The sequence below is a fragment of the Python bivittatus genome, unplaced genomic scaffold (genome assembly GCF_059951505.1).
Source record: "Python bivittatus isolate LINGU-HERP-01145 unplaced genomic scaffold, Pbiv_v1 ctg000140_np1212, whole genome shotgun sequence".
Lineage (NCBI taxonomy): Eukaryota > Metazoa > Chordata > Lepidosauria > Squamata > Pythonidae > Python > Python bivittatus.
The window spans coordinates 1963202-2199539 of record NW_028277043.1 but is presented as its reverse complement, the minus strand read 5'-3'; the positions used below and the strand labels follow the sequence as shown (position 1 = coordinate 2199539).

At 42.6% G+C, this 236338-nt stretch overlaps 2 protein-coding genes across 4 annotated transcripts; one reads left to right on the top strand and one right to left on the bottom strand.

Annotated features, from left to right (window-relative positions):
* Positions 1-27084: 27084 nt before the first annotated feature.
* On the top strand, positions 27085-103652 carry CHD2 (chromodomain helicase DNA binding protein 2). 3 transcript variants are annotated; one of them, XM_025177485.2, is made up of 39 exons: positions 27085-27722; positions 28071-28208; positions 43174-43408; positions 46026-46112; positions 52505-52566; positions 55420-55542; positions 56010-56159; positions 56614-56747; positions 58200-58425; positions 59288-59388; positions 60718-60762; positions 61563-61738; positions 62528-62652; positions 64292-64508; positions 65414-65503; positions 66765-66955; positions 67634-67822; positions 68829-68991; positions 70143-70295; positions 71253-71324; positions 73545-73694; positions 74720-74868; positions 76761-76857; positions 77785-77877; positions 78930-79103; positions 80354-80529; positions 81358-81399; positions 82400-82539; positions 84024-84162; positions 85713-85863; positions 86715-86837; positions 88864-88992; positions 89374-89514; positions 91089-91223; positions 92816-92994; positions 94181-94280; positions 95019-95229; positions 98195-98438; positions 100748-103652. In XM_025177485.2, exons 2-39 carry the CDS (start codon positions 28147-28149, stop codon positions 101079-101081), a joined length of 5508 nt encoding a protein of 1835 aa, XP_025033253.1. In that variant the 5' UTR covers positions 27085-27722; positions 28071-28146; the 3' UTR covers positions 101082-103652. The 3 variants fall into 3 exon arrangements, with proteins under 3 accessions (XP_025033253.1, XP_025033256.1, XP_087992557.1); XM_025177488.2 differs by having other exon boundaries at positions 27086-27722; positions 43189-43408; XM_088136431.1 differs by lacking the exons at positions 27085-27722; positions 28071-28208; positions 43174-43408; positions 46026-46112 and adding an exon at positions 46570-48858.
* A 968-nt stretch (positions 103653-104620) lies between these two features.
* Positions 104621-135494, bottom strand: RGMA (repulsive guidance molecule BMP co-receptor a). The gene is made up of 3 exons (XM_088136430.1): positions 135151-135494; positions 113065-113576; positions 104621-109385 (listed from the first exon to the last, which is right to left on the bottom strand). The coding sequence occupies exons 1-3, from the start codon at positions 135230-135232 to the stop codon at positions 108672-108674; spliced, it is 1308 nt and encodes a 435-aa protein (XP_087992556.1). The 5' UTR covers positions 135233-135494; the 3' UTR covers positions 104621-108671.
* Between the last annotated feature and the right edge of the window lie 100844 nt (positions 135495-236338).

Here is a 236338-nt window from a genome sequence, read left to right as displayed (position 1 = left end):
TAAAATTCCAAATGCTGGAGTGCCAGTAATTCTTTGGCTAACCATGCCTGAACAATTTATGATGGACTCCTAGGTGCTGGGAGGTAATGTTTTTGAAGTAGCATTCACTACCTTGGAGTGGCATTTCCCATCCATGGCACAATGTCACTAGCATTGCTCACCACTGCAAGATCCTGATTACATCATATGATTAGCAAGGGATTTATCTCACATGAGGACCAGGTTTGCATCTTTGTCTGGAAAATTCTTGATTATCACTAACTGGAATTTGAAAACTGACAAGTAACAATGGTTTTGCATTCTGGTTACCAGCCTGAAATCTGTGCAAGCATAAAAGAACTGGTTTGAGGGCCATGCCACTTTTTCCTAATTCTGCTGTGGTTTATTTGAACCTGGAACAAGGTTGGTGTTTCCTCTACAATATTACTGCTCTACTAAATTTGTGGTGGTTTAATTTCCCATTGGTGAAAATCCTGGGTGACCTTGTATCTTGGACTTTCTGCCGGCTGGTATCCTTTTATCTTTGGATTTGTTTAAATGCCCCCAAAGTATGCTGGTAACTTGAAGGCTTATTATTATTATTTTACAATAGTTCTCCATCATTGCAACATCAATGAGGAAGATGGCTAGTAATTTACTTTATTTCCATTTTGCGTGTTTTGAGGATGATGGGATCTACAATAACCTGGGGGTTGGGCAGAGAACCAGCACTCTTATAGGATTGATTGAATGAACACTGATTAACTAATGCATATTCTCAGCATGTCAAGGTTGGTCAAAATAAAGATGACTGTAGGTTGATTTAAAACTATGTTGTGAGAAACTAGAGAGCGTAAACACTGGTGTGGATATACTGTAATCATTAACTGTGATTAAAGAGCTGTATATGATGGAGATTAAGAAGAAACAGTGCATGTTCATTTTAAAAACATGTGTTTGGTGTTCTGTGTGAATTCATAGATTTTCCATCAGTGGACCTAGAGCTACAGGGAGGTTCTCCTTTAATTATGAAAAGATGTTGAGTATTGCCCTCTCTTAGAAAGCACAGTTGGCAGAAAAAGTGATGGTCAAGCAGGCAGGTTCTCCTATAAGAAGTTGAAATGTGAACCATGAATATGTAAGAGACTACTAATGAGTAAAACATTCTGAGGAGAACCACTGGTAACTTTCAATGAGGAGTGGGTGTAGCTCTGAGAACCTAGTTTTTAAAACCTTCACTTTCATGAAGGTAGTTGCTGGAACTGTGTTTATCAGCCTGGCGCCATTTACAGAATGTGATCTACACAAAATCTATGTACTGCAGTCTCTTTTACATATAATGTACTGTAGTACTAGTAATATCCAACGTACAAATGCTACGCCGTTCAGAGTGATCTCCTCTTTGTTCCGAATGCAGGTGAACACCTTAGAACTGCTGGAAAAGTAGGAGGTGCTAAGAAGGCCATTTATTTTGGCCATCCTGCATTTCCAGGCTTCAGCTGATGCTGTGCTGGTTTTTGTACTTAAATCCAATTCTCTGTGTTTGAATGTGTGAAACTGCCTTTCTTTGTTTGTGTATATGTGCGTGTATTCTTTCCTGCTCAGCCATCATTGGGGGAAGTAAAGAGCAAGGTTGCCACCTTCTTCCCATCCTTTCTTTGACGCTTTGCTATTTCTAACCAATTCCATAGAGTCTGATATACTCAATTTCATGATGTCTAACTCAGTTCCTTAGTGCAAATGGAAAATTCCCTAGATTGCTTTGTTACCTTATGCAACAATACACATTTCCTGAATAGTGTCTCATAAACTGATAATACTGTCACTCTGAATTACATTGTATTTAGAAGTGTGTAATGGCTACTATTACTATAGATCCATTATAAAAACAGTAATTGGGATGGCGGGGGGAAGAGATCTTTGGCCAAAAAGAGGCAAGAGAAGAGATTGGATCATTGGTTCTATGAGCAAGGCATTCATTACACTGATAGGATATTATAGTACATAGAAACACTATTACTCTATCTTGCTGCTGGATGATGGATGTATTTATATTTTATTTGGACATTGCTTTAGGCACATGTTGCAATCTGAAGTGATCTTTTGCAAACCTCTTGCTTCTCTGTGGCTTCACCTGATCCCAGATAGCAACTGAGATTAAAAATGACATGGCTCTGTTCAAGGCAGGTCAGGAGTTAGGACTGCTGTATCAGCAAGTGGTGACCAAGACTATATAGGGTCAGGATTTTAAGTTCTTTCTAGAAGCCTCATCCAGAAATTCACTTCATGTGATTAGAGCATGTGATGGGGAGATCTCATTGGCCTTGTTTCCTCTAGTATACCCTGACTGCCCATCTCCAACCCTTCTAAGTCACTCAAGTAAAGTCTGCATGGGAAACCTCTTTTACTTGGTTAAACTCCTTCCATGAGTTAGAACCTGATTTTTCATCATGTAGGGACGTCATATAGATACACTCCCTGCTGCATTAAACTTCCAGTGGAGAGATGTACAATGGGCAAGGAGGATGCGATGCAAGTTACAGAGTCAATGGGCTCACTCTTACTCTCCTTCTTAAGCAGCTCTCATCATGTGTTGGGGGGGGGGGGCTTTTGAATGGCTAGGATGCTTCCAAAGGAGCAGTAGTCCTGATTCATTTGTTGAACTTCAGAGGGGGTTCTTATGTGTAACTTTTCCATATCTTCCACCAATTCTTCCATGTTTCTTGTAAAGAGTAAGGGAGGTGACCTTGACAGAAATATGCAAGAATTATTACCTAGGCAAAGAGGACTGAAACATTATTTAATTCCTGTTAAAGAAAATAATATTTGGAAGCAACTCAGGCAAATGTCTTCCTGATTCACTGGGGTATAAGAATCAGGGGATAATCAGACTTGCAAGATTCTGTTACTATAGCTTATCTCAATAAAGTGTAGCTCTGATTTTCCTGTGGAGTTGATTTTCTGGTCTGGTCTGCTCTGGTCTACCTAGTTGGCTGACACTCTTAAAGGCTTCAGATGAAGGCTTAAATTTCAGAGAGAGGAACTAGTAATTCAAGGAAGATAGAGACTGTCACCTGACAACTCTCACCCCCAGTTCTAAAGATTTAGCTTCCCCTTTCTCTGGCGTGTTCTTCCATTTAATCATTCACAGTAAAAGTCTCATCTGAAGGCAGCTGATAGGGATGATTTGGAGGTAAACCTTGGTAAGATGTAATATTCTGAGAACATCCATAGCAAAAGGTGTACCAAACTGCCTCTAGTCTTTGATACATTTTCCACTGAATGCTACTCTCACTTTCTCAAGTCCAGATAAGGGGAAATAGTCACGGAAAGAGAGGTATAAGGGCAATGTAGGGCTTACACAGGTCTTCTGCCACACCCCTCTGGAGTCTTTCCATGCTATTACTACCTAGGCAGTTGCCACTACTGTATTTTTTCTCTGGCCATGTTTTCTTTCATTTTTAATTTAGGTGTGATTCAGGCGTGATACAGATCAAAGGACTATTCCATAGGGCATGTTAGAGTCCTGCTGAAAGAAAATCCTAGGAGATGAAGAAGTTGCAAAGGAAGATTTGGTTTCCTAGGAACACAGGAGCCTGTATTTGAATGAAACAACATCGTAGCCAGCCTAATTTGCTCAATCAAGGCACTGAGGTGGCACCAGGGGGAGAAATATGAGCCCCAGAGGGGCACAGAAGGCCTTTGCAGTTGAGGTACCTGTTCATCAAATACATTCTCCTGAGAGAAGCACCTGATGTCAACATTCTTATTCTCTTTCAGATAGTGGAAACTTGGCTTTTTCAGGAGACTGGTGGTGATTAATAATAGCTTGTCACCTGTTGTTTTGACAGTGTAGGTTACGTATTTGTTACTTGTGATTTTCTTTTTTCTTTTTAAGGTGATGTCTTACTGTTTTTACTTACGTTTTCGTATGTTTCATCCTGTTGCTAGCTACTCTGGGTTTCATATTAACATTTTGGATAAACTAAAGTTGGGGATATAGATGGCTAGATAGAAAGTCAGGTTCCATCTTGCTAAAGAAGGTGGATCCAGTTGTTAAGCTTTGCCAAAAGAAGCCTGTTAGGACTTGCATTAGAGCACCTCATGCCATACAGGGTGTGACTCCTGTTTCTACTGGTATAAGACAATTAGGTGAGGGTGTGGAGTTATGCTGAGAAACCGGCTTATAATTGAGAAAAAATTCAGAATTGCGCATAAATGCTTGACAATTCAGTAATGTTTATGGGGCATATCATAACACTTACAATAAGCATTACAACTTATTTATAAAATTGGATGAGTTAGATATCATTGTTTTCTGTCTGAATTTGCCCCATATTTAAACATCATTTCTCACTGACTCTTAAAAATCAGTGAAGAAGAAATATAGAATAGAAACACATCCTTTCATGAACTGCCAGTCTGAAAAGGCCTTTCATGTATGCTATAGAATAACCATGCTTTATTTGTTCACCGTTACAGGATGTGTATATATATTTAATTGTTATCCTCACAAATCAACATTCTGTGTCTGTTCACAGAAAATATAGCTTCTTTTTGTAAAAACAGAGAAATACTGTGGTTAAACTGAATAATCGCCATTCATCTTTGCTTTAGTTATTAATACATACAGGAATATATCATCTGATTGAGACTATTGTCATGTGTCTCCACTTTCATTGTTGCTATTCTGGTGAATGCCATTTTATTAGTGTAAGATTTTAACTCAGTCTTCTAAACTGAGTAAAATTCTCTCTCTCTTTCTCTGTCTCTCACTCGCAAAACACACGTATACACATATGAAAAGGACATGAAAATTTTGCACAGCAGCATAAAAGATTAGATTGGCCCTGACTCTGCTGGCCTTTCATAAGCCCTCAAAGACTAAGCTTGGGGATCCAGATGTGCGTCAGAGCCCATGAAATGGTTGTGTCAAGCTGTTGCTAGTGTTTTTCTACCTCAGTACTGATAACATGTCTGTTGTTATTTATTTATGTACTATCATTTTTAATTGTTTTTAGCACCCACAGTCATGAATTTGAGATGGGCAGCCATATCAATTGACATAAATTAATAAATAAATAAATATGCTAAGAAAATTGCATTTTAATGCCAATTAAAAAAAAACGATTTAAAAGTTGTGCTCCTTTCCACTACATACGTTTACATTTCTACTATTTTTAAAAAAAAATAATGAAATATTCATGTAATAAGAAAAGTTCTGTCTGAGAATTTACTTAAATAATTGTCCTTTTTCTACCCACATGTGAAGAGGGAACGTAATGGGATTTGTGCTCAGAAAACATGCTTTGGCAACTAAAATGAGGGAAGCCAACAATAATTCTTCTTGGATTTTACAGCAAAAGTTTAGTCGTTGGGTAGCTATAGAAGCCATTAAAAATGATGTAACAAAATCTTAACCTGAATTTATGCACCTATCTCTGCCAGAAGGTAGGTAAGGCAATAAATCCAAAATATTTACAGTATGACCATCCTTGCCTTGTCTTATAGTACTTTTATGGTGCCTTTAAGATTAGGTTTGCATTCATACTGAACCTGGTCTATTGTGACTGTGATTTCTTAAATAAACCTCAACTGACTGCTCACACATAATATTTAAGCCATTAACCATAATTCATAGGCTGCAAAGGCTGGATTCACACAAATGTAAATCCAGTATGGAACAGAATATATTATGGCTTAATATGTATGTATTTATACTGACAGTGTCATAGAAGCTGCTCCTTAAGAGGTTTGTCGTGGAGTCCTGCAGTAATGTTTGAGATATCTTCTCCACCACAGTCACAGAATTATTTTCTAGGTATGTATCTGATGATTTATTTCATTTATATGGATACAGACTTTAAGCATGATAGTAAACTCCATAAGAAGCCAATAATAGCTCCATCCACAGTGCAGCTAGAATCAGTTCATTAAAAGCCCCAAAGTGATTTGTTTGATGTTGTATAAAGCCATCAATTTTGGTTTGCAAATAAGGGCTTATAGTTTAGCTTGCAGTATAATCCCAGCTAATTGCTTTATTAAAACAAGGTTAAGTACCCTATGACTTAGAATTATATGTGAACCCAGCAAGTGGATGGAATAGCAGCTCTCCCAGTGGCATCGTAATCTTTAAAGATACTTTAAAATAAACACAGCTTAGACTCAAATGTTACACGATGCTAGGTATAAATAATATTGTCTTAAAAAAAACAGTCTGAATAAGCAAGGAAATAGTCATCTTGGAAACTGTATGGGATGGGGCAGGGTTTTGTCTCCTGGAAGAGCGATAGATCGGTGCCCATAACTTGCCCAGCTGACAGGACAGTGGAACAGGGGAGGGGTGCAGTGTGAAGGGAAAGCTTGCATGGCCTAGCTTCCTCTTGCTTCTGTCAACCTGCCAGATGGACTGTTTTGCGAAAGAGGTCTACCTGTCGTCCAAAAGACTGGCAGTCAGGTTTATCAGTCTTCCTGCCACTCAGGGTAGGAAGGGAATCTGGCAGAGTGTGAGAACACTCTCATATTTACATGGACAAAAACATACAGGCTGATACCAGATCAGTCCACTACTGTACCAAAAGGGACAGGTGGAAACCGTTGTTCCCTTCCCAGAGTGGCTTCTAGCCCATTACTTCATGTGAGTGGGGAAAAGAGACATTCATTCCCCTAAAATAATTATTGAGGGAAGAGGGGAAATACTACTTTAAAGCTGGAACAGCTCAGGACAAATTTATGGCAGACGGGGGACAAGATGAGGCTGCACCATAAGGACATGTCCTCTAAAAATAGTGGTGCATTTCTGAACCGTGGTTAGTGGATTGTAAGGAACAGCCTAATATCTCTGTAGCCACTACCACCCCCCCCCCCTTTGTGGTGAAAGTGATTTATTTTCTGAGCTATAGTGAAGGATATTGAAGTTCACCATCTAAAGCTGAACTTTCCATTTATTCTGATAGGGCTGTGAAACCAGCCATTTTATACAATTCATGGAAACAGAAGGCAAACACATATTCTGACATGTAGCTGTTGGAACTGACTGATAACATAGGCAGGAATAATACTGGAAACGTTCTGCTTAGGGCAGGAATAGATGGCTGTCTCCTGAGGCTGACATTCCACTGGTTCAGCTGGAGCAGCTTCTTCAGACTCAGAGTCTGAGTCCTGAGCCATGACAGGCTAGACCTATGTCTTTACAGTATTTCCATCTCTTATTATGATTTGCAGCAGTTGAGTAGCTAAACCATATAATAATTTGTTCCTCAAAAGATGCAGTCTCCTGTGAGATTATTGACACAGGAATAGCTTCTTTTCCATCCCCCCACTTTTGCAAATATATATCCTCTGTTGGGAAACTAAATACCACATCGTGCACTGCAGCTAGAATACTTCAGTAGCGTGGCAAATGCACAAGGCTTTCTTGTAGAGAGTAAGGCTGACATTTCTATATTTGGGAATCTGAGAACAAGGGAATGTTGTAGAGCATCACTGTTAGCTACACAACAGCTCAATGTACTCTTCTTGACTAGACTGTTTGAAAAATTGCAGTGTGTTGACAGCTGACACCCAAACCTGGTGCTGTGTAAAGGGATAGGCAGTTTACAAAATGGAGAACCCTTGACACACTTTTACTTCTCAGTTCTGCATTCAGCAGGCTGCAATGTTGAGTTTCCTGTTTGGATTTCAGTGTACAGTGAAAAAAAAAAATGACCTCAAACTGGTGCTACAATTTATGCAGAACAGAAACACTGCTTCTGGAAACATATTTTTCCCAAGTTAAGACATGAAGTTAGATCCACAACATATTTATTATGCCATAAAAGAAACACCTGAAATGTGTCTTATCATTGTGTAGATGATGTGCAGCTATTAAACTCTACAAGATTTAAACTGCCACACCTTGTTTGGGATCTGGAAACTTATCCTTCACAAACTTCCTCAGAGATTTAGGTGTTCTTTTTTTTCTGTCAGATTCTGGATGATCCAGGTTTGAGATCACAGAATTGCAACCAGCAAAATACCAGACCAAATTTGCAATATCAAAGTAGTGAGAATTGGTGCACATTAGAAGCATACTAATTACATTGTGGAGTAATTGCATATAAATGAAGTTATTAGAGGTATATATTTCAGATGGGAATGTAATAGAAGAGGAATGCAAGGAAAAAACTGTCTTTCCTCACACATTACCAAAAAACTATGAATGGAAACTAGAATAGCCAAATTAAATACCTGTTTTATAAACTACTGATGATTTGACCACACTGGGACAGTTACTAAAAATGTATGGGTATTTTAAGGCATTTAAACAAATGGCGCAATCATCTAAAGAATTTCAGGGATGTCAAGCAAGCAACTGTTTCTTTCTCTGAAAGATGAAAGTTCAGCTTGATCGAAGTCCAAGAGCTGTCAAACTCTGGACTGCTATGTGGAAAATGACATTGGTTAATTCTGAACTGATCCCGATTCAGTAGTTGTACTGTTGAATTCAGTTCTAATATAGCTTGCTGTAATAATGTGTGAAGCCAGCCATTGCAGCTTGTAAGCTTAGATTTAGCAGAGTGAGAAAATCAGATAATTATGACTTATTCCATACACCATGAGTAAAATAAACCATGGTTAATCACAATGGGTTAAATCGATAGCCAGATTTGTGGCAATTACAGTAGTTCCATGCTTGATTTCCTCCTAGTCTTCTTTCTTATTGCCCTTCTTGGTCCATAAATTGTCATTTTCAGGTTTTGTTTGGACAAGATGCTCACACATTTGACTTAACCCAATTTTCTGACTTCTGCACAACACCCTGAAATAATCACACTGGCTCTTTTACATGGCACGCTACTTTGAGGTTTAGTATATCATGTGAATATAGCTTTCATTTTGCAGAATGGCATGGCAAATGTTTGCCTAGAAATTGATTTTCCCACAAATTGTTAACTTGCCTTTTGGAAAAAATGATGGGAGAGAGATGTAACTGAATTGTAGCTGAATCATATTGGCTTTCCAAGACCCCTGTGACCATGGGTGTGGGGTTTAGCAGTTTCCCTTAACTGACAGTCTCAGCTTGGAAATTGACCTTGCACTGTAATGAATGTATTACAATCTTCTGCGCCCTATGATATCATTACCATCATGTTCTTTTTCTTGCTCCCCACTTTTTAAATGGGGTAGTTGGTTCCATACAAGAATTCCTTGTGTTCATGCTGAGAGTACAAATGCAGCTTCCATTCTTACTAGGAAGAAAAATGGGGCCATCTAGAACCTCTTGCTAACATCAGAAGATAGTGAAAAAATAGTTTGCAGCACCCATCTTCATTAATTAACAGAGGTCTATTTTGCTGGGACCTGTGAATTTCTCCACTGGATTCAGACTGAACGTTGCTCCCTTTACAGACAAATTCCTTTACCTTTCTCTGTCCCCCCATAATTTTTAGGTAATCTTCTAAGGTATTTTTTTATTTTCGTGGCCTTTTAACTTGGTTTGAAATTTTTGTCTCTAAGCTACAGCTGGTTTAGTCTGCTTTCACTCATTATGCTCATTGTAAATAGCTTTGAGTATGCTTTCATGGGACTGAAAAGCAGCATATTGTATATTAAAATGTTCCATTGAGTTATCTTTTTTCACTTTGTACACCTTGCAGTAGATGTGAAAGCAAAGACATAAAAAAAGAAAGACGGCAATGAAGTTAATGGACTAGGAGCACAATTTTTGAATTGTATGAATACAGTATGTGTGATGAACATATTATTTTTCTGAGTTCTGCCATAGGACTGTAAGGAATTGCCAGTTTTCAAAAGGTGTTATATGTTCTACATTGATACACACATATGGCCTTGTTTAAATGTGGCAAAAAATCTCAACCATGTGCAACAGTGTAGATATTTTTTTTCCCCCAAACTAGGGATGTGAACTTCTAGGTATCTTTGCAGTCAAGGCACAATGGCAGAATTTGAGCTATGTCTATATTGTCTTATCCCTTCAGGATTTCTCACTCCCTTTTAGGCCAATGTGCAAGAGATCAAATGAAGTGCTTTTGGTGATAATTAACATCTGACAAGTAAGGTAGCTGGGTTTCCCCTTTCTCACCTGCTGACTCTGTGGCCATGGCCCGGGTGGGTTCATTTTGCACAGCAGAGAAAAATGAGTCACCCTGAAGCCATGATAAGTTGTGGAAGAACTGTTGTGATTATGGACCTGCTGTTCTGTCAAGGCTAGTCATCCTTTTAAATTGAAGTTATGACACAGATTTATTTATACAATTTAGATGTATACTATGAAGTGATGGATAGCTTCTGCCTTTTAGAATCGCTATCAACAGAAAAGGAACCAGAAGTCAAGAAATATAATGTAGACTAGCACTTGATAGAGATGAAGGCCTTAGAAAAGATAAATTCAGATGCTGTGATGTGTCTATATGTACAAAAATCAGAATCGTGCAGGCAGTGGTTTTCCTTGTGATACTCTATGGAAGCAAACATTGGATTTTGAAGAAGCAGGATAGAAAGGATACTTCTGAACCATGGTGTTGGAGAAGACTCCTGAGAATACCATGGATAGCCAAGAAAACAAATAAATGGATCATCAAATGAATCAACCCAGAGTTCTCACTCAAAGCACAAATGACCAGGCTCAAATCATCATAAGTTGGACACATTATGCAAAGATCTAACTTTCTTGAGAATTCTATAATGCTGAAAATGTGGAAAGAAAGATGATGACCAGCAGCAAGGTGGACAGACTCAAGTACAGTGGTAATGGCTGCACCACTGGAAGACATGAAGGACCAGGTTGGGGACAGATCTCTTGGACCTCTATAGTTTCTAAGAGTCAACACCAACTTAGTGGCACATAATCAATCAATCAATCAATCAATCAATCAATCGGAAGGAAAAAGAAAACTACTTGTAGCAAGGTGGATGGACCTGATTACAGTTGCAATGGAGGTATGATCGCAAGATGTGAAGGATCAGATTGGGGACAAATCTTCCTGGAAGTCTATCTCTCTGGTTGCTAAGAGACAATAGTGACTTGACAGCTTATAATCATTCAATCAATCATTGCAAAGACCCAGCTCCTTGGAGAAGTCCATAAAGCTGGAAAAGGTGGAAGGAAAGAGAAGAGGATGAGCAGCAGCAAGATGGATGGACTTAATTACAGTGATGATAGCGATACCCTTGGAAGACCTGAAGGACCAGGCTGAGGACAAATCTTCCTGGAGCTCTATCTCTCTGGTTGCTAAGAGTCAGGAATGACTTGATGGCATATGACCATTCGATCAATCAGTGCAAAGCCCCAGCTCCCTTCAGAGATCCATAATGCTGGGAAAGATGGAAGGAAAGAGCAGAACAGAATGACCAGCAGCAAGATGGATCCACTTAGGGGATGGGGGCACCGTTGGAAGACTCGAAGGAGGACCAGGTTGGGAACAGGTCTTGCTGGAGAAGGTCTGTCTCAAGTCAACAGGGACTTGATGGCCCATAATCCATCAAATGTTTGTGTGGATGCGTAAATACACAGCCGCGATGGAGTCGGGCATCCACAAAACAGCCTCTGGGACGCATCCAGGCGGAATCTTCGTGTGAGGGGAAAGGGACGCTTGTCCCGCTTTAAACTCCTCCACCAATCAGCGACGCAAGATTTTCCTCCGTTTCCCCCCTCCCCCCACTATTCTCTCTGAGGGAGGAGGGGGGTCCACCTTGAAGAGGCATTTCGTCATCGGAGGGGCCAGGCAACGGCTGCGGGGAAGAAAGCGCGAGAGCAGCTGCCTGCGGACCAATCAAAGCCCGTTTCGCGGCTCGTGCCAGCCAGCTCAATGCAGTTGGTTTAAAAAAAAAGAGAGAAAAGGGGGGGTACCGCCGTTGGTGCACAAAACGACGAAACGCGTGGGCGGAGGAGGGGGAAACAGCGAGATTGAGAGAGAGAGAAAGAGAGAGAGAAAGATGCGAGCCAATAGCGAGCCGTAGCCTGGGGACAGGCGAGCGCGAGCTCGAGCCAGAAAGGCGGCCAATGGGTTTCTGGAGGAAGGAGGGCCAATAGAGAGGCGGCCGGGGCGCAGGCGTAATGGCGGCAGGCCGGGGCGCGCGCCGGCCCCGCCCCCTCTCCCTCCCTGCCGCAGTAGTGGCTGAGGGAGCGAGGGCGGCCATTTTGGGAGTCTGGGCAGGGGCGCGGGTGGGGGAGGGGAGGAGAGGGAAGCTTCGCGGAGAGACGGCAAAGACGGGCAGAGGCTTCCCTCACACACACGCTCGCACACGGCGCAAGATGGCCGGGGAGGCAGCCGCTTCGCGGGCGGCTGCGGCTTCTTCCCCCTCCGTTCTCGGGGGGCGCTTCTCCCGCCAACCTTCCCGGGCCGGGAGCGGCCTCAGGGGCGGGGGCTCCGCTGGCCGGGGCTCCCGAGCGGGGGGGGAGGGTGTCCTGTCGCCTTTGAGAACACGACGGGCGAGGCGAACCCGCGCGGAGAGAGCAGCCTCTGCGGCAGACCAGCCTCGGCTCGCCCGCCCGCCCGGCCGCCCGGGTGTCGCCGCTCGGCATGCCCCGCTCGGCTCGCCTGGCGTTCCCCCTCAGGACGGTGAGTATCGCCTCTGCTGCCGCCCTGCGAAGTCCCTCTCTTTCTTCTCTGCCCCCCCCACTCCGCCATTGTCTCTTTGTCCTTGAGAAGGAAAACAAGATGTCCTTGGAGCCGCCTGGGAGCCGCAGGGCGGGAAGGTAGGGGGAACATCGGCAAGAACCCGGGTACCCTGCCTGCCTGTTTGAGTCCCGCGGGAAAGACCCAGTTCAGACGCCTCGAAAGCGGGAGGGGGTCCCCCAGCTAGAATCGGGGCGCCGAGGCTTCCCGCGGTCAGGAATAGGACCTGAGCTTCCAAGGTGGGCGTCGAAGAAAGGATGGAAGCCCCCTTCCAGCCTCTTCCTCGGATTGGGCTTGTCTTGCAGAAGGAGCCGGGGAACCCTTCTCCCCCAATCTTGGAGTGGCCCCCCAACTCCAGTGGGGGAGGACTTTAGAAGAAGAGGGTTTGATCCCAGCGAGAAGATGAGTGAGAAGTTGGGATCCCTCGTTGATCTTGCTGGGGTTTCTCTTGATGTGAAAGTCCGCATTTGTGGGTGTGGATGTTCCTAAAACGAATTGGGGGGTGCAGTGAGGGGATTCTGTGGTTAAAAACAGAATCTCGAATTCAAGGTTGGCATTCAGAAGGAACTGGCTTTTCCTTTCTTCTCTTTCTTTGTATCATTGTAAAGGGCTGTTAAAACTTCCTTTGGTTCCGTTTTTTAGAGAGTCCCCTCAGTTTGAATTGGGGGTTCTGGGTAGATTCCTGGTTAGGTGCAGAGCCTGACACTCAAGGAGGTTGGTGTCAAAACAGATCCGCCATTGGAACTGCAGTTTTCCTCCTTTCTTCCCCCTCCCTTACCCAGCAGAAATCTAGGGAATATATGCCCCCCCCCCCGATATTTGGGGTCCATGCAGTTCTTCTCAGTACAGATTTGCAAGGTCTGTGTGCAGGATTTCTGTAAAAGATTTTCTTAGGAGAATAACTGAAGGGGAGGTATCTGAGGATAGTTTGCTATGGAGCTACATAGGGTGGGGGGTCTGCAGCAAATTGGGACAACACCCTCTTAAAATATTTGGGGCAGGGAAATGAAAGGTATACTGTGATTCCATATACAGTATGTCTGCGACAAAGTCTCAAGTTCTTTAAAGAGTGGGTGTCCTCCATTGTTACTGAAAAGGGGAAACAGACCTGTTTATTTTTTTGTAAGAACAAAAGACGCCATGGCTGTCTCTTTCTCTCCAAACAAATTTGTTTTTCTGTATTTGGGTGTTGGCATTTAACTCTTTCTAAACTTGGTATGTGGAAACAATTTCCAAACAAGACTGTTTACTTTTTGGTCAGTGATACAAAATTAAAAACATTTTATCCAAAAAGAAAGATTCTAATGATAGTTTAGGATGAAACACATAAGGTTCTTTAAATACATGGATCTTTTAGAAGTATGCCAGTTATATAATTGAGTAAGCTAAATTAGAACTAGAGTCGATAATGAGTGAAAAACTAATAATATGTGATGGATTGAACTAAATATGAAAACAGTTTAAAAGTTGGAGAATGCATTTTTGTGATGTGTCCTATTTGAAGTTTGAATTTTCTGGCATTTTTCTCATACAAACAAATTTAATCTTTAAACTTCTCTTTGTTAGTTGATGGTAAAAGCTTAGCATTAAATAAAATGCTTAGTTACTTTTTCATTGGTTTCAGGTGCTTAATGTTTGGAACGTAACTGTTTAAAATAAACATTTGGATGATAGGCTGTCCATTTTTTTAATTGGTGTGTTAATTAATTTGTCTTTGTCTTAGTGTTCTTATTTTCCTGCTGAATTAATATGTAATGTTTCTTAGACTTTCAGTAATGTTAAAAGTTTACCAGATAAAAAAGTTCTAGCATGGAGCGAATATTTGCTATATTTTTAAAATATTAGCAAATGTTGTTAAAATTCTTTGGAGATATAGTGACTTCAACTGATTAAGCAACCAGAAGCTATTGTGAGACATTTTTTAAAGAAAAATTATGTATAGAATAAGTTATGAGGTTTCACAGAAGCTTTAAAGTTATGATTGTGGATTTGAAAGTCTTAAATGACTGGAAAATCATAATAAAGTCAGCTCTTAAAATAAAGCTAAAAATGGCCAAGGATTTTTTTTACATCAGTTCAAGAAAATGAGGTTAAAGCGAGATGTAAATGTTAAGGGACTAAAATTTGGATACTTCTGGGGAGTATAAAAACTTCACTCTCAAAACGGCAATACAAAATCATCTCAGGTGGAATCTCAGTTAAATGGTGTAATTCAAGGCTTCAAACAAACAGTACAAATATTTTAAATGTGTGTAATCTTTGAGAATAAGAGAAAGCTAAGCATATTTGGTTTTTCTCTTCTCTCATACTTGCAGTTGCATGAATACTGGTTTTGGAATAAATGTCTGTACGGCACTTCTGTTGTGTCTTCCCCTTAAGAGGTGGTAAAAAAGATTGTGTTAAGCAGAAAGCTTTGAATGCTTTTATTATAGCCTATGAGAAACTTTTAGTGCTTAACTTTATAGATAGTACTGACATAATTTCAAGAATTTTATTGAATAGATATCTGCAAATATTGAGAGAAAACATTTTTGATTAATCCAAATATATTTTTCTTTAGGTGTTCTGTGAATATTTGCCGCTTCAATAACAGATGGCTTTTAAGAGTTACCCAGAATTTTTTGTAGGTAAGAATGAACTCATTTTGTTTCTCAGTTTTGAATAAACTTGTCCCTTATATATAACATTTACCCTAAAAAGAATAAAATTAAAACTTCAGTGTGGCTCTATTTAATTTAGTTGATTATAGTTGGGGGAAAAAAGGTGAATTTTATGTATTTAAAAATATCTACTTAGAAGAAGTCCTACTGATTTCACTGGTACATACCTTCTAAATACCAGTATTGGAGAATGTAAGGTTGTAATTGAAACCGGTCTAGGGAACTCACATATAAGTAAATGACTCTCATTTTCATACTTATCACTGGAATGAGAACTAAAAGTAGTCTTGACACTTGCACAAAAAGGACGATCAACTTAAATCCAAAATGTGCGTTATACATACTTAGAAAATGTGTATATATATACACATACATACATACATACATACATACATACACACACACACACACACACACACACACATGTGTTTGAGGGAGGACTTTTCTGTAGCTTGTTCGCTTTAAGTCTTTTGATGTCTATGTTGAATGCCATTTTTGACTCAAATATATATGTTCTTCTTTAAAGATTTCCCTGACTTCTAATAACTAGAAGGATTCAGATGGAGATAAAGGAGAGCATGTTAGCTGTTTCAGGTATTTTTAAATTTATTCTTATTTGAATAATGCAGATGCTTTACATCTTTGCTTCTTTCTAGCTTTTATGCCTTTAACATAATCTTTGCTTGGAATTTGAAATTGTCTTTCAATCTTTAAATGTAAAAGCTAGTATTTTCAATATTACTACAAGCTGTCGTTAAAATTTTTTGTTAAAAATTAAAACTCTTAATATTTCTAGCACTAGACATGAAATTAACAACAAAATTTGGAAATGATTACTTTGCTGTTATAAAACACTTAAATGAATAGCATATATTAACCTAAAGTCTTTAATTTTCATGGACAAGTTGCAATTTTAAGTAGACTCCTAAACACTGATCCTCCCAATTCTCTGATTGCTGATTTCAGCAATCTGTATGTGTTGCATCAATTTTTTAAATTAAATTTTACATTAAAAACCTGAAGGTCATCATGATGAAGTAAATGTTAGTTCACAGTCATTGACTTAATATAAAATGTATCCTATAGTACTCTCAAGTATATGTCGCTTTGCATAATCCAGTATTGAACAGTAATTGACTGTTGATATGAGATATTGTTAAGTTGTGAGCACAAGAAAGAGGTGATAGAATTCAGTCATAGAATTTTGGCTCTCAACTTGGTTAATGTTTGAAAAATTAAACAATAAATTAGAGTAAATAAATTTACTTAAAGCATGATGAGTGTTTTGCTCAGAAATTGATCAAGCTTTTTATAACTAGCTGTTTAAATTTTTTTCTGGTTTTACTAAAACTCAGTCCTTTTAAGTGAATGACCTTTTATCAATGTAAGATGCTACCTTTACACGGTGAACTTGGGTTTATTCACATTTGCAGTATGGGCTAGCTAGTAATGTAATAGTGAAGTATAAATATAGCAAATTATTAAATATAAAATACTAGTAAAAACAAACAATGCAGTCCTTTATTTTACTGCCAAAGAATTAACAGTAAATAATTCTTATTTGACAGTAAATAATTACTGCCAAAGAATTAACATGGATTAGATTGCATTTCAGTTTAAATGGTTTTAAAAATGAATAGAAAACTGGGGGAAAAATCATCCCTTATGTCATTTTTAGGATGTATAATAATTTTGAGAATAAATAATCCACGTATTTTTACCCTCTTTTCTCCTCTTCAGAATTATAGAACGTGCCCATTACATATTACCATTCAGGCTAGGATGAGGGAAGATTTAAAACTTGATATTCTTGCTACTGTACCAGATACGTTGAAACATTAAGTTACGTCATTTTAATTGGTGGTGACCTTGGCATATTTTCTCCTTTTGACAAAATTCAATTATAAATCACCTTGTAATTCTCTTTGTAAATGAAATATATTTCCTATATAACTGTAATGAATTTTGTAAAAGGTACAACAGGACAATTCAGTGTCAAGAGTCAAAGGGATGATACTGCATGAATTTAGTCATTTAGACTGTACTCTACTAGAGCCAAGGAAATTGCAAAATCTTAGATCTTACCTAAATCCCTTTAGAATTTCGGATCATTATAGCATTCTGGGTTAATTCCCTTAGCAAGTACTGTGGCATTAAAAAACATCTGGGCACTTAGCAGTTTTTCTGTGTTCTAATTTGAGGATAAGTATCAGTATATGAAATGTTGATGTTTATAGCATCCAGTAGTTGATAACATAACAACTTCTGTTTATTGGGAAGTCTATGAATGCGTCAGTGCTAAAAATAGAAACAACAGGGTATGAAAAATCCAAATGCTACGTGTTCTACCAGCAAGGCAGCATTTTATTGTTGTATTTCAGTATTTCAGTACAGGCAGATGAATCTCCATTTCTTACTATGTATTTGTGAAATTTCTTAATTTTAACTGCTCATTATGTTTTGTGTGCAAATATTAGTACATCTCCAGAAAATTTAAAAAATCCCATTTGCAGCACTATCTGTAATGTGTATTTTTGAAAAACCTTCTACCCCTATGTGCTTCTCCTGAAATTATATTATGTAATCCACTACATGATAAGGTCAGACTAATAAAATATTTCAGTTGCTAAAGTCAAAACAATGAAATACAAAGAGATCCCTCCCCCCCCCACAAAAAAAGCTGGTTCAGTATATCTATTAAATTTGCAATTCTACAAAAATGAATCCCAAAACATTTGGTGGGACTTGCTTCAAAGAACATAAGCTTTGGAAAATGATCCTTATATGGGTCTGTAATGAAAATCCCACCTGTTAAGTAAGCCCAGCATTGGCTTTGCTACATTAATAGATTCTGCAGAATAGAATTGTTTTCAAATTGGGAACGTGCATATTCTGTAAGAATTCCTTGCAATCTTGAGATTTAAATGTCAAGAAATAGAGATGCTTTGTTCAAGTGTTGGCTGAACATGTCTAATAATATGTGAAATTGCCCTCCCAAAATTACTGAATGAAATCACATGAAGGAAATCAGGTGATCAGATGATAAATACTTAAGTCACTGAGAAGTTCAAAAGTTTATCATCTTCCTAACATGTATCAGCTTCCTATCTTCCATATTAAGTTTCAAAATTGTAGACAGAATGTTTCATATCTTGGAGACTTGCTGAAGCTGATATGTTCCAAATAGTCTACAGTTCCCAGAATTCTCAGTAATCATGGCATGTTAAGAATTTTGGTATTTTTGGTCCAGTACTATGGAAGTTCCAAGATTTCTCTTGAAATTTGGCAATTAAGATGTAGGTTAATTAAACTTGTTCTGAATTGCAAAGGATGTCAAATCAGTGTTGTATGACTTCACAGATTCACATTTGGTTAACAGTAGACTCCGGTTAGCTTCCTGGACTTTTTCCCTCTAGAGAATTTATTCTGTTACAGAACTTTAAATTTAAAATATTCAATTTACAGAGCTGGTATGGTGTATTGATTAAGGTATTGGACTCAGAATGAGATACAGAGGTGCTAGTCTGCCCTCAGTCACAAGCTCATTGGGCAATTTTAGGCCAATCTCATGTTCTCAACTCAGCCTACTTCAGAGAGTTGCTGTTATGGGAACAAATAGGAGTAAGCTCTAAGTACTTTGCCTTGAGTTTCTGTACAGAAGGTGGGATACATGCCTTTGAATTGATTACCTGAATATGTATTATAAAATATTGATTGGTTGCAGTTTAAAGTCTAGCTGCAATGTTAACACTTGCTCTGAAAGTCATCTGTATGAAAAATAGTCCCAACACTTGCACAGCACTTAACATGCATAATCCATCTGTGTTTGCACTTTGCTATTGTTCAAAGAGCAGTTGGCTCCCCCTCTCTTCTTAAGGAAAGACCATAAAAGCAATGGGCCTTGTTACAAGGGTTGCTTTATGATTCATCGGTAGTAAAGTCATTGTACTTTTGATTATTTTCTAAAGATAGATAGGATTGATCTGTGCTAACATATTTTTCTGCTTCTAGATAACAAGACAAGAGAGAGGTAAAATAAGGAAGTCCTAAATATTGATAATACCCACAGACTTTTACAAAAGAAGCCTATCATGTCATGGGTTCATAGTTAGCCCATAACGTAGTACGTTCCTATTTGAGAAAAAAGGCAGCTACATTATGCTTTAGTCTTGAATATATTTATGCTAACAGCACCCAGTGAAATCACAGCTTTTCTGAGTAATACAGGACTTTATTGGTGATGTATTGAGTTAATTTATTAAATACAAAATGTTTTAACTTTGCTCTCCAGATACATTGAACTGATTCCACAAAATACCTGATGGTGGATGGCGTACTGGTAAGTTGCTACCTCACTATATTACTGTGAGTGCTTTTGTACCTGTGTTTTGGCATGTTTGGTGGAAAAGATCTTAAACTATGAAAGTCTATGAATTAAATGGGCCATGCGTTCAGGATAATTTTAGTAGAATCAAGCAGTGGTACTCTTGGAGGAAATTACTTTGTACTAATTGTATGTTTTAATATTTTTCCAGATAGCATAGTAAAAATACACCCTTCTGACTCTACCATTTTGGTGAGAAGGGGTCAGCCTAGCCTTCTTTATCAGCACATTTCTTTTTTATTGGCTGCTGTTTTTTTGTATATAAAGTGTGCCAATTTTTAGCCTAAAGTAGTTTGCACCAAGAAAAGCATCACTTGGTCCTGCTGATTGTATAAACCATTTGAATATGTTAATTTTGAAAGTAATTTGATATATAAGTTCCAATCTAGCACCAGTTTAAAGTTGTTGAAAGTTCTGTTCTAGCATACCATGGATTGTCTATAGTGCAATATCATTGCACGGGGCTGGAAATGAGTTTTAACATTAATTGAGATACATAGAATCCAAAGCTCCTCCTTTTCAGAGTGCTGCATATTTGTGATCATATAAAAACTCTACAACACTATCGCTGTAGTAACACTGACATTTTTTTTTTTTACATACTGGTGTGTATTCTTCCAAAATCTATTCAGTGTTAGAAGCAAGACCATGTTATTTAATATAAAGTTTAAAAGGTTTGTGTTACACTTGTCTCTGGTCAACAGAACCTGCTGATCAAAAAGTATACTAGTGTTTCAGGATACAACGTTTAATGTGGCATGAAGATAGAGGTATCAGTGATGGATACTTGGATTCTAGGAAGATTTTTTTTTAAAAAATCAGATCATCCTCATTGAACAGTAATAGCACTTGAGTCCAATAGCTACTTCAGTTTGTTCTGTTGAGCAAACACTTTTCTGGAGTGATTGATACTAAGTTGGGTAATTCCTCCAAAACCCTGCATTTGAATCAGTATGTTGTGGTGTGATGAAAACATACTCTTATATCAGCAGTTTTCAACCCTTAAAAATCCCAAAAAGGATAAGTTATGTTTTCAAGCATTTTGTTGATATATTTATTATTTATGGTAAGTTGAAGACTTAAACATTTCAGTGTTTTACCCTATGTCTTACCTAGAATTTTTCTGCATCTCACCTGTTGTATGTGTAGCAGTAGTTGAGAACCACAGTTCTGTATGCAGCATTCTTCAGGTCAGCCTTCCTCAACCCATAAGATAGGTTGGTCTGCAGTTAAAATACAGTGGTGACTATGCTTTCACTGATATGGAGAGCGCTAGTTAGGAAGCAGTGCTTGAGACAAACAACTCGTCATGTGATTTAGCAGAGCTGTTGTACAGAAATTGTTAGTATAGTATCATCATTAAGCTTTATTTGCTTAACAACAGGATGCCACTTCTGAAAAGATCTAAGACACAGGAGAGGAATATCCAGTCCTTGAAATGTTACTGAACTACAATTTTAGCAGCTTTCACATTTGGCTTTGCTAGCTAGCCTGATGGGAATTATATTTCAACAATGCCTCAAAGGCCACAGTATCCCAAACTCTCTGTTTCATTACAATAAATAGGTTGTTGGAAAATCCCATTGATTTTAGCATGATAAACTCTCAGCAGAAGATCTAGAATTATAAATGTGAACTATAATTCATAATATCAGCACAACTCCCTTAATCAATTTTGTTGGGAATTCTAATTCAAGAGGATGTGAACCATGTAATAATTTGATAGATGATTTATACTTCAGACTAGTACAGCACACTACAAACAGAACAACTAGAAATATTTGCAAATCCAAAAATTTGACTGTGTGATCAGATCTACAGGACTACACATTAAAGAGGACAAGAGAAACCAGTGACAAAAAATGGAAGTGACCTCAAGTATATTTTATATGCATCTTCAACTAAAATCTGTTTATTTTCTAAATATTCCTTTTTATTTAACTGAAATATTGTTAAATAATAACTTGCCAAGATAATAACAGTTGCCTATGTCTACCTGGGCTCTTCCCTTTGCATCCTGATTAATTTACATGCTGAGGTTCTATCATAAATCCTTTTTATTTTGTTGCTCCAGAGCTCCATAACCAATATTTTACATACAAATGTTAATATGAATTAAGTCCCATATGGCAGCAGTCTTCCTTTTTGCCCTGAGGTCCCCAAAACATATTTTACCATTAATTCTTTGTCATATTTTAGCTGTGGTGGACAACCAGCACCATAGATCACTGCTAGTCCTGTTGGATCTTAGGTAGTTGATGTGAGTGAAATGTATCCCTTAAAACATGTCCTATACTCGTTTGTAGCAGTTCATTGCAGGAATGCATATAAAGAAGTGAAGGTTAAGATAAGAAATGTTGGTTCCTTAGCCAAAAAGTTCACGTGATGCGTTTGCATACACATCCATAGTGACAAAAATATAATAAACTAAATTATCAAATGATAGACTAAGTAGTTTTTCATCCAACGGAGCTTGTAAAAAGGAAATAGATGGTCCTTTAAAACCCAACTTCAAAATCAGTGTTTCCTTTTATGTTTTTTTCCTCTAACTGTTCATTGCCACATTCGTCCCATGTCTCTTCCTCTTTTTAACTTTTATCTCTTTGGGACAGCCTTGTTTGCTGCCTGTTTCTTAGTCTGCTCCATGTTGGGGTTCTTACTGAATAACATTCTGTGGCACCCATTCAGCAACCACTTGCAAAACCTAGTGAGTGTTTATCTCAGTACTTTGCAAAAGTGGTGATAGGAGTTAAATTTGAGTCTTCTTTTATTTTTCCTAAGAAAGACTTGTTAGTGCTAATTTAAATTCTTAAATTCTTAAAATTGTCAGATTTTCTAAGCAGCAAAGAATTGAGATTTAGATGATCTCATTTTTAGGAAACTGCATATTAAATACATCTTAGAATACTTGATCACATCCATTTACATGTTAATTTTGAATCCTTTGCTCTTAGTTCATAATATCAGCTATCATATGATCGTTCATTCATTGAACAAAGCTTTAAATCTTGACACAGTGGTATTTCTTTAACAGTACTACATGTGGAATTAACTTAGTATTGCATTATCAGCACACTGAAGAATTATAAAATTGAAGTGCTAGAGTATAATTTATGAAAGGATATTTTACACAATCAAAAACGTATGGACCTAAATAGAAATAAATTTATATCTGAGGTGTCCTGACGTGTTTATTCTGTTGTTATTTGTTACACAATCTGTTGAACTAAAGTGAAAGCTTGTAGATCTGTTTTGAAGAGAATGTTCACTTCCGTCATTTTCTTTTGGATTAATAAGATTGAATTATAAGAAGAAAACACTAGTCAAATTCACCTTTATTTTTCTTAAAAGGAGAATGGAAACTATTCCAAACTTTGTAGTTATTTATGCTTGAGATGTAAATTTGAGAGTCCAGATTGTTAATGTTCCATGTATATCTGGATTGTGGTGTTCTTCATAGAAGTAGAATTGATGTAGTGTCATTTGGGGTACAGACCCTTCATTAGATTGGACCCAATTATACAACATAAATAGTATATTTCTGTTGATAATTAGATTAAAAAAGCTTAACTTAGATGTTTTTGTGGTTGGGCTCTTTATTAAAACATTGGAATGTGCTATTCTCCGTCTTTGGATAATAAAATGAGAGAAGCTATCAGGTATTCTCAGCTTCACCTTTTAGGTAAATGTAGGGCTTTCCCTTCTCCTTTGATCTGCTTTTGTTATCACCAAATGCTTTGCTGGATATCTAGTCACTTCAAAAGCTAAATGCTTGCTTTTGACTTGGATGAATTTAAATTTAAATTATTTTTGTTGTCAATATTTTTTTTATTTGAAATGATTGAAAATAATGTATATACTAGCATGGGGTGAGGGGAAGAATTAAGATGGATTTTTCAAGGAACCCAACTTCCTTTAAGACATGTGGTTGCAGCAAAATGGTGGCTTGACTTCATGCTATACTGCTGCATGTACAGTACAATGTGATAATGGGTAGATGTAAGAAAATGGGAGCTTTTTGGCATAGCCAATCAAGGGATGACACATACTTAACATTTAATGTTCTTTAACCAATCACTACAGATTCTGCATCTCTACCCTCACATTTTTTATTTGCTAGCTACATTCAGCGGTATCATGTATTAAGCCATGCTGCAGTTGGATGTATTAGTTCCAACTTGAAATAAACCATTCCCTAACTTTTCCAGGTATTAAAAGTGACCAGTTATCCCTCATAGTTTGTTGGGATCATTAATATGTTTTCCCAGTACCTTTGTGAGGAAGAAATTCTGAAGCATTTTTGAAAACACAATTTCAAGAAAATGTTGACCTGAAATACATCTTAGACACTGATTTTGGCAGATCTGAAATTCTCCAATAATTGTTAGGTATTCCACAGAAAATCTCTCCTCCCTCCAAATAAGCATATTTGATGCTGTTTCATCTGTTGGATCCTGCCCTTTCTTAGAGTGAAATCAGATGGGGATAATTAAGACCTGGTTAAGAAGGGACAGGGGAATATTGAGGCTACAATGTTCGTTTGACTAAAAGAGCCAAGTTAGTTGTCCACATAAAACTGAACCTGAAATAATGTAGCTTTCAGGTGGTAAAGGCATACTTTGAAAGAATAAGTTCATTTATTGTTAGGAATTTTATTAAATTGTAAATAGCTTTCTCAGTTTTTGCTTACATAAATCAAAATAATCTTATATTGGAGATACATAAGCCTAAGCTGAGAGGACTTTGTATAAAATCAGTTCTATTTTCTGATAGTTACTTGGTTAGTACTTTTCCTTAGTGTTTTTTGGACACCTGTTAAATCTTTAGCAGGAGAAGTATCTACTGGTTTCGCTAGTAGTGCTGTATTGCTTGCAAAGGTAACACATTTTCTAATGCTGAAGTCTCCATTTTGCTTTTCTGTTGTTGGCCATTAAAATTCCAGGAGTAATACCCATTAGCTTTGGGGTTCTCCTAAGCTAGATCTTATTTCAACAGAAAACTTAAAAAAGGAAATGAACTGTACCTTAATATTACTAAAATATTACTACTTATCCAACAGTATTAATTTTGATATTGCTTTAGCTTTTTAAAAATATGTTGAAAATATTTTCAAATATGCTCAGATATGACAGTTAAATGTTGATTATTTTAAATTTAAGGATAAAATTACCTGCATTCCAACAGCATTTTTCTTTTAATTTTTTTTTATAAAGAGTCCAGAGAAAGGAAGAAACTCAAAGGGAGACTACGATTTCCAAATCAAGATGGCAGTTCCACTGCTGAGAGGTTGAGAAAGTGAACTAGTGCATGATTGCTGAGTATATCCATCCAAGACAGGGATTCTTTAGCATGGACTACGATGTTGTTTAAACTACAGAAGATTTGGGTTAATTGTAATCTTATAATTCTGATTTTTTAAAAAATTCTGTGTTTCTAGACTCTTGGGATTAGCACTCAGTTGGGGATGAAGGGCTGGAATGGGCTGACCAAATTTTGCAAATCAGGAATGTATAAATATGTCTGTCCCCTATTTAATTGGCAGAAGTGCATTGCTATTTAAATGGTTTAAATAAAAGTGTTTTTTTCAATTTTTATTCTTGTTTGTCGTCTTTCAGGCTGAAAGATTCTTATGATTTGTTCTATTGTTGATATTGATGAGAACTGTTTGATTATTGAAGGAACTCAGTACTTTCACCAACTATTTCAAAACTTTAAACAATTCTTTAGTTTGCCTTTTCAGTAAGATTATAAATTTGGAGGGTTTTTGTGTTCTGTATTCTATAATTGTTATTAATGTTTGTATAATGTTGGAGTTATATGTCTGCTTAACGTTGGTTAAATGAAGATGGGCATTAGTAAAACATCTGAATTGGTGCAGCTCTTAGAACAGTACAAATCTAATGATGTGTCCAGTGGGCATATGGACGGACACTCTGCTTAGGACCCTTCTAAGGCTGGTTCAATATTCATGTACCTAAAAACTGACACTTCTCTGAATACCTGAATACTTAGATTTCCTCACTGTTGCATGTGGATATAGTAATTTGATCATACATAACAGACTATTACTTGGATTACTGTTTATACAAGTATCCATAGCATTCATGGTGTTGCTACATTGATGCTCCAGTTAACTAACAGTAGTTGGATAAAGAACTTAGGCAAAATCTTTAATTCAGTTGCCTGTTCTCCATGAAAATTACTCTTGCAATTTTTACTACATTACTGAAATCTTTTTAACTTTCCATTCCAATTGCTGCATACAAGATTCATTTTCTCAGTGATATACTGATGTTCAAAATTATTGAGGGGATAGTATATCTAAAATGTAAAATTAATGTTGGATGTTGACTTTATTAATGGGGTAATCATGCTTTTGAAGTAAATGTTGATAGTTGGCCATTTACACCATCTTTAAATATGTCAGTTTGCTTCAGTGGTGGCTTAATTCTAGGCAAAAATCCAGACATTCAGGCTAATAGAATTTCTTGTATATCTAATTTTGTTTTAAAAGCTAGTATGAATAATGGTATTAATTGGCCAACTTCCCATATCTCTAAAATTGGGCAACTGTTTTCAGTACTTTGCTATCAGGTTGTTCACTTAAAACTGAGTGGTGTGGACCTTTTTTGGACTGAAACAATGTGGATAAATGGCAATTGATGGCTACTGTAAGCATTAGAATTTGTGACTCATTTTGACTATCTCTGGCTCTAGGTCAAGACCTTTGTTCAAATATTAGGGGTCATGGTAAAACCCCAAAACTTCAATCAAGTATGGAAATGGTTGAAGAAGGAATGCTTGTTCTGTCTTTGCCCATGAGTGGCAAGCAATTTTGTTAATATTGATACTTGGTGCTGAGATCCAGCTTGTGCTGAAAAATGTTTATAATTCAGCTATGTTTAAATAAACATCACAAGACCAGGGCTCTGGGTTTATTTAACAACTATCTTGGTACCGGATGACTTAAACACAATGGATCTGATTTTGCCCTTTCCAGACAGAACCACTAGGGAGGCGCCATTGAGTCTTGAGGGGTTGATGCATTATACTTTGTTTCCATCTGGAATTATTCTCCTAAAATTGATGGTTTAGAGCCAATAGCTTGCCATAACTAACTAGAACCATTGAAGAGATCATTTCTATTGAAATTACCCCTTGGGGTGCTTGCCAACCCATGTAGACTACCAATGCTAATCCAGAAGACCCAAGTCCCACTTCCTTTCCTCCAAAATGGCTCATTGTACCACAACTTCCTGTCCAGGGAGGAAGTAATTTTAGCCCAAGGACAGAAATCTAAGCCAGCCCTTTCCAACAAAAGCAACCAATAATTTCTCTTTTGGCTTAGAAAGGGTGTCTGAACCAGATGGAGTTAAGTTGCCCCCTCCACAGATGGGAGTTGGCTGAAGATAGTGGTGATGGGGAGTAAGCTCCCTTTAGATGGAGGCTCCCTTTTTTTTGGGTGGAAATGAAGGGGTGGGTCTATGGTACATCACCTGAGTTGTGGGGTAAATGTAGAGAGTGTCAATCAAAGGCAGAGCTCAGAGCTGGGAAGAAAGCTCTAGATGGCGGCTGTGCCTTGGAGAGCGCGCTGAGCCTCCTGCCTTTTTTTTCCCTCCCCTCCGCCACTTTTGCGCAACTTTGTCTAACTTTTGGGCGTCCTCAAGGGGCTCCTGCGGCCCCTGGTCTCTCGTGGAGGCCGGTGCAGGGGGGATCGAGCGTTTTTCGGGCAGAAAAGGAGCTTTGGGGGACTCTTTTCCTTCGCCTGGTTAGAAAGAAGCAGCCCAGGTCGTTGTTTTTCCCAGCTTGGAAGCCATGGCGTACCTCCATTTTTGTGCGCTCTCCTAATGAGCTTTTCCTCCGGATCTTTTCCCCCCCCTTTTTATTCCTTTATGGCTTTAATGATTGCCTTTGGCGATTAAACGAATGCGGATCGTTTGGGATTAAATTCGGATGTGTTGTTTTTTAAAAAGAAACCGGATTTTTTTTCTGCGTTACCTTTGAAATGTTCCGAAGCTAATGTTTTCCCACGACCCGAAACTATTATCGGGTTGGACCTGGCGCTGGAGCCTGGATCAGGTAGGTGGGCGATGATTAACTATTATTTGAGAGGGGATTTTTGCCCTTTTTCATTACTTTGGATTTTTTCCTCTCCCTCGACCGATTTGAACGATCCTGGAATGACGCAATAAAATACCGAGAATACTTGCTTCCAGGGTTACTTCGGGAAAGTTTGTAGGATGCTCCCCAGGGCTGTGTTTCCCTCGCGTTTTTTTAAAACGATAAATATTTTTATTTTTTTTCCATGCTGATGTCCCTTCTGCATTATTGTTACAAGAAATCTTCGCAGCGTCAGGACTTTTTGTTCTTGCTGTTGAAAGCTGGAGGCATAAAGTGGGAGCTTACCTTTCTTTCAACTTTTGACAGTAAATACCTGGGCACAGGACTTCAAAGCAAACCCCGCCATCCTTGTACCTTTCTCTTAACATTTAAGAATTTAAAGATGATGAGAAATACGGACAAAAGCCAAGGAGAGGAGGGTTCAGTCCACAGCCATGCATCGAGGTATGATCTCTCAACTTTTATTTTTTTTTAAATTATTCTGAGCACACTGTTTACCTTTTGACAGCCTTGGGTTACCATCGGTACATAAGAGAAATAAATATATTTCAGTGCATTTGATTCTTTTCTTATGAAATGACCTTGAGACTGCTAATATGCCACACCCTATTTTTTTTTTTTTGATAGCAATTTCTGAAAGTTGTGGTGTGACTGAAAGGCCCCAAGCTCTACTTAAAAAGTAAAGCACCTTTACACAGATGGAACCCTGTATATTATGCAGTTTCAGCTGCTAAATTTTGCATTTTGAGGGGTTTTGTGCTGTGAAAAATGACCTTGTTCCCACTGCTGCATTGCACCATTTTACATACAAGGGATTTTTTTCTTTGAAGAATTTGTGGAGTCTAAACTTCAACTGAAGGCCTGATAGAAGCCTGATGGCATTGTAAATCAGAAACTACAGAAAGTTCTATGAATGAAAAAATGTTTATTTTAAAATAAAAAGAAGAATCTGTGTGTTTGCCTGATACTCCTTGCTTGTATATTCAGTTCGGGCTAATGGAACTTTGATACTATTTCAGCATTTTAGGATATTTTGATACAGTATTTACAGACTTTCTCATTGACAGAGGTTGCTTATATTTTACAAAAATGTGTTATCTAAGACATAATTTCTTGGAATCTTAGGTTTTGCGTATGTGTATTTTAAATGCATATTTTGATGCTGAGTATGTATATGCTGATATTTGGAGGGGGCTCAGCAAAAGGAAATTTGTTTTTTTCTATTATATTTGCCTTATTTTGATGGAAACTAATAGTTATCTTGTGAGGAATCTAACACTATTTTTTGCAATGTATTTATTGATCTTTTCCTGATTTGTTACTTGTATCCCTTTTCAGGTTTTGAAGATTTTTATAATCCTAAAATTAATCTGTATTTTGTTACAGTCATATAAACATGATACTTTATGAGGTCTAGTTCTTAATGCATTATATGCATTACCATTTGAAATAGTGCCTTTTGTCAGGAAAGCCTTTGACATAACAAATAAGATGGAGGAGGGCACATAAAATTTAAAATCTATATGGATTTGCCTGCGATTTTTGGATGTTGGAGAAGCTGTTTTGGTTCCCACATAAAGACACAAGGGAACTTGGGGTTTTTTATTGCATAATTTTCAGATCTTGGAGGCTCAGCTCCAAAAGGCAGTGCTAAAAGTCAAATTGCTGACTTTGTTAAAAAGTTGGTTTTGAAATTAGCATGCTAATACCCACATTAAAAGAAAGTCGTTCTTTTTTTACAAATTGAACAAGGAGATTCCACATTGATGAGAACAGCTACCTATTGAAAAGAACAGAATTGAGTTGAATGAAAAGAGATTAACCAGCCCTTTCACCTTTTCCCCCTCTATTCTCTTGGGTATATTATTTGCATAGTATCCACACTTGAAGTTTTGCTTTCTTGGTAATGGACTACGAGTACTGCACCAAGCAAAATGTTAACACCCAATTGTATTAAAATAAGACACTAATTATATTGACAGCACTCAGCTCACATGAACTGTGAAAGCATAACTAAGCCTTGCTTGAAAGGTTCTGCTTTAAAGCTTATTTTCTGAGCTGCAAGTACTTTTAATATTGTAAAATGAAGGTTTTTTTGGGGGGGGGGAGTTTAAAGACGTGTTTGTGGAGAAATTAGTTTAGGAAGGTATCCTGGAAGTTCTGTGTGCATCATATTTGAAACTTCCTGTCTATAAGTCTGGAGGCAGAACAGCACCTAATCCATTTGTGACATCATTTGTTTGGGAGATGGGTGTGTGGTTGGGTAGGGGCAAGGTATACTTAAGGTATATGGATGGGACAAATACAGATCTTAGAAGAAGAAAAACAACTTTTCTTTGCCTCTCACTCCCAAGAAATACCATTCTAAGTGCCTCCCTTGCTTATAAATACCAAAATCCATTGTACAGTGAACATTTCTCCTGGGAATACTTTGAACACGTATGCTTTATTGTTGAAGCAAAGATTGCATTCTCCTACATCACAGCTTCAAAGGATAGATCTGGCTAATGGTGTCTGGGATACTCTTTAGTATTCAGATAGTACTGATGGAGTATGAAATCTTCACATTATAATTGGCTGAGGTATGCTTCACATCCATGTTCAGCTACAACTTGGTACGATGTAAATTGTCACAATTAACTGGTTTTGGGTAATCCTGGAGGGCTTTTTTTTTTAAATAACTGATCAAGCCCAAGCCTTTTCACTTAAGTTTAAATATAGCAGAAAGGTACTGTAGATGTTGCAAATGAAATATCTGAGATGGTCATGATCCACCAAGAATGTTGAATTTTTAAAAGAGATGCATTAGTTTTCTTCTGTAACAGAATTTATGTTCAGGATGGGATGTACCCAGTAGTTTGAAGACTTTAAAAAATTATGCAAAGCCACCACCCAAAATGAGCTGGTCCAAGGATGCTTTATTAAAGCCATGAGAGGTCTTGAACACATTTGTACCATTAATTCATTAAATTTCTATATCACTTTGTAGCAGTGCTTTTTCTGAGAGGTTTACAATGTAAAATACACAATGGAAACATAGCAACACTGTTAAGAATGGCAAGGCAACCCCAACTTAAAATTTAAATTATTGGTGCAGCCTGTATAGGGGCATGCCCCAATGGGCTGGGCTTGTGAGTAAGCATGCTGAGGCTTGGTGTGTTCATCAGAAGTGTTTTTTAAATGAAGATTTCCCCCTGCTCCTAAAAACAAGGAGAAGAATGCCATATGCATTGTTCTAGCAAAGGGCTTCTATAAATGGGGGGCTTCTGCTAGAAATGCATACTGCAGATATGGCAGGTCCTGGGATGGGGGGAAATGCCCTCTCCGTGTTCTGTAAAAGTTTGGGATAGGAATTGTACCCAAGCATTCACCCCAGACTGCATTCTCATTCTCGTCCCCAAACATACTTTCTCAGCCATAAGCCTGAATTCAGTGGGGATTCACAGTTAGCATGACTGGCCCGGCCTATTCCATAATAACCAGTTCTGGGCCAGCTGTCTTGGACTGGGCCAAGCGTCACATTCATTATAAGGGCTCTTCCCTTAAGCTACGTGTCATAGCCAGGATATCGGTCTTCTGTTTTTGTGGGCTTCCCCAGCCAGCCCTGTGGAATGCTTGGAGACAATACAGGCTTGAGCATCATTTCTGATCATCTGCCCCCTACCAGTTGAGGTCCTTGGGGGGGTCTCCTTTGCGCACTTCCCCATGCCAGGCCGAAACAGGGACTGCATGGGTGCAGCCCTCTGCTCACACCAAATGCTCAGCTAGTGGCAGCCATTTTATGAAGCACCCCGTGCACGGAGGAGGATTTGAAGTGGAGGTGGAGGACAAGGGACGGAGAGGGGGATGTCGAGACTCGGGGATTTCTAACGTTCTGCCTGAAACAAGCTCTGTTTCTTGGGCAGTGGGGAACAGATGGACGGGAGGGAAATAATGAAGCATTTAGGCATTTTCCTGCAGGTCTGGATTGTCACAAAATGGCTGTTCCTTTGTGCCGCAGAGCTGACAGACACAGACTGCATTGCACTGTGTACTCTTTTTTTTTTTTTAAAGGGAAAAAAAACCTCAGCAGGAAGTTGGTGGGGAGTTCAAAGGCCATCTTGGGCTGGACGCGGGCTGTGGTTGGCTGCTGTCTCACTTGGTAACAGGCGGGTCCGGAGCTGCCGGCGCCCTGCCTCCCGGATGACGCTGCCTCTTGCAGCCTCTCCTCCCCTTGCTGGAGATGCCTTTCTGCTTGCTCAGACCCAGCGCCTGCCAGCCGTGCGCAGCCGATGGGTCGGCAGTGCAAATTTCTTTGACCCCTCTTTTATCTGGGGGTCCTTTGAAGGCTAGCCCCTGCCCCCATTAGCTGCCAAAGGATCAAGCCTCGGTAAATGCAGAAGGGTTGCGACGAAATGACATGGAAAGCTATATCATTGCCAGCACTGATAGCAAGTTCCGGAGAAGGCACGTCAGACGTGTTTATGAACAGCGTTTGCACAATAAGGAAATGGATTAGAGTATTTGGAGACTGGGCTTTGGAAGTGCCCTTTCCTCTGGGGCACAAATCATTTCTGAAGGAATAATAGAAGAGTACACACACACACACACACACACACACACACACACACATTCTGCCTTGAAGTCGTAACCTGTTTAGTCCTCAGAAGCTTTAGCTACAATTGAGCTGGTTAATTTCTGCGCATGATTTCATCCTGTGATACCTTGTTCTAACAGGGATGCTGGGGTACTTTTAGCATCTCACTGGTCTGCAAGTCAACAAGGTTTCCCCCCTTCCTCCCCCTCCCCGGTAATTGGGGGGTGATCTTTTTATATGTGGCTGGGGGGGGAGGGAGGAAGATTTACAGTATTCCATTGGTAAGCCTTTAACCCTGGATTTCACAGGGTTGAATCTGCTGAATAGGGAGGATAGATTTCATCCCCTGTAACCTTGAGCACCTGGATGGTTATATGAGAGTTCAAATGAAACACAGTTTACAAATAGATTAAATTAAAAAGTAGAACGTGTTGCAATCAAGACAGCTGGCAAGTTGAACATTTTATCTTGGAAGCTCATCATTTTTATCTCAGAGATGCATTTGGTACTTGCTAATTTAATTAGTATTTTCTTTCACAGATTTCCTGAAAGAGGCATTTGGGGGTCAATGCTAGCTCCAGTTAAAGCATGGTCTTGTTTCAGTCTGGTGGGGATTTGATGCTTGACATAAGGATTATAGTAATGCAGTATTTAGTATTGTCCTCTTGCTAATTCCAAAGTATTCTGTCAAATTGAATCGCAGTGTTCCTGCAGAAATGTTGAATCTTTGCAAAAGCTGGTGCTTTCAATGCAGCAAATTTCTTGCCATGTACCTCTTAGCAAGAGAGTCTGCAGAAAAGATATTTCATTTCACTAAGACGTATGAGTTCTGGAATGCCAAAGGACTAGTTTTATCTTATTTGCTCTTATGACTTCCCCGTTGTTATCTTTGTGAAAGTTTAGATGTGATTTATAGATGGTCGCATTCATTCTGCTTGCTTGTTCTGGAAGGGAGCTATAATTGCTACTCAAGAGCAGGTCAGCTGCAAGTTGCTTAACGACCATTTGTTCAGCGACCATTTGAAATTATGACAGTGCTGACCTGTGACCAAAGTTATGGGTGTTGCAGCGTCCCCATGGTCACGTGATCAAAATTCAGGCACTTGGCAGCCCGCCCGCACTTACGGCCGCAGGGGCGCTGCAACTTCCCCCACCTGCTTATTCCCCCCCCCCCATCTATGCCCTGTTGCCCATCCTGCACAGTGGCACTCGGCGGGGCTGGGCTGAAGTAGAGGCCCAGGACCTTCAGCAGTCTCAGCCAGCTGCCACTGTTCCCCAGGCCTCTACTTCAGCCCAGCCCTGGTGCTGATGCCACCAAGTGCTTCTATGCAGCCTGGCCAAAAGGGCATAGAGTGGGGCAGAGATAGGCAGGTGCGGGGAGTTGCAGCGACCCTGCAGTCATAAGTGGTGCTGAGCCGGGCTGGGGCAGCTGAGGCTTCCAGTGGCGGCTGTGGCTTTGCACAGCACTGCAGCAGCCTCCCCAACTTGCACACAGCCTGCGCCAGGCCTCCCCCACCCACCTGCAGCACCCTACGCTCCTTACCTGGGACTCCCTCCACTTAACAATCTGCGATTCTCAGTTAACGACAGCAGCCAGGAGTGCTAGGATTGCAGTTGCTAAGCAAAGTGGTCACATGATGTCTCGCTTTACAACCACATCACTTAGCGACAGAAATTCCGGTCCCTATTGTGGTTGTTAAGTGAGGATGTCCTGTACTGAATTTAATTTCCTAAAGAGAAAAACAGTCTGCTCTAGATAGCTTACAAATGAACTTCACATAATATAAACTTAATTTTCAAGCCACACGTTAAACCACAATCTCTTTGTCATTCTAGCTGAAGGTGATGGGATTTGTAGTCCAGCATGCAGAGAGAACACTTAGAAGTTGGGAAAGTCTGTTGTAAAGTGCAAATCTTTCTCTCCTCACTGCATTTTAGTTTCATTTGCTTTACACCTGTTTCATTTGTGACTTTTTAAAATCATATTTCTTTCATTAAAATTGATTTTTCTAAAATGTGAACATGTTCTTTTGTGGAGCTGGATTTTCAAAGCTCTACAAAAAGCATCTATATTGCACAAGGCAGTTAGTGCCTTTCAGACATTTCAGATTAGTTTCCATATCGCCTTGACATGGATTGGGCAGACTGCAACTGATGGAAATGGTGGGCAAATTATATGGAGGTTATTAAGATGCCTGTCTTAATCCATGTTGCAGGTGCTTCAGTATGAAAAGGTAATGGGTTGCAACTATGTACTGTCTTACCCAGTAATTGCAAGTAATTCTGGGCTGAAATACCCAGAGATGGAGTATGTGTGTTTATAAATAAGGAAATGATAAACATATACATTTTATCCTGGCTCACAACAACATATAACTTTGAGTCTAAAGGTGCCCCACTGCTAGGGGTGTCAGAAATGTGGAATGTTTCCACAGATGATGTTAACCATGGTTTACTGAATAAGCCAGTATGGCTTGGTTATACAGCGTGCTACCCACTGTGGAAATCTAAGTGTTAGGTTGGTCCCTGCTGGTTATGCTAATTTGCTCACACCTAAAATAGAGCAAGCTTCTGTGTGCTGTTTGCTTTTTTAAACAGTACTGTATAGGACAGACTTACAAATCCTCTTGTGTTGCGCTGTCTCTGTTGCGTGTAAGCTCTTGAGTACTTTAGCTGTGTTAACATGCCATCTGTGTTCCTCTTTCTGTTTCCCTCCTGCCCCCAATGACCTTTATCTCCCTTCCTCCTGTGATGCTCCACCCTTGTGCGTGGAAAAGCACACATGAAATAAAACGATTTTGTTTTTGTTTTAAATTGTCCTTTCCTTTTCTCTTGTCCCCCTCTCCTTCCTGGGTTTCAGCCCATGACTTGCAAATACGTGGCACGTTGAGTCACTTGGTTGCAGACATAGATCAAAGTGGGGCAGTGGAGATTTTATGTAACTCTGGGAAGGGGTGGTGTGATTTAGTTTTGAATTTCCAATCCTTTAATTCCTATCTAGCGTGCTAGGCTTTACGTGGTGTGGCTTTACTATGGTGTGGTTTTGGATGGAGGCGGTGATAGTCTTCAAAGGTGTTCTCCAACGTAGTTCTATCAGGCCAGGGTTTTGCAATGTTGGTTCAGTAGCCAGCATTAGCCATGATCTTTGCTTGAAAAGGTGGGAGGGAGATGACCCACAGCTATACATGCACATAAACACACACCAATTCAGGAGAAGTGCTTGCATGTGAAGTGTGTTAATGATATTTACCAAGGGTGAAGTGAGGGAGGATTACAGGACAACTAGTCACGTTCACCCATTGAAAGCCAAACTCTGATTGCTCCTTTGTTTCTCAAGGTAACTATTTTCAGTGTTCTTTGGAATGGTTAAACAGGAAAAGCAGAACTTGGTTTGAGTCACAGATTTTAGTTTGAAGTAGGTTGATCCTGCAGATTGAAAACTTGGAACAAGTGAAGGGAATTCTTAACTTAATTCAACCTGTTGCTGCATAGAAGGCAGGCAAGAAGCTTCTGATTCATGCGGAAGCCCTCTTGCAGACAGCATTAAAAGGAAACAAAAACCCTGCATTTCAACACCATCTGGTTTTGGTTTCAAGAAGCAAGTTTGTTTTCAACCTTTTAAACATTACTTTGTATATCTCTCTGTGCATTAACTTTATTTTCATAGTGCTGTTTGAAGAAAAGCCATATGTATAAGTTGAAAGCTCCATCTATCATGAATATCCACTGGGAGGAAAAAATCTTGGTTGAACACAACTAAAAAAAATCCATTCAACGTAGCCTGGTGCTTCTGGAATCGAAATAATTTTTTTTTTTCATCTGTTAGGCATTCCCCTTCTCTCTTTTGAGGGGAAGTTGAATTGGGAAGATGCTGCTTATGGAACTTGTGAGAGATGCTCTTAATCATGGGGTGGGACATTCTTGGTGTCTTTCATCTCCATTCCATCTGTAGCCCAGGCAGCCTCATTTTGTTGGAGGAAGGCCCCTCAATATTTTCAAATTTCAAACCAGGGTGGAATGCATGAAGTTGGGCTTGATGTTTAATGGGTGTAGGGTTGAGGGTAGAAGCTCTGACATATCTATAAGTCCATGAGTGTTGTTCCACTGATCGTACAGTTTGAAACATAATATGAATAATGGGCTTCTAAAAGATAGTTTTATTATTGATTAATGAGTGAGATAGAAAGCAGGATAGATTGTCTTAAGAGAAATTTGAAAAATGATCTATTTGCTAAAGGTTAATTTAAAATAAGCACATCTACACTCCCCTCTCAAAGCTAAGGGATCTAGTTCACACATTCTGCTAAGTCACTGAATATGTCATGAAACCATAATTGGCTGGTCTTATACAACATCTCACAATGGTTGGATTCCCGTCACAGATGAAGCCAAACAGGGCAAATACCACATTCATTCAGCCCAGTGTGAGAATTCAGCCATTGACTAGCTCTGGAGCTGTGGGTAGGAATGCTTTCCTGCTCTGGACATGAAAGAGATGTTGCCCGCTAAAATGAAATGTGTTTCCCCTCCAGAGGTGTTGGTTCATTACCTCCATCGGCAGCATGCTGGAAGGCACCAGACTGGGAATGGCTAGGATACTGGAGCCATTGCATCTGTGCTAGGCACCATGTTCCCTGAAGTGAAAGGTGCTGTACCCTTAAGTCTTGAGTCTGGCTGGGCAGCTGGATCTGAGGGGGCGGCTTGCCCGTGGTGGCTTTTTCTTAGCTGCTGCCAAGTAGGAGAGGAATAGAGTTTTTGAATAACTTGCATGGAGCACATCCATGAATGTGCTAATGAGTTTTTAGCAATAACAGGGCTGAGCAACAAGGGGGCATCCAATCTTTTTTGGTGAGATGGTGGCTTTGCTTCATGCTCATGTTCTCCTAAAGCCTATAAAGAAATTTGGAGAATGGCCTGTTCAAGAGAGACTTGAATTTAAACTGTTTGATGCAATTACCCCTTTTCCTGGTCTTGGATAATGTCATTATTCCCACAAAAAATGCAGACTGTTTTATACAAGTGTCTTGGCAGCAGCAGTCCCAAATGGGATCCTCAACTCCCAAACAAGCAGTTACAAATTGCTCTATTATCTCCAGAATATGCCCAGATCATCTCACTTTAAAAATCATTGGCCAGAGGTTGGAGTAGGTGTGAGAAAGAAAATCAAAATAACCCTCAGGACTGAAGTCAGACTTTCGAGGTAGGCCAAGTCAAGAAACAGACATGTCAGGAATCCCAGGAATGCTACTTTATTATTGTAGGTTATATTAACAGAACCTTGAAAGCCTGTCAGAGTTTCTCTCTGTGCCATCTTATACTCAACAAAGTCAAAGCTGGGTTATTTTGAGCTGCTTTCTCACGCTTGCTTCAAACTCTGGATTGGGTAATGTCTTCTCCAGTCCTTCCTTAACGGCTCTTTCATATCTTCCCCAAGGTCCATTTTAAATTCTTTTACATCTCTGTTCCGTGGCTGGGGAAGCTTGCTGAAAATTTTGCAGTCCATTTCCAACTTAACCATGTTGAACAAGGCAAATCTTAGCACAGGCCTGGATTATCTGCGGGACCACCTCTTTCTGATTGTCCCAGCTTGTTCACAAGATCTGGCAGGGTGGCTGTGCTTCAAGATGCTTGCACAAAACCATATCCCCTAGTGGGGCCCAGAAAATAAGCTTTCTCTGTTGCAACTCCTGCCCTGTGAAATAGCATTTTCCCTGAGATTCAAATGGCCCCAACCCTCTTGGCCTTTCGCAGGGTCCTTGAAATCCTGTTTTTTTTCTCCCCCACTGGCATTGAGCCAGAGCACTGGATGAGCCCACCCCAGCATGTGGTTGGTCTCAGTTATTCAGTGTTGGATGTTTCTGTGTTTCGTTATTGGTTCTTTAATCATTATGCTTTTAACGACATGTCAACTAACCCAGGCTTGCTGTTGCAAGTTGGGCAACTATAGAAGCCATTGAAATAAATCAATAAACTGCTATATTAGAGAAACAGCATTTGGAGTGGGAGTAAAAAGCCTTCTGGTCGATTCCAGAGGAACACAAGGATCTTATCTTACACTGAGGCAGCCAGTCTGACTCAGTATTGTTCTGAGTAATCATGAGCGGCCATATAAAATAAATAAATAAGGCTCTCCAGAGTTAGTATGCTAAGCAAACCCAGAGTAAGTTACAATTTCTTCCTTAGAGTTCCGTAGGAACCCCCCTGTTGTAGCCCAAATTCATCAAGCAAATTCATTAAGCAAATTTGAGTGTGATATAGGACCTAGCCAGAAAGCACTCTGTTGGAAGTTCAGTGCAGAAGCATTGGCCCTTTAAAAATGGAGTGAATTTCCCCCAAATCACTGCTTTGTAGAACAGCCTGCCTGGGGGATATTTGAGGATCTTCCCAGACCTTGGGGGCTAGTCGTGGCATTGCTGCTCTCGAGGATATCATTCTCAGTAGCTTCCTATGCACCTGAGTGTGCCTCAGCATACGAGTCAGACTTGTTCTGCATCATCTCCTGATGACCCCATCATTAACCACCAATTGCTTCTTCCCTGGAACGCCAGTGGGAAGGAAGCAAGTTCAGGAAAGTGAATCATCCACAGAAGAAGCAAGATGCCTGCTTTTGGGAGGGCTGTATTGGGCCCTGCGGAAGCTTTGATCATTTCTTCCAAGGCATCCATTTGGAAATGATGGATGTGATTTGTTACAAGGAACTGGCTGGTCTGTGGGTGGGGAAAGCTACGTTTGATGGAGGCATGCAGAGAAGAAGCGTGGACAGAAGTCTCCTGGTTGTCACCCTTGTGGTAATAACTTCCAGAGAGGTTGACACTTGGAAGGATAAGGTAATCATTTTGATACTGAGCTCAGAGAAGTGAGGGAAGCTCCTTCAAATTTCCCTTTCACAGATGTGGCTTACCAAAGCTTGAGCTAGTGATGTGCCACTGGGTAACAAATGAAATTGCTGGAGGCCTTGCTACTACAAAGCCACAGGAGTGTGTCTGAAACACACCCAGAAGTCAGGCTGGTATCAAGGCACAGACATCCTCCTCTGTCTCTGAGCAGCAGAGTCAAAAGGGGAACCCCCATCTGGGTGTTTTCAGGGGCTTCCCAGGACTTGTTTTGGGGTTGGTAGGTACAGTTTGCTGTGTGGTTTGTTTAGGGAGCCAAGAGATTCCTCCGATTCTGCAGGAAGAAAAAGAAGCTTTGTTTGCCACCTTCCTGTGCAGCTTAGCTTGGCCTCTTGTGCCTGGCAAACATCGGATGAATCCATCAGCCTTTTCTTTTAGTAGTTGACAACCTCAAACTGTGCCTTTCCATGCATTGAACTCCAGTTCCCAGAATTCCCAGCCAGCATGCCCATGGTTTTCACTATGATTTGTTGAACAAACCAGTACACTAGATTTTAAGCCAGCTTTCCTGAATATGGATGCTTTCCAGATGTGTGGGTTTCAGCTCAGCAGTGACCATGCTGGCTGGGGAATTCTGGGAGTTGAAGTCCACACATCTTCAAGTGGTCAAGGTTGAGAAACACTGCTAGATAGTAGCATAGATAACGCTGGCATTCCACTGTGTTAATCCCTTGTAAGGAAAACCCTAGGAGGTTTTGCCTTAAACTAAAATGCTACAAAACCTGGGCTTTTTTCTTTAAACAGACAAAACAACAGCAACAACAAAAACTGTAAATATCATTTGTAAATATCTAGAAGCAGGATAGGTAAACTTTATTCAGCTCAGTTTAGTTATACAGGTAGTCCTCACTTAACAACCATTCATTTAGTGACCGTTTGAAGTTACAGTGGTGCTGAATAAAGGAACTTACAACCGGTCCTCACACTTATAACTGTCTCAGCACCTCTATAGTCACATGATCACGGTCCAGGTGCTTGGCAACCAGCTAGCACTTGCAACGGTTGTAGCGTCCCGGGATCACGTGATTGCCATTTGCGACCTTCCCAGCCAGCTTCTGGCAAGCAAAATCAATGGGGAATTGTGTGATTCGCTTAACGGCCGCAGTGATTTGCATAATAGCTGCAAAAAGGTTGTAAAATTGGGCTCAACTCACTTAACAACCACCCCACTTAACAATGAATTTTCCGGTCCCTATTGTGGTTGTTAAGCGAGGACTACCCGTAATTTAATACTTCCCCCCTGCCTCACAAGTCTCCTGAAAGTTTGAAGGCTGGTTTTATTTCCAAAACAGGCAAAGCTGCCTGTTTGGTTTGTAAGGAGCTCTTGTTCTTCACTGAGTTATCTGAATCCCAAAGCGTTCCTTTTCCATTTTCCTGGAACAAAGGAAAGAGGGGTTAGACCCTCGCTCTGTTATGCAAACCTTTTATTTTTAGCCCCATCATTTCCCAAACCTTTTTAACTCTGCTTTTAGCAATTACTTTATTCTTCTACTTGGATTGCTCAAGGGGGAGCAATGCAGGGAGAGCCCTAAAATGGTGGCTTGTGCACAGATCCTGTTTTCAAAATGGCTTCTGACTGCATGCCCAAAGCTTGCTCTTTCCTGTTTTCCTGCTGCCCTCTGCCAGTTTCCTAAAGAAGTGCATTTTATTTTCACTCGGTTGCTTTTCCATGTTTTGCCTTTCACACATTTTAAAGTAAATGCTATAATGCACTTCAGTACATTCCAACCTTTGTGTCAGATGTTCAGCTCAGGGATCTGCATCTGGAATTGTTATCTTTCTACAACAGTATAAAACTTGGAAGAGTTTTTTAAATGTTTCAGCCCACTTCCTACCATTGAATGAATGAACTCGAACAAAGTAGTTTTTTCTTTTTAAGGGGATTTTATGAGATTCTTTCCTTGGTGAACTTTACTGAGACAAGAGAAAACTGCTTTTAAGAACTGTAAGAAATAACCTGACCTAATCCATGCGTATAAATTTGGCCATGCCTATAAATTGGTACTATTGTTGATTTATTTCTAGTTTCTTAGCCTTTTAGTTTTTATTGCTATTGTTTTGTACAGAGTAACATTTAGAGCATGCTATTTTATAATGCACTTTGAATTGGAGGAGGAAACATCAATCTCCTGCACTATGCTGATGACAGCACCCTGTTAGCTGAAAATGCAAATGATCTGCAAGCTGTAGTAATGAAAGCCAAGAGCACAGTGAAAAAAATATGGACTCAAATTAAAGAAGATCAAACTAATGTGAACAGGTTCAGCAACCAGCCTTAGAATTGATACTGAAGATAATGAAGTGGTGGATAGTCTTTAGGATCAACCATCAATGACTAACCTGATCTAATTTAAGTTGTGATAAGTTTTTGAATTAACGTCCTTGAGAGAAATGCTTCACCCGTCAGGGTGGATTATTATTAATCACCTACAAACAGAGATTAGTTTGAAAGGAACATTTGTTTAAGTCTGGTTTTCCCACTGGCATTTCCTGGCAGGTTCCCGTGTTGTGCTGAATCACAAATGCCAGTTATGTTTTAGTGCATTTTGTTGTGTGTGTGAACCCCCCCAAAAGCAAAACACAATGTAATAATGATGGAGATACTGTACATATATCGTCCAAAAAAAAAAAAGCAACATAAAAAGTACTTTACAAAAAAGTGAAAAAAGAATAATATGCGTGATGTATTTACGGTTCAGTGGGTTGTGTCATAGGGATCTGGTATGAGTCATGATGATGTCACACATGTCATGACCTCATTGCACAATGATATGTTCCCCCTCCCAGATGCCTGTGGGGTGTGAAACCCAGAAAATACGGTGAAGCTCAGAAAGTGGAGTGAAATGAGTAAGCTGTAGTTCAGTTGATCAAAAGTGCTTATGTTATACAAATTGAGCCTGGGTTGACTTTCAACAGGACTGATGTGAACTACCCTTCCTCAGCTTAGTGCTCTCCACTACAACTATCCCAGCCAGGATCTGGTTTTATTCTGTTAACTGGAGTGGAGTGGTGAGGGCAGTTGCACAGTACCACATGCAGCCCTCCAAATTATTGTAGCTGGGCGGTGTCCATCATACTTTGTTCCTGCAGCTATTGTTGATAGCTTGGATGGTCCTTTTCTGTAAATCTTACAGATTTATCATGACAGAAGCTGCAGCTTCTTTTCACAACACATTAAACCCAGCTTAGCAAAACTCAGTTGCTGTATTCACGTGACTTGTGGTGTCCAAAGAAATAAACCATATAATAGCTTAATGTGGCTTGGTTCACACTACTAAGACAAAGATTGGGTTTCCCACAGTTTACTGGATTCCTCTAGTATACAGTGTGAACCCAGTTTCTGTCTTATATACTGAGATGATTCTATGGATGCTAGGCCCTTTAGGAACTTGACCTCTTCCTGCAGAGCCTTATGACTGCAGAGATCATGGAACATCAAACATTCTGATTTCTTCTTGGCTAGACTCTGTGGTTATTTGGGCTTGGCCAAAGCAGGTCCCTCCAGAAAAACCAACAGTGGTTGTATCATAAGTCACCCAGGAAGTGATGAGCACGTGGGTGTGTTTGTGGAGATCTGTGTATGTTAGCATATGCACAGTCAACCTAGCGCTGCGTGCACATTTGAAACGCCAAAATGGCCCAGTCCATAGGTAGACGAGCTTTCCCAACTTGAGGGTCCCCCCCTCATCCCAAAAAAGATAAACTCTACTTCAGTTTTCATGACCACTCAAGTAATGCTTCCTCTGAGTTGGGGAAAGCCTGAAGTAGATAACACAAAGCTAAATGGATTTCATGGTGGAAATGTGATGACCCAGGATGAATAAGTCCACGTGTTTGTGCAGATGGGTTGCTAGAAGAAAATAATAAGACCATACCATACTTGTTGAGTAACTCAAAAGTAAGAAAACCTGCTGAATCGTTGGCGGTAAACAAGATCTAGCTGCTTTCTCCACAGTCACTCAGCATCCGAAGAGGCCTCGGGTTCTGACTCGGCGAGCCAGTCGGACAGTGAGCAGGGCACTGACCATGGGAGTGAGTCCAACAGCAGCACTGAGTCCTCCGAGAGCCAATCTGAATCAGAGAGCGAGTCCACAGGATCCAAGTCTCAGCAGACCCCTCCAGAAGCTAAAGAGAAACCAGCGTCCAAGAAAGAAAGGATAGCCGATGTCAAAAAAGTACGGCATTGCCTTGTTAAATATGGGGATAACTTGGCAGATGGCGGATTGGGAAGCACTGTGGCAAACATCCAGTGAAATGTCTTGGGTTTAAAACTGGTCTGCTTCTGGATTGGTTTTGTCATATGAACGAGTGGTGTCGCCTTCTTGAGGGAGTGGGTAGGCAGCCTGATACCTCTCAGTGATTTTGGACTTTGATGTGATGAAATTCAAAATATCAAAAGACCCCAAAATAGAGGTCGTGAGATTGCCTATCTTATTCTAGACTGTGTTGGGTAAGGTGAAGAGTTAGGAGGCCCTTCAGAATATTTTGAAACTTGGAAGAGGGGCTGAAAAAAAATAACCAAAATATTGAGTTGGGTGTAAAGACGTCTTTGAGTTGTTTAAGGGAGAAAAGAGACAAGTGGTAGATTAAAAGTCAAAATTAGGAATTGTGTGGAAAATATTCTCATGGTTTCCAGTTATGTTCCTTATTATTCCCTCCTTTCAGGCTATTCCTAATGGGGGCAAACATAAAGGCTCTGAAATGAGTTTGTGGAATTTGTTGCCACAAGATAGTGTTTGTCAACCTTGGCAACTTTAAGATGGGTGGACTTCAGTTCCCAGACTTTCCCAGCCAGCCATGCTTGCTGGGGAGTTCTGGGAGTTGAAGTCCACCCATCTTAAAGTTGCCAAAGTTGAGAAACAGTGAGATAGAGCGTGATAGAATCACCAGGAATTCCAGAACTGCAAGCTAGAAGAACACAAGAGCACACCAATCCCATATCCTGCAAGAAACTACACAGGTATATCCTGTAGTTGCCAGAAGTTGAGACTATATTACTACTAGCTTAGCTCAGTTCCAGTCCAAAACATGGGGAGGTTGATCTGTTAAATAATAACCGTCATAATTTTTGATGAGCTCCTGCGTGGAGAGGAATATACCTCTAAATCATCAGGTACCACAGATAAATGGTAGAGGAAGCCTATCATCTTAATGCTGGAGTAGGCAAACATTAATTGATAGGCTGACTTGGAGTTTGCAAATCACATGTTGGGTGCTCTCCCAAAATGATTGCCAGGAGATAAATAGCATTTACTAGAAGACAGCTGGGAGCTTCTTCCTTGCCACTTCTTTTACAATGTTTCCTGCCACCCCACCTTATTGTTGTTTTCTTTTCTGGGCAGGTGGTCCCCCACTTCTAAACAAAGCAAGTTTATTTTTGGAAAGTTCCTGTGGGGCACCTGAAAAAATAAAGATGATTCCAGAGAATGACCCATTGCAGTGCACCAGCTTTGCATGCTTTTAATTCAAAGAATTTAAAAATGCCAAAGCCAAACCAGAGAATAGCAGCTATGGGAGCCTCTTTGCTTAAGATTCTTGCCTTAATACATGCTTGTGCGTCTTAAGAGACAGCCACAAGACCCCACTCAAACAGAAGAGAGGGGCTGGATTAACCCTTTGCTTCACCAAGCCGTTGTTCACTGTCTTCTGAACAAATGTTGGGTGTTTTAGTGTTTGATTAGCACTGAGACTTGACAGAAATATATCTACATGACTCCATGTGTGGCTGTAGCCCCAATTAATTGCAATGTTCCCATTAACTTCATAGAATTGGAAGGGGCCACAGGTTCATCTTGTTCATGAGAAGCGGCTATCCAGCCTCTTGTTAAAAACCTCCAGAGATGGAAAACCCACAACCTTCATAACTAGACTGTTCCACTGTTGTACAGATCTTATCAAATAAGTTTTTCCTTAAATTTAAATGAAATCTAGATATCTACTACTTATATCCATTATTTCTGGTACTAGCTTCTGTGACCATGAAACATCATTCTCAACCATCTTTCCTGTAGTTTCCCTTTATGCATCCAACAAAAAGGACTACCATATTTCCTCTTAGTCTTCATTTCTCCAGACTGAACATCCCAAGTTCCTTCAGCCTGTCATTGTACAGCACATCCTCAAGTCCCTGTATCAATTTTGTTGCTCTTTTCCGAATCAGTTCTAACCTGTCAGTATCCTTCGGAAAATAGAATGCCTAGTGTTGCACATTAGTGTTGCACATTGCAGGTGTGGTTATACCAGTGCCAAGAGAATTAATAACTTAATGCATCTTTGATGCAGTGCTTCTTTTGATGCAACCCAGAACTGCACATAATGCACATGGATTATGGGTGCATCAGTGGTCTGGGTCTACAAAAATAAAAGGGATAATTTTGCTTGATTGGGACTTGTGTATCTTCTGAGAATAGTGGTTTGAGTGTTGGATTTAAAGCATTATGACTTCTATCCCAACACCCAGACAAAGATCTAATTTGTTCGGTCAAATAGCTGAACCTATATCACAGATTTCCAGGAAAATATAATAGGAGCGTGTTTATGAAGATTCTCAGTCATCCAGGTGGAATTGTCTGGAGGTTGAGTCATGGCAACTGGACTTCTTTTCTTTTTGGTAGAGACATTTCACTACTTCTCCAAGCTGAAGAAGCTGCTTGGACAAGTAGCGAAACGTCTCTACCAAAAAGAAAAGAAGTCCAATTGACATGGCTCAACCTCCAGATAATAGGAGAGTCTTCTTCTGACTGCCCTTGGAGGAAGAATGGAATACAAATGCCAGTTTGGTTTATTTTGCAGATGTGGGAAGAATATCCAGATGTTTACGGGGTGAGGCGATCGAACCGTAGCAGGCAGGAGCCTTCACGTTTTAATATAAATGATGAGGTAAGGGGAGAGGAAATCCATGAAGAACAAAAGCCATCCTTGGAATGAAAGAGCCCCGTTGTTCTAATCACTGGTTGCATTTTGCAGTACTGAAGTGCTGTTCCTGCAACTGGACCCAGGTCAAAAGGTGTCCATTGGACCTTCCATGAATCCAAAATGGGAAATTGCATGACCCTAATTAAAGTCTGGAGCAGTGGCAAGGGGCAGGGAGTTGTTGCAGGAACAGCCCTACTTGAGGCTCCAGAAAGATGGCATGAGAAAAATGTGCGTGCATGATAAAAGTTTGTGTGTTTGTATATTGTGTTGTACCTTTATGTTAAACCTTTCCCCCCCTTTTTTATATTTGTAGATGCGTAGTCCTCTCTTGAATTCCATGCATGAGATGAGCTCAGGTGTTTTCTTTTGTTTTTTCATCCGATGGCTGAGACATTAAACCATTTTCTCTTCTTCACTTCCATCAAAAATCGTCTTATGAGCAGTGTGGTAATGGAACTTGCCCCCTTTTCTTTGCTGTTTTTGTGAGTGACTGATTGTCCCTCATTTTTTTCGTGTGTGTGCATATTTCCCACCCCAACCGATTTCAAAAATGGGTAAGCAGTTTTCCCTTCTGTTTTTTACAGATGGAGAAAATGAGGCTCAGGAAAGTTCAGAATCAGACTGAAAATGTCAAAGTTGGAAGTCCAAAGGTAGGCACCTAAATTTATATTCAAGCACCTGAAAATATAAGCGGCACCCTCTCCTCCCGTTGGGGAGTCCTCTAAAAATGGGTCCATTTATGCTTGGGTGCCTATATATGGATTTAGGTGCCTAGCAGAAGGCACCCAGATTTGAACATTTTGCATCAAAAAGAATTATTCTCTTGGCCCTTCCCATCTTGTCTTCGAATTAAACTCTCTTCAGTCAGGTTGGATTGACCGCATTGTGTGACCTGAGAAAATTGCAGAACAGAAATCTTCAGAGGTTTTTAAATCGTTGTTGTTATTATTATTATTACTATTCTTTTTTTCTTTTTTTTTTGCCAAAGCACTTAAGGGCAGGTTACATTTTTCTAGTAAATATTTCTGGATCCCAGGCCCATGTTTGTGTAACTGAGCTTCACAACAAATACCACACTAAGCCATTATGTGATTTATTTAGGTTTGGGTTAGTTGTTACGTGAACTGAGCCAGAATTTATTTAACAGACTTTTTTTTCTGGGTCTTCCCAATTCTGTAGGACCCTGGGCAGTGTAGAACAAGCATTTATGGTCAATACCGTAATAATCCAAAAGAAAATGTATGGTTTATAATCCATACATTGGATTAATCCATGCATTAAGCCATGTGAGTGATCTGGGGCATAGTGGCTTATTAGACAATCTGTTACTTAGTGTATATATGGACCCAGACTTTCACAAGTTGTTTCTCCTATCTTAGTCATTCAGCAGTTTCTCAAATATCTGCCCACTTCCCAGCTGTTGCTTCAGTATCCGTACTGGTAATGGTATAATGCGGAGGCATAATAGCACAAGACTTTAACTGGTCTGGTAATAATTTCCCTGCTGTTAAATTGAAACAAAACAAAACTGGAGGGTATTACCTTGTAAGGGAGAGTGTAGAGTCTCTTGCTCAGAATTTTTGATGCTTGTTCCAAGCTAGAAGCCCTGGGATTTTTCAGGCAATTCCATGACTCTTACAATGGGCCATAATGGATTCAGATTGGGTAGAGATACTTTATTTGGTCATGGGTTGCACCAGAAAGTGGAAAGAATGCCAGTGGATCTTCCAGGATCTAGTCCCATGGATCTGTAGTCTGTCAAAGCAAATGTTCTTTGAGCAAAAGCTTTGGCATCTCCTGAAATCGTTGGATTCAGAAACTTTTCTTTCAGCAGCTGGGAAGATCAAAAGCTTGAGTAAAGAAACCCAATGAGGTTAATAAAAAATTAGTGTCCCATTCCAGTGAATAGAAGATCCTTCTAGAATCATTAATGATCGTTATTACTAGTAGAGTTTGTATGGTGCTCAAAATATTGCATCAGTTAGGAAGCTCTATTTTCTCTTTTTATTTTTTAATTTTTCTTAGTTTGTATTAGTTTTTATCTTTTTAGTTGTAAGCCTGGCACCAGGTTTGGGAAGGCTGTTGTGAGGTAATTCAGCGTTACTTCAGATAACACAGAAGCAGCGACTTGTCTTAAGTCAGTGAGTGAATTCCTGGCAGAGGCAAAATCACTACTACTTGATTTGTAGTGCAGCCTTTAATCTACTTTTTTATGCTCAAAACAACTTGACAGAAAGGATGCATCTTCTAGCGGTGTTACTCAGGCCAGCTCTGGCTTCCACTCTCCCTCAGTTCTCTTCTCCCCTTCTCTTCCATGATCCTGTGCGATCTTCCATCTTGGACAGTGGTTTTGCCCCGGTCTCCTTCATCTTCCAATCTTCCCAGCTGACAGGGTGAGATGGGAGATGGAAAAGAGCAAGCAGAACCAACTCTGCTCCATGTCTGTTACTTGTTCAGAGCTCCATCTGGGCTACCCTGTCCACATTCTTTTCCCCTCCCACTCAAAAGTCCTCTGGAGGGTCAGATCTAAGGGACTATGAATACTTTTGTCATTGACAACGGGCTTTTGTTTTCCTTTTTCCAAGTTCTGCAAATGCCAGGCTCGGTGGTCCTCTCCTCTCTGTCACAATGGCCCAGCATGCACTGGGCTGGTGATGTCACACCCACCCCCGATCTCCACTGCAGACAAGAGCACCCATTAGGGGCTCAGGTAAGTCCTGTCCCTTTTTTTGTTTTACAATATTATGTGGTTTTGGCAAACATCGGGTTTGCTGTCTGTTGGATATCTCTGTTGGCGATGCAACGAGCCATGGTTTTATTTGTAGTTTATGAGAAAGAAAAATATGTGTATAGTTCACAGCATGCGTTGCAATACCACACAATATTGTAAAAATCAAAAAAGAATGCCTCTTTTCCTTCTGAAAAGAAAGGAAAAGGATTGATCACCCTGATGGGAAAAAGAACAGCGCACCAGCTTAAGTATAGCAGTAGGGACCACTTCAATTAATGGGATCTTGCTTATGCGAAACGGTAGCCTGTAGATGGTGCTTTTGTTATTTAAGGAATCTAATGAGGATGTTTCTGGGAACCCTTAACAATTCCTTGTTTAATGGTGAAATACTTTCACCTGGGTAATATTTTTCCCTTACCCTGGAAGCTCTAATCCTTAACACAGACTTTGTTTTTATTGGGTGTAGAAGAGGGGAGATTTCCAAAATACACAACTACGGCACTCCAGAGATCCATCCAGGAAAAGAGAGAAGGGGGTGCCCTTAATTTCCCTTCAAGCTACTTGTCCAAATTACTCCTTCCTATTTACTTTTCCACCTTACGATTCCACCTTACAGTGAAGCTCATGCTATCTTGTCTAATGTGGCTTTTTTAAAAAAAACCATATTCCGGTAGGATTGTACAAAAAAGCTGGACACAAATTAGAAAAAGTATCTAAGATATATCTCTGTTCTACCTATCCATGGTGACTAGGATGGGAGTACAAGGAGATCACTTCGTCAACTTCACCCGGGACAATGTGGTGTTAGAGTAAAGGGTGAAGAAGTCAAGAGTCCCATCCCAAAATCAGTCACAGTTTAAGCCTGAACTCTTGGTTAAGGTTTTTCTTTGGACTGTTGACTTATGCTGGTGTGAGTATTTGGATAAGCAAAGCCTGGCAAAGATTGTTTTTGTCCTGAAGGGCTTGGAGACTCTCCAGGGAGCTTCATCAAGTGCTCTAAAACTGTCATGGTCCTTCCACCTTCACTCTTGTCTTTTCCACTGGCTGTGCTCACACAATATCTATAATCTGGTTTGTCTGTTGGTTTGTTTGTTTGTTTGGGTTATTGCAGGGTAGGGAGCTGGGTTGGGGAACTGGATCTGACCTGAGGTCTGGATAATATCAAAGAGTGAGACTTGGAGGAACAAGCACCACAAGACCTCCACCTTCTGCTCCTGTTTCTGCATGAGAGTTGCTGGAGAGTTCTTGCTTATTGCCTACTGCATCAAGGAACATGCATAATTCCCAATCCAAGAATAGGGTACAGCTTCCCAGTTGGAGAAGACATATGCAAGCTTCTGGAGAACTTCATTTTCATGTGGTTTCTCCATTAAGGGACAGAACAGGAAGCTGACCTTGCAAGAAAAAAGTAGAAAGAACCCAGCCAGTCAAAGAAGATTGGGCTCCAGACAGCTTCATTCTTTGCATGATTTCCTTGATGGAGGAAAGTGTGCAGAAGATGACCTGGTGGTTTTCTGTGCCAAGAACAAAACTGTATGGTAGGGTGAAGCAAGACTTGGGGGCAGGTTCCTCAGTCCTGGAATATCATGATGGGCGAACCTATCCTTTGTGTTTTGCATAATACAATTTCTTCCTTGTTACGGATTTGTACTTCCCAAAACTGATAACCAACCACATTAAGGCTACGCTTAGTCTGCGAGTACCTTGCATTCTGTTTCTCTGCCCCTGAATGGGCAAGAGATGCTGGTGGCCAGGAGGACAAAGGGAGTACCCCTTCAAAGCTTGGGGGCACCAGAGAGGCAAAGCTTTTGCATAGCTACAATACCTTCAAGGGGACCACGAGCCCATGTAATTCCATGCCAGGTTCTGGCTCTTATAATAAAGCTCTCATCTGCAGCAGGATCTGGTGGAGGATGTGACGCGTGTGCAGAGGCTTCATGGCAGATGGGAATCAGTAAATGGACCACTTGTAATTTGAGGAAGGAGGTGGGGGATCAGGAGAGGAAATGGAGTTTGTTCTTCTTTTCGATGCAGTGTGCTTGAGTGAGTACTTCAGGTGTGGGAAGCCAATTACTGTTCTGGGGGTTCAGATGCACATTAAGAATTGGGGATTGTTTTCAAAATTAGCTAGGGACACACTTAACCTCAAAGTGGAAAGTTTCATAAAGGTCCTGGAGACAGACAGATGCGCCCAACTGTTGACTGCAAAGGTCTTTTTATTCTCTTTACCTATTTCTAATATACCTGGATTCCTGTATCTAACATAGCTGCTCATTTTCTTAACTCTGTCACCTATAATTTAAATAATGTTGCCCTGTTTCCACAGGGGAAGAAAACGGAAGAAACAATGGTTCTCCATGACTAATAATTCCATCTCTGTGTGTGTTTTTGTCAGTCTCAAGCAGATTTTTGTCTGTTGGTCTTTTGTTGAGCACCAGTACACTAACTTTGGAGTCCCTTGCACCCCACCACCCTGTGAGAACTGCGGCGCATGAGATGTCATGCACCTCCCGCTTTTGACCTTCCTGCCCCAGAGCACCCACTTTGCACTGAACAAGCTGGCATCAGGAGGGCAACTTATTTCTTTGACCCAAGGCTACCCAGATCTGTAGGCATTTAGTTTCCATGTTTAGTTTCTTTTTTCCCCTGCTATTGAGTGAACAGACTGACATGTTAATAGTTTAGTTGCCTAAGTAGATTTAATAAATATATGTAGGCATAGGAGTAATTTTGTATAGTAGTCAAGAGATGTATTTTTAGGGGCTTCCCTTCTCCTCCTCCTCTTCCTTTTTTCTTCCTTTTATTTATAGGTAGGTAGGTAGGTAGGTAGGTAGATAGAACCCATCTATATCTATAGATATAGATAGATATAGATATAGGTCCCTGCCTTGGGTAATTAATCAATGGATTTCTACCCACTGCAGTTGAGAGACTTTCAGTGGCTTACCAATTCCATGAAACCCAAAAATAAAAAGATTTTGAAAATATGAAATTGAAATTTTATTATTTTAAATTGAAATGAAATTTTAGAAGTGTTTATTCAGCCCTTCCCCTTTTTTTTTCTGGTCCCTCCTAATTTTGGGGGTGTGGCCCACAACGTGCTTTTGAAAGCCACGTGTGGTGGTCACCTGAAAATTACTGATCTCCCCTTCCAAGGGAGCACGTGTACAGGTGAGCAAGACTGTTCCTTCCTACAAACTTGTATCTTCTCTTCTGCAATGCTTGGAAGGCCTTGGGTGTGACCTTGCTATCAGCTGTGACCTGGTCCTCTTTGTTCTGTTTGGCTGTTCTTTGGTGCTCTCTCTTCTGTTTTGATTTCTTTTTCAAGAATCTTTGTCTACTTGTGTTCATGATGTAACAGAGTTTCTTTAAAAAAAAAACCCAAACCAAACCACAGAAACTACGGGATTATGGGCAAAAAAAGTGTTACCTGTTTCTTTATTTGCTGCGTGGTAGTGAATGTCTCCCTTTTTGATTGTGTTGGCTTTAAATCTGGGGTGTGGGCCAAGGTGTGTCCAACCACCTTATGGATGCCAAGAATATTTGCAGCAAAATATACCACCATCAACCAGCCTCTTTTATTGGTCCTTCCCCTTCTCTCCCTCCTTCTCTCTTTTCGTTCAAGGGGAATAGCGAATCTGAAAGTGAAAGTCCCAAAAGAAGAGGGCCAAAGCAAGTGAGAAAAATGTAAGTTAGGAGGATTGTGCCTCATTTCTGAAGCAAATTTGGATTCCCTTTAAAAGGATTCTTGCCTGCTGTTGATGCTTGGAATGTTAGTTGCAAGGTTGTTACTTGCAACCTTATCCATTGTGGATTCTGCAAGTAATATTTGGAATGTATTAGCATAGCTTTCCTCAAACTGATGATCTCTGGGTGAACTTCCATATCCCATAATCTCAGAACCTGGCTATTGGCCACACTGGCTGGGATATGACAGCTGAAGTTCAAACAAAGGGTCTTGATTGGGAAAGATTGCTGTTCTATAATAAAAACAGGTCCATTTTTGTTGACTGTTCATCTGGAAGGCACCTTGAAGGTGTCAGATGCAAAGAAATTTATTCTAAATTGAATGAATAAATAAATTAAAGGAGCATAAAAGGAGCTCTTGGTCTGGCAGTTTTTGCCCAAAGGAGGGAATTTTACTGTTCTCTTAATCTTGTGAACTCCCCTCTTCTGGATAGTAATTAAAGCCAAAGTGTGCCTGACCCCCTTATTTCTATAATTCCTGCCCTCCCCCCCAAAAAAGAAAAACAAAGAAACCCTCCCAGAGGAAGAGGAAGAACTTTTGTGCAAAGAAAGGATGGTTCTGGGGATCAGCTTCCCCCCTCCCCAAGCCAAAGTGCATCCTGGATGTGGGTGCTGATGCTTCAGGGCTACCTCCAGACCACTGAGGTGCATTTCCACCACTGTTACTAAACATGGTTCATGGTGACGTGGTTTTCTGCAACAGGTTTGAGGCAGGAGACACAAGAGAAGGTCTGCAGCAGACAAAGTAAACACTGGTTTGTCAGCTCAGACGAATCCTGATCCTCATCACACATGTGACACAATCATACCTTCTGTGCATCATCACCATCCTGAGGTCCATGCCCTGTGTTGCTCTTTTTTGTTAGCCTTCTTAGACTTCACTCCTGGTGACTACGTGGACAAGGCCGTGGAGTTTTCTAGGCAGCATTTTTGGAAGCGGTTTGCTGTTGCTTCCTTCCTAGGGCTCAGAGAAAGCGTCTGGCCCAAAGTCATCCAGCTGGCCTTGTGCCTAAAGCAGGACTAGAACCCGTGGTTTCCCACTCCCAGTCCAACCCCTTAACTATAGACCAACCTAGCTCTGGGAACTGCAATTTGAGGGGATGAAGGTCACATGCTGGTTGCCTACACCTGGCTTCAAGACCAAATGCTACTCTGCACGTCAACAATGTGAAACCAGTTGCATCCTGGGAGCTGCACCAGGCTTGTCATGATACTTGCACATATGCCCAGCAGGTGGTAACTCCTGGACAAAGAGGTTTAATCTGGGAAGCCAAGCTATGTCAGCCCTGGTTACTAATCGGTCGGGAGACCAACAGGAAATCTCAGGGCTGGAGGCTGAGAAGTCGAAAGAACGTGTTGGAAGAAGGCAGCAGCAAACAATTTCTATGATGTTTCCAGGAGTCAAGTTCAACTTGAGGAAGATACAATTTTTATCTTTCCTCCAGGAATGTAAGGTCATGTGTACAGCACTCCATCCTCAAATTCATTCAATTGTTCATTTTTTTTAATAGAAACCATGAGTGTATGTATAAGTGTATAATCTGCCCCCCCCCCCCTCCAGGAGGTGGCAACATTTAACTGATCTTGGCTGACCTTGTATCCTTGGGTGGGAGACCACCACAAAACCACAGAGCTGTGCATTAGGCTGGGACATAAAAACTAATCCTAGAAAAATTGAGTAGGGGGCTGCTTCTGTAACGCTGCCTAGAAAACTACATGGAGGTCTCTGTGAAGTCTTCAGTTGAGTTTGACTTGAAGAAACCTTGCCCTTAGGCCAACACTTGCACACACTTGTGCAACTCCTTGCCCAGCTCCCATGTACACCCAGAGAAACCTGCATAAAACACACCGCCACGCTTGCATGTACACAAAGATACTGATTTATGCCTTCTGGCACATCAGATCCCTGCAGGATTAGTGCAAGAAAGGGACATGATCCTTCTTTTTCTTGAGCTGTTTTGTGGAGAGGGAAGGGGGAAGCTCAAGGCTGCATTTCCTTCACTAGGAAGAAAGCAAAACTCTTCCTTCTACCAAAAGCTACCTCCCCATCAGTGGGCTGCTTTAGACTTCTTGTCTTAACCTTGGCAGCTTGAAAATTTGTGGACTTCAGCTCCCAGAATTCCCCAGTCAGCATGTTGAAGTCCATACATCTTCACGCTGCCAAGGTTGAGAAACACTGCTTTAGACACGCGAGCACCTCAGATGGCTGTATGTGGCTTGTGAACTCTCCTCCCCTCCTAGCCTCAATCTTAGCAGGAAAATGCAATTATATCTTAGCTTTGAGAGCTCATGTCTCTTTTTGTACTTCAAAGAGCATTCCATTGCCAAGATGGTCGAGTGGAGGACTTTTGAGCGATTTGGATTGTGTATAATTAGCTGAGCCGTTTCCTTTTCTTACTGTTAATTGAGCAGATGTCATTGTTAATGACAGAGCTAAGCAGGGGCTTTGGATTCAGTTTCTAAGAGGTGTTTTGGAGCAAACACCTGTTTTTTAGCTCTTAAGACAGCCTTGTCTTTTCCTGAAATCACAGGTTGCTGCAAAGTGCAGCCGCACCATCCCGGGGAAAGGCGCAGCTGCTTTAAAGAGGTTGCAGACTCTTTATGAACTTATTTCTGCAAAGCCCTAGTTCATAACTTAATTGTCTAACATGAGATGAATATGCCATATATTTAGGGCTAGTTTATGTATTTGGGGGGCTAATTAATTGGCATATAAAAGTAACAGCAATCGTGATAATGGATAATAATGACAATTGTAATGCTTATACTCCTTGTGAACTTTTGTAAACACAGAGATAAATGGAAAAGGGAGGGATCTGGGGATGATGGTGAAGATGATGTTGAAGATCAAGGCTCCAGTGGAGAGAGCGAGCCAGAACAGAAGAAAGTGAAATCCAGGAGGCCTGCTTTGAGGAGGTGAGAAAGGTGATGCTGCCTTCCTTGCAGTTCCCCTTATTTTTCCCCACCCTGCACCCAATTCCTCCACCTTTTAATTGCAAGTTGGTGTTCTGAGCACAGCAATGGAAGCTTTCCCCAGCAGAAAGACAGAATGATGGCAAAAGCTTCCAGGGTAAATAGAGAGAGTAAGGAAGATGACCTTGGTTGAAATATACGGGAACCTTTGCCTAGGCAAAAGGGGCAGAAACATGGTTTAAGTCCAGAGCAACGAGAGAGCATTTGGAAGTGTCTCCTGCAGAGGCCTTCCTGATTCCGTGGAGTATAAGAAGGGGAGAAGGTCCAGCACAATCAGACTTGCAAGATTCTGCTATTTATAGCCAGTCTCAGTAACGGTAGTTTTAGCCTTCCTGTGGAGTTGATTTCCTGGTCTGGTCTCGAAGAATGCTTTGCTGCTACTACTACTATATCGTTCTGTTTCATTTTAGAGCAGTGGGCAAATCCATTGCAAAGAAGGTCACCAAACTCCAGCGTGGGAAGAGGCGGAGGAAGACCGAGTCATCGGAGGAGGAAGATGATGACGAGGATGATGAGGCCCCCAAAAGACAAACTAGGCGCCGAGCAGCCAAAAATGTCAGGTAATGGCAGAAAAGGGGGGAGTATCTCTCAGGCCAACATCCAAGCAGCCACCTAGGGTTGGATTCACACATCATGCTCAGCCATCATGGGGTGGTTAGTTTGGCTGAACCCAGCTATCATACATTTCATGAGGTAACCTGATTATGCCTTAATGTGATATGTGAGCCTAAGTCATTATTCACCAAACCATCATTGAGCAAACCATGGCTTACCTCAGTGTATGAACCCAGCTTGTGCAATGTCCTGGAGTCAGGGGGAAGGCACTAGCTGGCTGGGGAATTCTGGGAGTTGAAGTCCACCCATCTTAAAGTTGCCACAGTTTGGGAATTCTGAGAGTTGAAGTCCACCTACCTGGAAGTTGCCATGGTGGGAAACACTGTTCTCATCTGCATGGAGAACCCATTCAGCAGAAGGAAGAGCCTGAACTGTCTTCATGTGTGGTCTTGTGCACAGTTACAAGGAAGACGATGACTTTGAGACTGATTCGGATGACCTGATTGAGATGACGGGCGAAGGGGCGGAGGAACAGCAGCTCAACAGCGAGACTATTGAGAAAGTGCTGGACAAGAGGGTGGGCAAGAAAGGAGGTGAGTGCAAGCAAATACGTCTGCTTTCCCTGGAGTCAGATGTTCCTGACAGTATTTTCCCAATAGAGGTAGGCAGACAGGTAAAAGCAGCCTTCTCCAGGTTGGGGCTTTCCAGGGGTACACCTTTGCTCCCAGAATGCCTGACTCTGCAAACGCAGCTTGCAAGATTTCCCAGTTTGGGAGTTGGGGTATATCATATTTGGAAATTTCATCCTAGGAAGGGCTGCTTTAGAGTAGCAAACAAGGCCCTGTAAAAACTAGTTTTGTATTGCAAAAGAGAGAGTCACCTTGAATAAGGCAAGCTGAACTGTATAAAAGCCATTCAGACTTTAAGCTGCTCAAGATGCAAGAATGCCTGAGCAAATTTTAGGAATTCTTTGACTTTAGAAAGACCTCTGAGTGGGGGCCAAACCAAGGGTTTAGTGGGAGGGCTTTGCCAGGATTATGCAAGTCTGTGGACCTGGCTCTGACCCAACCATTCATGCCAGTTCTCTGAGCAGGATCTTTAAGTGGCTGAAAGGACCCTGCCGTTCACAAAAGTTCTAGCATTGGCAGCCAGAAATTTTCCCTTTTAGGGTTGATGGATAAACAGTTAGAAAAAAGCCACGGGAGATTATTTCAGTATACGATTACTGCATCGAGATTATTATACAGTATGCACAAAGATGGAAAGATTTTACACTACCCACTATGGAGGAATGGTTGGTGAAATTGACAGACCTTGCTGAGATGGATCCACTAACCTCTTTGATTGAAGACAATATCTACATTTATTGGTGACTGGAAACCCCTTGTGGACTTTTTACATAAAATGAAAAAATTGAACTTGTAATTTATGGCTTTGATGATTAGACAGGATAGATTATAGAAAGAAGAGAATCGTGATGTAACTTTAGAGAGAGAGGTTAAACTATAATTGTACTTAAAACTGCTGTGAGGAATATTGGAAGCCACTGCTTTATGTCTTTATGTTTTTCTTTATATCTTGCTCTTTTTTTCTGTTTTCTTTTCTTACTGCACTTTTAGCTTTTTCTGTTTCTTCTTCCTTTCTTTTTCACTTTTTTCTAATTTAGTTTGTTGTAGTTATTATTATTCTTAAAACCATTAATAAAAATTATATTTATACACGCGTGCTCGCGTGCACACACATACACACACACACATTTAAAAAAAAAAGTTCTGGGCTTGGCAGTGTTTGGGAAAACTCCCAGGGCGATGCAGAAGCACAACAAAGATAGAGAGAAAAAGGCTCTCGGGGTCAAAGGTGGAGCATTTTCAAGGGGTGCTAAATGCTGACTGACTTTTAGGAGGGGAAAAATACCTGTCGGGGGGAAATGAAGTAGAACTCCTTAGAAGTGGGTGTAGCAAGCTGGCTGGAGCCCTGCACAGGAGCAATCGGCCCAAGACCATTTTGCGAGGTTTTATCTACTTTCATCTCTGCTCCTTTGGCAGTCACCGGGGCCTCCACCACCATCTACGCAACAGAAGCCAATGGTGATCCCTGTGCCGATTTTGACCCGGAAAAGGAGGAAGGGGAGGTGCAGTATCTGATTAAATGGAAGGGCTGGTCCTATATCCACAGCACCTGGGAAAGCGAAGACTCCTTACAGCAGCAGAAAGTGAAAGGTCTCAAGAAGCTGGAGAACTTCAAGAAGAAAGAAGAAGAGATCAAGCACTGGTAGGCTTTTCTTTTTCCTGGCCTGCTAAGAATGCTGATTAAAACTCTGGACCTCAGCCATGTGGAACTGATTCTTGCCCCGCACGTGTACCTGCTCCCTTCCTATATGGGAAACATGAGCTCCCAGGTCAACCTGGGGCTCCCAACCTGGTTTTTGAGGCCTGAGAAGCACTTTTGAACACAGTTACTAAAAACTGATGGGTCCCCACCAGATTAGATAGAAACGCTCCAATGAGATGGATTTGAAACAGAGAAACTCTCAAACTCCTTGCAAAAATACTGCAGGAAATCTTGCGTGGGCCCCCTGCAGGCACCAGTCATCCAAAGACATGTTAACTGTGGCCTCCCTCTGTCATCATAAGAAGTTGGCTAGGCCTGCTGCACAGTTTCATGTCTGAAGGGGTTTAAGGCTTTGCATCTCTGTAGTAGTCAGGATCCTGATTTCTGTTTCTAAACTGTACATTTGGAAACTAGATTTTTCTATGTTGCCAAGGATGCAGAAGCCTTTCCTCCATGAACCCAAGTGGTTTGAAACAGGCCGTAACCCCTTTTTCAGATAACCGTACAAAGTTTTATATGTCTGTTCAACCTGGCCTAAATTCCACGAGATCTCTCGTGAGATTTCAGCCATTTTTTACTTTTCTAAAAACTAATTATTGTACTTAAAAAAACCCCAAAGGTTTATTTTTTAAATTAAAACAAAAGCAGAAATATTTTGTAAACCATCGAGGAGAGCTGAAATTTCGCAAGAGATTTCATGAGATTTGGGCCCCCCCTTCTGAAAGTTTTGTGCGATAGCAAGATCAGAATGGTCTTAACACTTCTGCTGCAAAAAAACTCATTTGTTTCTTTTTCTGCCCAGGCTGGGGAAGGTGACCCCGGAAGACATTGAGTATTATAACTGCCAGCAGGAACTGGCGGCTGAGTTGAACAATCAGTACCAGATTGTGGAAAGAGTGATTGGTGAGTTTTGGGTCAAAAGTGAATCATGGCCATGGGAATAGAAGCAGAGTTTATCCAGGGTATTTCTCATTGAAGCCATCATCTACTGTACAACTTGGGAAACTCTGCATGTATGGCTGAAAATTGAGGGCATGAATTTTCTTGAAAGCTTTTTTGAGAATTAGTGAAAGCAGGGGGAAAGAAACAGAAATAGGCAAACATTTTGGCATCGTGAGCATATTGAGAATTTAAAAAGGGCTGCCGTGGGGATTGGGTGGACTAGTTGTAAAATGGCACCTGCAGTGGGTGCGTGGCCACAGCTGTTCACTAAATACCTGAGAGATAGGCACCCATAACCAGCCACAATGACATCATCATGTCATTGTGCAACCCAACACAATTGGGTACTTGTGACATGATATCCAACACATCATTTGCACAGTAACATGATGCATGTCGTGTCCATCCACCTGGCCCCCTGGCCCCTGCCACTGATGCTAGTTTTCTGCTGCTGTCTTTGTTTTTTTCTGAGCAGCTGAATATACCTTTGAGGAAGGGCCTGGATTCCAACCAGCCACCATTTGTAATTTTCTAAGAATATCTCAGGGCCCAAGGACATTCTTGGAAACACATTCACAACGTGTAATTTGCTTTGTAGCACACTCCCTTCTCATTGTTTTTTTTTTAATATGTTTTCCTAAAAAATTAGCTTAAGGTTAACTCCAGGGATGCAGAGAGCTTGCTAGGAACTCAAGCCGGTGTTTCTTCTCAGTACTTGTAAAGTTCTGTCCATATACCCAGATGTGTTGGGACTACAACTCCTACCATCCCAAGCCAGCAAGTTAATAGCTGCCTGGCAAGCAGAGTACCCAGTGCCAAAGGCCACCCCAAAGCAGTTTATCTGGTCTAGGCAAAAGTGCTAAATTTGTTTCTGAGTTAGCGAAATTGGAGTTAGTTAAATCTTAATACATGCTTCCTGAAAACATCTTTCCTTGATTTTATTGATATCTTAAAAAAAAAAAGAACTCACAAATTTTCATGTCCTATTTTGTGGTCACCTGGTCAGTTTACAAGCAAACGGATTAAAACTGATTAATTCTTTGATCAGTTGGGAAACTGAATTCAGGAGGGTAAAGAATCACCACTAATAGGATTAACAGTGTAACATCATTTTCTGTGTAACTCTGGCCTTCTTTTGTGCTTTTTATTTTTTAAATCCAAAGTAGCCTCTAAGCAACATTCACTAAAGCTTGTGAGGAAAGCTACAAAATATTTTGGCTGCTTTCTCTGTTGGTCATTGTGGCATTTAATCGTTGCATTTATGGATGCTCTTTTCTCATTCTTGCCCAGCTGTGAAAACAAACAAATCACCAACTCCTGGAACTGAATTTCCAGGTAAAGTGGCTTACTTGTTTCATTGATTTACGCAATTTATTTAAATATATGGATTATAGAGACGCCTGATGGCAATAAGATAACTGCAGCAATTATAGAAAAGAAACAGTTAAAAAGATCTTTTCATGGATGGAATAGACGGGCTCACTGAGTATCCAGGCCTAGTGCTTGGTGGAAGAGCTAGGTCTTTAGTGTCTTACAAAAGGCTGGCTAGGTCAGCGCCCTCCGAATCTCAGGGGTTATGCTCTTCGATAGGGCAGGCACCACCTGTAGAAAACCAAGGAGATGACTTTGGAGAAGCAAGGCAATGGTTGGAGGAACCAAAGTGTGCTTGAAACCTAGGAGACTGAGAATGGGTGAGAAAGAAAGCTTGGATGGATGGATGGATGGATGGATGGATGGATGGATGGATGGATGGATGGATGGATCAATGATTGAGATCTGGGTTGAAGTCTATACATCTTAACGTTGCTGAGGTTGAGAAACACTGCTCTAGATGATTAGGAATTCCATAGAAGCAAATGAGAGGACTTGGCAGGGAGGGCTTGGGTCCTCCATCCTTCTTCTACCAAACCCTTTTTTCTTTTCTCCATAAAACTAATCACAAAGGGGGATAAGACACATTCTTCAGTACAAAGTTGATGAAAATTGTGAACTTGTTATCTGGAGTAGCTCTCCAGGAGTTGGCAGAGGTGTTCTCCAGCCCACCCTGAGCAGCATATTTCTGCCATGCCCATAAAGGATATGGCCAGGCTCTTATTGTGTATTCCTTCACCCCCCACCCCCCCGAATATTTGCAGCTCACAACCGCAAGTCCTGCTCTAATGAACCAGAATACCTTTGCAAGTGGATGGGGCTTCCATACGCAGACTGTAGCTGGGAAGATGAAGCTTTGATAAGCAAAAAATTCCAGCACTGTATCGATAGCTTCAACAGTAGGAACAACTCCAAAGCCATGCCTACCCGGGACTGCAAGGTTGGTCTGATTGCTCTTGCCAGTTTGGCCTCAATTTGGATCTATGTTTGGGGAGGGGGGAGGAAGGCAAAATTGTAATTGCACAAAAAGATTACTTGTTTTAGATGTGTCACCTGAAGCTCCCCGTTGGTGTTTATTTGGGATGTGTTAAAATGAATGATTTAAGTTTCCACGTGATATTTGCCATGTTTCCCAAGTGCTGGAAAAACAGCAGGAAGCAATATCTTGTGCAGGATCGTTGCATGTTTCAAGTTGGGGTTCCCGAGTGGCCTGTCTGGTCAGGGGAAGGTGCTGTTTCCCCAGAATACGAAGTTCCCAACAGTAGAGCTATATGGTGGCTGCATAACTGACATATATTGTACTGAATCAAAAATTAAGATAATTTATCTTCAAAACAGTAGGGTAGTTCTCACAGAGAACAGGGTCACCAAGGCAGATGAGTTGTGTTTCTGCCCAGTTTTCCAGGTTGGAGAGGGATTCTTTTCAATTTAGGATCTTACTCCATTAGAGTAAATATTGTGCTTTTTACATGGAAAATTAGCAAATCCAGGAGAGGGTTAGGCTCCATTTGCAAGTCTTTTTCCCTCCGTCCCTTCCTATCCCATAGATCCATTTTCTTGTAAACTAAAGATATGGGGCAGTTGGGCAACTGTTCTGTTTGTTTACCAGATTTATATCCCACCTTTCCTTCTGGAGCTCAAGGTGGTAGAAATAGTACTCCCTCCTCCTGAGACTCCCCAGAGCAACAACTTTGTAAAGCTGAGAGAGTGATGGATCTTCTCCTTTCAGGTGCTGAAGCAAAGACCTCGCTTTGTTGCCTTGAAGAAGCAACCTTGCTACATTGGTGGGGAGAACCTGGAGCTCCGTGATTATCAACTGGAAGGCTTAAATTGGTTGGCTCACTCCTGGTGCAAGTAGGTGAAGGCGGGCAGGGATCCCTTCATCTCCCTGTGTCTGGGTCACTCTGATCGATTTTGTACCACCATAGACTAAAACAGCTTTCCTCCTATAATGTCTATTTAAGCTTGTTAGTTTAGAGCAAGGGGGTCAAAATGTTGATGGTAGGCCATGGTAGACGGTCACCAATCTTTCTTTTTTTTCATATAACTTTATTAAGATTTTAATAAAGAAACATAAAAACTAACAGAAACTAATATTTAGAATAAAGAAAAGAAAGAAGAAAAGAAAGACCAAAAAAGTGCAGGAAAAAAGCCAAAAGTGCAGGAAAAAAAGAAATAAATAAAATATGTAGAAGTAGTTTCTGATCTTTGCAGCAGTTATAAGTATAAATTAACCTCTTACTCCATGGTTACAGCCTGACTTTCATTTTTTCTATAATTTAGTTTTTTCTAATCATCAGAACCATATATCATAAGTTCATTTTTTTTCTGTTTCATGTAAAAAGTCTATAAGGGGTTCCAGTCAGCAATAAACTGATATTTTTTCTCTGATCAAAGATGTCAATTTGGCCATCTCAGCAGTTTTCATCATCTTCACCAACTATTCCTCCATTGTGGGTAATGTCAGATCTTTCCACCACTGTGCATATAATAATCTCACTGCAGTTATCATGTATAAAAGCAATCTGGTTCCACTGGAAATTTCACTGGCCAGTTGACACCTGATGCTGGTTGAATTTCTGGAAATGAATCTTGTGAGAAAGGCACATATGAAAATACCTTCTGTATACTGTAGCTTAACAAATGGGAGGTATGAGAAGGCAGTCATGGGGTTATTAGTTAAGAATACTGTAGAGATTCTGGTAATAAAAAGACAAAGAATGCTGTAGATTGTTCAGATGAAATTAACCCATCTCTGACTTAACATAATCATTTCTGGGGCGGGGTGTCCCCATCCACGAATTGCAATATTGTTAGATTCATCTGTCCCTCGTGCATTAAGACAATTTGACTGTAGATAATGCAAAGTGTAGGAAAATCACAGCCACCATCCAAGTCACGCCCAGTGTCTGGCAGTTCCAAGTAGGATTGGGACATCTTGCAAGACTACTCCCACCAATATAGTCAAATTAGGACTGACCAGTTATAAAGCAGCTTTTATGTTTATTTTTATATTTATTAATTTTTTTAAAACCACCCAGTAGCTGAAGCTCTCTGGGCAGTTTACAATAAAATATACTAAGAGGCACAATTGGAAAAACCTATACAATAAAGTCAAATAAAATGCAAAATGAAAACAACACGCATACTGTGCAGCAGCAAGGTGGTCATTCAAACTCTGAAAAACAATACAACTTAAGATACACTTAAAACTCAATTAAAAAGGCTTCTCCTCCTCCTTCTCCCCAGAAAAAAATAGATGCAGTCTTTCTAAAAATGTAGTCTTGAATGTGTTCCAAAAAGAGGCTTTGAATCCTCACCATAAACCCTGCCCTTGATGACCTGAAGCAGCGTCTCTCACGTCATTGACCAAATCTCCTTCGGTCTCCAGATGTTCCCCTGATCGGCAGCTGTTGGAAGGGGGAAGGAAAGGGGAACACATAGAAAGCTATGGCTATGCTGGCTTGACCCCTTTGCTTGTCTGCTTCCTCAGGAACAACAGTGTCATCTTGGCGGATGAGATGGGCTTGGGGAAGACCATCCAGACCATTTCTTTCCTCTGCTACCTCTTCCATCAACACCAGCTCTATGGCCCCTTCCTGATCGTAGTGCCCTTGTCAACCCTGACCTCATGGCAGAGAGAGTTTGAGATCTGGGCCCCAGAGATCAACGTGGTCGTCTATATTGGAGATCAGATGAGCAGGAACGCTGTGCGTAAGCCAGAGTCAAGGAAATGGGTGGATGGGACCACGCCAGCACTTCTCTTTGGACAGCTCTGTTGAGTGAGCTGCAAGGTGCATGGCACAGAAATGAAAGCACCACCTTCTAGTGTGTTGGGTTGTTGGCATGCAGAACTGTGCCTGGATTTGCCTGGGTGCTCTTTGGTGAAATTTAACCAGTCTGTTCTTTTGGGCAAACCCAGATTGCAAATTTGATTAGTTTCTGGTTCAATATACTGTGCAAACTCAGAAAATGGGTTAACTCAGGAACTAAGTTGAGTGTGATGTGGGAATGCAGCCCCTGTTTAGGCTTCTCAGCCACAAGTTTCCCTGGCAGCCCAAGTTGACTTGGTTAGGCTTTCATGGGGTAGGGGGCAGGTTTCATGGCACAGACCCCTAGCTGGTCTCTACAGGGGCATAGATAGAGGCAGCATCTCCTGACTCAAGCAGATTATTCCACAAGCCTTAAAAGAAATCATGATGTAGTGCAATCTGTCTGTGATCTGGTTTATACATCACTCTAAGCCATCATTTAGTTAACCTGGCATACGAAATAAAGCATAGTTGGCTGAGTTGGCACAATAACCCTAAGCCATAAATCATAGTGGAGGGATTTGCTGAATAGGCTAAGCCAAAACAAATGATGTCAGACTTGAACCTGATGCAATGTGATGTGGGAATGCTTGATTATTGTCCTTTTCTTTTTAAATCAAAGAGTGTGTTACTTCTAGAAAGGACACTGCTTACTCTGTACATCAAAGGGGACATCTGTTCATGGAGACCTGCCTGCTGGTGGAAGAGGAGGGATGAGAAAAGTAGTCCAACACTTTGGAAACAGGTCAGGTTAAGAGAACGGTGATGTAAACAAATGAACCTGTCCATTTCTTTTACCTCAGATCCGCGAGTATGAGTGGGTCCACTCTCAGACCAAGCGGCTGAAGTTCAACGTGCTGATTACAACCTACGAGATCCTTCTGAAAGACAAGGTGAGTGATGGGCCAAGGCTGTGGTGTTGGGACTTGGAGAAAAGAGGGCACCGTGGCCATCTTCTTTCCTGCCATCTGCCCCAGCATCTTTGCCTCAGAAAAGATACGGTTGCCACTGGAATGGAAGATGTTTGCTCTTCAGGTGTTTGGACAGTTTTCTTTTGTTTTCTAATCTATCTTAAACTTGCTTTAGTTCTGCACCACACTTTCGGTGTGTTTTCCAACTGTGAGCTCATGAGGGGCTAACAGGTGAGGGTTTGTTTTCAGCACTTGTTCCAAGAGGTTTCCAAGGGCTGTAATATGGGCTGGTGGGTGTGGGGAGCTTGGGAACCACAGGCATTTTTGGTGCTGAATTTTGCTTACCCTTGATTTAAGAAGAAATAATTCCACGTAACTTCCTCACGAAACAGCGTGAAGCATTAAGCTGCCATGTTGGATTCACATTCAGGACCTTCCTCCTTCTGTGCAGTTTCTTCTCTCTTCGTGGGTAGAAATATGTGGGGCAGAGTACTCCTTCCAGAAATATTTTGGTCCCCTGTATATAACAGAGGGCATCATAGGAGAGCCACTGCATGGCTTTTAGCTTGTTGGGGAGTAAAACCCAGAAGATCTGTTTGAGATCTTTGCACTGGAACAGCCATTCAGATACAGAAGCAAAATATTTTGCCACTTAAATTACAAGTCCACCTGCATCACTATGATGTGAAGACAAGCCATGATGATTGTCCTCATAACCTATATATATAATGTAGCTCTGTTTTTTTTAAAATTGTGTTTTGGAGAACACTGAGAGTTTCTAGGAACTGTGAAGAGCTCTCTAACGAGAGGTTTGTGGGTGAGCTTTCCTGAAAAGGAAGGGGTTCCATAGCTCTGGAGAAGAACCCCTATGTTGCTTGCAGGAGGTCTTGCCATCCCAGCTGAAAGGGAGAAGGAAGGGTAAAAGATCTCTACCAGGAGAATTTTGCCATGAGTTGAATGCATGCCCTGGAATGCTTCACAAGACCTCTCATGCTTGTGACACAGGTGCAGGTCCAGAGCAGATGTAGAAGGACTTTCCTAAAGCTTATACTTTAGCGTGGCATTGCTCTAGTGCAGTGTTTCTCAACCTCTGCAACTTTAAGATGTGTGGACTTCAACTCCCAGAGTTCCCTGGCCAGCATGGTTGGCTGAGGAATTCTGGGAGTTGAAGTCCACGCATCTTAAAATCACTGAGGTTGAGAAATACTGCTCTAGTGTAACCCATCTGGCTTTTCTGCTGTAGACCGTTCTGGGGAGTATCAGCTGGGCCTTCCTAGGCGTGGATGAAGCCCATCGCTTGAAGAACGATGATTCCTTGCTGTACAAGACACTAATTGACTTCAAGTCCAACCATCGTCTGCTCATCACTGGGACACCCCTTCAGAATTCCCTGAAAGAACTGTGGTCCCTGCTGCAATTCATCATGCCAGAGAAGTAAGCTTTTGGCTGTGTTGGGACGTAACTTCACTAGGCGTGACCCAAGGCAGAAAGAGCTAAAGCAAAAGAAACTTAAAGCAGATAAAGTTGCCTTTGGAACAAGACATGTTTAGAAGCCCACATGATCGTACAGCAATCATCAATGCAAACCATAGGCAGACTTTTTATGACTTTCGGTATCTGCTTGATGTTGTAAGAGGAGAGCTGTGTTAGTCTACGGTGGCAAAAAATCAGGAATCTGGTGGCACCTTTTTGGACTAACAGATTTTATTAGATGGCAGAAGCGTTCATCAGCTGCAGCTGGTGAACGCTTCTGCCTTTTAATAAAATTTGTAGAGCTCCCTTGTAGATTTTATCTGTAAATTAGTTTTATCTACCTTTTCTGGGTGTACAAGGTTATTTTCTTGGTTTTTTTTTTCCCTCCTTCCTCTTTTTAATGTTGAACGCTGCCCAGAGTCTCCATGTAGCTGGGCAACCTTCTACGTTAAAATTAAAAGATGAAATAAATGGGGCTGCATATGGCTGATGTGAAGGACTCATGCCTTCCTTACCAGTAAGAAGGAAGAGCGGGCTGGGTAATGCTAGGATCTGCCAAATAGCCTTTGGGCTTTGAGGGTGGACTTGGGAATTACTCATCCTCTCTCTCTTCCCCTCTTGCCCTGCGCTTGCGGTCAGGTTCGAATCCTGGGAAGACTTTGAAGAGGACCACGGGAAAGGGCGAGAGAATGGGTATCAGAGCCTGCATAAAGTCCTGGAGCCGTTTCTGCTGCGCAGGGTGAAGAAGGACGTGGAGAAATCCCTCCCTGCCAAAGTGGAGCAAATCCTGCGGGTGGAGATGTCTGCCCTCCAGAAGCAGTATTACAAGTAAGGATGCCGGTGGTGGATCAGGAATACTCAGCCCATGTACCGCAAGAGAACTTTTCTTAGGAAAGAAAGAAAGATAGCGTTGTGCTTGGATTTCCTACACATGGGGAGAGGCTGCCCAATGTGCTCCTGCATGAATCAGTGCTCTGGCTTGGTCTCCAGCCAGTTGGATTCCAAGGGTTCTAAGTGATCCTCCTTTTATCCCTCTAGCCTGGGAAGGCTTTGTCCCCTCCCAGGCAAAAGTGACAGCAGCACTGGAGACTTTCGGAAGCTGCCTGTTGCAACTCTGCGTGCGTCTGCTGCTCTGAGGTGGACTTCATTTGAATTGGCTAGCATGAGTCACACAGGAAGGCCCCTTGGGGTGACAGCTTATGCTGTCCCCTCCCTTCGCCACAAATCTACATACATTTAAAACCGAAGGCTGACTGAGTGAGTGAATGAGTGATTGGGCCAGCTGACGCAAGGTTATGAGTCAGGATGAAATCGGTAGCATCCACACCGAATAATTAATGCAACAACCATGCTGTCTGGTCTCAGTTCAGAAGCAAAGTGCCCATTGGATGGTAGAAAAGCAGTTCAGGCGAGGCTATTTAGGTGACAACAGTGTAGTTGGAATGACTTGCAACTTCAGGCCAAGAGCATAATTGTTATAACTGTACTAATGTTCCCCTTCCACTGAGAGATGCTCAAGGTGAGGTAGATTCCCCCTTACTTTGTCTTGACAAGAACCCTGCAAGGGGGCTGGGCTGAGGGACGATGACTCGCTGAGAATGACTCTTGACTTCTGTAGTCAAGCAGGGAATTGACCCCGTCTTGGTCCCACCCTGCAACTCACCCAGAGCAGTCATGCTATTTAATCCAAGATGGCATGTTTCATGAGCACCTCGTAGTTGCTCTTCAAGGCTTGAGTGTCTCTTTGTAGCATCTCTTTCTGGCATGCGCCGGCTTGCCTTCCGGAAGCCGCCAAAGAGGCTGAAACTGATCTTGCTCTCCGCTGGCCCTTCAGGTGGATTTTAACAAGGAATTACAAAGCGCTGTCCAAGGGGACTCGTGGCAGCACCTCAGGCTTCCTGAACATCGTGATGGAGCTGAAGAAGTGTTGCAACCACTGTTACCTGATCAAGCCTCCGGAGGAGAATGAGAAGGAAAACAGCCAGGAGCTGCTGCTGGTAGGAAGGGCGTGGGGAAGTCTTCTAGTAGTGTCTGGGGAGCAGGGAAGATGAAACCTGGCCGATTCGCCAACTGGTTGCAACAGTTCTGTTGCATGGAATATGCTCTGCAGAGGCAGTCCAAGTTTCCGGTGCTGAGGACTTGCATTTTCAGAGTCCCTCTGTAAGTTGCATTTAACCCTGCAGTGCTACAGGTGTTGGGACTGATGCCCTGCTTTTCTCGGGATCTGTGCATCACTTTGTTACGTGTTGGGAGTGACAGCTCCTCATGTTAGGCTTTAAAAGAAAGAGTTGCAGCCATTTCTGAATCAGCCTCTGGGTTTAGAAGCAGTATACCTACCAAATCCGAGTATGGTAGACGCTTCGCATACTCCCTGGGGCTTTCCAGAGTTTGTGAGTTAGACGCTGTAGGATACTGGAGGCCCGACTAAATTGATTATTTTGGGGAGGGGAGATAACTTCTTTGCTTTGTGAGTATGTGGCTGTTGTTGATAATACCAGTAGGGTTCTTGATAGCTTTAGATGCATGGCTGATTTATCAAAAACACGAGTGTGTTTTGAGGACCTTTGGTGGAAGTTTTTGGCTTGCTTTTGTTTTAAAGCCTGAATCTCAACAAAGAAATTAGGGATTTAGTCAGAGATGGAACACATAACACTGTTAGCTGGTTGTGTGGCTAAGCATGAGGTGCTGGAGGAGAATTGATGTAAAACTGAGGACTAAGTTAAGAAGCTCTAGTATTTAATGTTTTACAATCCTTCCAAATGTCCCAAGGGCTTCATGTGATCTCATGATAACTTGAGATTAACCCTGAAAGTCAGTCTTCCCTGTCTTGAGCACATCAGACATATTGAACTAGGACTTCCGTTCTCCCCAACCAACATGGTCACCCATTTTGAAGGTATCAGGTTGTCGAAGATAGTCTATAAGAAATTGTTACTATAAGTAGACAGAAACTCTGAGAGAGTAACTTGTCTAAGGTAACTTACTGAGCTCATAGGCAAGGTGAGAGTTGAACTAGGAGCATTCTCCTTGTATTCATTTTCATTGTTATTTCTGTTAATTCACTTAAACCAGCTGGGTACCCAGTTGCTCAGTCACTTTGCTCCATCAGGTTTCGAAGCACCGTGTCACAGTGACTTTGTCTCTTTAGTCTTTAATCAGGAGCAGTGGGAAACTCATCCTTTTGGACAAACTACTCACCAGGCTACGTGAGAGGGGGAACCGAGTTCTAATTTTTTCCCAGATGGTGAGAATGTTGGACATCTTGGCAGAGTATCTGGCCATCAAGCACTATCCTTTCCAGGTGAAGAGCAGGGAAGGAGGGGGGCTGGCAGAAGGTGTTCAATGTGTTTTGTCTTACGATGGGTGTGGGAGGTGGACCAGCCTTAAGGGGGAATTTTGCAGACAACTGAATCATACTGCCTTCCTGAATGATCACTGCTACATGGGCAAGGATTTTGCTTCCTATTATTCCTTGCCATGCATTTGTAATGGGGTGTGGGAAAGACCTTGGGAGATGGGGTGAAGAGATGCTGCCTAAGGGAACTGTCAGATAAGAGGCAGCATAGCCCACAGCTGGATAATGGGCGAATCAAGAGGCTCAGAAAGGACCCTCCCTAGTTTCTCAGGCTATAAAGTAGACGGGGACAGAATTGTACTTTCAAGCTTGCAAGATTGATGTTAGCCATGCTTTGTAAACCTGATAGGAATCATGAGCTAATTCTACTTTATTGTAAAGCTACATTAACCGAATCTTGTATTGTGTGAACTCACTGACTTGCACCAAGTCAGGCCACTGGACCTTCTGGCTTGGTAATATTTAATCATCTGAGCATTGGAATTAGTACAGGTCTGTGTATTACTTTCCAGAAATTTGTAAGGTCTTTCCTTGGCATGCAGGAGACTTTAACTGGAATAGTTGGATTTCCCACCTGGAGAGCAAGTGCATTACTGCTTGGAGTTGCTCGCTTTCCACTGACCCCTGCCTCACTTCCATTTTTTTCATAACCTTGCTTTACAGGTTATTCCTGGCTTGGCTGCAGGAACCTGGTCTCCAGCCTCCTGGCCACCATTCCCAGCAGCAGCAGCGGCAGGGTTATTTTTAATCATGGTTATTTTTAGAGTGTTGTCTTGCTCTAAGCTGAAGGAAACCATCCAGGGGAGAGTTGAGTTTCTGGAGGAGAAGCCGGGGCAGCTGGGGTGGATAGGAGGTGAGCATTCCCTGGAGATCCTCTGACCTGTTTGCCATTGTTTTCTGCAGCGCCTGGACGGTTCCATCAAAGGAGAGATCCGAAAGCAGGCCCTCGATCATTTCAACGCCGAAGGCTCAGAGGTATGGCAACTGCCGGTTGTGTAAACAAGTCCAGGAGGGCAGTGGCTGCCTAGGAAAAGGGTAACAAGGCTTAGCGGGGTGTGCCTCCTTGATGAAGAAAGGTGTCTTTCATTTTGGTGATCCGAAAGGTCTGGAGGAGGCTGGCAGCATTGAACAGGGGAAGGAAAAGTTTAGCCTGTACCCATGCTTTGCTGAAGGACCAAACGTAGGTCACCAGAGCTCACTTGCAGCTTCTAGCTGCAATGGAAACATTCTTTGCTTAGCCAGCTCATCTTCGCCTTGTTTTGAGCTGTGTTGACATGTCTGCTGGTTACCTTATTAGGGAGAGAAGGAACCTTGCGGAAGAGAGGAAAAGAGAGGTCCCAGCAGAAGTTAGAAGCTTACTCTTGATTAACAGGAAGAAAGAGAGACTTGCTGGTACAATCTGTGATTTGTTTATCTAGAAAAATCCCACTGAGTTTAATAGGGCGTAATTGCCAGAGTTTGCAGAGAATTGAAGTCTCTGTTCAAACAACAAATGTTAATGGGTTGAATTTGCACGTAGATAAAAAGAAATTAATTTTGGAGCAAGTTTTCTTATAGGCATTGCATAACAGGAGCATGAATCTAAAGAGGCATCTTTTTATTTATCCTTTAGTTTACTGTTTTAGTTCCTTTCTACCAGCCTTATCCTGCCTGGTGCCCTCCAGATGTGTCGGCTGGGGATGATGGAAAAGGTAACCTTAATGTATCTGGAGGGTACCAGCTTGGAGAAGGCTACTTCACACCCTGGGTTCCCAAGATAGAATCTTTCCCAGGCCGTGGAAAGTATGAGCAAAAATGGTAAATAGATATGAACAGCAGCAACAAATGACAATTGCTGGAGAAAATCTGCAGAAAGTTTAAACTTCACAGCTAACTTCAGAAGAGGCAGTCTGTGGTCCTGTGCGTGAAAAGAGAGAACTCCGCTTTTGAAGCAATTTTCATGTTTGCTTGTTTATCTGATTGATTTCTATAGCCTGTCATAATTGTTTTCCATGGGTGCTTTCCTTATGGAAACGAGAGCTCCTTTTAGTGGTTTAGCCTTTTTTGAGGGGGTTGATCTGGAACCAATGCAGCCTTCATGTAGGAGCCACGAACCCATGAAGCTAATGCTTATAGTTAGTGAAATGGTTAAATATGTAAGCAAGAAGGGCTGCTTAAATCAGGGTTGGTGGATTTAGCACCTTCACCCTTCATATTTTCTTACGTTTGAACAGCAGTTGTAACCCTCACCTCTGAACACCTTCAAGTTATTTCCTTGAATGTTCAGACATTGGCAACAAGGGACCTTCTTCCATGTCAAAGATTCTACTCCCTTCCTCTCTGTTCTGGTTTTTGTTGTCATAAAACAACAACAGCAACCCACCACCCTTTAATAAACAGAACCAAATCCACCAATATAGGAGGACGCATTGGACTGAATCCTTCTGAGAGTCCTAATTCACTTGAAGATGTTTGGAAGCTTTTCGGTCCAACTTGAGGCTGCAGATTCCAAGCCGACCCCAGGGCCTCAGGGAAATCTCCAAAAATTGCTACCAAATTATCATTATCCCAGTGTGATGATAATAATGATGACTGTGGTTGTTGTTATTATTGTTAATCATAACAATATGATAGAAGAGGGAAACAATGAAACATGTGCTTGAAGAGTAAACATATTAACTGTAATTTCATTCACATTCATTTAAATGTCAGTGAAATCACATGAAATTTAGTTTTCGCCCTGGCTCTGGCCATTGCTATTTTAAGTGCAATCCTGAATACTACTCAAGGACTGAGTGCAGCTCAGGAAAAGTTGCCCACCTCTGCAGGAGGTCACTGCCCCCCAATCTCCATTCCGCACTTGTCCCAAGCCAGTCTGCCCTGTCGTAGTTGGTCAGTCATAGGAAGAAACAAGGAAGTATTCTCTTGCCTGATGGCCTTGAAGAATTTTGTGCTCGTCCCAGGAGACCAGGCTGTTCTGCTGTTCAACTCTGTGTAAACTAGTAACTGTTGTAGAAGGCATGTTATTTTGGGGCAACCCTTCACGCCTCCATCCCACTTGCTTGTGATTTGGAGTACATGAACTGCTTGCTCTTAAAATGCACCAGTTAGCCATTGTGGCCGCAGTTCATGCCACCTGACCAGTACTTTGCGGACATTCTTCTGGACCTAGGCAGACACAGATCTAATGTGTGTCCCCTTGTCAAATATGCTTAGGACTTTTGCTTTCTACTGTCCACGCGAGCTGGTGGCCTGGGGATCAATTTGGCATCGGCGGACACTGTGGTGATCTTTGATTCGGACTGGAACCCCCAGAATGACCTACAGGCTCAGGCCCGTGCTCACCGGATTGGGCAAAAGAAACAGGTTAGTGGGAAACATTGTCCCTCCTTCTCGGTTTTCTGCAGATGTGGGGGACTTTAGTTCCTAGCCAGGGGAATTAGGGATTCTGGGAGTCAACGTTCAGGGGATCTGAAAAGAGTCAGAATGGGGAAATCTAGTTAACAGCCAGAGAGTAGCAGTCTGGAAATTAATTCTTCCGCAGTTGCTTTACCTTCTCCTGCTGCAAGTACAATGTCAGTTGCCCCTTCCTGCTCTGAGCAGTGGAATCAGAACTGGAACCAAGGGATGAGGGTAGTGATAGAATGGAAGCTGCCATGCTGGTCATTTAGTGGTTGAATAGCACATGCCAATGGAGTTTCAGCTACTAGCTAGGGACTCTGGGAGTTGAGGTCAACACATCCAGAAGGCATTAAATTGGGCAAAACTATGGAGCAAAGACTTGGACTTACGTGTGGCCCTTTCTCAGTTGGCATGGTCCAAGCATGCCAGTGATTCCACGATTTCAGCCCCTGCCATTTCCAGATTGATAGGCTGGCAAAGAAAACTCCGTTTTTCTCAAAAGAGCAGGCAGCAAGATCAAATAATATAGGAAGAGGGAACTTTTAGGGGCATTTGGACACTGTCAGATGTTCTGCCTTGGTGGACATAGCTGGACACAAAACACCCATTTAACAAAAGGTGAAATAGCCCTGGTGGGATGACCTCTTGTCTTTTGCTGCAGACAAATGAGATATTAGAAGCCAGTAGCTTTGGTTTGCAGCATGATGGTATTTTATGCCTGTTTATTAAAGAATCCCTTAAAAATGTCAGGTGGGTCATTGAACTAGGTAGAACAGTGTTTCTCAACCTTGGCCACTTGAAGATGCGTGGACTTCAACTCACAGAATTCCCCAGCCAGCCAAGAGTTGAAGTCCACACATCTTCAAGTGGCCAAGGTTGAGAAACACTGCAGTAAAGAACCAAGAGAGATTTCTGTGCCTCACATTAGCTGCACCTGGGATTTAAGAGCTACCTATAAAGCCATTTCACACATCCCCTGGGTTCTGCAGGTAAACATCTATCGCTTGGTTACAAAGGGGACAGTGGAAGAGGAGATTATAGAAAGAGCCAAAAAGAAGATGGTGCTGGACCATCTTGTGATCCAGCGGATGGACACCACAGGCCGGACAGTTCTGGACAACAGCTCTGGCAGATCCAAGTAAGGAGATGTGAATGCTGGTCAAGGTGGCTCTCCTATAGTGCCATTTGAATCTTGAATCTGGGAAGGTGATAAGACTCCAGACTTATTTTCATCTGAACTATTTAGTGGCATGGGATCCTCTCTACCCCAAGGAAAGGCTTGGGGATCTGCTCTCTGCTATTGGGTTAAATAGAGGATTGTGGCTTCTTTCAGCTTTATCTCCCACCCCAAATATCAAAAGGGCTCAACTGTGAGGGCCCTGGGGATTACACATTGAGTTGTTTGTGGGCCATAGGTTGCTCGTCACTGCTTTCAAGAGAACAAGGAAGGGCTCTCAACCAAAGGTTGCAGCAACTGTATCATCTGAGCTTGGGGTCAGAAAGGTGAAAAACGAAGAGTTTGCTGGCAGAGGATTCCTTCTTCCGATTGGGCTTTGTCTTCAGGTGCAGAATTGAGACAGTAATTGAGTTTTTGAATATATACAAAGAGCATTTTGGCCTGCTTTGCAGGTTGGAGGAATCAAGTATTCTCTGTGCAATTAAGAGGTTGATTTGATATGAAAAAGAAGCATCAGGCTTCTTAAGTAGCCCATCATCCCTACTACCTTAGCCTGGACTATTCAGAATGTGAGCACAGCCTTTCTAGAGGTATAACTGTGACCCACAATGCAGGGCTGCCCTGAATTAGATAAATAATTCTTCTTTGGGCTGTTATTTGGGGATCAACTTAATGTGGTAAATTACTCTCCACCAACAGCTTAGGGCAGCTGTCTTCCCCCCCCCCCCCCACCCGGGAACATTTTTTGAAAACCTTGCAGAATAAGATTAGGTGAGCCATGTTGAATTCAAAACATTTTTGAGCCCCAACCCCCTTGTTGGAGTTTGAATGGGGCTGTCCAAACATTCTGGAAAGGGTTCATCATCGAAACAGCTGAGTTTCAACTTTGAAAAGCAAACTTAAAAAAAAAAAATCCAGAATGGATGGGGCAACATGAGAGCACTTGTAGTAAGGCCAAAACAACCAGCTTTGAGTTCAAAAACATGTTTCAAATTTGAGATTTTTGCCCATTTGTGCATCAAGACATCACCTATTCAGGATCTTTCTACCTTTTCTGTATGGATGTTGATCTTCCTGTTGTTTCAGCCACTTCATATATTTCTCCCTTCCTGATGTCTGTTTTCCCCCCATTCAGCCACCAATAATCTAAGTGAATTGTTAGAGGTCTATTATGTGGTTATTGGGGGGTGAGAGAGATTTTCCCCAAGGATACATTTAACTCTTACTTGCTTATTTGCAAACTTTGTATATTTCTCTGAACTGATCAGTACCGTGTGGGTGATGTTATTTTTTTGGCTTTTCTATAAGAGCCCTGAAAGATTTCAATCAGTTTAAGTATATGTAAGTAGTAAACATTCCTTCCTTTATGAACAGAATGAGAAACGACAGGAGGAAAAGTAGCAATAACTCAGTAGACCCAGGAATTTTATTCAGTTTAGCAGACAGTACAAACCAAGTGATTTAGCATCAATCACTGTTTATTTGATGAAATAAAATGAGCTGGGTTATATTTATCCGCTTTATATGGTCATTGATATATAAATGCAGGCCTTGTGCTAAGTTTGCTAATGGTCTTTTTTTTTTTAAAAAAAAAGCAAAGTTTGTTTATAAAATTGACCATTTGATTGATTTTAAAAAGACAAAAAGAAGGATTTTAGCTATTCAGAATCCCAAATTGCCTAGTTTCTGCAGAGTAAGAGAGATCGGGAGTTAGATGGGACTTCTTCTCATCAACGGATTAAGGCTGAGGAGCTAGATCACTTGAGATCCTGGGAAAGTGAGCTAAGATATGCTCCAGATACTGGTGAACTGGGAACCTTTGTGAGAGCTAGTGGCTTCATGTTTTCCTCTAGTTCAAACCCATTCAACAAGGAGGAACTGACTGCCATCTTGAAGTTTGGAGCTGAAGACCTTTTCAAAGAAGCAGAAGGGGAAGAATCTGAACCACAGGTGAATTTTCTGATCAGTGTTCTTGGTGAAGATTACCTTGGTTCTCCTTGGGATGTTCATTTGAAATTGGCAGAGATTTAGCCCCAGCATAGACCAATGCCATCAATTTCCATACTAGAATCTGAGAAGGACAAAGTATTAAATATTTAAATGCACCTTGCCAGGCTCAGTATATCAAAGCCATTCTCCTTCCACGTGGGCAGACTCATTGATCCTGGCCTGCTGAAATTTCACAAGATCCCCACATCCCATGGGAATTTAGCAACCTCCATTCTGAGATCTTACAAAATTCCACAGTACCTCCCATAAGTGCACCATAATCACCCAAGATTGTTCAGTAATTTTAATATGTATTTTATTATTTACTTTAAACTTTTAAAAGCTTTTTATATTTTAAATAAATGTATTTTGCATTTGTTTTACATTTTGTTTGCACCCTGAATGCTCACCAGAGTAGAAAAGTGAGGTATAAATCAAATATCTCATGCAATGATGTCAACATCTCAGAAGAGTTTAGCCATTTCTATATCTTTTAAACTTAATCTGGGTTTTTATTTAATTGAAGAGGCATGGGTGCCAGTTTAGAGTTTAATTGGTCCTTCCTCTTCCCCTCCCTCCTGTGGGTACCATTTTGATGGCTCCTGATATGTAAGAGATGCTTAACCTCCCTTGAAGGTAGACTGTCCATTTGACAGTCTGAAACTAAAGGACATATTTGTTTAATACAAAATCCAAATCAAGCTGGGTATTTTGACTTTCCAAAGTTTTCAAATGTTGGGCTTTTTCATATTATCTCTCTTGGTCCCTTGAAGTAGTGTTCCTCTATTGCTTTCCTCCCAAATTTTTCTTATTGTGAATTCAGTCTCTGCAGACTCTCTTGTCCCATTCTTGGTGTGTGTCTGATTGCACTCTTGCCCACGCTTCCAGGAAATGGACATTGAGGAAATCTTACGCCTGGCTGAGACACGGGAGAACGAAGTGTCCGCGAGTGCAACGGACGAACTGCTCTCACAGTTTAAGGTACAGGCCCAGAAAAGGATGTTGCCAGAAGCAGCCAAGGTTTCAGAATTTTTTAAATTTTTTTTTAATGTATTAAATTTGTCCCCGCCCATCTCCCCCCAGTGGGGGACTCCAGGTGTCTCACAATTCATTAAAAACAATAAATAAATATACAATTAAAAGCCTATATACACAATTACAAAAATTTGTCATTCAGACCCACATCCCAGCCCTGTCAGCTGAGGACCTACAGTTCCAGTCTTGAGCAGGGGATTGGATTAGTTGATGCCAAGGTCCCTTTCAAACCTTCCATTTTATGATTAATTCTTGGATGCATGCCTTCAGCTATTAAGCCAGAGTCTCTTTTCTTAATTATTTCTTAATTATCCCTTTACTAATCAGATCCCGTGAAATGTATAAAATGAGATCTATAGCCAGCTTTCCAACAAGATGGTGATTACATCTGTCTGTTTGACTTAACTTAGAGAGGAACAACCTGAGGCTCCAGACCTTCATGAATATCTGAGCGACTTGAAAAGTGCCATCCAAAAGAAACTTATAGGATGGCAATAAGCAATAAGTGACAGAAGGGGAAATTGGTGGGGCTTAATATGAACTGCATTTAATTCATTTGGTTTCATTTCAATGGAATATATGTGTAAACAGTGAAATTCAGGAAAGGAAACGCTTTCTAGTTTCCTCCTAGGCCTGCTCATTTTCCAGCAGCACACCGCTCAAAAGCCCAGCATGGCCCTTGGCCTGAAGAGAAAGTGCTCCCCTGCTTTAAATGCAGTTTGATATGTTTGAATTGTTCCAAGCAGTGGAATAGTATAAGAGCCATCCTAGGGCAAGAAATAGGAGTGTTGTGTGTCCAATAAGGTGTTCCAGGTTCATATTCCATCTCTGCCTTGGTTACAGAACATGCTTGCAGCCTCTGTTTCCCCTCCTTTTCACAAATGTTCTTTAGGTAGAATTGAAGTGGGGACATGGTGAGAGAAACCCATTCATTGCATCTGAAACATGCATTGAAAATGGAAGGCCAGTATGGAAGGCCTGGTTGTTTCTCCTCCCAGGTAGCAAACTTTGCCACAATGGAGGAGGAAGAAGCAGAGCTGGAGGAGAAATCTCAGAAGGATTGGGATGATATCATTCCTGAGGAGCAGAGGAAGAAGGTGGAAGAAGAGGAACGGCAGAAGGAACTAGAAGAGATATACATGCTGCCCAGGATTCGTAGCTCGGCCAAAAAGGTAGTTTTCTGCTGCAGGACCCAGAATGGGAGGCATTGTACCTATTCCCACTAATGTTTAATTGTGGGAAGGAATGTTCCTATGACTGTACTGTCTGCTGAAATCTCAGTAGCTGGAGAAGTTGGTACCTAAAATTTCAGTATTCCATAAGGAACTTTGATGTCAGGAGATGATGATGGTGATGATAATGATATATCCCATCTTTATTTTGTATGCATATTTAAATCACACTGGATAGATGGAAACATGGTCACACTCAGCCTGTACATACAGGTAATCCTCAGGTTAAGTCCATTCATTCAGCAACCATTTAAAGTTATGACAGCGCTGAAAAAAATAGATTTATGACTGGTCCTTGAAGTTCTAGCTGTCCCAGCATCCCTGTGGTCATGTGACCAAAGTTTGGGCCGGCCCACATTTATGACTGCTGCCCCCATGGCACCTACTGCCCTGCCCACGGCACCCGCCCTTGCTCCCTAGAGCCCACCCCCTGCTTAATGAGTTCAGTCAGGCCTCTCTGATTTCTAAGCCCCAGGAAAGTAGAGATTGGTGGTTTCAAAATTCCCCAATTCTTAAACTAAAGTCCCCAATCTTTGGTGGTAATTTTGAGAATATATTATAGGTATTCTCACTGAATGGTTGCCAGGCTAATTCATATATCAGCAGACAAAGCACTGAACTGCTAACCCAAATGGTTTTATTTTCTAAGCATGCTTCTGAGTTTTCAGGAAGCCCAGAGACCTTATTGGGTGTTATTGTAATTATTTAAATGTACATGCCACCTGATTCCCAGCAATTCTGGGTGGTTTACAAATGGTTTAAAGCATGAGAAACAATAGAAGAAAAACAACAAGAAACAAAAAAAGGGTGGAGTTGGAAATAAAACAACCTTGGTTTAAAGGAGGCTTTGGTCACCCTCGCTACATCCTGGGTGAAAAACCAGGTCTTCAGGCCCCTTCGAAACACCAGCAGGGTGGAGGCCTTTCAGATGTGGATAGTTCTGCTGGAGATGGACGTTTTGGTTTGCAGAAGGGTAAATTTGCACTCCTTGGTGGGTACCAAGAAACGCATATGCAGACATGTTCTTGAGGACACAGGCCCAAGGCAGTGGGTGGCATTTTGAAACCCCAGCTGTTGTTTCTTAAATCTCCTATCTCATCATGGAGCGTTGAGTGTCTGGGTGCTAAGTAGCTAACAGCATCTGCCAAAGATTATGTCTCGATCCTTGGCCTTGTTTTGGCCCTGAACAGGCTCAGCCCAATGACAGCGATTCAGATGTCGACATAAAGAGAAAGCTGCAGAGGTCATCTGGTTCAGAGAGCGAGACGGAGGACTCCGACGATGACAAAAGGCCCAAACGCAGAGGGCGACCTCGGAGTGTTCGGAAGGACATGGTGGAAGGATTCACGGACACGGAAATCAGGAGGTTAGCATCGAATCGGAGCTGCTTCTACAGGGAGAAATCCAGGGGATTCTTCTGGACTTCTTTCTCCTGCTTTGCCACAGCGATGGGCAGGCTGTATCCTTAGCATGCTTAATTTAAAAAAAAGAAAGAAAAAAATTATGGTGTCTCTGCAAGCTTCTAACAAAAGCTGTAATGATGACCATTTGAAAATCAATAGCTGAGAAAGCTTTCCTAGGTGCCTCCTGGAAGCGTTGAGCCATGTAGCCTTACAGTCCAGTTAAAGACATTTTAATGGACAAGTCACCTTATTAATTAATTTAATTAAATTTCTCCCCCTGTTGACTCAGTCTGTTGCTTTACATTTAGTAATAAAACGGTGCCTCTCTGAGATGCAGTAGCTATGAACTTGCTGGACCTTTCCATCTCCACTTCACTGGATGCATCTGTAGTGTTAAATCTAATTAATAGGCACATCTACCATTTGAGCCTTCCGTGTTTTAACTCGAGTAGAAACAATCCCTTGTTTGTATCTACGTTCAAACTTTTCAAGGCAGATTAGAAGAGAGGTTTAATGATTTTGCAAGTTCAAAATCCTGATGTCTATAGAAAGCCACCTTACGCTGACGTCAGGCCCGTTGGTTGGCCAGGCCAGGATTATCAGCAGTGACTGACAACTCAAGGGCTTTAGATAAGAATCTTTCATCATCCTGGCTGGGGGATGCTGAGAATTGAATCTCTGGAGGGGTTAAATTTAGGAGGGTGAGACCAGAACCACAAGCAGATGAAAAAAATGAATGCATTTAGCAGGCATCTCTAATGGTTGTTGCTCTTCTTGTTTAAATTCCACAGGTTTATCAAGGCATATAAGAAGTTTGGGGTTCCTTTGGACCGGTGAGTGCCTGATGAGAGAGGACGTGTAGTCTACTAAACTGGCGCTGTGATGACATCAAAGCAATGACATTGGTGTGACTATTAAACCTCGTGCGCCATCGGTTTCATGTTGTGGTTTTTGTTTTAATCATTGTACACCACCCAGAATCACTTCTAGGAGATGGGTGGCTGTATCAGTTATTCAAATAAATAAATAAAATAAATGATGTCATTGTATATATAATGCAGTCAATTAGGTATGATGTCATCACATGTGTTATTATCACCTGCTTTCCTATCCCCCTACGGTTGGCTGGTCCTCCTGCTAGGTTATGTTCAGCTCCACCATTTTGGTGACATCACCAGCCACCAGAAGACCTCTTGCAGCCCCCTGGGAGGTTAGGGGGCAGAGTTGCATCTCCTGATCCCTCAGTACTGTCCATCCCTGCATTTAGATCTTCAATTGGAAAAGCAGGACCTATGAATGCAACCTGTGGGCTTCCACGTGGTATGTGGGGTGTATAGTTAATTTCCCATCAAGGTGCTGTGACTTGTTCTCTGGTAACTACTGTTAACCCATCCATGTTCTGGAAGTGCTTTCCCTTGTAGCATGGAACTTCTGTAATGTTGTTTATATTGCTTGCAAAGCAGTTCCGTTGCTCCAGTCTTTTCAGCTACTCAAGGCAGCGTACGTATTCTTTGGTCCCTCCGCAATTTATCTTTGCAACAACCCTGTAAAGCAGTTTTACTTGAAAGATAATGATTGGCCCCAAATCATTCAGTCAGCTTCTGTGATTCAGCAAGACTTTTTAAGTTCTAGCCTGGCATTCAAACACTTACAGCTCATGAACTGTCTCTCTCCTCTGTCCCACCGCTGCTTTGTTTTAAAATTTAGGGTAAAGCGACCAAGTCAGCAGTAAGATTAAGGAAAAGTGTTTTAAAACAGTGCCCTGTGGGGGGGGGGGGATATCATGCGTAGCTGTAGAGCACCTTTATTATATTCCATCTCCTCCTTTTCCAGACTAGAATGCATTGCTCGAGATGCTGAACTGGTGGACAAATCCGTGGCTGATCTGAAACGCTTGGGAGAGCTTCTCCATAACAGTTGTGCTTCAGCCATGCAGGAGTATGAAGAACAGCTGAAGGAGAATGCAACTGAAAGTGAGGAAAGGGGCTTTCTTTGATGGGAAAGGTTGGTGGTCAACCTAGAGAGCTGGCTCAGAATCCAAGATTATGAACCTGTCCCTTTACAAAAAGGAAATCAGCACCGTATGAAGAATTCATACTTAAGAAGACCTGAATTCTGCAACTAGCATGCAATTCTATAATTCTATATCTATATTAAATATAATAATAAAATAAAAAATATATCTTATATATAATATATATAAAATATATAATTATATAATTCTGCAACACTGCCATACAGTACATATTTGTTTATGCTTGCATAATTGGTTCAGTATTTGCTAAATCCATCTTCCCCATTGATTTCTCAGTTTGAGTGTTTCACTTCCTATCTAAACTTACCTAGGGTTTCTCATGTAGAGACAGTGAGAGATAACATCATAAGATGGAATCACAGCAAAGCCTGAAAGTTGGGAATAGTATTTTTTTTTTTTTTTTTGAAATGTACAAATTCTGTCAGCTTTGGCAACCTATGCCAGCCTGTCCTCTAGGAATCCAGTACCCTGTTTGGACCCCATAGATTTCCCCAAGCCTGCAAGTGAGGAGAAACCGGTGGGCTTCAAAAGCCACCTGAGCTATGCTCTGAACTGCTGTAGTGGGTAGTTGGGCCTGACTGAGTGGCCTTTTTGAATTTTCAGGTTGAAATTGTACTTGCTACAAATTTATATGCTGTCAGTCCCGTGTTATCTATACAACCCCTCAATTGCAGCCTCCTGCTCATTTTATAGGAAGTTGCTGGTGGGTAGTTTGGATGGATTTTAGAGTTGTCTGTCTTTGTACATCTTGACCTCTGCTGATGTTCCCAGACCTTAATGCCCTCAAAAGTTAAACTTGTATACTGAGCTTGCTGCCAACAGACTGAAGCAATGCTGTTGTAACCTTAAATAAATAAGCATTTCTCTTTTTTTGTATAATTTTATTAAATTTATTTTAATTTTATTAAATTTAAAAAAGATAAAAACTAATGCAAACGAATATAAAGTGAGAAAAAGAAAAGAAGAATCAAAGAGAAAGCCAAAAGTGCAAGAAAGTAAAAAAGTAAAAAATAGAAAAGAAAAAAGATACAAAGAAGTAGCCTCCAATCGTCTTTACAGCAGTTATAAGTACAATTATAAATTTACCTCTTACTCTAGGTTACAAAATGACTCTCTTCTTTCTGTAGTAAATAAATAAATAAATATTTCTGTAAATCATTCCTGGAGTCTCCTCTGGTGACTTTTGAGCAATCAGACAAATATCTGACTGCAGTCCCAGTTTGGGGGTGGTTTCAAAAACCCCCATGATGCAAAAACCAGTCCTCCTTTTCCAAAATCACAGGCTGATATTTTTAGCCCCAAAGCAGGGTCATGTTAGAAGTCTCAGGTACTGATATATACTTTAAATGTGACTCTCAACTCGCCCCACCTGATTTTCACTGAACTCTGTGTGGCTCTTTTTTTAATTTTTTTTTTTTTCAGGCAAAGGGCCAGGGAAGAGAAGGGGCCCCACAATTAAGATCTCTGGGGTCCAGGTGAACGTGAAAGCGATTATTCAGCACGAGGAGGAGTTTGCAATGCTCCATCAAACCATTCCCACTGACCCAGAGGAGAGGGCGAGGTAAGCGTGACCACGTAAGACAGATGCAAGTGTGCGAGAGCTGGTGTGTAGCAGCCACAAGTGGCCAAGGGAAGAGGAGAACAAAGGATTTGGAAAGATGACTTACATGTTGCTCTTAAATGAAACGAACACTTAGGGAGTATGTTATTATTTATGCTCTGTGGACCTTTACATTTGAAAAAGATCCAAGAGATTCATAACATAAATCTCTAAATGGTTTCTAAAAAATAAAATATGGAAGAGGCTGAGCTGTGGAACAGGCAGCCTCTACTTTGACTCTCTCGTCTGAGAACATTGAGACTTGCTGGATTAGACCAGGGGTACAGTCCACCCTAATTAACCAGATGCTTCTGGGCATCTCATAAGCTAGACAGAAGTTCTGTAGTCCTTTCGCTCCTCATCTTCTCCAGGGACTGATTAGTGAGAGATAAGACTTGCTTCGTTCATTTTCAATTAGAAGCCAACGTGATTTGAGTGTAAGTGTGATTATTTGAGAGAAATCCAGTGCAGTGGAGAGAAAGTTTTGGTGGAGTTGACCTAACCTGAACCTTACAGTACTGGAGCTCTGCAAAGCATTTGAAAGAGGCAATTCGCATCAGCACAAATGAAGCATCTCTCTTGGGTGTGTAAAAGCAGATGTGTCTTTACCCAGGCTGGCACGGCGGCTTCAGAAGCACCCGCATTATGCTTGTGCATACACAACCGCTTCACTTTGCTGGTGGTAGTGGTCTCTGCATGCTCAAACAGCTGGGGATATCTTTCAAAGCAGCCACACAGAGCCTACCAACGTGGTTGTTTTAACTCCTTGAGGAAAAGTACTTTGTTTCCCTAACCTGTGAACCATCTCTTTTGAATGCTTTGCATAATCCTTGGCTACATTTGTTTTGTTTTTTTCCCCCCCTTTAAAAGTTGGCAAAACAATATCCTTATCATTGCTATGGGTCCCTGATGTGCCATAGCAGGAAAAATTCTAGTTTGTGGATGGAGTTCAGGTCAATGGAGAGGGAGTGATTGTGTCCCCAAATTCTGCACACCCACCATTCCATCCGGCCAGCTGATGGCTGTGTTGATAGGATGTTGGGATTTGGAATTCTAGTTCAAGACATCACAGAGTGCGTGAGCAAAGGCTATCCTCTAACTCAAATGATACCTGCTCTTGTATCTTAGGGTTGTCAAGGTCTGCTTTGTTTTCAGCCACATCTCAGAGGACTTTGATTTGTGCACATGAGCGAGGACCACTGAGCTTGCTTTCTGAGGCTAGGTTCCTTCGTTAGTCACATTGGAGAGTAGGACACAGTTCAGGAGTTGGATCGTATATAAATCACGGGCAGAAGCAATGAAGGAATGGTCCTCTGCTCAATTTAGGTGAAGCCCTATGTCACCTAGTGACAAGAGGTTGAAGAGACAGTTTCCCTTGTGTGTGTGCACATTTCCACACACATCTATAACATTGCCTTTCTTTTGCCTTACCCAGTTCTGTTGTAGAACTTTATTGACAAGGGGATGGAATCATTTGCCATCCTTTTCCTCTTCTCTGATCCAATTCGCAGGTTCTGTCTGACCTGTCGTGTCAAAGCTGCCCATTTTGATGTGGACTGGGGAGTTGAAGATGACACTCGCTTGCTTCTGGGAATTTATGAGCACGGGTACGGGAACTGGGAGCTCATCAAGTCAGACCCAGAACTGAAACTCACCAACAAGGTACACGGAACCTCAAACTTGGTAATGTTTTATAGATGTAACGCCAGATTATAATGTTTTAATAAAGGGAGTTCTGCAGGATGCTGCTGCAGAAATCTGTTTCTGCAGTTTGACAAGCAACATATTTTGCTTGGTTTTTATGCACTGGAAACCCTGCAAAAAAGAGAGCCAGTTTGGTGTAGTGGTTAAGGCACCAGGTTAGAAACTGAGAGACCGTGAGTTCTAGTCCTGCCTTGGGCATGAAGCCAGCTGGGTGACCTTGGGCCAGTCCCCCTCTCTCGGCCCTAGGAAGAAGAAGGCGAGGGGAAACCACTACTGAAAACTTGCCAAGAAAACTGTAGAAACTAGTCCAGGCAGTTGCTAGAAGTCAAGACTGACTCAAAGGTACCCACACAGACAAAAGTAACTCTCAAATCAAGCTTGACTCCTGGTGACTGTATGGACATATCCATGTACTTTTCTTAGAGAGCCAGTTTGGTGTAGTGGTTAAGGCACCAGGCTAGAAACCGGGAGTTCTTGTCCCATCTTAAGCCCAAAGCCAGCTGGGTGACCTTGGGGCAGTGCCTCTCTCTCAGCCCTAGGAAGGAAGAGGCCAGGGCAAACCACTTCTGAAAAACTTTGCCTAGAAAACTGCAGGGACTTGTCCAGGCAGTTGCCAGGAGTCAACACTGACTTGAAGGCACCAAAAAAAAAAAAAAACCCTGCAAAAAGTTACAGTGGATTTTAAAAAAGGGGTGAAAAAGGGACAAAAAAGCTATGGAGGAAGGTGGCCGTGATTCTGTCTGCAAGGCTGCCATTTTGTGCATTGCTCTTTATGGTTTTATGTATATTCCTTCTCCACCCATCCCCAGATTTTACCTGTGGAGACAGATAAAAAGCCGCAGGGCAAGCAGCTCCAGGCGCGAGTCGATTACTTGCTGAAACTTCTCAAAAAGGACATGGAGAAAAAGGAGAGCTTGAAAGAGACAGAGGAGGTCAGTTCCGCCACGAAGCAAACACAGTTTGCTCGAGTGGATGTGTGTATTCTGTGCATCGTTTGGGAGGCTAGTGCATGCAAAACTCAAGCTTCCAGTCCTTGTGGTGGAAAATATGAACATGTGAAGGAAGGGGCTAAACTAGAGTGATGGGGAGGGGGTCTCTATCAGCCTTCCCCAATCTTTGGACCCTCAGCTGCCTGTATTCCTCAACCCACCTGCCCTGTTCTGGGACATCAGGCAATTGCAGACTATGCAGCCTTAGGATTTTCGCCAGGCATTGAAGACTTGGATCTTTCCTTGAGCTTTTGGACTGGGAGGTTAAACCAGCCCTGCGGGTGGATTTGTTTGTTTGGGTCTATGTGTTTTTAAGACCCTGCCATTTATTATTTTCATTGTTGCTGCTGCTGCTGCTGCTATTCTTATTCTTATTCTTATTCTTATTCTTATTCTTATTCTTATTTCAGATTAGTGTTCAGGCTGTTGCCTTGTCTATTACATTGAGTATTTATTATTTATTAGAAAAATTTATATGCCCACTCAGTATATACATTTTTCTAATAAATAAATGCCCAACATAATATACAAAACAAACAACCTGAATATTAATATATAATAATAATAATAATAATAATAATAATAATAATAATAATAATAATCCATCAGCACTGACAAAATCACTAGCAGTCAGTTGCAAAAGGCAGCTTTACTTGGAACAGCTTATATCACAGCTTTTTTACTGTAAACCGCCCAGAGTCACTTCCTAGTGACATGGGCAGTGACCAAATTTGACATATAAATAAATAAATATCCTGCAACAATACCTTTAACACCATCAAACCATCAAACACCTGCCTATTGCAAGTCCTTGGGAAGGACTTGATAGGTGGATAAAAATGCCAACTCCAGTCTAAACATCTGGCCGACTGTGTGACCAACCATAATAAACAATAATAATAACCGTAGGCAGCTAATAAACAGTTAAATAATAATTCATTTATTTTTGTTGTTCGACTTGGATACCCCCGCCGCCCGACTCCAGATAACTCTGGGCAACTCATAGCATAAAAAATGAACTGCGATATGCTACTCAGATAAAATAAACAAGGAACAAGATGGCGAATCTGGCCAACAGCAACATACAAAAAGCGCAAGATTAAAAAAACTCTTTAGCCCACCGTCAGCCCCATAACAGCACTCTCAAAAAGACACAGAGAAATGCTGGGCTCCCCTTCCATTCTGCCCTGGGGCCTAAGGAAAGAGCCAGGTCTTAACAGCCTTCCAGAAGGCAAGGAGAGTAGGCCCCCCCCATATCTTGGGGGGAGGCTGTTTCATAAGGTAGGGGCAGCTACAGAAAAGGCTCACTTTTAGGTCTCGCCAGATGGCCACATTTAATAGAGGGGACCTGGTGCGAACCCACCTATCCAATCTAGTGGGACGGGTTGATGTCCTCTAGGAGAGGCGGTCCCTCAAATAACCTGGGCGCATGCCAAACAAGGTTTTAAGGTGATACCCAACATTTTGAATTGTACCTGGAAAGAGACTGGAAGCCAGTGGAGCAGTGGTGTACATGAGTGAACCATGGGTGCCCAAAGCCATGGGTGCTGCTGCATTCTGGACCAGTTGAAGCTTCCAGTGGTCTTCAAGGGCAGCCTCATACAGAGTGCGTTGCAATGCTTCAAATGGGAAGTGACTAGGGCTTGAGTGAGCAGCCTAGTCCAGGAGTGGGCACAATTAGCACACAAGCTGAATCTGTGCAAAGGCCCCCTCTAGCCACAGCTGCCATCTGCTCCCTGGGCAGAAGCTACCAGTCCAGGAGGACCAAGTGGTGCACCAGCTCTGTCCGGGGGGTACTACCCCATCAAGAATTAAAGGTGGTGACTCTCCAGATCCACAGATCCTTTGTGTGTTGCCCAGAGATACTGCTGTAAAAGGTTTAAACAAATAAAGATAGGATTCCCCAAGCTGGAGAGCAAGGAGGGTTTTCTTGCCATCTGTGCCCTCATGGGCTTCTCTTCTGCCATAGACCAAGATCAAAAAGAGGAAACCCCGGGTCCGGAAAGAGAGCAAGTCCCCCAAGGGCAAGGAGGAGCAGGGAAATGAACTCTCTTCTCCACGGCATTCAGACAACCAGTCAGAAGAAGGACAGGTCAAAGTAAGCATGGACACTGAGGATCTGGGGCTTCTGGGTGGAGACAATGGCGGACTAACATTGAGGGTCTGCAGTCCCCGCTCTACCGTTCTGGGAGCACCATCTTAGCCAGGGGCTACAGTTCAGAGGAATCCTGGAGTGATGGAGCCATTGAGGTGAGACCTGCTGGAATCCTTGTTTGAGTCTCCCTCTGAGAAAGGCCCCTGCTACCACCAAGGATTGTGTTTATTACTTTTAGGGTGTTTTTTTTTTTTAAATAGCACTATTTATTTTTTTACTGTTTTTAATGGATTGATGCCTTGAGAAAAAGATATATTCCCTTCCTCCTCTGACAGTAAGGTGGATGTTCTGTCCTCCATACCCATACACATTTTTTCCCCCAAGGAGGATGGGTTGGATAAGAGTCCCGTGAAAAAGAAACAGAAGAGGAAGGAAAACAAGGAGAACAAGGAAAAGCAGGCCACAAGCCGAGAAGAAAAGGAAGGGGAGAAAGAGAGGAAGAAAACAAAGGATAAAAAAGAGAAGGTTGGTGTTAACGTCTCACTTCTGCTTATCCTATCTTGATGGCGATGCCATTGCTGATTTAAATAAGGTCCACATACATGTACTTGGCCATGTCACATGTGTGAATAAGCCATCACCAACCTCATGTCATGGGTAGAACTTCCCTTTCTTTGTTCTTCATACGCTCTTAAAATTACTCAGTTCTCTCCAACAATTTAAAGTCTTGAATGCTGTATATTTTTTTTACCTTGGATAATGTCATGTTGGCCTAGCCCACCACCAGAAGATCAAGAGGCTGCACAGGAGGGTAAATTTCTATGTACCTGACCTTTCAAATTTGTTTCAGGGAGGCTTCTGTTTCTTCAATGGTCATTGCCCAGGTTTTCCCAGGACTGAAGAAAGTGGTTGGGTTGTCACATTTTTTAAAAAGCCAAACGGGTTTGCACAGACAAGGTGGGAAGGAAGGGTTGGAGAGAGTTTTGAGAGTTTTGAGAGTTGAAGTATCTTTCAGAACTGTCTACCAGTTGCAACAGGGCTGTGAGTGGTGGGTGGTTTCCCTCTGGGTAGAGATTTCTAGAGTCATACAGAAGGGTACGTGATAGTACAGTGGTACCTCTACTTACGAACGCCCCTACTTACGAATTTTTCGAGATACGACCAGCTCCGGCCCCAAAAATTTACCTCTACTTATGAACTCGCCTCGACTTACGAACCGGATCCGCGGCCATTTTCCGCCCATTCCACATGGTCCACGGCCATTTTTCCGCCCGTGCCATGTGGTCTGCGGTCATTTTCCGCCCGTGCCACGTGGTCCGCAGCCATTTTCCTGCCCGTTCCACGTGGTCCGCGGCCGTTTTTCTGCCCTGCCGCGTGGTCCGCAGCCATTTTCCGCCCGTTCCACGTGGTCCGTGGCCATTTTCCCGCCCATTCCACATGGTCCGCGGCCATTTTCTGCCCATTCCACGTGGTCCGCGGCCATTTTTCCGCCCCTGACACGTGGTCTGCGGCCATTTTTCCACCCTGCCGCGTGGTCAGCGGCTGTTTTTCCGCCCCTGACGCGTGGTCTGTGGACGCCGGAACGGATTAACGATAATTACATTGAACCTTATGGGAAAATTTACTTCAACTTGCGACCAACTCTACTTGCGATCAGAGTCACGGAACGGATTAAGTTCGTAAGTAGAGGTACCACTGTATTTCTGTCCATTATTTTACATTTCTGGCCAGTCAGAATAGAAAGAGAAAAGCTAAAAACAAGTAATTTACAGATATGCTGTTACAAATGAGCCGCAATCGAAGTATGATAAAGGTTACATATCTTTTAGAAAGTGACATACTTATTTCTTGCCCAGTGAAATCATTAATTTTATTCATGAGAGGGTTGCACAAATTCATTCATTTTAGATTCATTCATTTTAGAATTTTAGATGAGGCATCCTGTTTTAAGGGGGCAGGGAAATCACCTAGGAATTTCAGGCAGCAGAATGTGTTTCTCAACACATTTGATTTTTCTTCCATTTCCTTCTTGGCATGTCTGTGACTTTCCAGCTTATGCTGTTTCTAGAGGCATCCTATCTCATCTTGTCCTTTCACAGTCCAAAGGCAACGAGGCCAAATCTGGAAGCAAAGCAAAGCGGTCGCAGGGTCCTGTCCACATTACGGCAGGGAGTGAGCCTATCCCCATTGGAGAAGAGGAGGAGGATGACTTGGACCAGGAAACCTTCAGCATTGTGAGTCTTGGGATACAATGAAAAGCTGGGGAAAAATCAATGACCCTAGAAAGTTCTCATTTGAGTCAGGAGGGCAGTGAATATTTAGTTATGAAATCAGCTGACCTCTTGCTTCATTTGACTGCAAGCCTGTATGTTTCCTTCTGAATTCTTCCCTTCCCTTTGCCCTCCCCAGTGCATCTCTGATTTTGCTGCTCACATTTGGCAGGTGTTGGCAATAGGGTATCTGGATCACCAGCTGCAAGAGTGTAGAGAGTAAGGAAGATCACCTTGATGGCTATATGCAAGCTCGGTTATCAAAGTGACAAGGGATGATCTCAATAAAAATAAGTTTTAGCTTTCCTGTGGAGTTGATTTCCTGATCTAGTCTATCTAGTGGGAGTGAGAAAGTAACTCAAGACTGCCCCGCTTTGATTCTCAATCAATGACAGACTTTCAAGATTCAGTTATTATACCTTATAGCAATAAAGCAGAGTTCCTGTCCTTCGTGTGTTGTCTGCTTCCTGACCTGATCTACCTTGAAGGGCTCACACTGGAGAAGGAACAAAAGGGAGATTAGACATAAACCATCAAGAGATGGAAGAGGAGCCTGTTCTCTTATAAACAGCAACTCAGTCCAAGTAGAGAGAAATCCAGAATGAAATGTTTCCAATCATTCAAAGAGATTCCTCTCCCGTAATGAATTCACCATAAAGAAGGCTGGGAAATTCCTCGTACAGTTTCTAAGATTCTGTGGATACCCCAGACTAGCATTGAAGATACCGTCCTGAAATCTGGGTAGCATTTGTTTCTGTGATGGAATGGAATCTTGAAGGCCAGACTCAGGGAGAAAAACATTTTTGATGTCAGGCCTAGCTCAAGGAACTCCAAGAGACCATGTAAATTCAGTCCAGCAATGTTTATTAGCTACAACCTCTAGCAAGAATCTTCCAGACTGAAACCCCAGCTCTCAAGCAATGCCAGCCACAACATTGTGAATTCCTCATGGAGGTGCCAGCCTCATCCTCTTATCTCTCCCCCACGACTCAGGAGATGAAAGAAAATGTTTTTCTCCCTGAGTCTGGCCTTCATGATTCCATTCCATCACAGTTTCCTTGATCTTGCCCAGCTGCCTGGGGTTTGGCACCATGTACCCCCAGATATTTTGCTTGGCACCCATCAGGCTCCTTCACCATCTTGCTTTTCTTTCCCCTTAGAGTTAAGACAGCTGGTATGCTGCAAAGCCAAACAGGAATCACTAGCATATTTATCTAAACTGAAAATTATTTTCCCCCCAACCAACTCGCCTTCAAAACGAGAGAATCGTTGCAGATGTGCTGAGAATATGGTCCAAAGGGGAGATTCTTTTCTGTCTAAAGCATCCTTGAAGAAGGATGAACCTTCAGTTCAAGGTTGTCCTCCCTACAGCATGGTGGCTATTGTATGAATGGGGAAGTCTCCTGTGGCTGCCATTTTGAGAGGGTGCCCACTGCAGACCCTCAAAAATTCAGATGGGCCCCTAGCCTGAAAAGGTTGCCTAACTGGGTCTTCCTCCCCTCCTTCTTCCTTCTGCTGCATGGCTAATGTAGAGCTCTGCTTTCTCTGTCTCCAAGTGCAAGGAGCGGATGAGGCCAGTCAAGAAGGCCCTGAAGCAGTTGGACAAGCCAGACAAGGGGCTTTCAGTGCAAGAACAGCTGGAGCACACCCGGAGCTGCCTGCTCAAGATAGGCGACCGTATCTCCGAGTGTTTGAAAGCCTACTCTGACCAGGAGCTTGTTAAGCTATGGAGAAGGTAATCTCCCTGCCCACCAAACCTTCCATCCCTCTCTCGTGTCCCGATGTTGCAGTCAGGGCTGACCTGACCCATAGGTCTCTTTTTGAGTTTGGAGGATCAAGGGCACCTTAACCTTCTCAGATGCTTACAGATCCTCACCTGCCAGGACTGCAAACGTTAGACTTCAGTGGCTTTTTTAAAGAGGAGATCAGGTGGCAAGTCTACTTACTGAATTTGGTAGTCTGTCAAAGACGTCCCCTTTCTTTTGTTGTTTATCCTCCATAATTCCCAAAAACAAAACACACCTTGGTTGCTGCATTTCCCACACCAGGTTTTCAAAGATGGAAGAATCCCTGTTTAGAGCTTTAACCCTGCACAGATCTTTCCAGCCTGAATTGTGCAGGTTTTGAATAATCAGTCAGCTATTTAAGAGAAAGTAAATACCTTTTTGTTCTCTTACAAGGAGACCCACCAAAATCATCTTTCTTGTCTTGGTAGAAAAGGTGTTTCTGCAGGGAAAGCCTATAGCTCAATAGCAAGGACACATTTGCAGGCAAAAAGCACTAGATTCAAGCAAAACTGAGTCTGTGGGTGTCAGAAAAAAATCAAGATTAGGGTGCAGGGCTTCGATTGCATAGTCCTAGTTGCCATCTTGATTTTTTTGACTCCCTCCTGCTGGAAAAGCATCCAAGTTCAAATGGTTGAGAGGCACCGTGCTGGTGAGGAGGGGCAACACAGAACTGAGAAAGCCCGTGTTAAGGTGCAGATTCCAGTCTTTCAGCTGTCCCAAGCTCCTTGAGGGCTTTGACACTTAAAGATGCAACAATGGTGTGAATGAGATGCAATCTCGTAATTATTGTTCATGTTGAATTGTTAAAAAAAAATAATCCACATTTGTAGTCCAGACTCATAGAAAACCATGCTCATTTGCAGTAGTAAAGAGAGCTAACAGACGGAGTCATGCCCTGCTCGGGCCCAAATTGGCAGGTTTTATTTTGGGATTCTTCACGGCTCAAGTTTGAAGCAAGACATTTTTGATGGCAGTGGGGAACAAGAGGGAATATTTGGGCCCCAGAAAAAAAGTCTCTCCATCACTGCTTCCTAGCCTTGCTTTGGGCGTCTCGTTCCTCCAGCATGAAAAGTTGGGACTTCTGGCCCAGCTTGTAAAAATGGAAAATGAAAATATCTGTTCACCTCCTTCCAGGAATCTGTGGATATTTGTGTCCAAATTCACGGAATTTGACGCCAGGAAGTTGCATAAGCTGTACAAGATGGCTCACAAAAAGCGAGCCCAGGAAGAGGAGGTGAGAACAGAGTCTGGTTGTGTGTATGTTTTTGTGTGTGGTAAAATGGAAGGGATACAAACATAAATAAAAAGAAGGAAGACCAGGGAACGTCTTGTGCAGAAGAAAACCTCAGGAACTAGAGTAAGTCTGGCTGAGACTTTTAGGTGGGTCTCCGCTTTTTTTTTTTCTTTTTGCTCCTAGCCCTTTCCTATACCTTTTTTTTATCACTGACTCAGAGCCAAAAGCTGTTCTGTGGGGCAGAGACAGGAGAAATCCTCTTTTCAGGATAAGCAGCCTTTTGCTGCTCAGGGGACATAGGTTGGGGGTCAAAGCCAGTGAGTCTTCTGACACACTCCTTGATGGGACTGTGATTTTCTGTGGTCACACCCCCCCGCCGCCCTTTTTGGTGGAATTGACCTTTTTTTTAACGGGCTTGCATTACTCCTTTCTCAAGTTGCCTGCCAAATACAATTGGGGAGATCCCTGGGACGCCAAGTGGTCTGGAAGGACAGAAAGCTGCCCCCTTCTGTCCTGGGGTAGCAAACCCTGATAATGAAGATGCCTTTGGTCACAAGTGAAGAGGTGGGCGGTGGCAAGCCTTAATGCTTTCAGTTTTGGTTTTCTTAATCCTTTCTCCTAGAGAAGGTCCTCCGATACTCTCCAGGGACCTCTCTCCTCCACAGCTCCTGGTTAATAAGCCAAAAATTATTACTGTTTGCCTTTTGAGTTTTCCATTGATTTTGTCTTTCTCCTTAGCAAGAACAGCGGAAGAGGGAAGAGGCAGCCAGTGGCAAGCGGCCCTTTCGGCAGGAGCCTTCTGGGTCCAGTCGAGATTCCATGATGTCTCCCATCCTCCACAGCCCTCATGCTCAGAAGCTCCACCAGCCACTTCCTCACCCTTCTCAAATGCATGGACATCCGCGGGATAACTACAATCACCCAAACAGAAGGCATTTCAGCAGTGCAGGTGAGAGATCTTCTCAAAGAGAAGAAAAGCTCTTCCCTCCTTCCTGACATCCCATCTTGCTTCCTGAGATGGGGGAGGTGGCAGTGCAAGACCACCCTTGGCGCCTCTTGCCTGGCATTCATGGCTACAAGGCTCAAGGACCTTCCAGTCCCGACTCTGGTTGGGATGTTGCTGAAGTTACTGATGTTGCTCATTCTCCTCCCTCCTTCCTTCTCCTCCTTTTTCTTCTTCCTCTTCTTCCTTTTCTCCTCTTCCTTTTCCTTCTCCTCCTCCTTCTCATAAGAAAGAGATAATATCAATCAAGTGAAAAGTAGACAAAGAGAGTACAGATAATGAAGTCCAGGTGAATAAGCAACACATCAGAAGTATCCATAAAGCTAATATATCCCAGTGTAATTAGAGACTTAGGATATTGTGAAATATTTCCTGTCCATTTCTAAACAAAATCCAGTTGAACTTTAAGCTTGAAAGTGCTTGGTTAACACAATGCAAATTGCTTAAAAAAAAAAAAATAGACATTGAACAATGCATTAAGTCAAACCTTCTACATCAAACTAAAATATAAACTCTGTACATAAGGAAACCCAAATTTTAGATGTTGCACCATCCCATGTATACAATTGTAATCCAAGAATGGTTTCCAGATGGAAATAAGTTCTACATTGATTTTACTTTTTAAATATAACATTATTCTCGACACAGAAGCATACTCCCATGATTTAGTTAGCCATTCTTCAGAAGAGGAGCCATTCTTCAGAAGAGAAGCTATTCTGAAGCCATTCTTCAGAGGAGATCAGAGATCTTTTCCATTAAATACATACATTACATTAAATATATTCCGTTAAAATACATACAGAATCCTTCAGCTGTTAACATATACAGTGCTAATTCAGTGTATTTTGAAGGGCTATATGGTTTAGTCAAATTTAGTAAAAATATCTCAGGTTGCAATGGGATTACAATTATCAAAACCTGTTTCATTCTACTGTGAATCATTTTCCAGTATTGTCGAGCCCTGGATGGGACATTTCCACCTTGGGCATGTTTGAATGCGTGGGAATATTTGCTGTTTTTCTCAGTTTTGTTTTGACTCTTAGTCGTAGCTTGCAAACCTGAACTGCAAAGCTTACCTCTAAATGATTGGGCAGAAAGATAAAAATATACATTTAGCAAGTAAATAATAAATGGGAAAGATTGTTTTTTAAAACTTAACCTTTGCCCCAGCAGAGAGCAGGAGGTACTAAACCAAGTCATGTCGCTGTATTCTTAGGTGGGGCAGGAGTCTCCCCCCTTATTTACATGTAGACATCTGAGAACATGTCACAGCCATTCCTGGAAGGCAAACAACATTATGCTTCTTCCTGACCCTCCAGTTTTCACCCCCAAATGTTCCTTTCCTGCCCCCAACCCCAATTTAGATTTTTCTTTCTGACTAGCAGCAAAACACGCTTCTAGAGAAGACCCTCCATGTTCATTTTCAAAGAAAGTTGATTGGGCTAAGATCAGGCCCCGTGGTATTCTTAAATATAAAGGCAATGCTGGAGGCTAAAACGTAAGAAACAAGTAGATAGATAGGTATTTATATATTTTTAAAAACGAAAAAGTCAAATGGGGTAGAATCCAGTGGGTGCCAAGAGAGCTGGGCCTGTGCACACTGATGTTGAGAGAGACCTTACTGGAGATGCCAACAATGGTAATAGAGAGCTGTCACTTGCAAAACGTTCTGGGGATCGTTCTCAGCTTGCATTCAGTTCAAAAGGGGATTGGCCAAACCTTGCCCATCTTTCTTGTCTCTCCATGTGAATGGAGTGTGCCTTTTTCAACCCATTCAGAATTCTTGTGCTTGGGCCATGAGAACATCAGCAGCTTAATCAGTGCAATACATGCCAGTGTTTCTCAACTTGGCAACTTTAAGATGTGTGGACTTCAACTCCCAGAAATGCTGGCTGGGGAATTCTGGGAGTTGAAGCCCACACAACTTAAAGTTGCCAAGGTTGAGAAATACTGATATACCCAATCTTTGGCTATGTAAACAATCAGGGCTGTCCATGAAATATAACAAAAAGGAAAGAAGTACAGTGGTACCTCGGGATACGAACGCCTCTGCTTGCGAATTTTTCGGGTTACGACCAGCTCCGGCCCCAAAAATTTACCTCGGTTTGCGAACTCCGCCTCGGGGTACGAACCGGATCGGCGGCCATTTTCCACCGTGACACGTGGTCCGTGGCCATTTTCCGCCCGTGCCACATGGTCCGCGGCCATTTTCTGCCCGTGCCACGTGGTCCACGGCCATTTTTCTGCCCGTGCCACGTGGTCCGCGGCTGTTTTTCCGGCCCTGCTGCGTGGTCCGCGGCCGTTTTCGCGCCGCGCTGTTTCCGCGCCGCGCCGCGCTCGGCCGTTTTCGTGCCGCGCCAGGTCGTTTTCGCACCGGACCGTTTTCGCGCCCTGCCGGGCCGTTTTCGCGCCGCACCACGCCGCGCCCGGCCGTTTTCGCGCCGCACCACGCCGTGCCCGGCCGCTTTCCCGCCCGACGCGTGGTCCGTGGATGCCAGAACGGATTAACGGTAATTACATTGAACCTTATGGGAAATTGCCTCGGGTTGTGACCAAATTCGGGCGGAGGGCGGAACGGATTAACCGGATTTACATTGAACCCTATGGGGACATTTGCCTCGGGTTGCGACCAAATTCGGAGGGCGGAACGGATTAACCGGATTTACATTGAACCCTATGGGGAAATTTCCTTCGGGTTACGACCAACTCGGGATACGCCCAGAGTCACGGAACGGATTAAGTTCGTATCCCGAGGTACCACTGTAAATGCAGTGAGAAGAAAAATTCACTGAAAGCGAGGAAGAGAGGGTTTTGACTGAGCTTTCTTTCCAAAGGAGAGGACGTGGTGGATTTACTCACCTGATCTTCTTATGAAAAAGTGGGTGTCTTCTTCCCCTTCCTTGTCATGCAGAACGAGGTGACTGGCAGAGGGAACGCAAATTTAACTATAGTGGCAGCGCCAATCAAGTTTGGGGCGGAGACCGTCATCACCAATATGAGCAGCACTGGTACAAGGAGCACCACTATGGGGACCGCCGGATGCGCGGTGAACCGCATCGGAGCTCAGGAAGCTACCGGCTAAGCAATCTCCCTCGCAAACGCCCCTACGAGCAGTACAACAGTGAACGGGATCACCGGGGACATCGGGACTACAGGTGAGGTGGCAGGTTGGCTAGACCATGGGGCTCTGCGGGAGTCAGCATGCCAAAAGCAGCGGTGTTTGTCAGTCAGCTCACGGAACAGGACATTGCAAGGACTACTGGAACTCTATTGTTGTAGGGTATAATAACAAAGCCTGGTGGAGTCTTTCTCCTTGCCATCTCACACCAAACAAAACCAAGGCAGGGGTTCTTTTGAGTCTCTTTCTCACATTCTCTCTTTCCCCAGGACTGAGTTGTCATTTATTTTTTCTTAACACTTGCATTCCTTCATCAGAGGTCTCTCTCTACTCCTCTGCAGCATTCCAGAGTTGCACTCCAAGCTCTGCCCTTTCCATAAGTGTATGTGATATCATGACCCACATACATAGCGGGTTGGGCTTGTCATTCTCCCTTCTCCCTTCTTGTCTCTCCCTTGGGGACGCTGCTGAACTGGGTTGACAGGTGCTTTTCTGTCCTCTTCCATGTCTTTGCCACCAGGGGGAGCCAAGCAGTTGCGTTGAGTTTGTTGGCCTTTGGAGGAACCTACTAGGGATCTCTTCAGATCTTTCCAGGCAAAGGATAGCTCATCCTAAGGACCATGAGATACAGTCCTGTCGTTGCATAATTCCACTGCATGCTTGAGTTTGTGCAACACACCAGACTAGAGTAACATGGGTCATGAATTGTGGTTCACCATGGTGTGGGAATCCAGTTACTGGCTTAGCATATTATATGTACCAGGCCCTCATTTTAAGCCTATTACAGGAATACAGTAATTGTGCTGTAACCCCAGGCTGAAGGTTTAGCCTCTGAGCTGAACCCAGCCCGCAAGGGCACCCAGTGTTAGCCCTTCAGGGTAGTCCATACGAGAATTATGAGTCCTAATTCTGTCTTTATTGTAAGATTACATTAACAGAATCTTGCAAGCCTGAAAGTATTTCTCCCCTCTGTTATTTTTACTCTCTAGAAACCTAGGGAGGGTCCCTTCTTAAAAGCTTTCCATGCCCTCTGTTTCTGTGGGCTGAGATATCTTTTGCATGACAGTTGTCTAGTCTGCGGCTCTTCCTCCTGTCTCCCCTGCTCTCACTTCTGTATCTCAAAAGGAACTTAAACCAAGTCTGTAGCCCCGCGTGTTTAACCTGGTTACTGAATTCATCCTTTTTCTGAATGCACACAGACACTGAACCCTAAAAAAACCAAACATACCTATGCTTGTACAATGTAGGAAGTAACCTAAAAAACCATTAAGGTTAAAACTAGGCGAGGGTGTCATGTTTGGTAACTACAACCGCTGGTCTTTAAGTGATTGGATCAAGCATGTTGGGTGCTATGTCAGCTATTGGCTGGCCCTTAGCTCTCCAGGATTTTTCCAAGCTCATCTGGGGATTGAATTTGGAAGGCTCTTGCTGACTGGCCCAGCCCCCCCCCCCTTCACCTAGTCAGTGGAAATACTGCATCTGAGTTTTAGCTTAGTCTTCACCCTGTCCTGGTTGGCTGGGTCTTTACCCTGTCCTGGTTGGGGTTGCCACCTTGAAACACAAGCGGGCAGACCTTTTCAGACAGGGCTGTATTTTTCATAACTGCTGTGGTGGGGTGGGAATATGGCAGTGATGACATCAGCCTTGGGCCTTGAACAAGTAACATAGATGGAATTTGATTCATTTCTTTTGAAAATTGTGGAAAGTCATGCTACCAGGTGTGGGCTTTGGGCATCTTGGGCTTTGTAAGATCATGGGGAGGAGGCTCTGGGGGGGCTTAAAAAGAGGGCTGGGAAGAGTTGTATATGGATTTGGGGTTGTTCATTCCTATCCTAAAGAAGCAAATTTAACATTCCTTAATCTGCCTCTATGAAATGGCTTCCATAAGCTTTTCTCAGCTAAAGCTAGTATGTGGCTGTCCCCTTTCCTAGGCAGAGAGACCCTGGTGCTCCTGTAAGCTTCCAAAGAGACCGTCTCAAGTGTTTCCAAGCTTGTTCCCTCTCCAAGTAGGTTTGGGAAAGGCATCTCTTCAAACTTTGGAGAACAGCTTCTATCAACTCTAAACTAGCTTCTCCAACCCAGGTTTTCCAGCAGTGTAGGATTACAACTGCCACCATCTCCAAACAATGCACACAGGGGGCTTAGCTTCTAAATGTTATGTAGTCCAGAGTCTACAGAGTCCATACCTAGAGTCTACCAACTTGGGAAAAATAACTCCAAAGTTAGCAAAGAGCTGTTGTGGTGGGGATAGAATTTATATCCCAAGATCTAGATATGGTCATTTTTCCCTTTTTTCTTCTTTTGAATTGAATTTTTGACTTCTCTTGGTTCTTCTTTCCCCTCCAGGCACCACCATGATTCCAAGAGGCGAAGATCAGATGAATTCCGGTCCCAGAATTATCACCCACCAGACTTCCGGAGGATGTCTGACCATAGACCTCCCATGGGTTATCATGGTCAAGGGCCGTCAGACCATTACAGGCCTTTCCACCCAGACAAATCGGCTGATTACAAACAGCTCCTTCCCCCTCCTCACTCCCAGCTCTCAGACCCTCGCTCCCCACCCTCTCAGAAATCCCCACATGATGTCAAGTCTCCCCTCGACCATCGGTCACCTCTGGACAGGCCCTTAGAACAGAAGAACAATCCAGAGTATAATTGGAGTGGCCGGAAAACATAGAGCCCAGGGGCAGAGGCGAAAGGAGGAAGGTAACAAGATCTGAGGGAACAACAGATGCTGGTCCATCATGGCTGGAACCAGAGATTCTGAACACAGTGCTGTAGAGATCTGTGTCTTAAGGACTGGGGGAGGATCAGAGGAACTGGACACACCAGGGGCCTGAATTTTGGCCCCAGATTTGCCTCCCATCATTACACTGGCTGAACGTTGGGAGTGGTCTTCCCTGCACCAAAGGACCTGTGGAGAACAAGGTCAAGTCCACCCCAGGTTTTGGGGTGAGGATTGTGTGTGTGTGTCTGTGTGTCTGGAGGCCAACTTGAGATCTCCTGAACATTTCATGAAACATGGACAGATGACTGTGTAGGACACAGACGGAGAAGAAGGCTGTGTGACTTTGGAGTTGAGGTTCAAATTGCTGCTGGAAGGGGATGATAGAGAAGACCTCAGAAACTATATCTGTTGAATAAAAATTTGGTGTTGGGGAGGACAAGGGTGAGAATGAATTACAGAAAGGTAATAGTTTTAACAAGAATGCCTGGGAATCTTGCTGAAGACTCCAAAGACTTGGAAATCTAGGGACTTAGAGTTTCCAGTGCCCAAAAACAAAAGAAAAAGAATGAATGGTTTGTAATCTTGTGCCTCCCTTTCACCTCTCCATGCTTTTCTTTGCCTTAGCAACTTAATTTTGATACTTCAGGCAGCACTATGTGAACCAAGTAGAGCTATGGACGAAGAACACTTTCTGAATGTTGGGGGAACTTTCACTTCCCTGGTTGTGAAGGAGAGAGAAGGAAAGTTTGTCCGTGGCATTGGATGACTTCAGTATTCACAAATAGACTCTGGAGCTCCTGTTTTTTCCTCTCCTCCTCATGATCCCTGGGAACCTAGCTCAGGCATTTGGCTTGGAGAAAGGAACTGAGGGGGGAGTCCAGCTCAGACACAATTCCAAGAACATACCAAGATGGTCAACCTAGCACTTCTGGTTATAAAGGTTCAAAACCCCAGTGGCCGCCATCTGTAGGAAAGAGAGACAAATGAATTAAGCAAGATGAAGGAAGCCCCTCATTGAGTGAAGAGAAACGTGGAGTTCCCACAGGGAATTTTTGTACAAAGGTGGCAAAGGTCTGAGTCACAGGTCTACTTTGGTGATCTTTCAGAGCAGCATCTTCTCAAAAAAAAAAAAAAAAAGGCAAAAGGATTAACTTTGACAGATAGATCCCCACTGGGATGCGTGTGTCTGTGTGTGTGTGTGCGCGTGTGCATGTGTGGTCCCAAATCTGCTGTTTTGGGTTAAATTATTGCTCTTAAAACTGCAATGGCCAAATATATGCTAAAAAGTTGTTCTGGGAGGGGCACCCCCACATTTATCACCTTCCAAGGGAATTTTGTGCCCCCACAATCCAGCAACAATAACTTTTTTTTGTTTTCTGTGTGGGCACAAGCTGAAATTTTTGATAATGCCAAGTCAATTCCTTAAGTGTTAAGCATCGAATTTACCCGGAAGACAAGGAGTAAAAAATTAAACTGAGTGTTTATGTTCTAGTTTTCGAGAGGGCTGTGTTTCTCTGTTTGTATGACTGTGTGCATGGGTGTGTCAAACACTCTGTTTTTCCTCTGATGTGCTAAACTGTGATTGTAGAAAATACACTATGGAGTTTCTTAAAGAAGTCCTTTTATTTTCACACAGGGTGGTCGGCTAATAATGTGAATTCCAAATGTATCTAACAGGGAAGGGAAACGCCAAGAACTTTACCATGTTAATTAATTAGAATGGTTATTATTTCACTCCTAAGTTCTGACGTGTTCCTGTCATGCTGAAATATATTTGGGGCCCATAGTTTTAGGGTTGGGTATTTTTGCAATGGAACTGGGAGCATCAGATGAAATAATAAATCCAGAATGTTTCTATATTGTCCTCTTGCTGGGTGGGGCGGTGGGGGAAAAGACCAGATGAACATCTTTGGAATGGTGGGTTAGTGTCATCATTAGTATGGCTCTGTTGGCAATGGACCGGTCCCTTTTCCAGCTGCTGGTACCTCTTTGCAGACATAATTTTTGGAAGTGAGGGAGAATCATACGTTGATCCTCGTTGCTGGTATCCCTAGAAATTGTGTTCACTGCTCAAGGTAAAAGTAGATGGGATTACAAAATGTTGGGGAGGTATGGCAAATGAAGTCTGGATTTGTGCCTAGTCTGATGCATTTATGATGGTTTATTGAGGGATTGGGGGGATGAAGGAGAAGAATTTGGCGGTTGTCTGGTTTCTGCCAGCCATCCAGCTATAATGACCCTATTCAATGCTGTTGCATTTTTCCCCAAGATCTGGGGTAGAAGGACTTTGGTGCATAAAATCATGAACTTATGGGGGAAAAGAAACCCCTTTGACTAAAGAGAAAAATACACACAGTAATTAATATTAATTTATATTTGTGACAAAAGATTTGCCACTGTCTGAGTGATTTCTGATGTAAATATATTGTTTATAAAGTATGTATTAAATTTTCCTACATTGTTAAGCGCCTGTACTTTGGATTCTTGTACATTAAAAGGTGAGAGAGACATTTTCATAAATTGGAACTTCCATCTTTTTTTTTTTTTTAATTTGTCGTCCCTGCAGTTGTTTAACTTACGTCGGTTTTCTCAAGCTGTGCCTTGGGTGAAGCTGTGTTAAAAATGTTGAAGGCTTTCTTACTTCAACTTAAAGCCTGATTTGGCAGCCAATATTTTGAAGAAGGGCGGTATGTAAGGAACCACTCACCAAATAAATCCGTGCACGTGTTTTTCAAGCATTGCAGAAACCGACCCCTAAATTTAGACGTCTGTTCCAGCCATCGCTTTTCGGTGCTACCATTAGATCGTGTTTTTTCTGGTGTCCTGGGCTGCATGAAGATTTAGATTATGGCTCAGTATGTTGTACAGTCCCCCCCTGCCCCAAAATGTTTAATTCAGGAACCAGGTTATGCATGTTATGTGAACCCAGCTAATTGTGCAAGAACAGTCCTTTCTCCCCTTGCAAATTTCCCATTTCTTTTTTTTGAAAAAGAGGTTGAAAGCAAATGTTCATTGAATGAGTGTAGAAAAGTCAAGAGAAATTTTGGCCAACCGCTAAGGGGGGGTTATCTTAAGTGGTGGGTGGAGCCTAAAACATGTGGGTGGGGCCACTTATTCCCCTCCTTTTTCATATGGCTTTCGTAGTTTTCTGGATTTTTTCTTTTTGCTTCTGACCTCCAGTTGACTCCCTTCTCTGAGAACGATCCAGTGCTGTTGGAAAAGATGCAGGGATTTGAAATTAGGCCAAAGGCTATATTTGACCTAAGTTGCCTTCCCCATCATGATCTATTATAACCCAAGGTTGATGACAAATTTAATTTTTATTGAACTTCCTCCAGTTTTCTGAAGTTGGTAGTTATTTTGGCAGCAGGGGAAGCTGGCTTCAACAGCGAAGTTGCAAATGCAACATGCCCGCGTGTGACCCGGTTTATGACATTTTTCCATCCTAAAGAGTGTATCAACAGAAATCCAGGGCTGCACTATTGGGAAGAAAAAGAAATTTATTTGCGTTTTTTAAAATCAATAAATAATTTACAATATGTACATCAACACCCCATACAATTTCCACACACATAAAATAAGCTGGAAAGGGAGGCAGTGAGTTTGTCATACGCTTTCCCCATCTTTGTTCAGGTTTTTTTTTTAACCCATTGGGTCTTCGTAGGCTGACTTCACTCAGAAGCCAAAATTTGGCTGAACATAATAAAAATAAAGTGCTTTATTAATAATTAGAGGTTTAAGAAATATCCCAACACCTGGGAAATGGTTTTGGAGCTTACCAGAGTTAAGAGAAATAAGCTGAAGGATGGGAGGAGGAGGACAATTGGTTAAGAAAAATCTTCTTTTGCCAATTTGAAAGGTTTTACTGTGTTCAAGGAAGAGTTTTTGATTTATGAAATGCTAAAAAAATCAGCATTTTGATAATTAAGCCAGTGGATCTGGATTAAAATCCCCCTCCCCTTGTATTGACATCATTGGTTGGGGATTATAGGAGTTGTAGTTAGCATGGCTAGAAATATCCAGGTTGGAGGAAGACTGTGAGATAAACCATTTTTGAGAAAAATGTCATGTGAGGGGCAAGTTCTCACCTTCGTTCCAAATAGGGTGGTAAATCTCAGCTTTCCATTGCTGACTGTTTTAATTCAGCCAAAGATTTCTATATATATATGGTTTGTCCATTTCCTTAAACTCTACATGGGCAAAACATAAAAAGTCACACTGTATTTCTTCACATCTTTTGCCACAGCTTTGATGAAGCCACAGGAGATAATGATGGAAATTTGGAGAAGAGTCTTGAAAAAGCTTGGTGACTGTTGTGGTAATGACCAAGTTATGATTGTACTTCAGAATGGAATGGAAATGGGTGCCATTGGTTGATCCAAGCATGCATGAATTATGAAGGCAAGCTGATTTTCACTCTTCACAGTCATTCATCTCTGCGATCTACCTACTATCTTGGATTATTCATGTTTCTCAGGCCAGACTTGCCTGAAAATCTATCTAAATAGGGTCAATGGCAGTAGATGTTGGCAACCAGGCATTGTGTGGGCAAAATGGGGGCCCCAGTATTCAGAGCTCTGTAATTAAATAAAGATCATGGCAGCCAACCTAGGACATCAGTTGGACTAGTACCAAGTCGGATTTCCTATCTTTGTTCTCCAAATGTGTTGGGATGTCCAACCCATGGTCAGAAAGACCTAGTCGCGCAGACATCTATTAGGAGTCACAATGATGCCAGAATGTCATCTGTGTTGTGATTTTAATTCAGATGCAATTATTATGATGTGTGTGGTGTCATTCTGATGTGTGTGATGTCACTGCAGTTTCTATTGCACACCTGTATCAGGTTGGAGAAGGTTTGTCTAGATCACTGTTGTCCAAACTTGGCCACTTTAAGATGAGTGGACTTCAACTCCCAGAATTCCCCAGCCAGCCAAGTTTGGACAACACTGGTCTAGATGATAGTTTTGCAGTAATTTTCAGAGCAGCTACAGTTACAGCATCTTGGTAGTGACAACACTATGGGATGAACCCTAACCCTGACTTGGTAGACATTCTGATCTACCATTCTAGCAAAATCACAGCACTGTTTGGTTACAGTACTTTGTAGCTGAATTTAGGCAGACAGGTACTGTATTAAGCAAGAAGACCTATCTTGACTTCCCAGTCTTCTGAAAATAACTCCTTCAAAGATGTGGGAAGCTCCAGACCTCAGTGATAGTACCCAGACTCCTCTGTGACCTCCCCCAAGTGAACCCAGTTTGGTTTTCTCAAAATTGATACAAAGCAATGGAGAAGACAATCATGACCACTGATGAACAAACAAATAGAAGTAATAAAATTGTTCCTTTAAATATTTTAGGAAGGAAGCAGGGGAATTGCGTCTCTCTGCCCATTCACACTAGACCCACACAACACTCTGTGTATCATAACAAGCAAACATCTGCATCCAGTGGCTACACCATTGTGTGTCTTTGCTGAATGGAAATGACCCATGGTAAAACTGGGATGAAAAGAACAGAGCTGGACAATGGAGATTGGGCAACTGGACTTGGTTCATGGTACAAGCAAGTGGTTGATTCCTCCAAGAAGAACTTGCTCTGTGGTCTTTGGATCCACCAAAGGACTAAGAGGAAGAGACAACAGGAAGCTGATGAAAGACAGAAGGGTCTAGCATAGCAAAACTACCCCATGTGAGATTTAGTATGTGTACAACTTATTGCATGTACAAAACATATAAAGGGTGGGCAGATGATCATATGGGTGTTCATGCTTGAAGCGTAGAAAAAAATTAGGGCTTTGTGTATGTCTGGATGTCCCTCTGGTGTGGTGATGGTATGGCCTTTGTGCTGATAGGGCTCACAACTTAGGAACAGGCTGAACTCACTCTCAAAGGGTTCCCACAAAACTGGCATGGTGGCAATGTATACAACAAACATACACAGTGCATCCCCTTCACAAGGATGGGGAAACACCCACCATGGTTTGTCCAGGACAGCAAGGGACCAGGATAAATTTTACGATGAGAGACTTCTCATTTGAGACTTACCTAAACTCAACAGAATGTTTAAGAGATTCCTTGGCTCAGGCATTTTACAAAGAAAAACATGGGAGAATCAGATGTAAAGAGAATACATCTTGTAAAATGGTGTTTCCAAAATACTGAGGCAGACCTTCTATCTCCACTTTCATCCCTAAAATAAAATAATGGCACTGTTCATTTTCAGTCCCCCCAAGGGGTTCATCTGAAGCATGCAACTCTTTCCGGGAAACGCACACCCTGTTTTTTGTGTAAATTGCTCATCAGTTCGGAGTGAGCCTCCTGATGGTAACACAGGACCAGAACGGTAATGCAACCTACTCAGCAGGCAGCTTTCTTGGCAGAGGGGGTGACTGGAACAGTTCATCATGCCCACTGCAGAAGCAGGAAGGAACAACTCATCAGGGAATAAGGGGCAGCTGCAGTCTGGAAACAGTCACCTTCTGCCATTGAAAAAGAGGTCCCACCTCTCCTATGGATTGGCATGGTTTGTTTTCCAGAATGAGAGACTTGGGGATTATGTAAACTAGAAGCTTTGCACCTAGAAGTGGCACAGGCTGGAGTAATACTGGCCTAGTTCCCTAGCTTATTCTCCTGAGGAGCAGAACAGGAGTGGACAATGAGTCGTGGTTCTTGAACCATGCCCAAGATTTGGAGAGGAATGCAATCAGCTCAGGCTGCCCCTGAAACCAGGTCAGAGCACCCACTGCCTCCCAGTTCATTCTCCACTGAAGTGAAATGAAGCCATTTCCTATGAAGAAGACCAAAATGGAGTGGGTGGGGAAGGAAGTGGGGTGCTGTCTGCCCAGAGGAGGCAAGGGACAGAATCAAAACCCTGCAAATTGGTTCACACGTACCATCCCTCTGGAAGGGGAGGGAAATACTGTACACCCGCTCGACCCACCCACCCACCCAACAGCTGCCAGCAGCTGCCCAAGCCAGATTGGAGAGAGGCATGCACCGGCAGGCATCCATGCCCAAGGATGCAACCCCATGAACCAATTTCTCATGAGCAGGATGGAAAGGGAGACCCCCAAGGCAATGAGACTCTGCCCATGTCCGGCCCACTTAGGGACTATTTGAACAGTCTTCTGTTGTTCCCAAGCCACTATTCGCACAATTATAAACTTATTTCCAGAAGTAACAATTCTGGTTGCCTCTCCAAACACTATTATACAAATGCCATTGTCATGTCCACCACAACCATTTGTAGTACAGCGAAAAGGACATCTGAGAGAAGGTGAGAAAGAAGAGCTTTCCATCATCTATAGCAACTGGAGGAGGAAGAAATGTAGCTCATGTGACCTCTAGTCTCCTGAAAACTCTTCCACGTGGAGAAACCTTCGTTGGCAGGAAGATCCAAACTCATTCAATGTGGTGTTTTCTGGAAATATCTGGGTCAATGTACACAAGCTCCCGGTTGCGTCAGTCTCACACCTCACACAAGCCATAATTTTGTTCCTCAGTTTCCCAGCTCAACCAGGTGTGTCTATGCACATCTATAAGAAAAGGGCTGGACTTTGATTCAAGCATAGGAATGCCAAGAGTGAAAGAAACAGAGCCACGGAAGGCTCTAAGCTGGCCATATTGCCTGACTCCAAGTGTCGTGTCCTTTCAAACAGATGAAGCTTGTCTTTGTTGGAGTGGAGCATCTTGACATCTTCAAAAGCATAATAAGCAGCAAGGGTAAAGTTGACGTCGCCTGTAGTCAAGAGGTCAAAGACACAGGACTGGAAGTACAAGTCCTCTACTGGAAGTTTCTCTTTGCATTTGGCTGTGGCTGTTTCGTAGGTGAATGCCTCTGGTGAAGAAGGTAGGTTTGAGCCTTTCCGGTGGGGGCGGTTTTCAGTAGCCTTTGGGGTGGAATGGAAGGCATGGAAGTCTATCTGCTGGTTGAGTGGACAACCCCGGAGGCAGAGATAGAGGCCCTGGTTGTCTCCATCCTCCACAGCTTTCACGACCTCCTCTGGCATCCGGACGGCAAAGGTGAGGTAGCGGCCGACTTGCCTCACCACGATGGTGGTGCCAATGTATTTGGCCTGAATTTCAATGTGTTGGCCAGACACCTTCTCGGTGATCTTCAGGCTGTTAGCACCATGCTTGTCACCGCCATTCTTGGAGCCATCAGCAAAGGCTGCTGGGAGTTCATCCATCTCTGCCTGGTACACCTTTTGATCCACACACTCCTGGAAGCTCTTGAAAATGATAGTGAGCTGGTGGGAATGGAAGGCAAAATGTTACTGACATTGGCAAGATGATTTGGATCTGTTCATAACCCACCCATGTTTGTTGTACCAGGCCTGAATGCTCCATTTCTCTCTTTTGCTTCTCCTAAAATATTTTTAATGGTTAACCCCCAAGGGCCAGAGGGATGTGACCAGTGATTTTATGATGCCATTGAACAGGGCGAGGCCAAATTTTTCAGCTGACTGGAAGAGTTGGACACTTTTAAGGGGGAGCCCCCTTTGGGCCTTTAAACCCCTTCAAAGTAGGAAAAACCACCTGATTCAAGGTATTTCAGCTGGAGAGTGAAACAAAAGCTCTGAGCCACTGCAAGTCTTCTTAAATCCCCCAAGCCAGGATGTGCTGGAGTCTCTTGGACCACAGAAGAATGCGTGAAGGCTTCCAGAACAAGCCATCAAGGCCTCACATCCATCATGACATCATTGCACAATAACACAAATTGTATATAGTGAAGCAAAAAAAAAAAAAAGTAAGGGGGCCACACACTGCCCACTTCTACTACGTGGCTTTTTATTATTTAAAAATTTCTTACGGCCATCTAATAAAACTGTAGGCAGCAGCCATTTATATTACCACTAATCGTTTGAAAAATATTGCATCTAATCCAGACCTTAAGTGCCAACTCGACTGTAATTCGGCCCTAAGTTTTTGCCCAGTTTGAAATTTCACAAACAGAAGTTATGAAGTATTTATATGTGCAATGTGTCAATGTATTTCAATCATGTATTTACACAATTAAAAATAATTAGTAACTTTAAAGTGTTAACTTTCCCCAAAAGTTAGTGTGTGTGTGTGTGAGAGAGAGAGAGAAAGAGAGAGAAGTTCTAATGAACAATAATAAAGTAAATAATGGAGACTGAAGATCTAACCCAGCCTCCAATTATGTTAGAACTTCACTTCCAGAATTCCCATGTAGGATGTTGGAATCTCAACAGATTTGGAACACGTCTCATTGGCCAAGGCTGATAATTAACGCCATTATTTCTCTGATGGCTTGCTGCTATCCTTCCATCCATCCATCCATCCATCCATCCATCCATCCATCCATCCATCCATGTTTTCAATTTACATGTCTGCCCATCTCAAATTCATGACTCTGGGTAATGAATAGCAGTTAAATAATATTATAATGGTATGCTATATGATGTTTGAAAATACAGTCTTTTTCTAGACTGACTCACAAGACTTCAGTTCATTTTATTAGTATTTTTTCCCTGGGGATCACTATTCTCTTGCTATTATTTATTTATTGCGTTGATAGCCCACTTGGAAGCATACTTGGGGAAGGCCCCTAATTTCATCCCCTTAACAAACTGATGCAGTAGATGGGCTGAGAGTGACTGGCCCCCAACCTCCGGAGGCCTCTGGGTTCAAGTGGAAAGTTGATCCTGCATCTGTTCAGTCATTAACTATCACACCCTACCAGCTCCTGTTAGTTCTTGAAGCAGCTGAAGCAGGCACTTACTTGCAAAAGTTATGGGATGTTAACAATATTATTTTGTACCAGTTACCATTGCTTAATTGTGAAGTCTTAGACCTGCATTACATTGTGTTAAATCTCAGTATTATTTTTCTTATATCTTTATAGCATTTAACAAGACAAATTTATATCTGATCTTTCATGCCGTATTATTCCTACTTATGCTTTCAGTATATTAAAACATCCTTACAGAAGAAAGGGAGATCAGAAACAAGATGCGTTTACTCTCCAAGTAATTGCTTCTTTGCAAACAGCAGTTAGAACCCACTTAATGCACGAATCTAGACAAACAAATTGCTAATATCAGTAGTTCTAGCCTGCCCTGCTCTTAAAATGGCTCTGAACAGCATTTATTTTTCAAACATCCCACTTCTCCAAATTTTGTCATGCCTTTCTTGGCTGGAAAAAAAAAATAATCAAAAAAGCATATTTTCAAAATGACTTTTTTAAATAGTTCATGCAGAAATAGAAGATGGATTTCTGAATGACATAGACTGGAATATTGATCTAGCTGTCCCTTAATTCAGCCCAGGCTTCTGTTTATTTGCTTTTAAATGCATGTTTTAAATAAAGCAAAACAAAAAAAAAAAGGTCATTTTAAAAAGAGATGCAAAATAATAGTTTATTGGCTAAAGGCTTTAGGGAAACATTGTGCTAATTTCTACGGCTGTATTTGCAAAGTAGGTGCCGCCTATATTTGTGCAAAATGAGTTTTGGTTTTTCTCTCCAAGTTGTTCTTTCCCAATTCATCTTCCTGTTTGACAGTGACACACATGGCTTTGCTTTACGACTTGCAACAGACATTCAGGATTAATCATATTAATAAATCCAAATATTGCAACTGGCAACAGACATTCAGGATTAATAATATTAATAAAGCTAAATATTGCAATTCGCAACAGACATTAGGATTAATCATATTAATAAATCCAAATATTTATTGTTCAATAACTGCAGAGCCATTGAACCGAAGAGGTCATTAACAGCGCAGGAGTGAAACCGAGGACCACATTTGGCACAACTGCCAGGACCCGTACAATGTACAAGGGTTGAAATCCTGCTTGTTGCTGCCAGGTAATCTTCCAGCGCCCCCAACAGTGGTGGTCAATTTCACCCCCATCATGTAACCCCAGGGGTACAAGAGAAATGACCAACATAGGCCCTGTGCCATCTCGCCATAAGCTCCACCCCTTTGGGATGTTCCTGTGACATCCCAACATGCACGCAAAAGAGTAGATCCACACTGGCTTCATTGGACTGGTTTTGAACTCCCATGGATGCTACAGAGACAAAAGAAGGTAGGGCCCATATCACATGGTATGAATGATCTGATTGGACACAAAGGACTAAGGGCCAAGGCTGCCTAAAGGCCTTGGGTACCCAGAGGCTTCCAGATGCTGTTAAAAATGGTAATTCTTAATGTGGTAGGTCATGATGAATTGCATGATTAGACAGCCATCACGTTTAACTGTGATTTTCATTACGGATGCAAAGTCTCCCTTGCATCAAACTGAAGTCCCTGTCACTTCACTGATACGTCCATGTAGTTTCTTGCCTTTTTTGTGGGATGTTATTTTGACTTCCCAGTCTAGCCTACAACTTTGGGATTTCTTACGGGTTCAAGAATTAACAGGTCTGATCTGCTACTTCAAGATGATCCAAGGTGAACTGGGTGCTGCCTTGCTGCTGCTTGAATTTAACTAAGTGTACCTGCAAGTAGGAGGACACCAGGTTTAGAGACGTCTCCTGATCCAATCCTCTACTTCTCAGAATGCACAATACAGCAAAGTCCAGAAGCTTTAGTCTGGAAAATGCTGCATATCCTGACACAAGGTAAGCCAGTTCATGAATATAAGAAGGCTATTAGAGACAGTAGCTGGTTCACACAACACATGCATCCAGCTCAGTTACAGGAGCAGAAACTGCATTCCTGTAAGAGGCTTTTGTGATGTAGCTTTTTGTCCATCCCCTTGTTTAGTTTAAAGTTCAAGGTACTGCATGAACTGAAAAAAAACTCACTCCCTAAACTCAGCATGCTGTATGAACAATGCTCAAGGAATTGGAGGAGGACCGGAGCCCAAAGCCCACTTGATGAAAGCAGCTTTCCCAAAATGTCCACAAGGGGACAGATTCCCAAAGCCATGGCTATGCTACGGGGACATTCCTACCTTGGTGGTGGCTGTTGCCAGGGAGCCAGGCAAGACAGGGGTGTTGGTGACCTGCACATTCAGGTAGTTGTTGTCAATGAGCGGCCAGGCCCCCTGGACTTTGCATGTCTGGAAGCTGTCTGAAAACGTCCGCAGGTGCGGGTCTCCAAACAGCCCGCAGTGGGTGTAGTTGGGACGCAAGGAATGTTTGTGGAAGCTACGTTCATAATGACAGCTCTCCGGGCTGTCAGAGCGCTCCTGGCTGTCACCCCGGGGCAGCGGGGGGAGGCGGGGCTGGGAGGTGGGCCCATCTTTGGAGCAGTTGTGTTGGGTCATGAGATCATCGATGCCATGGACTGCAGAATGGTAGAAGAGGTCTCCCCGGCAGGTGCGAGCCGTGTGGTGGGTGCAGAGAGCGTAGGCCCGCAGGGCAGTACAGAACTCAGGAGCTTCCTCAGGGCCTGGGGGCTGTGTCCCCGATGTGGCGGCCAAAAATTCAGAGTTGCACTTCATGATCTTGCATGGAGACATCACTAAGAGAAAGAGATAGAAGAACATACATGTTGGAAGTGTCTAGTGAGGCTTTCTGATTCACACACATTTCTTAAATCTTGATCCACCCAGAATCTAGGATCCCATTCAACAGTATGAGCTGGACTTAGCAGTAGAGCATCTGTTTGGCAAAAAAACTCTGGTCTCTGGGATCCTCAGCTGGGATTAGGGTCACCAACCATTTTGGCTTCCTTGAAAGCAATTTCACTTTGGGAAAGGGATGTAGCACAGCAGCTGACCACATGCGTTCCACATCAAAATTTCCAAGTTCAGTGTTAGGACTGGGGTGGGGGAAGAGAACATGAGCATGCTCCGAAACTTGGAGAACATGAGCATACTAATTACCACAGCTCCAGTTGAAATCTGTCATGAGATTTTACTTGTTGGTTTGATTTGAATTTGCCATTTGATTTGAGAATCTGCATAAGTGATTTGAAGACTGGATTCAAAAGATGCTTCTGTGGAGTAAAAATCCAGCAAATCTTTGAACAGATTTGAAAACCTCCAACTGCATGCACTGAATCATTTGCTGACTCATTCAAATAGCACTTCAACCAAATTGCTTTCACACTGATGAGATTTCACCTGGCTCTGCTGGAAACTGAGTCAGTGGGGTTTGACATTACAGAAGTAGGAAAAACATGGCCTGGGTGCCCCTTCCAGATGTGAGAACTCCATTCGCAGAATTCTTCAACCAGGGGCCACTGCTGACAATTCTGGAAGTGGAAGTCCATACATCATGTATGGAAAAACTGATCTCTCTGTAAGAAGGTGCTTATAGGCTGGGTTCATGCAATACATTTAACCTGTTTCCTGTAATAACCAACTTGTTATTACAGGAAGCACTAAACAAGCCAAATGTCTTGGTTAAACATGGGCAAATGCAGTCTTATATTCTAGAGCGGGCTGTAAAAGGAAAAGTGGAAAGCCACAGAAATGGCTGGGTCCACGAGTTAATGCAGTGAAAGACCTCATCATAGAATTCCTGACCTTACTGTTCTTTCTCTAAAGGGTTAATGAGCTTGCAGGTTTGATGAAAAATAAAATTACCTTCCTCTGCACAAACTAGGCAGTGGGTGGTGGTGGGGAAGAGTTGGAACTCAAGGAGAGACTGCACAAGGCCCACAGGGGGAGATGTTTCTCTACAGATTTTACAGATTTCAGCTGAAGGAATGAATATATAACATGCTTGCTATTTCACTCATCTCTCCATATAAGGCCAAATTTCCAAAGGCAGGTGTCATGCATAAACTCAGCAAGCCTGTCTGTCCTTGTGCATGTGTGTGTGCACGCAGAGGAGTATACATCAGGTCTACGTGAGTGGGAAAGAGATCAAAACAGACGACAACCAAGCTGTTCTTCTCAATGTTGCAGACATGGAAACCCTAGGGAGCCCACGTTGCATCAGATCTAACAATTCTGTCTTCCTGCTTTCCAGATCTGGTACGCATCCAATTTTATTGGGTCTATAACTCTCAGGATTCCCAGCTAGGAAACCTTTGTGGTGTGGTCCCGCCATACCTAGACACGTTTTCATGTTGCCAGAAAAGATGATTCTTGGAAGCCAAGAACTTTTCTCTGTTGTTTTCCTGCAACAACTAGTCATTTGGAGCTCTCTTATTCTTTTATGTGCTTAATAATTCCTGACAAACTCTCTTCTCTCTCTGCACTGGATGGTCCTCTGCTAAAGCCATCCAGCTTGGGGCACCACAGCTTCTTACGGTAGAAGGTTCCAGGGTTAACCATCTACTGATCAACCAAATAACTCGACAACTTACTTGTTGGCACTTATTCTCTTGAAACCCTGTGACAATGTTTCAACCAGGGTAGCTCAAAAGAATTCAAGGAATTAAGCAAGTGTGTCTTTAATTCACAATCACGCAACCAAATCCAGCTTGTTTCACACATGTTTAACCAGGTTGATTACAAACCAAGCAGCTCCCTTTGAACCACCCGCTAAGCTGGGTTTTCAGCTTTGGGGTTTTTTGGGGGTGGTGTAAATCCAGCCCACTCAGTTTATGACTCAAAGGGCTGGGTGAACTCAGAGAATGCACTGATGTGATATGCATGTTAAGCATGTTGTGTGATTCTATCCTTAGAAACCATAATTAGACTAGCATTCACTTTGAGAGCCAGCATCAGCTCCTTTTTCTTCCTAACTTCCTGCCCCCCCATTCATCAGAGATTTGGGACACAGAGCCACGCTGAGTTTTTTCTGGCAAATAGCCCGTGCAGCTGTTAGACCACATTCTGCATCTTCTCCGAGCACAAACGCTTTTGTGACTCAGGCTTTTTGGACAGAGAGCAGGAAGCAAAGATTACATTGCTTGTCAGGAGAGGTTCAGGCCATGGGAGGAAAGGCGCATGGAAGCCAAAGAGCAATGCAAGGAAATCTCTGATGACAAGTGACTGGACTTCTCACAATTCGACCAGACAAATCCAGGCTGGAGAACGAAAGCCAGAAGATAATGCAGGCTGGGGAGCAGGTTAAGAATTAGCACTGCAGGGAGCAGCATCTAGCTGGCCTTGACCGGGCTTGAAAAAACACTAAGCAGGATCAGACCTAGTTATGTCATGTTAGATGTTTAGTACTGCAATGTGTTGAGTTCTGTTAGGGTCTTTAAAAGGCTGGTGGGGAGGGCGGTGGATGTGGTCATTTTTTAATTTTATTTTTTTATTTGGCTTAGTTTTAATTCTGTCACTCTCATTTTTAGCATTGCACAATTCTTTTCTACTGACAGTCTTCTATATACTGTTTATGTTTTGTAATCCTTACAAATAAATCAAATAATTTTTTAAAGGATCAGACCTGGTTAATAATTGAATGGAAGACCCCCAGAATATGCAAGCACTAGAATGGGAAGTTATTAAAACAAATCTCAGAAGAAGCCAATAAACTTCCATACGGTTGCTGAGAAAACTACATGGCGGGTTCATGAATAAGACTGACTTATTTATTAGGCACAATAGGCACAGTGTCCAGGGATTACAAATGTTTAGGGGGGTTTTTATAACAAAAGAATAAAGATGAAATAGAAGTTACTTATTTTTGTGTCTTTTTATAAATACTTATGTTCATGCCTTCATAAAAAACAGCCAGGAAAGACACACAACATATGAACATCAAACCTATGATCTTATTTGCAACCTAGAGGGATAGGCTGAATACCACAATTTAGTAACCTCGACGACACGTGACAGACATCTTAATTAATTGGCACCAACTGATTATTACAAAATAATACATATACATGATTTATGATTCCCTATTTCTTTCTGAAAAACCAAATAAAGTATTGAAAATGGTTTCAAATGTCATTTTTAATACTATTATTTTTATGGAGGGAGGGGCCCATGAAAGTCAGAACGCAGCCCTCTGGATTTGAGGTCCACTGGAGAGAAATTTTACCTTTACAGATTTGTTGCCTGAGTTACAAATCTGGAAGCCCCTGTCATGGATTCAGTCTGAAGAAGGAGCACAACTTGGAGAAGAACTGTGTCTATTGCAATAATTGTTGGGTGCCTGCTTTACAAGTAAGAGGGACCTTGAACAATAGGAAAGCAAGGATTTTTTATAGAAGTTGAGGGCTACAAAGCGGGAAATCCTACGGATCTGGTTTACTGGCCAGTTTGGGGAAGTTAGGCAGGTCCATGTACCTGGGGGGAGTTCTATTGTTAGGCAAAATGGGCCTTTGAGGAGGGCAGCAGAGCTGAAGAAGTCCATTGTTAAAGAGATGGAATGTTGAGGTCATCAGCTGATGGAGGATGGAACATGAATGGCCTCCATCAGCTGATAGAGGATGGAACATGGATGGTCTCCATCAGCTGATGGAGGACAGAACATGGGTGGAAGATGGTCATCAGCTGATGGAGGAGTGGGACTTCTCTATGTTGCACTTGCAAGGGCTGCCCTTGGGCTGTACCGTGAGCTGGTGAGGAGCTTCTATTATTCGGTTTGATGGGAGTGCAAGGGGGCTGGGGAGCTTTTTCTGGGGCAGGGAAGGTCAATTTGGGTCTGATAGGATTAGGCAGAGATGAACTGGGTTTGAACCTGGTCATCTCCAAAAGACAAGGGGAGGGGGAAGGGTGCAGTCTCCATTTTGTTAGATTTATTTTCTCCACTACAGCTCCTGATTTGAATCTTATCTCTGCAAGAGACAAATCACTTGTCCCTCACCAGGTGGGCCTCTAGTGTTCTCCCACAGACCAATTTAGAATCCCACCAGATTGTTAAGCACATCTACCTAGATCTCCAAATTGGTGAGTCTATCAACTTTGTGAGGGTTATGGAGTGTAAATGAGAGATCTGGTGCCTCGCCAGAAGGACAGGTCCGTTGCACAACCAGCTGCAGTGATTTCTACATTTGAAACATCCCTCTTTTTAACTAAGAGGCAAAGAAAAGGATCGCTTTGGCATTTGTTCAACACTCGTTGGGCTGTTAATAAATCTGAAAGCTTTATCTGGAGCATCCTGTCCTGAAATCATGCTGAAAAAGACACACTGCACTTCCCTCCCTAGCATCTGAGCTCCCCCCCTCCAAAAAAAAAAAAAAATCCTAGCCAAATACTTCTGACAGCAGGCAGGGCTGGCACAGCTCTGGAGGAACACATTTGAACAGAAGCCAAGGCACTCTGTTTGTTCAATTCTGCATAATCCATTTTCCATCGACTCAGAAATGCATTTGGGTTTCAGCCATGGATGACTTAGCATAGGAGCAAGCTGCCTTGCGTCTGCTGCTTGGAAAATTAACAGAAAAAGGGGGAGAACATCGGGGGGGGGCAGCCGAGTCTGTCCTGGGCCCGGCATTTCCCCAAATAATTGTCTGTTATTTGCAAGCAAAGCAAAAGTGTTTATATATAGGATGCAATTCTGCACAGCCCCCACCCCATGAAAAATAAAACTGATACAGAAAATGAGGTAGAAAAGCTCTTGAGCATTTCAGCTCTCATTCATTTAATTTTCTTAAGAGCCACCAGATTCTAGTCCTTTTGGTTGATCTGACAATCTGCCCACATTGGCACCAAACACTGTATTTCGAAGTGGCTCATTGAATGAGCCACAAGTAGCTGCATTCACACAACACGCCAAGGCATCCGTTTAGCAAACCACTGAGTTCACAAGACATCTATATGGACAGCAAAGGAATCGTACTGTGGCTTAGTGGCTTTTTTGCGTGAACCATACTAACCCCACATTGAGCGGACGATCCTTGCTGAGATCTGCAAGTTGGCTAAGCAGGTTTCTGGGGGGACCGTTGGCTAACCGTCAATAAAGCCAGAAGAAACGATGCAGCAGAATTGGCAGAACGATGCCAAGGAAAGTTATACCAGTGTCCTCAATGAGCATAAATGCCAGGCAAGTCCCAGAATTTGTATTTTCTGAGTGCAGAGTATTCTTTGGATCACAGAGCATCCACAGTCTTCCTTTTCCATGGAGGTTAAGTCATCCTTAACATACTCCACCAGAGGCATCCACGAAGAAGAGTCAAGATGGCTGCCATTGTGCAAGCAACATGTAAAGGGGGCGGGGCTTCAATCACACGGTTGTGGCTGCCATCTTGACTTTTTTGACCCACCCACACCCAGACACCCCGGCATTCCACTAGCCCCAATTATGCTCTATCTATTCACAGAAGAGAAAATGCTGACGCACAACATGCATACCTCCAAATCTCTGACTATACCTCCCAGTGTCCCCAGCCAGCGTGGGCAAGAGCAAGAGATGCTGTAAGAGGTTAGTTGCAACATCAAGGCTCATGTGCTAGGTGCCCAATGCCCAAACACCCATTTACACGTAAACTCTGGTTTTCCTTTGCCCCAAGAGCCATGGCCATCTGCCTTCAGATGTGGCTGAGTTCACCCCACACATGAGTCCAGCTTAACAGACATGTGGTCCTTTCTGTTACAACCAGCTGATCTCTTCAAGCCATAACATGATTTGCTAAGCTGCAGCACTTTATGGCAGCACAGGAAATCAGTTTTGCAGCGTGTTGTGACTTATCTCTGATAAACATCATCAGCCAAACCACTAGGGAGCTTCACAGCCCCAATCCAACCTCACGAGGGTGGTGGACACGCCTGCCTTTGAATGGGGAGCTGGAGCTGAAGAAAGGTAGCCCACCTCCCACCCTGTTCTGGTCACTCTGGGCTGAAAAGGACTTGCTGCTTTCTAGAAGCCATCCAGTTGCTGGCCCTTTGACCTGTGAACAGCAGCCAAAGAAGACCTGAGCATCCCATCCCTCTGGCAGCACAAAAGAAGGGGGCAGAGATCTCGTAAAGAACTAAGGGAGAGTCACAGCAGAGGCAAAGATCCCTGAAACAACAGCTCTGAAACACTGGAGACAATGGAAGCTGACCCGCCAAGGGTAGCCGGCAAAGAGAAAAAAAAGGAAGAAGAGGAAAGAAAGCAGGAGACCCATAAATTTCCCATCCTGTGCAAAGGGATCGGGTCAGGTTTCATTGGCAAGAGCGGGGGAAGAGGCGTGAGTGGAGGAAAATAGAGCCAGCATTCCTAAAATGGTGATTTTATTGTGTGTAACCAAAAAAAAAAGTGGGGGAGGAGGAGAGGTAGGAAGCCAGGTTGAGTTGGGGTTCCAGGATGGAAAGTGATGGAATGGGTGGACCAGGCACTTTCCCAAGCTCCTAGTATGCACAGCCCATCCTAGGACATCCAACCGACTCCCCCAACCGGATCCAAAATGCAGAGGGACTGCAAAGGCGCCCTGAAGATCTTCCGAGGCAAGGCATTATGACTCATCCAAGTCTAGAGGCCGGTGTTCAGAAACAAAGGCTGAGTTCACTCAATGTGCTCAACGTGGGTCAATAAAGCACAACTTTTACATTGATATATATACGCCCAAATTAGCCGTTTTACAGCTTAACACGGTGCCTGGCTCATCCAACACCCTAAGACGATGCTGGGTGGTCACCATATGTTGAACCACAAATGATCCAAACTCAATTTAGCCTAGCCTAGTATGCTGTGTGAATCCAGCCAGGCTCTGTTGAGGGTATATAGGAGTGTTTTGGTTTGGGGTTTTTTGCTTTGTTTTGTTTTTAAAGTGAAATGGAAAGAGTTGAACATTTCGGAAAACCAGCAATGCCTTCCCCTTGAATTCCAGCATTCTGAGATGCAAAGGCATCTGGCCGTTTTGCTCTCTCAGCTAATCCCCCCTGATGTGTCTTTCCTTCTCCACAGTGAATTTCACAAATCTGTCTAAAGCCACTTTGATTTATGACAGTCACCCCAATCCTGTGACAGGGAATCCTGTACGTTAATTCAGGGTTGGATGAAGAAAACAATCAACTGTGTTGTTTTGAGCCAACCGTTCTGCTTCTGGGGTGAAAAACAAAGCAGACGTTTCTTTACCCAAAGCCCTTTTGAAATGCAACCGGAGGGGAATGATGAAGACGTGTGAAATAAAATTAAGCCATTTAAGAGTTTTGCACGCATGGAATCCGAAGAGCATCCTGCATTAATAAACTGACTATGGAATGCAAGGGGCTGAGCTTCGTACCTGGGCGCAACAGTTGAGTCAAACACCAGCAGAGCTTCTCAATTCTCCGTCCAATTTTCAGGCGCAGAAATTGGGTTCGACGACTTTTTCAAATTTCCCCAGGGGAAAGAAAAGTTCTGCAACAATTTCTCAATGACTTTGAGTGTTAGGAGTTTCCTCCTGAAGACCCCCCGCCCCCGAGTTTTAATGGAAGAACAGATCGCTGCAGAAAGGACTGTCCAAGGAAAGTGAGAACATTTACATGCTCTCCTAATGAAATAAAAGCATGACATCTGCCCGTAAGAATTTTTCAAGAAAACCGAAGGAGTATCTGTCTGTCACGCAGAATTAGTTTGACCATCTACTGCTCTTCTGCCCACTGCCTGCACCATCTGGGTTTCCCTCATTGAAAGCAGAAAGCTAGGCTGATCCATTTCCAAAGCCATAGAGTTACCAGGGTGAGGGTCCCGAGCATGGGAGGAAGGTGTCCCCTTTCTCCCCTGCCATCGAGAGCACAACTGAAGACCCATGCATCAGAATTAGCAGAGTGGGCTTTTGGTAGACCTGCCTGGAGAAATCGAAGGAAGGGCATTGCTCAAGGTAAACTGCAAAATCTTTGGAGCAGAAGGGCTGCTAACAAGCAACATGATAAATGTGGTCTTGAAAAACTATCTTTCTCTATACCGTAGACCCAGACAAGGCCCTCCCTTAGGGACCAACACATAAGTAACGTTTCCCCCCCCCCCCAAGCCTCTGCTCACCCCACTCCAATTCTCAAGGGCTAAAAGAGAAATGGAAAGCAGCTGAAATTGGAAGAAAGATATTCCAGAAAGTTTAAGAAAGTTCTAAGTGCCTGGCAAATCATTCTTTTTCTAATGGAAAAATTCCAAATGGATTTTGACTGCTCTTATTTTGTGGCTTAGCCAAGCGGTTTTTGACCCCCACAGAAGGAGCATTGCGCAGACACTGACATTCGGCAGAGCAGAATTCACAAGCCTGGTTCAGGTTCTGGAGTAGACTTGGTCCAAATATCCGAGTCCTCCACTTCCATCAGTTGTATCTTTTAGTGATATAATTCCTGGGGGCCACAAAAACCAGGGAGGAGCTGAAGGCCCATCTGGGTCCCCTGATATAAAGAAAATCAGTTTTGCCTTCCTTTAAAAAATTTTTTTCAACAAGAACACTGATTTTCCCCTGATAAACTCTCACCAAGCCCTTTATTGATATAGGTGAAAATTACAGAGGAATAATAATAATAATAATAATAATAATAATAATAATTATTATTATTATAATTATTATTATTATTATTTTCTTGGATGGATTAGATGCATAAGAAATAAATGTTTATTTTAAAAGACCCCAACAAACTCAGTGCCATGTACTAGAGCAACCTTGTGTTTGCTGCCCTGCCCATCAAAAAAGTAACAGAAAATGCCTCCCCCCGCCCCCCCAAAATGGTTTCCTACCCTCCTTTTCTATGAAAGCAGAGTCAGGAATGTCAGAGCCCAAACATGGCGCTTGGACTCCATAAACTTCTGTGGGTAACACAGCACCCAGCAGTTAGATCCTTACAGGTAAATTCGAAACAGGCAAATCTTTCTCAGTCTGGGGAGGGGACTGCATTTGATTTGTTAAATTAACTTTTAAAGACTTTGGGTTCTTTTTGGGGGGAGAGTTAAAGTCCCACCAAAAGTTTACTGTTTTGCTGCTGAGTTTCTGCAGCATGATCTGAGGGAGCAACAGGAGCTGTGATATGGGGACTGCGCATGGCCCCCACGCTACAGGCTGTTCCCTTCCGGGCTAAACAAAACCTTCTTTCTCACACAGGTGTGCACAGACTCCGCCACAGCACTTGCATATCAGTCAGAACGCCAGGGCGAGCCAGCCCTGTTCCAGGGATTCTCACAGGACTCTGCACGCTGCAATTGTTTAAAAAAAAAATATCACTGGCACCGAAGACTTCCTGGTTGGAACACGGGCGTTGGATCATGCAAGGCATAAACACCACCTCTTGCTCACTGGGCCTCTTACACACACAAATCCAAAGGCATATAGGAAAGAGCCCTGGGCACATAACTCTAAATACAGCTTGAATACACAACAGAGCGACTGCCAAAATATTGTTGCATCCCAGGCCCTGGTGTCAATTCCAGGGAAGGGTGTGGAAATCAACAGCAGAAAGCAGGCCACTTCAATTCATGGATTTTATAAACAGTGGAACATATGTTTTGAGGGAGAGAGAGAGAGAAATGGATATATAATTTATGGATGGTAGCAATGAACAGAATCCGCTTTGGATTTCTCTAGACAATTCCATGGAGCTGTGAATGTACAGATCCCAACTCCCCTTGGCTGTTCCTCCACATACTATTAAACCCCCTTTCTTCAATCTCTGTAGACACTCATCATCTGGATTTGCAGAACATGGAAACTAGGTTAAAGTAGGGTTCTGAACTCAAGGGAGACCAAGGTTAATCTGGAAGCAGCGGGGTTTGCAAGAGAGACATTTAGCAATCGCTCAGTTTTCACGAGGCCTGAGAGGGGTAGTCGATTTCTTACTCAACAGCCTTGCCCTTAACCCACATAAGCTGGCATGTTGTTGGAACCCAGCCATTATCAGTAGGTGGTGCCTGAAACCCTATTTATCTGTCTGAGCCCTGTGTGGCATGTAACACTACCACTGTATTTTGTTAACCCACACCTAGCGATGATCATGTTGTGTGAATGCAGCAACTGGGATATTTTTATAGGAGTTGAAATATTGCAGGATCCACCTATGTAGCTGAAGGCAAAGGAGACCAAGGTTAATCTGGAGGCAGCGGGGTTTGCAAGAGAGACATTTAGCAATCACTCAGTTTTTAGAAGGCCTGAGAGGGCTAGTCGATTTCTTACTCAACGGCCTTGCCCATCAGGTTTTTTTTTTAATTAATTTTTATTAAAAAAAAATTTACAGAATAAAAACAATATAAATTTAAAGAAAAAGGAAAGTAAAAGAAAGTAAAATGAAAGTGATAAATAAATAAAAGAGACAGAAAAGAGAGAGGAAAGGGGAAAAATATATGAAGTGGCTTCCGATCTTCTTTACAGCAACTATGAATGCATTTTTATTTTATCCTCCCTCTCTAAGGTTACATCATGTCTCCCTTCTTTCCATATTCTACCCTTTCTAATCATCAAACCATAAATCACAAGTTTTTTTTTTTGTTGTAGTTTTCAGCCACTAATAAATACAGTTATTGTCTTTAATCAAACAAGTCAGTTTTGCCATCTCACCATTAACCCACGTAAATTAAGGATTAAAAGAAAAAAAAGGAAAAGGGGAAAAACTTTAACAACTGGGTGTCAGCTGGCTATTTTTTTAAAAAGTTTCTTCTTTCAAGTTAGCATCAAGGGTTGCAGCTACAAATACATCTGCTGGGGACTTCTTTTTTCTTATGATTCTCTTTTAGCCATAGCTTCTCCTCCGTCAAGCACGAGCATCACAACCAGAAGGAAATGGTGTGGCAGCCGGCACTGGATCAGACCCCAAGGAGTCCTTCCTAAACCAGCATCCTGTTCTTCACAGCGACTAATTTGATGCTCCTGGGAAGCCGATAAGCAAGACAAGAGGCTGACTGCTCACCTAGTTCATATGTTAAACCATCCTGTATCAAAAAAAGCCAGCAATGTCTAGGCTCACGTAACTGGTTCAAGGCATAGCCCATTATTTTTAAGGTGCAATAGTGGGTTCCCATGACCCAAATGGAAAAGCAGGCAGTTGCAATCTCCCCTGATAGGCCAGGTTTAAAGTCAAGGCCTTTCCCCTGTCCTTCTCTGAACCCATTCCAGTTGACCTGAATAGTTCTTCAAGTGCATGACGGTCCAGCCCATCACAAAGATTTCCAGAAATGTCCCATATGAGAAACACAGGACTTTCTAGTGCCACCATGACTGTCTGAAGCTTCCTTCTCTGTGGTTTTGTTCAAGACCATTTTAAAGCTAAGTTAGCCATCTTTGTTCATTCTCAGGGCAGGGACTGCTGTAGATTTGCGGGGCAAAGCTTTTGTCCTTCTGGGCCAAATCGTTCTGTTGGGTGACTCTGATCGGCAGAACACAGAGGACAACTTCCTTCACACAGTGACTAACCCACTTGCTAGGCTTCCAGAACACGGGTAGTCTGGTCCCTGCATCAACTTGTTTTCTGGGATTTGCACAATGCATTGAATCACAAAGTTAACTTGCCAACCCGTTTTAAAAAAAAGCTAATCAAGGTAAAAAGCTACGCTTTGTACCTTGTTCGAATGCAACCATTAGCTCTTTAATATGCTGGTTAAGCCTTGGCCACTGAAGTGCCACAAAAGTGACAGTGAGTTTCATCTTCTAAATTTGTTCTCTTCTCTTAGCATCATAAATTTGGTAGGGACCACTCAGTTGCTCAGTCCACCCCCTTGGCTGGTACAGGCTCCATATTAAAGCATTCTGACAGAGGGCTGTCTATTAAAGGGAGTCCACTGGCTCTCTGGGTTGTGAGCATCTCCGTGAAACTGCTCTTACAATTAGCAAGTTTTTTCTAACCTTTAATTGGAATCTATCTTCCTGTAAATTAAATCCATTATTCCACATCCTGCACTGTAGAATGAGAACTGACGGGTCTTAACTTTCTTCTGTGGAGCATGCTTTTTGTCATAAAATGCTACTACAATGCTTGCTCCAAATTTTTTTTTCTCAGTCCTAAATATGCCCAGTTCTTTCAATCTCCCCTGATAGGCCATGTTTAAAGTCAAGGCCTTTCCCCGTCCTTCTCTGAACCCATTCCAGTTGACCTGAATAGTTCTTCATGTGACTTGAACAAAGGAGCTACTTAGCAGGCCTTCCCAAGCTAGACTCTTCTAGATTTCTTGGACTACATCTCCCATCATCTCCAGCCATCAGAAGCTGGGGACAAAGAAGGCATTGTGGTCACTAGCATACACTGCAACTCAACAGTGGCTAAAGATTGGCAGATTTTAAGAATTAAATAGGCAGACCTTGGTGAGGAACCGCAAGCTACTTCAGCTTAAGACCAATTTCAAAATCCTTCTGCAAGTGATCAAATCCAACTTCTCACAAGACCATTTTGTCTCTTCCCCGGAGTCTTGCTTGTGAGGAAGAAATAGTGTTGGAGGAGGAAAAGACAAGTATATTTGGGAGAAGAAAAAGGGATTGTAGGAAAGGGAAGATGGGTTTGGGGTATCTACACAAAATGCTTCAGCAGACCAGTCAAAAACTTAGTGGCTGTATTTGCACTGTATTCAGTTCAGCTTAGTTAGTCTTAACCTTGGTTGGTTTCTTCTGTGGCTCAGTTTGAGAGTTTCTCACTTCTTATTCCTGGAACAATGCAACCATTCCTGGTTGCCTGGCCCCTCCAGGGTATGGTGTAAAAGTCAAGAGAGCTCTGCCTGTTTTTATGTGCAATGCACACTGACTCACACACAAAAAACACAGATGGAGCTCCAGTTGCACTGTGGTGGCCACCATCTTGCCATTTTTGACCATGCCCTGCAGACATGGATGCCTTCACGGGAAGCATCTTTCACCTTTTTGTGCCAGTAAATCTATGGCTTTATTAAGGAAAAGCTCCCAAATGCCCAGCCACTGCCAACCCCACAAGCTTGGCTCTCATCCTCACGGCTGAGAACGTGCCGTCTTTGGGGTTGTTTCCTGAGCTGCTACAAAACAAAGCAAAACAAAACAAATAAAACACACCGCCCTTGTTAAGGCTCACTCAAGTACCCGTGATGATTACGGCAGCTTATTAAAGGAGAAACAAAAGCAAAAGAGCTCTGTTGTGGGATTGCCATCGTAATTACAAAATTTGACAATTGCAGGTTGCAGAGCTCTTTAAAACGTTTTACAAGCAACTTCCAACCCTCCTGAAAGGAAAAGGGACCGCCGCATTTATTATAGAGATGGGCATGATAAGTTCTGTTGCTGGGCAACCAAACCCGATGGAGAGGTCAATTTCCCTTCCCAGCCCTAATTTTGCAACACCCTTCCAATTACTCTGGTTTCTTATGCTTCCCCTCCCAAAAACTTGCCCACACGCATCAGATCTGCCGGGTGATTCTCTTCCAGGTCTCAAAAACCACTTGGTCCTTCTAGCCAGTAATTCCAGTCTGGAATCCTCCAGTCCGCCCAACGCACACACTTGCTTCCCTCAAACTTTGGAGCATCCAAGTTCTCCCCAGCTCAACCCTCTTGCATCTGTAGCTCTCTCAGAACCTTTGCTTTGCATGTTTGCCATTGAAAATATAGCAATCTTGATATTTATCTCAACTCCGGCCAAAGGTAGAGTTTTGCTTCCTTTGGAGAATATCGTAGATGTTCTCCAAAGGAAGAAGATTAGATTTTGAAGAGCATCAGTGCTTCAAAAGCAGTATGGCAGAAGATTTGGGGTGATGACCAGCGGAGAAAGGGGGTGGGGCTTTGATGATGCACTTATGCTACCAACTTAACTATTTTGACCTCATCTGTGGGTGTTCTGCAGAAATTCCCAAATATTCCCAATCCTTGCAGACCCAGTTGCTGTCATTAACCGAATCCCATGGTTGTTAGCCGAGGCAACTTCCTGCCAGCTTCCCACGACCAGGTCAGTGGGGAAGGTGGCAGGAAATTGCAAGACCCGGATGGCTTGCAAGCAGGCTGGCAGGCAGGTAAGTGGCTGCTGCTGGGTGGGAGAGGGCATGAAGGGGTGCACAAGGGTGCGAGGAAGGTGCAGCAAAGCTTGGGGAGGGTATGCAGGGATGCAACAGAAGCGTGGTGAGGGTTGGGGAGACTGCGTGAGCGGCCAGTGCAGCACGAGCACATAGGAGCACATGGGGAGGGTGCGTGGGTGGGGGAGACTTATCCCAGAGACTTGCAACCTTCCCTGCCAGCTTCCCCATTGACTTTCTGGTCACAAATGGCAATCATGTGATTGCGGGGCACTGCAACTGGTTGTAAATGCAGCCAGTTGCCCCACACCCAGATTGTGAATGGTTGCTGAACGAATGTCATAAGTTGAGGACTACTTGCACTAGCAGAAATCTATAAAGCAAGGTAAAACTAAAAGCTATGTTTAAGGATCTGTATCAATAGAAAGATTAGTTAATTCAGACTAGTTATTTTGGTTTTGTATACTGCCTACAGCTTCGGAATGAAACTGTTCGTACATCTTATACATAGACAAAATTCAGTAACAAGGTTAAGCGTATTGAGTTGCGTACCCAACTATATTTTTCTATTATTCTGCAGTAAAAACCGGAACTTTGTATGTTCTCATAACACACTGGACCACAACTGTGCATTATGAAAATCTCCTTTGCACATTTATTTTACAGTTTAGTGTGTTGCATGAACACAACAATCTAAATCCCTTATGCTAGCTTACCTATATTGAAGAAAGATTCAGTGAAGGAATAACTACTGTTCCTGGAGGTGGCAAGTGGCCATCAGGAGTAATAGCCAATCCCCCATGAACTTCTCTATCCTCTTTTGAAACCATGCAAATTGCAACACCACAACAGCATATTCTTCTCCGTTGCACATTCTTCAACCCATGCATAACATTACAGGCTTCATTCATGTTCAAACCCAGTTTCCTTTTGCTGACCTTGAAAAGCTGAGAAGGGGCAGACCTGGTTAGTCCTTGGATGAAAGCTATTATTATTGGTATAATATACTTCATATACTAAAATGTTAAATTTGTTGTAGCTGTTTGCTAACAGGGAAGCTGCATCAGTTGCATAAAGTACCAGGAGCAGAAAATCCCTAGATAAAGATCCCTACTTTAACATTTTTCTTCTCAAGCACTTGTATCTGAAAATGGAATTGTGCTACGTTATTTAGAAATATTTGATCCTAAACCTTCTTCTCTACGGATTCTTGACCCCTGCAGATCTCTCACTGGACCCAATCCAAGATCTCTCTTCTTGCATCTGAAAGCATCCAACGTGATGCCACAGGGAAACTCACAAGTAGAACTCAAGGCAGATGGTTTCCCTTGGTTGCTGACTCCAGAATCTGATGTTCAAAACTTTACCACCTTTGATTACAGAATGTCCATGTACCTTATCATGATTTATAGCAGCTTTCTCAATCTGGCACCCTTCAGATATACTGGGACCAGAATTTCCAACACTCCCAGCCAATGGGAGTGGAAATATAGGCTTGGTTGTTCCAATCCATCTGGAACATAGCTGCTAGGCCTTTGAAGTACGCCAGGTCAAGAAACAGGCACAGCAGTGATTCCAGGAATGTTCTTTATTGTTGTAGGGTAGAAGAACAGAATCTTGAAAGCCTACCAGAGTTTCTCTTTACTCTATCTTATACCAAACAAAAGCAAGCTGGGGTTGTTTTGAGTTTCTTCCCCATGGTTTCTTTTTTTCTTAGAACAGAGTTTTGAAACTCCCCCCTTAATGTGTTGCTCATTTCTCCCCATTCCCAAGGCCAGGTCTACCTTCTTTCACAGTCTCAGACTAAGAAAGGCTAATTTTAAGTTAACACTTCTGAGCTACCAGATGTTGACATCTACCATTCCACAGCATTTACCCAGAAGATATCTAGAGTTAAAACAGCTGCCCCATCCTCGGTTTGCAGAGTCATTGGCCTAGGAGGACTCTGGTAAGCCACTTAGAAATAGCATGTTATCTCCCTCTCCTTTTTTCAGTTATAATTTGCTACCTGAAGACATATCTTTTGCCAAGGCAGTTCAGATACAAAACTGTTATCAATTTATCTGATAACCCCCTCTCTCCGCCCCCCCCCGGCAGACAGGGATTAAACTCACATCTTGGTCATATTAGCACATTATTCCTCAATTAGCTCACCTTCAGATATGTTAGATGATGATTCCCAGAACTGGCCACACTAGTTGAGAAATCTGAAAGTCGTTGTTCCACTACATTTAGAGGGCCTCAAAATAGGGATGGCTGACTTGGAGTTGTGGGCAGAAAACCTCTGAAGAAACTTCCTGACACATTATTCTTTTTGCAAACGTTGCTGGAGAATCATCCATGGAAAACCTGACAGCCAGCAAGAGGCCTTTGAACTTTCTTGAGACCAACATTCGGACTTTCAAGAGGCCATATTTTGAAGTTTCTCCAAACCAGATGGTAAAATCCAGTATGACGGATTTTATCATATTTAATAATTGTATTTTATGCTGTATTATTTATGTTTTTATTGGTTTTAAATTGTTGGGTTGTGAACCACCCAGAGTCCCTCCTTGTGGGGGAGTTGGGTGGTAATATAAATTTGATTGATTGATAGATAGATAGATAGATAGATAGATAGATAGATAGATAGATAGATAAATAATCACAGCAGTGCAGGCTTCTAAGGGGGCCAAACTCTACCTTATTTATTATTAGCACTGTTTCTTTCAACCCAAGTTTTCTGATCAAGTAATCTGCCCATCTGGTTTGGACATCTAGAAAGGGCCCTCTGAGGTTCATGGGGGGTGGGTCAGGTGGCAGAGCTCCTTTGTGGTGGCCCCACTTAACAGATCTCCTTACTCCCAGAACAGGCAGCCCCAACCCTCCTAACTTGGGGATGCAAATTAAATCAATGCTACTCCAGTAGGCTTTTGGCCATGAATTTTGGTATCATTGTAGTTAGTTGTTTGTTATTACTGTAACTGTTTTGAGTCTTCCTGCAACACTGTATGCCGCCCAGAGCCTATATGGATTCGGCAGCTTAACAATATTGTTAAACATAACAAATACACAAACAGGTAACTCCAACCAAATTGTGGTGAACATTGGTTGGTTTGCTCCAAGAGTTTCTTGTGACTGCTTAGAAGCAAGGCCAAGGGAGAGTAAAACTTGCCTCTTTCTATCATTTAGGGACTGGATATGATTGAGCCTATAACCTATTCCCTACCTGAACTTGATACAGCTTATCTCTGGCAACAAAACCAGGATAGAAGACACACTACCCTTTCTTAGTCTTCATGGCTAAAGCAACATTTGAACCCAGTAAGTGACTCTAGCTAAGTCTGTTAGCTTGGCCACCTTGTCCTTACAATCAACAGCATCTTTTCCTTGGCTTCCTATCGGACCCTGAAGATCCAAAATCCAGCCAAAAGGGCACTTCTTGGTGCCAGATCCAACATGAGCAACAAGCTGATAGATGAGCTTCATATTAAGAAGGGGACCCAGGCTTTCTGTACCATTCCCAAGCAGTTCTGAAAAAATTGGGAGCTTTGTTCCATTTTAACAAAATTAGGTTGAGAGAAATGAATTTGCTTGGAGGCAAACCAAGGCAAATGAATTTGCTTGGAGGCAAACTTGCAGACTTGAAAGGGAGAAGAGAAGGTATTTTGAAAAGGATGCCCTGCTCTAGCCTTTAAACCATACTTGAAGAACATGAGAAAGTACCTTGCTAAGCCCATCAAAAGCAGCATTCAGCTCCTGGCACCCAGATCTTTTGTGTCCTTGTGTCCTTTGGACTCTGTAGGCTAGAACTGTCAACCTAAAACCCCAAAGTTGCCCCAAATGCTTGAGTGCAGTCCTTCCAAAGCCCCAGGACCACCCAGGTTCCCACCAAATGTGACTGAAGGGAAGCATGAGTAAAATACATGGGGAATAATTGTATTTACAGGAATTCAATTGTAATTCAGTTGACATGGAACTAGAAGTCTTGTCTTGACCGTTGTCTTTTCTGTCCTGGCCCAAACCCCTATTGCAATTGGCTTCCTGCAGATTATTTGGAGACCAAATTTGGCCAACTGGACTGAAAAATCTTTCTGTTAGGATACCAATAAAGAATGTGGATAGGATCGAGGCACAATGGTGCAATAGAATCTACAGCATATTTATTTGGAAATCACTACCATTATACTCCTACAAGGAAAAGCTAAGTGACTTAAAAAAAAATGCTTACAGCAGTGTTGCAAAGATATAAGGGGGCTCCTTCACTAGAGTGTGAATTCAGCCCTGCAGCTCCTTAGGGACAAACTGATTTATTACAGCGTAAGCTTTTGCAAATTCTCATCGCTTTCCTGTACATCTGAGGGCATTAGCTGCCACAAGATGTGTGGAAGGCCGCAGACTTATGAGGCTTTAAAAAGAGATTAAATAACTTCATAAAAGTAGAGAAGAGGTCTAGGAACACAAGAGTAGGTGAACAGAACCTCCAGCTATCTGAAGCTAGGAGAGAAGGCCGTTAACCCCAAGGAAAATACTGTATGAGCATGAGTCTGCTGGCCCTAGGAGGAAATAAAGGCACAAGTTTATCCTGTGCCAGAAAAGCCCTTTTACAGTATTTAACACTCTCCAAAAGAGATTACAACCAAGATGAATTGGGGAGAATTTGGAGCCAGGCAACTAAGGTCTACATTATGTCATCTAGGCCTTAAAGCTCTTGGTTGTTCCTCTCCCTCCCTCCACCATAAAAAATCCCACAAAGCCCCAGAATACTTTGTAAGCACCCTCACCCCACCCCACCCCAACACTCTTATTATTCATTCATATTTGGGCTGCTCAGGTTGAGAAGAAGGAAATAGATGCAGAAACACACCCCAGATTGAAAATCAAGTTCCTTCTTGCAGGGTGATCAAGAGTCTGGCATATTTCACGAGGAAAGAATTTTGTATTTGCTTAGACCGCATAGCACCTTCCCAGTAAATGGGCATGGAGGGGATTGGTTTAAGGTACCCAAGACTGTGGTTATTCCCCAAAGGATATTTGCCCCCCTCCCCATTTCATCAGATTTGCAGCGAACTGTGAAAGTTAGGAAACAACAATGGATGTTGCTGTTGCTGTTGTTACTTAGCTTTTTGTTTTGTTTTATGTTGTTGTTTTATTATTATTATTATTATTATTATTATTATTATTATTATTATTATTATTATTATTATTATTGTGTTTGCATGCTCAAGCAAGACATACACAGGCGTTACTTTATGGTCTTTGTTTCTAATAAAAAATGCTCCCCTTGCAGTCATCATTTCACACCTCAGCAAAGGGGGGGGGAGGAGTTTTGCAAAAATGTCACTCGGCAGCCTGTATCAACAGACAAATTACACCTCATGCATTACCCATTTCTCCTGTTCCTCCCCCCACCGCCCGGAGTAAACGGTGGGGAGGGGGGAAGCCCAGCGGCCACGAAATTGGAGAGTTTTGGAAGGAACAACTCCGCCAGTGTGAAGTTACGCTCCCCTCCCCCAACGAAAACAAGCATGTAGGAATTTGCAAAGAAGGATCTGCCAGAAACACTGTGAAAAAGCAGTGGGGGAATTCATTGGAAACAGATGGCGTTTTTCAGCTGCGATTCTGAAAATTCACTCCTTTTCCGACATCGTAAAAACAAACTGTGGGCTGGGCGGGGGGGGGGGGAGGAGGAGGAGGAAAGGAAGAAGAAGAAGAAGAAGAAGAAGAAGAAGAAGAAGAAGAAGAAGAAGAAGAAGAAGAAGAAGAAGAAGAAGAAGAAGAAGAAGAAGAAGAAGAAGAAGAAGAAGAAGAAGAAGAAGAAGAAGAAGAGAAGAAGAAGAAGAAGAAGAAGAAAGTGGGGTTCTGGTAGTCAAACTGAAGTTAGCCGAAAGCAGGAATCGGTCTGGAACTGTGCGAAGAAAAGCATGCAAATAAATAAGAATGGGGCAATTTTGGGGGGGGGGGGGAGGATGCAAAGAAGAGGGAATCAAGAGAAGAGATCAAAACATTGTCAGTGTCTGTATTTTTTCAGCAGCCGCCCCCCGCCCTCCTTCTTTGGGCTTTGAAATATTAAGTAGATCAACATCTGGCAATTTTGCTAAGCGCGGAACAAGAGCTCACAGCACAGAGCAGGTTACAGCCGAAGAAATCCATCGGCCGACATAGTCCTCCAATTTTTCCCCCCTCCCCAAAAAAGGGGGTGTCAAAATGTACGTCCCTTGTCTGTTTCCCTCCCGCCCCCCCCAAAAAAAAAATTGCGAAGAAAAATAGAGTAAAATGAAGGACGGAGCAAGTGGATTGGGCTGTCAGCTCATCGGCGCCATCTTCCTCCCCCCCCATAATAAAATCATAACTTATTTCAGAGATGCAAGCCTTAATCAATTAAGTAAAAGCGACGGGCGACGGGCGCGCATTTATTTCCAGAACGCGACGTTCCCCTTTGAACATCTTAAACCAATCTGAGAATTCTAACCCGAGATCCTGAACGAAGAACGAGAGAGGGCATCTTTGGAAACGGCGAGCAGGCTGCAACTTTTGAAAATGACTCAAGTCAAGAGGGCTGAACCGCAACCAGCCCATTTTAAACGAAGCGGGGCCCCGATGGACCTCTCTCAGAGAGAGTCTCTCCGCGAAGCTCTCTCGGGGAAGAGGCATAAGGACCCTGGGAAGAGATCTTAAAGGAGAAGCCAATTCTCGGCGGAAGGCGATCTTTAGGATCCCTGCTGGCTCCCGACCATTTAGGGATCCCTAGGTCAAAAACGAGCACTCCGAACTATGCCGAGAAGCTATTCCTAAACCCCGCATTTAAGGCAAGACTGGGGCAACCCATGGATCGTCCATCTCGCAAAGCCCTTTCAGACGCCCCTCAACGGGTCCATCTCAGAAGAGTTGGTGGGAGACTTTCCCACCGCGAAGGAAAGACGTGCAGCCAACCAGCCCGCTGCTCTGATTTCCCAAATGGGTAAGCCAGGCCGTGGGGGCTCGAGGCACCCCCCCACAGACAGCGTTCGCTCCCAGCCTAGGCTTCAGATATCCAGAGGCTACTTCGAACTTGGCTCTTCGACATCGAGCTTTCTTTCCGCCTCTCTCTCTCGCAAAGGAGACATCCTTGAAGGTCCTCCGTCTTGGGGGTAGAGACAAAGGCCGGGCGAAGGAACACGGGAGGCATTTAAAAAAAAAAAAAACAACGGGCACCGAAAGGGGGCATCCGGCTGGGTCTAAACGACCCGGCTCCCTCCGATGTTTTCCAGCACGCGGCCAAAGGCTGAAGGACGAGGCCCTGGGCGGACAGCCAGTCGGAAAGGGGAGCTGGAACTGGGTTTTGCAAGCACATCTTTTCCAAGGGAAGTTTTAAAGCGAGAAAAACAGAAACAAAAACAAACAAAGGGGGGGGCTGTGCTCCTTACCTGCGGGGAAGATGCAGAGCCAGGCGAAGAGGAACGGGATCAGTCCGAGGGCTTTCGCGCTTGCCCCTTTCCCCATAACCATCCATCCAGCTTCAGCTCTAACCACTATCCTCTCCCTATAAGAAGAGTGGTTTTCCAGGAGAAAGGGAGACGGGGCGAAGGGAGAGGGAGAAGGGAGCAGTTGCAGCAGGAGGAGGAGGAAGAGGAAGAGGCACGGAAGGAGAGAAGAAAACGGGATCAGCAGAAGCGCACACAGAGAAAACGGAGCAGCAGTCAAAATCTCGAGCGCCCGGTGGCGCAGAGAACTTCAGCCGCAGCCAGCCTGCAGGAATGCCCCCCCCCCCCGCAAACAGCCCCAGCCGTCAATCACCCCAACCGCCTTCCAACGAGCCTTCGTGCTCGCTTGGCGTGCCTACTCAGAAGCCAGAGTCCCGCCTGCATGGGCCGGGCGGGGGCCGGGTGGCAGCCAATCGCGCCAGAGGCCGGAAGCGAGGCTTGCAGCTGGATGCCAGCCGCGCCAGCTTGGAGAGCCGCTCCGGAGGAGGGCGAGTGAAGGCTGAGGCGGCGGAGCCAGACCTGGCCGCCAGCCGTTGGCGGTTCCTCCGCCTCTCCTGAGCCCTTTCCAGCAAAACTGAACGCAGACGGGTGTTAGGAGGGGAAGAGAAGAACCCTGTGGCCCAGGATTCTCTTCCCCGGCAGGGTCTCGGAGGAGCTGGCAAGCAAAGCTCGGAAGCTTCTGTAACCTTCTGCCCTTTGTTGTTCAGAGAGGCCACTCCTGGCACTGGAGGTTCCATTAATTCTCCCAATAAGAGCTCTCACATTAATATATACACATACATACATACACACACACACAAACACACACGCGTGCACGCCAGGAGAAGCTGGTGGGACATTGCTTTTTGGAGGTATCTGGAAAATACATGCAAGGATCAAGAGGTTGTAGGTTATAGGTTGGGGCCAGGCTTCATCAGATCTCTCTGAGCTCCCATTGTAATTGGGACTGTTTTACATCTCTTCCTACCCCCCCCCCCACCTCCTCCTCTTGGGTATTTGAACAAGGAGGTTCCAATTAAGTCTGTGCTCACATAACATATTTCACCAGTAGCTGAACCTGCACCGAGCATGAAGTTTGGTTAGTTTTAACCTTGGTTTGGGTTTTGTCTCTCTGGTGGTGTGTGTGTGTGTCTTAGGATGTTGTAGAAATCTATCCCCTGTGGATAGTTTATTGTGCAGACCCAGAAAAGAGGTTGACTCAGTAACCGGCTTAAGTGTGCAAACTTCCATCTTGCTGTAGAAGTTCTTTCAAAGGATGGATAAATTGTGGAGGAATTCCCACGGGTGAAGCATTGGGCTGCTGGGCTTTCTTAGGAGTGTGCATGAACGGCCTGTCTTGCACTAGTCCATTCCCTCTCCTGCCATTGGAACATCATTGCAGCCTTTCTCCTTCCCTGGGAGAAGTTTAGGAAAAGTTGTTCTCCTGCAATCTTGGTTTTTTTTGTTTTCCTGTTTTCTCTTTCATTTCAGTTTGAGTGTTTTATGGTTTTTATTGTTACTAGGTTTTGTATGCAGCCCAGAATCATTTGTGAGATGGGCGGCTATATAAATCTGCTAAACAAACAAACAAACAAACAAATAAATATATAAAAGTGTCCAGGCAATTCCTATCCTGGCTGTCGCCCCCCCCCCCCCCAATCCAATTCAGAAGAGAATTTGGCAAGGTTGCTGTGCTCCAGTTTTGAAAAGGGGTCCTGCCACAGGCAAAAAAGGGGTTTTTTCCTTGCAGAATGTTCTGTTGAACACGCCAGGAAGTGGCGGTCGGGGTGGGGGGAATCAGGCGAGAGCTAAGCGGGACTGGCCTCCCCCAGCCCCAGCTCTCTTTAGGCAGTTGCCCACGCCAGAAGGGCCCCCACATGTGCCATAGCAATGGCTCGGCCTCTCTATGGGGCCGAGCGAGAGACTTTGCGACTGAACAAAGGCTGCCTTGTATGCACAACTCTTGCAGGCACAACTTGGCAGATGGCGTTTTTCGCTCTTGCCTCCTGCAGGAAACCCTTCGTCACAAGGCTGAGATGTAAACTTCACACATTGCGGGGCTTCTTCCAGACCAGTCACGGGGGGGGGGGGGGGGAGCTGGGAACCGGCCACTGTCTATTTTGATCTCAGCAGGGAGCAGCCCATCCTTCACTGGCTCAGAGATCGATTCCCAAGCAACGCCCCCCCTCCCTCCCTCCCCCCATTTCACGAATTTCAGCTGCATCCTCTAAGAAACCATTGGCCCTAATCTGCACTTGGGCCCAGAAGGGTGCAAAACTCACTTGCCTGAACGCATCAAGTCTGGGGTCACCCGACCCGCAGAAAAGACCATTTGGCCAACAGTTTTCAGCTCCTTTGGTTTGCCTGGGGCTTTGCCTGCTCTGCCCTCTTCTGCCCTGCCAGCCCCAACAGCTTCCCTGCTTAGCCTTGAGGGACAAGGGATTGTGTGAACCTAGAAAAAGGGCAAAGTCAGGAACTCAGGGACAGTAAGCGAATGGAGCCCGGGCATTGTGACCTCCCCCTTCTGAAAGCCGAGATCGGGGTCGAGGATGGGAAATTGATCCCAGCTTTCCTTGTCAAACAAATAGGTTGCCATTCAGGGATTTACCTCCCACCCCACTTGGAAATAGCAAAAACTCTCTCACAATGTTATTTATTTGGGTTTGAATTTATTTGATTTCTGTCCTGGCTCTGTATTCATTTGAACACTCAAGGTGGCCTGTCGGCTTTTGGCAGAATAAAACACTTTTAAGTCTAAAGTGGGCAACCTTGTTTGGGTCCGGGGCCATGTGCCCTCAGCTTTAATTTCCAGGGCCCATAGGGTGGATAGGATGAGGCAAGTGGGGTGGGGGGAGGCTCCCTTTCTCTCTGATGCCCCCTTGTTCCTTCTTTCTGCTCCCCTCTTCATTCTCAGTTGGGGGAAGGGGCTTGGGAAACCCGAAAGTTGCCTGCCCCTGTTTTAAGCCGACTGATCCCCTTTGGCCAAACGGTCCACCTGCAGGACAGCATTCACCAATTTAAAAGCAAAAAGGTCGTTAGATTCAGAGTGTTGAAGCAAAAGGGATCTAGAGATTACAGTGGCCAACTGATTGGAATAAAAGCCCAGTCTGATCCGCTCCTGTGTATTGGACCTCGATGCCATTTCCAGATGGGAGGGGAACTAGTCCTTCAGCTGAATCTAAGCATCGTTTATCCCTTCTGTTGGCTGGGTGCCACCCTGCAACGAAAGTGCTTTGGAGCCAAGGGCACTCTTAAAAGCTGCTCAGTCAAGTCAAATTGCTAATTCAGTCCCTCTGCATGAGCGACTACAAATCCCATCACACGCAGCTTGGTTGTGCAGATGCTGGTTTAATGGTTTTATGGTGTGCCAGGAAAAATCCTAACATCTGCACCGTAATTAACATCTGACTGAAGAACTGTCATGAATGCTAGCTTCTTTTATTAATTGCCTGGACATTTTATGTTCCTTTAGAAGTGGCATATGCAGCGGCTGGATTCACACAACATGCTGAACCCTGAATCCTGTTTAACAACACACAATTCCTAAGTTCCCCTAACATGCAATGCCCAAGTCATTAAACCATCCAATGGCTTAAGGCAGTGTTGTCCAAACTTGGCCACTTTAAGATGAGTGGACTTCAACGCCCAGAATTCCCCAGCCACCCATGCTGGCTGGGGAATTCTGGGAGTTGAAGTCTACTCATCTTAAAGTGGCCAAGTTTGGACAACACTGCCTTAAGGTGACAGACTGAGTCACACAGCATGCAAAGACAACAAACAGATTCCTGCAACTCACATATTGGTTCTGCTCCCATATCTGAGCCCAGTCTAGCATGTTGCCCGCTACGGTCTAGTGTGCCACCCAGATAAAAAACAAAGCTTTGATTGCACCATTGTGGCCACAGTCTTGACTTTTTTGACCACCCCTTGCAGACACCCATCAGTCAGGAGGTTCTGTCCCGCTAACAAGCTTGCAAGGTAGGTTTAATTGGATGGAAAGATGATTGATCCGAGGTAATCCAATATGTGGTGCATTAGGTCGAAATGTTGGAGACCCTCCCCATCAGTAGAACTTTATCTGAACGATGCACCTACAGATGGCCATTTAAAGGCTCTGTGAGATTTGAACCCACATCATTTGATAACGCCTTCCAGAGACGTTGGGGCGGCGGGCCCCAAATTTCCAGCCAGCGCACTCCAGTGGACCTCTTCCAGATATGGTGGGTCTGTCTACAGCAGTGTAGAATTCTGGCTGGCTGGGGAATTCTGGGAGTTGAAGTCCACTCATCTTAAAGTGGCCAAGTTTGGACAACACTGGTCTACAGTATAAAATCCCAGTAAGCATGTTGCTTAGCATGCTGGGAGTTGCAGTCTCAAGACATCCACAGAGCACCGGTTGGAGGAGTGATTGATTGATTGATTGATTGCCTTTATATAGCCATCCATCTCACGCAATGCCCTATGCAACTTTTTTTTTAATCACTGATCCTGTTTTGCGATGTAAAAAAAATAAGCAAACAATCAAAATAGGTCTTTTAAAAAAATCTGAATAAGTTTTGTTTCTTTAATCCAATAAGTATTTTTTGACGTGGGGTCTACATGCCTGCTTCAAATCACGATACGGGATTTTTATTTCCCCCAGCCTCAAAAAACGCAGGCAAGGGGCGTAACGTGGGTCTCTCCCTTCCATTTAAGGACAGAGCGAGCTGCACTGACCACAGTAGATGGCGCTGTTCTCCCTGGAGCGTGGGGGGGGGGGTGTTTGGCATGGGGGGGGGAGAGAGAACTGTATATTTAGAATAAATAAATGCCTCCTTAAACCGCAGGATGTTACGCCTGTTTCCAAGTTTCCCATTAAAATCTCAATTTGGGGGGAACAATTCCACCTTGGTGGGCAATCGTTTCAACTGGCCACAGTTGAGAAGCGACCACAAACAAAAGCAAACGTTCAGCTTTGGCCTGAGCACCACAAACATTAGACTCACAAACACACCGACACACTCCTCTTTAACAACAAACAAATGAGCTTAGTGAAGAAATTGCAATAGCCCTCCCCGGTGAAGATGAAAGATTGCTATCTGAATGAAAGATGAAATACTGTATTACTGGTGTCTGATAAGTTGGACAGTGGCATTGGGACCACAAAATGGAACCTCCAAGGCTGGAGATGCTCTATCTTTCAGTACCAGATTCAAAGGAGGCCTAACAGGGCTGACATCACCATCCTGCTCTGTTTGGAGCATCTTAAAATACATCGGATACAGATCCTGGCCTCCATATTTTGTTTTGCTCAGGTCTCTTTGTTTTATAAAATGGTTCTTCCTTCTTCCTTGCAGAGGACACCCTGAGCTCCATCTTGCAAACCCATCTTCCCCCACTAGCTGAGAATTCTGGGGGTTGTAGTTCCAGCACATCTGGAAGTCGCTTGGCGTGCAAGATGGAGGAATGAGCCAGGCTGTATTTTATTGTCCTCTCTGATCAGTTGGCAACCTTACATTTGGATTGCTCGCTGGGTTTGTCAGCTAACAGTTTCTCTGAAAAACTCTACCCTTCCCATCTGGTTTCCATCCTTCTACAACATGAGCAGCTGGTTACGTGCCCATCCCGTGATTTGAACTTTGCACTGCATTTTCTTTTTTTAACTCTTCCAATTTGTCAAAACACAGCAGGAGTAAGGTTTCGGCCAATGCTTTTATTTTCCCTCTGCATGTCATTTGTTCTATACAATAGGTATTACATAAAACAAATGAAATACAGAGAGGGGGAAAAAAGGAATTTCGTTTTAATCTGTTCTTAATCTTGTGTTTATTCGGTATATGTTTTATTTAAGGCAACTCCTTGGTGCTGCGTTCATGAAGCACAACGTTTAGCTGGGTCGGGTGAACCTGGTGGATGCATTCACATAACCATTAAACTTGGCTAATGTAAAGTGTGATGAGGGCTTTTGTGTGTGTTTCTGTCTATGGGTATCTTAGCAGTTTGTGTGAAACTGGCTAGTTTAATTAATGATTCAATGGATGGTTCAAAAAGCAGGTTAATCCAGGAACAAGGTTAGGAGTGTTGTATGAATACAGCCAGCATGTTGATGGGTGGGTGCGTACACATCTATGGAAAAACTTCATAATTTCATAGATGCCTCAGTGGTGTAAGCAACTTGGGAGGAAGGGATTCCCCCCCCCCCATGTTGAACTTGTTTCCCACTCAGTTATCCTTCGGCCATGCCCCCATGACACATTAAACAGTGATGTGCAGAGTGCGAGCAAGTTGCACCAACAGCTTAATCTAGATACTGATTCTGAGATGGTTAGTTTCCGCCCCAGCTAGCCTCTGGTACACGGCAATGAGTTTGTTAAAAAGGAAAACGGCTAAGTGGATCAACTAGTGGGTGCAAATATGTCTGCCCCATCTTTAAAGATATTCCTCTCTTTTAGCAGCACTTTTATTAAAAAAAAAAAAAAAGAATCCATCTTGAAATAACAATGTGCAGTGCACACCTAAACATGTGCAGAGTACTCACCTGCCCACCTAGAAATAACTATTATTCCCTCATTGCTGGGAAATTTCTTCTGCAGAAGATTCTGAGGGAGGCTTAAGGGAACATAAGGAAGGAAGATATAGAGGACTGGAGCCTTAGAATTTAAAAACAGATCTTCCTTTCTCCAACGAAACACACCAAGGTTCAAACCCTTGTAAGTATTCGCTATAGAAAGGCACCGGCTTCACACCACACCAACCCAGAATGCAGTTTGTGTGTGTTGGGTGGGGGGGTGGCAACCCAGCCAATTTTGGCTTAGTCAGCAGCAAAATGGTTAAGCATTTGAGGCTTGTTGTGAATGTATGTGAACCTGCAAGAATATTTGAAAAGCTATTACTGTATTATTACTTGTTGGCCAACGATTGAAATATAATGACTATTATTTTTGTTGGTTGCACAGTCAGCCTGATGTTGAGGCTGGATCTGGCATTTTTGTCCACCTCTCGAGCCCTTCCCAAGGACCTGGGATAGGCAGATGTTGTTTGATGGTGTTAAGGGTATCACCGTGGGATGTAAGCTGTTCCAAACAAAGCTGACTTTTGAAATGGACTGATGGTGATTTTGTCAATGCCGATGGTGTATTATTATTATTATTATTATTATTATTATTATTATTACTACTACTACTACTACTACTACTACTATTATTTACAGCAACTGTTTACAGCAATTCTTACAATGCATTTCACGCTTTTTCTGGTTAACTGTCTGCTCCCTTTGCATCTCTGACAAAAACTGATTCCCAGACCAGTTTTATGACAGCTCATTATTGGAGAAATGAGACCATCCATCCATCCATCCATCCACCTGCCCACCTATCATCTATCTATCATCTTTTGCAGTGGCAAAAATGGTGGATTGGTATGAATTGGCTGGCTCGACACTAGCAAGGTTCATACAACATACTCAACCCAGGTCAACAAAATGCTCTTGCTGGATTCCTATAACAAACAATGCCTGAACAGAGATTTTGGTACAATACGATGGCCTAGTCTGCATGCTTCAAAGAGCACTTGGATTCCCCCAATACAGTGAGCCCATTTTAGCCTAGTCTAGGGCATTGTGTGAACCCAACCCAGGGGCAGGAGACTGTGTCAGAGAGAGAGATTCCACCCTAGGTCCTTGGTAACAAGATCATGGAGCCATTTGTTTTCTCAGAGGAGCCAAAGGGAGACCACGATTTCAGCCAGGAGGGAAAAGGCACCTTAATTTTGGACCTGTGTTGAGGTTAGTTGCAACCTGTCACCTCTAGCTGCCTTCACACCTTCCTCATGTGGTTTGTACAATCTTGGCTTAGTCGGAGATATGACAGCTCCCCCCACCCACTCCGGCAGGGTGTGCTGCTTACAACTCTCTGCAGATCTACTCAGAAGTAAATCGTGATGGACTTCCGAGGGAACATGCAAAGGGGAACGGACAAAGGGGTCTCTTTCTTAAAGGCGCTGAGGGTCCTAGCCTTACCGCCTGCTGTGTGCATGCCTACTCACAAGTAACACCATTCTGAATCCAGGGAAGGGGTGGCTCCCACCAAGCATCAGACAGAAACCTTACTCAGATGTAAGCTTCTGCAAACTTAGCTGGTGGAGTCAAGGAGTCCGGCTGCGCTCCTGCTTACTCCCGAGTAAACCTGCATGGGCTGGGACTATAGGATTAAGCCGGTGGGATTAAACACACACGCGCGCGCCTTTGCACCGTTGGATACAGCTTCCCCTGGAAGAACCGCGTATAACTTACTCCCGGGTAAAGGCGCGGATCCAGATGTGCTATTTTAAGCGGGGGAGGGGAGGGGAGGGGAGGGGGAGAGATCTGATTGCTGAGTATGTGGCGAGAGATCAAGCTGGAAAGGAGAAAAAAGGCTTTATTTCAGAAAAAAAAAGTTACGCCGAATTCTGGTGGAATGCAAACCAGGGACACAGAGGGAAGAAATCCCCAACAGGTCCCTCGCCTAAATTGGGTTAGCAGAGATTTGGGGGGGGGGGGTCAACAGCAGGACGGTTAAGCCCCCTCCCCCGGAGGGGAAATAAAATAAATAAATAAACTCTGCGAGTCGTCCCCAGCAGGCGAAGCCCGAGAAATTGTGAGGAGGGGACGCGGTTATTAAAGGCGTGGAGGGAGAACTGCCCTCCTCCCATTCTTGCCTCCCCCCCCCCGCGCCCCGCTAATTCCCCGGCACCCTACCTATTTTTGGCGGAGGGAGGGCTTACCTTAGCGGCTTCATGAGCCTTTCCACCTGGCGGGGAGGGAAGGTGAGGATCAGCGGGCAGCTGCGGATGGTCCTCCGATGCGAAGAACGGGGGGGGGGAGGACGGGGGGAGTGAGCAGAATTGTCCGCAATGGAGTCACCCCCTCCCTGTAGAGTTGAGGGCTTGCAGCGCCCCTCCTCTCCCCCCCCCTTCAGCAGCTGGAGGACTGAGCGCCGCGCTCTCCCCCCGTCTTCGACCCCCGCCGCATCTCTGCGAAAGGACCAGGAGAATCCGCCTCGGGAGCTATGGAGCGCTTTCCCCGGGCGACGCAGCCTTGCCTCCGCCTTCCTGTGGGGCTGGAGAAGCAGTGCCTGCTGTAGAAGAGAAGGGCTGTGTGAAGGGGGGGGGGGGAGCTGGGGCAATGCAAGGGGGGGGGGAGAGTAGGGAAGGGTGGAAATAGATTTTTCCCCTGGGGCGGGAGAAGCCTTCACCCTAACCTTTCAGGGATTAACAAGCAGAAGCACGTTACTGAGGACTAGGAACACGCCTCTTCATTTCTTGCAAGCCCAAGCAATGGGTCCCTAAGCCAGGAAGGTGCAGAAAGTTCTTTGTGGCCTCTGCTGTGGCTCTTTGGAGGGAATCTGCCTGAGTGTACTGACCAGTCAAGTGATGCTTTTTCAATGAAAGGGTGTGGGGAGGGCTGAAGGTCCACCGGTTGGGGTATTAGGGTTTCCAAAAGGATGCTGGTCCCGAAACAGTCTCTCTGCCCAAGTCATCTGCTTGACTTCACTGGTTTGCCTTGGGCCAGCTACCCACTCTCAACCTGGGAGCTGAGGATAAACCTGGTTTTGTGTGACATGGCAAGGGGCCTCTCCATCACTTGACCTGGAAGTCCCATGCCACCCAGGAATGTCACTAAGATTTTTTTCTTTTAAAGAAAAAAATGAAAATGCCCACGGGAGGCTGAAAAGCCCGTTGTAACTTTCCAAAACTTCTTTCACTGCAAGAGAGGTTTCTGTTCTTCTTTTCTAAAGCTCCTGGTCTCAGAAGCCTTGAGAACCTCTTCTGCATTTCTCTCAACAGGACTTCGCAGCTGACTTTCCTGCAGCGCATCCCCACTCCCCAGCTGCTGTAGTTGCTACCCAAAAGGGCTCAGTTGCCCTCTAGCTGTCTTCCTTGGAGGTTTAATGGAAGTGAGGGAAGCCAGGGACGTTGGAGTGCACAGGTGTGATAATGGTGTAAGGCCGTGTTTCTCAACTTTAGCAACTTTAAGATGTGTGGACTTCAACTCCCAGAATTCCCCAGCCAGCATGGCTGGCTGGGGAATTCTGGGAATTGAAAGCCACATGTCTTAAAGTTGCTAAGACTGAGAAACACTGGCGTAAGGGAAGACAAGCCATTTACACACATCCTTTACCCACTTTGTCACTAAATCAGTGCTAGAACAGGGAGAACCAAGCTGAAAATGTAGCCTTAAAGAAACAGCATCTTTTCCTGGGCTCACACAGTAGCTATGCAATCCCAGGAAAATACACTTGTGGGACAGCCCAACCATTCTCTCTCCAAAGTGCCTTATCTCACACTTTCAGTGTCTTAACCGAAACGTGTATTTTCCTAGGATCGTGGGGGATGAATGTCCACACTGCTCCGAAGCACTTTTTCAGCTTTGGATCCAAAGCTCTGTGTATCTCCTGTAAAGACACCCCACCCCACCCCTCTTTCCTGGGGAATTTCATTGAAATTCTCCTCTCCGTGGAAATAAAACCTGAAAGTAAATTCTTTTTTGGCATATTGAGTGAGAACGGCTAGGGCAAAACAACGAACAAACTTTTTTTCCTACACTGTGCTACAACTCTCTTCAGAACGTAAGAAGAACCAGATTGGATCAGATCAAAGGCATCTCTGAAGCTTTCTCCTTCCACAATTGCTAGCCAGATGCCTGGGGTGGGGGCAGAAGTGGGAGGAGCGTCCTTTACTTCACATTGGGCAAGGCCAATACTGGGACCAGTAGCCATAAGCATTTCCACTGGCCCAGAATTTGGGAGATGTGGTTTGGAGGAAATCAATGGGAAAATTTACAAAACCTAAACCGAAGCAACAGCGTCGATCGTTTCTCGATCTTCTAGCGTACGCTCAGTTTCAAATATTATTAGAGAAGAGGTAACATTGATAAAAACATGCGAGGCTGAAATGGACTGGCTAATGCGTTACCCTCCATCACAGTCCTGGTCTTGAACCACGCTTGGCTTGGTTTTGCTTTATGCAATGGGTGAGCTGAGTCACAACAGTTTGTAAACCAAAGTTTATGGCAGCAGAGGCAGTGACGCTTTTAAATCAACAAGGCAGCTTCCAAGGACTGAAGGTGGGGCTGAAGGATTGAAGGCTGGGGTGGCTTCTGCAAAGAGGAGGAAGCAAAGTTTTGAGCTTTGAGTTTGAGCTTTGAGCTTTGAGTTTCAGTTTTTGAGCGAAGGGTGAGGGCTTAGGGGAGTTACAATGCAAAATAACAATGGCGTTTTGCATGTTGCGCACCTAAAACCAGGTTTGCTGTCAAAATTCCAGAAGAATAACCCTGCTTTGCAGGCATGGGTAAACCTGGGAGGGAGGGAGGGAGGGAAGTAATTAATCTGGGCCATTGGAATGATGAGGCCATGACACCATTTGCACAATGATGTAATGACATATATGATCTCATTATTGCTTCTAGCAAATGTCTTCATTCATGGGCTAAAAACTCTGGGCTTAGCATGTTCTGTGGTTCCAGGCCATGAATTACACCATCAGATGCTTTCATGTGCTGATGGGGAATGCTGAGAAACCGAGCCACACCATTGGCCTCCTCTAGCCTTGCTGCCTTGCCACTGATAAGGCACAGAGAATTGATCTGGGACTTTCAGCAAACCTACGCAGTCCCCTCTCATCTTGGAAGAAATAAATTAGCCACATAGGATACCTCGGAGCATGGGCAAAGCAGCTCTCTCCTGCCACAGGGAGGCTTTCTATTTAAGAAGGCATATGTTTACCATTTCCAAGGAACTGTTTTGTGAACACAGTTAATTAAGGGGGAAACAGGACACCAAGGACTTATGGAAGAAGGTACCTGAAAATAGCTTGCACCAGAAATCAGCTTATGAACCCCTTTCTTGGAATGACCCTTTCTGGTTTCTCCTGGGCTGATCATTAATGAGGTGGGCAGTGCTGGATTGGAATTCTCTTTGCAAGAGATGTTTATACGAGGCTGTTCATAGCCTGAAATAGAAGGAGAAATTGAAATGTAAAGGTGCACGTGTGTGAATTGCAACAGATCCTTTCCTTGCCAAAGCTGTTAACAACCAATTTCTTTCTAACAACATATGATTTACTTAAGCCTGTACTGATATTCTGAGTGCATATATGCAAACAAACATAAAACCTGCAATCTTATCTATAGGCACCTTAATATACTCTTGGCAAACATCTGCACCATGAATGATCTGCGAATGTCCTCTTTGTAGGGGTGAGAAGGCAATACAAACAAATGCCTGGCTATGGGAGAGGAGCTGAGACAGGCCTGGGCAAGTAGGATTTTTCTCCCTCCCTCTCTCTTTCTCCCTCTCTTTCTCTACACCCCCCGCCCCCCCATGCCAAGGGAAAACAATCCAAGCCAATCCAAGGATGTAAATGTGGAGAAAGAAGGAACACACACCAATTAAGCAAATGTGGAAAACTATCTGCCTGCCCACATTTGGTTACTTTATGGCTTAAGATATTGTGCAAATCCAGAAAATGGGTTAATTCAATAATCCGGCTAAGCCCATTGCCTGAACAAAGGCACTGACTTATCAATGAACCAAACTGTCTGAATGGGTTGGCAGGTGATATCATGGGTGCTATGGCATCAGTGATGTATCATTTGTGTGATACCCATGACCAGGGGCGTTGATGGCAGTCTTGATTGCGCAACCGAAGCCCTGCCCTTTTCTTTGTGATGTCATGATGCTGGTAAAGAGGGGGTGGGGCTTTGACCACACAGTCAGAGCCACCCTCTTGACTTTTTGACATCCCCGCTCAACGTGGACACCTCTGGTCATGACACTCATGAGTCTTCATGGATTCTACCATACACCGTGAAAAGCTCACCAAGGTTACCACCAACTAAAGCCAAGGGGTGCAGATGCCACCCTGAGTTTTTGAACTGACCTGGTTAAACACGGGCGACCTGAGCTAAAGAGAGAAAGAGTGAGAGCACTTACTTTTACATTGTCTTGGGCCAAAGGGAAGACTTTTGAAAAGGTTAACTTAATAGGAACAGGAAAGGCAGACTGAATATGCCCAGGGCTGCTTCAGTCATTCTTTCTCATCTTTGGGTGAATGAATGTCTGAGATATTTGATCAACTCAAACACAGAAGGGAGCTGGCACCGGCTCTTGGGAGGGAAACGTTGGATGACGTGGGGTTCCTGAGTCCCAAATGTCCTTGAGCATCAAAGTTCCCTTTAAACATTGAACCAGGGGGCCATTGCCCAACAGTCCCAGCTGGCTGAGGATGATGGGAGCTGTGGACCGGGGAAGAAATAGTGCTCACAGCATGAAAGCCCTTTGCTCAGGCTTACTGAAAGGTCCAACATGCACCAGCAAGGCTGTCATCATGGGTGCTTCGCAAGGACCTGGCGCCATCAGTTTGGGTGCTGTGAACGGGCCTTGCTGGTGTTTTAGAGCATCATTTAAAGACCTGATGGGAGCCACAACTCAGGGAGGGGTTTGGGAGGGAACCCATCTGGGCAGAAAAGTACCAAGGGAGTAGGGGAAGGGTCAAAAAAGGGTGGAAAGGACCAAGCTAGTCAATCGCTGGGTTGAAACTCATTCGGCTCTTTGGGGCAGCTTTTGGGGGGAGGGAAAGGTGCCCTGCCACCATGTTTGCAATTCTCCAGATGTGCCCACAAGCCCCCAAAGGCTGGGGATCCCTGTGCTAGAGGATACTCAGCTTTGCTTCTGAGCAAATACAGTTGAAAAGAGACACAGACATGTCCCTCCACCCAAACAGCTGCAGTTCCCAGGAATTTCAGCCAAGTTGAGAATGTCCCGCCTTGAGAAGACTCTGCTTTCATATCTCCTTGAGATCTTCATCTAACCACTCCTGGAAATAGGCCCTGATCTGGGTAGCTGTTACGTTTGCTACTAGACTCGCACTGCTGGATGACTTGGGCCTGAGCAGGGGTATCCGCAGAGGGTGTGTGTGTGTCCAAAAAGTCAAGATGGCAGTCACAACTGCACAAGGATGCTCGTAAAAAGGGGGTGGTGCTTTGATCACATGGTTGTGGCTGCCATCTTTACTTTTTTGACAGCTCCCCTGTGGCCCCCCCTGGGCCTGAGGAATACAGCCTTTGGGGTCCAGATTCCAGCAACTGGCCCCCATCCCCCAGGTAAATTTAACCCTGCAAACAATTCTGCAGGGCCCCAAGTTGCAGAAGTGGCCCTGAGTCACATTTGGGGGAGCAGCCTGAGTTGTAGGCCCTTTCTCAGCCAGGCCAGCCTTTCCTGGCCCCCTCCTTTTCAATTTGTGGCCAGTGAATGGCGCTAATGAATAGCATTTGAAATGCTTTCGGTCCTAGCATCCAAGAGGATAATCCAAGCCCAGCTATTAGTTCCAATTAATATTCACTTGGTTTTATTTTAAAAAATGAAAGAGAGAGAGTGAGAGAGAGAGAGAATAAAGCAATTGGCCAGGGGTTAATTGGAACATCCCTACATCTTGTAATACATGAACGGCCACAGCCCTTTCTCCAAACCTTGATAGGTGGAACAGCTTAATATACTTTTGCAAAGCAGCCAGGACTGAGAGGACCCGTGTGCTTTTGACAGGGCCCCCAGCCGACCCTGCCAAATGGGCCAGGAGTCAATGTTAGGAATGGTCATGGTGGCTGGGGGTGATGGAGCTTGAGATCCCCTCCCATCCCAGAGCCACCAGCTTTCTAGAGAAAGCGTCCAGACCAACAATGTCTGCAGGATAGGCAACGGGCGTGCGTGGATGCAGACTAACATCAGTGGGGTCACGGCATTGTGGCACAACCCCCATCCCTTGTCTATCTGTGTCACCACGTGGAGCAGAGCTCGCAGCATCAGACTGTGCTCCGGTTCTGCCGGGATGAGGAAAACAGCAGCTTCCCATCAATGCCGCCAGTGCAAACTGAAGAATGGCTGGGGCAGACCCGCACTTTCTGCTTGGCCCACCGGAGCCCCCACCACTTCCTGGGTGCAGGAACAGATGACGTCATCCTCCCAGCCCATTGCAGATGCCCCCCATGCCTTGGTTTCCCAGCTTCAATTAAAAATGGTTGCTTTCCGTCTTAAGCCCTTCAGATGGTCTCTGGGGCTTTCTTCCATTCTAGTAGCAGCTCCAGTGCCAGCTGACTACACTGCCTGGCTCCCCTCCTGCTGCTGGTCACTGCCATGTGCAACCAATTAATGCTGGGCTCTCTGCTGGTCAACAGTTTCCATTTTTAATACTTGTGCAATTGATTCAAGGGTAGCCCATTGAGTCAATGAGTTTGCCTCCACCCTAGAATCTCATGCTTCCTTCAATTCTTGCATCTGCCAGTGGGCACCCTTTAGGTTTGTGCCCAGGCTGGGTGAAGCACGTACTCTTTGTATTCCCATCCCTGGCCCATCCCATCCCATCCCATCCCATCCCATCCCATCCCATCCCATCCCATCCCTTCTCTTCCTTTAAGTTGCAACACAGGACTGTGGCTACTTTGGTCTCCTGAAGCTGAACACTCAGTTCTTGCTATTGTTGGTTGGCTGGTTGGCTTGTTCGTTTAAAAAGTTACACCCGGTTGGTGTCAAGGCAAGTCTTCCTAGGTAGCGTGGTCCCCAGGGTCACAGCATTGCCCATCATATGGTTGGACAGGCCAACAATTACAGTATAAAGCAGTTTCCCCCTCCTGCAGATATATGGCCTTCATCTCCCACAATTCCGCAGCTAGCCTAGCTATTGGTGAGAATTGTGGGAATTGCAGCCCCGCCTCTGGAGGGCCCTGGATGAAGATTGGGCTATTCTACCACCACTGTAACTATTCAGACTGGCACAATGGCTTCATTTATGGCTAGCGTTCTAGCCTGCTCCAGCTTTCCAGCAGACTCATGTTGAAGTGTTTAGATGCTTTGGGAAACATTTACTTTGGGAAACAGAACAGCATTCCTGAAGATATCCAAGGTGAAATGAATGTCTGGCCTTTTGTGATAAAAGAGAGAACAAGGAGACACCGAGTGACGTCCCACTTCAATACCCATTTTACAGCACATAAACAATTCTGTTTATTGCCACTTTTTATTACTCGGCTCTCTCAGACATGCCATGCCAGAGGCAACACTTCAATTGTGTTTATATTTCACCCAATTTTCTTCAAGCGTTTGTGCGCCCTGACAGAGCGCCGAGCGCATCCTTAGGGTGGAAATAAAACTCTGTCATATTTTCTGAAGAGGATTAAGGGTTCTGCCATTCCTCAACTTTCTCTTGTCATCAGGGCTGAGGTTCCTCAGTTCACAAGTTGAGAATTTTGGCCAACTGCTGCAAAGAAGCAGAAGGTTTGGGCCAAGCAAGTAGAGATGTCCTAACCTCCAGGAAAATAAAAAATCTGAAAAGCCAGCACTGGGTTATTCCTTGGGCAATTTATTTCTGGATTTCTTTTGCAAAGGAGAAGAGAATTTTGATGGGATTCTCCTGGGCTAGAATATGGGGTTCTTGCCCTGGGTTGGCCCACCGCACCGAATCACAAGGTAGTGAGGCACATTTTAGCCAAGTACGTTGTGCAAACCCATTCAGTGCAGTTAGTGAATTGTTTAGTGTGTGATGGATACATAATATCTCCATTTCAGTCCACTTTGTGGGTTTCCCATCAAGCTGTGAACACAATTCTGGACTGCACAGTGGCTTTTGATCCAACCCAGCTGAGCTTTCCTCAAAGCCATGATATATAAAGGCTTATGATACGGAACTATCTTTATTTCTTAGATGACCTCACTGTGTTCTTCTCTGATTTTAAACTTCATTTCATAGGAGCATTCCATGGAGAGAGACATCTTACCACGTAAAAGTCTAGGACTCCTGAACTTCAGGAGCTTGTGAGCATCTCAGAAATGTTGAAAGCTTTCACAATTTCACAAAATGTTGGTGCTTCACAAAATGGCTGGGTAAGCCAGAAAACACTCACTTACCTGAAAGCACAGCCCTTTAATACTCTTTATTTTTGTCTTTTCAAAAAACAAACTTCAAGAAAGAAACTGGTGGGTAGCCAGACACCTTTTTTTTTTCTTCAAAGGTGATGGGGAGGTTGAATGGGGGTCCCAGAGCTGTTCTTGCAAATGAAAACTTGAGAGGCTTGGCTGGTACCCATGCTAGCATAATTCTGGCACCAGGTAAAGAACTTTCTGTTTTCCCTGGCTTTCTAATTGGCTTTTTCATTGGACTTTAGTTTGTATTGTTTTAGATTTAAAGGGGCACCTTGCTGCTGCCTGATCTGTATGGTGTTTTCCTTTGGCATTTGATCTGATTTTATTAGATGTGTCTTTATTCAAATTGTATCTCTTAGAGTGCTTTATTGTTAAACATCTAATCACATGATAGGCAGTGCTATAATCTTGGGAACCACACTGCCCGTGAACCCTTGCCTTGACACCAACCAGGTTTAACTTTTTAAACAAGCAAACAATAAATAAATAAATAAATAAATAAATAAATAAATAAATAAATAAATAATAACATTTTGCTAGAAGCTGACACTCGGCTTTGCAACCTACCATCTTCCCATGTTGTTTTTACTTTCAAAAGAGTCTAAAAACAAAATACAATAAAAACTAAAGACTGTGAAACTTGGTAGGAACCAAGAGAGGTATCTATTGACACACTTGCACCCACAACCTGGATACTGGGGACCTAGGATGTAACCACTCAGCGCACTCTTGCCTAGGCTATTCAATAAACTCAGGAGCAACCAAGATCTGACCCCACCCTGTCCCCCAAATCTTTGGGGAAAGGTAGCCTTCTTTTTACTTCTGGCTATGTCCCTCCAGCCTTTTCGCTCCATTATGACCCAAATTAAGAGCCATAGAAGTGGCAGTGGGGGGGGGGGGGGATGGATGGTTTCTAAGGGGCCTCCAGTTGCTACCCAAAGACAAAGGGGTGGGTGGGTGTACTATGGCCGTCACCAAGAATCCATTATTAAGCTCATTCTTGGAATCAACTCCAGGAGCTTTTCAGCAGGAAAAGGAGCAGAGGAGCAGAGTGTTGGGTGGGGAAGGGGCGGGGAGAAAACCCCACTCCCCTGTCAAGTTAGTAACTTCACAGCTTGCAAAAGGATGGGGTGAATCAGAAAAAGCCCAGTCTGGTTCTACCTTAGCAACGATGGGTAGCATGGCCACATCTGGGCTGCTGTAATCCAGAGAACCATTCAGTCTGTACCCTGCACAAAATTGCTTGTTTGTGTGAGCATCTTTAGAAATCTAAACTAGAAATAAACGAATGAATGGCAGGGAAGAGATACTGAAAAATCTAACTCTTTCATCAAATGGCTGCCTGGAAATTTGCAGCCTAAATATGATGACCCTGATCATGGGTGATTTAAGGTCTGGGTCTTCTCACAACTGGCTAAATTCTAAGCAATCGCTGTGTTTGCAGATCATGCAGTACTGAACAAATACATGTGATAGCATGGTCCGGTTTTTCACAACCTGTTATAGCAATGCTGGTTCTCACAAGGCATTGAACACCAACTATCCAACTCCTTTCTAACTCTACTCTAGCACAAATTATTTGATTATCAGCTCCAAGGTAATAGGTGTTGGGCTGAAGCTCATGAACGCATCTGTCTTTTGATACAATCTGTCAGTTGGAAAAGGTGCTACCAGACTCCTGACTTTTGCCATCATAGACTAACCCAACTCTTCTCCTACAATGTAAAGAAGATATTGAAAGTTACAAGTCTGTATTTTGTTTGTACAAATGATTGCTGTGCATTGTGTGGTGATTTGTCCATAATGAGAAGCATGAGGATCAAGTTCTCCAGATGTTTCCTTCCCCCCCCCCCACACACACATTCAGATTGCTGATATGCATAACATGGCACCATATTATACAAAATTTTATTTTTTGTCCCATTGCTGGTTTTTTAAATATTGATTTTATTTAGAAAATGTAATATCTTCTGCACTCCACCTTTTAATATTTTTAACAATCCCTCAAAGGGGATGCAATTCAATTCAGATTAAAGAAATCGCGTTATTTATCTAAACACTTCTTTGAAATAAGCACCTTATTTAAAAACTGTAATTTTAAAAAGTAAAAATTTAATCATGGAAAATTCAAGGATGCTTCTAAAAAGGTATTTAATCATAGAATTAATCATCAAATGGAAAGCATGGAGGACTTCCATTTGGGGAACATCAAATCCAACCCCCTGCCCAGGATTGTAGATCCTCAGATGGCAGAGCTGGGAGCTGAGTCTGAAATCCTGGGGTCAAGTGAGGCAGCCAGTTCTGGTTTGGAGTCACGTTCTTTATTAACTTAGGATTTGGGGATCTCAGGGTTGGAAGAGTATAAGGAAAGTAGGGCAGATTTCTCTTGTGGGATCAGAAGAAAAGGTACCTCCTGCAGTCAGTGGTTCTAAGTGGGAGGCTGAGAAGGATGGCAGAGCTGAAAGAGAGTTCCTGCTACAGATCAATAAAAAGCTCCTTAACTGAGCAAAGGTTTTGCATCCAGAATGTTCCTGATTTAGCTGAACTAGGAAAGGGTCTCTCTGAAATGTGGGAGATTCACTGCTGCTCCATGTAGCTTGGAAAAAGGGCTACTCTTGGACACTGCGTCCAAGAAAAGAGTTTATTGATGTATTGGTTTATTTATCTGAAGAATTTATATGGTTGCCCAGCTTGAACCATGTGATTCTGGGCAGCCCGCAGAACATAACCCAAATAAAACTACAATCCACAGTATCAGTAATAATCACTAATACATGAGCGGATTCACCTTCCTACCCTCTTCTGATGGGAACATATTCAGCCCTAATGCTTGGGGAAATAACCATATCTTTAAGGCCTTTCTAAAGACCAGCATGGTTGGGGCCAACTGAATATCAGGGGAGGGGTGTTAGTGTTTCTTCAGACAAGGAGCACAACCAGGAGTATCAACACTATCTTTATTGTAAGGTTACATTACACAGAATCTTGCAAGACTGAAAGTATATCATCAGATGGTAAAAAGAATGGCAACAGACTTTTCAACTCATTTTCCCCATTTTTCTAAAAATATATATAATTATATATCTGTTACTTATTTTAATTTCATGTAGCTCTTCCTCCTGGAGGCGCCCAGAGTATATAAAGTAAAATAATAATAAAAAAGAAATAAATGCCATCTTCCAAAAAATGAATTCAATAATAGCAATAGCCAGCAATAAAGGAAACTCCCATAAAACACTGCAATAAAACAATGGGAGCACCACAATTTAAAACAGAGTTAAATTCAACCCAAATAATCAGAGGTTTAAAGCACATCTCTTACTCCCTGTTTCTCCTCTTCCTCCTCCTTCTACATGGAATGAGAGAGTCCCTTCCCAGCTGTAGGGTAAAAATCTCCATTTATGAAATTTAGAGGTTGCCCCAATCTGTCATGGCTCTGGGTGTTTTACAAAATACCCCGTAAAAATACAATAAAAACACACCAAAAATAATTAAAAGAACAGAACCCCCACCCTCAACAATCATTTAGAAAAAAGCAAAATATCATGTAATGGGGCCCATCACCCACCCAAGACCTGGAAGCTGAACCAGGTTTTAGGGCTCATGTAAATGGTGGGATCATACCAGTCATGGGGGGGGGGGATAGTTTTCTAGAGTGGCCAACACCATTAACAGAGCATAATGGTTGTGTTCACCCAACATGTGATGCCCAGATAAATTAATAACTGTATCATGGCTTGAAATGCCACAACACTCTGAAATATTAATTACTCACCCCCCTTTTAGCCTAGTTTAGCATATTGTGCAAATGTCATATAATTTTTTTTCTGGAAATTTTGAATAGGGGGGGTAGAAGTCCCCCCCTTCCCTCTCTCTCCTTTTTTTTTTTTTTTCTCTTGTGAAAGAAAATGTAAATTTCCTTTTGGGAAAAATGAAAAGATATACTATCTTCATTTTCATAGCAGCTTTTAAAACTACCTTCACCTTGCTGCTTTTAAAATGTAAAATACATCATGTAGTCTTTGCTTTACTCTCAAAATTATGAAATTATATTTCTCAAATGTAAAAATGCAATTTAGTCAAGCAGCTAGCTGAACTTACTTTAAAATGCTTTTATTTTATCATAATGGAGCTACAAGCTGCAGAATTCTAAGAAATCGAGGATCTCTGCATTTTTGTCAGTTGCCAAAAAAAGATAAGAGTTGAAGGCAAAAGAAACCAAAAGGAGAAAAAAAAAAGACAATAAAGCAGAAAAAAAGAACATGGTTATAAAACAGAATGATATATTATGACCTTAGATTCTTCCACCTGTTCATATTTTTTTAAAAAAAGAACTGAGGAAAACAGGAAAAAACAAGAAGATTCATAGCAAAACAGCTTCGCTCTAGACATTATCTATTCAGTGTAATTTTGAAATGACTGCTATTATCTGGTTTCTGCTTCTTCTGAGGCTTAATTTTTATCCCCTTGATAGACCTCTGGATCTGAAAAATAGAACATTTGCCAATTTCTCCCCTTTTCACACATTGCTCTTTTTAGGAACGGTGGTGCTCTGATGCCAGAGCTAAAACTCTTCCTATGTCGTTATTAGAAAACATTTTGGGTGAAAGGCATAATAGCAATCTATGATGAATGAATTCATCATTCTAAAAGGAAATACTTAACTGGAGTTTATTTTACTCTTTCCAAAATGTTTATTGTTTTCCTCATGGTTTGGAAAAAAGCAAAGCATGTCTTTCTTTCTTAGAGTTTTACCCTGCCTTTCCTCTAGGACCTCAAGAAGGCATTCACACCATCCCCTCCTCCATTTTTCCTCATGACAACAATCCAGTGAGGTAGGTTGGGCTGAGAAGGTGATTAGCCCAAAGCCACTTCGTGAGTTTCTATGGCTAAAAGTGGGCAGGAACCTGGATCTTCTCAGTCGTAGTCCAGCATCTTAACCACCACACCATGACTCTTTTTTTTTTGCCTGTAGAGATTGTAGCATGCATGGTTATAGGTCAGTCCCTTTAGATTTACCTGCCAGTTCTGGTGAAATCAAAGGAGGTTCGTTGTTTTTTGTCTTGTTTTCAACCTTTTCTGAAATTTTAGATGTAAAGGTCCTTGGGACGGGGGCATGTTTCATCTGCTGGCTTATTTTGCTGTACCTATGTACAGGATAGTGATGGTGGAAAGAAAAAGAAAGAAAGAAAGAAAGAAAGAAAGAAAGAAAGAAAGAAAGAAAGAAAGAAAGAAAGAAAGAGAGAGAGAGAGAGAGAGAGAGAGAGAGAGGAAGGAAGGAAGGAAGGAAGGAAGGAAGGAAGGAAGGAAGGAAGGAAGGAAGGAAGGAAGGAAGGAAGGCAGGCAGGCAGGCAGGCAGGCAGGCAGGCAGGCAGGCAGACAAGAAGGAAGAAAGGAAGGAAAGGAGGGAGGAAGGAAAGGAGGGAGGGAGGGAAGGAAGGAGCAACACTGTCCTTGGCCAAGGCATTATATAAACCATAGTCACTGAAGCTCATTTGAACAAAACGATATGAATTCCATGGAATTTAAATTAAGATCCTATACAGATACTGCTGCTTTTATACATTATGTAAACCAAATAGATTCATATGAGTTTCCCCTCGTTTTGCATCATTTCTTCTGCAATTTGTAATACACTGCATAATTCATGGTGCTTCCCCATCCTCAGCTTAAGCCAGATGAATATTCAGAGAGGTGATCTTGAGAGCTACGTACTATACAGAGAGATAACTATGTTATCCCCCATGAACATAGTTGTAAAGGGTCACTGAATTTATTCTGAGCATATTTAAGGGCTTCAACAATTCCTTACCCTTTTAGATGTACCATTCCTTTCCTCTGGATCAGCTTAGTGATGGATCTTCAATTCAGAATAACTTTTCATGCCTATGACAGACTCTAGCCAATGAAAATGCCTGTAGTTATTTGGATCCAATCCATTCCAATAACATAACAAGAAGAAGAAGACACTGAACAGTGACCCAGATGAAACAGCAGGTCACCTCAAAGCTAAACATCTTAGCCAGAGCAAAGCCAGTGAGGCATAAATCTCAAACTGAAAAAGGAAAGATAAAAAGGATCAGAATTAGTGATCCCAATAAGAAAGGAAAAATATTTGGATAAGAGCTTTGGTCAGTAAGTTTCAACCAAATGCCTGAAAATACAGACTGTCAGGGCATTATAGATCTCAGCTGGAAGGGCAACAGATAAGGTGGGCACCACCATGGAAAAGACCTAGCTCCTTGACTTCAAATAGTTTCAGATACTACATTCGAGTATGGGATGAGGTCAAAGAGGGGGGGACCAGGTATTCAACTAAAATCACATCCCTGCCTCCCAGGGGATGCAGTTTGGAGGGAAATGAGATTTAGAGAAGGAAAACCCTCACTCTGCATAGGCTTAATCCCTCTCAGAGTGAGGGTTTTCTTCTCTCTAAATCTCATCTCCCCTCACATTGCAGCAAGGAGGCAGGGATGTGGTTCTAGCTGGACACCCTCCCTCCCAGGTGGGAAAACAGACAAGGAATCTGGTAGTGCTTTCAAAACTAACCAACTTTATAGACAAGAAATCTGGCAGTGCTTTCAAGACTAACCAACTTTATTGCACTCAGGAAAGTTTATGTCCCAATGAAGTTGGCTAGTTGTAAAGATGCTACCAGGCTTCAGCCTGCTATGTTGCTACAGACCAAAATGGTCTTCCCCTCATCACCAGGAAAAGGTGTGACAGTTGGGTTCCCCCAAAGAGACTATTATTGATTTGTCTGTCTGTCTCTATCAATCAACCAATCATGGCCAGAAGTTTAATTAAAATGCAGTTAATAGATTATTCCAGTGTCTAAGAATGCCACCTTAGGTTACGTTCAAATTATAGTTTGGTAGCCATTGCCTGGGAGCTACACCCAAGACTTCATGGCCTTAGATGGGCCTTAGAGGGTCTGCCACACCAAATATCTAGGAGATGCTATGACTCTCTCAAACTGGAGAGGCTAGGATTAAAGGCTCCACACAGGAAACTGAAGTAGAGAAGAAGCGTCTGGCTCTAGGCCTCAAAGGTAGCTGAAGATAAGTTGGGCTTTGGGTATGGTTCTTGCCAATGTCTTTTCAGTGACATGAAGAGATGAGTCATGTGCCACCATGGACACTATCTCCCAGAAAAAACTAAAAGCTGTTGTAGGAAAATGATTCAAAGGGCTCTCTTTTTCTCTTTTCCCACTGTGTTTGCTTAGTGCTCATATAATTAAAGGCATAAATCTGTTGTTGTGGAGAGGGGAAGAGTTCCCCACCCACTTCTAAAAGTTAATGAAACTTTTGGAAAAGTGACGCTATTGTTTGGCCATACTTTCCACATGGTGCATGATCCTGTGGATGGAGAGAGAAGAGTGAGAGATTCTAGGCTGGTAGCTTCAAGCAGGGAAGGCTTTTAGGTTCGGCTCCTTCTCCTCAAGTCCTTTGGATAGGGAGAGAAGAGTGGAACCTTTTACAGTGGATGGTGAAATACCTCTGTAATTCTTCCCTTAAGCTGCACTCCATGGACATTGGGGCACCGTGATTTAAGAAGATTATTGATGAACTGGAGCATGTCCAAAGGAAAGCAAAGGAGGGTGAGAAGGCTGGGAACCCAAGATCTGGGAGGACCTGTTGAAACCATAGGGTTGTTTTAGGCAAGAGAAGATGGTGAGGGCAGGAGGAATATCATTGGAGTGGTCTTCCAAAACCAGAGAGGTTGTCATACAAAGAAAAGCCCTGAATTATTCTAACCCAGGGCATGGTTAGAACCAATTGGTAGAAAAGGCTAGGAAGGGATGACATGGGACTTTCAGATGCTGTTGAACTACAACTTCCAGTATCCTAACTATAGAGGAGCGTGGAGAAGGTCTTGAAGAAAATATGTGGCAGCTGTTACAAAAAAGATTTGCTTAGCCTGAGAAGACAAGAGGGGATGAGGAAGAAACTCAAGATTGGCCTGCCTTGACCCTGGGAGGGAAATGGAAACTTTGTCAGGCTTTCAAGATTCTGTTATTACTACAGATAGTCCTCATTTAGTGACCACAATTGAGACTGGTAACCCAGTTGTTAAGCAAAGTGGTTGCTAAATGAGACTGTGACTGTGCTTATGATCTTACTTCAGCTTTCCTTTGCTTTACGGACCTGTGAAGGTTGTAAATTCAAGGATTGGTCATAAAGTTACTTTTTCATCACCATTGTAACTGCAAACAGTTACTAAATGAGGCAGCTGATAAACAAGGACTACCTGTACTTTATTATCAATAAGATAGAGTTCCAGAATTTCTTTTGACACCTGCTTCTGACCTGGTCTATCTCAGGCTGACACCAAGAAAAGAGAGGGATGCTGGCTGTTGAGGTTCAGCAAGATCAGGGGTGGTGGGAAAATGTTGCCTATCCCTGCAATATTGATGAGAATCATACTGACCTCTCCTTTGCTGGAGATAGGCTGTATTCAATGTTAGGTTTAATCTGACTCTTCAGCTAATCGGGTTTTTTTTCCTTTTGTACCATACATTGAACCATAATTTAACCCAACAAGGTGGGTTCATCAAACACACTCAATTTCCAGACCCCAGAAAACCTAACCAAAGTTAGTAGTGGCCAGGTTTTCCCCTCTGTATGAATGAATCTCCTAAGACTTCACCGTCCTGGTTATGAGCATTGTCTGAACATAACCATACTTGTGGCAACATCCTGCTGGAGATCCTGTCTTGACTAGGGCCTTCTCCAACCTGATGGAGGTGCTGCATTTTAACTTCAGAATTCCAACAAGATCCCAACTCTTTAATTCTGTATAGTCCCTCCCACAATTCTATACATTACAACAGTGGCTGGTCTATGACAGTAAAAATATCTCTCTATTTCTCTCTCTCTCTCCCCCTCCCTCCCTCCCTCCCTCCCTCCCTCCTCCAGCCAGCCATTCACATCATAAGTAATTCGTCTCAGGCAGAAAAAAAATCTCTTGACTTTTTTGTCCCATTCTCATTCAGTCTAGTGAAAAAGAAATATATTTCAAGGGATAAGGTAATTTGTTTTTCCTGAGCAGAAGGTGGTGGTTTTGCAGTTACAAGGTGGCTACTAAGGGGTATGTGTGAATGTCCTCTCTTTTGCTGTGCAATCCCCCTCCAGCCATGTGCAGCCCCTTGGCTTCCCAGGCTTCCAGCTAATCCCAAGAGGTCTCTGGAGGTACTCCTCCCACGGGGCTTTTTCAGATGGGTCAGTGGGGGCACCCACAGAGGTTGCAGAGAGGTGGAAAAGGGGGTCATAGGAAGCATCCTCATCAGAGGTAACACCTTCCACCACATTTAAGAAGGAAAAAAGTTCAAGATTCCCACCAAGAGAAACTCATGAGAAATTCTTGGGTAACTTGGGAGATATCTTTTCGACAGGTGAAGCAAGCTTTGGAGAGATTTTGGCACAGCTACAGTGAAAACAAAGCCTGGTCCTCAATGCTGGCAAGGGAACATTTCATCAACTCTGGAAGCCCTCATCAGAATGACTTACAGATCCTTTCGTGCTAGAAAACTGAACTGGGAAACTTACTAGTTTATGCTCAAAAGGCTGTTCCATTCCTGATTTTTCCACTTCTCATCCTGAAGGTTGCCCCACTTCTGAACTTTCATGGGAGTGGAGAGGAGCACTGATGTCTCTCTTCAATTTGGAGCCAAAATGAAAGGAGGGAAGTTTATTCTCCCCCTTGCCTCCTATTCCTCACCACCTGATTTCAATGTTTGGAGCCCTTGTAACTTCCAGAAGCAGCTGATATATTTATTTTAGATGTGGGGACCACAGACCTTCCCTATTTTGTGTGGATTCTAAATCCCAGAATTCTCAACCAGCTGGTCCATTGCTGAAGCTCACACATCTAGAGGACACCAAGCTGGGGAAGAATGACTCCAACAAACTCCCTTGCACACTGGAGATTCCACCACACTGGTTCACTCATTTGGCTGCTCAGTGCAAAAGTAAGAATGGCACGCTGATGTTACTGCAAGTTATCTGCAAATGGCAGTTACCATCCTCTGCCTTCAGCTCCGCTTCTCGCAGGACCAACAAATGGATGTTAATGCAGGAAATTACTGGGAGGCAGCCAGGTTGGCTTGCTTGGTTAAGAACCCCCCACCCCCCAACCTCTGCCAAATGGAGCAGCTGAAGTTGGCAAATGAGGCATGAAATGAAAATACCAGGCTGATGACCAGGGAGAACTGGGGGGCATCACTCTGAATCAGCCCCACCACCTAATCTATACCCAAACCTGCTGAGAGTAAAATCCTGAACAATGGATCAAGGAACCATCATGAATCCCAAAGCTCTTGAGCCTAACAAAAACCAGGGATTTAATCTTGGAGATCCCATCCTTTTTTTCTTTTTTCTCTTGTATTCGCTCAATTGCTTTCAGCCAAGAGCAAAACCGGCCCCTTTTTTTGCGGAGGACTTAGAAGCTGCATGTAGCAGCCCTTGCTTCTGAGAAGAAAAAGGCTCAATTTGTTGAAAGCCCCAGCAATTTTATGAGGCTTTGAGCAGATTAGGTCCTGGGGTGAAATTGCAGCAGTGGAAATGTAAAGGAAACCACAGAGCTAAAAGAGTTGGGATCTTTTGCTTGTGTGGGAATATCAGCATTGCCCCCAAAGTAATTTGGAGAGATAATGAAATCCATGACGAGGGAGCAACTCCTTTAAAATGATGCTCAAAGACTGCTCATGAATGGTTGCTCATAAAACTGGAGTGCGGTATCAAGCATGGTGCCACGGGGACCGGTCTTGAAAAAAAACGTACTCTTCAACATTTTCATTAATGTCTTGGATGAAAGGCAGAGGGAACACTTAGTGGATTGACAAGTCACACAAGAGTGGGCAGGCCGTGAGACTGAAACAAAACACCAACCCATCTCGAAGGAGGTTGAAAATAATCAAAGGAAATCTAACAGAGATAAACGCAAAGTTCTGCGCTTAGGAGAAATAAAGCAAATGTCCACGTACAGGACTGGGGATATGTGGCTTAGAAATGATCCATGGGAAAGAACTTGGAACTGTAACTGAAGCCAGGATGGTGGGAGATTTGTACTTTCAGACTTGCAAGATTCTGTTAATGCAGCCTTACAATAAAGTAGTATTAGTCCATCTGATCGTGTTTTCTGTTTGGTCTACCTGGGGAGGCTGACATCAGTCCTGCAAGTCTGAAAGTACAGATCTCCTGCTGTATCCTTACAGCCTGAGAAGTTAGGGAGGGCCCCTTCTGAGCCTCTTTCGCTGCCCATTTTGCAGCTGTGGGCTATGCTGTCTCTTATCTGACCGTTCCCTAAGCAGCATCTCTTCCCCCCATCTCCCAAGGTCATTCCCACATACCGTTACAGGTGGCACTACCCCAGACAGACTTGGTGCGTAATCTGGGGGTCTTCCTGGACTCACAGCTCCTGCTCAAAGAGCAGTGGCAGCCATGGCTGGGAGGGCCTTAACACAGCTTAGGACTGTGTATCAGTTGCATCTGTTCCTGGACCAGGGGGTGCTGCTCACAATCACTCATCCCCTTCTGACCTCCAGATTGGACTGCTGCAGTGGGCTTTTCGTGGGGCTTCCCTTGAAGAGTATTCAGAAGAGTATTCAAAGTGCAGTGACGCAGGCAGTTACTGGTGCCAGTTATTTGGCATATGTGACACCACTGCTCTGTGAGCTGCATCAGTTTTTGGTGTGCTTTCGGGTGCAATTCAAGGTGCTGGTTGTCACTTTAAAAGCCCTTTACAGCTCAGGACCAAGTTATTTATGGGACCGTCTCTCCCCAATTGTTTCTACCCATCCTATCCAATCTGGCAGGAAGAGCATGCTCCAGGTACTGTCAGCTAGAGAGTCTCGGCTGGCAGGGCCCAGAAGGAGAGCCTTTTCTGCCATGGCACCCACCCTTTGGAACATCATTCCCCCTGAGATTAGGCTGGCCTCGTCCCTGTTGGCCTTTCGTAAGACCTTGAGAACTTGGCTTTGTGCCCGAGCCTGGGGCCCTGGGCATGTGTTAGAGCCCGTCTCCTGGTTGTATGGATGATGGATTAGATCGAGCCCAGCTGCTATGTGTTTTTATTTTTGTTTTCTATTATGTATTTTGTGTTTTTATTTGTTTTATTGTTAGCCACCTAGAGTCACGTAAAAGTGAGATGGGCGGCTATATAAATCAAGTAAATAAATATATGGATAAATAAATAAAAAACAACTCATGAAAAATGCATTTCCTGTTCCTGGCCTGAATTTCACACCCATAGATGGGGTGGGGAGAGGGGAGGAAAGAGGTGAACCACATAAGAGATGCCAGACTAAGAGGGCTGGGAGAGTGATGGCAAGAGGGCTCTGCCGGTTTGTGATCTGTGCGGTCATCTAGCAATGTTTATTCCGACTCCACTGAATGCTGTAGATCAGTGTTGTCCAAACTTGGCCACTTTAAGATGAGTGGACTTCAACTCCCAGAATTCCCCAGCCAGCATGGCTGGCTGGGGAATTCTGGGAGTTGAAGTCCACTCATCTTAAATTGGCCAAGTTTGGACAACACTGCTGTAGATGGATTGGTTGATTAGCTGAGACCAAGTAGGTCTTTGTTAATTGTCTTGTTGGGTTTATCCTGGGTGACAGTTGTAGGCTTTTTTAAATCCTTTGCTAATAATTGGCTTAAAAAAAAACATTTTAACATGTTGGTTGCCTAAATCCATTTTCATGAGATGGGCAGCCGTATAAATCAATGGAAAGGGAGGGAGGGAGGAAGGAAAAAGACCTTCACCAACTGAGTAGTAGCGCAACAGATTGTTTTTGTTGACGATGGTGATTTTCAATGTTTGCTATATAGATGAAGCTCAGGCAGCTGATGTCATCTTGGTTAATGAAATCTGGAAAGCTAGGGGGTATTTCCCCTCTCCCCATCTTTCTCTTCTTGCAAAACTAGCTGCTGACCAGCAAAAGGCAGCATGTTAAAGTTCTCTTATTCTCCTATTCAGGTTTCTGTCATTCCCTAAACTTCTTTTTCTCTTTCATCTCCTTCTTTCTCTCTTTAAAGCATTCCACATCCACCTTTCCTCCAGAGACCAGGTAGGATATAAATGCTGAGTGGTTGAGGAAGAAGCAGGGGCTGGGTGGGAATATTGGCAGCTAATTGGAGGCAGCCAAGTCCATAGAGACCCAAGGTCATGAATGCCTCATTATTGCCTTCTTGAGGAGCTGATAGAACATGGGATGAATATTCATGCTTTAAGGGAGGAGATGCCAAGGCTAACAGTAACATAACTTCCTTATCTACTTGGTGTAACCTGGCTGGGGGGACTGACAAGGAGTGGAAATCAGCATCTACAATATTTCACAGATAAAAACACTATGTCAGGGTTGCACCCTCCCTGATCCATGTTTGGAGCCTCCAGAAGATACACACCCCAAATTCGGTAGCCAAAACTTAGTAGAATCACAGTTTTCAGAGGCAGTAGATTGGCACTGAAAATTATATATGTATCTGGGACATGCAGCACTTTGAAGCATGTAACAGCATTAGCGTGGCAGCAGTCTGCAATATCTGATAACATCTTTTCCCAGGATTATGTTATGTGACACAGTTCACACAACACAAAAAGTTCAATTTGTTTTAATTTTGGTTATCCTTCCTTCCTTCCTTGGGTGAATCCAGTCTGTTGGATTAGTAGCAATGTAGTAATAGCATTTTTATTTGGTTTGCTTCTGTGAAGTACAGTACAAGCAAAACAATAATATTAACAATACAGCACAAACCTGTAATCAATAGTTAATTTACCTTCCCTATTTTGCATAAACCCAGAATATGGATTAATTTAGTAACCAGGTTAAGGGAGTTGGACATACAGTCAACAGATTGCAGACACCAAGCGGGTAGAGGTTTTACCACTTTTATGCAATTGTCTCATGGATAGTTTGATTTTGACATTGCAAATTATTGGAAATCTTTTTCGAGTACAAACTACAATAAAAAAAACTACGAATGAATGAATGCATGGATGCGTGTGTGTGTGTATGAAGAGTCTATCTGCAGGATTTTACTGAAATTCTCTTTTTTCAAGCAAAGTCTCTTCAATCAAATAGCACAGAAACTAGAGTTTTGTTTTTGCCTGACCCTGTTTCCATGCCACCATCTTAATTTCATAACTGATCCAGAAACATTTCTCAGAACCTATTAACAAATTCCACAACAGCCTGAGTACATTCACTGCAGCCTCCAACAGTGCCAGATGAGCTGAAGAGCAATGAATGAACAATTGACCAAAGGAGGAATGCATAAGACCAGCATCCAGCTAGATGCCCCCATCCTCGTCTTTGTCTCACTTCCTTTGCTTTTTCAGCCAACACATCCCCAAAGCTGATTATTGCAACTGGGGGCTGCAGAGCTACCCCTCTGCTCTAGTTAAGAAGCCTGGTATGAGGACACCAGGGGAATATGGAGGCTGTGCAACTGCAAGGAGAGAGGGCAACTCAAGAATCAGAAGGTGGGGTATGGCAGGAGTTCTTTGTTGTAGGCTGCCCAGAGTCACTTCTTCTCTTCCTGGAGTTGCTGCCTGCTGGGAGAAGCAGAAGTGCAAAAGGACATGGGAATTTCCCCAGGCGAGGGAGTAAGGTGGATAGTTGATGAAACTGGTATTGTGACATCATGATGTAAACTCCAGGGGTGTCCATGGGTTATGGTCACAAAAATCAAGATGGTAGCCATGACACTACAACTGAAGCTCTGTGATACACCTAAAAAAATAGGTGGAACTTCAACTGCACCCTTGAGGCCACCATCTTGACTTTTGTGACCATACCTTTGGACACCCTGCTCTACCCCATTTAAACTCACATGGAGACACTATGATTTTGTTCGTCTGACAAAATCTCAGCTTGATGGATCTGCCCGATAACACAGATGAGAATTACATATTGCACTAAACCATGATTTGTTTAATCAGAGTTCATGAATAAATAACTGGTGCCTGGGCTTGATGTCTTGGGTGATGGGAAGCAATCAATGTGCTCCTGAATATTCAGTGTTAAGATGCTCCACAGATTCCAGTGACACTGCTCTAAATTATGGTACCCTTGGGGTGGGTTGACATGGAACACTAAGATAGTTTGTTTAACTACAGTTTGTTAGAATAATCACAACCGCTTGTCTTTGGGCATTATCCTCAACTATAGACCATGATTTCCAAATGCAACAGCTGGGTTTGCACAGTGCACTAAACTCAACCCAACCACAATGGGCCTTAGTGAGATGCATGTGAAGCCAGCTGCCTGTAGAGAGAAGTCAACTTTCTCAGCAACCGGTGGGGTGGGGGGACATGTTTCTGCATCGCAAGAGGGCCGCAGGGCATGCTTTTGGAAGAGCTGTTTTTGTAGCCCAAATTGATGTCTACGTGCTTAATTAGTGCCCAGATAGCACCTCTTTGCACCTGGGCTGCCCAACAAAGCTGGAGAACAAAGCCAACAACTTCTTTAGCTTTTGCAAAATGCCAAGGGTGCAAGGGGGGGGGAGGAATGGGTGAGCCTTACAGAGTGCGGGAACCCAGCTCCATCAGTCTTTGTCAGCTCCTGAAAAGAAAAGCAGGGAGGGGAGGGGAGGGGAAGGACTTCACAATAAGGCCATCCAGGAGAAAGGATGAAGTGACAAGAAAAGAAGCAAAGAATGTGGGATGTGAGAAATCACTGAGAAAAGACAACAGGTATTCTGAGCCTGCATAGTTGATTTGGCTCTTGGATCTCTGTTTACAACACCCAAACCTTTCATAAGCTGAAGCCAGTTTGGGGCACTGCACCATTCAAGAGAAGAGGGGAATGTTTTTGAACCTCTTTAAAATACTCCTTTATTTTCATTTGAACAAAGAAGGTCCTTCCTAGGCCATGGAAGATTTGCAGAGAATGGCTGTCTCCCCACCTACCCCACCTCCATCCTGGGCTTCCAGCAATACATTGAAGATTTATCATTATTATTTTATGATTTGTTAGAATGTTGATTGAGAAATGCAATAAGGAAACATGCTTCACTAAAGAAGATGCCTTTGATTTGCAAGCAGAAAGGGGGTTCATCTTTATTAGCTCTGAAAATTAGGTTCATGCCCGTCAAGGTTTCAGTGCAATTTGAGTTCTAGCTTTTTTTAAAGCTCTAACATTTGTATGTTAGAACAAGGACAAGAACAATATTAAAGATTGGTCTCCTTCTTGCTAGGAATTCTCTTTTTTTGCAATTTAAGTCATCTCCTACTTCAAGCACTCAGAATGGCTTCTATGCTTGGGTAATCATGACTTTAATCAATGTAATGGTTTGATCAATTGATCTACTAATAGATAATTACTGTTAATGGTTAATTAAACCTGCTAATAGGTTGACCTGTGAAACTGCCTCATGTTGGGTCAAACCATTGACCTGTTCCAGCTGAAGAAGCTCGAGGCTATGAATTTCTATGCAAAAAGGCTAGATCTACAATGGTTCCCCAAAGCCCAGATCCAAAGAGGGATCAACTAAGGTGACTGTATCTGAGCTACAAAACTCCAGCCAGCCAATAAGAACTTAACAAACATAAGCAGTGCCCTGCTGGATCGGACCCCTGGCCCATCTAATCCAGCAGTCTGTTCTCACTGTGGCCAACCAGCCATACAAGGAAGCCCACTAGTGTTCCAGGAGATGGCCTTCAGAGGCAGTCCCACTTCCATGAATTGGTCCAACTGTTTTTTGAAGCCAGCCAAGCTGATAGCCAACACCACCCACAGATGATAGCAGAATATGATTTTCCTATGTCTTTTTGGTGCCCCAAATGGCTGTCTGGATTTTTGAAGTCAAGGTTTGGCAGGCTAATCTCAGCAGATCTTTTTCAGCCAGAGACTGAAGAGAGATTTTGCAAAAAGCCAGAATCCCATGATGGTTGGGAGGAAGACACTGGATTTTATGGATTTCTTCCTCTCTCCAAGGGCAGAGCGAAAAGTCCAGCTTGCAGAGAAAGTTCTGCTCTCAAAAAAATCTCCAACCTGTGTCTATCAGATGCTTCCCAACTTAGATTTCCTTTTAAACCACTCCATTTCTCCTGAACCATTCGCCAAGCCCCAGTCAAAATGGGGATCCTGTCTCCTTAAATTCTGACACAGTTTCCACAAGTTACAGGAACCAGGGGCCTGCCTGCCCTGAGTGCCTTCAGGAATCATCCAGCAGGCCAGCATAACTGGGAGAGCTGAGTCAAACCAATTGCTTGACAGCTGCCCTGGGTCTGCATTCCTTCATCCCTTCCTCTCTGGGAGTTCTTGGACAGGTGCATTAAGAATGAGGCCAGGCCAGACTGCTGAAACTCAAGTCTTGCTACTCAGATAAACTGCCCCTGATCAGAAAATGTTATACAACACACTCCCAAGCAACTTAATTGTTAGTGCTCCCTTATCACCACTAGCTCTTTGTTCTCCCTCTGAATGATATCACACTTATATCAAGACCAGATTCAGATAAGAGGCTGAACAGTAAATCTTCTGTTTATGAATAATGGCTGGGTTAACAGCCTCTGGCCTTTCACCCCCTTATAAACTATATTCTGGCTTAAGAGAAGAGCGTGGTTCATAAAATTCTTAGAGGCAACAGGTGGATTCTCACAGCTCAGGGAGGCACACGCTATCTTGAACCCAACGGTTTGCCGCCGGTTTGTATGAACTGAACCTAACAGTTTCACAAAGGTAAAGAGCAATGGCACCGTTTTAATATAAGACTTGAAATAGCTGGCATGATTTTCTATACTTTTCTGAGATTGTACCCAGAGTTGGTGTTCCTATTGTTTTTTTTTTTTTTAATTAGACAACTGGAAAAACCCAGTTCTTGACTAGAATATTTTATACTTTCAGAAGAGATGAAATAGTTCCGCCCTTCAAATATGGTGGATTATAACTACCTTAAACCCGAGCCTGTATTTATGTTGGCTGTACATTGCAAACATTTGGCTGAACATTATTTTACCTAAGAGTGCATCGCACGATGGGCTTCCATGCCCTTTTTTTTTTTTTTACAACTTGTGAAATCATTCCACCAAAATTCAACAGCAAAGCTCCAGATCTTGGAAGTTCCACTGATTATCAATGGGAAACAAAAGAAATAAGATACACAAGAATCTGATAGGTTTGACGCACAGAGATGTTTTAAAACCCTGCCCCCAAGGCCCACCATCCTGCCCCAGTGGGACTTTTCAGCCCCACCTGTTGCTTGGTTCCTGTGGCTCTCAGCCTTTGAAGAAATCATGTTTAAAAAACTATTGCTCTCATAAAGGATCCTCCCCTTGTTTTAAATCCTGGCACTTAGATTTAGGAACAAGACCATCTTGCTGGGAACCCCAGTTTCTCTATCTTTCAACTCAGCAATTTAGCATCCGTTGCATCTCATAATGTTTCTGTGTGCTCCACTTCTGAGTGACGGGATGCTCCAGAGCAGCAGTTCAGAGGGTCTATTTCCTTTAAAGGAGTGAAGATCGGACACTTGTGATTTTGTTTAACAGTCTTCTTGGAAGGTACAAAAGGGTGCAGTCACAAGGATACAAGCTATCCTGGAATTAATCACGACATTGGCCCCAATCCACAGCAAATTCAATTGCCCCAGTCAATTCTGCATCTCTGGGGCTTCTCCCTGGGCTTAACGTGATGCTGAAATTATAGTATGTTCCTCTCAATGACTGGAAACAAGCTTTGTTCTGGAGGAAAAAAATAATCTCAATTTGAAAATTAGAGACAGGGCTCCAGGAGAACAACTGCACGCTATATGGCTCTTGATTATTATTTCTATTAAAAACAAAAACAAAAAAAACCCTCTGCTCCTGGAATCAATGGATCTTATGGGGAAGAGAAAGGCCTGGAGCGAGCCAGCTGTGTGTAGAGGCTGGCTAGAGGTGAGTGATGTTTCCTTTACTGGCCCTCTTTTTTGCAATATCTGTTCTGCAAATAAATCAGTGAAAAGGAGAAAAAAAAATTCTTCCCAGTAGAGACAGATCTGACTGGGCTTTGTTTATTCCACAGAATCTTTCAATTATTCCATAAAATGCCCCCTCCCAAATTACTGGATCTCTATATCTATGTGTTTTTGTGTGGGAAAGGGAACTACCCTAACTGTATTTTTCCACAAAGAAGTCTTATTAAATCTAGCCAGACTTTTGCTAGGAAAAATGTGTTTGAGACGAAGCTGGGTCAGAGTGGGAGTTAGAGAATTTGATAGTGGAGTAAGATAGTGATGAATGTCTGCTTGTACCCTTCTTCCATGGAGCTATGGTCTTCCCTTTTAGTCCCATAATACTCTTGTGAGCTATGCCAGCTTGAGAAACTGTCATTGGATCAAGACCAAAAAGCTTTGCAAGGAAGGTTTAAATCAGGGATGTCCCAGAACTGCATTGCACTATCCTTTCACTAGCCAAGTGTAAGTCAGCTGTGTTTGAAAGACGGGTCTTCATTTAGGGATATGGGTGAGTATCTGCTGTGTCATGCCCACCATATCTCCAAGTGGTCTCCATCACCTCTGTTCTGTTCAGATCCTTGCAGCACAGAAGATTCCCTACCCCTGGTTTACAGGCAAGGAAAATCTGTCAAACATGGTTGAAAAAATCAAGATGGTGGTCACAACAGTGTGTGTCACAACACACATAAAAATCAGGTGGAGCTTCAATCACACTGTTGTGATTGCATCTTGACTTTTTCAGCCATGACCTGCAGACACCTGGGGGAGGGCAGAAAAACCAAAACCATCTTGACTTTTTGGGATCCCTCCTGCAGATACCCTTGGGTGACTCCAGGCCTTCATCAGTTCCTTCTGAGACCTCAGCCTTTTGTACAGAGTAAGAAAGATGACCTTGATAGACGTAGGCCAGATCCATTACAAGGAAATGGGGATCCAGATCCTTGGATCCAAAGATCCAAGGATCTGGTGACAAGGGGAGAAACATAGCTTAAGTCTAAAACAAGTCACTGAGGCTTGTGACTCAGGCAGACACTTCCTTAATTCACATGAGTATAAGGGGGAGGGGGCGTGGATGGAAGCAAAGCACAGTCAGACTTCCAAGATTCTGTTACTGAAGCCAATATTAGTAAAAGTAGTTTTAGCTTCTTGTGGAGCTGATTTCTTGGTTTGGTGTACATAATGGGCCTGACATCGTTTTATCTGGTGATTGAATTAGCCTATCTCATTCTTCCTCCATCTCTCCGTGCCACCCATTTGAATTTGTCAAGTCAGGTCAATGGTTTTGAAATCTTGGTTCCATGAATCATTGAGTTGTTGCAAATGAATAAATTTATTTTTCTATTTCTGGCTTCGAAGCATAATCGCTTTGTATGAGGCCAATGAAATCAAATTGCAAGTAATTACTGCCTTTTCTGGGGGAGCGGAAATTAATCCAACCCGACGCCTTTCTCTTCTCACTTGTCAGGTGAATGACTTTGAGGCATTGACGTGACATGTGGAAATTAGAAGTGGAATTTCACCAGGTTCTACGCGCAGCCTGGTGGAAACTGAATTAGAGCTGAAAATGAGCAGATACAGCATTGCCCGGAATGCAGTATGTCATGTAATTGTGCAATTACCTAAGAAGCTGTTGTACCAGCCATATCTCAGAAGGCATCAGCACGACAAAAGAAGCAGTCAGGAAATCTGGAGGATACTCATCCAGATCAGTCTCTAAGGAAGAAGGCTGCTGACATGGCAGAACTCTGCATTGAAGAAGGGGGATGTCTCCTGCAGCTGCTTTGCTCTTGTGCTTTCAGGCGAGAAGGATGTCCTAGCTGCTCCTGCTTCCAGCTAGGGCTGTGATGGGTAGAACTGCAGCCTTCCAAACTTGCTTTTCCACCTCCTGGAGTTCTCCAAGATTGTGACACAAACAATTAGATGGCAAAATATGGAATAATAACACTGCCTTTCTGCTGGTTTTCAGTGGGAAGGCCAGCCAGTTTAATGCTATCTATCTATCTATCCATCTTATTCCACATAGCCACCTTGAGTGTTCTCTGGATTTTGTTTCCATATCCATTGGAATATGACTACTCATAATAATCTTCTAAAAAGGAAAACATTGGGGTGAAAATCCAAGCCACATTCTTTTCCCTCCTTGTTCAAGGCCTTCGCCACTACACCACAGGGCTCTCTGATTTGTTGGATTTTTATACTGCCCTTCCTTCAAGAGCTGATGGAGGCAATGTATACAGCACTCCCTCTTCCTATTTTTCCGAGAGAGACCGTGAGCGCAGCTGGCCTCAGATCATCCAGACAGCTTCCATGATTGAGGGAGAACTAGAACCAGGCTCTCCCTGCTCCTAAGCGAGCACCTTCACCGCTCCTCCATGCTGCCTCTCCTGATTCCCAAACTGCAGCCTGTTTTACATGTTCTGTCTTCTCTGAATGCCAGTCGGTTTGTCTTCCAGATGATCTAGGGATGTTCTGCCTTTTAGGAGAGATCCATTTGCTTATGCGTTCAATGCATATCCTGTGTTTATACCTGTGCATAAATATGCACTCTTCACATACCACTTAAGGACACTTAACATCCTTGGAAGTGACTTATGGCATTCACAATTAAAAAAAATCATCAAGGGAAAAACAAACACATCATTGCCTGTAGGGCCATATGGAATCTCCATGTTTGGGGATAGTCTACCTTTGAGTACCAGCTTGATTTTGAGGATGAACCACAAAGGTTTTCACAACATAGCCTTCCTGTCCTGGAGCTGACTCATCTTTGAAGAGCTCTATTTGCTTTTCCCTCTGCTGAAAAGAGTTGAGCAATGATTATCTTTATTTGATTTTATTTATCAAATTTTTATGGTTGCCCATCCAATCCCTGGTTATGGTTATATGGGTAGTGAGCCATTTTGTCATCACTGGGGGAACATAAAAGGTCTCCTCCCCACTAGGACATTTTATATTAATTGCAGCAACAAAAGACAACAACCACTGGTGCCCCCCTCCAAACAATTTTACCCTGAAAATACAGGTAGTCCCCAGTTTAAGAACAAGTTCTGTTCCCAAGGTTTGTCCATAAGTCGAATTGGTACGTAAGCCGGAACAGTATTATTGTATGATACTGTATAAGTGGTATTGTGTAATGAACTCAAACCATTGTGTATTTAACTCAAATTTTGCTACAATAGGCTCCGTTCTTAACTATGGGTCATTGTAAACTGGGCTTTCCTAATCTGGGGACTCCCTGTATTGGAGCCACATAATTTCACTTTGAAAAATTCAAAAGCAAACAAATGGTTAGAATTAGGACAATATGGATTTGACAGCTCCACAGATATTCTCCTTTAGGGTGACTCCCAAGCTTTTAACTCTTTTCTCTCTCTCTTCTCTCTTGATTTTGTTACAACATATGCTGCAAAAATTATGGCGAGGTGAAAGGCAGCTTTTAAACTCTTGATTAAATGAAAATGGCATTTGGGGGTGTGGCAGAAATGGCAAGCTCATCAGACGATTCCTGGAACTGTCATTTGTGTGTTAGCCCTAAGTGGAGGCTGCCTTATCTGAATTACCTGTCCTTTGATATCAGGTTTGCCTTAGTATCCTGGTAGATACACATTTTTTGTTTGACATTTGCAGCAAACGAATCTGATGGTGCGGATGGCATCTTGGTATTGGGGACTCCTGAGATAAAAGGAGGGTTGCTCAAGGTCAAAGGTTAGGAAGGTCCCCCAAACTAGAAGACGTACAAGCCATGTGAATGGCTGTGTTTGTTAAGTAAGAGGAAGATTCTGGATGGACCAGCCAAGATTAAATCTCCCTGAGTCATATCCTAGGGAAGTTTTCTCTAACCAAATAACATCTGATATGTTGAGGTTTCAACTCTCAGAATTCCAAACCAGCCTGAACAGAATAGCAGATGAAATGGTTAGCTGGGTGAAGAATTACTAAGTTTTTCTTGTGATGAAGATCGGAAGTCACTTCTTTAAATATTTTAAATATTTCTTTTCTCTTTTTCTTATTTTTTCCTCTTTCTCTTCTCTCTTTTCCTTCCTTCCTTCCTTCCTTCCTTCCTTCCTTCCTTCCTTCCTTCCTTCCTTCCTTCCTTCCTTCCTTCCTTCCTTCCTTCCTTCCTTCCTTCCTTCCTTCCTTCCTCTTCTTTTTCTTTTTCTTTCTGAGTTTAGTTTGTATTGTCTATTATTATGTTCTTTTAAAAAATTTCAATAAAAATTATTTAAAAAATAAATGAAAGCAGATGACATGGTTAGCTGGGTGAAGAATTACTAAGTTTTTCTTGTGATGAAGATCGGAAGTCACTTCTTTAAATATTTTAAATATTTCTTTTCTCTTTTTCTTATTTTTTCCTCTTTCTCTTCTCTCTTTTCCTTCCTTCCTTCCTTCCTTCCTTCCTTCCTTCCTTCCTTCCTTCCTTCCTTCCTTCCTTCCTTCCTTCCTTCCTTCCTTCCTCTTCTTTTTCTTTTTCTTTCTGAGTTTAGTTTGTATTGTCTATTATTATGTTCTTTTAAAAAATTTCAATAAAAATTATTTAAAAAATAAATGAAAGCAGATGACATGGTTAGCTGGGTGAAGAATTACTAAGTTTTTCTTGTGATGAAGATCGGAAGTCACTTCTTTAAATATTTTAAATATTTCTTTTCTCTTTTTCTTATTTTTTCCTCTTTCTCTTCTCTCTTTTCCTTCCTTCCTTCCTTCCTTCCTTCCTTCCTTCCTTCCTTCCTTCCTTCCTTCCTTCCTTCCTTCCTTCCTTCCTTCCTTCCTTCCTTCCTTCCTCTTCTTTTTCTTTTTCTTTCTGAGTTTAGTTTGTATTGTCTATTATTATGTTCTTTTAAAAAATTTCAATAAAAATTATTTCAAAAATAAATGAAAGCAGATGACATGGTTAAACTGGGATCTCCTTTGAAAAAAAGAGATCCAAGGCAATCCAAGTCAGCCAGTTTGCTCATGGTCCGTTCTAGTTGATAGCATCAGGACATCTGCAGGTGTGTTTCAAAAAGATGGTTTGCCATGACACTCCTAAAAAAGGATCACACCGTTGTGTCCATCATCTTGATTTTTATGACCAAACCTTGGGGACGTCTGTCAAAGCAGTTTCTTGCAGCCATTTAAAGGGAGATCTATGCACTTTCTCAAGACCTATGGATTTAAAAACTCCTCCAGCTTGTCCCTGGAAATAAATTTCTTTAAAAAGATGGAACTTGCTGTGACTAGAGTGCTCCCTCCCCAGACATTGATGTAATTGCAGCAAACACTTCTCAGCCATACAATATAACTATCATCTGGCTTTGCTTCTTCCCCTCCCCTCCATAATTCACCTTCCTTTTGATTGTTCTGTCACTGGAAGACTTTAGATTATGGACCATTTATTCTCTGAATATTGCTATTATAGTTTATTAATAGGTTGGGGAAAAATTTATAGCGGCATACTCAGGGAGATGAACAACTGGAGTGCAGCCGTCCTGCTGATGGGCAATTAATTTGGGCCGTGCAGCTGACAAGTGGGAAATGTTCTGAGTCCCATCTCCCTCCCTCAATTTGTCGGAGACTTCTTGACTTGAATAATATTCCGTTGTCAGTCAGGCAGCAGTGGGTCTCCTGAGGATGTTCCTAATGGAGTGGATCCTTGTGAAAAAGAGTCAGAACGGCTGAGAAGGTCAGCTTAAGTATCCCTCTTGTCCATTTTGGAGACTGCCATGAGGTTTCACTCGCCTTAGCACACTGCATAAAGGTTGCGTTTGCATCCCACGTTGAACCACCGACTAGTCAACTATATCGCAGCCTACGTGATGTGAAAACCCAACCTGTGTGGTTAGTTAATGGCTCAGTCTGAGCGCATTGCTAGAAAATTGAACTGATTGATGTGTGCTCCTTGAGCTGAAAAAGTTCTACTCCTCTGGGCTAGGGCAAGGGAGAGGGAAGCAAAAAAACCCTGTTCATCACGACCACATATATGCATAATTGGTCCCCACAGGTTGCCCAGTCTCAGAAATTGGGTTCATTCAGGATCCAGTTTAAGCACGTTGGGTGAATGCAATCATTACAAAGAACCAGGCATAGCCAGGATTGGAATATTCATAGCCCCATGAGAGCAGGAACTCCAAAGTTGGTTCCTCTGGGGTGAAACCACTTCATCCAAGGATCACACTGATCTGGGATGTGTTATGATCCCATATATCTGAAGACCAGTATCTGAAGGCAGCAGGGGACATGCCTAAACTATCAACCATTCTAGAAAAACCCAAATAAGTGGCTGTTCATCCCTGCGAGCTGAGAATCTTTGCTTGGAAAACCCAAGGCTGGCCCTAAGGCAACCTGTCTCGACTGGGGTCCTGTGGAAAGGTTTTGGTTGCAGGTCCCACCATTCCAAGCCCAACCATGGGAATTTTGGGAGTTGTAGGCCCAACATAACCGGTATATGCTAGGTGAAGGACGGCTAAGATGAGGCACTGTATAAACGGAACGCAAGAATCTGTCCCATCTGTCTGGATAAGCCCCCAGTCAGCTAAAACAGCCATAAAGTCATCCTCAATGTATTTTAATTTTAAGAATTCTATCCCACTTTTGCATCATTAAGAACAAGCCACCTTGTAAAACAAGGGTGGACAGCCCATAAGCTCAGAAGAACATCAGAAGATACCTGGTGGATCAGGCCTTGGGCCTCCTTCTTGATTGTATGGACAGACTTAGGATGAAATGGACAAAATTTTAGCTTGGGCTTCACTTCCCCCAAATGAAGCAGGTCTCTTCTTTTGGAACCAGTTGGCCATTGATGTCATTGATGTCAGTTGCCTCCATTTATGCTAATGCCATCCATGGATACCAACGATTTGCATAATGTAAATTCGGATTTAACAGATATTCGGCTTTAACAGACATCTCCCCCCTCCCACCCTCAACAGCTTATCAAACTGAGTTTTTAACTTCTTTCGCTGTTCTTTCCCGCCCACTAGTTTTGAAGACCGGCTGCCGATGACACATTCGGCCATAAACAGCCGCCAAGGTTACTCGCCTTGGATGACTCTTCCATGATCCTCAAATCCCACTTTGTGCTCCCAACATCCAGCTGCAAACTGCAAAATGTCAGTGAACTGATTTTCTGTGCTCATCAGCACGGAAACAAGCAAACGTGGAGTTAAGCTTCATGCACCTCAGAAATGATTTTAAAAAAAGGATTGAAAATGCCCCTCCAGATGTCTCATCATGTCAGCGATATGCCCACTGCAGCATTCAGCTGCCAGGATGATTGATTAAAGCCCCCAGCACCCGCTCCCGGTTTCAGAAAGGTTGCTCACGCCTATTCAGCGTAACTGTGGAGGAGTGCTACCCGTGTGCCAGTAAACACAGGTGCAATAACACCCAGCTTTTGTGTTGACAGGACTAGGTTAACTCGTTCTGCACGTCACGCCCTGTTTGTTTCCTTGGGTGTTGGGTGGTGGCCATGAAGATTGCCGTCTCCCCAACCCGGTGTCCGCTGGATGGGCATTCCCCATTGCACCCTAAGGCCGGCTGAGAGAAATTGCATGCGTGGGTTGAGTTCTAGGAACGCTTCCTTATTCCACCGGAAATCATGGGTGTTTTCCTTCCCCAATAAGCTGAGGCCATGCAAAGACGTAGGGTGGGGCAGGAATGTTTCAGCTCGAGATGCCATCCACGGTACAACCTGTCAACACGGCTCATTGTTTTACCTGCCATCATCTTGATTGGAAGAGCTTCCATGGTTAGTCACCTAGCCCACAGGGAGGGTGGAAGAGGCGAAGAGGAGGAAAAACAGCTCTCTTGAAGTCTCTTTCACATGGCTGATAGGTGCTCAATGGCATCACATGACTCATGAGAAGGGAAAAGTGGGGGGAGTCGTCCTTCTCAGCTGTTCCCCAAAACTCATTGGTGCACCCAAACCATCTTATCAAGCTTATGACTCAGTTGTCATTTGGCAAACTAATATTTTACTCCTTGGAGATGGAGGGGGATCCGTCCACTGCATTTCATACAAAAAAAGTTAATCCAACTAGCAGCCACATTCCCTTCTCTTGCGAAGTCATTGCCATTTCCCTAAATATTTGGCCTTTAAAAAATGACATTACATTACGTGGATCTTACTCCAGGATGCTACTTTGCACTGAGTCTAACGAAAACCCCAATTCTCCATCACAGAACTTCTTTGGAATGACAGAGACTTCGGACACCTTCCTTAGTCGTTGGATTTGCCCAACATGTACACTTCTTCATTTGCATGTCATTATTCTAACAATAGAAATTTTAAAAAATAATAATCGTTTTAAAAAGGCCAGAGTTCCTGAGCCCAGACCTGGTGGATGCGCGCACGGGCTCCAGCCGAGTCCCTAACAAGTGACAATGACATCAAAATGGCGCCATACGCCTCATGAGGTCACCACGCAAAAGGCGTGCTTGTGTGATGATGTCATAACATCTGAGGCAAGTGCCTGAGTCGTGTCCTCTGAGCGATGACATCATCGCACGTGTCATCCGTTGCCCCCAGAACTGCAACAGTGATTCGGTCCTTGTACGGCAGAGGAGTTCTTGTCTTAAATTGAAGCCTTTAACAGATTTTTAGGAAGTGAAGGTGCAAACGCCAAGCAAGAAAAAACAATGAATAAAGCATGAGCGAAACATTATAGAAAAACGTTTTGGTCATGCACTCTTCCCTTCCCCTCCCATTGTTCCCCCAACCACTAACCTAAATATTTGATTTTACAGGGAACGTGTGCAGTTCTTTCAGGCTGATGGCCCCACACGCTCTTGGGCCGCCGTGCTGGGCCCGCACGCCAGAAAGGAATCCGTGGAGGCAGGATAAAAAATTGAAATCAAAGCATGATTATCTTGCTGAAAGTTTGGCAGCAAACTATCCGTTTTGGGGGCTCTTTTTCTCCCAGTCTCATTTTAGCTTAGTCTCGTCTATTTTGTAAACCTAGCCAAATTTTCCCCATCCACAGGTCTCAAACACAAAAAGCCCGTGCTTGGGGTGTCCACAGGGAAGGGGTCAAAAAAGTCAAGATGGCCACCAGAACCATGCACTCAAAGCCCCGCCCATGCACGTTAAAAAGGATGGAACTTCGATCACATGGCTGGGCCTGCCATCTCGACTTTTTTGACCCCTTCCCTGTGGCTATCTTGGCCAGTGTGGAATAAGGGTGAAGTTGCTGGATCAACACTGGTTTAAGTCCATCTTCAGCCACAAAAGTTGCCTGGGTGACTTTGTGCCAGTCTCTCTCTTGCTCTCTCTCTCTCTCTTAGCCAAACCTACCTCGCAAGGTTGTTGTGGGACAAATGGAAGGAGGGAGACTATCTAACATTGCCTCGAGCTCCTGAAGAAAAGGCGGGATAGAAATCTAACAACCAAACCATCAGAAGGAGTGCGAGATCGATGTGGGCAGAGGCAGCAGCGTGGATGTTTTGTGCTGGTGACTCCTGGAAATTTCAGGTTGTGTTTATACTCCCGATACGGAGAGTCCAAAAATGGGCTTTATAAGCACTGCAAATTAGTAGGGGCACAAGAAGGGGGTTAAAAACCAAATAGCGTTTTTTCTCTTTTCTTTTTTTTCTTTTTCTTTCTCGTTTTCTTTTGCCTATTTTTCTCTTTCAAGATGCAGAGACAGTAACAAGTAACAATACAGCAGAGACCCTACTGTTACGTATTCAGCTATAGACGTAGACTTTGTATGGACAAGTATGATGAAATATGGGACTCGTTTATACAAAATACGCTGGCTTAAAAAAAAATGATCGTCATGCAACTCTATTAGATATATATATGTGTGTGTACTTGAATAATATTTGTATTAGATAAGCATATATAGAATTGTAACTGTTTATTGCTATAACGGTATATTAACATTTTTTCCTCTTCGTTGTATCTTTTTCCCTTTTATGTTAAAGCACTGATGTATTTTTTTCTTCTTTTTGTAATAAAAAAAACTTAAAAACAAATTTTAAAAATGTGAAGTATTCAGCTTAAGGCAAAAACCTGTATTGTACAACCAATGCTTTGATGTAATTTGCAGTTGTTTAATAATGCTATCTTTGGATGTAACATTTAGACAACCTTATCCTTATTACCTCTGACATTTCCAATCACAGTTAACACTGGCGTAAAACTTTTTTTCTACCTTTAAAGGTTTAAATTGTCTAAACATTAGAGTGTTAAAAATCTCTAGTCAATACTGCATAAGTACCACTGTACGAAAATAATATATTGATTATGTGCTCTCAAGTCATTTTCAGCTTCTAGCGACCACATAGATAGATTGCCTCTTTGATCAAAATAATATTATCAATAATTATTATTTATAATTTATCACAATTATTCATCACCATTCATTGTTATAATTAATTATAATTAATTATAATCATTATTATCTATGATCAAAATAATATTATCAAAATAATACTGCTTATGTTGCTCTCTCCTGTGCTGTGTGGTTTTATTTTTTCATAATGACGGCTTTGTATTTTTAATCATGCTTGCTTTTATGTATTTATGGTTTTAATTCATTGTATGCCGCCCAGAGTAACTTTTTGTGAGACGGGCAGCTATATAAATTTGATAAATAAAATAAAAATAAATAAAATAATAAAACAAAATTTTTAAAAAAAGCAACGAAAAAGGGCTTGAATCCAGATTTCTCAAATGGGGGCCTCTTTCACCTCTGGACTCCAGACTCTGGGGAATGGAAGAAAAAGTCTCCCGGGTAAATCACGCTTCCGGAATTGGAAGGGAAACAAATCCATGTATCTCTGAGCAAAGGAAGGTGATCCTTGAGCTTTTGCGTCTTTTGTAGGCCCTTCCATGAGAACTCGGTTTCTCCCCAGCCTCTTCCTTTCAAGTCCCCCTTCCTTGTTTGGTTTCAAAGAAGGCAGCCTATCTTCGGCCCTGGGACCTCCCCAACCCAATTCATCGTCCGTGAATGTCCCAATTATGCCACCTCGCCTGGGTGTCACGTTGGGAGGATTTGAACGATGAAGACTTTTGTGCGCCTGGGTGCGCGTCACTGCCGTTTCTCGCTCGGTTCTTTCTTCAGGCTCCTTGGGCACCTCTTTTCTGGTCCTCCTCTGCTTCCTTCTCTGTCCCATTGAAATGTCAGACGGAGCCCCTGTCAGCAGCTGAAAAACCGCCTCCCCGGTGGGAAGAGCTTGGCCTTCTCACCCAGCGGAATAAATTGCACACACTTCTTCTTTCTGGCGTGCTCTTTTGTTTCACTTTCCAAACCTCTTTTCTTTTTGCAACAGGGAACAAATTTCTTTTCACCTGCCTGGGAGTGAAGCAGACGGCAGGCTTTTCCCACCAAAAGTCAAGTTGGTGCCCAGGAGGACACATTTCATCCGATCTTCTTTTAATGTTGGGCTTTTTGGCATACCACATCAGCTTCCCTGATCAAGGAAAACTTGCTTGTTCTCCGCCGAAAGACAGGCTGGGAACACATTGAATCCCTCATTAACACGGCCCAAGTCCCCCTTGCAGTTTTGGGGGCGTTTTCTTCTGTGAAAAAGGCTTCTGTTTCTCTGCCTCATGAGGATGTCTTGTGAATTTCTCTTGGCAATGCTTTTGAGCATTCACCCTGGTGGGAAGTGCCAGAGGCTGCTGCGGCTGGAGGTTTGCTGCGATGCTGCGGGTGTGTTGGGAGGTTCGAAGGGGCGCTTGGAATCCCCAAAACTTCAACCAAAGCAGCGTTGCACTCGGTTTGAAGTGCTGAGTTACTGTTGGATGCAAGAAGTTGAAGTTGATGGTCCAGATCGAGACATCACCTTGAACTGAATCACTGCAATAGTTCGGATGGAAGTTAGATGTCAGAGAGAAATGGCATTCTTCCCCTCGTCCTACTGCACTTCTCTGCCTCTGTAGCTAGCCTCCCTAGCAGCTCGCTCTTCCTATCTAAAAAAGCCCCACCAGAAAATTCCTTCCTGTCCCTTGCATTGAATGCAAGCGTGGACAGCCAGAGAGGTCGCATAATGGCTGCTGGGGGTGTGATGGAGGACATCATTTACAAAATGGCTGCTACGAAGGACATCACCTCCTGCAGAGTGCTGATTTACCTGAGTGCAACCTATCTCCCCTCTACTTATCTTTCTTCCTTTTCTGGATTGGGGGGGTTATTCTCCCCACCACCACCCCAACACACAATAAGGCCTGGATTTCAGTCACCTATCAGTTTTATTTCTGATGGAGACTTAAGGGGCTTAGAGGCACCCTTCAATATAAAAATGATCTTGAAGTCTGGTGCTTGGCTTTAAATAGCTCAGATGCCTGGTGAATGCCCAGGCAGGTAACTTTAGGCAGATTTGAATCTTGGGGCACTCTTTTTTTTTTAATCCATTCAGTCGTGTCCGATTCTTGGAGATGCCTGGACAAGTCCCTGCAGTTTTCTTGGCAAGGTTTTTCAGAAGTGGTTAGCCCTTGCCTCCTTCCTAGGGCTGAGAGAAATTGACTGGCCCACGGTCACCCAGCTGCCTTTGTGACTAGGCAGGACTAGAACTCATAGTCTCCAATTTCTAGCCTGGTGCCTTAATCACTACACCAAACTGGCTACACCAAACTACACCCCTGTAGAGGGCCACAAAGATCTTCTTGGAGAAGGTATGCAGCAACTGTTAGTAAGACATGAGCATAGCCCAGGAAACCAAGAAAATGTGAGAAAGAAAATCAAGATTGCCTTGCCTTGGCTCTCTTTGGTATAAGAGGGAGGGAAGAGGGAACCCTGTCAGGCTTTCAAGAGTCTGTTATTATGGCTTCTGATACCAATAAAGTAGAGTTCTAATATTTCTTGGATGTCTGTTTCCTGACCTGACCTACCTTAAAGGGCTACAACCTCTCTGAAGATCCAACGTGAATGAATGGAGGAAGAAAGAATGAACAAAAATGTGGTGGGGAGGAAGACTGTAAAGAGTGCCAGAAGCAGAAAGCCTTGGCCCCACCCACTTCTGGTTTCAGCACCACCCACTAGCCATGTCTAGCCATTCATAATTGCCCCAGGTATGTGGATCTCAGAAGAAAAGAAAAAAGGTTAGGAGAATTAAAAAATTCTCCAAGATAAGGGAAATTGGTCCCCCTTCAGAGGATGTGAAATTCCAGCTGTGATGAAGCTTGATCTTCAGCCATGCCGACAGGAGCTGATGGGTTCTAGAGTCTATTGCACTTGGTGGTTCAAAGAGTCCCCATCTTCATAGATATCTGGTGGAAGCCCCAACGACATCTTGTATGTCACGGCATTGAACAAATGATGTGAATTATGGAATTTGTGTCATTTGTGCAATGACCTCATTCATGTGATGTCATTTGATCCCCTTTAAGGAGTCCCAAGCCCACTCCCCCCACTCCCAGGTCAATTTCTTTCCAGAGGTCTGTGAAAGTGCAAATGTTTGTTTTGGGGTAGGGAGGAAAGAATAAGATGTGAAATGTGTCACCCTGATGCAGCTATTTTTCTGGGCATATCAAATGTCGCATTGATGTGGGAAATCAGGACTTTGGCTGTGACATTCCACAGGTCCTTCTGGGCATTTTGCAAGTGATGCTAAGGACTTTGGTCTATCTGCTGCATTGGCTTGGTGCATGGTTCAACGTCTAATGGTAATGCATTTTTTTTTAATGCCATCTGCAGAGTTGGCACATTTCTGAATATCTGTATGCTAAACAAATCCCTCCTTGCCTGTCATTTGTCTCACAGATCAGATAGTCAGATAAAAGGAAAATGGATATAGTTTTTCGTCAGCACTGGGCTTCTTTTTCATCTCAAGATGAACTGAGGTGGAGACCACAACATTGAAAAAAGACACACCCCAATTAGTAATGTGCAAAATAATATTTTTGCAATACTTTTTCTACCTGTTCTCCTTTTATTTGATGAGAGGGAATTGAAAGAGACTTCTTTCAAAGGAGAAGAGAATTTGGGATAAATGCTTCTGGATGATATGCAGTTTCTTGTATTTATTTAGTGATGGGATGGCCATGGGGTGTATGTGAATGTCTTGTCGTGCATTGTCTGATCCTGTCTCCAGCCATTTTCAGATTGGGAATGGTCAGCCCTGGGTTAACCATTAAGCAAAATAAGCCTGTGCTGAGGGCAGAAAGGGAATGGAGGCACACAGAGTTTCCCCCCCTAACTTAACTCTTTCACTGCCACACTCAAATTTAGTAGAATTTTTTTGCAACGGTCCTTATCTGCCACGTCCGACTTCAATCTGCATTGTTAACAATTTTATTTAAAAACTGCCTTAAAAGTATTGAAAATTTGCTTTTCCTGTTGCCCCTGTTAAAGGTAAAGAACTTGCTTATTTAGTGTTAAAGAAAATAAAATTTAAACAAAAGTTCATATTTAATATAGTTGTGAGGTCTAGCCTGGGGGGTGGCCCAGAGGAAAACGGAGCTTTTCATCTCTTATTCCACCTTCAGCATTTCACTGAGTTTCAATGTCTGGTCAGTGAGGCAATGGAAGGGCTGAAGGGCATCATTGTGGGGCTGTTGACCTTCCCTGGCCCAGGGAATGGTGGACACCAGAAGAAGGACAACAGGGACCCAGAGAACCACATTCTGCCACCTCCAGCAATGGAGCCAGCTTAAAAACACCAATAAAGACACCCTCAGTCAGATATGGCTGAAAAGCCACAAGGGAACAAGCTACCTAAGAAATTGCAAACGCGATTTTGCTACAGTGTCTGTCTCAGGGGTGGAACTCTTCCTGTACATGCCAGTGCCCCCTTCCCTTGCATGGGGGTTCCCCCGGGGTGCCCAGAAGCACTGCACTGCCTGCCAGTTTCCCTGCATCACCTGACTTTTAAAACTTGTAATGGATGATGACGATGATGGTGATCTTAATGAACAGAAGCTGGAATACAGTGCTCCAAAGAAAAGTGTGTGTGGGACAGGGGGGTCTGCCATGGTAAAAAAGAGTGGGGCTTCAATTGCTTGGTTGCAGCGGCCACCTTGACTTTTTTGACCCCCGCTGTAGACTCCTGGCATAGGAGTTCCTTAGGCAACTTAGGAAAATAGAAATGGCAACTCCCTTCAATCCAGGCCTTTTCTTGGAAGTAGACCCCTTTTAGCCTCACCAAAAGACAAAGGTAAACAAGAGTGATGGCTATCAGAGGAGCAGGACTGCAGGAAATGACCAGAGAAAATTCACCTTTTTCCTTCTTCGGAGCAGATGTTTAATGACTGGCCACCTCTATTCAGGTCCTGTGTTGTCAGCGCTTCCATGATATGCCTTTCAGATTCCCAAAGGTTGCCCTGTTCCAAAAAGATTGGGGACATGAGTGTCCATGAAAGGAGCAAATGATGGTGTTGTGCATATGGTGACAACATTGTGCAAGCAGTGTGAATCATGGCATTTGCAAGATATTTTGCACCGCTTGTGTGATGGTGTCATGATGCTCATGACATCATTATGGCTGGGACTTTCGTGTATCTCCCATTCGGCCATAAGAAAAACTCTACTCGAACCAGACAGACATCCATTAATCCAGGGTCCCATAATGGACATTCAGAAGCACCCAAGAGAGTCACATACATAGTATGAAGACAACAATCTCCACTGTGCTATATTCCTGCTTCCTCTCCACTATCTGTCTAACAACAGATACTTATTCTGTCTCCCTTAAATTTGTCCAGTTGCTTTTTAAAGTAACTGAAGTCTAGGCTTGTCACTCCACCTTGTGCCAGTGAGTTCCATATCTCAAATGCCCCTTCCTTTACCAACCACCCCTCTGTCTAGCTAACCATTTCCATTTCCAGTGTGTAACGAAGCACACACATATTTTTCTGCCATATTATCCCAACTTTAGAATAGCTTTATGCAGCTGCTTCACTGCACCAAAGTCATTCTGTTTTCATTGCTAAGTGAAAGCCATTTTTATCTGCCTCAGTATCTTAAACTGAATGTTGCCTTTTTCCCCAAACTGGTTGACACTGTTTCTGTGCCTGGTAGTTTTTATACTATAATTATTAATGATTATCTGATTTCTCTTTAGATCTTCCCTAATCCTTTCTTTGCAATTTCATTTACGAAGAAGCTGTTCCAACCTCTGTCTCTATGCATCATGTAAAAATTCTCCCTTGTATTTCCCTTGATAAAATCTTGATCATTTCAGTTGTTCTTTTCTAGTCCAGTTCTATGATAACTTTTCTGAGATTGGATGACCAGAACTCTTATTCCAACCAATATCCCAGATGTTGGGGAATAGAACATAGATTTATGCACAAGCCTAACTATATTGGCACTTGGAAATTCCTTTCCTATCCCTCCCTAATGGGGAATTTGCCTCCCCACCAACAGCACTGCACACTGAGTTGGCATACAATACGGGGATTTTTGGGCCAGGAAAATTTTTTTGTTTGCTCATGCATGTTGGGGACTTTTCGGAGCTCGAATGCTCTTTTTAACCATCCCAGTGATTTAACCATCTCTTGTGCACCCTTGAGCTGCTGATCTCTGACTCTGCACACGACAGGTTGATGCATTTAGCACACTGTCCAACTTTCCAGTTTCTCTCTTCCATGGATTGTGCCCACCTTACCTGCCCATTTTGAGAAACCCAAGACAGGATATTAAGGGTAAGAAATAAACAAGTGAATTCTGCAGTGTGGTCAGAGGGTGATGACTTTATCGGAAGGGATCAGCCTTTGATCTAATTGAAAAGAAGGAGAAGAAACCCCTTTGCTTTTCAGGTGCCCCACATTTATGCACGGAGCACGTTTCTTCTGGTAAGGCAAGCATTAGGGGCTGCAAGAACTTTGCTCGGCGTAGCATCTTGGAAAACAAATGTCGGCAAATAGCCATGAAAAAAGGCTGCATAAATAACCCTAGAAGACTTCTTTTTGATTGTTGAGCTGACAGTGACTAATTAGGAAAGAGATCTCTGTCTGGGCAGTGCTGGACAACTCAGTGAAAAACATCATCTCAACGTGGCTGGCATTAAAAGGGAGAGACAGAGAGAGAAAGGAAAAATTCCACATAGAGGGTTGTTAAGAAAGAGCATGGCAATAAAACTGTCAATACTGTAATGCCTTTTTACAAATCTATAATGTGAGATTTGGGAGGATCAGAATCTGTCATTTTCCAGGGAAGCAAGTGCATCCACATGGCATGTGTTCAGACTATGACATTTCCTGCCAGAAAATGTGGTGAGGGCCACGGGCTTAGATATATGTACAGTATTTAAAAAGAAAGATAAGCAAAATCTCAGGAGAGAAAGGGAACTTCAGAATGGAATGGAAATACGCTGTCCAAGAGCATTTTCTGGAGGAAGAAGAGTTGCAGGAGAGAAGCATTTCCTGCTTGGGAACTTGCCAAGGATATATCTGATCAGGTTGGGAGAAAGGATGCTGAGCTAGACCGGCCTCTGAGCAGATCCACTTCTAATTCTAATATGGCAAATGGGGGAGATTTAATCACGCGGATAGGTGAGGTACCTTCAGACGTGGTATGCTATGGAGGGAGAAGGAACAGGAGTATGGTGGTGGTGGTGGAGGAGGAGAGAAATTCGTTTGGATTGCTTTTGAAATAAAATAAATTTCTTTTCAGTTGTTGACCAGCCTTAAATAATAGGAGTCGAAAATGACTCGATGGCACATTGCCAGATGCAATTTGGCTTGGCGTCTTTCCGTTTTGGGGCCGTGTACATGATCTTCTTTCTGACAAGTCAGAGGGTAATGAGGAGAAGCTGAAGAACTGAAATACAATATGCATAGCATAGCATAGCATAGCATAGCATAGCATAGCATAGCATAGCATAGCATAGCATAGCATAGCATAGAATGGCTGTGTTCCTCTGGACCAAACTGAATCAGTGATGCAGATTTAAGGTGCAGAGCAAACCAGAAATTGGTCCTTCCCTTTTGCTTTCCTGACTGGCAAATTCTTCTTCCTACATTTGGGGGTTAGCAGAGATCCCCTCTTTTTGCTGCTTTGCTACTGAAAAAAGGCTTGAGAGATTTAAGGGGAAAGGGCTGTGAGACCCCCTGCAAGCACCCTATCAAAGCCACCCCCCGTTTTGCTTCCCTCCACCAACAAGCCCCTAAGAGAGAATTTTTCTTTTTCGGCATCTCCAGAGAAAACCGATTTCTTAACTCAGATTGTAAAGATTGTAACCCCTCCCGCCCAGGGTTTTAGCTTTTCTTTCTTCTTCTTTTTTAATTTATTAGGGCAGAGTGATAAAAGGGATAAGTAGAATTCATTTGCAGTGGGTTTCGTAAATTGCTTTTCCCTTTTATGTTGGCCTCCGGCCTCCATTGTGTTCTTTTAAAAAATTAGGAATCTAGAATTACAAAATTAAGCCACAAAGGAGTGGCTTGTTCTGCCAGGGAACTCTCATCAAATTAGCCGAGCTTTCTAACACCAAGAACTGAATTCTTTTGCCTCCTTCCCAATTCAAAACACAAAGCACAGTGGAGCACCCATATAGTGGTAGGGCACCCATATTTGGGCTGGAGAAGTTGTGGGCAGAAAGCAGAGAGGTGCAGTTGGATATTCTGCTTCTGGGTCTCAGAAAGAATGCCAGATACCAGGTGATCACAATGGTTGCTTTGTCTGTACCTGTGTGTGTGTGTGCATTTGCAGATAGTTTCCTGGGTCCCCCCAAACCCTCTCTTTTTCCAGACCATGGGCCACTCTCTGTCCTTGAATGGTACCCCCCCCCCCAAAGCAAATGACTTCATTGACCAATGACAAAAACCGAGTTGAATTTCACCGATGTAGTTTTAACTTTGGCATTTTAGCTGCTGTTCCTGGCTTGGAATCATTAATGCAGGAAGACAGGTGGGATATTATTTGAATGTATAAAGAAGGAGTGTGTAGCCTTTCATTTAGTTCCAAGAGGGTAAATACAATTTGTTTCTGGCAATATATTTCACAATATTTGCTTTCAGGGGGGCAATAGAGTTGACTGGCCCCTAGGGAAACATCTCAGATGGGACCTGTAATTTCTCTCTCCCTCCCAACCCACCACCCCACCGCCAACTTAGGCAATTGAGGGCATGTGAGAGAAAGGAGGAAGAGGTGACCATATTTGGTCCTGCAAAAATATGAGTGACCACTAGATGGTGGGAAGGGGTTAATTTTCTGTATCACTGTATAGTCCTGCCATCTAGTGATTGCCTGAAATTCTGCAAGCTCAGTTTGGTAACCCAGTTCAAGTTTGATATGTCAGTTGTTGGCTTTAGGATGAGATTAGGATCAGCTGTTAAGCTCCTGCTTTGGATGCAGGTTCAGACCCGGTAGCTCCAGGAAAGATGCCCCAACTTTCTGTCTGCTTATCTGGCAAGGGGCTGTTGGTGTACATAATACAGCGTGTGATGGATCAGCCATTCTTCTTATAGACCAGTGTTTCTCAACCTTGGCAACTTTAAGATGTGTGGACTTTAATTTCCAGAATTCCCCAGCCAGCATGCTTAAAGTTGCTAAGGTTGAGAAACACTGCTGTAGACTATAATAGATTTATTTATTTATTTATTTATTTATTTATAAATAATAGTTAGCAATCATTTCTGCTCTTGGGTCATAGTTTGAATCTTTTCTGCCCAGGGGCATCAGCAAGGATAAAGGGGAAGAGGGGTGTCAAAAAGTAAAGTTGGTGGCCTTGATCGTGTGGTTGTTAACTGCCAGATTAATTTTCTTGCCCCCCCCCCCCCCCGCAGACATTCCTATTTCTGGCCCTGGGCACCTCCTCCTAAAAGAGCTAAATGATTGCCAAGGTTAGGATTATTGCTAGAGTTTGATGTTTTAGTTTGTGGCCATCTATGGTTATCTAGATCTTCGCAGTTTAGATCTGGAAGCCATGACCAGGACCAAGATCCTACAAGTCTTGAGCATTCTTGGATAAGACCCCATGAGGCTTTGGATATTGGGAATATTCTGACATCTCATAAAACCTTGGATACTTTTTTTTTCTTCAGGACTCTGGTAGACATTTGGTACATGTGAAATGTGATGTTATCTGACTCTGTCTTATTTAGAATCACAAGGAATTGAATTGTATTTGACTTCACAAGGGAAAGGCTTATTGGTGGGCACAGAAGATTGTAGATTCAACTCTCTGTTTCTTAGAGAAGCATTGAGGGAGACTTTCAGTCTGAAACCTGGAAAACTGGTATCAGGGAATGGAAAGATGAGGTAGACAAGCAAGAAAACATTTGAAGTTCACCGCTGAATTGGGTGGGGGATTTCTCTAACTTTCTCCAGTAGAGAAAAACTCCAATGATTTCTTAAGGGCAAATCCAGATCCTTCAGTGCTGACTGTAGCACTGTTCCTGAAAAAGCCACTTGGGTGGAATTTCTCCCAGGATTTCAAGGAAGTCTTGAAGCCAGACCATCAGAGAAAAAACTGTTGAAAAAAAGAGATTCAAATACCTTCTTTGGCCATCTCAACACTAAATAAGTTTAAGAATCCCACACTCCACTCCTGGAATTTTTGCTGATCTTCTGTTCTCCTAAAGCAAATGTTTTTCATCAAACTGAACAAGATTTAAGAAGAAAAAAATGCAGGAGATTTTTCCCCCCCTCCACAGCACTAGGATACGCAAGAATGAGCTGGATATCATATACTTAAGGTTTCTAAGCAGTTTCCTATATTCTCTAGAAAATTGGTGTTGCTGAAAGGTGGAAAGTATATTTTTCATGCACGATGCTCTGAGTTTCAGGACCTCACAACTTCAAATAAGGAGAGTTCCCTCCCCATGTGTAACTGAAGCACCCCAAGAAGAGAGTTGAAAAATAGAATTGCAGTGATCTCACTTTCTACTTTAGGCATCACAAAATGATAGTGAAAAGCACACAAAACCCTAAACCCCATTTTGGGTTGGCAAAATGCAAGCACTGTGTTCACATAACGTATGACATCCAGACCGATAAAACATAAGACGGCTTAACATGGTGGTTTAACTCACACAATATGCTACGACCGCACTTGGCTGGATTACAAATTCCCACCCCAACTCAACCTGGTCTGCAAAGAGCCAGTATAATGTGATAGTTCAAGTGTTAGACTCTCTTCAGGGAGACCCAGGTTCTAGTCCCCCTCAGCCATGGAAGTTTCTTGGGGGACTTTGGGCCAGTTCCTCCCTCTCATCACAAGAACCAAGGGGGCAACGGTGAGAGTTCTGGATTTGGAGAGGTGAGACCTAGATGCTACTCCAGGCTAGGTCACAAAAGGTCCTTGGGTAATTTTGGGCCAGTCCTTCCCTCTCAGCCCAAGGGTAGTGCAGCATGGAAGATGTGTATGTAGCATAGTGGTGAAGGTGCTGGACTGGGAGTGGGGAGACCCAGGTTCTAACCCTTCCTTAGCAATGGAAGCTCACTGGGAGACCTTGGACCAGCATTCCCTTCCAGCCAAACCTACCTCACAAGGTTGTGGTAGGGAAAAAATGGGAGGAGGGGGCACTAGGTATGCTGCCTGAAGCTGAACAAAAGGCGGAATCTAAATCTAATCAATAAATCAATGCAATACTAAAATGTACAAATCCAGCTTGTGCAATTTGGAGGAGCAACCAGAACACGTTGTCTTTCACTGTTTGCCTGCTCCTCTATGCAGTCTTCACATCTTGTTTGAGTTAGACCTTTTCAGATCCTGCAAAGTTGACCCCCTGCATCACCCCTCGTGCTAAATATTTGGGAACGCACTTCGGCACAAAGGACCTACCCCCATCCACTGTCTCCTGCAGACAGATTTTGGCTTATGGCTGAGAAAGCTACTTTGCAGAAACAGCGCTCGGGCTGAGAGTCAAAAGGGCAGCTCCTTGAGAGCGGAAAACCAAGCCAGGGCATCAGCATGAAGCTCGGGGAGAGGCGTTAGCAAGGAGAGGCCTTCCCAAAAAACATTGAATGGTGAGGCTGCCAGGAGGCCGAAGGGCGAACAGCTGAGTGCCCACCTGGGAGTCATTGTGGACTTTTCACCACGTGTGCTAAGTAATGTCCTGCTGTTACCCCCATGAACAGTGTGGAATTTGCATTTTCTGGGCCTCATCCATCAGGGGAGGAGGAAACACATTTTAAAAAATGCAAAAGCACAGTCTTGCAGGGTCCAGCATTGTTGTCCTCCCCTCTTTTCCAGTTCTGGGGATGGAAACAGGCAAGGGGCCAGTCCCACGTGCCTACCTGCTCATTCTTTCTCTCTCCCCTCTTCCCTCTTGGCTCCCACCCCATGGCTGCCCCCACACAGCTGGCTCCCTGTTTGGTGGATTCAGCATTTTCCTCTGTTCAGAATGCATTTCTGCAAATGTTGTTCCTTTGGCTCAACCTCGCTTCCTCTCACTAGATTTCCTTATAGAAGTCCCAAACGGTATTTTGCTCTTGTGTGTTGTGTTGAGTCAGAATTCTCTGTTTGATGCTTGGAGGTGATGTCCCTTTCATTTCCTTCTCTCCCCGTGATAGTCTCAGGTCACAAGTTCACCTATGCATGTTCACGGCTTGACTTCTCCACATCTGGCAAACTTTCTATGCTTGATTCTGGACAGAATGGATAAACTGGTCATTGAATCCTGAAATCTCAGAAAGGGCCATTCATGTTATCAAATGGAATTCTCTGTTCAATGCAGGAATCCAGATTAAAACATCTCTAGCTTCCATCTGAAGACACCCAGTGAAGGTGCCAGCCCTTTGAGGTTGACCTGATCAGAAAATAGTCTCTACAAGTTTGATGGGAATTTGTGTAACTCCTTTTTTCTACTGTAGCAGAATCTTGCAAGCCTGATTATGTTTTCCTTCCCTCCCTTTTATGAAGAGGGAGCCAAAATGAGCCTCTTCCTAATTCTTTCCCTGTTTTTCACGTTTAGACAGGTTTTTGCATGTGTTGCAATCATCTCTGAATAATTTCTCCAAGTTCATGTCTATGGGTCCCAACACAAGGAGAGTCTACTGCATCTCTGGGTCACTGATACCCCAGGATTCAGGGGTGTTGCTGGTGAGTCAAAAAAGTCAAGATGGTGGCAACAACCATGTGATTGGAACACATACAAAAAGGGAAGAGTTTTGATCACATGGTTTTGGCCACTGTCTTGACTTTCCTGACCCCCCGATTTCCAGTGTGCCACTACATCAGGACGTTTTTTCTTTCTTCATCCACAATTCTTCCTCTTGCCACACTTTAAATACATATAACGTTCTCTGTGTTTCTAAAGCTTGAAACACAGTCAGTTTCTACGTACGCATTAATTTGTTTTCACAGTGCGAATAGTGCCGTTGGAAAGTTGGAAATGTTCAGAGTCCTTTTTTGTTTTTAAAAAATCTGGCAAATGTGTGCACAGCTGCATCAAACTGTGGTGGAATGGAGGTTTCGGAATACAAAGGTTGCACAGCTACCCACAGTCGTGCAGCTGTAGAGATGCTGGTTGAAAACTAGCCTCCCATTCCTGCCTTCAAAGGAGAGGAAATGAAAGAGATCTTAGAATAGCCTGCTTGGAATCACCTTGCTCTTCTTCAGTCAAAGGGAAGGGCGCAGAAGAAGGTTGCAGAAGTGGCTCTGTGGGGCTGAAGTCGCTGCTCCAGACGAGAGTTAGAGAAATGTACAGTGAATATACGCTTAAAACGGCAGTGAATACCATTTACCAATTGTCCTACAAGGAAAAAAAAATCGGTAGGAGAGAGGCAGAGATAGCGTAAGGTCAGTGATGTGACCTCATGCGCACCGCGAGGGTGCCAGATGTGGCAGGGATGGGAACAAGCCCTAGGCCTGCGTGAGACAGCTGCAACTGACCTTGACGAAGCCTTTTGCTCCCGCTGATGATGCCATTCGCGTTACCGAGATCAGGGCATTCGTTTTGCCTTGTCACGCTTGCAGTCACTCACTTATTTGCACAGAGGCTGCTTCTGGCTACCAGAAGTGCCAGACGAGGCCGTTGAATGGCTACCGATGTGGCAGCTTTGCTTCGCTTTTAGAAAATGAGGCGAAATTATTATTATTATTACTACTACTACTACTACTACTATTATTGTCCCTGCCCATCTCCCCCCAATGGGGGACTCTGGGCAGCTCACAACATATTAAAACAATAAATAAATATACAATTAAAATTTATATTTGCATAAGCACCTGATTGAAACGGCAGTGACAGCGCACACACGATGAGATTAGCTGCATGATGTTGCCATGCGTCCCACGATATCATCCCACAAATGATACCAAGGGTGTAGTTTGTGCTATGACATCATTTCCTCTCCTGCAAATGCCCATCGTGCATTGCTTTGTGAAACAGCTTGGAAAGGATACATTGCTTGAAGCATTTACAAAGCCACATTCCCCTTCCAACCTTTGGACATCCCGAAACTGTAACGCAGGCAGGACTTCAGTGCTCAAGTTACTTCATCTTGAGGACCTCAACTTGAAATAATTCCTGGTCATCACAGATATAACCACACGGAGCAATCTTTATTGCTTATTTTGCTTTATGAATGAAAACGCCCATACACTCCAAGGTGAGATGCAATCAGTAGCACACGATCAACCTAATCCCATAAAAGAGCAATACAGTAAAGCATAAAATAAACTAAGGAAGGGTAACTTTTTTTTATTACCTTAACATTGGTTAAGGATGGCGGGTTGCAGTGAGTGAGTGATGAAACAGAATGGTACAGGTGACCCAACTATGTAGAAAAGACTCTTTTCCAACTTGCAAATCGTTACAATCAAATACCTTCATCCTTGACAGTCAGTAATGACTTTGTTTCTGCCTGGACAGTTTGATAGGCAGCTAATTTACTCTCCACTTTTCTGCCTGGCTGGCTGGCTTTACGTACATCCAGTTCCTGCCAATTTGCTGCCATGAGAATTTTTGAACAAACTGGAGAGACGTTTGAGGTAAACCATGCACGGGGCATGCTCCGCCCATGCTTTTGTGCTCTGAGAATCATTTGGAAGACAGTAGGCATGGCTTTCGCTGCCCCCAGCAAGAAAAGTCACAACCACCCAGGTTCTAATTGGGGTCATTGACAACTTCTTGCAGAGTTCAGTGCCCCCTGCTGAGACACTGAAGGTTGAATCAAGGTTGAACCTAGAATAAAGCTGAAAGCCCCTCTTGATACAGCTTACTCATGAACCCCGGAAGATGAAGATAGAGTGGAAAATGCTGCTGGTGAGTTTTCTTTCCAGATGCTGGTGGGAATGGGTTAATGTGGACACTCACCTTGGGCTTTTACAGGTATTATTAATATTCTGACTCCTGCTGTTTTTCTGTTTTATCCTGCCTTCCTTGTTCACCTCCCAAAGACTTCATTGAGCGGGTGGTCTATAAATACGATTCAATAAAGAAATAAGGAAACATTCCTTTGAGTCAAGGCAAGGCACAATGGACAGTTGTTTGGTTCAATTAATGCCATGCAGAAAAAAAAGCTACATTTTAACCTCTATCTGCTCTCAAGCCATTTGATGAAAGAACCCTTGGCATTTCTTCCAAAGGAAGGGAGAAGTTCAGGGAGTTTTTCTTGCATTCTGGCAAGTGGCCAGGGAGTACGCATGAATATCCTACCTTGCACTGAACAATCCCCTCTCAAGAGATAGTTGCCTCCTTTGCTTTGTTGCTTCACCTGAATCCAAGGGAAGACAGGGAAATTCTCTTTTTTAAAAACTGAAAGGTGTGAACAACCTGAGCAGCATCAGAGTAATAGGAAGAGGTGTATCCCCTGCTGAAAAGAAAATACCAATAGTGGCCCCTTCTCCCACTTTCAGCATTAAACAAAATTCCGAAACACGCTTACTTACTTGACAAACAAACAACAAAGACCTATTCAAAAATAATTTTTTACAGATCTGAAAAAACAAAACAGCAGATTTATTAGGATAAAGTTAAAACTGTCTGGGTTAGGAAGAATCACAGCCCTTAAAATGAACATTCTACCAAGGCTTAATTTTCTGTTCCAACTCTTTCCAATAAAAAAATGAAAATAAGGTATTACATGACTGCCAGAAAGAAAAAAGACCTCTTGCCTTGTTATTAAATATTTATTTTCATGAAGAGGAAAACACAAAGAAATTTGCTCAGTGGAAAAGCAATAAGTTGTACAGACTGCAAGGTTTGTCTATTGATAAGACAAAGATAACATATTTTAAGAATTCCTCTTCAGAACAGCCAGAAGCATCTGAACAATTTTGATATCTTCAAACCAGCTTTAAAAGAATTGCAAAAGCAAGAGACTTGACTGGATTTGAAAACCTTATAGAAGAAAATCTGGAGCATTTCTGGGGCCTTATTTATAAATTGTTGATGAAATATGACTCAGAAAGAAGTTAAAGACTATATGATGAAATGGATGCAGAATTTAGATACAATAATTGATACGTAACCATAGGAATTTCAGTGGAAGAAACACACATTAAATTCATACCAAATATTACACTTAGAGAAAAACGGTATAAAATATTATATTGCTGATATAATACTCCAGGATGAATTGCTAAAATGGACAGTCCATTCTCTAAAATTGTTGGAAAATACAATGACCAATTTGGATCCTTCTTCCATATTTTGTGGTAATGGTGTAAAGCTCAACGATTTTGGAAAATGATTTATCACATAATGAACTGAATTTCCTTTCCAGCCTGCTGTTTTTTTAATGTTAAATATTACTAACCATGACATTCTCACAAAATATACTGAGCTACAATATGTTTTGTTAAATGAGCCATAGTTGACTAGGTTCAGATACCAGATTCAGCCATACATTGAGGGTTATAAACCCCATCCATGAAGCAAAAACAGATAAAGGTTTGTGGAGCTCATTCCCCCAAATCATGGTTTGAATAAACCATGGCTTAATGCCATGTGTGAACTCAACCAGGAGAGACCAAATTAAGGGGCACGGACCAATGGATTGGCTTGGTATAAGGCAATAATGCTGTTTCCAAAAAGAAAGCAAGGGTTAATGTAACATAGATGGCATTGGGTTTTTAATGTTTCAAGGTGCAATGGGTGCTCTGGTGTCAGTGGGCACCATATTCTGACCCCAAATATGCAGCTGGGATTGGGGGTGGCTGCAGTTATAAACAGTGAAGTCAGAGAAAAATGAATTATAGGAAGTACAGTGAGAATGTCTGTATTGGAAGTGTCCATTCACAAAGCAGAGGATAACTCAGGCACTGCTCTATTGTGGATTAACTCCTGTAGTGTATTCAATATTAAAAGTCTGCTGAGTGGAGAGATTCCGATGCAGTGAGAGAGATTGACTTGACTTCCTGAACTCCATTGCTACATCTGGGAAATAAAGGGTAGCCCAGCTGAAATTATCCAGGTTAGAGTCTTAGTTTAGAGAGATTAAATGAGATTTGACTAATGAAGAGCTGAAGGGGGTGGGGGTAGGGTGGGGAGAAAGCTGCTGAGGACATGTTGGACACCAGCAACGTCTTCCCAAACCTTGGAGAGAAAACCTTAATGGCACAACCCTTTTTGAGGACTGACAGCAGCAAATGAGTCAAGCAAATTCCTCTGCTGCCTTGAAGGGAAGTGGAAGTCGAGCACAAGCCCAAAAGGAGGAGAAATGGTGCAAGCTGGGGCCAGTGGTGGTTGAAAGAAGCAACCACAGCACAAGGCAAAAAGATAATTTGATTTATAAAACGCATATGCCCCCTTTCAAAAAAAAAAAAAATCTCTCCCACCCCCAACCAGAGCAGCTTACAAAATATTTTCAAGATTCAATTCTAAATTTAAATGCAAAACAGCAGCTAAAAATTACACACTGGCAAAATATTTTTAAGTAAAAAAAAAAAAAGGAAATCAGCAGAAATACAGTTAATTAAATGGCTCCATTGTATTGTAGCATCTCTGAGTTAAAATTTTCAAGTATCCACATGTCAAATGTCCTTAGAAAATAAGTTTGGTTTTGCCGGGTACCAAAAAGGTGTTGAAGGTGGGGCCAGGCCTGGAGGGCATTTTAGAGTTGGCAGCTGAGGGTAGGGAGCGCTAAGCAGCCTTGCCTCTGGACCCAATGACCTCCCCATGGGAGGGGAGGTTTCTTTGGAAGGTAAAATAAATCTCCTTGGCACTGAGCTCAACTTCTGACTTCATAAAACGTCCATGCATGCTCTTGGCAACAGTATAGAAGAGGCTTATCATTGTCTTCTGGAATAGGTTCCATCTTTCCAGTCTAGCCTACACCTCTAGACTTCTTGGTGAATTCCCATCTAAGTACCATCTCTATCATCTCTCTCTCGCTCTCTTGCTCTCTCCCTCTCTCCCTCTCTCATCTACCTCCTCTGTCAAGGACTTACAATAAATGTTGTATGGGGAGTGTGAGTCTATGATAGCCCAGAATCAGGAGTCTGGTAACACCTTTTGCATCTAACAAATTTTATTAAAGGCATATGCTTTCTTGAGCTACAGATGCAATGGAGTGACTAGAGCAGTGTTTCTCAACCTTAGCCACTTTAAGATGGGTGGACTTCAACTCCCAGACATCCATGCTGGGGGTTGAAGTCCACCCATCTTAAAGTGGCCAAGGTTGAGAAACACTGGGCTAGGGTGATGCAGAATTTACATTGAATGAAGGGAAAGGGAAGGGAAGACAGTGTGGTTACAGAGATGCAGGTTACAGGTAAGACAGATTATAAAGTACCTTATCAATGAACAATTGTAATGTGTTAAAAACTCATTGTGTTTGTGGAGACCTTCTTTTAAAAATCATATATATGCATTTAAAAACAAAGTATGAATTTACAATAAAATTGTCTATTCTTGTAAGATACTATGACATCTGTGCCAAGCCTATGGTGTCATTTTTGTTTAATTGGTAGAAAACATAGCCTTTTCAAAAATGCTTCTTGAATGCAATCCTTGAGGTCCAGAGTAGTAGTACTTTTCTGGCCTTTCGATATAATTCTGTTAGCTATTCCTCATACAAAGTATAAACAAAGTTCTCAAAAATATTCTATAATTTTGGGATATAATTTAAGTTAGCATTCACATCTTTAACAAGAAAGCAAATACTGATGATTCTAATTATATATATATATATCATAATATTATTCCAAACCATAAGGGACAAGACCAAATCACACAGGTTAATACAGTGGTATCTCGGGATACGAACTTAATCCGTTCCGTGACTCTGGACGTATCCCGAGTTGTTCGTAACCTGAAATGTTCGTTAGTAGAGGCGTTCGTATCCCGAGGTACCACTGTATACCCTGACATTTCTTACGTCTCCAACAAACAAAATCTATCATCCATCCTTTCTGTTGCAATTTTTGGAGTATCCAATAAACTTGGAATAAGATCTTTTGATGAATTAATTTCAACCTTAAGTCCAAAGAAACAAACTTAATATATTTTTTTAATACTTGCAACATATTGCACATTAATGTGAACAGTTCCTAAATACTGGAAACTCTGGTTCACTCCCTGCTTCATGAAGAACTGAACACATGTTGAGCTCAACTTAAAAATGGCCTGGCTGTTTCTTAGATTCTCTGGGGAGGATGTAAAGTGGTAATCATGAGAAGATGAAAACCTTTCGAAGAAATATAGGCAGCAGCAACTTTCATTTCATCAATGTTCTGCCAATAAACCTCTGACCATCCTTCTCTCTGGAGAGAATCCCCCAAGGTTAGGAAAGTAATTTGATCTCTGTGTTCCTGCTATCATGATGCTCCTTTCAAGATATATTTCCAATTTTTTCAGCTCTGTTATTTTTTAGTAGGATGGATCTCTCTCTCTTTCCTGCCAATACATAATCTAATAGTTATGAATTTCTTCAGGTAGATTGCCATTGCTTCCTCTGTAACATGATGAATGATCCAAGGCTAAAGCAATTCCTATTATCTCAGCTACTTCCGGAGACTATAGGTGATTTCACTGTGAGGTCTGGAGATTTTCTTCCCATAGCATTCCCTCCTTCCCAGAAGGGAAGGGGAAGGGGAAGGGGAAGGCTCATCAGCCAGGACATGATTTTTATTTTTGGAAGGAATTATGCTGGAGGGTAACATGATCTGAGAATGAGCAATCTGTAAAGAAACATTGCATAACCCATTAAATATTGTGGCATGCTCCTGTTTGTCCATGAGAAAAGTTTAGTGGTGAATCAGGAAAAAGGAGAGATATCTCCTAATTATATAATAAATACCACAACTCTGTAGTACAGTTCAGATTTAAAAAGAGTTTTGCCATTTGGAGGCCTGTGCTGAGAAAGGAAGAGACTTACAGTGTTGCTCCGCAATATTATCCATTGCTAATATTTGCAGATAAGTGTGAGGTCTGAATGAGTTTGGATTTTTCACTGTCAAAAGGTCCAGGTGCCTCTGTGGCAAAGCAAACTCTCATTTGCATTCAGAAGCTTCTTTCTCCATGGATTAAACCTTAATCATCAATTCCTGTGCTTCAACCAGCACTGATATTCATTAGGACTGCCAGAGGATTGGTGGTGGACCCTCACAACTTGTAGTGTGTGTCCATTAAATGGTAAAAATGGGGAAAAAAGAAATAATTTTTGTAATGCAAGGTAGTGTAGAGGTAAATGACTAGGGGTTTTAGCCCTTCCTCCCCCAATTCTGCTTTAGGACACAGACCAATCTCACAAAAGATAAACAAAATCAATCTTTCTTTTAAAAGAAATATATACTGTAAGCTATATCAACTTCGGAAAGAAATTTACAGAAGAATATGTAATGTTCCAGGCAGTCCACATGATGGTGCTGGTCTGCTACAGTTTAATGAGGTCAGAGAGGGTCTCAAAGGAGAGTCTACTGCTGGATTATGTTTTAGCTTACCATTAAGTTGATAAAGATAAAATTAAATTTCATTTATTTATTTGTTGCTTTTAAAAGAACAGAAAAAAGAGGGGAAAGCACAAAAATACATACATGGTCAAATAAAAATACATAACAAGTGGTTAAAAAAAGAAATAAGTGAAAAGAATACAACAGAAAAAATATATAAAGTGTAATATGTCATAACAATAGACAGTTACGATTCTATATATAACTCTAATAGAAACAGTATGCAAGTATGTATGTGTATATATATACATAAATACAGACACACACACACATACACATTTAGGTAACTATCATGCTTTTTTTTAACCTACTGTATTTTGCATAAATGAGTTATTAAATGAAATTTGATTAGACACATCTTTGGGTAGGAACAGCAAAAAACTGAAGTTACAAAGAATAAATAAAGCTTAACTAAGGGTAACTCAGAAGAATAGAGCAACTTTCTCATGGCATGTTCTGGCTAGATTTGCTTCCCTATTTCTTAGGGACAAACAAATTTCTGAAGCACAGCTTGTCTGCTTCTTTTTTGGAGTTGTCCAGCTTCTTGAAGGTTCCAGCCTTGAATGAGAGGATCAGGAGAATGATCTGAATGGCTCCCACCCTATAAGTTTTTGGGAAAGCTATTAAAATTTGGCTTTTCTAACAGCCCTTGGGCATTGGGATGGGTTATAGTTGTTGCCTTTGGCAATAGAATAACTGTTTGAAGTTTCCTGGGGTGTATATGTATGTGTATGTGTATGTGTGTGTGTTTGTGTTATGTGTGTGTGTGTGTGTGTATTGGTTATTATTGTAATTCTTTTATTTTTAACCAAGTTACAGATATTGGGTATGTCTACTGCTCAGAGCCATTTATGATTGGAGCCACATTGAAGCTCCTTCCCAAATAAATAGGTAAATGAATAAATGTTACAGGCTGCATCTCCAGTTGCAAAGCAATGGCCTTTAAAGTTATTTTTATTGCTTTAACAGTACAAACAGAACACAAAGGGAAAGAAGCCAAGTAAAAAAAAAAAATCTGAAATCAAAATTTAACCATCATTAAACTTTGATCACCTAAAATAATTTTGACTGGCTTTTGCTTTGCATCAATACACCAATGAAGAAATACACCAATAAACTAGAATACACCAATAAACAAGAAATGAACATGCAACCCTGAGATCTTACTTTCTTTCTAACATTGAAGAATAATCTTTATTTGTTATAGCACAAGCTCTCTGAATCTGTAGTTCTTCATACAGTGATACATTTGGGGTATGTAATTCAAGAGAACGTTAACATCTTTAAACTGTATTAATTGTCATAATACCTTATGAACAAATAACTGGGGCATTGGTGAAACATGCTGTAATGGTATGGGGGAATGATCTTGGGAGATGCGGAGAAGAGATGCTCCAAGAAAACAATAGATAAGAGACAGCATAGCCCACAGCTGCAGAATGGGTGGGGCAAGAGGCTCAGAAGGGACCCTCCCTAGTTTCTTGGGCTGTAAAGGTGACAGCAGGAGAATTGTACTTTCAGATTTGCAAGGTTCTGTTAATGTAGCTTTATAATAAAGTAGAATTAGTTCATCTGGTCATGTTTCCTGTCTGCTCCACCTGGTAAGGCTGACACATGCCCATAACATATGAGAGTGTATGTGTTACGTTGTTGTTCTCCAAGGTTGATTTTGGGTCGCAGATGTTTCATTTATCATGCTAAGTGACATCATCAGTACAAGAGGTTTGGAGAACTGTTGCCCCCTCATCCATTCTGCATTTCCAGCACAATGTTGATGCCAATAGAAGAGAATATGTGTAGCTCAGGGTTGAATTGTTTCAACTGGGAAACTGTCAGCATCTTAGACCAAGCTAAATCCAAAAATGTGAGGGAATTCCTGGAAGCTTGGTATTCAGACAAGGCAGTCATTAACAGACACATAGAAATAAGCAACATCTAAACACTATTCAAAAGAGACAATAAAAGGGAAACAAAAGACCAGAATATTTCCTCACCAGCAATCATCACCCAGATAAGCAGAGGTTAACACCAAGATTATCACCAGACATACAATCAGCAGTAAACAATACCCTAATCAAGGAACTACCAGAGGGAAAAAATAAAACAAAACCCTAACCCTATCTATCTATCTCTAGATAATAGGCATTTGGTGTTTTTTTTAAAAAATATATGTTCAAAAAACTCTGAAATTTGGATCTAAAAAGATGCTACATGAAAGATTTGCAGCAGTTTTCAAGGTAAAGTTCAAATGTTCTCCATCCATCCTTGAGTTGGTAGAAAATGATCCTGGCATGATATTTGCTGTCTCCATTCCTAATTTGACTCCTGTTTTTGCTCCCATGTCATTGCCAGTTCCCTGACTTCCCTCCAAGGTGATAGATGACAAAGTTTAACAGATGTGGCACACTTTGAGACTGCCTTTGGATGCTATCAGAATAAGGGGGAAAATACTTCTTTAACACTAGTACAGATAAAGTTGACTTAAGCCTGACTCACTCATGGCCTGGGAATGAGATACTGTAAAGGCAACATTGTGGGGACCCAGTAGGAAAATTAATGCCACCAAGGCATGCTTGTTGGGTGTGAGTGGGGAAAGATCCTTAAAGTGTAAAACTGTAATGCTCTTAACATTTTTTGTACATACATTCATCCTCTCTCTCAATTGAGCAGAACACAAATGATCCTCTTTCCTCTATTTTTATCTTTCCAACATCCTAGTGAAGTGGTTTTCCCATTATTGCTTTGAGGATAAGGTCTGTTTGCTGCCCTGTGCAAGGTCTTTCAAAGTTGCCCAGCTACTAATTCCATCTGTGAGATACTGCTAACGAAATATGCACACACTCTATATAATGAGGGAGAATCAAGGGGGATTCTTTACCGGCACTATGAAAATGATGGGAAGGGGTGAAGATCAAGTTTGTTCATAAAAACTAATAATAACAACAAGAACAACAATAATAACATACAATGTATTGAATTAATATGCCGCCTGACTCCCAGTGACTCTGGGAAGTTTACAGATTGTTAAAAACATTAAAACAAGAAAACAAAAATGGACAACGATGCCAGGGATAGCAAACCCAGATGGGAGCAAAGAAGAAAAGAAGGGGGGCTTCAATCACCCTCGCCAAAGGCCTAGGTGAAGAGCCCCATCTTCAAGGCCCTTCGAAGCACCAGTAAGGTGGGGGCCATTTGGATCTTGGGGGGAATCTCATTCCAGAGGGCTGGTACCGCAACAACAAGGGGCGCTTCCAGGGCCTCAATAGATGGCATTGTTTAATCAATGGAACCTGGAGTGTGCCAACCCTTCCAGATCAGATCGGCCGGGCAGATGCTATGGGAGATAGGTAGTCCTTCAGGTAACCAGGCCCCAGGCCATGTGTAATTTATTAAACTTGTATGCCACCTGACTCCAACTCTGGATGGCTCACAACAATCAAAAAGAAAGGAATGACAATAAAACCAATAAATGGAGAAAAAAGATGAAAGATAAAAGATGGCAAGAACGACAGACTGGATGGAATGAAGCATGGGGTCTCCCTTTCCCTCGCCCAAACTTTTGAAGCTGATGAGAGAATGGGCCACTCAACAAAATATGAAATAAAAGGCAGCAACTGGTGTCTGAAACTTCAGGGCCACGATTCACCAAAACCCCGCGTTCTTTCTAGTAAGGTTTAGCTCAGATTCTAAAGACAGACATGTACTATATTGGTATCCGGAGAAAATTTCACAGGAAGAATTGCACTAAAATTCTGTTTGCTTTTGAAATAAATTCTAAAAGGAACTCTGCTTCGTGGGATAGCTAGTTTCATTTGGTAATGAACTGTGATCATTTTCCATCTTCCTTGTTTCTTCCTTAACTTTTACCCCACACTGATTTTTACATCTTTAATTAAGAGCAAGAGGGAGGTTTCCCCTTGAAAGATTAATCTCAGGCTGCCATGAATACTTGCCACCTTTGGAAGGGGACAATTTATTCTGCAAATATCAGGAATAATTAGCCCTTGGTGAGTCATCACGAAAGAGTGGTAAAGCAATATTTATTGGCCTGCTCTGTTAATGCAGTTAGTTTTTCATCAGAGCCTTTTGAGTTGATCAATCTATGCCCTAAGCAGTGGCAGAAGCTATAAATTGCAGATTAGGGTTTTCTGGCCATTGTGTAAGAATGAAATGCAGCAGGTGAAATGGAACGAGAAGAACAAAGGGAGAGAGAAGCAGAGACTCACCTTTTGAACAACAGCAGCACTATTGTCGCCAACAAATGTACCGAATGCTCCAGAAATGCTATTTCCTTTGCCCCTGTGACTCTGGACACACAATGACAACAGAGCAGGTGCTTCTCCAGGGCCCGTTCTACAGAGACATTCATACTAGCCTCATCTCTGACATTTCAAAAGACATGGCTACTTGTTAGTCTTGAACCAAGATCCTTGCAGGTTCTCTTTTCCTACTCTCTGTATTGTGAAATGGTCCAAGGAGAGTAATTTCAGGCCGTTGTAGCTGATGCATCTATACCATATGTAGCAAAAGAGATGCATGCTGGCTGGGGAATTCTGGAAGTTGAAATCCACCCATCTTAAAGTTGCTGAGGTTGAGAAACACTGGTGTAAAGAGCCCCAGAGGTGATCTTGGAGAAGCTATGCAGAGACAGCAGTCACATAAACCAAAGCACACTTTAAGCCTGGGAAATGGACGAAGTAGGAGAAAGAAGCTTAGACTGGCTGCTCTGTAATTCACTAGATTATAAGAGGGAGGGAGAGAAAAACCCAGGCTTTTCACATTTGGAGCCTTGAGCAATAACGTAGAGTTCCAGCCAGACGTGTGGGGTCTGGTTCCTGACCTGGCCTACCTTGAACAGCTGGCATCGCTTGTCTCTTCATAGCTTCTCCAAAGTCATCTCCATGGCTCTTACTGGTGGGAAGGAAGTGTTGCTGGGCACAGGGGGCTGTTCAAAATTATCCACCAAATTTGTGAGCAGAGAAATTATGGGAGGGGACAGATGATTTCTCCATATGTCTTCAAGAGAAGGAGAAACTCTCTAAGAATTTCTCATGGGCAAACTCCCTTCCCTCCCCTTGGGATGACAGTAGCACCAATACTGAAAAAGCTAACTCCCCAGGGAAGAATTCCTTTCCAAGGTTTCTCTTGGGATTAATTGGAAACATGGGAAGCGAGGGTGGTATAGATGGGTGGAAAGAGAAGATGATACAATGGCTAGCAGGACATTCGCACCCCTCTTTACCATTTTTTAACGAAATACAGAGGATCCTTGTTATTCATGGTAATGATGTTCTACAAAGTTGCCACCAACACTGAATTAGTGAATACTGAAACCTCAGCTGGGAACGTGCATGTTGCGTGATTCACATTTTTCACCACTCTGCATGTCCACAAATGGCCATGAAAGTGCTGTGAGTATTGATTTTGCGGTTGCAAATAAATGTTAGCGAGTAGGCAAATTCGCAAATATAGAATCCACAAAGAATGAGAATCAGCTGTAAGTGTAAAAGCACCACAGGCCATCCAGGAGACTTTCTCTTATCCTTGGAAAAATGTCTAAAGCAAATGTTCTTTCATCCATTGAAGGGGAATCAGTAGGAAAAGAATGCAGGGGAATCTTTGGCTGGTGCTAGGTTTTGGCTTAAAGGAAGATGAGGGGAGACATAACCCAGTAAAACTCAATTCTGAGCTGAAAAATGTGGATAGGTTCTGTCTGTCTCTCTAACACACACCATGTTAGAAATTGGAGTCATCCACTGAAATTAAACATGAAGGAGTCACGATCCATGTTAGGAAAAGCAACTTCCTTTATCAAGCAGTTGAGGTATGACATTCACTGCCACCATGTGGGTTGGCCATTAAGGTAGACAGTTTTAAGAAGGAACAAATAGTTACTTGTTTTGGCAACTGCTAGGAATGAATCAGTACAACTGAATTATTCTTCATCCAGTGCTCTTTCTGTCATGCTTAAACTGAGCAAAGTTTTTCTTTCCCCATTTTTCTCTTCCCCATCTTGAGTAAAAATTGGCAACTCCTAAAATCCTCCCCTCCTCTCTATTTTGCAGATTTTTATTTATTTATTTTTTTGGTCATTTCCATGCTTTTTTGGATCAGAGTTCCTGCATAATACTGAAGTTAAAGTTGAAGTCAATTTTTGCACAGCTTTCCACGCTGTTAGCTTGCATTACACAGTTAAATAAGAATGGTTGTAACAGCAGAAATGTGGAAGATACTTCCAATTTCATAGATTAGAATTGCCATTGGGTTTTTAAAAAGCAGAAGCAATATAAAAACAACACAAACCCATTAGCCATTGCAGTGCTTTCAGTAACAATCTGCACCACAACCAAGCTTCCAACTTATTAAGACTGACATCAAACCTCATTGTAATTATTCCTTTCACCCTGTGATCAATACTACAATAAAATTAATTCTCTGGAGATGCTGATTGCTTTATGGTGGTCTCTACCTAGCAACAGCCAAGCCTATTGTTGAAGAAAAGAAAGAGGAGGGAGGGAGGAAGAAAGAAAGGGTGGGGAAGGGAAGGGAAGGGAAGGGAAAGAAGGAAGGGAAATAAAGGAAAGAAAAGAAAGGAAGAAAGAAAGAAAGGCAGACTCTGGTTATACTCTGGTTATATGATGGAAGTTGGTTGCTTCTTTTTTAAAATTGGAATTAAACTATTATTTATGGCTATAAGAAAGTATTTGGAACAACAATTGAGATATTTCAGGTATAGCAGCAACTCAGATGTAGAACATCGACTCTGAAAGTAAACAGTGTCCAGCTGATACTTCTGTATCTTTATTTCAGGTTAAGAAAAAAAAAATCCTTTGTCTAAAACTAGAGAGTCATGGCCAGCTAGTGTAAACAAGCAAAAGGATCTGCAGACTTGATCTATATATGAGCATTATAAGTTGATTTAATCTTTTTTTTTTTAAATTGTAAACTATTGTGTTTCTGCAAACCTGTTTCTGAAACATGCAGAAACTCAAATTTTGCCTAGGTAGATCTATTTCACTTTTAGTTGATTGGTTTTCATTTCTTCTATTATATGAAGCAATCATATCCTGCAAATATTTTTAGCATATTTCAGATTATATTGAATAGTCATAATAACAGAAAAATAGATGAAATAGTGGACATTATTATTATTTTTTAATCTAGAAACTGAGACGGTTGACTACCTCCTGCAAAAGGTAGCCCTGTGATTTCTACCCCAAGCAGATTTTTAAAATGCCCTGGGTATAAGAGAACAGAATAAGCATGTTCCTCAAGAGTTACAGACCTGCATTCAAACATTTGCAAAGACAAACTCTGCTATGCTTTGCCAGATATGAGGAAGAGGCCGATATTTTTGTTTTGATTAATCAGTTTAATCTGGAAATTCAGCCATTTCTTCCCACCTTTGAACCTAATGTTCAACCAGCTTTTGTGGTCCTCTCTCACTTGCCTGGACATTGGAAGTGGGGAAGTTGCTATGCTTAGAACAATCAGAAAGATCATCAGGTTGTTCTGAAGCATCTGCTTGGATAGGATAACAATTCACAGCTGCATCTCCAAGAGTTGCCACTGCTGAAGTTAGTGGTCTGTGCAAGCGATGGGGGAAGCAGCTTTGATTCCTCCTCCTTCTTTAAGGGAGGGAACAACTCAGGAGAGTGTACAGCCAGTCCTCAAAAATAAAATCTCTTGTTCAGAACATTGATGGTTGGGATCCCCATCTCCCAATTTAGAATACCAAGCAAGGAGAGAACTTGTTCTATGCAGAGAGAGAATAAAACCAACCTCTCTTAAGGCATTGCAAGAGTAAGATTCGGAGGCCCGTGGAATGTTCAGAATGTTAGAATGTCCCTAAGAAGCAAGTATTCAGTTCCATTCTTAACCAAGGCTTTGCAAATCCAGGCAATTCAAGAGATTCAGCATACTTTCAGATTCTAAAAGCTCTTGCAGTTTTCTTATGGGCCCATCTGTGTCCTCATTTTCAATCTGTTTATCCAGCAACGATGAACAATTTAGTGGGAGGGTGTAAGCCAGGTGTGCCCATTGGCTGATAAAGTCAAAGGCATGAGACGGTGCGTTCATTTATGAACCAGCCAAACAATGCAATCTTTCTGGGAGTGTGTTGCCTAATTTTATCATGCCACGTAGCAAGGTTTTCACTGCAAAGGTCCTGCTCTGGAAAAGGATCCAGAAGAGTCTGAAGCCTTGCTACATGATGTCAGTGCTAGAGATAGAATTTCCAACATACAGAACTTAAGTTCTCTCTTCTAAAACACCAGTTCAGACTTGTCTGGATAAACAGTGGGTTTGTCCAAACATTTTCCAAGCTGGGCAAAAGGCAATCCACCCAACCCAGGTGAAAATTGTTGGGAACATATTTGCTAAAACAAATGAGTCAGTGAGGGTCTTGGAAATAAACATGTTAACCATCGTCTGCATATATCAAGTGAACATCTAAGTCACCATGGTGTTCTCCTGCTCCACCTTGATTCCTGGCTTCTGGATTTTGTTAATAATTCCTTGCTTGGTCTGGCGGGTGTACTGGAGACTCTCAATATGAAAGCTTTCTCTTCTTCTGTTGAGCTGCACCAGAACAGGAGTTTATTCTATTCCACACTTCACTGGAAAATAACAGACATGCTGCATTCGTTGTGCGTTTACATTAGAATCTTTGGTTGGGCTTGCCCCAGCTGGAGGCTGAAAAATATAAAATACAAGTGGAAATAATGCATTGCATGGCTAATTCCTAAATCTGCAGAAAAATCTATTCAGGTAAGGAGAACCTTTCCACAAACAAATCACAGTTCTAGCATTGGAACGAGAGAGTTATAGTGTCTGGTAACTTAGGCAGATAAAATAACTTCAGTGAAAAAGATACAGGCATTGTTAGAATTTTAGAGCATTTTGACTAACACATTTATTTTCATAATAATGCAGTTTATTATCCACCCTTCTAACAACAGCATGAGTATATGCAGTTCAGTATTTTTCACCTGGGGCTCTACTCCAAACATAAAACAAAGCAGACATCATCTACCAATGCTTATTAGTAATAACCTGGTTGCCTCTAAACTGCCATAGGTTCTTCAACTTAGTTTCCTTGCAAGAAACTAAGAGGGGTACTTTTCTGGAAATATGCAGGATGGATTTACACATCAGACTGGGCTCAAATGGGTTGAGTAGACTGTGTTTCTTAATAAGGGAGGAAAGACAGCTGGAATGTCTGTAGTAGGGGTCAATGATGTCAAAATGGCAGGTGTGACCAAGCGATTGAAACTCTGTCACTTTTTATGTACATTTCATGCAACACAGAGATGTAAAAAGGGGTGAGGTTTTGATTACCTGACCATGGCCACCATTTTGACATTGTTGACACATTCCTCCCCTCTCCCCTGCCCTCCACCTGCAGATCCCCTGAAAATCAGGTCCTATTCTCTCTCATCTCAGAGCACAGAACATGGAATGATGGATTTAAATTACAGGAAGGCAGATTCTGGTTGAATGTTAGGGGGAAAAATGCTAACAGTCCAAACTGTTGGACAGTAGAATCAATGATTCAGAGATGTGGTGAGCTTCCATTTATTGGACATGTTCAGGTGGAGGCTGGACAGCTATCAGCATGGAATGCTTTAAGTTGAATTCCTGGAATGAATAACAACATCAACAACAAAACTTTATTTTGGTCATAGACCAGCTTATGAGCAGGAGGAGTCCTTTCCAACAATGAGATTCTAAAATTGTATGATTCTCATTTGGTTCTGAAGCGTCTGATAGATGGTTTGGAGATGAGATTTGATCTGGACGAATCCTGACACTGTTCTTAGCCAACTCAGTTAATCTATTTCATAATGGAAGACATGGAAGATCATTAATTTCAACAGAGTCCTCCACAGGGATCAGAACAGTACAGATCTGAACAGTTGTGCCATCTGTATTTGTGAACTGCAGGTCTTCTCTCTGAGCAATTGCCACCCTCTGTAATTTCATTAGCATTATTAATCCCGCATTTGTGCTAATCATATCTCAACAGGAGGCTGTTTTCATACATAGACACCCACTTCATTTTGCATATGTGTCATCTATTTGCAGAGAAAAATCTTGAGGCAGCCACAACAGCTGATTGCCAGCAAGAGACCATCTTCTCCCCTGATATTCCAGCTGGGGCATTTTGTTAAAACACAAAATGGTCGACTGACTCAGCCCGGGCCACACAGGAGGCAAGAAATTTGTGCTAAAGCCTGCGCTGAGAAAATTTCCATGTCAAAGAACGAAGGCAGGGTCTTTTACATTTTTAAAATCAATGTTCCCCAGGCAATTTATATTAACAGCTGCGTAAACTATGAAAGGATGTGTACAAAGGCTCCATATATTAGAAGGTGTTAGTTACATAAAACTTGGAGATTTTTCTGCAGGTGTTCTTTCTTTTTTCTTTTAACCCATTAAAAATGCCAGGGTGGAATATGGCTGTAGTACAGCAGGTAGTCAAGTGAATGGCATTTTTATTCCATTGCATCTCCAGCTGGGGGAAGGAGGGGGGCAGGGGGGTAAAGTCACATTGGACCCAGGAGAAAGAAGCTTCTAGGACAACCTTTATTGACCACAATTCTCAAGTGGAGACAGCACTGAGAGTAACTATCTCCTTTCCACATCTAAACCCTTGGGTTCAGCTCCTGATCTTTAAAGAAGGTAGAAGATGGACCTTGGCCAGAGACGCTGGAGGATTCTTGCTGCCAGTCAGACGCCTCCTGTTTCACCCTGGTTTTCAAGTAAATGCATTTCCAGGAAATCCTGAAACAGTAATGAAAGGATAAATCTACCCCCGATTTGCAGCAATAGATTGGTTTCTGTTTACACCACTTGTTCATAGGCATCCTGGGCTAGGGTGGGGTAGTCATGATATCATTGTGCAAATGACACCAATTTGCTCCATTGGCACAATGATGTTGTGTCATGGGTGACATCATGGTTTGGCCAGGACACCTATGCCTATGCTTAACCTGCTCAGGGAAGGGGCTAACAGTTGCATTCCCACAGTGAGCTTATCCTGGCTGAGGTTAATCTTAGTTAGAATTTCTATGGCATAACATGAAGTGCAAATTCAGCCATACAGGTTCATCTGGAGTTGAAGGGACTGTTGTATCTGAAGATCTTTGGAACAACACATGCCAGTTATATCAGAAGGTTCCTCTGCATCACGTTGTGGACCAGAGCCTTGTATGAATGCTCAGGTGCAAGAACGAAGTGTGGTAGTCTCATGGTTTGCTGCTTTTTAAATTCCAGCAGCATTGGTTGACATTAGCAACACTAGTTGACCCTCCTCATGAGATGACACCTGCCAAATATCAGATAGATAGGTGCAAGGGTTTGACTCAAGAGCTATCTTTTCCATTGCATTTTTGGAAAGGAAATTTATTCTACTTCTGGGTTACAAAGAAGCAAATTGGTCAGGAGTAACAAGTGAAAATCAGATCTAGTTCTGTGCCAGTTTGCCTTTGGGATGTTCCAGAATTGTTCTTTCCTCCAACAGTGACACAAACTACTTCTAGAAATGTATACTTGGAAAGAAAATTGTTCAGAAATTATATGTAAACACAGGTAGAACTGATATGGCCTGGTTTTCTGGAGCCAGGCTAGATGGGTTCATGTTCTGGGTGAAGAACTTGTCTTTAAATGTTGAATCTGTCTTTATCCTTGAGAGGGGAAAAAAGCAGCCTTCTCCCTCAACAAATATCAAATGGAGTGCCAAGACATCTTGGAAAAAGTCTGTTCCAAGACAAACAGTTTTGTGTTATCATACCAGACTGCCAGAAACACATTTTAACAACCTAAATGAGATTTTTATTTTGAAACTGAAATCGATTTTTATTTTTTGCAAGCAGGAAATGGACAAAGAGTTACAGCATCAATCTGGACATACAAGGTTCTATGGTGCATGCCAACCAGAGGTTTTGTGCTGAGACATTTGCTTTGGCTGATACCAAATTAAGTGTCATTTTCAAAGGACACACCACCATTCCTCCAAATCAACAGTACGTCACATTCATTTTGGGAGCTATAAACATATTGGCATCCAAGATATGTACATATTTAATATGAATTTTATTAAATCAGTCACCTCAGGCCTGTAAAATATAGAACATGTATTTTAGCATATGGTGAGATACACATTTCTTTCTTTGTGTCGCATAATGTGTTTTTGAACAGCAGATCCAACTAAAGCATCCTCTTGATGCTCACAGATGGATATGAGAACACTTGGATGAAACCTTCAGCTGGTGTACCCACACCATCTTCTGGCTTTGAAAATAGTTGGAACGTATTCAAATGTTCTATGAAGCAAGTGAGTATATGAAATTTCCATGAATAGAGTAATTTCTATGTATAGAGTTTGGGTATTTCAGAAAAGCAGCAGTTGGAGTCAGGAACAAGGAAGCAGCTGCTGTTAGTGAGCTCCTGGATTCTCCTGGCTGCCCACTCTTGGAAACAAAAAACTGTGGCTGTTGAGTGACAATTCATATGTTTTATGGATATCATCAATAAATACAATGTGTCTGATTAATATAGAAAACAGGAATATTACATATGTTGAGAAGTTTAATTGCCAGATTATATATTTTGGAGTGTCTTGGATGATGGAATAGTTGATGGGGCATTGCCTCTTTCAACGCAAGATTAAATCATAAGGGATACCATTCAGCAACTGGAAACAAGGAGGGGAATAAAAATATATCCAAACTTCCCAGTGAAAGGGCAACATTTTCCCTTTTTTCTTTCCCAAAATATTTCCCACAGGATGAGTTTAGAATAGGATTCTCAAAATTCTTAACCAGCATAGTTGAAGGGCTTATTTGTTTGAAATTCTGATAGTCCTAACGCATCTGAAGGGGATCAGGAGGAAGAAGATTGGAGTTCAGAGCAGGGGAGAAGTTTGGATCTCACCATGGTCCCAAGACATGAAAAATGGAGAAGAGACCTTTCAGCTCGGTGTATTTCTTATGGCTATGACAAATCTAGTCCCTGCCCTCAAAAAATGTAGAAAAGAGAGTTAAGACCAGGATGAAAGAGAAAAGGATAAACTTCCTACTGTAGTGCTGGATTGGGCTGGGAAACTTAAGTGCAAAACATCTGGTGGCCCCAAGTTGTCCACCTGGATTAAATAATTAGGAGCAGCACAAACTCAAATGTCTGCCCTCATGATTATTGCTCGTATGGCAATTGAGGGATCCAACAGGTAACAACATTCCATTTCTGTCTTCTGCTGTTTTCATATCTGCAGTTCTTTCCTCTGTCTTTTCTTAATTTAATTTCTTAAAATGTTGACATTGTTGACAGGCCCCTTAATTGATCAGATCTGCTCAGTGAGAGAAAACAAATTCAGATATTGCTGGGTGCTTACAAGGAAAGCCTACGTTTTTAAGTTGATGAAGGTTCTCAGTCATCCAGGTGGAATTATCTGGAGGTTGATTGATGGCAATTGGACTTCTTTTCTTTTGGTTTGATACGTTTCTCTGCTTGTCCAAGTATCTTCTTCTTCTTCTTCTTCTTCTTCTTCTTCTTCTTCTTCTTCTTCTTCTTCTTCTTCTTCTTCTTCTTCTTCTTCTTCTTCTTCTTCTTCTTCTTCTTCTTCTTCTTCTGTTAGTGAGAAACGCAGCCACCCTGGAAGACATTTATGGGGTCCCCCCTAACCAACTTTCTAGACTGAAGAAGCTGCTTGGACAAGCAGCAAAACGTATCAAACTAAAAGAAAATAAGTCCAGTTGCCATCACTCAACCTCCAGATACCTACGTTTTTAAGGACAGTTCCATGAAAAAAGACAGTCCTGTGTGTTCGACATGCTGGAAAATTACAAGCAAGCTGTCGATTCCTTTGCCTGTAACAGTGTCTGGAATCAATATGGCAAAGCATTAAATGATGCAAAGAACTTAGAAAGGAACAGATGACCCAGGGTGCTTATCCCAACCCAATAATTACCGGGATGGCTTAGACAGTGAAGGATTTTGCAACAATAAAGAGAAAGGGAGGGTTACAAAAGAGCATGTCCACTGGAAATTAGCAAAATCATTTACTCAGAAGAGAAGGTTCTGAACCAGCTAAGGAGTTGAGAGAATAAGTCTTCCCAAAATCCTGCAATACTGACTGCCTATAAACCAACCTAACACCCTCAAAAGATGTTGGGACAACCATTCCAAGAATTCCAACGGAATCCCCTATCACCTTACAAGCCCAAGGTCCTATCAACCCAGCTCCCCACCCCCTGTAATAGATATTATTTACCCATAGCAACAACAGTGGTTCTCTATATGCAAAAGGAACGTACAAGAGAGTTGGGATCTCTTTCTTCATCTCTTTACATTGCTAAGGGTTGCAATCCCCTTTGTATCTCTCCCTTCCACTTGTTCATTATGAACCTGAGCATATTCCCCACCCAACACACCCACCTGAGACAGCTCCTGGAATAAAATTAATTTCCTAAAATGTCTAGGGAAATTTCTAGTGTTTATAATGAACAGCCAGAAGAGAAGAAGGGGAGAAGATCAGATTTCCCCAATTCTCCCAGAACACTGTTGACATGGAGATCCTGGACAAACATTTGTCTCAAAGGGGATCAGAAGACATTACTTAGGGATTATGTGGATACATAGGACAAAATTGAGGAGTGTGCTGCTGACATTCCACAATTAAGTTGTTTGGGAGATGATCCACTCGCTTGTTTCTTTTTTACAAAATAGCTTGGATACTTTCCAAGTCAGTCTGATCAGAAGTAAACTCGCCTGTGCTTGCTATGAACATCGTTTGGAATAAAGCAATACTGCTAACAGTTCAGTTTTCACAAGTGTTTTGTTTTTTAGACCCGCCATATTAATTTGGGAAATGTATTCAGGCAATATATTCCAGCCATATATTCCTGTCTTACATGTGCTTGTGAAATTAAAAATGTGACACTCTCTTAATTTAATCTTTCCCCTCTATTCCTAGTGAAATTTTGAAGCTATTGGGAGGAAAACATGAAAGCTCCTGATTTTAGCAAGATGGCAGATCATTTTGCTCAAAGTTTAGTTGAGCCTCTAGATGGAATGAGAAATGGAATATAAAGAGAAATTGTGTCTTGGCTACAAATTTACAAGACTCACTTTTCTGAGTTCATAATCTGGATTAATTTTTTTGCATGGATTAGCTGGGTTGGGTAACTTTGGATTCACTGTGTTGAGGGAAAGCCACCATTGTCTTTGCATGTTCTGAGAATCAAGCCATTATTTTTAGGCATAACTTGGTTTAATTGTTTGGGTATTGTGTGTTATGTGAATACAACAGATTGGTTCTGTTACCTAGATTTAGGTTATTTAGTTATAAAATTTATATACTGCCTCAATCCAACTGGACTGTAGGCAGTTTATAATATATATAATAAGATATAATAATAATCATGCTATCGCTTTATCGCCATATTCATCCAGATGGTGTTGATATCCAAAGCAATGACTTTAACAGATTTTGCAATTCCATTGGAATGCTCCTCTATGTCTTCTCTGGTTTGCTCTTTGGATTCTTTTGGGTTGTTGCAGCAATTGGGCTGGGTGGTTCTTCCTTGAAGTTTCCTAGACTTGTGGGAGGTATAGTCTTGACTCCTGGAGATAGCCTGGAGAAGTCCTTGTAATTGTCCTGGTAGCATTTTTGGAAGTGGTTTGCCCTTGCCTGCTTCCTAGGGCTGAGAGAGAGGGACTGGCCCAAAGTCACCCATTGTAATGGTACGGGGGCATGACCTTAGGAGACAGGAAGAGCTACAGCCTTGACAACGGTCATGCAAAACATATCTCTTTCGGGGCATGGGAAAAGGGGCGTGGGAAAAGGGGCATAGGAAGTGCTTCAGAAGGGAACCTCCCTAGTTTTCTGGAAATTAAAAATAAAGGAGAGACGTGCTTTCAGACTTGCAAGATTCTGTTACTGCAACCTTACAATAAAGGTAGTGTTAATACTCATGCTTTGTGCTTGGACTACCTCAAAGGGCTGACATCCAAGGCTTCACGCCTAAGGTGGGACTAGAACTCATGTCTCCTGGTTTCTAGCCTGGTGCCTTTAACTACTACACCAAACTGGCTCTCACTATCACTACTGCTACTATTCTAAACAATGTGTAATGTCAGTTTATTTGTACTCAAGGGAAAGGACACTAACTAATTAATCCTCACCATCTTAATTAGTTGAATTGATCAAATTATTTCCAACAGCTTAGAAGTCCCTTTCAGTTAATCAGTCATCATATTTTTGTTACAGTTACTTCTAGTAAGTCAAGTCTCCTTTGAGCCAAGCTCAACACCTGGAGATTTCAGGGATTAATCCATACAGAAGTCCCCGTTTTCTTCTGGACTAGGTTTTTGACTTCCTGGTCAAGTCTTGGGATTTTCTGATAGTCTTCCATCCAAGTATTAAAGAGGTTCCACTCTGCTCAGTTTCTGCCACCTGCTGAGACAGTAAAAGTGCTTATTGAAAACAGAAATGGTGCGCACCATCTTATGAGAGGCATTTCCAATTCTAAGATGTAACACGTCCATTTATTAGCTAACAAAGAAAGAATGTAAGCTTTCCTTCTCCTTCATTGTAACAGGTTTTGTTTTAATATACAAAGCTATGCAAATCCATTGACTAAAATTCAGACCAAGAGAACTTGAACCAACAGTAGATTACTTGTAGGATTCTCTGCAAAGGCTTAAGGACATAGAACCCACTGTGATATTTGCCCTCTTTCCAAAGGTTTAACTGTGCTGAACTGGCAAGAAATCATCTAAATGAGACCTCACATTGTTCAATATCCTCTTGGGTAAAAATATCACAAGCGTAGCAAGTCTGGGAAAGCAGATTGGATGAATCTGAAGTGACTTGGTCTATTGGCAAATGTTACCAGCCATCTTTCAGTCAATTTGGTTGTCCCCCCCCCCCCCGCACACTTTACACAAAACATTCTCAATACTGCTGGCAGGTCCTTTTATTTGGACATGATTAATGGGCCAATCTCACACTAGGAACGGGTTTTCTCTACCTTGGAAACATCCCATTGCTTCTCTTTGTTGGACTGAACTCACTTTGTTCAGCATTATCCCAGAATGGCTAAAGGCCATCACTTTTCAGAACAACAAAGGCAGTATGATAGAGCTGTCATTGTCCATGGTAACATGTCTATCCTCCTCTGTTCCAAGATTCTCTTTAGTAATGCAACTTTTACAATTGTTGACAATGCAGGCCATCTTTTTTTTTAAAAAAGTCACCCATATGGGGAAAAAAGCTTCCTTTTTTAAGGGTCCAGCTACTCCAGACCTTAAGCATTTTGATTGCTCTTGAAACTGAGTCATCTGCATGCATGCTTCACCCTTTTCTCTTGTGCCTGAAGGCTGGGATCCCATTTCTGTATGTGCACTTCTGGCTAAAGTAAGTTGATTCTGTTAAAGGAAAGGAGAACAAGAAGGGGCAGGAATTTAGCAGAGATGGGGGAAAAGATTGTACTCTTTTGCCTGGGAGGAGGAACAGAATCAGAGAACAAGGGCTGAAGAAGGGAAGAGCAGCCCACAGTCCTCAAGGCGAGCATTTTTAGCTATCAACTTAGTTCCATTCCAATTTAAGCTCAGAAGCATGATACAAAGAAGCCCAGCTTTGCAACCACCAGAGGGAAACCCCCAAAGTGGTCTTATTTAAAGGGATCAGGTGTGTCCACATGTGTATGTATGTGTAAAAAGGCAAGATGGCAAGCGTGACCATGCAATCAAAGCTCTATGTTGTGGTGCCCACCATCTTGAATTTATCCCCCACCTCACAGACACCCCAGAAAGAGATTAGGATTTTCTAGTTTAAGCTTCCCTCCACCCACCCAATGCATCTTGGGACCATAAACATTTCCAACCAACATAATAGCCTCCTGCATTTTCCAACAGGGACAAACAACTGCCAACACAGATCTGAAGCCCTTGCATCCATATTCTGCTACCTTCAAGGTTAAGCAGTGCAATTTGCTGCCCCAAGATGGCAGTGAAGTTTGGTTTGTCCTGTTTGGTCTCAGCCACACTTACGTCCCTTCTCTCCCTCCTCCCCCCCACTTTTTCTATCTAGCCTTACTATTTTCTATCTACTTACTTATTGAATGTACTGTATGGAATATGTTGCTTTGGACATCAGAAATGTTGTCCCCCTTGCTCTGCCAAGAAGGACCAGATCTGAATGACTGAGCCCCTGGCCTGTTTTCAGAAATGGCAAGGTTCAGTTACCATCCGTTGGTGGTAGGGCTGTTTCTGAGAGAAAGCTCTTCCATACAAATCAGGAGACCAAGGTAAGGCTGCTTCCTTTATCTGTCCAGCATATTTGTTGAAGGACTCTTTTAAATGTGCAAAAGTCTTTGCCAGATTGGATAAAAGTGAACAAGATTGCATTAAAAAAAAGTGTGTGGTGAACAATGTATGGCCTCTACCTGTCTTTCACCTACTCACAGCAGCACTAAACCCTTTGCAGAGAATCTCCTCTTTTCACATTTCCCGGAATGACCAGGTGAAGAAGTAGCATTGTGTGGTCACGTGGCCATTCCTGGGCACCTGGAGGGATGAGAATTTGTCTCATCTGTATGAACCTGGCACTGCTAACAGTACCTTAGGCTTTTAAAATGAATTTAGAAGAGATGTGGTTATTTGAATGTTACAGAAAGTAAGTGCACCTGAACCTGAATTGTTCTAGAGAAGGAACGCATGCTAAACAGATTGATTCATTTTGGTACCCTTCTCGCCAGGATCTGTGGAATTAGTGTAGAATTATTTTTAATCTCTAGGCTTATCCAAGATCCCCAAGTAAAATGGATTACACCAGGAATAGGCAATTTGGTATCCTCCAGATATTTGAAGAACAGTTCCCAGAATCTTTTGCCATTGGCCCTTCTGTCTGAGGCTGATGGGAATTATAACTGAAAATATCTGGAGGATACAGAAATTGTCTACCCTTAACCTACTGTCTGATTCATAAAGGTAGTTCCCCATATTTTTAGCAGCATCAACCCCCCATCCTTACTCCCACAGCCCCCAGTACATTTACTCAGAAGTTAATCCCAAATGAATTGAATTCACTGCAGATGTATTACATACAGGCCAATAAATAGACTTCACTCTAAAAGTCAGTGAGCTTTTATCAAGAGCTCAGAAAACTTGCAATTTTATTATCATTTCACCTTGACACTGGAGCAGGGTGATACATTTCTCCTTGCTGCAGATTGGCAGAGATAAATGGGAGAGATTTCTTTGTGATTACATAATATGAATTCCACTAAAAGATGAGCGTTAGGCACCCGTGCGCTTTGCAGTTTCTAGACAGGCAGGGTATAAAAAATGATGCTAAGTGCCTCGAGGCTCAGTCGCAGTTCATGCAAACAATACCATGAAGGAAAGCAAGAAATGACATTTCATTTCCTGAGCACATTTTGCTATAAATTCCACACTGGGTTTCTGAGCATCACACCCTTGAGACAAAGGGCACAGTGTACAGAAGTAAGTGTCAAGGTAGGAGACATTATTCTATTCCCTTTGTTAATCTGAGCTCAGAAGTTTGCTTTCTCCGCTCATATTGACTCCTCCTGTCTGCCCTCAACCTCTTCACAGTCTTTCACTGAGTTTCAGAAAGTTGGTGTATTATCTGTGGATTCCTTTTGCTCTCCATGAAGGTATTTCTTCTCCTTGTTCCATCTCTTTTTCCTGCTTTTCCAGAGGTTTGCTTTCTCCTACATTTCAATCACTGGGGTTCCACAACACATTTGGTCCCAATTGATTGACGATGTTGCATTTGGCTGGGTTCACTCAGCACCAGAAACCAGAAACCATGATCCACAAGCCACACATGCTAAACTGAAGCCCAGTGAACCAAGCGGGCTAGGGTACTGTCTGAACCAGCCTGTGGCAGATAAAGGACACACTGGCAATATTCCTTTGGCTCATCCTGAGGGTTATCCCTGATGCCTCAGCCATTATTATATGTGTGCAAAGTATATTGCATTCATAGGTGCTGTAGTTGCTTTATCTTTCACAGTTGAAAAAGCCAAGGAGAGCATTCTTCTAAGAAATACACAAAGAAATACTTGTTCTAAAATTGTAGACCAGGAGTGGAAATCTTCAGTCTGAGCCTCTTCCTGGGGATTTCTGAATCATCCCTACCACACATCCCTGTATTGGTTATAGATATTATTTATTCTATCATCTTGCTGGAGGGAATCTTACACAAGCTGAAGAAGGAAAATATCTGGATGCAAATGTTCTTTTTTTGTTCTTGCATACCGTAAAGCGGAAAGAGTCTGAGCCATAACTTTGCCCACATTTGGATCTGACCTCAGATCCGTGATGGATTTCACACAGGGCGAGGCAGTCCTCAACAGGAAAGAAGTCCACCACTCAAAATAAACCTTATTTCCTAATGCAAACTGTTTGGGAAGCTGACTCAGTTGAAACGCCACTGCCAGAGGCTGGTCAGCTGTCCCAGAGGACCATGTTCCTGGTCCCTCATTATGTTCCCAGACTGAAAATGAAGATGGTCAAGCTGGGGACCAATGGTTTGTTGACAGCAGGCGGTGCCATTTGGGAGATTTAAAATGCTGGTTGCCAGTTGCCCTGTCCATGGCTCTGGAACGGAGCAGCCACTTCGCTGCAAGTTAAGATGGTGGGAGAGAAAGGTTGGAGAAGTTCAGTCAGTTTATGTTGCTTCTCCCCCTCTGCTATCTGAGGTGAGGGCTCAGAAAAAAGGCCTAGCAGAAACAGGCCCCAAACTTCTACATGCACCCAAGAGGTTTAATCTGACTATTAAATTAAGCAACCATTTGTGTCTGAAAGTCAATATGACTATAAATGAAGGTTCAAGGTGTTGTATGAGTAACTGGTTAAACCACAAAAAGCTAACCGAAGTTAATATTAACTAAAGTTAGCATATGGTGGCCAACGCGACTCTTAACATAGGCATCTGGTAGAAACCATGATGGTGTCACTTCATTGAGCATTTGATATGAACTATGTAATTATGACACATGGTGCGACGGATACAAATTCCATACTTTTCATCCTTTCTGGGATGACAATGTGTCTTGTGTGATGTCCCTGGCTGTGATTGTGTATTTCACGGATCTGGTTAAGTGTAGTGTGAGAATTCAGCAGGCTGGGATCCTTGCTTGCTTGCTAGCTAATCAATCTGATTTCCAGCCTGGTTTGAAAAAATAGACTACTAGAAAAGGAAATGCGGAAATAAGCAGATAAAGAGCACTGCTATCCTCATTCCCATCCTTCAGTAATAGCAGTCAAACAGGCAAACAGACAAGCAATCAAATAAATAAGTGATGCCTCTGAAATTCGGCCATAGCAATGGGGCTTCAGGGTGCAAACGAGTCCCAAGGGAAGACGGATGGGCCACAACTAACAGATTGCCTGGATTGCCCATCCCAGCTCTAGCGGATCTCATGTTGGTGGCAAATAGACTTCAAGGAAGCTCTAGATAGCGGGCCAGAGGTGAAAGTGAGCAAGCCTTCATACACCTTCCCTCTCTGACACCTTATTATATCCTCTGGACATCAGTTCCTCCCCTTTTCCTTTCTACTCTCTTCTTATTCTGTCTCCCTTTTCTTCTGCATATAGCAAGTGAACTGCATTGCTCTTCTAGGGGCCTGGATTATTCTCCTCAAGAGAATAGTCAAGAGTTGGGTTTGGCCTTTGGGCCACCAGATGCCCACCTCCTTATGAGAGCCAACAGCAGGCCCTGGAGAGCATTATAGAAGGAAACACCGAGGGCTGGCAAAAATGAAGTAGACAACAATACCAATGTGGAAAATTGGGAAGATGGCTTCAGGCAGGAGCTCTGGGTGGGGGACCCAGCATAAGAAGGAGTAAGTGAGAAAGGGCACGAACTTTGGATGGTGAAGAAGGAAAGAACATGGACAGGAAAGTAAGAAAGGAGGGCAGGGAAGGACTGCTTTGAGAAGACCATCATGTTCAAAGAAAGAGGGAAGCCGAGTTAGAGAAAGGAGTCTTGATTCTGATGTATCAAACACTGAAAGATAGGGAATATTTCACCCAATCACACCTCTATCAGAGCCTTGGTCTCTTGCAATATGTAAGATTTCTAAAGGGCAGTCCATGAAGGCAATCTGTGTGGGGATCAACTGGATTTCTCTCCATGCAAGTGCTAGACAGCTACAGGAAACCATGAAGCCCAAGGTGTCCTTTTTTTTCCCCTAACAGCAATTCTGTACCTTTGCTGCCAAAACATATTTGGCATTTATATTTAAAAATGCATCTCATATAACAGTTATGTTCCATTGAAACACCCATATCCCCCCCCCCCATTTTTTGTTTTAAATAGCTCCCTGTTTGCTTTCATTTCCTGAGCCCTAAAAGCCAAATTTATCTAGAAGTGAGAAGGACATGGATTGTGATTTTATTCTTCCTTTCCCCTCCCCTTCCTGCTGTTATTGTTAGCAAAGCATTAATGGAACAGATGTTACGGCCTCCATTTTATGGGATCAAGCATCCTTCATGAAATGAAATCAACTACAGAAATGCAGAAATGCACCAAAGGAAAGTTGATGTCTTCCAACAGAATATATCAAAAGCAGACATTTGACTCCTGGTTCACATTGACCTATTCAACAGCTATAATGTTGCATTAGGCATTTGCAAGCTACACATCTACACTTAGACACGTGGCCAGCTCCTGCCCAAAGGACCATTTTCTCAGTATAGAACAGCCACCTCCACCTTCCTTATTTTGCTGTGTTAAAACTTACTGAAACCCAGCCAGCAGGACCTTTGGGCCTTGTAGACAAACTTATTTGGAGGGCACCAGATTGGAGAAGGTTAGAATAAGTCTCGCTGTGCACCAATAAGGTAGACATCTCAGGGGATGAGAAGGAAAAGAAATTACAATGGTAGAAGCAGAGTCGTATTCAACATTGTTTCAAAATCTGCCTTGCAGTTTCTCCAAAGTTTTCCTCCTTGAAAAAAGAAGCTATTGTTTCTCTCTCTCTCTCTCTCTCTCTCTCTCTCTCTCTCTCTCTCTCTCTCTCTCTCTCTCAGAGGCCTTGAGAATTTCTTTCTGGTGTTTTTGAACTTATTTTACTGCCTGAAGGACTTCTTATGGGCATCTGCAGGGGAACGCAAGGAAAAGAACGGTCAACCTATGTATGACAACGTCATCACACAAATGCTATGGCTTAGATACTTGCATTCGATGGCAGGATGAAGGTATGTCCTGCCAGCTTTTGGGTGATGATGTCACCATACAGGAGTCATCATTTCTGAGTTATCCTGATTTGTCACAGAGGCTTCTAAGCTGCTGATCTTTTCCCCATGACACCTCCATCCATCCATTCTTCCCCTGGACCGTTTGGAAATCTTTGTGTTTCTAAATATTTTTAGACAGTTGCTGTTGCTAGGAAGGAGCTTTTGTTTTCTTCCTAGAGGTGAAGAAGATGTGAAACAGAGGAGAAAGGATCCGTCAGCTGCTTTTGATGTAAAAAGCAAAGTAGCAACAAAGATGACTAAAACAAAATAAAACATCGTCATATAAGTGATTTTCTACAGAGGCTTCTGGGCACAGAATTGTATATCTCCTATCTTTCGCTTCCTTATAAGAGCCAATTAGTTTTTATTCTTTTACTTAATTTACACATTTCTTGGCATTCATCCCCCCATCCTGACATTTCAAAGGCAGCTCATAGTTTCCAAAAGAAAATGATGATACAACTATAGCTATGAAAAGAACAGAGAAAACAACGATTGCTTAATGCAACCTTAAACAAGGCTTGTTTAATCACAGGGAGACTCAGCTTTCTCATGCCAACCATTGCAGCCCTCACATTTTGATGAGAGAGCTTATGAAGGTTTTGTTTCATGCTGTACCTATTAATCATGACCTGCTAATCTTGTCTCTGGTGACTGCCTGGACAAGTCCCTGCAGTTTTTTGGGCAAGATTTTGGAAGTGGTTTGCCACTGCATCCTTCCTAGGGCTGAGAGGGAGTGACTGGTCCAAGGTCACCCAATTGGCTTTGTGCCCAAGGTGGGACTAGAACTCACGGTCTCCTGGTTTCTAGCCTAGTGCCTAACCACTACACCAGACTCTTGTATCCTATATACAAGTCAGAAAATGTGGAATGTCTACCCCTTGAATCAAGGGTATCTGCAGGGGGGTCCAAAAGGTCAAGATGGAAATCACAACCATGTAATCAAAGCCACACATTGTGACACCTGTAACACATAAGTGGGCTTAGATTGCATAGTTGTGGCTGCCATTTTGACTTTTTTGATCCCCTCCACTCCTGTGTCTCCCATGAAACCTTAGAACGTGTCTTCCTGAGTTATAGGTTTTACAAAGAATTTCACTCCCAACTAATTTAATCCTTAATAGATAGACTGTCTGGCTGTTCAGACCAATGGGATTTAGATATTTTTTCTGAACGGTAAGCTTCCTGAAATAATTTATGCAACAGCTAAATTCTGTGCCCAAACTATAAGGCTTCCTTATGTTCAGACCCAACAACAAAAGTAGGTGATTTACTTAATTAATTGTATTTTATTGTATTTTTAATTTGTATTTGGTTGTTTTAACTTTTATGAACTGGTCTTGGACTATAATAATAAATGTTTGTTTGTTTGATTCCCTTCTTGAAGATACCCCTGCCTTAAATTGGTACATCTGAAGGAATCTGTAAAGAGTACAAGGTGCACATGGCTACAATCAGAAACCTTTGTTCCAGTGTTGACCTGCCACTTATGATCAACAGAAAGAAGAATCCTCAGAGCTACTACGATGAGCTCTTATGCTACCTGTGGCTATGTGGACCAGTAGATTCTCCTAAATGTTTCATGCAGCAGTAGGCAACCCATGACTTTCATGAAGTCCTTAAAACAGTGGCTCTCCAACCTGGCTGAGATGATATCTAATTTTACAGAAATCTACCCAGAAATGAAGATGTTCAGTGATTTTTAGCTATCTACAGCAGATACCAGCATCAAGCCAACCTTGGCTAGAAAGATAAGCAGTGCTAGACCTGGTTGATACATGGATGGGAGACCACTTGAGAATCCTAGGCTTGTTGGCTAGGTTGGGAAGTTGAAAAAACATCCTGGAAGTTGGGAATGACAAATCACTTCCCAAGTGTTGTCAGAGAAAACTTCACAGATATGTCCATAAGGTCACCAGGAATGGAGCTTGATTCAAAGGACACTTTACATAATTTTGGGTGGTAAACAAAACAAAAGGTTTTGGAAACCATAGAATAGGCTTCAACACTTCATCTCCCCCCCTGCCCCCAAGCCTGCCAGAAACCCTATGCCTACTCACCTGCTTTACATTGTTGCATCATCATTATATCTTCAGTGGCCTATTCTCTAGCCCAGGGTTACAACACTATCCATGGTTCTTGCTTCTGCAGAAAGCTGAAGATGCAATCATTGCAAAAATTGGCTGATTGCTCTGACATTTTTGTGTCTATTCCAAAGGATCTTCTTGGCAGTCCACTGGCCAGCCTCACGGGGAGAAAATCAAATGAAGCTGGTGAAATTAGAAAGATGCAGTCTGCTCTCTAACAATTCATCTCTCTCTCCCTTCACCCCAAGACTGCATTAAATTTTGTTGGGGTCCCTATCATTAGTAACACCCACTTACCACATCTCCAAGTTAATGGGCCCTGGGAATGATGCACCTGGCAAGGAAATGATACAGCAGGTCAGCCATTTCTCATGACATGTATTGATTGATTGATTGATTTTCTATGCTGCTGCAATTAAAAAAACCCCTCTCAGCAGTTTACATGGAACAAGTACTGTACAAATTAAAATCATCCAGGATAAGACTAAAACAGTGACTAAAACAGTAGAAAACCATACAATATAAGCTACATATAAGATAAATAAAAATAGAGATGGCAACATTCACATCAGGAGAAAGCACTCTAGAACTGTAGAGTCTTCAAGAGTTTCTGAAAGACTAATGAAGAGGAAGCCAGTCTGATTTCCATAGAGAGGCTGTTCTATAATTTTGGTGCTGTTACGGAAAAATCCTTCCCCTTCCCCTTCCCCTCTCTGGACATTTGGCTGTCTGTCCCATAAGCATCTCTTTGAGAAGCTAAATGATTGGCTGATTACGTGCCATCAAGGTGGTGTTGACTCTGTGATGGAATGGTTTGGTGAAGGCCGCGCTCGGGGAGATAAGCATTTCCTTAGCCCCCAGAAGGAGCGTGGGAAGGTGAAGAGGATGAGACTGGCACCACCCTAAGGAATTTGCAGTGTTTGCTCGCTGGCTTGGGAAGTTTAGATTCAGTCTGGCGAGATTCTGTCTTGTAGGTGGAAGCTTATAAATGCTATAGAACTATATCTGCACTGTCTCGTGGAGTTCTTTGGGCTGAACCTGACAGACTCTTAGCAACCACATAGATGAATAAATAAAATAGGTATATGATAAATAGAACTTACCCTACACTCCCCTATCCCACCCTACCCTTCCCAACCCTATCTCAACATTGCTTTTAGTACTGAAACCTGATAGAATACAGATCCTATAATAGTTGCAGGCAGTGTACTGTGCTTTTGTATTGCAACTGCTTCTCCGGGTTCTTCCGGACAAAAGCCTTCTCACTTCCCTAGACTTTAGGTAGAAGTTTTCTTTCAATCATATCATTGTTTGTTTGTTTGTTTGTTTTGGTTCCCCTTTAATCACTGCACTTTTCTCAGAATTAGAACGATCATGAACATTCTTCGGTATACATTGGCAAATCAACCAATGGCTTGGCACAGATCTGCAGGCCAGCACTGCCACGTACTACCTGAAACTCATTTTCTGCGGGGGTTTAGGAAGAGTTAGGGCTTGAAACAATTAGCAGACTTCTCTAGAAATAAAATGAATATCTTTGTTACGTATATATTTTAATTCTTGGGTTTATTTCATGTTCCTTCTCCCATTGTTTCCTGACACCTGCAATTCTGCCTTGCCTCTAAGTAAAATTGCAGTCAGCTTATGTTAAACTCGTACATCCTGTCCCCCTGACGCTTGCACCATTACAGCTAGCTGTGCTGCATTAACTGAGCAATTAGTCCTTCTTTGGCCCCAGCAGGAATCAACCAAAATTGATGAAAAGAGCATTGCTCTGATTTTAATGAGGAGAGAGGGAATTAACAGAAAGGAAGTTGTTTGTCCACATTATGTTCTTAGCTAGATTGCTTCTTTCCCACTTCTTGGTTATTCCCCTGCATAAACACTTTGTATCAGCCTGTGGCTTGGAGGGTCACAAAAGAAGAAGAGAAGGGAAAAGAATTAAAATGCACTGGGAATCCCATCAAGGGTTACCTCCTGCTCCTCTTCTTCCCTGCCCAGTGCACAACTGAACTTCCAATGCAGAAGAAAAGTCTGGTCTCTCCTAGCATCACTGTTTGCAATGATGGGGAGGATGGCTGGAAAGGTCCTACTTGATTGAAGGGAAGGAACCCAAAGAATTGGTGTGCAATTGAATGAATGAACCCATATTTGAGATATTTCTTGTGGGCAGAGTTGTCCCTCCTGTTAGGTGCAATGTAGAAGTGAATGCTTTGTTGTGACTCAGGGAGCAGCTGTCAGAGCCCCTAAGCTTCAGATCCAACTATAGCAGAGGGACATCACTTGAAATCTATGGCTACCTTGCTTCTAAACCTTAGGTATGGTCCTCAGGATTTTGGAGTTGGACTGTTACAAAAATACCTCAATACATATAAACATAGTTTTTAACAACACAGGCTTTGCTCCCACATCATGCTTAACTGGGTCAGTGAAGTATAAAGGTTTAAATTTAGTCCCAAACACCAACAAAGGCTAAACTGATCCAGTCAATGAAGCTGAAGGTTTTAAATTTAGTCCCAAACAGATTGACACTTTGTCAGCCATGTCTAGGAACACCAAAATGCAGTCATACAACGAGTTCCTCATTGCAGGAGGAGAGTTCTAGTAGCTTATGGTGACAAAAGATCAGAAGAAGTCTGGTAGCACCTTTTCTCACTAACAAATAGTATTAAAATAGGCATTCCTGAAATCTGGTGGGCAAAACTCATAAGTAGAATGAATGTAAAGATTGCAGGATATCATGTGTTCAAAAGAAATAAACCAGACCAAAGGAGGAAGAGCAGTAGCATTACCATGTATGTGAAAGAATGCACATATACACTGAGATCCAATAATCTGAGTTGGGAGTCCAGACCAAAGCATTTAGGTAAGAATGCATGGACAGGGAAACAAAACAACAAAGGTTTTATTGTGGAGGTGTGCTACAGACTACCAAGCCAGGCAGAAGATCTGGATAATGACCTCCTGGGTCATTAGGGGGGAGACACCAAAATAATAATTAGGGACATTGAATACCCAGAACATCTGATGGAAAACCAACTCAACCAAGAATGCAAGGACCCCAAAGTTTCCCAGTGGCTTTACTGACTGTTTCATTTTGAAGTTGAAGAAGAGACAAGGGGACTGACTCTCTTAGATATGATTCAATCCACTAAGGAAGAGCTGGTTGAAAAGGTAAAAGATTGAGAACCTCAAAGGGAAATGATCATTTCATCTTGGGATTCAAGATAGCACAGAAAAAGAATATACTTAGGTATGCATTTCTTCAGTTTATATTCTGCTTTTCCTTCAAGAGCTCTCCCTACATAGCCCTCCCTCCTCCTTATAACAACCACCCTATGAAGTAGGTTGGACTAAGAGAGAGTGACTGACCCAAAGTCACCCAGGGAACTTCGGTGGCTTTTGTGAATTTGAGTTGGGTGTCCCTGTGCCAGTCCAGCTGCACAGTTGTACATGCACAAGAGATTTCAGGACAGTCAATTTCAACCAGCTTAGAGAAGGATTAAGTGGGATCCCATGAACAAAAATCCTCCGGTCAGAGGGAACACAGGAGGCTGGGAACTTCTACAAAATAAGATACTGGAAGTAAGATTGCACATCATTCCAATTAGAAAAAGTGGGGAGCAGCTTAGGAAACCGTTGTGGGCGCAAAGCCTGCAGTTGACTGAGCTAAAAGTTAAAAGGAACATGTATAAGAAATGGAAGATGGATGTAATCATGAAGAAAGAATCCCAGCAAGTAATCTATGCAGAAAAAAAATCAGAAAGCTTAAGGCACAAAGGAACTTAAGCTTGCAAGGGAAGCTATGGCAACAAAGAAAAATTGGGTAGGAGAATTGACTGGGATATACATGTTGCAGGGGCATGACCAAAGAATCCCCCCTTATTCTGTACTTACCAGTAGCTACCTCCCTTGCCATGTCCAATTTTGGGCACTACAAATAAGAAGGAATTAGACAAGGTGGAATAGGTTCAGAGAAGGGCAATGCAAATGGTAAACATACTGAAAAGTAAGTCCTGTGTGGAGAGATTAAGGGAAATTGGGAGTGTTTAGGTTGAGAAGATATAAAAGCCCTTTTCATGCATCTGAAGAGGTTTTGCACAGATGGAAACCATAACTTGTTCTCTGTCATCCCAGAGATTAAGTTACAGAAAGGCAGATTCCAGCTGAATGTTTGCAAACCCCCTCCCCGCTCCTAAAAGCAAGAGCTGTACAATAGTGGAACCAGGGACCAAGAGGAGGTCATGAACTGTCTTTCCTTGGATATGTTTAAGCAGAGTTTGGACAGCCAGCTGCTTAGGGTGCTTTCAAGTGTGTGGATTTTTACACCTGAGGGCCTGCATGGATCCCTGTGTGCTCAGCTGCTCTTTGAGATCTTTGTCCATTTAGCATAGACATCTGAAACAGTTTGGAGGCATATGTCATTGGAGGCAACTAGAGCTTAGGTGCATTCACGCGGAATGCCTGAATGGGACCCAAGTTGGAGCGAACCCACTTTGCAGGCAGGGGAACAAAATAAGCTGTTTATGGCAAGGAGTATCCTAGGCAGGTAGAGAAAGAAAACTCAAAAGGTGGTCTCTTGCTCCAGAGCATAATAATACATTTTGCTATTTAAGTCCATGTTGGTCATGTTATTCCACCAACATAGCAGGTCTCCTGGAAGGTTTACTAGATAATGCATGTAAAAATAGATTTCTTTTTAGTGTTTAGTGTTTTTAGTATAAATTGCTACTATGATGTGAGAAGATAGCAGCTCCCTTCCCCTACTATGGAAGAACAATATGAATGTTCACAACATTGTTTTTTTCATACTAACATTTTTCCCACATGTGCAGAGACTGCTTCCTTTCTTTCTTTTTTTTTCCAGATCAAGTGAATGTTGATCTGTTGGTTGCAACAGGAATTGACCAACTGGCTTGTCACCTGAGCCTGACGTCATGGGTTGAGAGAGAGTGACTGGCTCAAGGTCACCCAGCCAGCTTTCATGCCTATGATGGGACTAGAACCCACCGTCTCCTGGTTTCTAGCCTGGAGCCTTCACCACTAGACCAAACTGGGTTCTTGAATTTTCACAAAGTAACAAAAGGTAAATAGGGTTTGTGTTCACATAACATGCTGAGCCAGGTCTGGTAAAGACTTAGAAGGTACATTCACACAACAGTCTAAGTTTAATTAGCATTAACTTTGGTTAGATTGGTTGTGGCTTAGCAAGTTCTGCCAACTCAGCTTGTTTAGTTAATTTATCATTCATTTTATTTTGTGAATTCATTAACCAAGTTAAGTAGGTGGTGTGAGCACATTCAATGTTTCGTTCAATGATGTTGGAGACAATTATATATACAGTACAAAATGTGCAACTTATCCTCAGAAATTTTGACAGAAACTAGAGAAGAAATTCATTTACCTAAACTTGTTTTTACTTTTTAAAAAAAACAAAACTAATCCATGAACTGAAAATAATACTTCAAAATTTGCCTTTCTTGAAAATGGGCAATTAGGGGAAACTTGCAGGAAAAGGCATATATTCATAAAAATATTTTTTAAATTGCATTTGATTAAGGACAGTTGCAAAAACTGTATGTTAAGCAATGTTGCAAATAAAATGTGAATGTTTTGACAAAGATCCATAAAAAATATAGATAAGCTTTAGTCAGTTTTTAAAATTAACACACACACACATCGCCACCAACTTGTACACCAGTTTTTCCAGTCTGGTCATTCTTCAGCTATGTGGTCTTCAACTCCCAGAATCCTCAGGCAGTTTGGCCAATGCTGAGAATTTGGTGGCCAAATATTTGGAGGACTCAGTGATTGGGGAAAGATGTAGGACACAGGAGTGTCTACATGGTATGGTAAAAAAGTCATGAGGGCACCCATAACAATGTGATCATGTGATATATGGTCCATTAAAAAAACCAGAGCTTTGATCACATTGTTGTGGCTGCCATCTTGACCATTTTTAGATGATAGGACAGGAAAGGGATGAACCCACCTAGTGTGGGGGGAAAAAAAAGGAATTACACTCAGCTACATTGCACAAATGAAATATGAAGTGATGGAGAGGATCTGAAATTAAAAGATGGATTTATATACCTGCTAATATGCCCAGGGTGTTCCCTTGTGTGATGACAACTAAACTGCGTGTGCTTGTCTGCCTTCAGGACTTTAAAGATCTACAAAAACATTTGGTGAGCACTCCCAGGAACGCAATGAGGCAGGACATTCCAAATTGCAGAAGCACTGGGCCGTAGATATGCTCAATTAAATAAGCTCACATAATTCTGCCGAGCATCATGTGCAAAGATTTGGAAAGCAGCCAGGGAGGGAGAAAGGTTGTATTGCTGTATTTATGGGCAGCCAGATGCTTCCATCAGATTCTTCTGCATCATTGTTTCTGTCCAGGGGTGTCCCCAGGAGGGGGCAAAACAGAAGTCAAGATGGCAACTGTCGCTGGGCATCCTTTCTCCCCTATGAACACCCCTTCTTCTTTCCCTGGTAAACTGCTGGCCCAGTTGCCTCAAGCTGGGATTATACCATATGTAACTGGAAGTTTATGCAAACTGGGCAAAGTAAAAAAGCTTTCACATTAAGCCCAACAGTCAAGACATGCTACAGTGAATTGTGTGGAGCAACGTTATCTCTTAGCTGAAGTCCCCCATAACTACAGTAGAGGGAATAATTATGGTCTTGGAGGTATTGCAAATATTGCAGCTGGAAAGCTGATGGGAAATGTCATTGCATTCAGGATGAATTAATGTAGTCAAGGTTGGGAGAAACCCGACAGCAGCATCATATGACCCAAGTGTCACTTGTTATGTGCTTTCCAGAGGTAAATTCTTATACTCGACCAAAATCTAATTTGCAGTTTCTCAGAGCGTTTCTTTCAGAAGAAGTTTGTTGACTTCAATCATTATGAGTCTAAGCTTCTCACCAGCAGCAAAATAAAAGGCAAATATCAGCATAGGGATAAAAAGCCCAACCTTCATTATTAAACATCCACATATAAAATCCTTCTGGATGGAAGGAGTAAATTGGAGCCCCGGAAAATAAATAAATAAATTGATTGATTGATTGATTATGTGTTATCAAGTCAGTGTCAACTCTTAGCAGGTACTTAGATGGATTTTCTCCAGGACAATTTGTCCCCAACCTGGTCCTTCAGGTCTTCCAATGGTGCACCATCACCACTGTAATTGAGTCCATCCATCTTGCTGCTGATCATCCTTTTCTGCTCTTTCTGTCCACCTTTCCCAGCACTATAGACTTCTCCAGTAAACAACCAGCCTCTAAGTGTTTACATAATGTGTCCAAGTTATGATAATCTGAGCCTGGGCGTCTGTGCTTTGAGTGAGAATTCTGGATTGATTTGTTTGATGATCCATTTGTTTGTTTTCTTAGCTATCCACAGTATTCTCAGGAGTCTTCTCCAACACCAAAGTTCAAAAGCTTCAATAGTCTTTCTATCCTGCTTCCTTAAAGTCCAAAATAAATAATAGTTTAACCATAATAATCACTATTGCTTTGCTCATTGCCGGTTACATAGCACTATATATCATCAAAGCTGTATCTCAGGTGCCTCTTCTTACTCATACTGTATCCCAGTCTTTGAATGCTCTTTGAAACAGCCAGGTTTTCACCAGTTTTCTAAATATTAGGAGTGAAGGGGTAGATCTCTTATCTGGTGGGAAAGAATTGGTAGATACTATTTGGAGCAAGCAGTCTGACAGGTAACCAAGCCCCAAGCTGTATTGGACTTTAAAGATTATGGCCAACATCTGGAATTGTACCTGGAAATACCACTAGAGTTGCTGCAGTACTGATATTTCTGTCCTTTTGCCTGACTTTTAGAAAGTTTGACAGTTTGGTTGAAATTGCCTTTGTTTTTGAGCTGACTTCATTGATGGAGATGGCACAGGGTGCTTTTCTGGTGTTGTTTTTGAGACACCTCTTTCTGGCCTTTTGAAATCCTCATTGCTGTCCATTTTTTTCATTTATTTATTTATTTATTTATTTATTTATTTTTCAAATTTGGTTGCCGCCCATCTCACTAGGAAGTGACTGAGTCTGAGAAAGCATTGCATGCCACATTTCAACCATGTCTACCTTGAGACAAACCATCATACAAGGAAAGGAAAGACATTCACCCACATCCTTTGGCTGCTATGTAATGAAATAATTGCCAGACACCACATTCCACCCAGGAGAATGTCTTCAAAATCCTTTTCCCCTTTGAAAGAACATGTGAAAGCAGCTACCTTCCATCAGACTGAATAAGAACTGTGTTAAAAAATGGCAGGAGATATTTTTTCTGCATGGGCTGAGTCAGTCCCATCATTTCTTCCTTCTCTCAATGCATTAAATAAGGGAGTGCGATCAAAACAAGACCATAGACTAAGGATGATGGGAGATTTGAAACAAGGATAGGAAGAGGAATATGACAACTCTTGACAGTTCAAGGATTTGTACAGTATCAAGGAATCTGGATGCTTGTTCTCCATTTCACTAACGAGCAGTCCCATGTGGCTTCACTTGATGCGGGTGTCACACCAGGCAGTGCTTTGACTGACACATGATCTGCTGAAAGGGAACAAAAGAGTGTAGTATATTCATGTCTTAGCTAAGCCCTGCAGCAGTTGGTGGTGGAATCCTGCCTTGCTGGGCCTTAAGAAAGGCCAGTGAAGAATGACAGAAGATGCTTATAGGTGGGAATATAAAGAAAGGGGGTGAGAAAATATACAGTGCTCAGCTACTCATAGGTAAGGTCAGTGAATCCATGAGGAATGAGGAACTGGTTGGCATTCAGATTGAGTCCATCTGAGAAACAGGAGATGACAAATGATAGCATGATTCTTTGCTGGAGGAGACTTGGCAAGGTTATGTACTCCAGACCCAGACATTCCTAAGCCTTTTTCTCTAGCACTTCTCATGTTTGGAAGCCTCTGTGATGACTGTGGATGGAGCTATAATAAACCTGTAATTTTAACAACAACAGCAGCAACAATTTAGTAAAAGAGAATTTGCTTTAGAAGTTCATTTCAAAGGAGAGGAGAATTTGGGGAAATTCTCATGGGTGGGGTTTGATGTTCTTTTATTTGTTTCTTGCAATAACGGTGTGTCAGTAGTCTGTCTTTCATGACAAAATCCTCTTTCCAGCATTCTGCATCCTATGTGTTTACCCAGTCCCAGTTCTGAGAGAATGTCCCATTTCCCTGTTCATTGGGTTTTT

Excerpts from the sequence above, each read along its gene's own strand:
- RGMA (XM_088136430.1), bottom strand. The coding sequence starts at position 135,232 with ATGGTTATGGGGAAAGGGGCAAGCGCGAAAGCCCTCGGACTGATCCCG. Across the intron at positions 113,577-135,150 it reads GCTCTGCATCTTCCCCGCAG|TGATGTCTCCATGCAAGATC; the intron begins GTAAGGAGCACA and ends TCTTTCTCTTAG. Across the intron at positions 109,386-113,064 it reads TGGCAACAGCCACCACCAAG|CTCACTATCATTTTCAAGAG; the intron begins GTAGGAATGTCC and ends CATTCCCACCAG.
- CHD2 (XM_025177485.2), top strand. The coding sequence starts at position 28,147 with ATGATGAGAAATACGGACAAAAGCCAAGGAGAGGAGGGTTCAGTCCAC. Across the intron at positions 59,389-60,717 it reads GATTGTGGAAAGAGTGATTG|CTGTGAAAACAAACAAATCA; the intron begins GTGAGTTTTGGG and ends ATTCTTGCCCAG. Across the intron at positions 76,858-77,784 it reads GGGAAGAATCTGAACCACAG|GAAATGGACATTGAGGAAAT; the intron begins GTGAATTTTCTG and ends CCACGCTTCCAG.